At 39.1% G+C, this 253,058-nt stretch overlaps 9 protein-coding genes and 1 long non-coding RNA gene across 19 annotated transcripts; 5 read left to right on the plus strand and 5 right to left on the minus strand.

Annotated features, from left to right (window-relative positions):
- The first annotated feature begins 2,585 nt into the window (after positions 1-2,585).
- Positions 2,586-15,872, plus strand: wdr1 (WD repeat domain 1). The gene is made up of 15 exons (XM_044349632.1): positions 2,586-2,778; positions 4,448-4,569; positions 6,561-6,651; positions 6,765-6,912; positions 7,407-7,587; positions 8,658-8,735; positions 9,592-9,672; positions 9,985-10,218; positions 11,220-11,307; positions 12,425-12,581; positions 13,220-13,307; positions 13,455-13,565; positions 13,793-13,966; positions 14,093-14,237; positions 14,963-15,872. The coding sequence occupies exons 1-15, from the start codon at positions 2,763-2,765 to the stop codon at positions 15,067-15,069; spliced, it is 1,821 nt and encodes a 606-aa protein (XP_044205567.1). The 5' UTR covers positions 2,586-2,762; the 3' UTR covers positions 15,070-15,872.
- A 3,423-nt stretch (positions 15,873-19,295) lies between these two features.
- LOC122981157 lies at positions 19,296-20,850 on the minus strand. Of its 2 annotated transcripts, XR_006403169.1 has the most exons (5): positions 20,606-20,850; positions 19,825-20,298; positions 19,650-19,737; positions 19,500-19,549; positions 19,296-19,386 (listed from the first exon to the last, which is right to left on the minus strand). It is a non-coding gene; the product is annotated as an uncharacterized LOC122981157 (long non-coding RNA). The 2 variants fall into 2 exon arrangements; XR_006403170.1 differs by lacking the exon at positions 19,500-19,549 and having other exon boundaries at positions 19,299-19,386.
- Positions 20,851-26,148: 5,298 nt separating this feature from the next.
- On the plus strand, positions 26,149-130,774 carry slc2a9l2 (solute carrier family 2 member 9, like 2). 5 transcript variants are annotated; one of them, XM_044349729.1, is made up of 14 exons: positions 26,149-26,339; positions 26,468-26,505; positions 33,860-33,945; positions 39,137-39,235; positions 43,936-44,096; positions 50,270-50,394; positions 52,532-52,677; positions 61,846-61,978; positions 67,803-67,990; positions 70,814-70,924; positions 82,476-82,577; positions 83,107-83,182; positions 114,124-114,251; positions 130,295-130,774. In XM_044349729.1, exons 3-14 carry the CDS (start codon positions 33,871-33,873, stop codon positions 130,535-130,537), a joined length of 1,587 nt encoding a protein of 528 aa, XP_044205664.1. In that variant the 5' UTR covers positions 26,149-26,339; positions 26,468-26,505; positions 33,860-33,870; the 3' UTR covers positions 130,538-130,774. The 5 variants fall into 5 exon arrangements, with proteins under 5 accessions (XP_044205664.1, XP_044205660.1, XP_044205662.1 ...); XM_044349725.1 differs by having other exon boundaries at positions 26,149-26,505; XM_044349727.1 differs by lacking the exons at positions 26,149-26,339; positions 26,468-26,505 and adding an exon at positions 26,890-28,683.
- Positions 130,775-183,757: 52,983 nt separating this feature from the next.
- Positions 183,758-185,505, minus strand: drd5a (dopamine receptor D5a). Its single transcript, XM_044349585.1, has one exon. It carries the CDS (start codon positions 185,340-185,342, stop codon positions 183,960-183,962), a length of 1,383 nt encoding a protein of 460 aa, XP_044205520.1. The 5' UTR covers positions 185,343-185,505; the 3' UTR covers positions 183,758-183,959.
- Positions 185,506-188,606: 3,101 nt separating this feature from the next.
- otop1 (otopetrin 1) lies at positions 188,607-194,813 on the minus strand. Its single transcript, XM_044349488.1, has 6 exons — positions 193,667-194,813; positions 193,268-193,404; positions 192,863-192,921; positions 192,530-192,660; positions 189,697-190,604; positions 188,607-189,018 (listed from the first exon to the last, which is right to left on the minus strand). Exons 1-6 carry the CDS (start codon positions 194,037-194,039, stop codon positions 188,848-188,850), a joined length of 1,779 nt encoding a protein of 592 aa, XP_044205423.1. The 5' UTR covers positions 194,040-194,813; the 3' UTR covers positions 188,607-188,847.
- A 2,324-nt stretch (positions 194,814-197,137) lies between these two features.
- Positions 197,138-206,299, minus strand: tmem128 (transmembrane protein 128). Of its 2 annotated transcripts, none has more exons than XM_044348512.1 (5): positions 206,038-206,299; positions 201,487-201,619; positions 200,698-200,859; positions 198,910-199,018; positions 197,138-198,703 (listed from the first exon to the last, which is right to left on the minus strand). In XM_044348512.1, the coding sequence occupies exons 1-4, from the start codon at positions 206,123-206,125 to the stop codon at positions 198,919-198,921; spliced, it is 483 nt and encodes a 160-aa protein (XP_044204447.1). In that variant the 5' UTR covers positions 206,126-206,299; the 3' UTR covers positions 197,138-198,703; positions 198,910-198,918. The 2 variants fall into 2 exon arrangements, with proteins under 2 accessions (XP_044204447.1, XP_044204446.1); XM_044348511.1 differs by lacking the exon at positions 206,038-206,299 and adding an exon at positions 203,023-203,195.
- An 89-nt stretch (positions 206,300-206,388) lies between these two features.
- On the minus strand, positions 206,389-209,471 carry lyar (Ly1 antibody reactive homolog (mouse)). Its single transcript, XM_044348510.1, has 8 exons — positions 209,022-209,471; positions 208,813-208,927; positions 208,611-208,718; positions 208,342-208,425; positions 207,527-207,836; positions 207,109-207,177; positions 206,850-206,935; positions 206,389-206,670 (listed from the first exon to the last, which is right to left on the minus strand). The coding sequence occupies exons 1-8, from the start codon at positions 209,141-209,143 to the stop codon at positions 206,533-206,535; spliced, it is 1,032 nt and encodes a 343-aa protein (XP_044204445.1). The 5' UTR covers positions 209,144-209,471; the 3' UTR covers positions 206,389-206,532.
- A 70-nt stretch (positions 209,472-209,541) lies between these two features.
- On the plus strand, positions 209,542-215,317 carry zbtb49 (zinc finger and BTB domain containing 49). Of its 3 annotated transcripts, XM_044348506.1 has the most exons (8): positions 209,542-209,984; positions 210,375-210,530; positions 210,614-211,731; positions 211,862-211,908; positions 211,992-212,065; positions 212,337-212,419; positions 213,184-213,345; positions 213,823-215,317. In XM_044348506.1, the coding sequence occupies exons 2-8, from the start codon at positions 210,391-210,393 to the stop codon at positions 214,569-214,571; spliced, it is 2,373 nt and encodes a 790-aa protein (XP_044204441.1). In that variant the 5' UTR covers positions 209,542-209,984; positions 210,375-210,390; the 3' UTR covers positions 214,572-215,317. The 3 variants fall into 3 exon arrangements, with proteins under 3 accessions (XP_044204441.1, XP_044204443.1, XP_044204444.1); XM_044348508.1 differs by lacking the exon at positions 209,542-209,984 and having other exon boundaries at positions 209,991-210,530; XM_044348509.1 differs by lacking the exons at positions 209,542-209,984; positions 210,375-210,530 and having other exon boundaries at positions 210,683-210,767; positions 210,850-211,731.
- A 6,984-nt stretch (positions 215,318-222,301) lies between these two features.
- On the plus strand, positions 222,302-244,802 carry synpra (synaptoporin a). The gene is made up of 6 exons (XM_044347692.1): positions 222,302-222,415; positions 222,549-222,614; positions 240,998-241,122; positions 241,732-241,930; positions 242,194-242,385; positions 243,230-244,802. Exons 1-6 carry the CDS (start codon positions 222,398-222,400, stop codon positions 243,479-243,481), a joined length of 852 nt encoding a protein of 283 aa, XP_044203627.1. The 5' UTR covers positions 222,302-222,397; the 3' UTR covers positions 243,482-244,802.
- A 2,080-nt stretch (positions 244,803-246,882) lies between these two features.
- On the plus strand, positions 246,883-250,128 carry LOC122980889 (zinc finger protein 544-like). 2 transcript variants are annotated; one of them, XM_044349315.1, is made up of 4 exons: positions 246,883-247,133; positions 247,417-247,773; positions 248,936-248,993; positions 249,061-250,128. In XM_044349315.1, exons 1-4 carry the CDS (start codon positions 246,950-246,952, stop codon positions 249,176-249,178), a joined length of 717 nt encoding a protein of 238 aa, XP_044205250.1. In that variant the 5' UTR covers positions 246,883-246,949; the 3' UTR covers positions 249,179-250,128. The 2 variants fall into 2 exon arrangements, with proteins under 2 accessions (XP_044205250.1, XP_044205249.1); XM_044349314.1 differs by having other exon boundaries at positions 248,936-250,128.
- The last annotated feature ends 2,930 nt before the right edge of the window (positions 250,129-253,058 follow it).

Here is a 253,058-nt window from a genome sequence, read left to right on the forward strand (position 1 = left end):
GGCACAAAAGAGAAGGAGATGCAACTTCTGCACAACAAAAAAGGACATCATGTGGAAAATACACACATTCAAAGTTTCCAGCTGCTGAGACATCTGGAAAGACTAATGGTTTTTGTAATGATTGTTTTCAATTTACAAACCAGTTTGTTTTGTTTGACTACAGTCAATGCTGTATTAATTTTGTCCCTGCAATGCAGGGAGTGTTGATTGATGGTTTTAATGGTTATAATGAAATCCACCACCCTGACTATGACTGTGAATATTCTTTCTACATAAACAAACAGTATAAAAGCTGAAGAATGCACTCTCACTGCTCTCTAAAACACCAATAAAGGATTAACCACTCATTTAATAATGACAAATATGATATTTAAGAATGCAAAATAGATTAGTGGTTCAAAATTTGGTGTATAGTGAAGAATAGGGTGAATTAAAGCTGCAAGCAGCATTGAACGGGCCTTTAAGGATCTACAAAATACGAAACAGGAAACAATATCATGCAACCTAATACAATAATGTTGCAATAAATACTATCTTTGTGACACTTTTATGTTCACTTCTGTTTGAATAATTCAGTGGGCCCAAAGCTGAGCAGGGCCCCTGGAACATGCCAAGGATTACAGTTATTTATTGTGTCAGAGTTGTTATTTATTGTGTCAGAGGGGGCCCCAAAATGTCTAGCAGTTCTCATGCATCCATCTCAGCCTAGGATGCATATTTTCACATGGACACACTCACTCATGAATCTTTCTCAGTGCGACAGCTTATGATATCATCTCTAAAATTCTGTATTGTTGTAACATTTCTATATTTGCTGCTGCAGTGACCCATCCTCTCAAATGGGTCCATCCAATATAGGTCAGGGGATTCCCCGTCCTATTCCAGGAGAGTGATGCTGTCAGCACAGGATGATTTTCAAATCGCTACAATGAAACTGTAGATCAGAGTGAGCCACCTCCTAGCACTTGTTAAATGGTCCCCATTTACCTTGTTGGGCATTTAATTTGGTTATTCATGCCAGCATAATTTTCTTTAGGGGCAGAAGTGGCGCATTTATTTTTGTGTGGAGTTTTCTCCCTGAGTCTTGCCTTTCAGGCTGCCCTCCTCTTTCGCTAGGTTTTGCTGACCCTGCAGTACCCCAGTTTGTGCCTTGCATGGATTGTCTTTACATTTAATCACAGAACAAAGCATCTGTTTTTCTATGGGATAGATACTCTGAAATCTTCGTATTTTCTTAATAGCACTCAAAACTGTTTTAAAGGTATTTCCGTAATAACATATTCATTCTCTTGTATGAAAGACTTAAAACATGTTTCCTATGTTGTGGGTCTCTTTCCTTATCCAAACAAAGATGATTATCGGAGATGATGTCCCTGCTTGATTTGTATGACATGAACCAAAATGTAACACTCTTATTATAAGTTATATTTACAGTATACTCTATATTAATGTGACTTTTCATTATTTTTTATTTTTACACACATTTAGGCTATATTTTTCTTGTGTTGTACAATACAAAATATGTCATTTCAGTTTACCAGGATTATGAAATAGTTAAAACTTTGGAAACTGATTAATAATTTTTCTTACTAGTTAATGAATATTTTAGGTATATATATAGGTATATATAGGTAATGTATTAGGTAATACTTTCTTTTTTCAAACGTAGGAGAAAAGTCAAAACATTTTAACTTGTTTTCAAAAGTTGTATATTTCAAGTATTTACACATCATAAAAATCATAATCATAAAAATAATAATCCACTGGTGGGCGCTAAAGAACATTGTACACCAAAACCACCAGACACAGGAACTGTTTCTTCCCCCTCATTGTCACACTTATGAACAGTTAACTCAGGCACTGTGCAAGAACCCTGAAACACTATAATACCCACTGTACCTACAAATTATATATATTTATTTTAGTCTTAAATACAAAATGTGCAATACATTTCACTCACTGCTGTATATCTGAACAGGCTGTATACACTGTACATAACCACCTACTATATGCACATAATGTCATTTTTTTAAAATTAAAAAAAAATCTTAGCATGGTGCATTATCCTGTTTAAAGTTCACAGAAACAATTTCACCTGTATATAGTCATTCCTTGTGTATATTTCTGAAGATTGTTGTGTTGTTATTCTGTGTAAATACACTCAGAGCCACTAAACTGGAGTCAAATTCCTTGTATGTGTAAACATACTTGGCAAATAAAGATGATTATGATTCTGATAATTCAACAGGTAGGCTATACTGCCTGCATGGAAAGATAAAAAAACTGGGCAAACATTTTATCATTCTGGACAGACAGTAGACATCTGTGAGATCATGATAATGCCTTTGAAGACACAATCTACTCCTAGATAAAACATCTCATATGCTACATGACCAAACCACGGAGTAATGTGCAGAGTGCTGAAGTTACTAATTGGGGTGGGGCCACGACCCTATTCATGGGCCCACTCTACACATACCACCATCTGATTGGTGGAGATCGAAGGGGTGGTTTAACACTCAGGAGCCTGAGAGGCGGTGTTCAGGGTGAAATAATCCCATTTAACCGGGGTGCATGGCTAGTGGTTGACAGCAGCAGCGTAGTATCTGAGTTTACTATATATGGGCAAAGCTAGGCAGAAGAGAGCTCCACTTGCTTCCGTGTTTGTGTGATCAGGGAGTGCACAGCCGGGGGAGATTCACTGTCTCCACTGTTTCATTCATTTTGGAAGAGTAACGTTAAGCAAGTGACCAGCTGGGAAAATGCCGCTTGAACTGAGTAAGTCTGTTAATTTGTAATGGCAACGACTGAGCGAAAAATGCAATGAATGTCTTTATTTTTGGCGACATTATTGAGCAGCTCGAGCTAGTCAGCCAGTTAGCACGAAGCTAGCTAGCCTCGCCCATTGCTGCATTAATTTTGACATTTCATCTCGCACATGGAAGACAAAAGCTCGGCATTAGCAATAATGGTGTCAGATTCAGTATAGACATGTGTCCAATGAACCTCAGTTGGCTGTGAAGATGCTGTGGCTCGAAATGCAGCCCGTCACAAGCTGTTCATGGATGTTAGCGTCAGCTAGCTGTTAGTTGAGCTAACGTCAGTCAGAGGAAATAGTTGTGCCCACATCGCATTGTTGTTGTGACATGTCCAGACTGGGGCTGGCTGACTGTGGGGAAGTAGCTAAAGATAGTGGTTCTCAAAGTGAGGTCCGGGGACCCCCAGGGGTCCTTGAGGTGGAACGGGGAATAATGTATTTTTACTGTAATTCCATGCATAAGTAGCACAATGACAGAGTGTGTGACTATTTTGGTCATGGGGTTCGTATACGTTCTGTAATAAAACATCTAAAAGCTAAAGTCTTATCAGATGGAGCACCCTGGGGCAAAATCTTATCAAATGGGCGTCTGTGGTATAATTTGTGTCAGTTTAGGAGTCCTTGGTGTGAAAAAGTTTAAGAACCACTGGCTTAAGGAAACACAATTTGTGGCTGCTGACCAAGCTCAAAATGAAGACGTTTGGTTGCAGTTTTAAAGTTGAGCTGGTGGAGCGAAGAGCAAATATTTGGATACCTGTCATGATAAGAAAGTTATTTTATAGGCAATGTGGAAGCCTACTAACATTATGAAGTTTTATTATCAGTGTAGATTTAAAGTGAATTGTCTTTAAGTGCTGCTTACATGCTTTATTGAAAACAGAGGAAAAAATAGGCATTTGTTTGTAAATTTACATGTACGTATATGAACCTAGCTAAATAAGTATAAAACAAATCTAATTTTCATTGTTTCGGTTTACTGAGAAGAAGTGAAAAAATACATATGCATTATAGAAAGCAAAATCAGCCTTCCTGCACAGTTTCAGGAAGTGCACGACTGACCATGATATATTTATATCCTTCTTGAATTAGAATTGAATTTTTTTTTAAACTTGATAAAATTTGTGTAAATTACCTCTTTATCTTATGGGTAATGTGTTTATTACCCATAAGTTATAGCCATACCTTGTGTCTTCTCTTCTCTTTGGGAGAACTTCTTGTGGACACTGCTGTGATGGCTCTGTTCTTAATAGGTCTGAGCACTGACTTGACCAACAAGCACAGACCTGGCAGTGTGGTGAAAATGTCTGGAAAAATCAATGAGATATGTTAGGCCATGTTAAACACATCAGGCCCTCAAACGACTAATGACTAATGGCCCTATGACTAATGATGAAGTAATTGATGCAGATTAATTCTGGATAACCTTTCAGTATATTTAATATGAAACTGTAGTTTAATGAGATATTAGCTCAGGCAGAACAAGTTATAAATGATAGGACACTATAAACTGATTTTTGCCCTAAATAGATGTACAAAGTGGTATTACTTTGTCAACTGTTTTCTGTATTTCCCATTATAGTTAATGTGTGTTTAGCGCTTCACAATTATTCTTGTCTTGTCTACTTTCAGAACATGTATTCGCCAGTCTCCCGCAGATGGAGAGGGGAGTTGCGAAAGTGATTGGTGGCGATCCCAAAGGCAACAACTTCCTTTATACCAATGGGAAGTGTGTCATCATCAGGAACATTGAAGTAAGTTTTTAAGCTATTTTTATCAAGTGTTGCTGACTTTAAAGGATTTTTTTTTTGTTTTACAATCTGGGTCTTACTTTCATTGTTTTGGCCATTATTCATATTAGTCAAGATGACATTTTACTCACTAATTACAGTATATTGCTTTGATTATACTTCACACCACTTGGAAAATAAGTTCACTGACCGCTTGTTTGAAAGTTTCATGTTTGTTGGGCCTCTGGCCACACCTAAAACCAGTGGCGGGTGTGGTCAAAGGTGTGCTCTGAAACCCGATGGGCACAGCACTGCTTTGGGCTGGTTAGATGTGATGTGGTTTCATTTCAGTTGGCACAAAACGGCACATGCCACTTATGCTGTCCTGATTTGATAGCTTGTTTGGCAATTTAACAAAATACCATGTGGCCTAACAAAACGGCAAAACATTGGAGATTAGTCATCACATATATTGAGCAGGTCCTGTCACGCTAAATCCAAAAGGGAATGATACTAACTGTACTTTCTCTGCTAACACTTAAAAGCTGTCCAGAGATTAAATCAAAGTCTGGCTGCAATGATAGTTGCAAACAATGTTTTTTTTACATGTATTTGGTACAACTCATCCTGAACAAGAAGTGTAACAGCAGCATTTCCACTACCACCCACCACCTGCCCTCCATTAAAGCAGCTTTCCCCACCCTTGCTACTTAATAACATGTAGTAAGTGGCCTCTGCACGTGTAACCACACCTGTGGGTGACGTCACAGTGTATATAACACATTATGAGTACATCAGCAAGATGAAATCCTTGAACATTGGAAGTCAGCAAAAACAAGATTTTCAGCTGCTATTAAATTACTTTTTAACCAGGAAGCAGTTCTGCAAAATGCAATGGACATTTTCAACTGACGGTTTGGGTAACAAGTTTTAACTTTCATTTTAAAGGACCAATGTGTAGGATTTAGTGGCATCCAGCAGTGAGTAGGAGTGGAGCTGAATCCAAATATGGTATTCAGAAAAGCACAAATAGTGGGTTTTTACAAATATTTATTTCATACAAATATTTTTTAAATGATTTGTTTCCAGAAAGAAAAAAAAAACCTGTCAGATAACAGCGCGCAGGCTGGGACTCGTAAGGTAGAGGCTGCATTGCTGTCTGCCTGTGTGTCATGAGTGTATAAATAGCTGCAGATCTATCTGTATGGCGGAGCTGAGCTGTGGCTGATTGGTCAGTGGAGATGTCTGTGGTCTGGAAAATTGGGTTCAAGACCTGGTGTGGGAACCCAGTTTTGTAAAAAAAAAAAAAAAAACAACTTTATTGAAGAACACTTACTTCAACACTTTAATATCCTAAAATTGTTTTTTTTTTCAAATACAAATTATTTTGATGCCTCAGCAAATACAGATACGAATACCCTTCCAAGCGTGTAGGAGAACCTACGGTGGCCATGAAACTCTTGAAAAATGCAAAAGGCCCTCTCTAGAGTCAGTGTTTGGTTTGTCTGTTCTGGGCTACTATAGTAACATGGCAGTGTAACATGGTTGGCCCTGGGGAGGATAACTTACTCCCTCTGTAGATAGAAGGGGCTCATTCTAAGGTAACGAAAACACGATTCTTATTTTCATGTGATTACACAAATGAAATCATACTTATGAATATTATATTCAGTTTCTGCCAAGCGATCCCCCTAAATCTTATGCACTGGTCCTTTAAATCACAGTTAAACTTAGCAGTTGTTAAATGTGTCTGATCACTTGTTTTACTTGCTCTTAATAGACTCAATTGCAAGGCTGCATTGACCTGACATGCTGCATCCCTTTATCCCTCTTTAATTGACCTAATGAGTAAAATGATATGATGAGCAACAGAAACAATGGTCAAAACTATGAAAAATGGTCCAAGTTATAAAAAAACAACAGAATTTTTCTTTGTACTGTTTTAGAAGGGCACCACCTTTGTACCATTTGTCAGACACACACCTGCTGATGTCTCATGTTTCCTGTCTTTGCAGAACCCGGCTATAGCAGACATTTACACTGAACATGCCCATCAAGTTACTGTTGCCAAGTACGCTCCCAGTGGATTCTACATTGCATCTGGAGGTAAACAGCCCACATATGAACACGTCAACTAATATGTGCACATACTGTAGTTACTTATCACAGTATGTTTATACTATAATAAAATAAATAATTGTTTTTTTAAACCCTCTTAGATGCATCAGGAAAGATCCGTATCTGGGACACCACCCAGAAGGAGCATCTGCTCAAGTACGAGTACACCCCTATTTCAGGCAAGATCAAGGACATTGCATGGACAGAGGATAGCAAGAGGATTGCTGTTGTTGGGGACGGACGAGAGAAGTGAGTATTGGGGGTTTCATACTAGACTGACTGAAACTATGTTCAAGAAATAGAAGTTAGCCACCATGAGCCAGCATTAAGAGAAGCTCCTCGCACACAATTGCTTGCTTTAGATATTTCTATGTTTGACATGCTAAGATGGAGTTTTAGTGCATTTAAATAACATTTATTAATGATTGTCTTGATTGATAGTGCTGTGTAGTATGTGAATGCTTCCTACTACATATCACCATTGAGCAGCTAAGACAGCTAAAACCTTGTGTAGGGCAACTGTCCATAAATATAATAATGAAAAAAACACATAGCATAAACATTATGTCAGTGTGTTTGACTGTGATCATCAAGCTGTACAATAGGTGGTCTAATTTCTGTTGTTAGTTTAATCCTGGGAGATTTGTAGACTTGCTTTTATAGGAAAATGGTGTTTTGTTATTTCTATTCCTCTCTCAGACCTCACACAAACCAAACTTATCTGTGTTGATCTGTTTCTGTAGGTTTGGGGCAGTGTTCCTGTGGGACTCTGGGTCCTCAGTTGGAGAGGTTTCCGGCCACTCCAAATTAATCAACAGTGTTGACATACGGCAGAAACGCCCTTACCGCCTTGCTGCTGCCAGTGATGACACCTGTGGTTCCTTCTTCGAGGGCCCTCCCTTCAAGTTCAAGTTCACATTACGCGTGAGTTGGAGAGATTAACATTAGCTTTTTTCTCTAGGCTTTTGAGCAGCTTTTGGAAAGGTCGTGTGTGTGTAAACAAATTAGATGGAAGTAAATTGATTTAGCTGGACCTGTCTTGGGAAGAAAGGAAAGGCTCTGCTTTTAACCAGAGGATTAAAACCCAACAAACCAACCAAAGGCTAAATGTCATCTTCAACTTGGAGTCTTATTAATAACAAAATATTGGCCTTCAGCATATGCACACATAGCACTAGCGTGACTTTAAACCAGCCGTCTTAAGTCTGTCACACCCTGGTGGTCACTGACAGTGTGGCCTTGTTTGTCTGTTTCCATATTACATAACCCACTTCCCCCATAAATTCTTGTAGAATGTGTGAGCCACATCCTTGGTAGAAGGCCTTCCCTCTGCAGTTTGCACGCACTAAACTAAACCTTCATTTCTGTTTTTAGCACATGTCTTCATGTTTTTAATTAAATCACAGCCTGTATATGTTTTTGAGAAAAGCTGAGAGCAGCACATGCACTCCTGAACCCATGTCCTATTGTTTTTATGTTCATGCTCATGAACACTCGTCAAACAGCTCCTCAGGTGGATAGAGTAGGCTGTATAGTGCAGTATATGTGGCTGTCAAATTGGATTATCCAGGACCAGGGGCCCCCTCACGAAATTTTCTTATCAGGAACAACATTGTTTTGGGACGACAGCAACAAGCCTCCCTGACTCTAATCAGTAGTGAGAGTATATATCCACTACTTAGTATACATGCTATGGCTGGTCTTGACTGTCACTATTCTTGTAAAGTGCACTATGGTGTTTTTACCTGAAAAATTATTATTTTCTCAAGTTGACTTTTTGTCAACTTTTCCCTCAAGAGGATGGCAGAGAATGACAAATATATTTGTTCAGTTTGTCCAGCATGATTAATATGTGATGGATTATCAACCATGATGAAAGACTGAAAGGGAATGTCCTAGATAAAATACTCTTATGCTGTTTATATTAATGTAAAGAAATTTTCTGTACGGATAATTTTTCCTCCTTTCTCCTGTCTCCCCGGTGACCACTAAAGGACCACAGCCAGTTTGTCAACTGTGTCCGTTTCTCTCCAGACGGAAGTCGGTTTGCCACCGCAGGTGCTGATGGCCAGGTGAGTATTGGATTGCCAGGTGTGAGCATGTGCTCATGAAAATTTTATATTAAGATTACCTTGACCAAAACGATCTTTAAGCAAGACTCTGTAACCTCTGCTGAGCAGTAGCAACAGTGGCCTCTGCTGCCTTAACTGGTAATTACAGGACGCTGGTGCATTGAAGTCTGTTGATATCTGAGCAGTGAGGGTACCACGCTATCGTAACGTGAGTGAACACTATTTGTAGGGGAACAGACTTCAACACTTAAGCTGTGTCTAGACCGCAAGCGTAGCGGGAGCAGCACATCTAGACACAGTTACTGTTGTGACATCCCTCGCTGTGCTTCTGGTTGATATTATTTCCATGACTGGCAACATCTGAACTCACAGCAGCTATGTGCTAAAATGTAGTTGCTAACAGCTAGCATTATACTGACTGACTTATGTTACGATACACAATGTCTTCACACACTGCGGAAAATACAGTCTGGTGGCTGCTGTTGCTTACCAGCTGAAGACCCATCCATACATACTCATAAAACTGAAGTTACCTCCAGGTAACTAATATTTCTCGCGGGTGATCGTACCTGCTCAACCCAAGTTACATAGTGCAAGAACAGGTGTTTGGTGTGTGGAGTGGGAATGAAAGAGGCAACATTCTCCCTGTTACAAGTCAGTGTACCATCAAAATGATCTTGAAGTTGTTTAAGGTAAAATAGTTGCATAATGTTACCTTGAGTATACTACAATGACATTTACTTCAATAACATAAATTAAATCAAGGGCAGTTTTGTATAGAACAAATTCACAGAAAAAACTGTAGATGTATACAAAAAAATGTTCCTAATTTTCTTAATGAATATGATTTCCTCAGATTTTCGTCTATGATGGAACAAATGGGGAGCGCGTCGGCTCACTGGGTGGAGAGAAGGCCCACAAAGGAGGAATCTATTCTGTAAGTAGGGTTCTCGAGCTCTTTCATGTCAAAATCTGATACTGCATTCAGCATATATTTTGCCAGTCTGTCTTGTTTGAACTTAAACAAATCATCAGAGCTTGTGAACACAAAATTGCTTCTTTCCCTATTCAAATTGAGAACTTAGGGAACACTAAAAGAGGAACCCATTTGTTTTTTGTTCTCCACACAGCACTGGTGTTCCCGATGTTGAATAAAGATCTATAAGACTTCTTTACCAACAAAATGCACAACTTTACATTACATGCATATTAATATCATAACCTTCTTTTCAATCCCAACATCCTCCAGATCAGCTGGAGCCCTGACAGCTCCCAACTGATATCTGCCTCAGGGGACAAGACCGTCAAGCTCTGGGATGTTGGTGCAGGTACGGCCGTCACCACCTTCAACCTGGGCACTGAAGTGACAGACCAGCAGCTGGGCTGCCTGTGGCAGAAGGACCACCTCCTCAGTATCTCCTTGTCAGGATACATTAACTACCTGGACAAGAACAACCCTGACCGACCCATACGCACCGTCAAGGTCAGACTCTTGAGGGTTTAAGGATGTTATTCTTGGATATTATCAATAGCTCCTTGTTACTGATAAAATGTGGCATTATCTTTTAAGTAGCTGTTATTTCATATAACTCAGTTTCCATATACCTGAACACACTCTCACATTAGCCTTTAACTTTTTCAGAATTTTGTCTGCCTAATTTTGTGCTTTCAGATTGATACCCAATTTGTAAATGTGGCACTATTTGCCAATTATAACATTTTAAAAAGTGGATACACATTATTATGACCTCTAATGTTTAAAATGTTTACTGTAATTGTCTTTAAATTGTAGCACACGTATAAATCTCAGCAAGCTCTATGACATCTATGTACACATTTACAAATCTTACTACATATTTGCATTAATGCAAATGGATGAAAGAAAAACATTGCATTTGAATGCATTCAGAAATTCTAAATGAATTGACATGACATTTTTAAAATGTTACAATATACTACAATATTGACACACAGAGGGTGTTCATGCACAAAAGTTAAAACCGCATGTTTTGTTGTCAGGAGTTCTTTCTTTCGTATAAAGCTCTTAGCTCTTTGTCTGTAAGCTACATTGAGTGGATTTGTGAAACCAAGTGTAGCCTATGATAAATAAAGCCTTTCACCAGAGCAGAGATTAAAGCTTCTGACTGGCAAACACATTTATCAGAAATGGTGAGGTGCTGGATGGTCTCTTTTAAGCTCCTGTTTCTCAAAATGTCAGCTTGAAATGAACTGACCCAGCAACTAGACTAGATTTGCTGTACTGATATATATCATTTGTCACTGCCAGGCAGAAGGCAGTGGGACAGAAAATTCCAGTCACTGTATGTCAAGTTCTTGCAAAAGTATCTAAAAAAAAAAAAAAAAAAAAAAAAAAAAAAAAAGTCATGTGGCTTTTGACTGGAACTAATGTGCTGTCAAAATATCAAGTGTCTGTCATGAGTATGTGTTAAGATTCTACAAAACATGTACTTGTTCATCCTACAGGGTCACAGCAAATCCATCCAGTGTCTGACGGTTCACAAAAATGATGGGCGAACCTACATCTACTCGGGAAGTCACGATGGACACATCAATATCCTTTCACTGCTGAAGTGGTCAGCAAAGGTCGCCCATTAGACAACAAAGTGCCCTTTGTACTGTATTTAGATGATATATTTTTTTAATCTCTCAAATATTTTGACATCATGTAACATGTACAATATTTGCCTGTTGCAGAGGTTTATTTTTTTGTAATTTGCTCAACAAAATTCCCCATTGAAGAAATTTGTCTTTTTTTTTTTTTTTTTTTTTTTTTAATCTATTTCTGTATACAATTTTATCAGACTGGCATTGCTGATACTAGGTTGTTGTAGCAGAATGAAGCAGTCAACACTATTGAACACAGTCATCTAATAGAGCTAAAAACAAGGAGTTTACCATCGTTTGCAGCTAGATGTCAGTCGTTCAACACAAATTCATGCACTTTCTGTGATATGGAAGGTCTTAAAGCCCAACTGGATTCTCTGAAATGGTGCACTGATTCATAATAGGCATTAATTTAAGAGAGGAAGCTGAGTTTTGAAGAAAATTGTTCTTAAATTGCTTCAGCAATATGGCTTTGATTTTGGCTTTTTAAGGGGGAACTGAATAATCCCACTCTTATAATGGACTGGGACAGTAGCTCTCAGAAAGCTTGAAACAACAGAACTGACTCTTAATGAAAATTAAATAGGTAGTGTACCGGGGGGAACACAATGAGAGCTAAATCCAGAGTCATTTTTCAAAATAAGACTAAATTGTAAGTATTAAGCAGCTCTTTACTAGGCAGTAGTATTGGAAGTAGTGTGGAACGATAAAATGGTTCCACAAATGTTATTTTTAAATGAAAGTTTGAAAATTGCTTGTATTTCTCATGTGAGGGCTCACTACTAGGTGCAGAAGCCTTTGTGCTACAGTCGATAGTACTCGATAATACCCTGGAATTGGGACACTTTGATTATAGAGAGATGGTGAGTTTTTGGAGCCTTAATCTCTGCATTTGGATCAATCTTTCGATACGCATTAAAGTGTGCAGGTAGTTCAGGCAACCCAATACTCACCTGTTGTATTGACTAGTTCTGCTTCACTATGTGTGTGTTGATCTTAGAAAGTGAAAAATGAATGAAGTATCCATGTCTGTAATGTATTTTTTTCCTTAACATTTGCCTCACATTACTGGGATGCAGAAACTGGGGAGAATGATTGCTTCTCGGGGAAGGGCCACAGCAACCAGGTGAGCAAAATGGTGGTTGACGAAACCGACGAGTTAGTGACGTGCAGCATGGATGATACACTGCGCTACACCAACATCGGCAAGAAGGAGTACAGGTAGGGATCTTTACATGTTGCTGTACAGATAACGACTATGAGATCAACTTAGTGAGGATTATAATGTTGTGCATTTTGTCTGATAATGAAAGTCGATCTTGGCAGGGCATCTGCCTGGTAGAAAACAGATTAAGTTTTGGATTAGATTTTTGTTATGACAGTTGGTAATGGGTGGATGTGCCTGCGCTTAATTCGCTGTCATGTAGAAAATCTGTAAAAGTTTTCCTTTATTATGTCACTAGAGATCTGTTCTAAAATTTTCTTAGTACTTTTGGTTTAAGTCATCATTTTCTAAGCACTTCTGTTGTTTTTAAAAAAAAAATTTTTTTGGTATATAACATGTATTATATCCTTAATAAGTGAAGGCCTTTTAAGGCTTCTTTTATAGTGGCACCAATCTGTGCATCAGAAGTGACTTTAAGTCAGGTTTATTTGTTCAACCCAATATCCCATAATGTCATGACATGCAAGATAAATGAGACTTACAAAAGTGTAATTGAAATGTCTGTCTTTTGTTTTCTTTTTATGCAAACTTAATATCGGCTTTCAGAAATCCATAATTAGTCCACCTCTAAATGTTATAGTTAAGAGGTGGATACTTATTTACCATGTTAATAACCCAAAGTTGTGGTTTTCAGTGCCTCTGATGTGGTGAAGATGGATTTCCAGCCTAAAAGTGTGTCGGCAGCAGCAGGAGGGCTGTCACTGGCTGTGTGCATTGGGCAGGTAATTAAAAATAAAATTGGTCTCTTTGTCATTACCGCTTAGCCTCGGCATGATCTCCCCTTTGAACACATTTTAGCATTTGTGATGTTTTATATCATCCATTGGAAAATGTTTTGATGATCATTCCTCATCTCTTGCTTTTCCCAGGTTGTCTTGCTGAAGGATAAGAAGAAAGTCTTCACATTGGATAATCTCGGCTATGAACCAGAGGTTGGAGTTATCCACCCCGGGGGCACCACTGCTGCAGTGGGGGGAGCAGTAAGTGTCAACATCTAAGACCAGGGATTATCTCGCCAAACATGAATGTAGTCACCTTAGATCTGTCTTGAAAAAAGCTTTTGAATTCAGGGGAAAAACATCATCAGCATGTCTTGCTTTGTAATAATGATCCATTTTAAATAACCATCTCAGGACACAGTGCTGCACAGTCTTCATCGCACCCTGGAGTCATTAAATTTGAGATTCTTTTCTTTTTTCTTCTTTAGGATGGGATAATTCGTCTGTACTCAATTCAAGGCAACACTCTGAAGGACGAGGGTAAAACCATCGAGGCTAAAGGGGCGATCACAGACATGGCCTACTCTAATGATGGAGCCTATCTGGCTGCCATAGATGACAAGAAAGTTGCCACAGCCTTTAATGTGGCAGATGGCTACTCTGTAAGCATTTGTCTCTCCTATACATCCTTTTTGATGATTATTTAATATCCAGCGCCTGTAGAATATAAAAGAGTCATTGCCTCTTTTTTATATATATAATTAGTTGTCACTCTTCTATTTTCCCAGGTCAAAAATGAGTTTTATGGACACCATGCAAAACCAGTGGTCTTGGCCTGGTCACCTGATAATGAGCACTTTGCCACTGGTGGGATGGATATGATGGTGTTTATCTGGACAGTTAATGATGCAGACAAGAGGATTAAGCTCCCAGGTAGGCCACACAAGTGCACATATATACATTCACTCAGCCTTGGCTTTCCTAATGCCTTTACACGCATTAAGAGATTTTGAGCTTTACTGTGGCAGCTATGTCATGTGAGTGGCTCTTGACTTCAGCAATGGTATTTACTCAGTTTTAAAATTCTACATATGTAGAGCATGTAGCTGGGCATAAATCATAGCTCAGCATGTATTGATTGTTGAACACTTAACTTAGCTACAGATGTGGTTAATTTAAAAACTGAAAAATCTTAATCTCAATTAAGTAATTTTACAATCAAAATTCCCGACATTCTCTGGTTTCAGTTTTTGAAATGTGTGCATTTCAGGGATATTTTTGATAATTTTTCACTCTTTTCTGACATTTTACAGAACAAACAATTAATCAAGAAAATTATTGACAGATTATTCTATAATGAAAATAATCATTAGTTGTGTCCCTAATTTTTCTTAAATATTTATAAGCTACAGTCACGGGTAAAAAACATCCTTAATTATTATTTACCAAGAGTTTTTTAACACTCTCAAACTCAGCTAATCGGCTTTATGACTTATGCATGGACATGCATGACAACTGAACCCTTCTCACTTTAAAGCAGAAATGTTGTGTTTATGTAGGATTTCATGGCTAATAGTCAGAAGAAAACAGGATTTCAGGGCCTTGAGCACTCTGTTAAGTCTTTGTGACATGGTTGTTTCATGCTTTGATGTCTGCAGACGCTCACAGGTTGCACCATGTCAGCGGCCTGGCCTGGATAGATGAGCACACTCTAGTCACCGCCTCCCACGATGGCAGCATCAAGCAGTGGACTGTTACAGACTGAGCTGCACGCAGACGAACATCCTCATCTCCAGGGACAAGGACTACTGTAGAATTCAGTCTTTCTTTCTTTCTTTCTTTCTTTTTTTACTGTAATTTTCACCATCTAAACGGTGTTCTATGCTGTCTGTAAACATCTGAATTGTAAATGGTCATGGCTGGGAAAAGCTCCCATAAAATTATCTAAGATATGTCTCTTTGATGCGAATAACCTCAACTTACACAGAGACAAAATGTTGAAGTATACAATGTAACCATGAGTGCTTTTACATCTCTTTGAGCGTTATGGACCCAGAAAAATATTTGTAAGCTCAACATTCCATAGGTAATAGCCTCTAAACTGAAATCCTTGTCTGTGGTTGGGCTCAATGCACCCTAACTTAACGGATGAACCAAAAGTGAGTTGTTTTTTTAAATCAACAAAATGATGCTTAAAAGAAATGAAATCTTTTGGTTACATTCCTGAAATGAGAAGTAACTGGTCCTAACTGCCGTTGCCTGTCACTTTTTATTTTCAAGGTTTTAAGGGGGTGGGTGTCTTCTTTGCTTTTTGCTTTCTTAGGTCTACTTTCTGTGATTCATAGCACTTCCTGTTGGACTGGGGAGCAATAATAGGAACTGAAAGAACAAATTACGTATACAATCAAGATGCTGTCATTTCATTTGAAGGTCCTGTATTGTTGCTGTGTTTTTTGTTTGGGCCCACTATGCTTGTCTCACTTTTTTTTTCATGTCTTCATGCATCGGCTTCCAAAGTGGAAGTGATTCATTAATAATAATGATAATAATAAAAACACTTTTTATGCATTTTCTTGTTCATGCTGATTTGCACTCTTTCTGCTTGTCAAACACATTTATGTGCAAATTGTTCAATTGCAATCTTCAAACAATTTCATTCAGGCGCACACTGACTATAACATACTGTACATGCCACTGAACTGTAGGTGTTACCAGTTGAGGCAAGACTGAGAGGAGCAGGTGAGAAACCCTTTAAAAAAAAAAAAAAAAAAAAAAAAAAGTACTATTTTTGAGGATTTCTCTGTGACTACATTAGTAAGTTTACCATTATGTTACTGTAACTGTACCTGACTGACCCTTAGACATTGTCACATATAAGATTTCCTTTTTTTATTTCTGTCTTGCTTCATTGTAAACTGTCTGATAAAGGAAACATGAGTGGGGGGAGATGTATCCCTTAAAAGGTTAGTCTTCGAAATATTTTTGAGTGTTTGGGGCTGTACTACTCTCCCAGATGTTTAACGGCTTTGAAAAGCATTTCTGGTGAGAAAACAAAAGATTCAATGACATTTATGCTCTTGCTCAGGTTAGTCTTTAACCAATGGAAACACATTAAGATGACTTTGTATTATCAAGCAATTACTAATTGCATTTTATAGATATATTGTAAAAATGCTATAAACTGTAGACATAGTGAAGCAGTTATTTTTAAAGCATGTGCACCTCAGTCACAACTGACTAGTTACTTGATTAACACTATGTTTAGGATTAGGGAAGAAATCCACAAGGATTAACACTAACTAATCATTAAAATTATTATTAAAATATGACATTTCTCTTGTCACTAGACTATAGGTATCTGCAAAGAAGAGATAATTTTCAGATGATTGATTTAATCAATTTCTTACTCTATTTCATGTTTTAAATGCAAAAGTGGTTGCATCACAATGATAATAAACACACAAAGGGACTGATGATAAGATAGTTCTAGTTTTAATGTTTGATCAGATGGTTTTCTTTCAGTCTGTATGTTATATATTTTACTACGATGGCCTGTATATGGTTTGTTTTCTACGTTTTGGATTAGTAGTCACAGCTGCTGTTGATTAGTTTAATACAATTCTGCTTTTCTTTTGTTTTTACAGTTTTTTTTGCATTTGCCAAGACACAAAAACTGGTAGTTGTGGCGCAGTTATTGAAAGCACTAACTCATGTAGCCTATCTACTGACCAGGTGTGGTAAACCATAAGCACATTGTCTGCTTTACACTAAGTTCCAAATTTTAAAACACACTTTTTTCAAATAACTACAGCCTGTCTGTGTTGTTTGATAAACACTGCCACTAAAATATCACACTCAATTATCAATCACCTGCACTCAGAATGCACATGTGAAAACACCTGTAACCAATTAGATCACTTAGAAATCAGAGCTTGAACACTATAAATAGGATTCAGGTTTTCTCTGTGGTGTACATAATAATGGAGGCCAATTTCGGAGGGAGAGATAGAGGAAGAGTTTTTTGAGTAAGAGGAGGATGAGGACTAGGCAGTAGGAGAGTAGTAGGAGGAGGAGGACACAGACCAAGGAGTGGTGAGAGGACCAGTCAGAGGAAATAGAATTGTCACAGATGAGATCTGGGACGCTTTGGTCGACTACGTAATCAACCATGGGTTGAGTCTACAGGAGGCTGATCAGAGGGTCCAGCCTAATTTGAGCCGCTGCACTGTAGCAGGTGTCATCCAGACATTTCGAAATGAGAAAAGGTAGGAGGACGACAATGCCTGTTCACACAAGGAACGTCATAAAGATGGTCACTTTTGCGACACCTGCAACACCACATCATCACTGATAATACAACATTCAACAACATAAACACTGGAACGTCCACTGAAGCGGCATCAACTTCGGCTGAAACAGCTGTACAGAGTGCCATTTGAAAGAAACTCTGAAAGAGTGAAACAACTGCACTATGAATATGTTCAAGTAAGTTGCATTTTATATATAGGCCAAGTGGGTGGAGCAGTAGAGTTTTCTTTGAGTTTATTAGGCAGACAGGATTAATGTGTAGGATTTAGTTCATCAGACTAGTATGACAGGTCCACAATCTCTGGTCCACAATCCAGAGCAGAGGGTGGCAGTAATGCACCTAATACGCTGGTTGCCAACTGCTGTCATAAACCAAAAACAGTCACCACCCCCCCTACACTGCGGAACATAGCAGCTCCTGGACGGACTGTTTCACCCTGATGGTCTGCAGGCTTCACTTCACTTAAGCTGCCTGTCAGACTCACTGCTTCTTCCCACTTTAACCTGAATAACAAACCGGGACTCTGTGCTCTGATTGGATCCGCATGGAGAGATGTGGATAACGTTAGCTGGAAGGCTAGCTGGCAGTGCTTCCCTATGATCATGCTGCAGTGAACGCTCTGCTAGCCTCTCAGCTAACGTTAGCCCCAGCCCTGGTTTGTTATTCAGGTTAAAGTGGGACGAAGCAGCGGGTCTAACAGGCAGCTGAGTAAAGTGGAGCCTGCTGAGGAAGCACTGGGACCATCAGGGTGAAACAATCTGTGGAAGGAAGCACAGTCAAGCGGCGGAGAATGCAACAAACCGGCCTCTCATAATCGGCAGAAATGTCTGATGCCGATATTTAATTTTAGAGCTTTTATCGGCCGATACCGTTGACATGCCGATAATATCATGCATCCCAAATAAAGAAAATAAATAAATAAAAGTATGTACTGATGAGATTGGTTTCAATTTCAAGTTCTCCCCCTTCAACCTACTCTCCTTTCCTGGAACCCTACTTAGCAGAGGAGGTCCATCGGGGCCTACAGGTCCCAGGTGATGTCGTCATATCAACCAATAAGCGCAGGTATGTCTTTGTGTTGTGGGGCAAGCAGGGCTCACGCAGGCAGGCATTGTAGAAATTAACGAAGATTGGATTTTATTTTCCAATGAGTGATGAGTCCCGCTTTATTAATTATCTATAGAGTTGATATCCTTTCATTGTTGGCTGATTGTTGAGCGACATAAGTGAACGTCTACCATTGGAAGACTGGGTTGGCAATTTTGCTAATTGATGTGTGGGAGAAATAATGAGGTTAGTGTAGTTTCAGATTGTTGAGCCGGTGTTCTGACAGTTTGCGCTACCCGATCTATCTATCTATCTATCTATCTACCAGTAGCTCGTCCTGTCATACTAGTCTGATGAACTAAGCCTCTCACTCATGATGACCTGCCCTAGCAAAAAACATTGTTTAGCAGCTACTCAGATGAGATATGTGTGAGACGCAGTAGCTCATACTATCAGGTAGGAAATATCGATCAGAATGGACTATTATGATTATGTTCAAAAGTAGAGTAGCTTATATTGAGCACCCAACACGTACACACAAACACATTTATCACTTATTTTTATTATTATTTGCTATCTCACAAGCACATGCATTTTCTCTAGGAAATGCAACTATTTTTTTCTCTATTCTCTGCATTTTAACCAAATATAATTTTCGTTTCCATTTGCAGGAACAGATTTCAGACAGTCATGATGTGCCCATCGGAGACAAATGTTGCACTACACCTGAGGAGAATAATAGTGGTCAGACATTTCTCAATAGAGGATGGAAGACTGAGAGCACTAGTTCAAAATATTTCAGACAATCAACCATATACAGGGACAGAAATTATGCTAACATTGTCACTTTCTGTGTCAGGGTTGATCATGTTGCAGTCTATGCAGAAGTCTGGAAAAGGTAAACAATTTATATTTTGCATTTCATAACTCAATGCCTCACATAAAATAGAAAGTCACTGGGATCAGCATCAAAACATTTAAATAATTACCTCCAGTTTCTCAAGATTCTCCTGCTGTATCTCTGCTCATTCCTTAAGGGGTCAATAACAAGAAGGGCCTTTCCTGACATTTCACAATCTGTAACACATTGCAGTTTATCTGTTTTTAAGTCACATATTTATGTGGAATATTGTTCAATATATGTATATTGTTAGATTTACACACCACAAGAATCCAATGCCCTCCTGTGTTGTATGGACACAACCACAAATGAGGGAATCGTTGGGTCACTGTATATTAAAGAGTACAGTTTCTTTTATTTCTTTCCCTTCCAATTTCCTCTGTTTTCCTGAACTACTTTTTCTTTTCTGGTTGCATCTCTTTTCCTTCCAACTTCCTCTGTTGTCCTCTGGCTTACTTTAGATGGAGTCCATTTGATAACTGATGGTCTACAAGGCCCATCTGACATTTGGTCTCTGGCTTTGAGTTGTATCGTTTCTGTGGTGTCTTCCTTTAAGTGGCTTCTCTTGTATGGTTTTATTTAATTTATGTTGTATGTGGTTTTCAGTAAATGTCCGTCCTGGTTAGTCAGTGACACCATCTTCCCTGATATGTTATGAATAGTGTATGGTCCAGAGGGTGATAAGCAGCTGTCACACTCCGTTTTATAGACAGCAGGTCACAAAGAGAGCTGTTAATCTGAAATGAATTAATAAATGTGTTATATTATTAAACAGCCGCCAATAGTCCAGCATTAAGAACTGCAACACAATGGTGAAATAGCATTTCCAGTAGGGCTGCGCAATACAGAATTAATTCATATCACAACATTCATCACAATTGATTTTACAGTATACATAGTAGGACTGAAGAAATTAATGATTAGACATGAATTACTGCACAGCCCTAATTAAGAGAGGAGCAGAGCTTTTGTTTGGAGAGCAAAATTTGGATATTGGCCTCATATACCATAAGAATTGATGTATATATTTGTTCAAAGTCTCACCTCATTAACAAACTCTATTCCTTGATCAGAGAGAATTCTGACTGGGCAACTGTGCCTGTAAATGATAGAAACAAGGTTTCTAGCTACTTCCTGAGCAGTTTTAGTTTTTAATGGGAATGCTTCCATCCACTTGGAAAAATAATCTGTGGCTGTCAAAATGTAAATATGGCCATCAGATGTCTTCGGAAGTGGTCCTGTGAGGTCAATACCAAGCAATTCCCAGACCGATGAAACCTAACAAAAACAGAATTGGATATACAGTATAAACCTCTGTTTGTGGTGATTTAGTAGGGTTTGGGGTTATATGTTTTTCAATTTGCCAGCGGGTAAAATGTTTATATACTCTGATTTATGATTTTTTTTTAACATTCTTCAGTAACTCACATAAACGAAAATGCTCATTTACCTTAATACTTTCCAGTTTAGCATCAATCACATGTGGTTTTACAACCCTTTGGCACTGATCACATTCACTGACCTAGAAAAATGAAGGAAAAAAATAGTGGGTTTGTTGAGGGTAACCAATAAGAAGTGTGAACAAATTCAAAGGAAAAATGTAAATGTGATATGAGGTAGTAATAGTTACATTTGATTATTAAAACTAATAGACGAACAGCTAATCAGGACAGCAGGACATTAATTACTGACCCATTTCTCAATGTCAGTAGAGATTCCTAGCCAGTAAAATTGACTGGACAAAGCATTTCTTGTTTTAAAAATCCCACTGTGGCCTCCAATAGGGCTGCTATGGAATTCGCAGAACAGGGTATTGCACTCTGCCTTTGTCCTCACAGCCTTCCTCTGTCCATAAAAAAGTTCCCCATCTACATCAAGAAAAAAATAAAGCTATGTTAGGTCTTGTTTTTATGTATTTATATGGAAAAAATGTACTTCCAACATTTTATTACTGACTAGAAACTCTGAACTTGGCCGCATATTGCCGTAATGTCTGCCTCTGTGTTTTTGTGTATCCCTCTGGATACTGACCAAAAGCAAGAACATTTCTTACTTGGTCATACCTCTCTAGTATAGCTAGTTTACTTATCATAAACTGTTGGAAACAACTGAAAAATAAGAAATATTAGATTTTTTTCTTGCTAATTTTAGAGATAACATTTGAATCTAATCTAATTTCATTTAAATTACCTGTAGAAGACCGCTCTTTCCACCATGAAGATTCCAGGTAGCTTAAAATTACGGGCGTGTCCTTTGCTCTGCACATGTGCACATCGTGTTGGTAGGTCATTCTGAGCAGTAGCTCTATTAGTCAGTGTGGCAGAGTGGTGCCGTAAGTTGCCTTGACAACGCCACCAGGGGAATTTCACCCCTGGAAATTATTAAATTGGGAGTTAGCTACAAGCAAATAAGCAAGACACAGGTTCAATAATAAATTCCACTTGAGCAGAGGACGTGTTCAATTAAAAGTAATTTATTAAACATAATATGAGAAAAAGAAACAAACAAAAGGTAATTCATTAAAAATGTCAGCCACCAGGGCGTAACCCAAGAATTAATGGCACAGTAAGGGGAACCAAAAAAAAGGGGTTGGAGACAGGGTTGGGGCTTACCAAGGCAGCAGGGATATTGTTTCAATTTTAGTTGTTGGCGATGAGTGCACTTTAGCCCCTTTTATACAGCCCTTTCAAAGCAGGAATACTGTGCCTGTAATCCGCCTCGCTGCTCTGTATAAAAGGTACAGACACAGAGTGGGGGGGCAGAGTTGCTCCACCAATAAGCTGGTTCCACAGAGCTGGATGGACTGTGTGTGTAAAAGGGACAGCATGGCAGGACCGGGAGCTGACGCTGTTGTGTGAATACGGCCTAACGTTACTAGCGCTCCCTCTCTTCATTCACTCTCTAGCTCACTCGACCACAGCTGCTCTCTCACTCTCTCTTTTTCTCTCATCTTTTTTAAAAGACGGGAAGCTGACAGAAAAGTCTAACTTAACTTTTATCGTTATAAAATGAAGAGAAATGTCCTCCCCTTGTCCTAGTAACGTCTTTGTATTTGCTCATGGCAGAGTTTACAGTTCTGATCAGTCTGATCTCCGTCACACCTCTGAATACGGAACGCCGGCATGCTATGTAAAAGCACACACGGAGGTGTCTTTATGCTGGCTTTGTGTTGTTCACTGTAAAAGGCAAAGGCGGATCCTCTTTATGTATAATGTGGGTTCTCTGTATAAAAGAGGCTTGTGTGTTTGTGTGTGTGTGTATGTGTGTGTGAGAGACCACTGAAGGCCCAGTGCAAGACCCCATGGTCCGCTACTGCTATTGATAAGTTCTTTGTTCTTTTCAGAGTGTCACTGGAAGGTATATAACCACCAACCCTACCGATGCACAACTCTCCTCCAGGCGATGGAAGAGGCCTGTGGTGACATGGATATGGAGGCATGCCAGAGCTGGATACGCCATTCAAGACAGTACTTCCTCCAATGTTTGGACAGAGTGGACATTGCATGTGATGTTGATTAGGTGCTGTGGCCAGATGCACATCAAAGATGGGATGGACTGTAATTGCAATATACTGTATTTTGTTTACAGTACAATAGAGTAACTGTGTTCGTCATCTTCAGTTAAAGTAATTATGTCTGATACTGTTACAATTATGAGTATTGAGGATAAACAAATTTGTTTCCCCATTACATTTATGTTCATAGTCTAGCCTGCTACAAATGAAAATGCCAAAGACTCTAGATGATAGTATTATATACTCAGTACATCAGTGTGCAGTTGGCATGTAGAAAGAGCTATTTATTTGGTGTTTGTGTGTAAAGTTGCGATGCAAAAATACTATTTTTAGAAGAATTTATATAGTTTTGAATGAAGTGTTGCAAGAGCTGTAAGGTATTTTTGGTTTTCGGCAAAGAGGGCCCTAGTTTCAGAAATTGTGTTTCAGCAATAGTAAAAACTGTAATTTAACATGTATTAGCTACAGAGGATGTCTTCAATGTGCTCTAAGAATGCATTCCCAAATTTCTGTGTGAAAATTTTCTAACTGGGAGATTATTGAGCTCCTGGTTAGTATACTTCACTAACATCTGTAATTCTAGGCAGGCTTAAACAAGAATGTCCACATACTGTAGACTTTCAACAGTATGAAATGTTCTTTTTTCTTGTGTTTGAGCTTCTGCTAGCTGCTATTTTCATCTGTCATGTATGTTAGCTGGAAATATCCCATACAAATGTACTTGTGAAAAAGACCAAGTTGGGCTGTTTCTATGCCGACCATGTCCATAAGCTATTACATTATAACATTGTACCTGTTTATTGTCTGTTCTCTCACAGTGCATCTTCAAATATTGTCACAATGGTTTTGTTTTTGCTAACCTCTAGTGGTTTAATTTCTCACCTCGCTGCAGTAATGTAGAGGTGTACTGCAGGACTCTGTGACATCACTGTTGGATGTGGTTACAGTGCGACAGTGCACACTGAAACGGACTCAATTTTTGTTTTTTACCAGATAGGGCAGTGCAATACTGCTTAACAACCTGGTGTTAAGGTACACTTCATGACTTGAATGAGAGAGGAGAAATGCTAAAATTTCATCGCCTTGCCTGTAAGTAAACCGAAATCTCAAAAAATGTAATGCTTACTGGTGCCAATATTTTGTCTTGAAGAAAACACTTGGAAATGGGAGCTAATGTCAGTAAGACACCAATCTAATTTAACTTTATGTTAGCCTTAGTAGGTCTAACTCAGCTGCCAACACAAACCTCTATATTTAAAGTGTGGTATGAAAAGGCAGTTAAACTAACTAGCTAAGAAATGTTTCTGCTGTGCCAGCTAGTTCTTACATCACCTATCGATTGTTTATCTGCCAATCTTCAATTTACAACACAACCTTGAATTTACAACTCTTATATAATTAGCTGGCTGCACTGTCAACATTAAAACACCTGGCCAGTTACTTATGATCTATCAGACTACGGGAACACAGAAACTCATAAATAAATTAACATTAATTTGTTCATTTATGCTCTAACACTAGCACGTGCAGAGAGGGGGCATGAGGTGCCCGAGCACCTGCTCCTTTGCCCCTTGATGTCAAAAGTGCCCATTTGTCAAGGAGTATTTCATGTTTAGCTTTACGCAGACTGACCATCACTTTACAGCCGTTAGCTCAGACCGGCTTCCTACCTTTCTGTTGTAGCTTTCATTTTCCGTTTGAACATTGTATCCCCCTATGACACACAGAGATACTGTTAACAAGGAGTGACCATCAAACCACCGCCCATTCCTCCTAAGCGTTTAGAACAAACGAACCTTCCGTGCTGACGCTAGCAGACAGACTGGAGCTGCTGTCATGAGACAGACAGTGCAGACGATGAAATGTGACATTAACTGACATGTGCGCCATCAAATGATAATAATGTGTTTGACAAAAGACAACGAAGTAAGTAGCTAGTAAAAACTCTTTAGTGAAGAGTTTTTTTAAAAATTTGTCATTGTTGTTGTAACAGTCCAGTTTATCTGCCGCTCCTGCTGCTTTACATCACAGTAATGTTAATGTAGCTTTTTAGTTTGGATAGCTTGACTGCTGATATATTCCCACTGTGTGTCGTTTTGTCCAATTATTTAATTAACACCATACAAGTTAAAGTTCTGCTTCATGCTCTGTCAGACTTTTAAAAGGAAGACTTTTTACATTTTCAGAGTGAGTGAAGGAATCAGGAGGGAGGAGACAGAAGTGAGGAAGAATCACAGGATGTAATGGTGTTGAAAGAAAAACAAGAAGGAAGTAAAGAACTGATTCAAAATTTAAAGAAACCGTTAGCTTTTAATACAGATACTAACACTACACAACAATTTTATTAACATGTTTTCTTAAACTGTTAAAAAGTTGTTGACCTCAGTTACTGTAGGTGAGATGCCAGCAAAGCAAACAACAAAGCACCCCCCCCCCCCCCTCAAATCTTTACTTTACTTTTTTTCCATTCCTGAGAAAAAGCATGTTTGGAAACAACTGAAAATGACAAATCCCAGCTCAGTGGATGTTTCTTATTGTTTTAAACCTTGACGATGTGCTGATTAGAAGTAGAAGTAGCAGAAAAGTACACTTTATATCAGAAAAAATCCAGTGGGAAATAATCACAATTCATTTTGTTCTCATTTTGGTTGGCAAAAATTGGTCTAACTGTCTCTTGCACTACTTTTGAACTCTGCCTCTTCATTATTTTTGCCATATTTAATAGTCTATAAAGATTCTCCCCTTTTCATTCCAGTTTTTGTATGTTGTTTTTGTAAATATGGGATTTGACAAGCTAAATGTTATGCTGTGGATCAGAGACTGTCACCGTATCAAAAGCATATTCTTTGTTTAGAAACAATATGTATAAATGCTAAATGTCTTTAAAGGAGCAGCCTTTTCACCACTCAGGGTTTTTTGTTTTTGAAAGCAAATTATTTATATGCAGCTCAGTCAAAAATAAGAAACTGAGTTCTTTCAGACAAAAATACTTGAAGCCTTGGGCACACACACACACACACACACACAGAGTGTAGAGAGCGAATCATAGCCCCCCCCCCCCCCCGATTAGGAATGGCCTAAGGGAATATTCTCAAACCCAGTTTCTTTCCAGTCCTGCTGCTCCAGGGAAGACAGAGTTGGATGAAATATCTGAAAAATAGCTTACATATATATACATTAAAAGGGTCCTGTTCCTCTCACAATATTTATGTACAGTTTCACTGTAAAGACAGAAGATTGATTCTTCCCCCTGCAGGGCCACAGGTTAGTGGGTCAAACAATGATCAGCCTATTGGCTACATAGTAACTTCACACTGCCATGCTGCTAGGGGAAGCAAAAACTGAACAATCTGACTGAAACATGCTCTCTTTTGTGCTGGAATAAATAATAGATTGACCGAGTTTCTTGGAACAACCTGTAAGAAAAGAGGTAAGTGGAACATACACATTTATGCAGTCCTTAAATATAAATGCAGAGTAGCATTTTGCTTGATGTTAGGTTTAGATCACATTATGAGATGAAAACCTCATGTAACACTAAATGGCAACTTTTAAGGATCAGTGAAAAGAACATCATCCCCGTTTTAGCCTTACCTCCATGCTTCTTATGAATTGATGTAGTAGAGTATGACAGGGTTATAAAAGTAACTTTGAACTCCAAGTTCATTGAGACTTGCTTGCATGCTTTTTTTTTACTCAAACCCCTTCATGATAATGTGTGCCATTCTCAACTATTTAGTAATCTCTGTCTACATCATATTTTTTTAAAAGAGAATGCAAGTACAAACATACATTTAAGACAAGCTGTATGTGGTGATTAGACCAGATTACATCAATGACAAGCATCTCTAAACATAAAGCATTGTTACTTTTTTTCAAAGAGAGGTAAATGGGCAGTAAATTTTTGTGACATGTAGTCATTTCATGTAGTAGATGAGTCATTGATAAGAAAGTGGCCCTCTCTAGCAGCATCCTACACTGTGGTTCCGGCCAGTTTTGGTTCATGTCCAGTCTCAGTAATTAAGGTAGCCAGCCAATTCTCGTGATAATGTTGTCTTTTTAATTATGTAACTGCCTGTTACTTTGGATGTGATATCTTCAAGATAAGCCTGACTTTGGACCGCGAAAGTCCTGAGAGTGGTCGGTGCATTCTCTTTTGTCTAACTAATTTTTACAAAATGAATGCTCATGTTATTGGATATATATTTGGGTACTTTTCATTTTCCCATGCATTCACAACAGAGTCAGTCTGTGGCACCTAGGTGACACTGAGCCACTAACACAGTGGGAAAGTCAATGTTTAACACAGCTGCTGACATCTGTTTGAAAGACTATGCACCACAGCAAAAAAGCTCTCTGATAAAACAAATCTAGGACATAATCCATGGAGAGAACTTTGTAATGTTGGCAGAATCAACATGAGAGGCTTTAATTGCCCCCACCCATTTATCAAAGCACACTAGGAAGACACATGGACAGGAACACTCACAGTGGACATTATTTTATGAATATGCATATAATGCTGCAGAATGAAGATAATAATAATAATATAGTATAGTCTGTTGCTGTGCATAGGATACAATAGCTGGTATTACCCCAGTCTGACTTCATGAGGATGTTATACAGTGTGGGATAAAGTCTGCTGTTTGTTTCCCAGGCTGGAAAGTGTTAAAATATAGTCTGAAGTCTGGAGTCTGGAGACACAAGATTCTGGAAAAGTGTTGTATGAAAATATAGCAAACGTAAAGTATCACATGAGCTAAAAGATTTTTCTCATTTCAACTGCTTTCAGTGGTTTGGCACAGTCCTCTTTTTCCCACTGAAAGGTCTACCCACATGCTGGGAAACCTAATACTTCTGTTACCTTGACTTCAGGGCTGAGAAAGGCTGCCTCAAAGGGCATGTTCATCTAACAAGCCAGAGTTTCATTACTTGGCCATATCTTTTTCTCATGGCAGCTCCTGACCCAAATGTTTCTTCAGCACAGTTCACAAAGTTGCTCAATCCACCACGCTATTGTACTTACACTATGTCATGTTTTTGACCTCTCTTGATATACTTTAGGTACTCTTTCACGCAATTTTCACATGGCAAAAAAGTGGCTCACATGTTTGTGATATAGATAGCTGCCAGGCAGCAGTATCAATAAGATAAATGTGAAGCCAAGGGAGAATAAAGCAGCCATTGATCAGTGAAAATGCTGCCTGAGGAAATGTTTTTTTTGGGGGGATTGAAGACCAAGCTCTTGTGCTGCTTTTATGTAACAAGCTGCAGTGTGGTCACGATGGCTCCACCAGTAGCAGGAATGTCCTCCTCTTTGTCTAGAATGGCGTTGTCATTCCATTGAACAGGAAACTAGAATTCATCGCAGCCAGTTTCTGTGGGATCACTTCAGCTGGGTATGAATGATACCTCGACAGCTGTTATAGGAGAGCTGTATGCTGTTGTTACTCTGATCTAAGGACCATCTGATCTGGGGACGTCTTTTCTGGACTTCGACTGGCCAACTGTGTTGATGAAGGGGGCGTTCCTCATGCTTGTGGTCAAGGAATGCAGCACAACAATGGATCATGGATAAGCTGGAAGAGCACTCTTCATTGTTCCTATGGTAGGAGAAACAGAAGACATTCTTACAGCATGGCATTTATACGTTAGTGATTTAAAGCTTTACAATTTCAGCTCCTCGGTGACATGATGTATCTCATGTACACTATTCAAGGTAAGCACCGGGATTTATTTTCTATCACTTGATAATGACCCCTAATCATGTAGGTCTGTGTGTTTTGGCCACAAGAGTTTGAAGTTCACCGCTAGGTTATAGTAACATTGTCCTCTGAGCATACAGAACTGCAATGTACATGCTTTTACAGAGAATTTCAATGTAATAGTTTCTGATGAAATAACCAAAGATTCTATAAGACAGAGTTTCTGAAACAAGTATCTACCCCCTTGAGACACATGGCAGGAGGACACTGTCTGCAGCTCCCTGCACATGGGCCACATTTACCCTGTGACTGACAGTCAGATGGATTGCATTTACTCTAAATAGGAGAAAGTAGGTGAAACATTGTTTAACACTTTTATTTAAAAAAACAAAACAACATACAACATACTTGTGTTTGTAGTAGGCCATATAATAAATGACTTAAAGCAAAGTTGGTGTAAAGTCCACTAAAGTGAGCACTGTGCTGTATATGAGGTGATTAAATGTGTGTTTGAAATTTGAACTTAAATCCAGACTGCTGCAGGGAGGCTGACCACATTATCAGATCTGGCCTGAGACTGGTTGTAATGTTCTCTGGTGGGAAGGTGAGCTTCTAGTCTAGAGTGACCTTCATCTTCCAATCCTGGGCTGTATCCAGTAGGCTTGATTCTTTTCTTGCAGTTGACCTCTTTGGTACCTTTCCTGCTTGTACAAAGGCCATGGTGCTTGAGAAACCAGAGGTTGGGGGAGAGAGGGCATTGTTGTTAGTCCTCCTTTCTTCCAGCATTAGTGCCAGTTGCCGAAGGACCTGGTTGTGCCTCCAGGTGTAGTGTCCTTGGGCGAGGCTGGTCTTAAAGCCGGTGAATATGTGTCATAAGATTGCTGGTGTTTGGCAAAGGTGACATGATTGGTCTTCCCCAAGCCACTGGTTTTGGTTCTTGGGACTAGGAAGAACATTGTAGATGGCTCTGATGATGAAGTTAAGTCTGCCTCCTTCCATTTCCCAAAGATCCTTCCAGGGAAGCTTCCAGTGTTCAAGGTTTTCCCATCTTGTCCATTGGTCCTGTTTTGCTTGTGAGACTGCACATTGTTCTGCCTCCTCCTGCTGCTGTATCTCTTTTACCAACAACCCTCTCTTCTGGGCAGTTGTTGCTTCGTGCCATGTGGGTCTATTTGTGCCTAAGATACTATGTGGGATAGATCAAAAAGCATTGGCCAGGTTTAGGAATGCAACATGAAGAAACGTGATATATTGGATTTCTGTACCGAGGTGTCAATCAAGTTGTTGCCTTTCAGGTAGATTGCCATCCTTTGTGCAACAATGCTGAAGAAAATTTTCCCTTAAACATTCAGAGGATATTCAAGGCATTCTTCTCTTTGGGGATTAATACTCCCCCTGTTCTTCGCCATGCTTTTGGGATGTTTTTCTTCTGCAAAACGAATTCCATTCCCATCAACCTCAGCTGTACTTCAGTGTGTTTAGTGCTAATTAGAAAATGAAATGTTAGTATGCTAACATGATAAACTAAGATGGCAAATGTGGTAACATCAGCATGCTAGCAGTATCATTGTGAGCATGTTTGCAAGTTCAAAGCACCACTTAAAACAGCCTCACAGAGCCACTAGACTCTTAGTCTTCTCTAATATCATGTGGGATTTACTGTTGGACAATTGGACAGTGGACCACCTTGATGAATAAATGCACATTTTAATTAAGAAAAATCAGTCACCTATATTAAAACCTGTCTGTTAGGAGAAATACATTTTGATACAATTTGGTTAATTGCTGCCTTTATTGGTTATCACTGGTTATGTTAAATGTAATGCTGATTCTGCACAGTAGACAGTCCAGGTTCCTCTTGTTAAAGCAGTGCCTTGTTTACTCTCAGGCGAACAATACTAGCAAAATATACACATGTAGTTAATTTTTCTCTTTCCAGTCGCTGACCTCAGGTAGTCATGATGACATAAGAGAGAGAGAGATAGAGAGAGGGAGGGCGGGACTGATCAAAGTTAATCATTTGTCAGTGTTACTATCACAGTCATGTCTAGGTATATGTTAGGTTAGTAGACTACCTGTAAGCATTGGACACACAGCCTGTACTCGAGTGAGTATGCCCTCTTGGTCTGCTATTAATGTAGAGATGGGGGGACTTTTGGCATTTATTTTTTTACTCCATGTCATGGTCTGTTGGTATTTTACCAGGCTGACTGTACTTTGTATGTAATGGCACTTTTCCCAGCTGTCACCCACAGAACTATCTGAGTGGACATTTCTCTTATGGCTACTTTTCTCTCTTCTTACATGGTCTTATACATAGAGTAGGATGTATGTAGTATTTTTTGTTGTTGTCTGTTGTAATGGAGAGCTCATGTTACAAACAGGTTGTAAAATTATTTCAAACACCTTGTTTTTTTCAACATTTTTTTATTAGGTAGTGAAGCATGACAGTAATTGAAATGTACTATAATTATATAATTTGTGGATATTGTTTCCATTTTCTGAGTAGTACTATAGAAGGATAGATTCAATAATAAGTCAATATATCATCTGCTGTCAGTATATTCTCCTCTCCAATAATTTCAGTCAATATGTTTGAGAAAAATAAAAATAATCATAATCAACACCTAAAACCTTCCACTGTTAAGGCCCCATCTGTAATAATTTTGATAGTATAAATTTGAGGTATGCACTAGAGCTTGTTAGTAATTCAATATTAAAATGTATTGATTTTCAGCAGAATCATATTGTTATTATTGTTATTATATATCAGTATCTTATCGTATTATCATGTTTTTATATTATCATTCTACAAGTTTCTGTCATACAAATTAATGATTATGTATTATGTGAGTTTGATCTGATGCAGTTCACAGTGCACTGCTTTAAATATCAGTTTGATTGTTTTACTGCATCATGCGATTTTGTGCACACATATATCATGATATCTAACAATATCAAAAATGATCCTTAATCAAATCATCATAGTGAATTTAACAATATCACCCAGCACTATATACAATTGAAGAGTTTAAGTTATAGATGGAAAACTTTTGCACACATTTCAACTTATTATACACATTGTAGGTCTTTTTTGCTGCTGTATTTACAAACATTACTAATGTAACAAACCCCCAACAGCATCAGACAGCATTAATAACTTAGATTTAGTTGTTGTCTAGTGCTTAATTGAGGTTGGGAGTAAGCAGCATGTCCTCTAGCATGCTTTGGCCAGACATCATTAAGACATCATGAAAAATTACAGCAAACTTTTTAACCAATAGCATGAGAGAGTAGATAGTTCACTTTATATTCCTAATGTAGCCTTTCTGTCTGTGTGTTAGGTTATCTTTAAAGTAGCATTATGGTCATTGTCTAATCACAGAGATGAGAGGGAGGTATCAAGGTCAATGCCCATGGCTCCTGATAACTAACCAAAATAGATTTTAGTTATTGGATGTTACACAGACAAATACAAGCTGACTCTTTTGATGAGCATCTTCTTCTACTGCAGGTAATGTTTGCTGATACAGTCACATTATACAGTACAATCATTGTACAGTAGTTCATCAGCAATGTGCAGTTATAGTCCAAAATGGGATGCTAAAATACAGACGAAATACAAATTTGATGGGCAACCATCTCCTCTGAGTAATTTGCATGCATTTTGTCTCATCATTATTATCAGCTTTATCAAATACTTACTGTATTGGATTTTTATTGTACCCAATGTTTGTGCTACAGATATGTTAAATTTGACAAACACAATTCACAGTTTGCTCAATTGTAACACTGGAAGTTTTCCATGTAGTAAGTAGCCTTTGAGTTAAGATTTTCTTTTTTAAAATGACAAACTGTGAATGGATGACTTGTGTGTTGGTAAAGTACTGACACTGTTGTCCCATTGCACTGTGGTTTTATAGCAGTTAAGGCTGGAAAAGAATCCCTGAACACTTTGGACACACACCCTAAAATAAATAAAAGATCCAATCTGAGTGTAATTGGTACAAAGTGTACTCAACACAGATTTCAGTTTCCAGATTAGTGATGGGAGTTTTACTGACCCTTAAATCAAAAGATTTTGTCAATCATATAGTTTTAATAAAGCGAGATTTGATGACAACTATTTGATCTGTTAGGCATCTTCACTTATTTTTATGAATTCCCTCCACAGCTTGTGACTTTCAATCCTGCTCCTCAGGACTCAGAGTCCTGCTGGTTTTCATTCTAGTCATCCAATCAGGGACTAATTTACATTCCGGAAGCTGAGTGAAAGCTATTAAATGTAATTAACTGTGCGGTAGGAGGGGAAATCTGCAGTACTATAGGACACTGACTGAATTCTATCAATTATGTGTAAAAGCCTTTCCTCTGGATGTTGGCTTGGCTTTGTCACTGAAGAAAGTGAAATTCACTTAGCTTGAAGTAAATCTTACAGTCCAATGCCCTGCACCAACTGTGTTTAGTAGGAATTCTGCTTATAGTGTTTACATTTATACTGAGATAGACACTTACCAGTCTTCATTTAATTTTTGCATTTTTTGTAATAACGGGCAGTTTCAATGTTCAGTATTTTTGCGTGTTTCTGTTTTCATGACCACTAGGTGGCAGACTCAGTCTTTCCATTTGTTATCTAGTACACTTTGCCACCATTGTGGAATTCAATACTGTGGTGCAGTACAAACTCAGACCATTGTTTCTTTATGTTGTTGAGTAATTGGGCAGAAATCCAATGCTTCAAACTATAGTCAAGGCTCTTCTGTTGGTAAGATGTCATGTCATGTAAGGCAAAGTTTTTGCATGTTGGAAAACTGATTTGATGTTGTTTCCTGTTTTATGAGTAAATCCTAAACTTGTGACCAAGTTCTGATGTGTAATCCTATGTGCACATGTACTGGCCGTATTGCCTGTCAGCACATAGAGGCACTGTCATTTCCTTTTCAGCAGATGTCTCTCTCAGTAGTTTCTATAATAAATTCCACTTCCCCCCTCTTTGTTGTGAAATATGTCTTTTCTGCCCATGGCTATTTTGTATGAGCTTGATGGCTAATACTGTATGATATGACCTTCTCATTTAAGGTTGCTGAAACATGAAGATGGACAAATCACAGAAGGACGACCCGGCTGACCACAAGATAAATGACTCTGGGAAAAACGCTGGAACGGTTAGTGTAATTAGTGTAGTAAAGGCCAAGCCTATATCTTGCTGCCTTAACGTGCACTAAATGATGCTATATTTTGAAATGTTTGACTGGATTGACAAAGGTCACAGCTTTTTTGACGTTATTGCTATTTGCCTGTTTTGTCATACATGAGTTCATTCAGTTTATATAGGTTTGGACAGGATGTATTTGTGAAGATACTGCACTTCCGTGAACATATATATGACCTTTGTAATTTACGCAACACACATTTCTGTTGTGTTACCCAAAATCCTGCCGTTGCTTGAGGCTTTGACAGCTGCTGAAACAGAGGCCCTCTCTGACTAATGACTACACAGCTAAAACTACACCAAAATGATTCAAGTAAGAAGAAAAAGACATATGTGTTGATGTATGTACTGATGAATTAAAAAAGTGAAAGTGATCACCTTTCACTGCTTGATATATACCTCAAAGGTGATTAATGCAATATAACAATCAACGGAATAGTTATAGTTCAGAGTATAAAACATTAACTGGTAGGATTATCTGTTTGCATGCCACATGGTAAATTCTTGTTACTACTCTGAAATATATCAAATATAATAAGATTTATTTATACTGTGGAGAAAATCACTTCTAAGAAACTTATTATTATTATTATTATTATTATTGTTACTTCTGTCTCAACCCAACCGGTCAAAGCAGATGGCCGCCCACCTAGAGCCCGGTTCTGCTTGAGGTTTCTTCCCGTTAAAGGGGAGTTTGTCCTTCCCGCTGTTGCCAAGTGCTTGCCCATGGGGGAATTGTTGGGTCTCTGTAAATTAAAAAGTACGGTCTAGACTTTCTCTATGTGAAAAGTGCCCTGAGATGACTTTTGTTGTGTTTTGGCGCTACATGAATAAAATGGAATTGAATTGAATTGAATGTTTATTAAGGAAGATTTTCTTAATCCCATTTCCTCACAACTAACATTAGTGTTACAACTAGTGTTTTGATCCAGCCGCCCAGGGTGTGCCAATTTTATTGACAGCTCCCTACCAACAATAAAACCACTCCTTAAAGATAACACAGCCAGTTGGTTTCCAACCTTCCAAAGTATGATCCTGGACTACAGGTTTCAGTTGTGCCAATAGAGCAAGGTCCCAGTGGTGATATTTTCATACAGCTTCATCTGTTCAGTTACTGCCCCCTCTCTTTCTTCACACAATTGGACTGACTCAGCAATAACAGCAAAGTATTATTGTTGGTGTTGGTGGTACCCAATGCCTTCACTTTCATTGGTAGCCTTCTAATCTCGTCCACTCATCTGTCAAATGTAAATGTACTGTTGAACACTGTTATTACAAACTCGCATGGTGAGTAACATTCACTAAAACAAATTTATATCTAGGATTAACACTGTTAGCAGAGATAGGCTAGAGGAAAAGTACTGTTATTTCCTTACACCTCCATTTTTCCATTTTTCTGGACCTGCACTTTAACTTTTTTAGCTTTTCTTTTTCTGCCAAAGATCTCTAACCATGATTTTGCATATAGAGGGGCTACTTTTCTTTTTATCAACTCAATGAAACATTGAAAGAAATTGTATCTTGCTTGTAGTTACATTTTTTAGGTGCCTAATAGGGGCCATTTTCCCCAAACCTGAAGAACACCATTAATATTTACATTCATTTATATAAATCAAAGCTGAATATTCATACTTGTGTTCCTGCCTACTTTTTGTGGGATGTGAGATGAGGGGAACATATTTCCTCTCTCTACGGGAGCCTTAGGAGAACAAATGTCACAAAGAATCTATCTGATGAATGAAAAATATAATTGGATATGTGAATAAATAATACAGTGAGTTATGAATATTAATTATTAATATTAGTAATCTACTGATAAATTGATGGCAAAAATACATTTCCCTTGATCTCCAAAGAGTAATTAAAATACACATATCATGAATTCATTGTACCTTCCCTTTTATCTTTTGCTGACTCTTTTTTAATCTTTATTTTCTCCATCCTAGTAAATGTTTGATATGTCATCAATTTTACATTTTCCCGTCACAATATTTTCTTTTTTCCATGTCGCATATGTAATAATGAGAGAGACCAAGAGGCGTCTCCAAAATGCCAGATTAATATCTCACTGGCTAACCACTGTGTCCAACAAGTACTCACCCTCATCCCCATATTTAGAAATGCCTTTCTGTGTATCATAAAAGCAACAAGGAAAAATGATAAAAAAAAAAGTATTATATAAAGTATTATAAGGAAAATAGAAAATGTTCTAAGAAGAATCCAAAATGGATCATCTTTTCAAAGATGAAATGTGTGTCATATCCATTTGGAACCACTTATTTTAGTGAAGATGTTTGAAGAAATGTCCTCCTTTGCCTGTGGTGTCCCTTTCAAGAAAGTGACATCTTCTCTCTTCGCTGGTATGGAACCTCCCTCGGGTTCACATGATAGAAGAAAAAAATGTAAGGAAATCCTTGTGCATGGATTGCTTAAAGACCCCCTCCAGACATGTTTTAAAACATGTAAAAATATTCTGCTTGGAATAATAATTTGTGTCTGAAGTGGTTTTCCACAACAAAGCTCAATTACCTAGTTAATTATTAAAATGGAATCTCCTCCTTCTCCCACATTGAAAAATACATAATCTATAAATAGGCAAATATTTTTCATTTCAAAAGTTTAACTGCTGGACACACGATGTCTCTTACTTCACTGAAGAGTCCATTCTCAGGCTTCAAGTTTCTGCATCACACTTGTTCTTGCTCAAAACTAGTTGTGATATCACAAATCATAGTTTTAGGTGCACACCTTAAACTCAAACTTATGGTCTAGCAAATGAGTGTTAAGTGTGTGCAGGGAATGCAAAAGAATTGCTAAATTGAGCACATTGATGTATATATGTATGAAGTATCACTGTGTCCTGTTAATGAAAGTGTGCGAGTGTTATTATTAAGCATTGCAAATCAGCTAAAAAACTGGCATGCAAAGTAATTTGTGCATCAACAGCTGAAGACAAATTGAACAAAAATTGCACAGTAACCAATCGGGAAATATAAAGTGTCCACTTAAGTTTCAAAAAGTCATTGTCATTTCACTGTGTAGCTGGCTTTGAGGGTATGAACCACTACAGAATCGATGATAGTGGGAGGATAAAGTACAGGTCAAGAGGAGTGTAATACCAAATAATATGTGTATGAATAATCAAAAGGAACTGTCCAGTGTCTACTTTAGACTCTCTACTTTAACTGGCTATTATGTGAAACCTAATAATATAAAATAATAACCTAATAATATAAAATAAACCTATTTTGTACAGATTTCTTAACTATGCGCTCAGTTCACCAATCTGTGTGCTTGGTTTAGTAATCAATGTGTACACATTTCCACATCATTTTTTATGCCATGTTACCCTTAAAAGGAGGAAAAGGTACCCTGTCAGGTCATCAGCTGTTATACAAGCAAGAGAGTGATGTGCTGTGTAGTTCAGTCACTCTGTGGACTAGCAAACACTTTTTATTGCCTGAGCCATAGTGAGCCGTGAGCCATATTGCCTTGAGATTGGCATAACAGCTCCATAGTCTTGGCGCTGTTCGAACATCCTGACACACACACCATCATTTCTTTTTCAAAGTCTGTAAGATCACGCTTTAAACCAACTCCTGGGAATTCATTATCATGCAAAGCAGGTGTGGTGAAGGAGATGCTGTTGCATTGGCCTGTTTATGCGGTAACATATGCAAATAGAGAAGAAAGGACTCTACTGGGGCTGAGCACTTCTGGGACACATGTTACAAGTGCATATTGCAATCATACAGTGAGCTCACACCTTTTAAAATGGAATGAAGATATATTGGCAGAAACAACATTGATTTAACACACCGCCTACGCAGCACTAACTATTGGTGGGTTGCTTCCAAGTTTTCTCACTGTTAAAAATAAATACAGACACCCCGCTACTTCCGGCAGCCACGTTTTTTCACCTTCACTTTCAGCTCTTGCAAACACTTTTGCTCTGTTTTGCTTCTGTTTCTTTTTGGTTTTACTCTGTTTTGCCTTGTAATGACTAATTACTAAATCTGTTTCTTTCACTCAGACGTTGATCCTTTTATTTCAGCTTTTTCAGAAAGTAATTTAACAGATCAAATCACATTTTATAGGCTATACAGTGTAAGCCATATGCCAAACTCCCACACAGAGCCTTTTCATAGCTGTAAGGGCCTAATTTTGTGCTTTTACACAATCAGTTTCACTTTATCACTTATTGCTGATGACTGCAATATCATCTGATCACAAATGTGTAGAGGGACACAGGTTGAATGAACTGTACGTTCTGTAGCTTTGCTTCCGTACATTTTTACAGATAACATCCAGTGCTCATCATTATGAGCTCTTGTCCTGAACTTTGTCTTCATCCTCTCCTCCTGTAGCCTTAGCCTCAACCTCCTGTACTCTGTTCTCCCTTATCCCTCCCACTAATTACCCCTACTGCGTCCTGTGTATAGCTGTGCCTCCAGGTTGTTGCTTCAGCCTGGGGCCTGTCAGTGCAGGGTATAGGTTGATGCTGTACATACAAATAAACATTCTTTGTCCTGAGTCACACAGGTGTTGATTTCTCCATTTTTTTTTTTTTTAATGGATTTTTTGTTCTGCCTGGCTCATTTACTCTCTCTCTCTCTCTCTCTCTCTCTCTCTCTCTCTCTCTCTCTCTCTCTCTCTCTCTCTCTCTCTCTCTCTCTCTCTATATATATATATATATATATATGTAAAACTATAGAACTATGTATTTGCAGTTTCACTCACTTTTTCTAAATGATCAGTTATGTGTCTCCCTAGTAGCATAAAAGGTTTGATGATAGCCACAGAACATACATTTAGAGTACAATTCATGCTCCACTATTATTTTCAGCCAGTGCTCCTTCCCTCACCCTATGTCAAACAGAGCATGCACACATCAGAGTGAACATGTCATGTGTTGTTAGTATTGGTTGTTTAAGTAGTGACATGCTCAAGGGCAAAGTGAAGGGAATAACCCAGTTTCCTGGCCCAGATACCTGGCGCTATATGAAACGTGCTCTGTTGAAATTCCCCTGGTTTTGGTCTGAACTTTACATTGATCCAAAGCAAGGTGACTGACCATGAACGGGGCCTCTAACATGTGTTTGTATGACTAATACAAACCTCTGTGTGTGCTCTCTCATTAACAGCCAGTCACAGCGTGTCTGTTGAGTGCAGCCTTCTTCAGTGCCCTGGGGTCATCTTTCCTTTACGGGTACAACCTCTCTGTGGTCAACGCGCCAGCTCTGGTGAGTCAAACTGTGAGGACGTCTTGTAAGCCTTCTCATGGAGAACCATGATTGATTTCTCATGTTTTCTCTGTCTGTTAGCAGCATGAGAAATCAATAAACATTCATTTAGATGGTGCCTCAGAACCAGGTTTTAATTAAGTTACGCCTGAATGAGAATACTGAGTTGTCTCCTATTCTCAATTGATTGTCCAAAATGCACACATTCAATCAGATTTTATAGACACTGTCATAGTTATAGTAAACCCCAGTACTAAGCTTTTTCACTGCTGTAGAGTCGACATTTACTGTAATTCTATTGGTTTTGCAGTAATTTACTGCAATTCTTGTCCGTTAATTACTGGATTAATGGTTTCACAGTTTCCCACAGTTTTGGTACACACACAGAATCCAGTGAGCCTCAACTTATTGCAAGACCAATTGCATAAACTTCAGTTCCATAAAAAACAAACAAAAAACACCAGATAGTCTTTTCACATAAAAATGAAATTGCCCACCCATCAGTTACATACAGCCAGCTCAGTAATTGTAACACTTTGTTGTTCAATATGACTTTCATCCCACATGAATACAAACACTGAGAGGGAACTTTTAATCTTAATAATCTTAATAATCACATAAGGTTTCATTTTATACAAATACGCTAGCTGCTGGGTTTTGATTGATTCACATTTTTATTGTGATCCCACTTTTACTCTCAGGATGGAGAAGAGGGAAATGTAATCAAAGAGAACAGGAATATGTTTACTGGATTTTCATTGTTAGTGCGGGGCCTTTTATCAGAGAAAAGACAAGACAAACATCAGCAGAAAGGCAGTTATGTGTATTTAGCATTACTTACACAAGACTAAATATTTTCATGGTGTGTAATTCCTCTTTGATTGGTGAAACTGAAAGTGCAATTTTCATGTATCGGTCTAGTTGAGTGGTGCCACTTTTGGATGAGAAACAGCATTTTCAGAGGTTACACTTCAGTCTGGCCTTGTGTTTATTTGATGGTAATTAGAGGCCCCAGGGGTCATTTAATTAGTATTCAAACATTATAACCCTCAGCTCTGCAGCTGCCAATACAAGTACAGGGAATGCTGCAGAATATGCAGAAAGTGAATTTTAGTTTTTACTTAGAGCTTTATTTATGTCACTGTTTTGGTCAGAAGCTGTTATTGATACAGTAATTGGTAAAACCTTGAATAAAATTAAGCAGTAAAACTAGCCTAATATTTAAAAAAGTAAATTTGCATGATTTATTGTTCAAAAAAACTCTTTATTTATCTTATACTAGCCCTTCATGCAGCTGCTCAGCTCAGCCTCTGTCTGAAACAGTTTTAGCCCCCCTCCCCCCGCCCCTCGGCAGACTTCTGGCAGATCGGGAGGCTACGTAAACAAACAGTAGTACTAGGATTTCACTTTGTTTTTCACAGAACAGTGGGGTTCTTCTTTTAATTAGGGTTTGTGTATATACGAATTGAGCAAACCAGACATCACAATGCTGCCCATGATTGGTGAGGTGAATCTAGTGAGCAAGAGGAGGATGAAAGTGAGGAAACCTGATAGTTCTGACCTGTGAGCCTAATTGTTAATTGTGTGATCTCCAGCATCAGGGTTGCCCTAATGCTGCACTATGCACGATTTGTGGTGCAGAAGAGTACAACACCATACAATTTATGTAATAATACCCAATACCTACTGTTTATCCTCAACCCATCACCAGCAGTAAGTGAATGGCAGAAAGTACAGGTTCATGAAAGAGGCCATTTATCAAACAAGCATCAATACGTCGCCAACACCTCTGTACTAATATGCCCCCCTTCTTTAGCGTGTCCCTTTCCTTTTAGCCTTGGCATCCTAGCTTCATTTTGCTTTTTGAGAAAGGGCCTGATGAAAAACACACCCATCTCTGTTCCATATCTTTTTTCACAGGACCCTAGACACTGAAACAGTTGTATTTACACCTAGAGGGATGACTCTCACTTTGCACCATCAACCTGGTAGCTTCACTTCTAATAAATAGCTCACTTTTGTCTCACCTGAATCCCTCAAAACCTGTTCATAAAACTGATCCTGCAGATTTTTCTTTGCTTTCATTTTTCCCTGCCCATCCAGCTGAAACAGTCTGATCTATGTGCCATCAATAGATGTGAGTATTCAAGTTGTTTCAGATTGAAAATTTGACATTGCACAGATATGAGAATGCAACCAACTATAAAGTTTCAAGAACCTAAAAACTTCCATCCACACTGTCCTTCAGCTCAGTTTGCAAACTTTTAATCACCTTTTAAATGATTAAAGACAGTTTAAATTAGTTCTTTCACTGCTCTTATTTCTGTTTGCACAAAATCTCTTATCTGTGAAATTAGTTTATCTACTTCCAGGGAATTAGCAAGGTATTTCATCCAGTAATTCTGGTTAATTCAGTGGCTCCTGTCAGAGTCCCAGCCACTGCGCTGCTGCACATGCAGCTAATTCTCCAGTTCATTTGTATGTTGAGCTGTTGCTTGTTGTTCATACTCTTCCAAAGCTTCTGCTCACCAGGAACACAAGCTGATTATTAAGCTGGTGCTGGCTCCTCTCTACCGCTGCAGGGGTCCACTACTTCTCCTGCTGTCAAAAATAAACAAGCCACTTCCCTCATTTATGTTTGCCAACTATACCAGACTGCAAAGATCAATCAGTACTGCACTGTGTGCTCAAAACATTAAGTACTGCACTATGTGCTCAAACTGTCCTCAGCTGTAAATGAATGACAGAAAAATTACAAGTTCAGCATGCCATTACGTTAATCTGTCTGAATAAGGGCCTGAACCACTTTTACGTGAAAGTAAGACTAAACAAAAGGTTTAAAAAGGTTTAATAACAACTAACTAAAGCCTCAATAAATTGTACATAGCATACAAACATTGCATATACAGTTTTCCCCAGGCACGGCAGGTCTACCTTCAACAGTGAGCTCCTTACATGTGAAATATTGTGTGGCTGCAATGTGTACTGCGAATGTTAAAGAATGTTGCATTCCCATTCCCATTAAAATTCTAATAATCTTGTGGCTTTTAAGATCTTTGAGACTATATATGTTTTCAGATGACAGACTTCTTCGCCAGCCTTTCACAGAAAAAGCAGCCAAAACTAACACTTGCTATTCACCTACTCATCATTCTAGTCTCCCCTCTCAGTCATTGGGAATGTGATGGAAATCTAGCCAGCAGGCACCACTGGTTACATTAAGATGCACTTAAGAAATCGGGTCAGCTGCCTGCAGTTTTTTTTTTATGATTTTTTAAACATCATGTATATGAGAAATCTGGTTTCTGTAGTCAGGGTAATTCAGTTAGATTTCCCCTGAAGCCCTCTTGGGCATGCACATGTACATGAGACACCAGGTTTCCAATCGGCTGTTTTACATATGCATGACAAAGGCTGCAAACACGGAAAGTATCTCTGTGACAGAAACACAGAGGGATGAAAGGAAACATAATTACACAAAGAACGAAGTGATGCATCCACGTATTCAAAATAATTCAAACTCCAACATTCTTGGTCCCCTGGGAAAGTTCCTTCAGAGGATTGCATTATAAAACTGAAACAAAGACAGAGTAGCCTCTAGAATAAGTTGTTTCTGCAGCTGAAGGGAAGTTTGTGTCCCTAAAACGCATTTAAAATATGTAAACCATGGTTTCAAAATATGGTTGAGGTAGGGGAGAAATGTCATTACTGAACTGCTGCCTGCATGTGTTTTTTTTAGTAATCAGGTTACTGCAGTACAGTGCATTTAAATCTGATTACCTGTGAAACCTGATTTCTCACGAACCTGCTTTCTTGTGTGCATGTAAACACAACTGCTTGTGTTTAGAGGAAATGGTGCGGGTGAAGGACAGGAATGAATATTTGTAGACATTGGTGATTGCTTTAGTACACAGGGAAGAAGAGGGTAGGCACATTATTGACTGAGCATAGTGTGTATTTGCAGGGAACGATTAAGTCGGAATTTGGGTAATCATTAATCTTTTCCATGTGAGATGGCGGACTGATCTGTGATGAAAACAGGGAGAGGGATGATGAAAGTCCTGTGGAAACCTTAAAAATGTAAATGTTATCAAACTGGAATACGTACCAAGAAGCATTCAAACAGTCAACAAATCCTCTTAAATACTATCTAAAAGGTGTAGGCTGAAACCAAAGCTTATTATGCCTACCTTTCTACATTTACCAAGACACTAAGTACTTCATTATATTCCCCACTTCATACTCATTCAAAATAAAGTAAAGTTGAGCAGTTTTAATAAAATAAAAATAAATAATTCAAAAAATAATGGTAAAAATCTTTAAACAAAGTAATTCAATTTCACACATACACACACACACACACACACACACACACACACATACACACACATATATTAATATATAAATATATAATCATAAGTGTGTGTGAATATATATATATATATACATATCAACTCTTTTTGGAAGTAACTTATAGTGAGTTTTATACCATATCTGAGCAATTTTATAGTCTACAGTATCATCAAATTTCAGTATCTGTAATTTGAGAAACAGGGTTTGAGGGTTCTCGATAAGTACATCTGTTGATAATTCCTATGGCTCTCTTCTGTAGAATGAAAATTTGATTAGTATGAGTTTTACATGCAAATGAATGATACATTTGAAAGGTCTCTCTCTCACATGTTCCTCTTCTGTTGCAGTACATTAAAGATTTCTACAACAAGACATGGATTGAGCGATATGGGAAGCCTGTCGCAGCAGAAACAGCCACCCTCCTCTGGTCTATCACAGTGTCTGTATTAGCTATCGGAGGTCTTCTGGGAACGCTGTCTGTCTCTTTTCTCATCAAAGTATTTGGAAGGTGGGTTGAGTTTCATTTATCACTGCAGCATTTCTCATGCAGTCCTACTGGTCTGGGACCTATATCATGAAATGCTAATTGTGGGTTAGCCAGCTAACTTTGGGTTTAACATTTACATATCATTAAGCTGGCTCTGTCTGTGTTGTGGCTCATCACAATGGTAATATGTGCAGTTAACTTTTATCTTTGATCGGTTAACTTTCAATGTTAGTTAGATCAGAAATGCAATATACAGTAAGAAATATTCTTACTGTATCAAATCATCTAAATAGTTTGCTCCTCTTAGATATAAAAGTAGAAATGATCCAGTACTGACTTCTAAATATGAAGTCTGGGACCCAAATTGACCCTTGTGTTCAGGCAAAACTAGGTTTACCTGAACTTTTTTGATGAGATATACTTCTCTGCCAGACCTGAAAGAAATCTTCCTGCGGATACACTGCGCTTTTTCTCTTTTGCTCTTCCAGTCTTGGTTCAAATGCAAGATTAACCTTTATCCCAGCATATGACAGGCTGTACATGCATTTTTCATTGCTTTTGCACTAAATGCAACACTGTCTCTTTGGAACTAAGGAGACAAAGCCAGAGTATGTTGTAGTCTACTCCCTTGTTGCTTCTTTTTCCTTGTCAGGCTCTCAGCTCTCACTTTCTTTCATTCACCTCTATACCTTATGCACTTTCCTTCTCCTTTCTCTCTCTCACGAAATCTGTCTGCGAGCATCAACTCAATGCGGGAAATGTAGTTCTAAATATACATAGGCACTTATACAGCCCTGGAAGTGGCTGAGTGGCTTTACTTGAGGGATTTCCACTGGGGTTATTCGTATCATAGATTTACTTATGTGGATTTGATTTTCTTGTCAACAGCTGCTCGTTGCCCCTACCAGCTACACAGCTAAGATTCAATACAACAGTCCTGCAAAAAAAGCTGTGAATCTTGGAATGTTCAGTGTTAATTGAGATCTTCATAGAGGCGTTGATTCAATGTGCTGATCCAACATATTTTTTTATGGCCTAAGTATGGTTAAAAATTGGACATATTTTTTTCTCCATGCCTTTTGGGGCCTCCTTCCATTCTTCAGTTGTTTTTATTATTTTAAAGGTTTATTGTTTTATGCATAATTAAGGGTTTAATGGCACACGAAATTCACAATTCGGTATGTACCTTGGTTTTTGGGTCGCAGTTCAATATGTTTTCGGTACAGCAGAAAAAAAAGAAAGGTAGAAAATAACATGTTGGTCTTTTATTTTGAAAAATGTGAATGTCCAACAATTGCTCATTGGTCAAAACTATTACTGAAACAGTTTAGTTAGTTTAGCTGCAGTGGAAAAGGAAAACAACATTTCTGTTTCCTACAAGAAGTCAGGACACCTGCTGACAACTGTTTTGTGCTGATTTATGGTCTAACTGTATATAAAGTGGTTGAAACTAGCTCCACCTCCAGCAGCTACAACAATAAAATATGGAGAGCCCTTTCATTCAAAACCCCACCGATGCAGTTACCAGACACCACCTAGTCATCGTGCGCTGCCACCCCGTGGACATTGCACCACCCAGCCAGGTAGCGCTGATATCCAATTCAACATCGTGCACTACCCAGAAATTCAATCACCTCTCTTAAAACAGAAGTAGAGCAAGAAAGGCCAAAACAAAGTTTGGAAATAAGCTAAAATCTAAGGCGGAAGAAATTGGTATTATTAATATTAATGTGTGCCCACCAGTCTGTTGGTCAATTGTACCGTCATAGCTAATCTCAGAACCTGAAGTTGAAAGTTGAAAGAAATCAAGAGATATAGTCAAGGAAGTTAACCACCTTGTCATCTGCAACAAGAATGGAGTTCATATTTACAGATTTATACAGATGGATCAAAGGATCCAGAGAGTAGGAAAGTGACATTTGGTGTAATCATTCCTGAATTAAGAATTAAAACAGACATAGAATTTCAGATCAGATGTCAGTAATCACAGCAGAGATTCTGGCAATATTATGGGCACTGTAGTGGGTGAAGGACAATAAACCAGACGTCAAAGAGAGGGCAAGGAATGGGGAGACACAGTATCGTCTCACTACATAGATAATGGAGCATATTTTAATAATAGTGTTGCACTCGGTCAGTGTTATAGGTCTCTCATTTGTCTTTCTGACAGCAGAATCACTACAGGGTAACTCGGGTAACCAGGCTACCTTGGCTAAGCTGGCTAGCGTACATCCATGAGCATATTACAGCTAAGTGGTGCGCTGCCAAAACGCACTCTAGAATTATTGTCCTGCACGTCGGACTAAGTGGATTATTAAACTATTTTGACGGTAATTGTTTGGGTCACGGAGCGTATTCTTTGTACGACTGCATGCACAGATGGGATGAACACACGTACTGTTACACCCCTATGCGTAATGTATAAATATTCTACATCTACAAAAGAAGACCTACTCAAATAACCCAAATATGATATTTTTTTTTATTGTAGATGATAACTATTTTCAATAAGGAGCCATTTGCTTATGTTGTCACTCAAGATTCCTCAAATTCACTCAAAAGGAAAATACAGCTCTCTCACATTTTCTGTATTGACAATGCACTTATAGACACTTAGGATCAGTTTACTGTGCTCATTATAAAAGAGTGCACTTTGTTTCCCTTGTCTTTTGGATGGAGTGTGATATGACAGAACAAATGTTAGTTGTTTTCCCCTCATCCATGTGCTCATCTCACCTCAATGCTTTGTGAATAAGACAGCTGGTCCTATGAAGTACCAACAATGAAGAAAATAGATCGGCTTCATTTTTCAGCCCCGGAGGTTGCCGCTTGGATTTAACACAATCTGAGAGTGACAGAGCGCTAGGTGCTACGACATGATACGCGCCACTAAAGGCACATTCAGCATAAATACATAGGCTCGACATTAAAGCACACAATAAATAATAATACAACAGCTCCACCAAAACATGAAAAGAACACTGCACAGTCACAGTACAACGTTATAATAATAAATAAATGTGTCTTGCCTTCATGTAGTTAACAAGCTTACTTACGAAGGAGTTTGCTTTTCTCCACAACCTCTCAATCTTTAAGAAAAGACTAAAGACCCAGCTTTTTCGCGAACACCTCTGCACTTGGTGGACTGAAGGTACAGAAAAAACTAAAATACAACAACAAAAAAAATCTGCTTCTATGCAATCTATGCACTCTATGCATTGCCTCGGTGCACCGCCTGTTGGCATCTATGTCCTACTGGACTCAAAGCTTAGCTTTATGGCACTTACTTGTGTTGTTCTCTCCTGACTAGATCCCTGCTTGTGTCATATCAGCTCTCATATGTACGTTGCTTTGGATAAAAGTGTCTGCTAAATGAAAATTGTAAATTGTCAGTCACATCATCAGAGTCCAGCTTCATTAGGATCTCTTTCTCCTGAAAAAATCGTATTGAGCATCCTTTGGAGCCACACATGCACATGCTGCTCCGCTCCCCCCTCCTGCTTCAGTTGCCTCCAGCTCCGGTAAACCTTTTTGTTGTTTATCGTCAGTTTCTGCCACAAGTCCAGTGTCCAAGTCTGATTCTTCGGCCTCCTCTTGTTTGTCTCCCTGGTCTGGCTCTGCCACAAGTTTAATGTCTGTGTCGTCACCCACGCTAACGTTAGCGCTGCTAACTGAAGCAGCACAGTCGGTGACCCTGGCTACACCTGTGGAGGCCTCAGCAGTGGCATGTTTCGAGAATAAATCTGTTATTTTTGCACATTTTTCATCCTCAGCCAGCAGAGCTTACCTTGTACCTTGCATTTCTTTAATTCATTCATTCATTTTCTTTTAACTTGGCGTAAATTTCATACCCGCTCAATTTCCGATTTCTGCCCTCTCCTGACCTTTCCACTAGCTACATCGAGGGGATTGTAGGAGAATTTGTTTATTAAAAGGTACAATTTGGTCAATCTCAAACTGCTGCAAGCATAGAATATTTTTTTGAATCAAAATCATCACAGACAATTCATTATTATTTTTTATTATTATTATCATTTTTAATCAATGCAATGACTCATTCTGAGCAGCCCAAACAGCTCATAGTCAGCCAGCCCTGCTGGCATTTGCCCAAATTCCAGATGGCCAATCTGTCACTGCGCAGAGCTGTATGTCCTTCTATCCTCCAGGGCTGGACTCTGGCACTGACAATATCACCTCAGTGCTCTGAAATAATATATGTTCAAAGGAATCTATTATCCACTAATGATGAGAATGTCACTCTCGGAGCAGGAGAAGACTCATGAAGCTTTTATTCTGAGTCATTTAAGAAAATTAAGATGCCCTTAAGATTCACCTTGGATCTCTCTGGTGGCAATCCACACTATGTTGATTAGGCTAAAATTTATTATTCATTCTCTCTCCATAATCTCTGCTAGTTTTGCACAATGTCTTGGAAAGGTTGAAATTCAGATGCCAGGGAGAAGAGTTGAATTTATATTAGCAGATGAGGACAGGTAGAGCAGTCTCAAAGAAAAGTACTGAATAACTGGTTCATTAAAATTTTGCCAGTGTAGCTAAGGTTAACGTTTTTTGTTTTTTTTTAAATATGTAATGCCTGAATATTTGAACACAGAATAATCTTTCATGATGAAGACATCAGAAAGGAATAACCAAACAAAGTAAGTCAACGAATAAGTGTTTTTCTTTTTTTTTTGGCACAGTAAATCAGAGTTTTGTTAGATTTAAATACAATAAAGAGACACAATCAACTCTCTAATAAGCAAACAATTGTGATTAAGATGCTGCTGCTGTAGTGTGTGACTGATTTTGACATGCATAAAAAGGGCTGCTTTAGTCATGGCTGAGTGAAGATGCTATCAATTCAGACCAGACTGCTCTTGAGACAATCTGAAGTGTGTAGGAGTAGACCTCAGTGTGAACAGCCTCAACCTCTAACATCAGACAATAAAAGTTTCCTTCATAATGATCCTGCAACAAATCCTAAGTTTATTTTAATCACCAATGGACCAGTCACATCCTGCCAAGCTCCAGAGCCCTGTCTACTAAGACATGGTGTTCCCCTCAAATTCGCCCGCAACAATAAAGTGTTAAAGTAACAGTAAAGTTTATTGCTTACAGGGACAGGGGCACCAAATAATTACCAACACATAACGCAAGCCAGGAAGCTGATCAGTTTCTGTCCCCCAGGACACAAGCTGAACCCCTCTAGAGATTTCTGCAGACAGACGATTCATCCCCGCACTAAACTCTATAGTCCCAAGAAAATTAAACCTGCAGACAGAAGAACGAGCAACATTAAATATGTGCACACCCAGATACACACAGACTGTCATATGAATGATTATATCTTTAAAGTAATAGTTCAACATTTTAGGAAATACACATACCAGTTTTACACTTAGGGTTTTGTACAAATTAAACAAACTAGATATAACATGTTAGTTAGTGAGCTTTAGAGGTGCTGGTGGGTGGATTTTGTTACCTTCGTACAGAGTCAGGCTAAATGTTTCCTCTTGTTTCCAGTCTTTACGCAAAACTGGCACCAGCTACATATTTACCATACAAACAATGGTATCGATTTTCTTGTCTTACTCTCAGCTAGAAAGCAAATAAGCATTTCCCAAAATGTGGATCTATTGCTATCCAGTCCTATTTGATAAATCATCATTATGTAACATTGATATAACATTAACACTATGTCTTCTTCTTTCTCCACACACCAACCTGTCCAGGGTCACTAAACATGGATACATATCACTGCCTCTCATATAAACATCCAAACATGCACACACACACATTACCCACACATACCCTACTTAATCTAATCTAATCTCTACTCCCGGACTCTTATCATATCATCACATACATTATCGTAACTGCTTTATGTTATTGTCTGTATGTCTGTCCACCCTCTGTCCATCATAGTCTCTACTCTTTTTTTTACCACACTATGTTATGTTATGTTTCAGAAGTTGGATTACTAACCCTAACTACAACTTTTTTTTTGCCAGTATGATATTTTGGTGAAGAAAATTGGTGAAGTGAATAAATATACTGTACTTTATAATATACCTATATGGCATTTTGTACAGGGATTATGATTAGTTTAAAGTGTGTGCAGGATCATTTTAACCTGTGCCTGTATAGTTGTTTTCTTATTGCTTTTTCTAACCAATTTCTCTCCTCGACTTTAGAAAGGGAACCTTGCTGCTGAATAACAGCTTTGCTGTGATAGCTGCTGTGCTGCTGGCTCTGGGCGAGAGGGCAAGATCTTTTGAGATGCTCATCATTGGCCGGCTCATTATTGGGGTGAACTCTGGTAAGTGTTTCTTTTACTAGGCTGGAGAAGCAAAACAAAACAAAACAAATGATTTATCTGTCAGTGTGGAGCACAACAGTACAACAGTGGAGGGAGAAACAATCAATGGAACAATGTAATCATGTAAATGAAGTACAAACAAGACAGTATTTGGACTGTATTTTATGTTTAATAAAATGTTAAACAGAGAAAGTTACCTGTATTCAAATTTGTGTGGGTGTGAATTTCTGGGTGGCATTCAGATTCTTGAAATCACTCTTGTTTGTTTCATGAGACCATGGTTGCCCATGTTTTTGTTCTGAGCATTATGGGAATGAGGTTTTACAGTGTATCAAGATCTGCTATATAATGACCAACTAACAGCAATAGCTGCTGTAGTTGTTCCCTTTGAAGGCCCAGCACTCCCACACATGCTGCTTTCACTTACTCTGGATAATTAGACCTCTGCTCAGGTTGAAGGTTGTCGGAGGTATGCTCTTGACTGTAATCAGTTTTGATTGTCATCGATCAGACCTTGTTACATAACTATTACATTGCCGTAGTGCTGTTTGCATTAGTCATCACTGACTGACACATCACTGTAATACTCTTGGAAAGTTGAATGTTTTCCCTGCATTGTACAAGTTCCCACAGTGTAGGTATGAATTTAATTTTGGTTAGCTGTCTTTACTAGCTTTGTCATAAAACTGAATTCACTATAGGCATGTAATAGCCTTGGCTTTGATCACAGCTAAATAGATCTAACAGCTGCCAGACAAATAAACACACTTTAACCTGAGTTTATTAACACCTCCTCAGAGCAACACTTTCAACTAAGAAAAAATGCAAGCAACTTTCCTACAGCTTCTAATGAAATCATGACATTTACAGCATAGCTTTGTAAAGTAGTTTATTTATCTAATGTCCTTATGGAAAAGAAATCCTGAAAGTGCAAATTATTTAGATTAATTTAGACTTTAGGTGTACCCAGATGCCCAAGGAAAATAAAGAGATCAAGATAGCTTACTTACCAAATCTGAATACACTATTTTATGGGCAGTAAGCAGCAAGACCCTGATTACAGGTCTAAGTTTCACTTCTAAGTGCACATATACAATCACAGAGGATGAGCAGAAGATCAATGCTCATTCATCCCTGTCATGGTAGGTTGTGTTGCCTGCAGATACAAATTTTAGGGGGATCAACTTGTTGTTACAGCAAATTTTCAGGCAGTAGGGATGTGAAGATTCACTGATTTGCATCAGTGCACCGGCATTAATGTTAACAATGCAACTGCCCCAATTGCAAAAGTGTGCACTGGATATAATTTGAGATGAACAAGAGAAGCAAGATCATTGGCAATACATCGAGATGCATAACGCATTGGTCTCAGTGATGGAGGTGTACATCCCTATCAGGCAGTAGCTTGACTTAAACCAGCTACTGGCAGAAATTCAAAACAAGTCTGCCTAAGTCTTCTGTGGACATAATAGTGACATATAGTTCAGTTTTGGTAATGATTTAGTACTTAATTAAAAGATCACTTGAATTGGCAAACATTATATTTGCTTGAATTTGTAAATTGTCATATGAACAACAGTAGCCACCTCAGCATCAATGTCCATAAGATGTGTGTTACCTGAAAAAATATACACATTCACTGCAGAGCACGATCAATTGTTTACAATATCTAAACCATGGAAATTGATTTTTGCAAAAAGCTTTCGAAGGATGACATGTTCTATCAATCCTGATCATTTCTAATCTGCAGACCATCCATGTAAGTAGCCATGGGATTGCCCCATGCCCCATCCTGAGGAACAAACACACCACAATCCCGTGCATTTCCATCACTGACATCACTGACAGCATGGACGTCATGACAGCTCCCTAAAAGTGAAGCTAAAACATCTTGATCGCCTCCTGGTGGCTGGCTGCAGTATAAGACATAAATCCCCCCCCCCCCCCCCATGGCCTCAGTTTTGCAGAGATGTGTAATGGAGACGCATCATCCATATTTATATACAATAATTTACCTGGAAAGAAAACAGACAGACTGAGCCACTCGTTTTGTTTAGGCCAGTTATGTATCACATTAAATGTAAATCTGAAATATTCATATCTTAAAAGATTTTAACCTTTTGTTTTTTTCTGACAGGTATAGCTCTCAGTGCCCTCCCCATGTATCTGGGAGAAATTTCCCCAAGACATATCAGAGGCTTCATTGGCCAGTTCAACTCCATCCTGATCTGCTTGGGAGTGTTCACTGGGCAGGTGCTGGGACTGCCAGAGCTGCTGGGCAAGGTCAGTGTTGTTGGAAATTATAGAGTGTAGGTAAATAGCCATATAGTATAAGCCATATCACCTTTATAGTTCACCTTGAAGGCTGTTTTGAAGGCTGTTTTGTGAGATTTTTCTATTACTGGAGTCAGACAAATTCAGACAAAAACTGGGACAACTAAGTGGAGCTGGGTGGTGCAAATGAGAGTCAACCATCACAGCAACCACCACATTTTCCTCCACAAGATTTATTGACTTTGCATGTCTAGAGAGACTTTTTCTCTTGACTTTAATAAAGTCTGCTTGAGAGACAGCATTCATTGATCAAATAGAACCTGCATCTCAAGACATTTCTGCTTTGCCTTCAACATTCAGCCATTGTGGATGCTGTCGGTGGGTTGATTTGCATTCATTCAACATTATGTACTGTCAATTAAAAAAAATAAGTGCAATTTCACAGATCATGACACATTGGCGAGTTTCACCAATAATGCCCGAGCAGCTGTCATTAAGCGTGACAATTTTGCATGGCTGTGACTCTTTATAATGTACGTATTATTCATTTATCACATGTTCCTGTAAACCATCATCAGCAGTGATATCTCACACATTAAAAGTCAGAAAGGTAATGAATTATTTAGTTTATTGTGCCCATATTGAAACAGACTTTACAAGGTGCTTCACGATGAATGATAAATGCAAAGAACATTTACACAGTGAAATAAAACGACGTATAAATGAATAAAATGACAATAAAAGAATAATAAGTGTGATCACACAAAATTAAAATAAAGTTTACAAATGCACCCTTGATTAGCAAAAATTGCTGTGTACTGTACACAGCAAAAAGACAATCACCCAATCAGTAAAATTGGCAAACAATGTTGTATTATTTAAAGTTCATCTCTCACCTTTTTTTTCATCTCCACAACATCATATCATGTAGACAACCATGTGTACTCCTGGTCTGAAGTATGTGTGAAGTGCGAACATTCTCCCCCTCTTCATTTACAGATACATTACTGCTGTTTAGGAAACGGTGTATTATTTTTGTGCATATCCATTGTTTATATATCTCGCTCTACCTGTTTGCTCTATACAACACTGCTTTAGCATGACCTCCTCTGCACTCATCCAACAAGCCTGGGTGTTCTTAATCTTATCAGCTTCCAACAACACCATCCTGACATCCCCTTGGTTTCACACCAATTCACACCTTAATTCCTCTGACTCTGATGACTCTCTCACATGGCTGTCATGTGACCTCAGTGACTCTCATGTGACACTGAGGTGTGAATTAGGTTTAATTGGCAAGGACCTTCCATACGGAACTGATGAAGTCTCATGGATGAGTGTCAGAGATCTTCAACTCTACAGCTACAATCCAGCAGATAGTTTCAACTTGACATTCAAGCTTGAGCTGGTACCGGAGAAAAAAGAAAGCACCTAAGGATTTCCCACCACTTTTTCCTTTCCAACTGAACAGTGCAGGCTGCCTGACAACACTTTTCCCATCAGCTAAACGCCTTCCTTGGCCACTTGAGGAATCGACTCATGTTATTACCTTGCACAGTATATGATTGGTTCTATCTGTCCCTCGTTTCAGTAATACATCTGCTGGAATTATCAATCACACCTTGTTTACCATGGAGGAAATGTTTAACACATTCCTACTATTTACCTTAATGCCCACCGTACACAAGTTTAGCCATGTTGACGGGCCTACTGCTGTGGCGTTTTTCACAATCTAATTCCCATCTATGCACTGGCAATGCATTATGTGCTAGATTTTCAGTTTACCCTTTTAGAACTGAAAACAGCCATTAGCCTAATTCACATATGCTTTGAAAGCCAAATTCAGTTGTGTAATGTGAAAAGAAAGCTAGTGATATAAAGCTTTCTTCTCCTGGCACATTCTGTTGACTTACTTTTGGCACCATATTAAAAAAATAATGAGCGAATGCATCTCTTCTAAATTGCTTTCTCAAATTCTAAGCATTCAGTTATATCTTTTGGCAGTTTAGAAGGTGTGAGGATCATCAGCGGCATTTTGTGACTTGTTGCCTAAAGGGTGATCTTGAATACCTGTTGCTGCTCATTGAGGTTCAGGCCAAATGTATATATCACTAATCCAGACACTGTCATGGAGAATGAAGAGAGATGCCCTTTCACAACCGACAGTGCAAATAATGACTGGTAGTACTGAAGTTTGCAATATAAGTAAACCCCAGTAAGCTAGTTATTTATGTCAAACAGAAAACATAAGTTGACAATGAAAGAGAAACATATGGTGAAACTTCAGCATAAATGCTTTTTATGAAATTAAATTATTGGTAATTTAGAGGCCCACCTTTTAGCTGCTAAAGTGGCAGGTAACGTTAAAGCTAAAAAAGCAGAGGGAGAAAACACTGAACCATTAATTTAATAACTTTATTTCTTTACTTTATTTGATTTGTAAATGTTTTCCAATGAAAGGCACTGTAGATGATGAGAAGGATGAAATTACTTACCCGAAAGATTGTGGTATTTTGCAACTTGGATTAGGCTAAGAAAGATCTTATACAAATACTTGCAAAACTAGTGACATTCCCATTGGCCTCAGCTGCACATTGTGTTTACTGCTAATTAACAAATATAAGTGTGCTATACTAAGATGTTTAACATGCTCAACATTACACCTGCTTAACATCAGCATCCACATTGTCATTGTGAGCATGTTAGCAGGCCAATGTGAGCATTCAGCTCAAGCAGAGCCACTAGTTTGGCTGTAGACTGTTATACCCCTTTAGAACAGCAGACTAATGTGTGTTGGACCTGCTTTGGGCCCATTCCTATTAGACAGCTGTCACTGGTTTATTAATCTTGTTTTAGTAACAATTTGAGTTTGTCCAGTCGTAATGAAATGTGTCCAGGTAGGCCCGGACTCACTTGATTGGAAAACATGGCAGAGAGAGAGAGCCGTCATTGCTGTCATACACATAACGCATCAACACAACATTCAGTCAGTGTCTGGAGTGCATGGTTTAAAGAGCAAGCGCCAGATAACAACAGTCTCAACAAATATCAGGACATGTTGCGTTTTCCTTGAGGTTTGTCATTAAGTAAGTCATTTAGTAAGTCATGTAGAAAACTTTCTTCTTTCGCTCATAAGGCAAACTGTGGTTTGCTAACATCTCCTCCAGTGAAATTTTGTAATAAAAATGATGGTGAAGTCAAGTGAGTAATGCTAAGAAAAATGTTCAAGAAAACAGAATACCTTCATAATGAGTAGATCCTGTCTTCTTGACAGTGTATTGGTAGATGAATGTGATTTATAAAGTTCTGCCGATACATCAAACACAGTCACTGATATTTCTGCATATCTCCTGAGACAAGATGGCGTAGGACTGTATGGCATCTGGATTTGTCTGTGCAAATGTTGGCACACCAAATCACACTTCAAAGCCACAAACAACTACTCTGCATTCACATCCTGTATTGTTTGAGGCTTATCCTTTGTGCTGTAACATATGTGCATTCCAGCAGTGCATTTGCTTTCATTCCAACAATAATTATTTAAGAGCAACAGACATATTTCTAAGCCAGTGAATGTCTCATTTTGGATGAAACGCTCCTTTTTATATAATTTCTATAGACAAGTCTATACTGCATGAAGGCTTCAGTATTTCTGTGATTAATCTGTTTTCAGTCTCTGTTTCTTATCCATTCTCTCTAAATCCAAGACCAAACAATTGGAAATATAATTTTCTTTTGACCTAAAGGGAATGGAACAGAAACATATTGTGTTTCTGCTGCGCTTCCTTGTTTCGGATTAAAAATGATTGCCACCTTTTAAGCCACTTTGATGTCTGACCCTTGAGTAGATACAGAGTAAAACCTTTCCGCAACCAAATTTATTCTTTCCTGAAGCAATCTGTATTTTCAATTTCAAATAAAGTGAAGGAAGAAATCAATACTGTTTGGATTTCTATGTATGTCTTGAACTGTGAATCAACTCGTTCTTGCTGTTTTGTTCAGAAGATCTGACCAAGTTGCACGAATGTTCTCATCTTCTATTTTTTTCCACTGTCACTAGCACTGACATTTACACATGGATGTGGAGGCTCAGCTTCTCGCAAAGCAGATCATTTTTAATTTATAAGTATTGGTCTGTCCCATGAATCATTTCGACCTGTAGACCACCTTTATAAATATCATATGGAGTTGTGTGTCTTCACGCAGCCACTGTTATGTATTCATATCACCTCCGCGATACCCTTCAGGCCAGCCTGTTTCCTTGTCATTTAACAAGAGCATCACAGACATACAGTATGTGACATATCTGATGATAATGCCACCATGCATGGTCTTTGCTGCCCTTTGCTTATGAGACTCAAACAGGTTTCCTCTCAGTGGAGGCTTCTGTTAATAGGATTCAGTCTAAGATGTCAGTTGTTGTGGGGTGCTAAATATTGAAAAGCTTTGACAAATGATTAATTACTCTAACATTCATGCTTAGCGACCGACCTCCCAGTAGGGAAACATGTTTATTCCAGCATTACAGCAAGAGCAGAATTTTAGCCAGTTCATCACTGAATGCCCCTGAGACACTGAACTCATCAGCATGTCAAACGCAGCTTCCACCAGCGTGGGTAGATTCAGTGGCCTTAATGGGGCCTCATCTATACTATATCCTCAATCCAAAACATATGTGGTTTCAGAGAATTGTGTAAATGGACAAAAAAAAATCAATGGTCACTCTAGTGCAATTAATTTCAGTTGGTATGGCTGTCACACATGGTGTCAAAGATCATAGTAATGTGGTCTTGTAAATTACTTAATTTGCCTGTAGGTACTGTGTATGTGTATGCTTTCAGCTCTTGGTGTGCACACAGCGAGGTGCAGACCAGTGTGACCTTCAGTCCATCATCAAAATTAAAAACACAATCTACAACTCGTCTCAAGAGTCTTCATCAAGGTGAGGTTGTTTCCGGTTTCTTTATAACCATTTATTATATATACATATATATGAGGAAACTGGAAACAACCTCAGACACCACCCAGATGAAGGCAAGATACTGCAGGTGAAAACAATTAGAAAATGTAATTATTAAAACTGAAAAGATAAAGTCATTATTTGTAGTTATGTAGTTTATATCAAACTGCTGCCTCACTTGACATATAAGACTATTAAAGATATGCTCAGGTTTCTTTTAAGTACGTTATCACTCCATATTAGCTATGCCAGTGGAATACCAGTTCCCCCGACTGTAAGGAGGACTGCTTTGATATTTTAAGAACGGGACAGCACACATCTGCAAAGGCCAACTGTCAGTTTGCTCTTCTAAGAGAGCATCAGGAAAATAGGCTCATAGAGAAGGTGACATTCATCATAAACAGCTACAGGCAGAGGGATGATGGGCTTTTGATTTGCTGAGATTCTGGTGTCATGAGGTTTTTACCAACCAGGCTCTCATTTTTTGGGAGAATTCACTGTGGAAATAGTGTTGAGCTTATCCTATTTACAGACATACAATAACTGCAGAGAGATCTGCCCCATTACCTGAGAGATTTTTATCTCTCAGGTAATGGCGCAGACTATTCAGCCATGACAAAATGCATGGTGCCACTGCAGAAGGAATGTTCTTAGAGTGGTTTGAAGCCATTCTCATACTTTAAGTTTTATATCATTTGGCATGCTTATACATCACTGGATTGATAAAAATGCTCTTACATATGTACTATTTTCCAGGAAAACAGAATATTTGTATAAATATCAAATAATCTTTAGGTGTCTTCCTGTAATGCACCCTGTAATCCATCATGTGTTACTGTAGTCTCCAACCAGCTAATATTAAGTGACAGCCAATTAAACCTCACTGCCTGCTGTGGAAATAAAGATCTGCAATTAACTGTTGCTGCCTTCACTAAACCTAGTAAAGATTATTAAGGAGCAGGTTCATTTATCACCTGAGAAAAGGTTTGGCTAGCTAAAGTAATTAAGACTGACCTAACACAGATAACATTAGTTTGTATAATTGGAAAAATCTGAGATGTTGTCCACCTGACATTTCCATTATCTCTATCTGAGAAGTTACCTTCTCACTCTAACCCCCCTCTCTGGTTTTTGCGGTGGTCCTCCTGCAGTAGCCGTTGGGGGATGCTACCATGAAATGAACATTCTCCTCTGCTCGATCCTCTCAGCTCCCGACAACAAAGATGTGTTTCATCCTTTGCTTTTTTCTAATCACACGATAACAACGTAAACCCTCCAGCCTACATTCTCACAAGAGATAACTGAGAGGAAAAACTGCAAGGCTCTTGGAACACAACAATCAACCATTTGTCTGCTTTGTTTAGTTTACTGTAAACCACTGTCACTCCAGGTCACAGCTGAGCTGTTTGAGCAGTGATTTGTTTCACTAGGGATGATGGGATCAAGGCCCAAGAGGAAGACAGCTTGGCTCACCCAGCTTATCCCAGTTAAAAAAAAACATTTGATTGAAACCATAACGTGTTCATTTAGTTCATACTGTAAACTGTACTGTCACTGTTTGTGTGTGAGAGAAGTACATCTATGCTATGTGTCATGACCCATTCTGCACCTACAAATTATCACTCTTCAGTTGCCTTGCAGTTGCCAAGTCAACTGTAGATTTCCATGTATATCCCAAACAGGCACAGTCCAACCTGATTATTAGGTACGGTACAATTTGGATGGTGGTGTGAGATGCATTGCCTCTTGTCAATTTTCTAGCTTTTTGGGTTAAATAATTAATTTTCCAGTGCATTAAATATCATATATCCTATATTATATTTATATCTATATATATACTATATATATTTTTATATATGTTTAACAGCACAGACCACACAAAGTGTGTAGAATATGAATTAGATTTTTTTTGTCTGTCAGAGCAGCCTCCAAAAGGTCTAATCTATTCGCCCACTCTCATCTCCAGCTGGGATAAGACGACCTGCAGCTCAGCATCAGTGAGACCTAGGGTTTTTGCAGCATTCTTACAGAGCTTACCCAGGATTTAGGGCACAGAGGATTATAGACAAGTATTGGACTGTTACCAGTTAAGACAAACCTGTTTTATCAGTCAGATGAAAAAAAGACATACATCTTAGATTTTTTAAATGTTCCAAGAAATATCTCTAAATGGCCTTATTGAGACAGTTATGTTTAAATCCACAAATAGTTATCACAGATTAGACTCTGCAGTCCTTCTATAGGCCTTTGGAGAATTTAAGCATCTTTCAGCTCACTGTCTTGGTTTTACAGCCAGCAACTTTACTGTTTTGGTTCACTCTGACTGCCCCTAGCAACCTTATTTCAGCAGTAGCAGGCAGTTATTTACAGAGCAAAACTGACTGTACACTCACCCGCCCAGCACCAAAAACAGAAACAAGTTAGTAACTAACAGCTAAAAGGAGAGTGGACAGAAACATTACTCCAAATGAATGCTAATGTTGCTCAATGCCTGCTGGATGTGTTCAGGCAGCTGTTAACACATTCACCATTTTGTGTTTACAGTTCGTTTCACAGCCCACAATTGCCCCCCCCCCCACTATGTTTGAAGGTGCATTATACAATAGCACATGGAGTTAATTAAGGGCTTAGGCTGCACTGTAGTTGTTAAAGAAAAGTTAATTACATGAGTTGAAAAGTTTAAAAATTTTATTTCACATATAGGTTATGCAAATGAATCCCTAACTGACGTTTTATGAGTTGAGAGCTGACATTTAATCTCAAAAAAACACCTCCTCTCACAGTCTCTGCATAACTATTAATATTCCCCTCCCATTTACTCAATTGCGGTCACGAGGCATAGAGAGTTTATTTACATATTATTGTATAAAATAAATAGGGATTGTGCATTCTGTCATCATTTCTAAGGGGAATGTTTTGAATGGGGTATTCTTGTACATTATACCTGTGTGCTGTATGTGTGACACACCATTAGTGGTGACAGTGTGATGTCAGGTCAGTGATCTTATCTTTCATCAACACAGACCTATACACACGCTACACTTAATTTTAACCACAAGTCCAGGAAGATGAACACTGTTTGTAAAATTCTTATGATGCATTCAAGGAATACTTTTATATTAATAATAAAATATGCTAAACATTCAGTAGAATGGCATTACTGAGAAAACTGTGACATTTGTAGTAAAAACATGATAATGAATGAATATTTTCCAAGATGGGCAATTTAAAATGCAAATCCTGAATGACTCAAATGCTCTTTACTGTTGTTATGTATGTTCTGGAAAGCGGTCCACTGAGAAGACTGTGTTTCATATCTGCTTTCATAAATCTACAAGGCTCTGATAAATGTTTACCCTCCGAGGCATTTTGTGACGAAATCATTGCATAATGGAATTGAGACAATCTACATGGCCAACGTCATCCTCATGATTCCACTCATGTTTGCTTGTTTGTCTTCTCTGCAGTTTCTATGAGCACTTTGGAACATAGATGTGATACAGAAACAAAATAAACAGTTCCTGGTGTTTCTAAGTTGGAAGATGTTTGGATCTCATACATTTTACTGTATTGGCTTTTTAATGAGCAGATCATTTTGTTCTTTCCCTGTCATGGTAGTGACTGGGAAACTGGCCAACTCAGTTTTTGAGTTTATCACAGCTCTTAAAGCAGGAACGCCCTTGAACAAAGTCACTTCCAAGACAAGAAGGAGGTGCTACTTAAAAACACCTCTTTGAGTCAGCTGTTACAATCATACTCTAACAAGTTAAGTGTTAAACAACATTTCTCATATTCACCCTTTGAATACACTGCATAAAATGCTATTATTGCTTTTCTAATGCTAACATCGGCCTTATATGTCTGACAATCTGTTAACACATAGTACAGAAGCATTTAACTCATAGAGACGTAGAAATGTCTTACTTTAAGGAAATATATGCATGAAGAAATGCATTATTTGAAGCCCGCAGATCTTACACTAAGCTTTCATGTTTTAAGCATTGCCATAAGCATATGCCCCTTTTTCTACAGGCATGGAAACTCGGTGTTATCTTGCATTTAAATGATAATCACAACTGCTTGCATAAAATCTTAATGAGATAATGATGTGCATCCAATTACACAACAGCTGTAAAATACATCTGTTTTGTACAACTTTGTGGCTCTTCCATGTCTGAAGCTTTGATGTAGATCTTTTGTTGATGTTTTGACTGCAGGAGTCGAGGTGGAACCACCTGTTTTCCTTCTTGGCTTTACCAGCAGTGCTGCAGCTGTGTGTGTTGCCCTTCCTCCCAGAGAGTCCTCGCTACCTGCTGATGGAGAGGAGGGATGAGGCTGCAGCAGAGAGAGGTATTGCATATGTAACAGAGACACATGGGAAAACCCTCTCACTGAAGTACATCTGCAAAATGCATACAGGCCGCTGCACTGGCTTTAATGTTATAGCTTATTTGGATTTGTAATGTCTGTGTGTGTAACTTTCTTTTCTTTAAAACAATAATACGGCCAATGTACCATTACACAAATTACCATATGTATAGGGTGATAGAGTTATTGATCAAAACCATTGACTCATTGTCAATGTTTACAGATGCTGACCCATGGCCCATGCTTTGTGTTTGCAACACCCTTTAACCCTTAATTTTTCAGTTACAAAGCAGTGCGGTCATGAATGAATGATCAGTGTAGTAACACTTACAGTGCACATGACTAAACATAAAATGACAAAGCAGCCAAAGTAAACTGCACATCAGCGCCATTGCAGTGTGCAAACAAAAGTCAATAAAAGCCACTCAATTAATTTCTCTTTAATACTTCATGTCTTTAAAGATCTCCTCCATACATGTTTACCACATATAAAAATACTTGGAATAATGATTTGTGTCTGATATGGTTTGGTGCAGTGAAACCTGATATGGTGCCGCTACACTAGAAAAATTGTAACCAACCTACAGTATATGGTCTAAATGTTTAGTTATTGTTCTGAAGTTCTTGAAGTTAATCCAAAGACATGGAACTCAAAGAGTTTGTAAATCAAACCAATGCAATGTGCATGTAGCATGTATGATTTAGGTGTTTGCTCTTATACTCGCCTAGTCTATATGCATCCACTCACTCAACCAACATTTTTCATTTCATTTTGAGACTTTGTAAGGGGATGATCTTGTAGAAAAATGTGACGTCAGATATGACTTTGATCAGCTTGGTCTCTGGAGTGTTTTGAGAGCTTTGATGTCTATGTCCATACATTATAAATGGGTACTCTCTGAGGGTTTGGTTGCTTATGTTCTTTGTAAACTGGAACATCCCCGTTTGTTGCCTATGAATTCAAAGTTGTGCAAGAGTTCATCAAGGTCAGAGAACTTTGTGTGAAGCAGTACTTGTGATGCTGATAAAAGTCATGATAAAGTAATTGAATTAATTTGAACACAATTTTATTCTGTGGTACTACTCATTTTATGGCATGAACTAGATTTGGTTTGTCTTAGCGTAGCTATGGACTGTAACTTTCTAGTAGTACCAAAAATGCTACAATGCATCCAAAACACAATATAAATGTAATATAGACTGAAAAGCCAAGGATGAAACATCATTAACAAAGAGTGAAAACATTTAATGTCTGACTAAATGTTGTATAGTTGTTGAACTTGTCATCACTGCACATGGCACTGTATGTGAGACATTATTATATGTTGGTGGCATCTGTTCACCTGTCTCATTTATTCAAAGAGAATAACCTATCAACCATACCTGATGGAAACATAATAAGATATGAAGAACAATACATGGTGCTTACACCACAGGTGTCCCATATAGCAGGTTTCTTGATCAAAGTAGGAATAGAATTAATGAAGAAAAACTGATTTGACAGAGAACTGATTGAGGCCAGTGTCTATATAGTAGAAACTACTGTAGGAAATTGGACCAAATTTGAGAGCTATACACAAAAACTTTGTTAGGCCAGAGCTCATGTATCTACAAGAAGCAAACAAAAGAGCTCAAGAGGCATCCAAACTAGTTATAAGCTTAAACCAGTTATTCTGTAAAAGAAAGGATGCTTTAGAAACCCAGGAATGTTTTTATTGACAAAAATAATCTGGCTATCCCCTCTCTATCTATATTGACAATATATCTGATACAATCTTGGCAAAATTACTGTATTTTTACATTTGCAACTCAAAAAAAAAAAAGCATCACAAAATATTTGATTTGCAACAAAAGCAGCAGCTTCATAATTGAGAATGAGCAGTCTTTATTATTATTACTATACTTTTCTGAAGTTTTTGTTTTTTGTTAATTTTTCAACAAACTGAAATTTAAAATAGGTTTGATGTGCATAATCAACAGAATAGTCACAAGGTCCAGACCAATCTAATGCAAACAAAATAAAAAGCAAATTGCATGAACAGTATTTGACGTTCTTGCTGTGTACACTGTAAATTAAGCATTCAGTCATTGTGTGTTGTGCAGTAGCCTGTTTTGGTAACTAAACTGAGGTTAAAGGATCATCCCACTCCTTCCTGTAGAGTCCTAGATCTAATGATGAAGGGTACTACACTGTTGGCATGTTAATGGCATTGTTATTCACAGTAGGATGTGTTTGCTTGTTTTGATAAATTCCTGTAATGGTTTCTTCTTGAAAACTAATTTTCATGTTGTGCATTGCAGTTGATCTTCAAACTTAATTGTCAGTTTTTGGAATTCAAGGACAGTGCTTGTACTTCGTTTGATGGACTCTCTCTTTTTGCCATCTGTCTTTGTTTAGAGCTTCTTTCACCAAATAAGTATTTCCAACTTTGATTCTGTTCATTAAATTTGAATACATGTTTTTCCTCTTTTTTAAACACAAAAGCCCAAAACACAAGTGATCAAGTAGAGGTCTTTATAAATCATTGTTAAGTGTTAAACAACCATAACAAAAATATTCTGTTAACATAGTGGAAGGCAATACAGTTTGTAAAATTGTCCAATTACCTTTAAAGGTCATGCTGAGTTCTGAATGTCTTTAACTGCCTCTGTGTTGTGTTTAGAAAAATGTGATCCTCCTGCCTGCTGCTTTATCTGAGCATTAGTCAATCACTAGCTGCGAGAATCACTCCTTGAGGAAATGATGAGTGGTTGGTGAAAGGACATTTTGCCCAAACTCTCCTCACATCTTCCCTACTTGTGGCAGCCAACATTTTGCTGGCATGAGTGTGAACAACGCCGCAGATCCACGTTGTTGGCTTGTGTTACAGCGCTGCGGTTGGGGGATTGTTGTCAGTAACACAAATCTTGAGGGGTGGCCCTGTAGTGTCCTATTATCATCATACAGTGTCAGACAGGAACAGCATGTTCTCTTGCACCCATCTCATCCCTTGTCATGTTGTATATCTGCAGTGGTCCTGCCCTCTATTTAAAGGTTACAGAGGTTGAAGATGAGATAGTTTTGTGTACCAAAGGCTGTCAGTGCGATTGCCAAACCGCTCTTAATTTTAGGATTGCCTTGACTCAACAGTATTATTTTGCTGTCACTCCCATTTTTGCCCCATTGCTATCCTTTCTACATGATATGAAATAATATAAAATATGAAACTATAAATTTCTGAGCTATTTTTAAATATTTACATCTTCAGTAGGAATGAATGAGCTTGGGGCTGAGTGCCACAGGCAGTGTAGGGAACTTGTAAGTATTGAGAGACTGATTAAAGCACTGTTTGCTTTTATCTTTTAATGGGATTTATTGACAATATGAAAAATATACCGCCAGCATTATTCTTTCAGTTAAAGCAAAAAATGCCACTACATTAACCCTCATCACGTCCAAATGTTCTTTGAATATTGAACAAATTAATGTTTTTTTAATTCCCTCAATGACCTTGCAGAGTCCTCTCTCAAACATTGTGTCAGTCAGGCTGTCTGGTCCTTTAAAGGTTCTTTGTTGTGCCACATCCCTCCATCTTGTGGCACTGTGAGGGCTCTGGACACAACGGTGATGTGGAGTGGAGCCCCACTGTCCCCCTGCCGGGAAAATAAAATAGGTTCCCTCTATAGGGACAACTCCACAGTTGCACATCCCACCATCATCATATAAACATCAATATCATGACATATCTTGCCACAGGCATTGACAGCCCCAGTATGATTCTGGCTTGAAGCTGGTTTCCATATTTTCTATCAGCAGGGAGACTCTATAGAATACTCATTTACATGAGATAATCTAGATAATAATTAGTATTATATTGAGGTAAGATGTCATGGTGGTTGACTTACTCAGGTGACAGGATAATTTCAGTATCATGGGTGTCTTCTTGCCTTTTCTTTATTACCTTATAGTTTTTACATCACTGTAGATTTTCTTTATCATGATATTAGATTTGCTGTTTTCCATTATCTTTAAAATATACTATATACGCAATAGAATTACATGAGTAAAAGAGAGTTTCAATTCATTCTGTGATCATCTTGTTTTGGTTTCTCTGATTGTTACTGAAGTGCTAAGCATGTCTCAGGTTCAGGGTTGGAATCATTAGCTAAAAGGGAATAGAAATGTGGCTCATCTGTCTACTTAACAATAGTAGTGAGAGACATTTGTGTCAGACATTAATTTTGATGACATTTCACACTCATGTAACTTCAAAACTGCATGTCGAAGCCTATAACTGTGTAATTCTTTCCACCAGGGGCCACTGAAAAGGCAAAATATCAAACTTTTTCTGGACTTGCAAACTGTTCAGGAATTATGTTACCGTAAGCAATGTATGTATCTCTTGTTCATTGCTTCTCGTGGGTGGGTGTCTAACACAAACATTTTCTGAGACATGTTGCCTAGTGTATAGCACTAAATGTCTTTGCACCAAAACACACTCAACAGACACTCTCTCTGTCACGCTCACACTCACACAATTTTCATGCCTTACAAAAGCTGCACTGTGCCACCCTGTAGACCTTGGAACAGGATTTAGTTTGGCCGGTTTTTCTACCTCCTGTGTGGCCGCTGTCCACACAGCGTGCTATCCAACTCTCACATCCTAATGACCTGCTTTTAGTCACTGTCTGTGTGTAGAGATTTGCTTTTCTGGGTCGTGTTCTTAACCTGCTCCCACCTTCAGTTCACATAACCCCAGGGAATCCCCTTTACAGGAGAAAAGATTAAAGTGAGGGAAGAAGTGTTTTAACACCCACAGTTCCCCTCTAGTCTGTCACATTCAAGTGGCACGAGTTCAAACAACCTTCAGCTGGCCAAGCTGCAAAGGACTGCCAGAAACATGGTCAGCTACTCGTTGCCATTCTGTGTCATACAGAAATATGACATGTGCACATAATTGTGGTGTAAAGCCTTGGCGAGAGAAGAATATAAAAAATTACAATAATCTATCTAACATTAGGGGTGTACAGTATATCAACTGCGTTAACTTGTTGCAGGTCAGAGTCATAAACCACTGTGAGAGTTTAAATACAGATTATATTCATCACTGAAATTCAGTGCATTGATGTCCGTGACCAATAAAAACAATGCAATTTTGTCTGCATTCATCTGAGGGGAAAACAATATAACAGAACACTGACTTAACCTCCTAACATGTTAACCTACTGTGGTTAACGGATAGTCAGAGATGAGTGTCATCAGTATTACAGTAAAATGTATCTTTAACATTTAATTGTTCAGCTACACTTATACAATATACCCTGTGGAGTTTTCTTGTTAACAGTTATGTTTACCATTAGCATTTTTCTCACCAAAACACATTGTGTGTATCCTTGAGACATTTCCTTTCTCATAACACATTTGCAAAGCTAGTAGTCTCCTCCTGTCTGCCTTGGGTATTGCGGCATTTCTTGTTACCATGACCAGTTGTAGATCAATCAATCAAGAGTGTGTATTGGGGAGACCAAAAAAGATATAGAAATAGGTGTTATTCAAGGTTATATTATAGACCATTGATCTCAAAGACAGGAGTGGGGCCCACCACTGGTATGGAAGCTAGATAAAGCTTCTGGATATAATGCTAGCTTTGTATTTTTCATGAGACTAAGTGGGTGTTCAGTTTCATTTGCTATGAAATAAATCCCCAAGTTCTTTGATCTCAGCATGATGGTTGTTTTTTGAAGATTCTTAACCTCCTTTTTCATGTGTAGATATTTTTAACAGTGTGTGTGTGTGTGTGTGTGTGTGTGTGTGTGTGTGTATCAGCCTTTCAGAGGTTTCTGGGGAAGAAGGATGTGTCCCAAGAGCTGGAAGAGGTTCATGCAGAGGCTCGAGCTCAGGACAACCTACATACCGTCTCTATGTTACAGCTGATAAAGACCCCAGCTGTTCGCTGGCAGCTCATCACTATCATCATCACCATGTCCTGCTATCAGCTCTGTGGCCTCAATGCTGTAAGTTGCAGCTCTTATTTCACTTCAGTCTTGATCTTTAATCATATTCTATATTGCAGTACATTATATTTAGGTTTTAATGTTGTTTTTTAAAAAAATCTGGAATTAATTAGACATTTATTTAAATAAACAATGATGAGATGCAGTTGACAAAAAAAAATAAATATTTGATTTACACAATACCCTTTTTTAAACACTTTTTGCAGTGCAAACATAATGTGTATCAGCCAGAGACTCTTGAAGATGCTTGTCACGCCTCCAGTAACACCTTTAGTTACACTTCGCCCTTGTCAATCAGTTTTTAGCCCACGGTTGATAGATTTACACAAGTGTGATGGCAGGAAGGTGAAAAGTGTTTCCTCTTCTAGTCGAGTGACTCAGACAAGAGAAACTGCAAGCTATTCTGCTCTCTTCTTACCACAGCATGTAGAACAGGCCCAGATGACAGTTTCCTTGAGTTTAGGAAGTGTTTTCTGTCTCAGGCAAACAACGGAATTTAGTTAATGCTGCATTTACATACACAGCATTTACATATTGTCACCTTAATAGATAGTTAGCAGATAGCATTCAGTGGGTTTGGAGCAGTGAGATCAAACCAAAACAGTAAAGTTGAGGGCCGTAATGCCAAAACAATGAGGTGAAAGACGCTAAAATGCTATGCAGAAAGGAGGGGAACTGCAGAGTTGGATGAAAATTCTCTGTGGGTTTGACACTTTGAGTGGCTCCTTTTACATTACAACTAGTTATTTGCTCCAGTGGCCTGTGCCACTCACTCATTGGAGCTATAGTTTTGTTAGGTGAATAATAATACTTTCTGTTTGTGGGGGATGTTTGACAAAAAATGACAGGACTGGCAGTTAGCTGCATAACTGCTGGGATGTGCTGTCCTCTCATTTGCAAAAAAAATATCTACACCATCACAGCCCTACTCGTCAGTGGATCAGGTGTGGCAGCACTTTGCAAACAGTGTTCCTCCCCCTGGGTCTGTGTGTGCGTAGGTGTGACCTCATATGTGTGGTCTCTTTTTTTCTTTGTAAATATTATGTTTTAAAATGATATTCTGCAGAAATATATGTTTCGTTGTTTAAGGTAAAAGAAAGTTTAAAAATATGGAGCACAAGATAAGAAAAAGAGCAGCCGCCAGTTTCCCACCCCACTTAGTGTGGCTCAGTCTCTCGTATGTGCTCAGCACCACTGTGTTTGAGAACCCGTGGGCATGGAGAAGTCACTGTGAGTCACTCTGTCCTGTGCACTTGGTTGACGGGAAGAGATGTTTAACCATCCTCCACCTGCTGTGTCGCAGTGTGCTTGGTGGGTGGTGATGACTGTTGTCCAATTGCGAGACCTTCCCTCTCTGTCTCGGGCATACAGATGCCAAGAATACCCCAGCATGAGCAGAAGAGTTGCTGCTTATTGCTGCCATCCACCATTTAATATAAACAGAATGACAACAAAAACTGACTTTAGATGATTTAAATTCCATTATAATGTGGAATAATATAAACAACAGCAACCTAAACATGGCAAAAACCTAAAAAAATGTGAAAAATTAAAACAGATCATTTTGAGATTAAAGCCAAAATTCCTGAATTACTGGCAGAACACAATAGTTCTTTGACTGACATACTATAGTATACTTCATGCAGTGCATGCAGATGGATTGTTAGCTTATCTCCAGTTGAAATTCATATTCGTTTAACATCTTGAAAAATAATATTTGTGCTCAATTTTTATATCTGATAGATTGATGGGCTTTTAAATTGCAAAGCTGGAAATCACAAAGCTCTACTGAATTATCATAGATATGAACATGACTTCATTTATAAATATTTTCATTTCAAAAAGACAGGAATGTAATTTAGATCACTTTAGAGGTCTCTATTTTGATTGTTGTATTCACTACCCCGTCACCATAAGACCCATCATATGATCTCAGTAAATATTACAATCTGAGAAGCTCAGACCGCTGATGTTAAGTTGACAATTTAGAATTATTCCTGGAAGCAGTGTCAGTGCTTCAGCTTGTCAAAAATCATGATTTCTTGACAATTGCGTACATGTTTTGTATTTAGATTGTTACCTGTCAAAAAGAAGGTTACAGGAGAGAATGCAGAGAAAAAAGACTAATATTCAAAATGTTGCCTTTAACTGTGGAATTTTTCAAACTCTTGTCCTCTCCTTCACGTTACTGTGATCTGTTGGATCTCTTTTGGATTTTTATTATTTAAAATTCATGATTTATGAGGTCTTCATCCACAAACAAAAACACAAAACATTAATACCAGTGTTTTACTGGTTATGTATGCATTATGGGTCTGCCTGAGTAATCCACCTTTCAACATCATGTCATTTCCTTGAGTTGGGACCTGGCATTACCCGTCATCAGCGTTTAATTGGAACTTACACCATGTCCACTCAGGCTGCGTCTAAACCATCACATCAGCAGCAGCTTCAGTTAATTCATTGTCTACATGTGGTGCGTTCAGGCACAGTGCGGCTATGTAGGTCACCTGTGTTTTGGTAGCACTCAGAGCCCAATACTCACTGTGGTTACATGTGTAAAACTGAGGAAAATAGACTTGAAGCCTAGAAAGTGACTTCTGAGAGGAATATGAGCAGTTACGCATCCTGTGTAGATGCCTGATAAACAATTTTCAAACACCTTCTGTAGTCGCAGACACAGTTATGTAGGTAGTAAATCAGCCAACAAGGATTCAGCCTGAAATTTACTTTGTTTAAACTGGATAAGAACACACATTCAGATGTATGTCTGATGCATGAAAGAACAGTGCAATTTGATTTATTATTATTCTTTTTTTATAGATATGGTACTACACCAATGGGATCCTACGGGAAGCAGGCTTTGCTGAGAACATTCTGCCCTACGTAACCTTGAGCACAGGGGCCATAGAGACTTTGGCTGCCATTGTCTCAGTGAGTATTTCTACTTTAAATCAACCATAAATCTCTGGTTCTGGGTATAAGTCTGCTCTTGGTATGTGTTACTTTACTTGTGGTCTTGACAGTCATGGGCTGCTCGCAGTCAGAAGATTCACAGAAAGGTTTAAAAATGCTGAATAAAAAGCAGAAATTACATTTAATCCTCTTATTGTCATGCTAATTCAGCTATTTTCTTATACTGAAGCTGAAGTTTGATTTCACTGCTGACTTAAAAAACATGGATTATTTTTGTATTGTGTTTAAAAAAAAGCTCAAGGTCAACAATATGCATGTACATCTGAGGCAAGTTTGTCTTTATACTGAATTTAGATGGCACTAAGCAGTGTTTAGGAAATGTCTCTTTTTATAATTTTTATGTTAAGTTCTCCAGAAATGACTTAGTGAAAAAATCAGCAATTTCACAGTACAGGAAAGTAACTCTACACCACTAGCAGCTGAGTACTGCATTAAAGATTTATTTGACTGTCTATTTGCAGTATTTTTTGTAGTGCTGATGTTTTTGGTCTCCCAAAATATTCCCAAATGGACCAGCAAACATTTGCCCTGTGCATAAAACATTTTTTTTCCATCATTAAACATTATGCAGAGGAGACAGGACTATAAATAGGCAGTAGTTAACACTGAAAAGCAAGAGCCTGGTGGTTTGGGGTGGATGGACGTTTGCCTTTATCTTCCACTGTAAATATTGTACATAGATAGACTCAGCTGTAATTTAGTTGCTCTTCAGGGGTTTTTTCTAATCGAACTATACCTCAAATTATCCTCTTATAATATAATACTTGCCGTACCAACATTTTAGTAGCCAGCTATGTTCTTGACCACAGTCGGTTGGTGTGGAGGAATTGTGAGCTGGTCAGAGATCTTCAGCTCAGTTGACATGGAAAGGCACGGCTGTCAGCAGGAGTATTCCCGCTTTGGCAGCAGATCTGTCGCTAAATGGTTGAGCAGGGAGCACTTTGCACCAAACAGTTGGCATGTGTATGTGATGATTTACTTGCAATGATCACTGTATCCAACACACCAATATAAATGTAAAATGTGCTTTGAATGATAAAGCTAAATGATAAAACCCACAATAAAATGAAATCACTACATATATAGTACATTCTGACACAAAGCAGCATTGTGGACCCAAGAGATGACTCTTGTAGCAGCTTGAAGATATCTTATCTTACACATTCGTCCTCTGTTGAATCATCAGTGTGTTAGAAAATCTGGGATTACACTCAATTTGCGCACAATGAATCAGTGTGAATGCTCGGGGCGTCAATATATAGGTGTTTTTATCTTATTCACTTTGTTTATCTCCATCACATCTTCTGTCAGCAGGGAGCAAATGGCAGCGTATGATTTGTACTCCTGAGAGTTAGAGTGGTGTAAGACTATCATGAATTGCAGCTTTGACACAAGTTCTTTCAGAGAAAAGGATTTGATAGTTTGCCATACTCAAATTAAATGCTGTTAACTGTTGCTTTAGATATGCTGGCCTACTGATGGCAGTCTGCTATTGATCCAGAGTACACTGTAAGGCAAGGCAAGTTTATTTGTATAGCACATTTCAACAACAAGGCAATTCAAAGTGCTTTACACAAAGCATAAAAGGCATCAAAACAGAATATAAAAGCAACACAAGTAAAAAGACATATAAAAACAATTAAAAAATGTTAAATTTGGAAATAAAAAGAAGCCAAAAGGGAATAAGACAGATAAAACAAGAGAATAAAAGTTACAGTGCAGTGTAAAATATTAACCCTCAAATTTGGTTTAATAAAAGGCAGCGGCAAACAGAAAAGTCTTCAGCTGTGATTTAAAAGAACTGAGAGTTGCGGTGGACCTGCAGTTTCTGGGAGTTTGTTCCAGATATGTGGAGCATAAAAACTGAATGCTGCTTCTCTATGTTTAGTTTTTAGTCTGGGGCCAAAAAGCAGACCTGTCCCAGATGACCTGAGAGGTCTGGATGGTTCATAATGTAGCAGCAGATCAGAAATGTATTTTGGTCCTAAACCATTCAGTGCTTTATAAACCAACAGCAGTATTTTAAAATCAATTCTTTGACAGACAGGAAGCCAATGTAAAGATCTGAGAACTGGAGTTATATGATCCACTTTCTTGGTCTTAGTGAATCAGCTGCAGCTGTCTGATCGATTTTTTAGGGAGACCTGTGAAGACAGCGTTACAGTAGTCAACTCTACTGAAGATAAATGCATGGACAAGTTTTTCCAAATCCTGCTGTGACATAAGTCCTTTAATTCTTGATATATTCTTCAGGTGATAGTAGGCTGACTTTGTAATTGTCTTAATGTGGCTGTTGAAATTCAGGTCTGAGTCCATGACTACACCAAGATTTTTGGCTTGGTTTGTAGTTTTTAATATTGTCGATGTTAATAACTATGTTATTCAGCCAAATAGTAATGCCAGGCCCATGATATTCATTTAAAAAAAACCCTTCTGGAGTGAAGAAATTCATTCTAAAACGTTCCTAGTTTTTGACTTTAGGAATATCGGTCAGTTTGAAGGCTTCTCCCCAAAATGTCCCTGCAAACTCTTCCCACGTCTGCTCTGTATTTAACCTCATTTACCGACTGCTTTTCTCGGCTACTGCAACTGATGTCCAGCATTCATTCAGACTGCAAAATTAGGGAATGTCCTTTAATGTCATTGACATTTAATTGACTTTTATGTAGCTGACTTCCTGTCTATTCAAAATTGACAAGTGAGCAAAAAAGGACAAGTGAGCAAGAGAAACTGAAACTTAACTTTATTTTGTCACTGTTACGTATATGTGCTACTAAAGAAGAAAAAACTTTTATTGTTGAGTCTTACTTTTCTTACATTTTCTATCACCAGAACAACACCATGCCTCTGTGTTTTTTTTCTAGACAAAAATAGGTCTTCAATGAACATGTCACTTTTCTATTTGTTATTGATTTAATTGTCCTGATCCTCTGTGTCCTTTAGATGCAGTGGAAATGAAAACAATAAAGCAAATTTCAATTTTTTTTTTTTTTTGTGAGTTTAGTTTCCAGAAACCAAACTCTAGGTTTTGTTAGATTTAGGGATAATTTTGGTCAAAAGGGCCAAATAATTTACCAGTATAATACGAACACAGCTTCTGGCAGAATTTCTGTGCATCTAACTCTACTTTTTCAAACAAAAACATTGCACAAAGCGCAGTGGGAAATGCACTCTGCCATCCCTCTTCATTGAATTAGTGTGTTAATGCCCTGTTTGGGTTGTTATCTATTTCTGTGATTCCTCTCAGCATGAGCACATGAAAGATCTTTGATTTGCAGCAGTGAGAAGACTCCACTGAGTGACTTAGCTGCCAGGTGACTGACTTCAAACACCAGCATGTACCCTATAGATACCAGTTTTTCCTCTCGCCTCACAGCACCAACCCCAACAGCTTTTACAGAACACCACCCTTCTTTTATCACTGTAAATAATGAGCCAAGGCACATTCAATCTCTTCTGTTTTTTTAAGTTATTTGAAATTTTGAAATTCGCTGCTCAAGAACTAGCAGTGTTGACGCTGAACTCATTAATACGTCACACCAAACAGACAAATCAAATATGCAGGAAGCTTGAGCGCGAGGGCACTGCCTCACAGTGCTACACTGAGTATGTATGTAACTTCTGTTGTTGAATTTCAGCTGGATGATGAGCAAAGCAGGACACTGGAAGTGTGCTAAAGCTAAGCTAGTGACCTCCTACTTTGTTAGGAAATCTAGACAAGATCTTACCGTTTTGAAACATCCTTTTGAAATCTCAACTGTGCAAACCCAGGTTCTTCCCTTTCCCATTCAGGATCAGACTCTGGTTCATAGACCACTATATACTGTTTTATGTCTGCAGCCATTACTCCAGGTAAAGATGTGCGGTAAGGGAAATTGCATTATTCATTAGGTTGTATTCTGATTATTCTCATTCTGATTGATTGGGGTGAAGGTGGGGGCCACACCTTCAGCCAGTCAGAGTACGTGGTCATTAACATACGAAACGATTTTATATGCTGGTGTGTGCTTGTAGATTTGTCTGTATAATTGTTAGTGTGATAGAGACTATGTAATGGTGTTGCATGTAAATGAATGTTTTTAGTGTCTGGTGATTGTTTTGTGTGTACCTGCCCAGGGACTGTAGATGGAAATTAGCTAACAGTTAAATCTGGCTTAAATCATCTCTTCTCATTTTGAGATTAATGTTTTTTGTGCATGGTCCTTGTTAAATAAAGAGATAATAATTAATAACACAGAGCTGCTAACATTGAAATCATCTTTTCTGACTTTCCATAAATGGGAATTTCATATTCCACTTCAAGAGTGGAAAGAAACAGCCACAAAAGAAATCTCAATGTATGGCTAGGGCAGGTCACCTGCAAAATCTGGCCCTTTTCTGTAAACACTGAAAATATGTGAAGAAAGATTACATGTCTTTTGGCATTCCGCAATTTGGTGTTAATGAGTTTTGGGAATACCCAGGCCTCGGGTGCACCATGACGACACCATCTTTCATAGTATTCCTCTATAGGGAAATTAAGATTTGCTCTGTGATCACAGACAAGACAGAAGAAAAAGGCTGTCCCTTATGGTTTGATGTGTGGAAAATGAGAATGTTATGTGACATGATGATATGATATTATTTGGAAGCCAGGAATTGTTTTTACTTGTACTGTCCAATGCTCATTATTTTACATTGAAAGAGAGTGATTCTATATTATGTATTATGACATAATATAACATATGTCCATGTGTAGTGGAAGTGAGCATGTTACCCACTGTAACTGTGCTGCATTTATGATTTATAGTGAATGTAGCTGACAGTATTTCCCACTGGCTTGCTATTCTTGTGCATTGTGTTATATTAGACACCCTTCCATGCTAGTTATGAGATCCCTTTGATTTGTGGTAGCAATATGAGCATACTTTGTGCTTCATCGACTTTGAACTTAATTCTTATGTAAAGCATGATATTATGAGGAATTGCACTTTATTTGCATATCAAAAGTAGACAGAAGTGCACAGCACAAAGACATTTTTGTGGCTTTAACAAGTCATGCATGCATAAACAAATCCCATTCAAAAACATATGACATATATCTCTTTTATGTGTTTTGCAGATTTTTTTCCTAAAATCATGCAGGAAAAAACAAACTTATCCACACCATGTTTTATTCAACACATATGCTGTCATCCAGGTCTGTCATTAATGCACCATGATCACAGAAGACAACATGGAACAGTATATCTTACTGACATAATGCTGTAATGCAAAGAAACCATAGATAACTAGTTCATGCAATAATTGGTTCAAATTTTATGCTTTAATTCAATAATGCCCTACCTGGAAGTGTAACATCATTGAACTGTATGTAAAGGCAATGGTTGTCCTTGGACCAGAACATCCAAATGTGTTATCTCCTCCCAAGCTAATTTAACACCTTCTGTCTTCAGTAGCTTATTAAAGGAATCTTATACTTGCTTGTGGCAGTATTGCACCTCGGAGACATTCATTTCTTGTTGAGTGACACTTGTATGGTGTCATTATCAGAACAGTAGTACACAGGATTTTTAGGGGATGAAAATGTGATTGGTCTCAATAGCAACACCTACTGATAATGTATTCTTTCGTTTCCACCCACCTACTTTGCTGCAGGGTCCATTAGTCACCATACTCTGTGGATTTAGGGATGTTCACTTGCAACATGGCCATTGTACTAATGTGTTTTAAATTTCCATATAACTTGTCTGTTTTTTTAGATGTAGTGCTGGAAAGAGAAAGGTGAAGGTGACCACTTATTCTTACGTTTGCTGAAAGTGAGGTGATATTTGTCTTGACATTCTCGTCCTGCCACCAGTTTGTCCTTATGACTGTCACAGTGGCTCTGGGGTCCAGACCTGATCTGGCTGGAGTCTTTGAATGTTGTGTGTTAGCAAGGACTTCATTCAGCTGCTCTGGTTTTCTCCCACAGTGCAAAGACATGAAAGTGCAAACTGAAACTTTTAATGCTGACCACTGTATGTGTGTGACAACCTGTTCCTGTCGCGCTAACAATGCATGCTGGGATAAGCCTTAACGACAATGAAAAAAAATAAGCAGAGGTAGGAAATATGTGGGATGGATGGATGAGTCAGTCCAGCTTTTCTATTGAATTACTGAATTTTTCAGCAATGTGGACACATGTGGCTGGAGGAAGGTCACTGATAAAGTGTATCATTGTGGAAGCTGCAGGAAAAATGCCTTTAAGAAAAGGGATTTCACTGTGTGCTAGTATCCCAGCGGTCTAAAGCACATATAATGTAACCCCATTCAGACCAAAACTAGAGATGCTCTCTGCATGTCAGCATTTTCCTCCTACTCGCTTCAAATTTCCTATCAGCCTCTACATTCTGCACTGTAAAAGTGTCATAAAAAACAGTCTTAAAAAGTTGATGGACAGCAGGGGCAGAGCCAGACATTGTAAACATTTGGGGCTTAGCCCAAACCTATTTAACATGCTATATTCACCATTTTTCAAGCCATTTGAGAGATCAACATGTAGAGCCTACATCCTATTTTGTGTCTAATTGTTCTATAACTGTCTTCATCATTCTGAAACATAACACAACAAATGTTGACGATGACTAATTTTCACTCCTGCCACCTAGAAAGAGACAAAAATTGTCTGATACAACTACTGCGTATTATTTTAAGTTACATAATATATGTAGGGTAGAAGTTTGGTGTAAGCAACATTACTAACATAACTAATCTTCATTCTGTCCACTCCTTTTCTCCTTTCTTCACTCTCCACTCTTTCCCTCTTTTTCTTCTTTACACTCCTCTCTAACTTCTTTACTTTCTGGATGGTGGCTGAGGTTGACTCCTCATGAAAAACTTTATGTTCCTAGTCCATAAGCTAGTTAGCTAGCTAGCAAACTTGCTCACTGAGGTGACATGACTGAATGAAACACGACACACACAAGACAACAACCCTCCATGACAATGTTAGGGCCGACCTAGATTGTGAAATTTCCCCAGTAATAGAACTTTTGTTCCATTGATTTGCCGGCCCAGTCAGAGAGACTGAGGGGAAATGACAGTTGAAGGCGAAGTTATTTTAGAAACCTAAAAGATTCGGGGCTTTTGAGAAAACATTCAGGGCTGGAGCCCAAGAAGCCATTGTTTAAAAATGTAATTAGATTCTTTATTACACCCAAGTGCAAATACTTGTCTATAGCACAACCATGTTGGGGACAATTTGAGGTAATACATGTAGATCATTCCCATGTATTTTGGCTTTGTCCTGAAATTGTACAGTTTTGGGAGGATGTTCATATGGCTATATTCAAAATTCTGTGCTATGATATACCTAGGTTATGTATAGTACAGTATTTTGGTAATATGACAGGAGACATTGTGTTAAGAGAAAAGAGGTATTTGCTGAATGTTTTGTTGGCAGCTTGTAAAAAGGCTATTACAAAGAGATGGTACAAAGTGGAACCACCAACACTAGATGAATGGCTGAAAATTGTGAGTGAAATATATGATCTGGAAATGTTAGCTCAAGATAAGAGCCAAAGAGGAACGTCAAGAGGCACGGGAGAAATGGACAATGATGCATGTCAACGACAAGATAAGAGAATGAATTACTGAACATGTCACATGAATAAATAGGTTTTATGGAGACATATATATATATATATAAACATTGTTAAAAAGTCATAAAATCTTTTCATTAGCATATACTATATAGCAGAACTTCTTTTCTCTATATCTGGTGGTCACTTGGAATCCCTCAGTACAAGACAAGGATTTTGCTATAGTAGAACTGAGGCTGTGGAATAATATGCCTCCTTGTTTAAGATTGACTGAGCTCTTTAGGTTCACACAGACTGAACACAAATCAAATTTCTTCTTTCTTCCAATTTCACCACTCTGTTGTTGTAGCCTGAAGTACAAATGTTTCCTAACATGTGCTGACTATGTGAGTGTTGGGAGAGTGTCTGTGTTTGAGTGTGACAGCTTAGACAGACTGATTTTAAATCTTACCAGTAACCCCATCTCTTATTTTCCTCCATGAATTTTCCCTTAGTGTCAAGATGTTTTCAAGTTGAGCATCCTCACCACAATCCACACTGCCCGGAGCAAATATTTATCTGCTTATGTCCATTTGCATCTGTTCATATCTTTTCATTTGCTTTGTATGCATTCATGCTGCCTTTGAATTTAGCATTTCATTAAATATGAACGCATCATTAAGCATCAAACAAAGACTTATTTACTCTGCCTTTTTAAAGCTCTGTTCAACTCATTTATTCTATTTTATATTCTCTTTTGTTATTTGGTATTTTCTGATCCTAACACACTCATTAGAACTTCTTTGTGAAACATGTTATGAAAAAATATGGACAATATATGATTACTTAATGCAAAATGCTATCCAGTGACCTCCTGCTCCCTTTTCTAGTGCCCTACTGGGCCATCGCCCTTTCACTGCAGCACAGTTGTCACTATATGGCTGGCTAACAAACAAGAATCGTGGAGTGTGTGCCAGCCCACATTAAATCACACATATTCGGCTGTGTCGTCACACTCTGTAGCCCTTTGGCAAACTGAAGTCTAAACACAAACAAATTATCAACAAATAAAAAAACAGACCTTCTGGTAGGAAAGAAGCATTTAAAAAGAGAACACTCGTGTTATTTGGAGTTATAGTCAATTTAAGTCTGCCTATGCATTTATTTGTTTTTGTGAATTTGTTTTCCATTATCTTTCATTTTCAGGGGAACAGGGTAACGTACAGATATGACTCATGCCCATTGAAAGAATAGGAAGATATTTCATGTTGATTCCAATGGATTTTCAAGCTGGTGGAAGTTGTTTTTCCATGTTGTACAAATATGATTATCTGCAAATGATATCTCCTGAAGGGAAGAAAAACAAGCTATGATGTCTTCAACTATGCGACCAACTGCAGACCGACAGCAATATTGTAAAACAGAGAGGACACCTACATACAATATATGGCTGGCACAATGTCATTATTGTCCTTTAATCTCTTTGTCCTACATGGTAATTTGTGGGTTGATTTTCACCAGTGTGAAAACAATCAAAGCGCCATTGTCAGTATGTGTTTATGCGACAGATTTCCTCATTCACTGCCTCTCCCGAGGGTTTTACCCGGGACGGTGCAGAAATTACGGCACATGTGAAGGGCCAGTGGTGCCTCAAGCTGTGGCCAGTTGTCTTTAATGGCTCATCTGCTTCTTGATGTGATGAATAATGACCAGAGAATTTAGTCCCGCCAACCGTGAGGGCTGAAGTTGCCATTCTGACCTCTATTGAGTCTGCCAAGAAGCAGGCTGTTGGATTGTGTAGATTATTCACATTGTCCGAAAATTGTAATTTAATCAGTATCATCAGCAGTTCATTATGTTATCTATGTCAATGAAATGAATAAGACCTGGAAACACATTTTTGCATTCTGCAATTGCAAGTCATTAAAGTGATAGGTGTGATTTGTTGTCAGTAAGTGGTACGAACCTAAGTATCCCAGAATGCATTTTGCACCATCCGACAGCAAGCAGCAATGGCAGAGACTAAGCTGTTGTAATTTTCGCTGTAGGACTGATAATATAAAACCTTATTAGGTTTTAATACTTTTTCAGGTGAGAATAGTGATAAATGTCATAAAGTGACATTTACGTGAGAAGAGAGGATCTGTGCTCCGTTGTCACCAGTGTAATTTCCTGTCAATTTCCACACATTACATGCGTCTAGTGGTTTTTGAAAATAAAGCATATTCATATTAATAAAATAAAAGCCATATAACAAATACATTTATGAATGCAAACTTTACACACATGAAACACACTTACACTTAGCATTAATGATTAGCTTGATATTTACTGCATTAAAACTATTTTTCAGGTTGTGAGTAAGTGAAATAATATTGAAATGTAAAAAAAATAGCCTAAATCTTAAATCAACCCTTCTTACAACTGCATCATATAGTCTATACCCAAAATCTGGTGCAGTGTATTTTAAGTATTTTTAATGTTTTTCTTATGTGTACAGCACCTTTAGTTACAACTACTGTATGAAAACTACTATACAAATAAATAAATTTAAACTTGCATGAAAACAAACATGTTAAAAATGCTGCGATGTCTGATGGTAACCAGGCAACGTACAAATTAAAATCCCTCTAGTGTCCAGCCATATACCAGGTTTGGACCTAGTGTGTTTTCTGTCTGTCAGGTTTCGTCCTTGACTGATAATAACATGCACATTCCCATAGTCAGCAGACACTTCACTTATGTCCCCACTCCTCATTATACAGGCTCATAAACACATAAAGCCTCATACATATTCAGCCTCTTACACCTTCAGACATCTTAATGAGCTGCAGCTTTGCTGGTGGTTGGTGTGTGTGTATGTGTGTGTGTCTGTGTGTGTGTGTGTGTGTGTGTGTGTGTGTGTGTGTGTGTGTGTGTGTGTGTGTGGGTGGGTGCGGGTGGGTGCAGCGTGGGTAGTGCCTGGGAGAGAAATGTCCTGTGCCTTCAGGGATCAGTGGGGATATGTGGAGACAGACACACAACACAGACACACAACTTCACACACACAGTGAATTGCAGTGCTTTTGGAGGCATTCAAACTCTAAAGTGGATACATTCTGGGGCATAACCTGCTGCCAGCGGGAAACAGTTCAAATTAAGCAAATAATAGTGGAAAAACTATGGAACAGTGGAAAAGTCTATTTTAATTGTATTTTCTTGTAGTGAGGTAGCCCAGCATCTCCGCTATGCACACATCTCCATCTCCACACACACATAGAAAAACACCTTGTGTTGTCTTTTCAATCATGTCTCCACTCAGAAGCCCCTTGCTGCAGAGATACATACTGTACAAATACCAGTGACCTTTTCCACAACCTCATGAAATCCCACTGGTTAGGCGAGGTTAGAGTAGCACCATGAATACTTTAATGCCTGTGAGGCCATGATAGAAGAGGGCCTGCAGCTCTGGCTAGAGCTTTTATTGGGCTTGAAGGTGGCTCTAGATGAGTTCGGTCTCCATCTTATGTCTCACACTGCAATCCATGACCCAAATAGAAAGACAACTGGGTGGAGGGTGAGCAATAAGTGCCTGTGGAATTATTGATGAGCCACATGCAGCATTGTATATGAGCAAATCTTTATATATATGTCATTCTATGTGTGCCATACGATGCATTATGTATACTGCATTCTCCACTGCCAACTTTATTTCACTAGAATTTACTGATGGCGTGAAGGGGGGTTAAAACAATTAAATGAGTTATGCTCCCTGCTTCCTATAGCAAATCTTTACTTTGATATTAGATTTTATTTTTGCGTGCTGGACTGCGTGTCATGTCCAATCAATATAACTTAATGTTAACAAGGAGAGGAACAAAATTTTAAGTAGACATGAAAATAGATCTGTAATTATGTTTCAATGGTCTAATTTCATAGTCAGAAACCCCTGGAAAAACTATTAATATTATGCTGTTTTTTGTCCTCAGGGTTTAGTGATAGAACGAATCGGGAGGAAACCCCTCCTCATATTTGGTTTCTCTGCCATGGCCGTGTTCTTCAGCATGCTCACAGTGTTCCTCAATTTCCAGGTAAGCCACTCTTCCCACTGACCTCATTCTAGACACACTGTAAGTGAAGTGCTGTCACAACACACAGAAGTGCTTGTTACTGTGGTCCAATTACACTGTGAACAAATGACCATCAGGATTCCTGTTCTGAGGAAACCAGGTTATCATACATCATCTCTGCAAAACAAGAATTTGCGTAAATCCAAAGCATAAAAATATTTAGTGCACTCACTCACATATGACATTGAAAATATTGAACCTCATCTTGTCTATCATTCAAAATTATCAATATTTTGCTTAATAAACACCGATCAGCAGGATGTGCACAAGGTGAAAAAAGGAAATGTAATGTCATATAAATGCATTTTCCTGACTTTATTATTTAAACAGAAAAAAACATAAAACTTGGGATGTCAGTGCTCATAATTTATCTCCAAATATATTTGCTGTGACAGTCTAGCTCAGAGCAGAGAGTTGTAATTTAGAGATTTTCAGACAACATAATGATTCTGGTCATTGAAATATCATCTCCCTCTCTCTCTCATCCCAGGACAGTGTGTCATGGATGCCCTACCTCAGTTACATCTGTATACTGGCTGTGATTGCGTCCTTTTGCTCTGGGCCAGGTAAAACCAATGACCTACATTATGGGCTGAGTTTTTCTTTTTTTGATTTTTCCTTTTCTGTTCTACAAACCTTTCTCTCTTTACTCATCAGCACTCCACTTCTCTTGAAATGACGCTTAAAAGAGATTGAGTAAATACAGATTCTATTAGAACAGCCTAATTCATGTTTGGCTGCATTCAAGTAGTTGTTGAATGATAAATGCGAGTGAGCCAAGTGACAAGTCTGGTAAGGCCCTTATTTTTTAAATTAGCAAAGTTCTATTTGTGGAGCTTTTAGGCTACGTAAACAGTTGGAATAATCAGTGAAACAGTGTGTCAGTCACTAGTCACGACTGTGGAAGACGCTGTCATATATTAGCATACTAAGTAGTACCCACATATATATGACATGCCACAGCACAGCAAATGGACAGGGGACAGTGTGAGTGCACAGTGGGCCTTGGACTTTGAGTTTCAAGGTGAGGCTGTCGCTGTCATCACACATACACATCCCTTCTGAATAATAATGTCTCCAGGGAGCGTTGATCCAACAAAGTGCCTCAGTATATCAGGATGAGATGAGAACATTGGACTGGTAGACAGTGTGGAAAACTCTTCACAATTATCACATACATACAGAATACTGAAAGATACACATTTGACTCTCCTAACCTTTCTTTGCCAGTTATCCTGATAGAGATCATGTTCTTTAATAAAGTGAACAAAGGGAGGAGAGATAAGAGATAAGAGAGCTAAGTAGATAAAAGATGTGAAACACACACACACACACACACACACACACACACACACACACACACACACACACACACACACAACTGTCCCCTGTTACTGTTCAACAACTCTGCTTTACCTTTTTATTGTTAAGTGCCTTGCTGAGGTGCACTTCTTAGGTAATCGTTGTGGGGAGAGTGATCGTTTCCCATTTATTTCCATTACACATTATGATTTATGGCCCATGGAAACAAATGAAGCCCCTTCACTGCTTAGCAATGGTGAATGACTGGGAGGGGAAGACAAGAAAACTCACATGAGGGATGACCCCAGTAGTGCTTTGAGCTTGTGAGTGGATTAATGAGGAGCCACAATTTCTCTGAAGTCTTTTCGCTGTGGAAACAGTGGCCCAGATATTTCAAAGAAAACATAAAGATTGTGTGGCTCTATCAAAGCAAAAAAAGTGTGATTTTTGTATTTAATATGATAAGTTAGAGGGTATAGTAAGTCTGTCATATACTTAGTATTCACCTGCAAATACACAGATGATGCCATGATAGAGATCTCTGTAAACAACCAATGACCTGTTACAATGTTTAGAGAAGGAAATCTCACTTTCCAATTGCATATTTATAACTGTATTCAGAGAAGGCAACATATCAATATATCAATTAGTGAGGTTTTGTTACACTCAAAATTATTAAATATAGCACTCAGTTGACAGAAAGCAGCTACAATACTATATGTATATGACCTACAATTTTGTTAAAGGGGACCTATTATGCTTTTCCTTATTTTCTGTCATATATATATATATATATATATATATATATATATATATATATATATATATGCTGCTAGCCTACCTCAGCATGAGTGAAACCGCAAACTCGAGTCATATCAGCTTGGACGTCACCCAGGTCAACAAGGTCCACATCAGGTGTTGGGGAACCAGGACACTCTGATGAGAAATGGGCTACTGGAACAAGACATAGATGGAGTAGAGCAGAGAATAGGGATCTGATGGAATGCTACTATACAAATAACCCTGATGAGAGGGGCTACATGCAGAGGTTGTGGGATATATGGATGCTTTGAAACCCAACATCTAAGCTGACAAAGAAACAACTACTAGCTCAGTGTTCCAACATCCACAAACAGCAACTGCTATCACAACTGGAGATTGATGAGGTACAACGAACATGCTACTGCAAGGGGGAGCTAGGGCGACAGGTCAGGGGGGAGATATCATCATCCCCACACTCCGAGATTGGGTATCAAGCCTCAACAAGCCCTTACAACATAGATTCCCTTACCACAGGGGCGACTGACCTGAGATTGAAAATCATGACTAAGCTGGACACCTGGCACCCCCGTAGCCGATTACCAAGGCAAAGTGACAAAGTATCCTCTGAAAGTCTGCTAGAGGATGTGAATGCAGCACTATGTACTATCCCTACTAGGACCATAACTGAGAGAGGGGGATTTTATATATATATATATATTTATAATGTTACAATGTCAGATGTTCATGGTAAATGTGGCCAAAGTGTCAAATAATGAGGTAAATGTACGTAGTAAGTAACACATTTAATTTCCAGTAAATTCTTCACAATAAAAGTCTCTCAGTATTTAATCATTTAAAAGCTTTTATAATGAAGCAGTAAAGCAGAAAATGTTGGGTTTTCATCAGCAGTAACTTAACACGACTCTGATATGGCTGCCCCTCAGCAGGCTTCCTGAAAGCTGGCCAATCAGTGGGCTCAGTGGGAGAGGGGCCTTAAAGAGACACGAGCTAAGACTGCCTGAACTGAGGGGCTGCATAAAACGCCAGTATAAGATAATATATTACAGTCTCCTAGTTGATGACATAATATTCAAATATTCAAATATTTGAATATTATTTTTTTTTCATTTTTCTTGCTTTCTGTTTAGGCTCTATTGATCTTGATATGCATGTTGTGATATTCAATGAGGTTATGGTGTTTCTGTCATATGGTACTAGAGGCTTAATTTGTATAGAATCCTCCTGGCATTCATTGTATGTAATTTCACAAACTTTGCACACCTAATCTGGTCTGCAGTCCTCCAAACTAGAGGCCACAGTGTGCTTGTTTGCATGGTTGTGAGGGGGCAAAACACCTGATTAAAAAGAAGACCTTAGAAGAAGACCATAACTACCAATCAGAATTTTTCAGCTACCATTTGGCTAAATCTGGGTAATGGTTATGTTTACATGATGCTCAAATGGATAAATGCCATGTGTATGGGTGCACTTTATACAGTATATATGTGAAGCCCTGTACAGGCTGTGGCAACAAATTACCTCTATCTATTTGCATTGCAGGGGCTGATTTGCTCTATATACAGCGTTTTCCACTGTATGCTGTGTATTATCTATAGTATGCATTAGGACTCAGTTAAGCTTTACTTTCATCACACTTCCTTCCCTTAGGCCTGTGAAATTCACACTGCTGTAAATTAGGTATTAGATCTAGGTAGTAGGTCTTTTTCAGTTTCCCCAATAGCAATTTTCCAGAAAGCAATGTGTGAAGGACAAATGGCCAATTTTCCATCAGTTTTAATTATTTTGCTGTGTCTCTGGACTCTCCTTTGAAAGGCGTTACCAATGTTTAATGTTTCTTTTCTCTAACACAATTTGGCAGGCTAACTGGAGTTCTTTGGGCCTGTGACTGGCTCATTTGTCACCTCCTGAGATGATTATAGGCTAGAGTGAAATAGGTTAGATTAAAATCTTGAAGCTGAATTCTGTAATTTGCTGTGAATTGTTGCCCTCTTCCACAGTAAGACATCTACAGCAAAGATCAGGAAGTTTTTGTTGGATATGTGGATGAATCAGCCACAGTAAAACTTAAAAGGGGATGTTTAAAGTCCCCTTCCACCCAAACAAAACAAAAAAATATGTATTTTTCTTCTTGTTCTTACAGTTGGATATTTGAGCTTCACTGTGCAGAATGATGTACGTGCAGAGTTTGACACTAGAAGGCTGTTTTCACATTCATCTGCTGAGAGTGAAAAGTTTCTCTGTGGTCATTGAAAATTCATTCAATGACAATGATTTTAAGGGGTGGGCCTATGAGCATGATTAGTGACATCACAACTAGTTTGGAAGTCAATCCTGGTTCAGTATTCAACAAATGTGATGTGGAAAATTGAAGCCTCCAGTGCACTAACGCTGAGGATGGACTTTTATAGTGAAGTAGGAGACATCTTGTGTCCAGCAGTTAAATTTCTGAAATGAACAATATTTCATATTGTTCGAAATATCTATTTGGTATCTTTTTAAGGATTTTAAAGTGTTAATTATATTTTTTTAGGTATGCTCAGTCTGTTGAGAAATTTCCAGTACGATAGAGCAGGGTTGGAATCATTTAAGTCCCCCTCCAGTAAAAAATGTGTTTTGCTTCTTGTTTCTACAGTTGGATGTTTGAGCTTCACTGTGCAGAATGATGTATGTAAAGAGTTTGACACTTGAAGGCTGTTTACACAGTCATCTGTGGATAAAAATATTTGCATATTCATACATTCTGGAGATTTTAACGAGGGAGAAGGAGTAGATAGTATTTTAACAAAGTAATTGAACTTTTTTGAGGGAAAAAAAAAATCACATAAAAAGAGTATTTTTACAAAAGAAGTTCGGAAGGGGTCTTTAATGTTCTGAAAATTCAAAAGAAGTGCATGAATCTAGTGCTGTTGCTTCTGATCCAAGAGTCTAAGAAATTTCCAACTCCCTGCATTAAATACTCTTGAAAATCTGTGAGATGCAGGGAGTGAACAACTTTGTTTCTCTCTGAGAATTGTCACATTTTGACAGTTCTCCTCCTTGCTATCAAAGCAGCGACGTTTGAATGCACGCTGATTAAAATCTTTGCATGTCTGAATAACATCTGCTCTGGTTACTTATTTTGCTTATACATTATTATTCTCTTTGCATACTCCCCTCTCTCAATATAAACCCAAATGCAATGAAGGATAGGCTTCATATTTTACTCATATGAATGACTCAGTTCTCTGAACACCTTCATAGGTCATGAGATTTTTTTCTTTTACTGTAGTAGTTATTTAGACAGGTACAGTTTAGCATGTATTTTTACTTGTGTAACCTTTACTTAGTGTGGGACAAGAGTGTATATTTCCCTCTTCTCCTGTGACTACTATATACACAGTAGACATGCAACATACAAATATGTGTAAAATGCAGTTGTTATAGAATACTGTAATATATAATAATATAACTATATATATTATTTTAATTAATTGCAGAACCCTATAGATTTTGAAATATGTTCTTTTTGAAAAGACGAAACCAGGAGATCCATTGATATTCAACACATAAATGAGAGTTAATGCTCAGCTTTATGATGTACAGCACCTGCAATTGCTGTGATGAAGTAATGAAAAATCTCCCATACTGGGGCAATTTCAGCTTGCCTGATTCTTGCAGAGGTAACACTTTACTGCTTTATTATGTTATTATTTTTACATCCTCAGCATTGCCCACATCATCCTTTCCTTTTTCACTGTATGCAGTTTTTAATTTATCTTTAAAATATATGTAATGGTTGTGCGAGGAGACAAAAAATACTTTGGGCTAGATGAGCTCTGTCAAAGGCCTCTGCACCTGAGGTTAACATTGCTGTCACACCCATCACTTGATGATGGATGATGCCAGACATGAGGAATGGGGGCAAACAGTTGACATGATGGAGCTGTTATTATGGTGATGCAAACTAGCAAACCCATTCACATAATAGTGGAGTAAAATACAACAAGATGTAAGGCAACTTGGAAAATAGGCAACTCGTAAAATTGCAGCCTAGTGAAAAGTTTAATGAAATCATAATAAATAAATAAAAGTCATAATAAATTGTTTTTGTCAGCAGCAATTTTCCTATCTGACAGACATTTTGAATTACAGGCTGCAGTTTCTTATTAATAAGTTTCTGCTTACTATTTGAAATACTGTTTAGGTGAAACAATAGGGAGCGTAAACCCTATAAAATCCAACACAGCATGCATCTATATGTGGCACCCCTGCAACAAATTACTGCAGTCAGATAAAATCCATGTATCTGTAAAGTTTAAAAGTGAAGTTAATTTATACATTCAAGTTAATTCACAAAATATGTATTTACAATGTTTACACAGTTAATTATTTATATATCGATGCTGTATTATTTATATATTTACAAGTTCAAATATTTGCATCAGCATCCTGCTAAGGTTGAAACAGTATTGAATCTGCTTCTGTGGTTTTACCTCATTACAGTTGGATCTGCCTCAGTCTAGCTTATGATTGGTTGGTTTTAGTCACATGTGCCTAAAAGACGAGGAAGTGTTGTTGTTATGTCTCTGATGCCGGGAGCTAGAGTAAAGTGCTGCTTAAAAAGTCACCTGTCTCCATCCTGCTATTTTCTCTCATGAAGAGTGTCAAATTACCACCTACCGAACCCTCACGTTACATTTGGTGGCAGCGTGGTGCTATTTTGGTGGTTTGACGCATTTGGTGAGTTTTATTCCCCTAAACGGCGGATATCGTCACTTTTTGCTAGCGGGATTTTTTTTTTTTTTTGCCACTGTTTGAGAGCAGCGGATGAACTGTAAACGGAAGTTTTGGAGATATTAAGGACTTTACCTGTTTCTTTTCTACATTTTCATGCTTTTTGTGATTTTTGAGCCGTACATTTTTCTCCTACGATGTCGGCTGATGAAGGTGAATCTGTGCATGAGCCGCAGCCTGCTCCCGCGCAACATCAAAGGTCAGGGGACGATGTCACGAGGTCCAGCGCTGCACATGTAGCCCCACATACTGTCTCCAGCGCCTTAAAAATTGACCTTCCACCAGTTTTTAAAGGAGATGGGACAGAATCTTTCACAAGTTGGGCTCGACGTTTTGAAGTTTCAGTGCAGGCTATGACTCAACCAGATGCAGATTTATCTACACTGATGGCCTCCATCCTCCCAACTCGCCTGGCAGATGCTGCATTTCTGTACTGGGACAGCTTGCCCCCTTTAACCCAGAAGAACTATGGTTTAGTCAAAGACAAACTCAGGGATGTTTTTGGGCCAAAATACTCCCTGCCCTTCTTCCAAACAAATGTGAATGCTCGCCCGCGTAAACCAGGTGAGAGTTTGGATGTGTACAGTGCAGACATCACTCGTCTTGTGCTTGAAGCCTTTCCCAGCTATGACCACAATGCAATAGAAGGCAAAAAATTCCGCCGCTTTGTAGCTGGCTTGGACCCAGCCTTACAGTCAAAGATTCATGAGATGGGTGCAGACAACCTTGATGATGCCCTGCTTATTGCCAGCCGCTGTGAGAGAGCACGTGCAGCGCTGCAACTGACCACTGCAGGGTCCCCATACACTCTGCCTTCAGAACAAGTAGCTATGGTACGTCCTAACCCTGTTAATGACAAACTCCTGCAAGCAGTTGAGCAGCTAACTCTTACTGTGACTAACTTGAAACATGAAGTACAGCATTTACAAGAGAAACACAGTTATCTTGCTCAGCGTTTGGACTCCAGACCTGACAGATCCCCCTCCTGTGATACTCGTTACAGTGCACGCAGCTCCTCTCCCTCACCTTATCATACCAGACAGCACCCCAGAGACTATTACTCGCCTGAGCAGTATTACAGGCATGATTCAGAGTCCCACTATGAACGTTGTCCTCCACCCCCAGTGCATCAGAGACGCAGTGAGCGTTGCAACAAGGACGAACGTGACCGGAATCACTCTCCGTCACGCCCATCCTATCGTCGTCATGACAATGACACTAACGGATACAGACGCAGTCCTAGTCCAGCTCCACAGAGAAACAGAGATGGAAGTCCACACACTAGGAGCAGTGTTCGATTCCAGTCACCTGAAAGACCTGCACACTCCAGCTCCAACCGACAGGGAAACTTCCATTAGCTGCTGTTGAGGGGCAAACAGCAGCTACTGCATCACAGCTCCAGGATGATTCCCCACAGTCAATGCTGGACGGCAGTGACTCACAAACTGATAACTCTGTCTCTTCCAACATCTTTGCTATTGTTGAGGGCATTGAAGTGTGTGCTTTAATTGACTCAGGCTCATTTGTCTCCATTGTGAGCGAAGATTTTCGAAACTCTCATCCAGCTTTAAAGAAACGCCCTCTGACAGCCTCCTCTCTGCCAGCTCGTGCAGTCAATGGACAACGCCTGGACATCCTAGGCAAGTTAACCATTGGAATCAGACTTGGAAAACAGGTGTGGCAGCAGGAATTTGAGGTTCTCAGGGGTGCTTTCCAGCCAGTCATATTGGGCTGGGATTTTCTAGAAAAACACCATGCCCTCCTTGATCTCAAACAAAAAGTACTGCAACTATGGGACATGAAAATTCCCCTATTGCCCAAAGGACATGAAGTGGCCGCTTGCTGTAATGTGTCTGTGCTAGCACCCACTAAGATACCAGCTATGAGTGAAACCCTTATCACAGCTTGTGTGTCAGCAGCTACACCCGCCTCACCTATGCCAACTGATTATTGTGGCGTTCTCATGCCCAACCCATCCTGTGCCATCATTGTGGCACACTCTCTCAGTGAAGTTCAAAATGGCACAACTGTGGTTCGACTCCTCAACCCTTCCAGAGATGACATTGAGCTGCATCCTGGACAACATCTTGGTGAGTTTCATTCTGCCTCATCTGTTGACATCGTACCAGTTGGAGAGACATGTTGTGCAACATCTCCGGTACACGATGAAGCTCCTCCAACTGTACAGATTGATGAACAAAACCTGTCAACCTCTCAAGTTCAGTCACTGAAATTATTGCTTCACAAGTACTCAGCAGTATTCAGTACACACTCAGAGGACAGAGGTCGAACAGGCATAATTAGGCATCACATTCGCACTAACGAGGCCACACCAATTAAACAGCGAGCCTACAGAGTAACACCAGAACAGAGAGCAGAAATACAGACTCAAGTTCAAAACTTGTTAAAAGCAGATGTCATTGAAGAAAGCTACAGTCCTTGGGCTGCGCCAGTTGTTTTGGTGCGCAAGAAGAACGGCACATGGCGTTTCTGCCTGGACTATAGGAAACTCAATGCAGTGACAATCAAAGATTCACACCCTCTTCCCAGGGTCGACGACGCACTGGATGCACTATCAGGCTCTGCCTGGTTCTCCACAATGGATCTTCAGCATGGATACTGGCAAGTTGAGCTGGAAGAGAAAGACCGTGAAAAAACAGCGTTTACGACAGGCAGCGGACTCTATCACTTTAAAGTTATGCCGATGGGACTCACAAATGCTCCAGCCACATGCCAACGTTTAATGGAGATGGTACTTCGAGGTCTCCCCTGGAAAACCTGCCTTGTCTATTTGGACGATGTTCTCATTTACAGCCGCTCCTTCAGTGAACATCTCGAGCACCTGGAAGAAATACTCTCCAGATTCCAGTCAAGTGGCCTCAAGTTAAATCCATCAAAATGCAGTCTTGTCAGAGACCAGGTGACCTTTTTGGGCCATGTTGTATCCAAAAACGGCATTCAGCCAGACCCACGAAATGTGAAAAGTGTTCAGGACTGGCCTGTTCCACACTCAGCAACTGAAGTCAGAGCATTCTTGGGACTTTGTTCATACTACCGCAAGTTCATCAAGAACTTTGCACATCACAGTGTTTCACTACATGCACTCACTGAGAAGAATGCACTCTTCCAATGGACTTCTCAGTGTCAGGATGCATTCACTTACCTGAAACATGCTCTTTCAAGCCCACCAGTGGTTGCATTTCCTGATTTCACGTTACCATTCTCCCTCTACACAGATGCTTCAGGCTCTGCTATTGGTGCTGTGCTTGCTCAGAGACAGGGACATCAAGAGAAAGTAATTGCATATGCCAGCCATGTTCTAACCAAAGCAGAAAGGAAATGGTCAACCTATGATAGAGAACTCTGGGCTATTGTCTGGGCGGTACGTCATTTTCGCCACTATCTCTACAAACAGCCCTTTATTATTGTCACAGACCACAAACCTCTCTTGGGTCTCAGAAAAATACCCATTGACAATGACAGAACTGGTCGTCGCGCACGTTGGGCTCTTGAGCTTGATCCTTTTGAGTGGACTGTAATTCACAAGGATGGCCGCAGCCACCTCAATGCAGATGCACTGTCACGTCGCCCTGCTGACACCAGATACACAGAGCAGAGCACCTCCTGCACCGCTCCTCCCAGTCCACATCCTGATGAGAGACACTCAAGCCCTGTAAGTACATCTTGTCCTATCAGTTCTGTATGTCACCACAGCTCTTGCAGTACTGATCCAAAACCTGTTCCTTGTAATGAGACTTTGCCACAGCCTTCTGGTCCAGACTTACAGTGTGCTACACAAGCTGTCTCCTCCACATTTGTGCTGCAGCTCCCTGAAGAAGATCTTAGAAAGGAACAGCAACAAGATTTCATACTGTCAGAGGTCATTAAATGGACAGTCAAAGGTCAGAAACCACCATACTGGTGCATGAAAAAACGCACGCCTGCTGAAAGAACACTTTGGCAAGAATACCACAGACTTACCTTTCGTAATGGCTTGCTCTGTCGTGAAGTTTTCAACGCATCCACTAAGTCAATGTTGCACCAAGTGGTTGTCCCTCAAGCCTTAAAAGACACTGTTTTACAGTTGCTGCATGGAAATCCAGTAACTGGTCATCTGTCTGCAGATAAAGTCCTGAAACGTGCTCAGCAACTGTGCTACTGGCCGTTCATGTCACGTGACATAAAGATGTGGTGCAAGCAATGTACGCCATGTGATGCAAGACGGAGTCCTACACCTCACCACAGGGCTCCGATGAAGACAATTGTTGCTACGGAGCCATTCCAAAAGGTCGCAGCTGACATACTTGAGCTTCCCATCACAAGTCGTGGCAACAGGTATGTGCTTGTTGTTCAAGATTATTTCTCAAAGTATGTCAACCTCTATGCCATTCCGGACCAGCGCTCCACAACAGTTGCAAAATGCCTGTTTGAAAGCTTCATATGTGAACATGGTATTCCAGAAATGCTGCACACAGATCAAGGACGTCAATTTGAGTCTGACTTGGTGAAACACCTGTGTCAACTGCTGGGCGTCCAGAAAACACGCACCAGCCCATATCATCCTCAATGTGATGGCATGATTGAGAGATTCAATAGAACACTCATTGATCAGTTAGCCAAGTTGCTTCTTCAGCAGCCTGGTGAATGGGATGACTGTCTCAACCAAGTCGCTTTGGCTTACAACACCAGCCCTCACTCTACAACAGGTTTCACTCCATTCTTCCTCACACACGGTCATGAGGCCAGGATGCCTGCAAACCTGCTGTTGCCTAACAACACACCATCTCCATCTACTCCAGGTTCTCCTGCTGACTATGTTGCACAGTTGACCCGGAAACTTCGGTCAGCTTTCAGTGTGGCTTCATGGAACAGAGACTGTGCCCATAACCAACAGAAACAACAGTATGACAGAAGTGTCAAACACACTCCCTATGTCTCTGGAGACCTTGTGTGGTTAAGTGACCCTACTACATCAAAACAGAAACTCGCTCCTCACTGGAAAGGCCCCTTTGAAATATTGGAGTGCCTCGGATCTGATGTGGATTCTTCTGGAGTGACATACAGGATTCACTATCTCCTGGACCAGGCTGACAAGTCTCAGATCGTCCATTACAATCGTCTCAGACCTTACAATGCTCCTGTGCCGGATCATGGACAAAAGACACCTGATTGTGACTCATCATTGCAGCCTCAACTCCCCTGCTTGACTGCATTGTCAGGTGCTTTGCCCTTTAAACCTTCAAGGTCTGCAGCACCAAAGAGCTACAATGTACCTGGCTGCAGCAGTGCCCCTTCAGTGGCCCCCCGGATCTCCCAGCCCCAGCCCCAACCCCAGCCCCATTCTCAGCCCCAGCCCCATTCTCAGCCCCATTCTCCCCCATCCCCTGCCCCTTGGACTCAGTGTTTCACTGCCCCCCCTTCTACCACTCAGGGTCGCTCTGATTCTTCACTGCGCTCCAGCAGGCGTCAGGTTAAACCTCCCAGATACCTTATGGACTATGTTTTGAAGTGAGACTGTTGCTTTGTTTTTCCCAGTAGCAGTTACTTGTTTTGTTTCCTTATATGAAACGGGGACGTTTCTTTTGTGAAAGGGGGAGGAAATGTAAAGTTTAAAAGTGAAGTTAATTTATACATTCAAGTTAATTCACAAAATATGTATTTACAATGTTTACACAGTTAATTATTTATATATCGATGCTGTATTATTTATATATTTACAAGTTCAAATATTTGCATCAGCATCCTGCTAAGGTTGAAACAGTATTGAATCTGCTTCTGTGGTTTTACCTCATTACAGTTGGATCTGCCTCAGTCTAGCTTATGATTGGTTGGTTTTAGTCACATGTGCCTAAAAGACGAGGAAGTGTTGTTGTTATGTCTCTGATGCCGGGAGCTAGAGTAAAGTGCTGCTTAAAAAGTCACCTGTCTCCATCCTGCTATTTTCTCTCATGAAGAGTGTCAAATTACCACCTACCGAACCCTCACGTTACATATCAAAGAGTCAGCAATTAAAAAAACTAAAGGCTGTGTTATTCTACATTTTTATTATCAAGAAATCCTGTGAAAAACAAAAATGTATCTTATTAACAGGTGTTATTTGTGTAGCCAAAACCTGATAGAACCCGATTCCTCTGTGAAGTAGAAACTCCACTGTTATCCAAAGGCAATGAAAAACACATCAAAGCTGTAACTTTGCATCAGGGGACGTGTCATTATAATGCAGTCGCAGAGTTGTTTCAGAATGAAGTACACTCTCTATTCTCATTAAAATGAAGGAATGTGGCACCAAAACGGTCTCAAACAGATTTGTTGATTAAAGATAAAATAACATTGGAATTAGCCTTAAAGAAAGCAATCTTACTGACAATTTGAAGACTGTACATAATTTATTTTTATAGATTTTGAAAAGGTATCTACGAGTGTGCATTTTTCTTTTAATACAGTGTAATACAGTATAAAGGACCAAACTGACCCTTAAAATGATACTTCAGTCAAAATCTTTTAAGTATCAAACAATCACCACCTGTAGGCTAGAAAGCTGGCTGGAAATGTTAATTTTTTTTTTTTTGCCAAAAGCCCTGGAGCTTCACCAAATGACAGTTTGACAAGGAAACATTATGTTAAAGCCATAATTGTGAAATGACAAGTGGAACATACAGATGGACAGCAGACAAATAGATGATACTGCAGGAATTTCTACAGACACCTGCAGCAGAATATTCTATATTTGTATACTATTTGTATACTTTTTACAGGGGAAAATAATTGGAGTCCATTATAACTAACATGAATTCAAGCTGACAGCCTACAGGGGGTGAGTGACTAATACTCAAAACATAGATTTTGGGTGGAGTATTGCTTTCAGTTCAAGTAAAAAAATGAAAGCCACAACAGTAGAAAGATAAGAAGTTTTTTTCCACTTTAGTGACATTCTAGTTCTCGACTTAAGTTACATCAAATGCCCAGTTACACTTTCCCTGTTATACTGAATACTTTTTTCCACAACTTTTTCTCATTTAGGACAACCTGAAAACTATGTGCAATTTTTGACACATATGACTTTTAATTGGCTTGGGCAGCTGCTGATGCTCCAGGTGAGAAATGTTTAGCACATTTTTCACAAGTAGACAGATTTTCAGATAGTTTCAGTCAGATGACTGACAAGTGGAACTGCTGTCTGCAAAAGCAAATCCATTCTTCTGCCAGACACTACAGCTAGTGAGGAGCACCCATGGTGCAGATATATCTAGTCAAGATTAATTGGGTTCTTTCACTGCTGGAGGGTATAACTGGGACTCACTGTATAGGTTCCTGGAGCTAGCCATTTGTTCGACTGTCACCATAGAGACGGCTGAAGAAATGATATGGAGACAATACTTTGAAGTTTTAGGGCATGGACATACTTATATTACAGTTTCAAAAGAGTCCCTCTCTTCCCCACTTATCTCAAGTGTGCTGTTGTTACTCCTCTACTGAAAAAAAATAATCTAGACCCATCCGTGACTAGCAACTATAGACCAATCTCCAACCTTCCTGCCATTAGTAAAATCCTTGAAAAGGTTGTCTACAAACAACTGCACAGTTACCTAACCCTCCACAACCTGTTTGATGTGTGCCAGTCAGGTTTCAGAGTGAATCATAGCACTGAAACGATTCTTGCCAAAGTAGTCAATGATCTTAAAATTATTAGTGATGCAAACAAACTTTCTATTCTAGTATTTTTAGACCTGAGTGCTGCTTTTGACACTGTTGATCATGACATTCTACTAAATAGACTTGAAAACTGTATTGGCTTATCTGGATCTGTTCTTCAATGGACTTTTTTTGTATCTCTTGGCAACTTCACATCTGAAGAAGTCAACATTTTCTGTGGGGTTCCATAAGGGTTTGTTCTTGTTGCACTGCTATGCAATCTATACATGCTCCCTCTTGGTACCATCACACAGAATCACAATGTATCCTAGCATTCCTATACTGATGATACACAACTGTACATCTCACTTTCCTCAGACAACCTGAGGCCTGTAAATGAGCTTATCAGATGCATTGATGACATCAACTACTGGATGTCTCAAAACATTCTACAACTTATCAAAGAAAAATGTAATCATCATTTTCTCTGAAGTGAGCATGTAAGAAACCTGGGTGTTATTATTGACACCAATCTTAACTTCCAGCATCACAAAGTCAGCTTTCTACCATTTAAAAACATTTCCAAACATAGGAGCTTCCTGACCCAGACTGACTCTGAAAAACTGGTACATGCATTCATCTCCAGCAGATTAGATTACTGTAATGCCCTTTTCGCAGAACTTCCCAAGAAGACAATAGGTAGGCTCCAGCTCATTCAGAATGTTCCAGCCAGAGTGCTAAGTGGGACTAGGAAAATACAACACATTACTGCTTGTGTACAAGGCCCTAAATATATTTTCGACTTTTTTCCTTACCTGTGTATGAAATGTGCTTTACAAATAAAATTGACCTGACCTGACTTGTATTTCCAATTCCTGGCTTTCCATTTTCTGTAAATGGAAAAAAGATCAAAGATGTGGATTTACAGAGGCCTTATACTATATTTTTTAAAAAGCTGACATTTAAACTTTGTTTTCCACACTGAACTCTGTTGCTGTTTAAAACAAAGAAATCAAAACTATTTTTGATTTGAACTCTATTCATAGATTATCCTCTTTTTGCTCCCCCTAGGATGGTGACACTGTCATCTCATTAACTTGAAATTGTTTATTCTCTCTTGCTGACTCTCCCATCGAGTGTGTCAGATTTTGCTACCTTGTCAAACCAGAGAAAACAACTCTCCCCGAGCCGTTTCACAACCTTTGTAAATCTGGTGCCTATATATGAAAACCAACAAGACCCGATATAACAAACTAACTAACAAGACCAGATACAGCTGCATCACATTATGGATGTGTTTTTGCATTCAGTGTGAAGAGTGGGATGACAGTTGGCATTTTGATAAGTGTTATATACATTATAACAGCTGGAGCTGTTGCCGCATAAGAAATCACACTGACAGAAGCAAGTCAATAAATTTCAACCTCCTGAAAAGTGAGAAGTGGGGGAGTAATATTTTCCTGTAGGTTTACCTATAATCCCCAGAGCGCTGTTCCTTCACTCCTGTCGATAAAAGGAAATCACATCAACATTGAGCAGGTTGTTACTGTTCCCATGTGGGACAGGAGGGACCGACATATTCTTAAAGATGCACTGATGCATTCATTATCAGGATCAGCAGCCTCCTCCCATGATATTGGTGTTCCTTTGATTGGCAGTGACATCCTAGTGTAGGACAATTTTAAATCAAACCACGGTTATCTGCGAGAATGTTATGACAAACCTGCAACGTGATCCCCTTCCATATGTTCAGTATTCATTCAGTCATTGAGGCACTAAAGTCCTTTTTTGCTTTCTTCAATGCCATTTCAGTCCAGAGATTTTGAAGATGAGGGCTCTTGTTTTCCTAATAAGAGCTGGGTCGTAACATTATGTCTCTGTGGCAGTTCTATTATGTAAATTCATGATAATTAATGTCCTATTTCCCATTCATGCCGTGATTGGGTGTCATCTACATATGTGCAATGCATACAGTTGAACCCTTTTGAATGTCTCCAGCATGAGTTTGAGTCAAAATGTTATGTGCAAATTTATTCAGAAATTATGAGCATTTCAAAAATTAGGTCTTCCTTGATTTATACTGTATGCAGTGTCATTTTCTGGTATACAAAAATAATGTTGTGATGAATATGAAGAGTATTTTCTGCTTGTGTCTCACTCTAACATTTGGTGAAGCTACAGCATGCTTTATGGTCCTGCAGCTCCATTGCAGTGGTTGATTACAGCATGAAAGTTTGGTTTAAATCTCAGCCCTTCCTCTGTGGACTTTTCACACATCATTTTTTCTCCCATATACCTAAGACATGCTGCTTAAGTAATTCAGATTATCTACATTGTCCATAGGTGTGAATTTGAATGTGTTTTTCTGTCTAAGTGTGTTTGTGTGTGTGAGGGTGTGTGTTAAGACATGCTTTTGTCATGCTCTGTTGACAGTGCAAATCTAGTGTGGAGATGTCTGGCAATGTGACACCAAAATCACATTTAGCACATTGGCCCTCATTCATCAAGGTATCTTAATATCATAATGTGTAACTGGTGTGTGTGTGCTCATTTTGCAGCTAAAAAAATTATATTAATTAATACCGGTGACTCATGTATCTCATAAAACAGTGATTAAACTGTTGCCTCAGATGAAAAAATGAATATTTCACATCCTTGTTGCCATCCCTCAAACCTAACACTTAAATCTGTGTATTTTAATGTTGGTGGGTTTGTAACTTAAGGTAGCCTGTGCAGACAAGACAATATTTTTATTACATAGTTCACTGACAAAAAGCATTACAATAGCTCATGTTCTCCCCCACATCTCGGTGACCATTTTAGTGCCAACTCATCTTTTCTCCTCCTTGTTTCCTCTTGTCTACCTCACTTGATGTCTTTGCTTCAGTGAACCCACTAGTGATGAAATTTGGGGGTGAAAAAAAGAAGTGAGCCTTTCTTTTCCTCCACAAGGGATCAATGGAAGCTGAAACTGAACAGCCCTCACAGCCTATAAAAGAAAGTGTTGTCACAGTAAACTTTCCTCAGTTTGAGCAGACGACACAATGTACTCTGAAAAACACATGCTTAATAGTTGTTTGAAAGGAGTGACAGTGATGTCAGCAGTGTCAGTTAAGCAGTTGTAATTAAAAATGAACTTGTGACCACGCATTGTTTGAGCTGTCAACCTGAAAAGCAATCATCCTTGTTTCCATGTTTTTTCATATGTCCTTAATTAGAATAATAAAAATGCTTTAAGTGATACTTTGTTTTGACTGCAGCCTACCCACAGGGCTGCATTAATGATAACTGAGTCCATGAAAGCAGAATATTCACGCATGGAAACTTTTTAAATTGAAACATCAAATTCCATTTGTAGTCAGGGCTCTTTTGTGATGGGGCAACTATTGTGTGCAACCCATGCAACCTCCCACTGCAGTGAATTGTGGGATACATAAAATGCTGGAAGCAAGCATTTTGTACCCCTGCTGTGAAGGAGGAAAAACTAGACAGGCTATTACTACCCTTGATTTATATATTGTAAATTTGAAATGAGTTTAAAATTGTTTATCAGCTACCTTCCATCATGTAATTTGGGGACTCCCTGCTCAGTTTGAGGGAAGATGACATCCAGGAGCTAACATTTTACTTATACACCCCTTGTGTCCAGACCATAGACTGTAAAAAATAATGGAAATAGCTACCATAACGTCACCCATTGGTGTGTGGACTCCTGTTTTAAAGCCTTGAGTTTGCATTCTGATCGTCACCATCTTGTATTTTTGGAGCCAGAAGTGACCATATTTGGATGAGAGGGTGGAGCTGACTCTGATGCTAGCTGCTAGCTTGGTTAGCACCTAGCATTTACACTCTATGTACAGTTAATGGTTTGTGATAATTCTAAGGCTAACTTTCGCCAGCATTAAAACAAAATGTACTTACCGACATCATCTGACTCCTTACAGGGTACAAGCGAATGTTGAACAAGACTTTTTTTTGCTACCAAAATGTTACAGTGAACTTTCATGAACTAAAAACACACTGAAATGGTCCAGACCTACTATGTGTATTGCTCAGTCTTAGATCATTACGACAAAAGAGGAGGAAGAAAAAAGATCACCATAATCCAACCTCCAAGGCCTCTTAGGGTGTTTTTCGACCTTCGCTTTTTAGTCTGGTTGAATCTGACTCTTTTTTCCCACTTTGTGTGATGCATTTGTGCAGGTTGGCACGTGAATGAGTATGTACTTCCGCTTAAGCGGAGGACGTCAGTTGAGTAGGCAGTCCATCACTGTGGCCCAGGAAACATTTGCATACACACTGCTAAAAGAATGTATCTATATGCTATCTATATGCAGCCCAGACCACCTTTGAATGTGGTCTTAGTGATCAGATCTTTATGCGTCCTCAATGCATTTTGGTTGTGTTCACAACTGTACTTAGAGCTGTCCACCTGGGATCAGATCACCCAAAATGCATTGTAATGCCAAGTGTAAACAGGGCCTTTAATTTCTTTCAAGATCAAGGTGAGGTGTCTCTGCAGTTTCTCCTTCAACATCTCTCCTATTGCAGGATCTGGTTAGGGTTTAAACAAAACCATTTGCTCACTTCAGAACAAATAAGCCTACCTGGTGTTTCTGAATTTTATTTGTAAGATAAAATGCAAATGATATTCTTTTGTGCAGTATACTGAGAAGCTGCCTGGAGTTGAGTACGGAAAAGCAACTGAGGCAGTAACTATGAATACACATTGTTCAATGATAATAGGAAAATAATTGTTGTTCACTGTAAAAATCACACTGAACCTTTCATTGTCCTGATGTAAATCGTGCAACAAGTGCAGAAAATGGCTCGGTGTGCACTGCTTACAGGCAAATCACAAATAACAAATGCTCCCCTGCCTTTGTCTATGTTTAGCTCTTCTTGAATACATTTTCCATCAAAATATTTGTCCCAGGATTAAAATAAAATACTTGTACACTGATACTAAAGCACTTAATCGGTTCTGACATTTAAATGATGTTTGTTGAACAATTCAAGAAGAAGCTCAAAAACACATTATTTGCTACTGCCTCTCAATCACTTAACAGTAAAGCATAAAATATGTTGAGCATTTTTAATGAGCTCTTAAGCTGTGTTAAGCATTTTTGGCAGTATACCACTATATAACAAAAATACTCAAAACAAACTGCAGGGAGTCTTGACACTTATGCTCTAAAAAAACAATAAAAGTGTAGTGATTTGTGCCAAGATGAAACACAGTACACAGTGGCTTATCACATGGCCAGTGCTAGCAAAATGTTTGTTTTGGTGTCAGGTGTCAATATCAGGACTCCTCTGTTCTCAGGAGTCACACCTGCTTCATGCCAACACTAGCAACTATCTTTGATATTTTTTTCCATTTCCCTTTACAAAAAATGGAAAGCCAGAAAATAAGAAATACAGGAGAAATTCACAAAATATGGAGTCATGTGTCCTTCCTATCATCATGTAGTTTTTACATGGATATATGCCATACAATAATATAACAATACAATGAAACATTTGTCTTTTTCTTGTGTATACAACGTGCGGATCTAAATGCAAGTTTCAATATTTCATACAGTATGCAGTGATCTAATGCCAAATATCAACATATGACTTGTATGTAATGCTCTCAAAGTTTTACTAGGAATAAAAATACTCCTCCCTCAGAGCAGGACTTGAGAGTCATGTGTGGCACTTTATACATTCTCTCTTAGCAAGTGGTACAATAGCAGTCCTCTTTTGAAAATGAACTGTTTTACAACACCAAGATCTGTGAAATGAAATGAGAGCGACATTTATTCACTACATCACACCATGTGCTAAATCTTTTTTTTAATTGTGATGGTGGAAATCATTTAATATGCATGTTATTGGAGCTTTGAGGGTGCTGTGTCGCAAATAATCAATGTTGTAGCTGTAATGAAAGTTTTCAGTTTAGACTAAATTAAACCCTAAAACTAAAAGTTGGATCAAATATGCATCACACTAAACGGACCAATTTCCAATAAGGCGATAAATACATGTTGTGGTTTAAACTTGAATAGTCATTGGATGTCTTGTGAGTTTGTTCAACAATAAATGTTAAATGTTTGGTGTAAAGTTGTAATAAATATGTATGACTATTTTTTGTATTAACCATTTTGATAACAGCTTGCCTGTGCATTTATAACATAAAGCTAGGATGAATCACTCATATGCAAAACTCTGAGCTCTCTGCAGTTCATCTGCAATGCATACTAAATAATTGTGCAACAGATTAGAGTTTCTCCTCCTTTGAACAAGTGAATTTTTGCTGGAAATGTAAAGACCCTGTGGTCTCATAATAGCTGGACAGGGTATTCACTCAATTCAATTCGGGGAAAAAAAAAGACCATTGCGGGTAGAAATACAGCAAGATGGTTACAAAGTGCTGCCAGATAGGCCATAGTGGATAATCCAGAAGACTGTTGAAGAACATGAATCACCTTTCACCTGGGGACACTCTCTGACCAGAGTGGCATCTGCTGCTTTTTAGGAGCCACAAACAAAATATACAGGGACACAAGTGATGAGAAGAGACTCTCTGGAGTGAACTCAAGTCATGGTGAAACTTAATGACGTGTGGCAGCCAGTATTAGAACAACATTTAAGCAGAAGAGCAAAAGAAATTAAGGAAAAGGTGAAGGCTGATGGATTATGAGTTTGTGAGCGAGATAGCTTCTGTACACCTGAATTTATTTGTGTGTGGGTATGTATGTGTGTTTGATCATCTTTCTTTTCTTTACCACCTCATTTGCTTTAATGCTATATAATTTAACTTATCTTTATGCAGTTGCTACTTTTTAATATTCCTGTGTTGCCACACTGCATGAGCTCAAGCAACCATTTTAATATGCACCTTGCCACAATACCATTTACCATAAAAACATAAATCATAAATCTCCAGAATTCGCTGTAATTCTAGTTGTCATTGGTTTGATTGCATCCTACATATAAGTGGGGTTTCCAGAGCAGCAGAGCCCTGATTGTTGTCATTCCTTGCCTAGTTTCTCCCACAGATATTGCTGTGAATCCCAAGGCTGATTTCTCCTTTTGAGATTGACTTATGTAATATTCCCTCTGTGTACACACACCCCTGAGAGGTGTTTACTAAAAAGCAGAAAAAATGTTTTCTTTATATAAACCATACAACTGTGACATTGATCTTCTGCCAGTGACCCATCCTCCGCAGGGAAGGGTTTATTCATAATCCTTGGGGTCCTCAAACATCGGCTATATAAGAGTGCACTTGAGATGCCCTCACTTCTAGATTCATCCCTTGCTCTACATCACTAACTCATTAGCTGGAGTAGTTCTTTTCTTTTTCATGGAGCGAAAGACTGAGTCTGTTTTATAATGACTACTGTCCTTTCCACAACATCACAGTCAAGAAACCTGGTCCCTTTACCTGATCACCTACTGTATAAACATCATCATAATGCCTCTGTATTCACCAGACTGCACTTTAGGAATGGCTGCAACCTTGTGCGAATTTGAGAAGGGAATGAAAACATCTTATCACACCAATTAGGCACTAATGTAATTTTTCCAATAGGGGCGGGGATAGTTACGCAGAGTTGAGCCATGAGCAACCCCAACCATCTGAGACATGGTATCACGGTGCTAATGGTGTTCCACTGCACAGCACAGCAAGGAAAAAGAAGCCTTGATGACATGTTGGAGATGTGTGTGTTCACACAAACACTGTAGAGCCTGTCCTGCAGCGCTTTATCTAACAGATGACTCTGGTTGTTCATTCTTGCACTAATTCTCCCTGCAATATATAAGATTAATCCTCTAGCCAGATAGCACAAAAAATGTCCATAGGTTGTTGTGTAGACCAGTTTTTATTCATTGCTATCAAAGTTTGGCTAGCTTACATTGCATGTTCCTGCTTAACTATGAAAGTCTCCTGCTTTTTCACTGATGGAAAGGCTGAACAGACATTTTCAAGAATTAAAGTTCAGCTGAATAACCCTGACCCTTTACAGCCATTTATAGTGAAGGACGCCTCTGATGTGGGACTTTCATTCCTTTGTGACTGCAAGCTCCACATGTGCTCAACATAAATCCTCCAAACAGTATCCTCTGACTTACTGTGCCCATCTCCACATAACCTTGGTCTTATTTTCTCCTCCCTTCACAGTTCGAAAGCCTTTATTGTCATTGTACAGAATACAACGAAATTAGGAGCGCTAACACCGCTATCATGGTTGTTGTTAACAGGGTCTTAAAGGCTGCTTTTTTATCCCACAGCCCAAATGACTATCTGCAGGTGAAACAACCACTGCGATTAATCTTCATGTTTTTTGTCTCTATGGACTGTCATGTAATATTGTTTCTCATCAGGGCCACCAGTTTGCGTCATGACTCTCTCCTGGGCAACTCTCTTCTCTAGTTTCTGTCTGCAATCTATAGTCCAACTGAGAGAGCAAATGAGGACCTGGAGACTGTGCTGCAGTCTTTTTCTTTAGCCAGTATTTTTTTGGTGTGTGCACAATGTGAGCTGAACTCTCTGCAGCCCTCTGTCAGAGTCCGTTTCGCCTTCTGAGTGTCAGACACACCTCAGAGAAAAGAGGATGAATTGAGTCTTCCAGCAGAGGAGGGATTTGTCAGGTGCTGTTTTAGGCTTTGGAAAGGGCACTACCAGTTTTTCTCCCTGCCAAGTTGCATCAGGTGCATCAGGTTAATCAAGGAATGGCTATCACTGTGGCACTTTCGTCTCAGTATTACAGAGACTGTCTCATCTTTGTCATTTGTGTAGAAGTTGTTTAACTTGTATTTGTGATAAAGGTGTATCACAACCTTGCATTTCTGCCCAAAGCACCAATTGAGTGTTGTGTCATGGATTAAGGTTGATTGGAAATGCAGCTGAATAGGAAAAATCTGTTAAAATAACATATGTAGGTTAATAAGTTTGGGGTAATAACAAGTCTGTGATTTAGTTGTGGATACAGAGAAAATAGTTTAAAATTTACTGTCAAAATGCATTTTGAAAAACTGGCTTTTATGGGCTAACAATGTACTTGCATTCTCCACCAAAGATGCATGTTGAAAAGAAAGAATAATGAAAATGCTAATTAAAAAAAACACCAGAGCAATTAATTCAGGACACATGGAAACTCACTCATCCCCACCCATACTGTATATGTGCCAGCACGTTTGAATTCGATGTAACTGAAATAATGTTTAAAATGTGTCCTGTGTCAGCTGGTTTATAGACCTCATAAATAGATGCAATGCAGTTCTAAGTTATATGAGATAATTATATAGAGAATAAGCTTGTATTTACTATAAGCATGACTTGATTTGAGAGTTACATTCAGTAATAGAACTTGATGCTGTAAAACGTGACAGTTTCCCCCACAGCAAACGTATGATTTATCCCTCAGTCTTTATGGATGGATGAACATTTCTGCAGCTTTGTTATTTATATGAAGATGATTTATCACTCTGTTTACATAGAGTGCTGGTTCAATAGAGGTTGATGTGGTGTAATTACATTATTTATCTGCTGAAAATCACATGCAGAAAGCAGCAACACCCCGATATCTATCTAACCTGGGTTGCCAGTTTCTCAATTTCTATATTCCCCACTCTTATCATTGTTGTTGTAGAAGTTAAGATCTTTCTTTTTATCACATTTTGTCACCAAAATGAAAAAAGATCATTCTCTTTATCCCTGCAGGTGGTCTGTGGATTGGCATTGCACCTGTGCCATAAATACTCTGATGAGTTTTGATTTACACTGAAAGAATATTTTTTGTACTCTACACCTACCCATACATACAACTGACTGAATGCATACTGTAGCTTATTACACCTGCTGTCCTTCTTTGTTTTTTCAATTGTTCTGTAGATTAGTTGAAAAGCTATATTTTTGTACATAATGTAATATTTATACAACATACCAACTGAGGATTAAAACCCTATGAAAACCCTTAAATATTTACACCACTCTTCCTCTTGGAATGAGCTCTTTCACTGTAAATTAAAACACTGAAAACTGTTTTTTGTAAATGTCAGATAGTATAACACATAGTTTGTTTCCCAATATTAATAACCTTGAAGTGCGTGAAGCATATAAAAATAGAAATGCACATGAACTCTGGCATGTTGCTTAAGATCCTTGCCAAATTTTTACATACCGCTTGTTTGTGTTTCTGCATGCATGTCCAAGTGTATGTCACTCTTCATGCTGTTGTATGTGATTGCCTTCATGTGTTTGTGTGGGAGGGCAGTATTCTGCTAGTTTGACATGATTATCCTATTATGTAATTAGTCTTTATTTATAATGTGTGTGCTGTTGTTAGATAATATCACAAGCATACATCTGAGCAGTGGGGCAAACCACATGAGTCACTACAAGGGCAAAGGTAATATGTCACTAGAAAATCCTCCAGATTGAGAGAAACAATATGAATAATTTGCTGCTATTCCTCTACAGAAAGATGTGCCAGCTTAACACAGTTGATTTATAATATCATATTTTAATAATTAATATTTCTATTTATGGCCACTGCTCACAGTATTAAAAACGTGGTTCATAATCCTAACCTCCTCTCAGCCATCAAGTGGGATTGCTGCTACACTGATAAACTTTACAGATGAGCTGGTTAAAACCCCTGTCAGGACCAATCGCGAGTGAAAAAAACTGTGGCCTCTGGTGCTGCCTTAACACTGCTGTCTTGTCATCTGTGGCTCCATGCCTGAGGCACAACAGATCAAGGCTCTGGCACTGGTGGAGTGTGGCTGACCCCGTGATGTCTCAGGAGGTCAAGCTGAAATAGAAGGCAGTACACTAGCTCTTGTCTCAAATCCAAACCGAAAAGAACTGCTGTTTAATTTCTGTCTGATCAACTTTTGTGATTTAGATCTCCTTTTTCTATCTCCAACAATAATGATCTGGTCACCAGTGTTGGACAAGTTACTTTAAAAATGTAATCACTTAGGCTACACGTTAATTACATTACTTTACTAATTATTCAGCAAAAGTAATTACATTACATTACAAAGTAGTTACATTACTTGTTACTTTACTTTCATTACCCACCGGGAACAGCACGCAGCGCTCTATGTGCATTGTTGATGAACGGTCTAGCACCACCGCTGATAGACAGTGACAGGCCAGGTGCACTGTCTCAGTACCGTGTCTTTCTTACATGGGAATTGCAAGATAAAATAGACACAGCAGTCTACATCACTGCAAGGCCTATTCAAATACAAAGTGGACGGTCTACAACACCACAGGGAGTGACACAGACAGGTGCCGAGATGCAGCAAGCATGGCGTTAAACATTCTGACTGATTTCTTCATAACCAAAATTTAAGTTAGTAAAGACTAATTATGGATGTTTCGCTCATCAATTGTTGTTCCTGCTCAGCCTGCTGTAGTTTAATGTAGTCCATTTTTGTATTCCACCATCCTCCATAGAACAAAATAATCCAAACAGGTTAACAAGCTTTGTATGTGTCACAGTCCCTTTTTAAAACTTCATACTCTTTTCCTTCACGATGGCAAACCTGCCAACCATGCAAATTGCTCATAATGAGCCTTAGATGGCTGAAACTTCACTCAGCACTGGTGCTGCTAATGGTTTTGCAAATTCTATTGAGATAGTCAGATGTGGGTATGTTTGATCCCTGTTGTTGGCAATGAGGAATGGTAGGACTGCATCAGTGTTAAGATCCATGGCTAACTCGGAATACAGTGCATGAAAAGAGTGGAACTCATCCACAACTGTCCTCTGAGTAGAAACGTGTGAGCGCCAGCATTTTCTCTTCAGCATCAGGATGCTTTGGGGTTAGTACTGTGAACAGTTTGAACATTTCTTTGAAGTCGGAAAATTGATTCTCAAACTGAATAATATGACTGCTTAGGTGGAGGTACAAGGCAAAAATTCAGAGATAAAACAACATTGTCTCTTAAATTTCATCCAGCTCCACAGAGTAGAAACATCTGAATAAATGTCAGGAACAAACTTACTGAATCCCAGCAGATGAATATCAGCTCAAACAAAGAAAAGTCTTGCGACTCTCATTCACCACAAACATAAAAAGACACAAATATCTCATATTCTGGCAAAAGTTTTCAGCAAAGTCAATCATGCGGAGTCAACGAACGGAAACACAGACAGCACCACTCTGCCAATGCAACCCACATTGTGATTGGAGGGGGGATTACATCCGCAGTGAGAAGAACTACCATAGAGAATGAATTGAAAAGGTTACGTAAGTTAAGCTCTACTATTCCCACAGCACTGCCCAGTTGGGCCGCATGCCACGTCCCCAGCAGGGCCCTTACTGAGCACGGGCCCTGGGGCGGTCGCTCCGCTTATGACTGTTACAAAATAATGTGTTACTGCCCAACATTGCTGTTCACTGAATAACCAGATAGCTGTCCTTTTGTTTTCAGTTCTGGCCTTAAAACCCCCAGAAATGCTCTTCTATCATACTTGATAGTTAAATTCAGTTAACTGAATATGCTTGTAAATTGTAAATTATTACTGATTTGATTGCAAGAATGAAAGCCAGAAAGGTTCCCAAGGACTGGGATCAATAACTCTTTGCATTGAAATGATTACTAATGTATCTCCCAATATTGACTGTAAACATTTTAACTTCTGTATTTTGTAATGTGGATGTTTTAGCTTTGTACCAGCAAAGCACTATTTGTGTGTTTGAGCTGCCTTTAACTTAACGTATGTGTGTCAGATTATGGGAATTTATGTATGCATTGTCCATCTGCTCAGTGTGGCACACACAGTATGAATAGATTCTAATCTAAAATTTTCCAGCTGTTGTAAGGGATGATGCATTAGCCAATTTGACTTTGATATATCTAAATCCCCCCACATGGAAAAAAATACATGTATTTTTCAGTATAACTTGGTGGAAATTAATCTTCAATACAAATAGGCCTTCATAACAGCATTTTATTTTACAGGTTGTAAGGATTGATGGTCACAAAATTAGGCAAATCTACAACATAGAGGAGATTGCAGGTTATTGGTTTAATAGGGATTTTTGTAACAAAGCAGGCTATTTGTTTAATTAGTCTTTTACTCTCTGCTTGAATGAACACTAATGAGTGAGCTGCTGTGGCGTTTGGCTGGAGGAGAAACCTTCATACTTTGATCCCACATCATTCAACACATGCTGTTTCCTCTGAGGCCCTTCACAAACATATGCTGGCCAAATAACATACATAGACTTATTGGTGTGCAGACCTTTGGCTACAGCTGTGATTAAAGGGTGACAAAGATCAATTTGGTTTGCCATGGAACATGTGGTGGCAACAAGTGCACTCAATTAGTAACCTCAATTCTCAAGCTGAATATACCCTTACAACATTTATGACCATGATGTGTAAAAAATGTGACAAATACAGTATGTAGCTAAAACACATTTTTAGTGCTATGTTTACCAAAAAATATATATTTCTCACCCAACCAAAACCTGGCACATAATTCATGAATTCTCCCTCTCTCTCTCTCTCTCTCTCTCTCTCTCTCTCTCTCTCTCTCTCACACACACACACACACACACACACACACACACACACACACATACACACACTCACCTTGTACGCTCTTTTTCTCTTATCTTTCTTCCATGTGCACACACACAGGCCTCACGTATTATGAGGTGCAAAACTCCTTGAAAACTACTATTTTGTCCTGAGCCGATTATCTTGGAACAGATCTAAACTGAACACTCACAAACCAAACACACACCCACACACATACACACATAATTCCCATGCTGGCTCTGCCACCCCTCCCTGCTTCATGTGTGAAGCAGATTTATCCTTCCCAGGGAGAACTGAGATCAGTGTTTTTGTGGCTACAACCAGAAAAAAATCTCTTCCTAATGTTTCCTGCTGCTTGCTTGTCCTGCTTATGTCATTAATTTCATATTGAATAGAGTTGCTGCACTTACAGCAGCATTTCCTTTTAAGAGGGATTTCTGAAAGTGCCACTCTGGAGACAAGTCCTTTTCATATAAACAGTCTTTTCACATTTATCCACCTCAGTGTGGGTGTTGCCTCAGGGGATCTTGCATTTCTTGTTAGTGACCACTAATTTAATTTAAACACTTTGGCAGGTGATTGGCCTTTAATATGCACATGATTGCTGTGTAAAATATGTCCCATTCGGTGCACACATGATCACACACAGTCACTTTTAATCAGCTGGTCACATTTGTTAAACAGCAAGCCATCTTTATTCAAGTAATGGGATAGTTAATTATCACAAGTAATTAAATCTAAGGGGATGCTAAGCGCTAATGTGAGACATACCTCCCTTATTTGGATGAAATGAAAATGCACCTGTGGTGGTTTGTATTGCATTAATTGTCTTCTCAAAGGCAATTATGTGACAACAAATAACCTGCTGTAAGGAAAAAATGCAACATCCACAGTTATAGAAGTATACATTATGCATTCATGTAAACTCAGCGGATGCTTTTGTTCAGATTGTACAAGATAGCCTGCAGCCACATTTACAGTACATAATGTTAAAGAGCAAATGTCCTGAGTCATTTATACCAATAACAGTGAAGTTAAGGTACATGAACAGGCGCAACCAGGTCAATACAGTGTATCTACGTTTAGCAAAGGAACACCATGGGGAAAAACTGTGAGATAAGTGGCTACATAGCCAGTTTCCTAAAAGTGTTACCATACACAGTTTCATTTATGGTATGCCCCAATCGGAACACTATCTCCACCTACAGTATATACCAACATTCTGTCAGGCTGCAGCTTATTCAAAAAGAGCCAGATAACACAGTCCAGATAAGACATAACTTAAGGTGTCTAGGCTGTGAGTAAGTCATTTGTAGCCTGAACCTCAGTGCCACCTCCATCTGTCTCGGTTCACTGCTGGAGAAGGTGGTTGGCTCACGTTAGCAGCTTCTTCTTGCACAATCTTTGTAGCAGGGGTGCCCTGTTCATACTGTATAAGAATGCCTGTAGGGTAAGCTCTCTGATGAAATACAGTTGAAAATGTCACCGTCCATTACATTTTCAACACTGGCATTCCTCCTGCATATATAATCAAGGGGACAGAAAATTTGAAAATCCTGTCTACTTATGTGTTTAGAAAAAGTGTAGACCTGAGGGGTATTCTATCAATGCAGCTAAAGAAAGCTGGGCATACTTGAAAAAGCCTGGCTTGAATTAACGTCGACTCTCACTAACACAATTTAGCCGTGTCCAGTCAATGTTAACTCTTCAATGAGCTTGCATTGTGTGCGTATGTGGAGAAAGCAGCCCAGAACAGTCGATTGTCGAAAAGAAGATGCTATGTCGCAAAAAGAAAAGAAAACTAGAGCTGTGGTCTTCTCAGCAGCAGAATAAACCCTGCTGATGGAACTATGTGAAGAATATAAGGGAGTCATCACCATAAAGGGCAATACTGCTGCAATTAACAAGGCGAGGGAGATGGCTTGGCAAAACATTGCTGACAGATTAATGTGTAAGTTATACAAGCTTACATATGTGGGCAGTGGTGGTCTAAAGGTTAGAGAAGCGAGCTTGTGATTGGAAGGTTGACGATCTGATTCCCTGGGCCAGTAGGATATATCTGTGTCGGGAAAGTGAAAAGCAGTGAAAAAAGTTTATTTAAAATAAACACTGTAATACAAAACACGCAGTGACCAAGCTCAAAGCTGCACACCCTGATTTAGTCATATATGAATATAATACATACATCTCAAAAATTACTTTCACATTGCTTTAATTTCTTCTGAATCTAAAAAAAACACCCACCACCTTATTGCTGTTGCTTTGAAACTCAACTGTTCCCTGTTGAGTTGCAAAATAGCAACATTGAGGTGGAAGGAAATTCTGCAATGTGCCAAGTGTAAATCTTTAAGATTTTGTTGTCCTTGCACACTTGCAAGTAAGTTGAGAGGATGTGTTACTGAGTGCAACAACAGACTGTGTTGAGTGTGCAGAACTGTAAGACATTTGTCTGAAGATGAAAAATGAAAGATGAGAAATGAATCTACCACAGTTAAACAAAGCAAATTTTGCAGCAGCATCTTTTTTCCTTTAAACTAACTATTAGATTGAGACTAGTGTTTTGCATTGTTCTCCATTGCTCTCCACTGAGTTAACAATAATCTGTCAGGATGAATTACTACCATCTACATTTGAACACAGTGGGCCAAGTGTTCCGATATCTGCTGTCCAGTTTGACGTCATCACACTTCAAAGCATTTAAACGTCAACATCTGCTCCTGGGTTAGGGTTTAGAAATGCTGGTTGCACATTGTACTCAGGGATAGGCCAGAGAATCTCCAGACTTTCAACAAGGGAGCCACCATTTTAAAAAGGATTAAACTGGGATTGTGTCAGCCCTTATTGAAAGACAGTCACATAATTTATGGCTTTATTCGCAAACTGAAATATTACATGTTTTTTTACACTCCGAAATTATCATCAGGGCCTTTAATCTAAGGCTTGTGATGTTTTAACATACATTTTTACATGTAATTATGGAGGATTAATGTGTATGTGTATGTTTGTTTTGTTCTGGAGTGAAGGACATACAGTACACTTTATTAGTGTTAATAGTGTAAGAGACTTTGAAAACTCAAACTCTTAGGTGGATGATCCCAAGATTTCAATTCTGTCAAATAAATTGTTGATTGCATCTTCAAAGTGGCCAAGAAACAATATTATTATAGAATTTTTCTGATAAAAAGGGATTGTGTTTTTGAAACTGAGCAAGAGGATAGAATGTGGCGCAATAGTGTCAGACATGCACTGATGCACAACAGAAAACAGATATGAAATACAGATTCAACAGATTATTTCACTATGATTATTCTACTTTTGTGCAATCATTGTGCCTTTTCTGATACAGAGAGCAATAAATAAACTCCTTTTTTTCCTTTTATGTGGTGTACAAGCACTTAATGCTGCTCAAAGCAAAACTGTTTGGTTTGTTGTAAACCGATGGTCTATCTCTCCCCCTTTCAGGTGGCATCCCATTTGTACTGACAGGGGAACTGTTTGAACAGTCCTACAGACCCGCTGCCTTCATGATCGCTGGCATCGTAAACTGGCTGTCCAACTTTGCCGTTGGCCTCTTGTTCCCGTTCATTCAAGTGAGTCACCCCATCTATATGTGTACATGTGTAGGTGTGTATGTCAGTTGATGGTAATATCCTTGTGAAAACTGAAACCTGCATATAAGTACTGAATGAAATATATTTTAGCTACATTTTATTTAAACAGTCAACTGCTGATGCTGAACTTAATAATTATTACACAGTATATCTTTCAAATGTATTTCAGTTTCAAAACGTGGTCAGTGTCTGGGTTGATGTTGTTTGGATCAGGTTTTGGAGCTCAGTCAGCTCAAGGTTACATCATCATCAGTAGAAATGCTTCAAATAATCAAGCCACACTTTTCTAAACTAAAGCAACAAATACACACTACACCTTAGCTAATTGTCAGCTAAACCAAACGAACACCAGCTACGTTTGTCACTTCAACCTTTGCAGTCCATTAAAGTCATGAGCTCCTCATTAATCCCTGCAATGGCTACCTGCCACACAATATTGTTGAGTGGTTGAGTTGCCTCTTCATCAGCACCTCCTCCCCCTCCTTTCTAGACCCTCATTAGTCAACCCACTTGTTATTTGATGTCTCCTTAGTTCTATCATTTAGTATTATGTATTCCATAACTTAATTATATACTGGGCTAATGGTTGCCCTTGGAAGGGTCGGTGATCCATGCTAATATGATTTTTTTGCAATAGTGGCTGATGAGAGTGCACTCTCTGTTCCTTGTTAGTAATTTGAGTCAGTCCTGGATTATACAGATCGCTGAATCATACCTATTTAACCTAACTGTACCTGAAATAGGGAGGATGATGGAGTAAAGTCTAAAGAAACTATTGTAACCGATGGTATAGCAATGCACACCATTCTACTGATTTTTACAAGGTTGCTTTCTTCACACTGCTCTGGCGCTCTCGGCATTGGTGCAAAATGCTCTGAAGTTCTGCGATACAACTGACACAACGATATTGGACAGGGAAATGTAAACTCTGGTTCCACTTCCTTTACTGCTGGCCAGTGTGATGACCACCTCGGCAGCCATAGCACAGCAACTATGTAACTAAGTAAGTTGCTCCAGTAGCATTTCAACACTAAACATGCATTTGTTATTCCCTTTCATGTTGTGACAATCAATGAGATTCATACCTGCAAGATAATGGCATTGAAACATAAGTCTTATCTAAGATGTTTTTTAGTCATTCATTTATTCGTTCAAGGTAGCTGTTTACACTAGCCACACAACAGCTTGTGTTTTACTTGCACTTCAGATGTGTAACGGCATCTTCAGGCTTCAGATCTGTTTTTCCCCCATTTACACATATACTGTAGGTACGTAGTCTGTGAGTTCTGTCAAAACACCTTTGGGTGCCCAGCAGTACTGGAAAGATGTGGACATTGACTGCTGCTGTTGTGCTGCTGACATGCTGCTTTCACTGCTTGGCCCTTGTAAACAATTTGTTGTGGGTGAAATGTGATACATGACAGGAATGCTGAATGTAAAGTCTGAGAAAATAATAATAGTATAGTAATAGAAAATAATAACAGACAACCATACTGTCATGTTTTTGGCTTTTAAAAATGACCTGGAAAGAAAGAGTAACTGCAGTGAGCAACAAAAGCTAGTGATATAGATTTAGTGTGCAAGCATATAATGCACCTTTTCTTGTATCAAATTGCTAAAAAAAAAGTTGAGAACAGTCACTTGATCCTTGTTGGTTATGAACAATGAACATCTTTGAAGAGCTTCATATGGAACCGGAGGCCTCTACTTAGAGGCTAAATATGTTGTTTTAAGAGAGTAATAAGCAAATGCTACCGTTTCAGACAGAATAGCCTATTACTGTCGGAAATTTGAATGTTTTTCCTGGAAATTGCAGGGTACTCTTTCAACTTCTATATCTGACTGTTGCTCCAGGCGATTCCACATCACTGCCTCCTCTCATTTTACCTCCTCTATTACTTTCCCTCTCTTTCTGGCCTCACAGCCAGATTTTTCTTTCTCTCACTCTTACCTTCATTAACTTTAATGTTTTTGCAGCCTCTTCCATACAATTTCTTCACTGAAACACCTCGAAACATTGCTTTTGTATAGTTTATAATTGAGTTTGGTGGTGTTAGAGGATATTGCTTGGTAACTGTTTGGTCTTTTGATGGATTAGCTGTGTTCAAGTTGAGTTTGGTGTACTGATTCATGTTCAATTGAAAAAAAAGGTTTTTCAGTTCAGTCATTAAATGTGTCTGAGATCTTTCCCTATTTATTTATTCACCGTCCGCCATTTTATTCGAGTGTCCGAATCCTGAGTGTGATTTGTGCAACAGCAGAATGAAAAAAGTAATGTCCTGTGCACAACTTTATGCTAATAATCCCACAATGCAATGTGTCGCATTTTATGCAGTAAATGCGAAAATAACCATTGTGTGACCATACATGTGACACTACACTTGTTAGTGACAATGATTGTCCCACATTTTTATTTACTGCTCACTATGGAGTGAACTTTTAAGTGTCTATTACTGTATGTAGGCAGGAGTGAATGAGTCATTTTCCCAACATCAGTTCTTCAGGTTGTGTGCTGTTGTGGGGAGAAGTGATTGTAGAAAATGATATATATGATGACAAGAGGGCCGCCGATGTCAGACAACTACAGACTACAATAAATCTATGTATAGTACAATAATTTTTCCATGTTGTGTTCTGGTATTTCAAGTTTGGGCTGAGTCTTTACATTTTCTATTGAGGCACTATCACTCAGAGTCTTAGTCTTAATACTGCAGAGAAAACAAGGACCCTAAAATACCGGCATACAGCCTCATTACAGACTATTTAAAGGTATTACCTATTTACATATAGTTGGCATTTATTTTTACCATATTCACATACAGGTAATTTGTGTATAGTACCTATCCTTAGTTTAGAGAAAGGTTAGCTTATCATTTAATCTTATAAATAAATGTTCAAAATACAGATACATAGTGAAGTAAATATAGTAATATATACTTCCCTAAAAGTAGCTGGAACCAGATCAGTGATTTGAGCAGATATTTGTCAGGGAATTATACAGTAATTTGAGTAGTGTAATTACCACTGCCTTTAAGAGGGCACAAATATGTCTCACAACAACAGTTGCTGTAGATAACTGTGGTGTAGATAATATGTAATATATGTATGATATGTATATATAACTGTTGCTGTGTGGCCCTATATGCCACAGTGGTGGTTGTGTCAGAGTGACAGATGTGTGATCTGGTCTACAATGTTCCCACTTGCTCTACAGGACTCAAACCCACGTCCAGGTAAATGTACTGTGCCCTTGGTGCCGTCTTTTTATCCCATTAACACTTCCCGGGCCACTGCTGCCTGTTTGCATTTCACTGATGTGACAACACATTAGCAAACACACTGATACACACTGAGAAGAAGACAAAGCTGACTGCTTTATTCTTGGCACTTATATTTGTTGGTCAGTAGATCTCATAACATGCACAGTATAGAAACTCAAAAACTACTTTTTCAGACTCTTGAAAAAGTATTCTAAATATAAGTGCAGGTAATTCCTCCCTTGTTGAAGGCACAACTATATCTAAGTTAATTCAGTATCTATGGGAGATAGTGTCAGCTTCTGTATTGCTGCTCTCCGAAACCAACCAGACAGAGAACCCTAAAGAGTCTAAGTACCCAAGGTAATCTGCTCTGAATCTGAGGAGTCAAATGTCCTGAAGTGACAGCCCCTTTAACAAGGGCTTAATGCGACAATGCCCTGAGTAAAATAGGATCTGTGGCCCAGCTCTCTACTAAGAGAGGGAATATCTGTCTGTATGTCTGTATGTATGTCATTCACATATCTCTTGAACTGTTCATCCAATCGACTCCTCACTTGACAAGTATATGGCTGAGGACCCAAGGGAGTGCAGTGTCAAATGGTCGAATTGGTGTAATTTGGACACTTGATATGTTCAATATTAATAAACTCTGAATAAACCAGCGATCAGCTAGCCACTCTGCTCTGTGCAGGGGCAGGGTGGAGCTTCAGGGCTCTGCCAACTGACACCAACATGTTTTGGAGAGATCAGAGATGATGTGTGACATGAGTCAGAGTAAAGTGCTCTAACAAAAGAAAAGTAGACAGCAAAAATAGAGTTTTTAAGAATGGACACTCTTACCACATGTCTAGACAGAAAGCGTAGTGTTAGCAGCAAGTTTAGCAGATCAGTAGCAAGTGACCACACAGGAGGCGTTAAGGTACATTGTTGAGCGTAAGTCACCTGCGTTTTGGAAGCGCTCAGAGCCCAATACACAATGACTGTAATTACGCACGTAAAACGGAGCAAATACTTACATGGACAGTTCAAAACCAGTTTGTCTCATATGTTCCGAGACTGTGGTGATATTATAATAGAATATATATATCATATATATAGATATAGATCTATATAATAGAATGTTAGTATACTCATTCACACCTCGCATCAACTGTATTAATTTTCTAGGTGTTGAAGTAGCAATCAGCCCATTCCGAACAGGCACATTTTGAACGGGCACTGCACTATTAAGGACAATCACCCTTTTACACCTGCAAGCCAACCCAATCGTCTCCACAAGTCAGTGGGAGAGGCACTGACAAGAAATGAGCTTAGCCTTGCCACGAGCAGACCATGATCAGTGAGATTAAAGCAAACACACTGGACAGTCCGAAAATAATTTACATTCCTCTGAAGAAGAGAATGGAGAATAATGGAGCACCGCCAGCTCTATTACAATGCAGAAATGGGATGAATTTATAACCTTGGCCACTAAAGCAGGCTTGCAGGCACACCTTGGACAGCTCTGGGATAAAGTGGTGGTGATTTATTCTGATATGGTCTGCGGTTTGCTGGCCAAGGCCAATGCCAGGAGTTGAGCTGTTTTTAACAAAGACTTTCTTATGCACTTTCTCTAAAGGGTTTTGAGTGAGGTTGTCAGACACCAAGGTCAAATAGATCAGTCTCAGAGGGTTAGAGAATATGAGTCTGTAATATGCCCCTTACACAAAACAGCACAGCAGAGGGTGCAGACCCCAGTGTGGACCAGTGTGTGTATAGATGAAACCCATCTGGTTGCCAGATAGCCTTTGACAGTGGAGGCGGGTTTTCCTTCATCTGTCATGTCCTGCAGGAGGGACAATACATCAGAACAAGAACACTGATATGGGATAATCTGCTTGTTCTTACATAATTTTTCAAACATGTGCCACTTTGTGCAGCAAGTGTGAATACACTGAATGGCTTCCATCATGCTGGGGGGCAGACTGGCACTATCCAGACTCAGCCTCTCATGGGCCAGGCCTAGAGGAATAACTATTCTGAGTGAAAATGTTAAATTCCTCTTTGTGCCTGGAATACAAAGCTTGTGTGCAACAGGGGCATCCATGGTTCTCCCAACAGGAGCTGGACTAGCTCCAACACAATTATAGCCAGACTGTGACTCTGGGTATGGTGGAGGGGATCAGGCTGAGGGGGGAGTCACACAGTCAGTGCATCATTTTCTGCCAGACAGAAGGGCATGAGCATTGGTTTGTGAGGAACAGAGATCTACAGTGGCCTGTACGCGCTGTGTCTCTGCCAAATCTGGCTGACAGGCGCTGGGTTCAGAGCTGTTTCTTGGACAGGAGGTCTGCGCGTGTCCGTGGCTCCTTGGACTAGAGTTGTGTGCAATGACAGGAGATGTGTGCTGCTCCAAACTATTAACCTGGATGCCAGCTATAGTTAGCTGTGGTAATGAAACCTGCTGTAGGGACATTCTTTTGGGATTCAAAATGTAAACTAAATTAAATTGTAATTAAAATGTGTGACAAATATGCAATTTATAGCACAAAAGTTACAAGTACTGTTTTTTGTTTTTTTAAATTACTTAGGGAGACTCTGGTACATAATCATCAGCTCTTTTGTATGATCTGCTCTTTCTCTGCTCTGAGCCGTGCTCATCACATATGGATATTGTTTACTTTAAACTGCAGTGAACACTGTCTTCTTATGGCAAGGAACAACTTTTGGATGTGGAGAGCCATTAAAAAGAGTTTAATACTGCTTCATATTTTTCTGTGTAAATCTGTAAAACAACAGAAATGATGACCTTACCATTACATAACATGCCTTTTGTGATTTTGTGTCATTTTTATACGGTTACAATGTCAGATGTCTATGTTAAATATGGTCAGAGTTCCAAAACTTGAGGTGAACGTATGTAAAAATGCAGCCTCTTGAAGCTAACCAATCAGAACACAGAGGGCTCATCGGGAGGGGGGGGGCTTAAAGAGACGGGAGCTAAAACGGCCCATTTCAAATTGAGAGGCTGCATATAGAGATAGTATAAGATAAACAGGGAGTTTTTTGAACCGTAAATCATTCAAAGATAGTCCAGTGGAGCCCCAGAATATAAATATAAATATGTCCTCTTTAACAGAATATGGTGACCTAAAAATCCACCAGCAATTAAATCAGTTTTGTCTCTTCATTATATTTTATATATTGTAATTTGTAATGTACTTACAGTATATCATAATGTACATTACAGTTCTCTCAAGTCCTTCATGCTGTGTTGCAATATCACACATATTGGGATACAGCAAATTCCCTTCCATTACCTTAATAAATTCCCTGTGCTTTTATTGATGAAAATCTTATTTTCTCAGATTGATACATGTTTCATGGCTGATTTACTTTGTCAATAAACCAACCATTCCCAAGACATACTGAGGGGCTCGACTCATTAAGTCCTGCTTCATGAGAGAAACTGAAACAATTGCTCTTTTTAGCAAGCTACTGTAAACGAATTGCATGAGCTTGTTGGGAGGGATAGAAGATTTGAGCAGATGCAAAGTAAGGACAATATTACCAACAAACAGCCTAGAGGATTCATCTGATCTACAATGGGACTCAGTTGTGTTAAATGAGTTTTACTGGGAAAACAAAGTGCACCACAGCCTCTCTCCATCTCTCTGTCACGCTCTTTTTCTCCCTCTCTCTTTGATGTTTTGTAGTAGTCTTTAATGTCTCTGCAGATGTCCTACATGAGTACCTTCTTCATACTAACTGCACCAAGTTGATTCCAAATGGCAGCAACATACTTTGAAGTTCCATTAACATGCAGAAATGGGATGAATTTCACAGATCTGTTTCATCTCTGCATGATGAATGATGATGTGTGTGTATATATATATATATATATATATATATATATATCATATACCTGTAAAGATGACCCAATGACAATGCTGTTAGATGAATGATCACACTACAGACTAAAAGTTAGATTCTTATGCATACCTTGACCTATAGTGTACATCAGCTCTATCTGTTTATAAAGTGAAAACTACACCATCGACAGATATATAAGTTGTAATTTAATTTTAGGTTGGAGAAATCAATGTGACATCTCAGTTTGAAATGGTCACATGTAAGGTGTTTTCTAAGAACTGGCTCCTCATTTTACTGCCTGCATACTTGTGCCCCAGCCCTGTGCTCCTTCCCACTCTCGTTTCTGTGTCACATCCTCCTCTTTTCTATTCCTCTGCAGTGCACTCGCATCTCTTTCCCAAGGACTTTAGCTAAGGGATTCACAGATGTAACTTCACCTGCTCTGACCTCTTTTACATATTCAAGCAGCCATAAAAGTTGTGCCTTTCTGTGTCTTTGTCTCTTTTCCCTTTAACTCTCTTTCTAACACACCAATCTCCCAAGGTCACAAATATGGTATTTTGGATTTTGAGTAGTGTGGGTTTTAAATCAAATGTGTTAATTAGAAATGATCTGTCTCCCTTCCAGTTTACATGCTTATGTTGAGGCTTTTACTTCTACTCTAGACCTTGTACATGCCTTGGTTTCAAATGAATGGATGATGTTGCTTAATTTGTTGCTAGTTTCTGTTTTCACAGTGTCAGATTTAAAGGAACAGTTCTGCATTTTGGGAAATACACCAACATGTCTCTACGTTAAGTGTGGAGCTAGAACATGTTGCTGTTAATAAAGGTGCTACTAGTGATACAGGCATACACCAATTACATTACTTGCCCACCGCCCCAAAAGTCGTTTTGCTTTTTAAAAAAAATAGAAATAAAACCCATTTAGTTAATTTTTGCGTGTCAGTGCCCACGTTATATCTTCACGCTCATCAGGTCATCATCATATCACGCTAATCTTGTAAAATACTAAGCGTGTTATCAATACTTAGTTGGACAATGGACGCCACAGTTATAAACTGAAATTGTCTGCTTTGTGACCGTCTGCAGTAGCAGCAGAGTCGCAGCACAGAGTAGCGGAGTGAGACGTTTGTCGTCCATCCTGCTCTAAACACATGTAGCTGTTAGCGGGCAGCTGCTCTCATGTCTCCCCGGGTCTCATTGCTTGTTTTCGGTAGCTGCAGCCTCACCGTCACACACACGCTCTCTCTCTTGACCGCAAACTCGTTACACACTGAGCTTTTCCTAAAAGGAGCTACGCTACTTGTATAAGACTGATGTGCTATGCTAGGCTAATCGCTGTCCAGCTCCATACTTAAGGCCCAGACAGAATAGTCAAATTAATTGTCTCATCTAACTCTCGGAAAAAAACAAATAAGTATAATTCAGACAACGTTGAACTATTTATTTTGTTGATAAAACTAAGGCACACTCCACTATAAAAAAATATGCGTTAACATAGTATTGTCTTTAAATTGATGAAATGTATGTAAGGGACTTGGAGAAATACTTTCTGCCTTATACTCACCCTCTGTGCTGAGGACGTAGTTCAGCTCTGCTTTTTATAGAGGCAGAACTTTGCCCTCGGTCATAATGTCCCACTTGTCCCTCATTAGATCCTAATGACATTTGACATTTCAATCTTCGAGTCTTGAAAAAATATAGATATGTACGCTGAAGTTCATGCCCTCTTAAACCTACAGTTTCATCAGTTTATTCAAGCACTTTTTTCACTTTTCTATTCTGGCTTTCATTTGTAGAAAAAGCCAGGGGCTTATCTTTCAGTTGTTTACAAACTATAATTAACTGAAATACTTGGTGTAGGTTTAGAGGTTTTGCTTAAGGCATTCAACTTTCATAGAGAGATTTTGGTAAAGAGAGATTTTCTTCACAGTCATAATTGTTTTGAATGCCACAACAAACTACAGGAAACAAGAAATATCTTCATATTATTAAAGTTATGGCTGAATGAAAACATAAGCCACACAAATTACATACTGTGTATGGAAGCATACCTTATTACATACGTCATTACAATCTTGGGAACATAGAGAGTAGATTGCTTTGTTCAAATGCTATTTTCCAGGATTACACTTTCAAAATATTGGCTGGCCTAAACTGAATGCAGGAAAATATTCAAGTTAATGCTTCAAAGCTCTGAGAGGCAGGTCAGTTAATTCTGGTGAATGTACACATGTATATGTATTTCCTTAATAAATACACTTAGAGTAATTGTATTTAATTAGCTTTATATTCTGTATTGAGCAACCAGACTACATTATTTAATCTGTAATGCATGAGGATCTATGTGGGCATGTTGCACTCACCTGCTCAATCACATGTTAATCATATAGGCTTATAGAGATGTTACATGAAGCCCAACATGCATCATGTCATACATCTTGTACCTGTATCTTCACTTAAATGATTCTTACTGGTGGGAATTTGTTTAACCCAGACTCTCCTTATCACCATTTTGTTTTCCTTTAGTCTGATATTGGATTTTACAAACACTCCTTTGTTCCTGGAAACACTGCAGTGTGCATACATAAGTATCAGGAATGACTCTGACCTCCAGTCGATGCAACTGGATGCAGGGCATTTAGCTCCAGGCGTTCAGCGGGACTTTTGCAAGCAGGATTCAGTTCTAATCACTCTGCTGAGGATAAGCACCAACGACATGGGCACAGGATGTTTCAGATATAACCCTGTTAAGTTCTGAAAACAGGAACAGGGACTCAGAAATTCATTAACATACTACTACACTGTATCCAACAATAAACCTAATGTGACGGAACTACACAGGACTACACCTATCTCCATTACAGCATGACTTCGTGGGCTGAACAAAATGTCTCATTTCTGTTCATATACAAGTGCACACACACAGCTTCCACATTACAGCCCACGCCATTCCATGGCATATTCATACTGGTGAATTATATACACAGTATCATATAAAAAACGCTAAACCACCACAACTGTGATATAACCTTCTTAAATTACACATGTAGTTAAACAAGTGTCAGAGAAAAAGTAGTTTTAGAGAGTGAGGATAAGGGACTATAGAGTGGCAAAATTAAATCTGTGCTATTGCTGTGTATCTTGCGTAAATATAATCGTCTTGGAGCTTAACTATACTTAAAGTCCATGGCTATAGATCTACACCTCTCACAGTGCAAACAACGTCCTGTCCACTGCTGCCGCAACCTTCACTTTTTTGGTGAACTATTAAAATAATGTATATAATAATGTATGCATAATACCAGCCAAAGACGAACATTCGGGCACACACACACACGCACACACACACACACACACACACACACATACACAGGCAAGCCGGTCTCTCATACTGGAACTTGAAGGACATATTCATAGAGAGAGAAACAGAAGAGTTAGACAAAAGTCAGCTCCAAAGTTTCAGATCAGAGTGAAACTTTGCTTGCGGCATGCTGGACATTGTAGTGACGTCAGGTTGACCTTCTGTCAAATGTTTTCTGCCTGTTTTCTCTGCAGCCCCTGCAGATAAACCTAATTTTGTCCTTTCAGTCAGCTGCACCAGTGTGTCATGAGTTGGAGGCAAAGAGTGAACTGAGAACTATAATAGCTGAAAAGGGCATATCAAACACTCGAAGAGTGGTTTCTTAGAGGGGGTAGTTGTTATTCTTGCAGAATCAGTCTTTTTTAAATTTTAGTCTCATTGATTATAAAATGAAACACAAACACAAAATAATAAATATGTAAAACAACATAACAGATCAGATCACTGAGTGCAACACATACAGTTACATTCATTCACACTAATTACAGGTTTCCTGTATCAGAAAGGTTGTCACAGGAGGAACAAATCAGTGTTGTCATTACTAAACTATGCTTAAGCATCCATGCACATATATTTCTCGACTTTTCCCCTTAAAGCATGTGGATACAGCACATATTAAAGGTTTCCTGCAGCTTGAAAAAATTAATTTGATGAGCGTGGCCCTGTATGGTTTTTATCTATTTTTTTACCAGCATGCACAGAGAGATGCAAATGCATGCCACAAGCACAGGGGTGACACATTTCTGCGCCAACAGTGGCAGTACACACTGTTAAATGTAACCTGTGGAGTTTTTGAAGCAGCGCTATGAATCAATGTCTTTATGAGTAAGTCCCTGTTTCGTTTGTTATCATGCCAATTTGTTTTTAAACAAAAGACTTGGAGAATATTCTATGAGGAAGGAAATGGAAAGTTTGTTAGACCTCAAACATACACACAATGCATTCCAACTTTTGTTTGTTTACACGAAAACTCCACAGGGCACCTTTAAAACAGAAATGACCAAAAAAAAAAAAAGTAAACAATGCAGGTTTCAACACATTTGAATAAAGCCCAGAAATGTTCTATGAGATAAATTAATTTAACATGTTTCTTTGGACTATAGGATAATTAAATTGCATTATGAAAAGTATTAAATATATAAAGTTTTTTATATAATTCAAATACTGCCAAATCCTCACATTTCAAATAGATTTACTTCATCATTCTTTCCTAGATTTACACATTACACAGAGAAAATCTTCGGATCTAATGCTTAAGAAAAGTGTTAAAACCAGCAAATTAGGTATGCACACTGACATCTTGAGTACACTATGTATATACACTATGTGTATTCTTTGTCACTTTCCCCTGTAATTGAGTAAAACTCACTCTACAACCATGCAGGAGAGATCTGCTACCAGGAGTAGAAAAGTGGAATTGTGGAAGTCATTTTGAAACATTTGCAGAAATGTGTCGTCATTCAGGCTATCAGTTTCAGCATGTCAGAAATGTATGGTATGTGTAATCCTATAAGAAATCAGTGTTCATTAGTTTTCATGATCACATGGGCCTCAGTGTGTTTTCAGGAAGGTGCTAAGGAAGGTCACTGTTGTCTCTCCGCACTGTCTGCTCAATCCTTAATATATATGTGTGTGTGTGTGTGTGTGTGTGTGTGTGTGTGTGTGTGTGTGTGCGTGTGTGTGTGTGTGTGTGTGTGTGTGTATTGAACTTATATATATATATAGTATGTCTGCCAGGCTGTGTCATTGACAGATAGGAAGACAGAGAGGAGAGATGTAATGTGATGATACAATTGATGGGTCCTTCAATTTGATGGATATACAATGAGATTGGTGGCAATAGATGTCAGTAAGTGGAAGGCCAAGTAGAATTGGAGCTGAATATGTAATTAAACAGATAATAGAGGCGTACAGCAAAGAGGTAGCGATGCCATGGGAGACCGGTAGAAATGGATTTGGAGAGGCAAAAGAGAGGAGCACAGGAAGATAAGGCTGAGCAAGGTGAGGAAGAGGAGGGGACATGTGTGAGAGACAGAAAGTGACAGAGGGTTATTTTTAGCCAGCCAATGCCACATAGCCTATATTGCAGTGTTGGTTTTGTTGGCTAGGGCTGTGTTGGACACACTTACTCCCAGGCACACACCAGGCATCCAAATCACAGCAGTTACTCACTGGTGGTGGACTGGCACCTGAAACCAGGTCTGACCCCTGATTAGACAACACACCACTGCACCAGCACATACCTTTACCTCCACGACAGCCTGCCACTGCTTCGGGGTTGCACGGAAATCTCTGATGTCTCCCTTTAAAAGATCAGTTTGCTCTGCCTAATATTAAACACACTTTTGAAAAGACCAATGATCCATTCAGATAACCAAATTAATACAAATCAAAGGTGAAGCAAGCCCACAGTAATCCCTGTAAGATTATTTAAATGGTAAATTTAAACTCTCAGTAAAATGAAAGTGGGTAATTGGTGCGGTAGTCATCATAGTTTCTTGGCACAGTAACCTTTCACATTTTTCTTATTATTCAACAGCAGCTGACCTCTTTTAACCACAGTTGAGGCAGTTTTTGATGTCACAGCGTTGCGCTGAATATCAAGCACTTTCAGTTCATTTTCAGTTGACACACTGTCTGCAGCATGTTGCCGTTTGCTACATTGATATCCTTATTTAAAAATTCCTCAGAGCTCTTTTTTTAGCCTACCCTTTTATCCTTTTCTTGCTTTTATCTAACCCATTTGTTTCCTTCTCGGGGCACAAATCCACATTAAGGAGAAATAGACTGGAAATAATGGAAGCAAAAGATTGTTGTGCAGTCTATGAATTACAATAAGAAAACTAGGAAGGCAAACATGCTGCAATTCTTCCTCAAGATAGAGCTGATGTCTGCTGGCAGATTCACATGTCAAGACAGATTCTTAATAGTTAAGTAGAGACCGTCCAAAAAAGGTCATTTGTGTCACGCTGATGCATATTCTGAAATATATTAACCCACTTTGGACACCACAGGTATCCAAAGAGTACAGACAGGTGAAAATAGTGAAAATATGTGTTTTTAAAGGACTATAATTGTATAAAGGAGCTACAAATATTCCTTATTAAAGTTCATTCCACAGGACTACTGAAAGCCACAACCTCTTCTGAACCTAAAGGCTGTAAAGCTTTGGAGTGGGTTGTTCCTTTGGCTAGAAATAATATTCTGATTGACTGACAAAACAATCTCATTACAAGATCTAATTAGTGGCTGTTCTGGAGCTTTTGACCATATTACATCATTTAAGCATGAACTTTCAATCTCATTTTTTAAGCCAACATAGATGAAAGGTCCATAAAGTGCTCAGAAAATCTTTATTTTGAGGATGTACGTTTACATGACAACTGTGATACAGTCGAAAGCTCCAAAACAGCTACTAAATGGACCTTGTGTTGAGGCTGTTTTCAAGAATGGGCTTTCAGTCTCTCCTAGACTCTGATTGTCTTGATGCTGTTTCTCAATAATGTTTAGCTAATCAGGAAATGGATGTCTCGGGATTGTAAGTGTAGATGGTCATCGTTAGCGATTTAATGAGATATCATTGTTTAATGAGCTCTCACAGTTGGTTTTGAACATTGAGCTAAATTGCTGATTTATTGACATGATGAACTTTAAAATGGGGTTATAACAACAAGCTCAGTTAGTTTATGACATCTGTAAAGACTAATAAGGCACCACACTCAATCACATTGATCAGTAAATTGTGAGTTTGTATGGATTTGTTCATGTGTTTGATTGTCATAAGTATTATGTTCTCATTGTTGGGCTCGCAGGATGTGACAGTACTGACATACAGTAATCCATAAAATCTACACAATCTGCACAGCTCAGTCTTTCATGCATCACAGACACTGTCCATGAGTGCGCGTCCTGTTGAGAAGATGCAACACAATCCATAGAAGCCCCCTTACACACAGCTCACACCCCTAAGATGACTAAATGTTGCCACAGAAACCAGTTACCATGTCAGTATATTTTCCAGCAACAGACAGTTGCTGGACCAGGACTTTTTTTTCTATGCCTTCCACAGATTCATGTCCACATAGGGTGTTTAAACATTCTCCTCTCGCTTACCCCTGTCCTGTCCTGTTTTGTCCTTTTCAGTTGCAGACTGTACCGTTCTGTGTTGTTCTGTCCCATCCTGCACTGTCCTGTTTCATCCTGTCCTTTTGTCCACACACAGGGTTCCCCATCACTCTTTAAGTCACTCTGCAACATGTGTTTGAACATGAAACATGAGTGTATGATTAATGCATGTGCCTTCATTCACGTGTGTATGTGTCTGCAGCCACTGCTGGGTGTTTGTGTGTGTGTGTGTATGCCTATTTGTGTGTGCATCAAACTGAACCCAGCTGAGCCAGTGCAGCAGATCAAAGGCTTATCCCTGTGTCAAAGACGGGACTCTCATTCCCCTCAATCCAAGGGGCTTGCAAAAATTCAATTAATGACAGACGGAGTGGACGCAGAAATGTCCCGTTTGTACCATGAGTCATCTACTATGACAACTGGGAGAGCAAGGCAGTGTTTTCAGAGGAACTTGCTAACTTTGCAGATGAGCGTTACGTCACAGAGGCGGCATGGAAACTGGGTCAGGCCCTTTGCACGATGCTATGTTTTTTCTTTTTTTTTTACTGCTATTATGAAATACACTCAACAGAGGAAAACAGTGTCAGAGACTGACAGCAGTGGTGATATAACTGCTGAATTCAAAGCAGTAAGTAGTTCTTTGTTGAGGTCATGGTTGTTTGGACACTGCATTTCTAATATCAGGTATATACAGCTGCATTTGAGCTCTGTCCCCTCATGAGCAAGAGATTATAGCTCAGTGACACACTGCCGAGGGTCAGTCAAGTTTCTCCGTCCCACGCAAAATCTCTCTCTCTGTCTCAAACACACACACACACACACACACACACACACACACACGCACACACAAATAACCCCTCTCTCCATCTCTAAATCTCCCTCCTGGTAATCAGTCAGTGTGTATTTTTAAATCTGTCACTAATCTCTATTATTGGCATAACTTACTGGACAAGGTTAGACTTCATACTTTGGTAACATATTTCAACACACAACACACATACATATTGTTCTAAAATGTGTGCAAGTGGGCAATATTCACTGACTTGCACATACTCATACATACACAAGCCTGTGGGACCTTTTGAGTGGAAAATTGTGGGGTTGTTACGTCCTCCGCATGACACACACACATGACAAAGCAGATGCCACAGATGACATCTCTCTGGTTTAGGGAGGCTGAAAAATGGCAGGATTCAGCTCTGTAAAAATGGGAGAAGAGTAATCATGAAATAGTTGAAATGCTGAAATTGGAAAATCAAAAAAATAAAAATGAGCATCATGTTTTATATTTGACTCAAGAATAATTAATTGTGTTTTCTAGTAATCTTAAAAATAAAATTGTGTCTTTCAGAAAATATATGCTGAATAAGATGAATTGGATCTGTCTAACGCTTGCCTGTGTGTTTTCTGTTTGTGTAGGAGACTCTGCAGTCGTATGCCTTTCTGGTGTTTGTGGTGGTCTGTGTCCTGGGATCTATCTACCTCTATGTCATCCTCCCTGAAACCAAAAATAAAACATTTGTGGAGATCAGCCAGAGTTTTGCCAAGATCAACAAAATCCCTGCCCCCACCCCCGCCCAAGAAATGGAGCTGGTTCTGTCCATTGAGCCTGACGTGAATAGAAAAGTCCAAGATAGCGTGAAGACGGAGAGTTCCTTCTAAGTGAACAAACTACATTAATTATGGAGAAGCAGGGTTGAAACATAACTGGAAGTTCTTGTTTGTACATATTTATTTAATGACTATGATCAGTGCAATTGATGCTTTTGAGCAGTTTCAATGTGCTTTGTATATGTTTTATATGATTGGATTATTGTAGGAATATTGCAGTCTTATGGTTTACAATAATGCTTTGTTTATGTGTTTCATCAAAATAAAAAAAATCATCTGTTTATTTAATATACTGATTTTTTTGGCAGCTAGAACACGACACTGACAAATGATCACTTTATAAATACAGCTGATACAGAGCAACATTAGCATTCCTTTGGAGTCGTGAGCTCCAGCTGAGGTGGTCTGGTCACCTGGTTAGGATGCCTCATGGACGCCTCCCTCTGGAGGTGTTCCAGTTACGTCCAACTGGTAAGAGACCCCGGGCGGACCCAAAACACACTGGAGGGACTACATATTTATTCTGGCCTGGGAATGCCTTGGGATCCCCCAGGAGGAGGTGGAGGGCATTGCCGAGGTTATTCATTCAGTTATTCACTCTTGTTTTATCTCTGTTTTGCTCTCCGCCATCTCCAGAGGGAAATATCTGTGGCTAACTTTGTCCATCAGTCGTTTGATGCTGTGCAGGTAATATAAAGTAGGTTTTTAGGGCTTTTTTTGCTGGAAATAGCTGCCTGTTGTGGCCAAAAATGTTGCTGAGAGGGAACTGAAACCGAAGATGCAGACTGGAAAACCAAAACAAGAAGCTAAAAGACACTCAAGTGCTCCGTAGAGTTGAGGAGAACTGTAAAATCAGATAATAATTCCCTGTGGGTATGACACTGTGAGCCCTTTCACATACACCTACTCATTTGATCCTTTGCTAATATAAAAATATTAATTATAGCAGCTGTAATGAAACACAAATTGTCTTAGTTTTGAGGCCAGACAGGTGTACCTGAACAACTGGAAGCTGCTTATTCTGAATGAGCCTGACAAGCTGTAGCAGCATCTCTTCATCTTTGTCATCCTTCCAAAGCAGCTTCATAAATAAGAGTGAGGCAGACATGTGTCTGAGGAGAGGCATATTTTAAAGGATTATAACCCTAATACTGATGTCATATTTAACTTCCTAATATAGACAACGAGAATGAGAGAGCGAGAGCCCAGAAGGCACAGTAAATCTGACAGGGACAGTTTTTTGGAGCCCCTCCAAATCTGAAAGGAGCCAGGGCTACTTCCCACCAGATGGCGGGAGCCAGCAGAGGAAGTGATCTGAACAGAGGCAGACAAGCGTGGCATTGGATAGCAGTCACAGTTTGCTCCACAGTAGGGTGTATTCAACATTTCAAAGTCCACTGCCTATGAGGTTAATGCCCCAACGTCTCATACACACACAGACACACACACACACACAAACACACACAGAAACAGATATAAAGGTGTGAGTGTCATGCTATGATAAAGGCGTGTCCAAGAATTTCAATGGCATTGAAAGGCGAGGTGGGAAAATATGACTGCGTCATCATTCTCAGCTTAATTCCTGATCATATCCAGCACCAAAGAGCGCATTTATCCACTGGCAAGCAGGCAGTGAAGTGACAAGAATAATAATTGGAAGTGTTGGTTATCATAGCGCCAGCATGTTAGTCTCAAGGAGTTATATCCTCAGCAGCATTAGTTAGCAGGTAATTGACAGAAAGGTTCTGTGATGATTGCTGGTGGGAGAGTAATTATGTTACTACATAGCTGCAAAGCCATAAATACCATATGTTTAACAAGATGCACTGTAGAGGAATGCTATGGTTGATAAATTACCATTTGTCCTTAGATAGCCTCTCAGGAAGTGTTGTTAAATTAACTTCTCATTATGCAAAGTGGTAAATGGGTGCAATGGGGGGTGCTGTGTAAATCCTGCATGTATAAACTGTGAGGAAGGTTAACTGGAAAAGGAAATTCTTGAATCAAAATATTATATTTTGTGGAATCTTTTGAAAATCTGATGTGGGTAAAAGCTGTTTTTCATCTGGCATTCAGAATATCGCAAGATAATTACTGGCCATTTTTCAGTTAACTTGACCATTAAACCTTTAAAAAAATAGTTATCAAATTATCAAAAGAAGGTGGATAATTTTATGTCACACCTCACAGTTTTTAAGAGTTCTCTGTGTGTAATAATATGAAAGGGAACATGAAAATCACAACCCATAGCAGATTTTCTTTCTTTCATTCATTCTTAACCACAGTTGCAAGTGTTCATCTAATTTTAGAAGTGCTTAACAGCCCCTTTGATGAACTCTGTCCAGCGCCTCTGCTGGCCTGATTCCAGCAGCATGTTTACCCAGTGAGGATACTCTGAATGAAGTGTGCGCATCAGATGCTAAAGTAGGCCATTGGAGCTAAAGAAACAGAAAATAAGAAGCAATAGTGTCCTCTCAGTCTGGCCAATGTCCTGCAAACATTAATGACTTGATACAGCTCTTGGTGGCTTTTAAATATATAGTTTACTGGACCTGATGGTTAAAACTGTGATAATTCAAACAACAGAAAATTCAAACTTTTCTGGGGGCATATTGTGACCTGCATGCCTGTGGCTGTGTTTGCTGGGGGGGCTGGGTTTATACTGTGACAGGAGGCTGGGCTCCTCACTCTGCAGGTGTGTCACTTCAGTGATGAATGAGCCATTTTATGCTCATTTTTATTTTACTCCATGTAGTCTGCCTCAGTACTTGAATTGTGACAACCTAACAGGTGTCTTTGCTCTGTTCATAATGTGGAAGGCTGCCTGTCAGAGTAGATCACACGCTGTTCACGCAAAGTAAAAAAAAAAAAAAAAAAAAGAGTTGATGCTTTTCTTTTTTTTGTCTTTTTTCCTGAACAGTCATTGCAACCACAAACATTATTTATGCTCCATAACATTTTCTACCTCAAACTAAAAGCATGTCATCATGCAGTCAGTGGGTGCTGCATGATTAATAAGTGTAATTCATCTTTACCATATTCATCCTCAGTGATTACATTTACATACAGTAAACACATAAAGTAATATATCAGCTATGACTGCAAGTTTTGGTTGTATTCAGAATACGATATTTACTTGGACCAAACTAACCATTTATCTCCCTGCATACATGGTTCTAAAATTATCCAGGTTTCTGCAGCCATGTATCTGACTCCTCAACATCCTTGTCGTTCTCTGTCATCCCTGCACCGAGTGAGTTACTGCAGCAGTGGAGGATTAACCCACTTTGGTTGCTGCCTGTGTGCCGCATTTACCACTCTCTGATGGATTTGGCTTCACCATCTGATCACCAGTAATGGACAACAAAAGTGATAAGCAATAATCAGTTTATCCTCTGAATTACCGGTGTCAGACCTTTAATTTCGCTGCATTGCTTAGATCATCATTACTATGTTTGTCATCACTTCTGTTTTTCTTCCTGTCTGTGCAGGTGCACAGTAATCAGGTGTTTGATACACTCACTTGTCAGTTTATTAGGTACACCTCGATACAAATAATGCAGAACAATTTAAAATCAATGCTTCATAAAATCTTTAATTGTCTGTTAAATACCGTCTCATTTATATGAATTAGGGAACACTAATTATTATAAACGCCTCTCAGTTCAACCCAATACAGTTGAGTGCATACACAGAATACATCAAAAACCCAATAATAACCAAGATACTAGTGTGCATGTAAACACATCCAGTGTCACACCTACTTTCTACAACATGATACAGTCTTTTACTTGCAGTTAATATTACAGGCAAAACTCTTGTTGCAAAGTAACATTGACCTGTTGCATCTCAGTCTCCCACACCTGCGTCTCTAGGCACTTCGCTGTTTGCTCTGTGTATTCATCTTCTGATCCTCTTTTGCAGACTGACCTGAAAGTTGATCATTTGAACCTTGTGAACCAGCGGGGAGGTTTGGGGGTGTTTGTGATACTGTGAGAATTTCCACTTTGTTGTGGTGGCTGTAGCTTCAAGACCTGTCTTGACATTTGCACTTAATAAAACAATGATTTGGCTAAAGGGCCCTTCTACTGGCAGCTCCATTAGAAGTCTGCTGTGCCCCTGAAGCACCTGCTTTCTCCTTCTGTCTCAGTGGTGCTAGTTTACCACAAGTGAGCTTGAGTACTTTAGACACCCTAAGGTAAATGTTGAGACAGTAAATGTGTCTGGATATTTTGTTGTGTGTGTGTTTAAGTGCGCATTAAGTGAGCATCTAAGAGTGCTAGACAGGTGCTGAAGAGAGGAAGATGATGACCTTACCTAAATGAATATCTCACTCTGGTTCATTACAGTTGAATTTATATAGGCACAATTTTAAAGGTCTTTTTTTATCATTGATAGTTATGAAGACAAATCTTGAGCTGTCAGTGTTCATTAAAAAGATAAAAAGATAATTATCATTACAACAATTTGCTGACTTGCTTTTGGATTAAAACTGCTGTATTTCAGTGGAGTGATGGCCCTTTTATCACTTCACACTGTGCAGTGTGATACAGCGAGAATAAATGATTCAGTTCATCAGCCCTATTAAATTCTTAAACCTCACCCCAAAAAACTCAAAATGATTTTATTAAATACAGCGTGTCTTACACAAATACAGACAATTCACACAGTGGAGTCTCATCTGTAACAGCACTGACATAAACTACCAAATGTGAATGTACAGTAAGTACAGTAAGTGGAGGCCATCAATAGCACTGGGGTAGGGTGAAGTTATCCTATTTGCTGTAAGGTAGCGTAAAGGCTACAGCTTGGTGAAAATAAAATTGGGATTGAAAAGGAGAAGATATGCCACAGTGAAAGAAATCAAGAAAGAAAAACAAGAAGCTCTGGACATGGTGACAAAAGATGAAAGGAAATGTTTCCAGGAATGGGAGAAGTGCATTTCAAGGGGAGTACTTTAAAGGGAATTGCAAAGGTACTAGTGAAATATTTATAAAACACTGTTTTTAAACCAACTCCGGGATTTTTAGGGTCCCCTTCGTAGGTACCATTCTCCTTAGTGGAGCAGCATTCTGAAATTTACATTTTTTTCCTCGGCCAAACAGGACAAGTTTGTTTTCCGGCATTACAGCCCTTAATAAGGAGCAGTATGATCTGCTTCCACTGAGTCAGCAACTTCTTGAACAACAAATTGACAAGGTGGCAGGGCTCCATGTACCGTAGAGACTACTCATAGAGCCAGGGTTATAGCCAGAGCTGCCAACTCTCACGCATTGACTGTGAGACTCACACATGCAGTGAAAAACAAATTCATAACTGATAATGTGTCGTGAAAAGAGGACACTGGAAGTGCACAGACAGACAAGACAGAGTGCAACAGTAGTGGGGCAAAGTGAGAAGTATACACAAATATATATATTGTAATTTATTCCCATGCATGCTGTTCACAGTAATCTCAGCGGCTCTTTGGACAGCAGCACAGCATCTCCTCTAGGCGTGGAGCCAGACCCGAATACAATATTTGGAAAATCACAAATAACAGGTTTTTATCAATATTTATTTCGTACAAATATTATTTTTTTAAACATTTTTTTCGGGAAGAAAAAGAAGACATGTCAGAGAACAGTGTGCAGGTCAGGACTCGGTTCCATTGTTGTCTATTTCTCTCTCCTCCGCTCCACTTTGCTGTCTGTCTCTGTATCAAGGATATATAAATAGCTGCAGGTCTGTGTGTCTAACAGGGCTGACCTTTGGTTGAGCGGTTGGCACAGTCGTCCATGGTCTGGGGCACTGGGGTTTGAGATCTGTTGTGGGAACCCTCCTTTGCAAAATAGTTCATTGAAGAACAATTATTTTAACACTTTAATATCCTAAAATCAGAAGTGTTATAAAAACAAAAACACTTCCACTTTTTGAATACAAATACAAATACTGTTTCACGCCAAGCTGAAGTCAAAATATTGCAGCCCTGGTTATAGCACATAAGCACCGATCTGTTTCACAGTGTCTTCACCTTCTAATGAGCTCTATAGGCTTAAAGATGGGCTGAAAGCCAGCCACTTTTACTCCCTGCCGTGACACGAACACAACATAATTGAACATGTATGCATCAGTCACCATGGTAACTCGCCACCATTCTAGGACCCATAACTTTGTGCGGAAAGGTAGAATCTGCTGCTCCAGTTCAAGCCTGATTGACCTTGTACAATATTGGAAAAGCAACTCAGTCAGGCAGCAATATGCCACCTCTCACTACTGTGGTAGTAGAAGGAGGGGGTCATCACACTAACGAGCCAGTCATGCTAATGAGCATGCTGCTAGCGGCAGACAACACTGCGGCTCTTATTGTACAGCACTGGTGTGTTCAGATGTTATTTGGTGCGATTACATACAAAGTCAATGCAAAGACATGAATAGACATGAATTCACGCCAGGCGATGTGAATAGACGTAAATATATGTCCATGCAAGTAGAAAATGTTTCAACTTCAGCAAAAAATTTGCATGTGTCATGGAGCTTTATGAATGTACTTCATGAATGCACAGAGAGGAGAGGGGAAAAGGAGAGAGACTGGAGGGAAATAACAAATAACTGGAGCTCCTGGTGAGTTCTGAGTTCAGTCAGAGGCTGAACTGAACACAAGCACACTCCCTCACACAGGGAGTGCCTGCCATTGCTAGCTAGCTTACAGCTAATATGCCGTAATGTATTTTGGCTGTTTGGGGTGAATAAACACAAATGGTCCAGTGGTCACACTCGCACAAGTAATGCGAGGAGAAAATGTGCTTTGCATTTGTTCTGAGTGGTGAACACACCATAAGAAACATCAGCATCAAGACCTCCGGCCAGCAACAATAAAACCCAGGTCTGTAGGTTCAAACTGCACTTAGCGGGTATGAAGAAGCTCCCACAACAGCCATCAATTGTGACCAAATGCCTGCCTCACACAGTGAACCATGTAGGAAGTTAAACCAAGTATCTGTCATCGGTGTCATCAGGTAATTTTGCCCGGGCTTAAGCCCTGAACATTTTGAGTGTAGCCCAAATATAATTTTAAATATATGCCTACATGAAGCTTGACAAAAAACGTAATGTGTGTGACGCTGTTTAGCCACCTCTCAAATTCAGAAATAGCATAACTTATGCAAACTGTCATCACTCCACAGCTGTTGGCAGCTCAGACTGGCCTCCTACTGCAGTTTCTGTTGTAGCTTCTTGGTACGCTTGTTTTTTCCCCCCATTTGAACACTGTATACTTGTATGAGACATAGAGACAGCTGTTACTGTTAACATGGATCAACAAACCACCATCAGCTCCTGCTACGCAGGTGTTTATAAGGCCTACGTTTATTTATGTGTTTACAATTTATGTGTACTCATGTGTACTCATATGGACAACCGCTTTACTGTGTGCGTCCATGACAACACTATTGACACCATGTATCCATATCCATCACATGCCCTACTGTAGTATGTCAGTACTCAATACTTATACTAATTACTAGCAACTAATAATATTTTTAACATCACATTCATAATTAATCTGGAAAGTAAACAACAGTTTTTGAGATACACATTTAAATCTTATAATGATTAAGATATGTACTTTTAATGTCAATAAGGTGCCAGAGTGCATAAAAAGCATCAAAATAGAGCTTGTTTATCAAAAAGATCTGCCCCCCTACAGAGGTCCGAGCTAAGCCCCGAATGCCCTCAAAACCTAGTAGCACCCCTGTCCACAGTGCACCTCATAATGTATACCCAATGCCAATGTTCAGTCAATGCAGGAAGTGGTGAGGCGGAAAAACAAGGTGTGGATATTGGTGTGGAAGACTTTTTAAAACATCTACATTGGACACAAAAAACCCCAAAAAACACTGGTATTGAATATAATCAGTTTTGCAGAATCATCCAATATCGATGTCAACACACACAGCACATATAGATAGTACACACTTGTGGCAGCCCCATCAAATCCAGGTTAAACAACCATGACTTACCCTCTGACCATCGCCTGATGAGGATAAAAAGCTTAGAATACAGTCTTGGAAAGCTCTGCTGCACAAGAATTCAGCTTTGACCTGGAGAAGTTACGAAGAGATAACAGGTCAAGGCAAAGACCAAAACCTGCTGTAACGATATCCTCCTCCCCTGTTGCCCTGAACATTGTAGAGTGCGCTTGAAGCACTGCAGGAGAATCTGAGCCAATCCACTCATACACATGTGAAATATTTTCACAGAGACAATGTGCCACCCTGAGTTTGGGAAGGAGCTTGTCATAAGCCCCATTGTTATAAGAGATGAACGGCTGCTGTGAGCGTCTCGGGGAGGCTGTGTGGTCTCACTTAGTATGCCAGGACATGCACAGGATTCAGTGTTACAATTTCTCCCTTCACTCCATGGCTTTATCAGGGAAAGGCATTCAGCTGAGCTGTCCTGGACCTAAAAGAAAACCTGATTTTTTTTTAGGCACATAGCTGATTGAACAAGACAAACGGTCAATCCCATTTTTCTCAAAATGCTTTGGGCAGCCCATCTATTCTGCATTATAGTCAGAAATGGAGGACATTCTCTGGGTCATGCACACTTCTGAAGAGGGGCAGCCTGTTCCACTTTAGGACCAAGGTCAAGCTTATTAAGCCCATTAGAGAACCAAGGCTGTGTGAAATAGACAAAAATGAACAGTTAAATAGACAGTGTTGATAGAAATTGACTTTGCTGTTTGTCAGACAGAGATGTTTTTTTAAAATCACTGTCAAATATGAACTGGGAAAATTATTCTAATGGATACCCACATTATAACAAATTATACATTTATATGTCTATAGCTAGGGAGCCAATATAAAAGATAAAGTATTTGTTCATGCCTTAATGTTACTGTTATCGTTATATCCCAGTCTGGCCCTGTGTCTCTCCACCAGTCCACTAGATGCCCTCAGGCTTTTCTGCCTGTTTAAGACTGGACTAAGTGGGAAGAATGTCAGATAAGAGAGGTTGCGGATTATATTTAAGGACCACTTGAGATACTGTTGCTCTCTACATTGACTCTCGTTGGAACTAAGTGCTAAAATGACCTGAAACACCAGTTATGTTATTCAGAGCTGCAGTTGTCTTTTAGTTCAGTTAGTTCGGTTTGTGTTGTTACATGTAGCCTTTGTATGCAGACCACTCCGCTTGGCAGACTGTCAACAGCAAAGTATGTTGTGTGTGCTTGATGAGACTTGTGCACTTATTTAAGTTATGGGATGGTCTGTGCATGGTTATATTGTGTTTTCTGGGTCTTTTGGTTTTCTGTTTGCTCTGTGTTTTCCTTCTGTGTTCCTGGGCCCCACACCTGCCCTGCATCAATCTTGTTAGCCCTGCTCCCTGTGTCTTCCCCAGTCAATCAGCTCACAGCCTGCCCTTGTGTCTTGCCACCTGTTCATTGTTGTTTCATTAGTTCAGTTTGTATTTAAGTCTTGGTTTTCAGTTCAGTTTTGTTGGATCCTCTGCTTTGTTTGTTGTGTTGATTAGTTCTGTTCAGTTTTACTTTGCTTGTGCTCAAACCAGAATAAAGACGTTATTCTTCAGCTTGTAGTCTTCTGCATTTGAGTCCACCTGCTCCGCTCCTCATAACTGTTATCTCAAAAAACACAGAGGAATGGTTGAAAAAGCATACACAGTCTGTACGCTGTAGAAAACTCCCAGTTAATCTTTAAGAACTCTGTTTTCCCAGCAGCCCTAGTTTGATCATGTCTGCTGCTCAAGCTAATGAAGTTTCTGTCCTTTTTGTGAAGACCACTGTGTGTCTATATGAATGTGAGTCATGGCAAATTGTATTTGTATCATTTTTATATTGGCGCAAATATTTATGTTACTTTGGAACCATCAAACTGTTGGATGATGTTAACCTATTGAGCCAATATGGTTCCAGGCTCAAGCTAATGCTAATAACCCGTGTAGTGGGCAGTAGCATATAGTAATGCCCTCATTAGTAGCTTGACTGTGGATTTAGCAATTACTCTTTCTGTTGTCTGTTGTTTGGAGCATTATTGAGTGCAACTTAGTAATTCAAGGCATCATGTTTCTACATTAAGAGTGTGCATTAGGGTTCAACAAACTCTCAAGGCAGTTTGTGAAATGGTCATGAAATCTAATCTATAGATCAATGTACATGGACATGAATTTTCCAATTTTTTTTCGTGACACTCATCACAACTTTCAAACTAATGTATTTTAATTGGAAGTATGTTTCGTGCCTGCACCACTTTTTTTTCCCTTTCAGTCGAGACTTGTGAGCACAGAAGCTGTATTGTTTTTTTTCTCATTTGTTATTTATTTTTTAACTATAACTGCTACATTACTCAACATTTAATCACAAGATTTTAGTCCTATTTTTACCCCTTTATTTTAATTTTACAGTAGCCTACAGTCAATGGTCTGCGTAGAGTCTGGTGTGTGGACCAGATGACCTGCTGCCTTGAAGTAGCCTATTTTTCTTCACCTTGTTCAGGTTTTCTTTTAATGATATAAAGGTTAATGTTAAGACCATCAGTTTTAATTATTTCTCCCTCGATTCTGAGAAATAACATTTTTTTTTTGATAGTGGTAGGCTATGGAAGAGCATTATGTTGTGGGCGGATCTAGCTTTTTCAACTACTGTTTTGGGTTGTCTGCTGTTAGTGGGCTTCATTCCATTTCAAATTGCAGACGTCCGCCACAGAAGGAAATGTCTTCTCAGCGAAGAACTGAAAAGAATAAGACTCTACAGCCACGTTACACACAGCAATGCTTTGAGCTAAACATTATTGTCAGCACGCTAACATGCTCACAATGACATTGCTAACATGCTGCTGTAATACGCCATGTTCACCATCTTTGTTTAGCATGTTAGCATGCTAACATTTACTAATTTGCACCAAACACAAAAATGAGGCTGATGGGAACGTCACTAGTTTTGCAGGTATTCAGTCATAATCCAAAATGGAGAACTTAAAAGTTTGAAATGGTGATGGCGCCAGAATGGGGATCACCAAAGTTATTACAATTCATACTGAGGGGAATATGAATGTCTGTACCAAGTGGCAATCAGTCCATTAGTCATCTAGACATTTCAATCAAAACCACAAATGTCAAGTTGCAGTTTGTGCTAGAGAAAAAGTCAGGGGATCAGCCCTGAGCAGCATGGTTGTCAGTACCAAATGTCATGCCAGCTCATCTAATAGTTATTGATATCTCAGTGGTGGACCGACCAAAACTGCCATCCTTAAAGCCATGTGTAGTGTCGCTTAAAAACAAACATTAAAACAATTATACTTGTTCATTTTCAGTGAGTCCAATTGTCAATGACTTTGCGTTTGAAATAAATTAAGTAATATGCAATTTCAGCCTTTTGTATATTTCATTCCTAGCAGACAAAGGTCAACCTCTGTACAGACTAGGGATGTGCAGAGAACACAGTATTTGTATTTGTATCTATATTTGTTGAGGCAGCAAAATTATTTATATTTGTATTTGAATAAAAGTGGAAATAGGCATAAAATCCAGTTTTTGTTTTTATTATGCTCTTAATTTTAGGATATTAAAAGATCATCCCAGATCATAGATGACTGCGCTGACTACTGAGCTAAACCGAGTGCATTACCATCTCGCAGACATACCTCTACTTATTCATACACCCATAACACAGAGACAGCACACTGTGTAATGTGTAGGGAGGAACTTCAAAGGTGATTATTGCTTTGCACTTTTCATTTATTGCCTATTTTTTACAACTTAACTTTGTAGAAAGGAGAAGGGGAACAACAGGTTATGGAGAGTCCCTTGGGAGCACTTCGCGTCTGTCAGTAGCTCAGCTTTATCTCTGAGGAACACCCTCAACTCCAGGAGTGATGTCCAAATAAGGAAATGTATGTCATGTATGTATAAATGTAGCAGGTAGATGTGACTCCCCTCATTGAGACTTGCTGATAGATGTAACAGCAGAGCAGAGGACAGAGACTGAAATAGTAATGTAACAGACATGCACACTGGTGTTTTGACATGTTTTTTTTTTTCTTCCCGAAAACAAATAATCTTTAAAATATTTGTATGAAAGAAATGTTTGTAAAAAAAACCCACTATTTGTGCTTTTCCGAATAATGTATTTGTATTTGGGCACACCCCTAGTACACACCTTTGGAGTTCTGAGAGGAGGTTTGGTAAGTAAATATGAGTAAAGCTGCAGAAGGATACACTGTAAGTGTGTTTGTCCATACACTGTAGCGCTCTTTCTCATAAAATTTAGTGATGGGTGTAAGTGTCACAGCCTGTTATAAAACAGCAGAGATGCTTGGCCGCCCAATAACTGAGCTGTAAACTAATGACTGGAATCAAAGAAACTGTGACAGGAAATGATTGATAGCACAACTACAGCTTCCCTCCAACAACAAAATGTAACATCAAATCACTGTCTGTGATCAGAGTTCAAATCTATCTGTACATGATCATTTTTAGCAGTGTAAAATTATGCTGTTGGGCTACACTTAGGGGAAATGTCTGGATTTATGTGTCACTTCTCCTTTGCTCACAACATAGTTATTCTGAAAAAAAAGGTTTTGACAGCTTGTTCAGTAAAGACACAGAGTAATCATTTATCATGTTGAGAGAGCTCCTGATGTCTTATTCTGAGGAAACTTCATGTTTGCTAATGTTCTTTCTGGACTGGACATCAACTTCAGATCTCTGATCTTCCACCACCCCCCTTTTACACCGCCATCTTTCCATCCCATCTGCCACTTGCTGTAAGTACATCTTATTTCCATTTCTTTGTTGTCTCAAACAGTCAGTGCTGTCTCAGAGCTGCAGAACTGACAGGACCAGAGAATTGGAGCTCGTAAGAAACGACAGGATCATCGCCTGTGGCTGAGCTGATGCCTGAGCGACACGTTGAGAGGAGGTGTGTGTGTGTGTGTGTGTGTCTGTGTGAGGGAGTTTATTTCTTCGAGCTACTGTAAGAGTGTGATAAGGTAGGTGCTGATGATCTGTGGGACAGCAGCAGTTTATTTCTGATGTGGACTGGACTAGTGACTCTTCCAGACCTCTTGGTGTCACCTCTCAAAACAAAAGAGCTCACATGTCACAAGTATAGAGGACAGAACAGAGCACTCTTAATCTTGTTGATCTTGAAGCCAATAACAGCTGTACTACACTCAGGACTCACACTATGAGAGAAAACTGATGCTGACATCACTCACATTGTGGAGTTTCTTCATCAAAACTAGGACACACAATCGTATAATGATCACCTGTCAAACATATAAATTATAGTATCTTGACACATAATCATGTAAATATACTTATACTTTGAGCATTTTGTTATTATTTAAGATTCATACATGATTACTCAGTGTTTGCAAGTCTCAATCTAAATCTTTATTGTTCTGGTTTTTATTCTAGTCTGTTGTGTTCCACTTCAGTTCTCTCTCAGTCTCAAGCCACTGAGGCGTAGTGATGGGTGACAACACTGTGTTCACTTCACCAGTGCACATGAGTGGTGGGCGAAAATGGGCAGTGTTGCACTTTTCACAATCGCTGTACAACACCGGGCTGTGCGCATGCACCCACCCAGGCTTTGATTAATGTGTGTCAGTGCTAGAAGGCAATATAACCTGTGCTCTGTCTGTATCACATGAATGAATTTAAGATTTACCTGTTCAGAGTGTCATGAGCTGTAACTCATGTTTGGCTCTGTGTGATTGATATGTGTTTTGTGATAATGGTGCTTTGCATGTGTGACATGGAATTTTTAGATTGTAAATTGTCCTGCTCAGGTCACAATTCTTTAAAAACCTTAAAGTTTTCTAATCAAAATATTTGTTTGTGGTATGTATTTTTACAAAAAGCTCCTTATGAACATAATTACACAGTATAAATATTGTTTATCAGATTTTTTTATACTTGCAAAGTTTTGGTGTCAGGATTTAGTTCACAGATGTTTTACCTCAGGGTGAATTAAAATACAGATATTGAGGGAAGTATGTCTAGACTATGAGACACATGAAATGCTCGTACTTAATCCAGAGACAAGAGATTTCACCGGAGTAGTTGGTCATAGAGTAATAAACTCTGAACACTGTAGCAGGAACTGTGAGAGCCGCTATGTGCAGAATATTTATGTAAGTATAGCATCTTCTAAATGTTTCTAATATCATATTTTTCTATTTGTCAAGAAAGAGACGGTCCTGGTGAGTCTTCTCACATTGGTGTATGTGTGTGTGCGCAACCCTGTCTCCAATAAATTAGGTTACTGAATTGTTTTTCCAATTACGTCGTATTAGCAAATATAATCACTTTCTGGATTTTGTTCAGAGGCAACATTTTTGGGTGAAGGAAAAAAACGGCCAGCATTATGTTTCCTACTAAATGAATTTGCTGTCGCAAATTAGTTGTGTGTATAAACCTAATTTGTAGGAGACAGTGTTGGTGTGTGTATCTTTTGATCCCACCACAAGGAATTACCAAAGTCAGGAATTTTCAAATCTTGAGTTTTAACATCACAAGCAGGAATTCTGACATTGATATGAATTGGTGAACAATCCAATCAAGTGCTTTAGTTCGTCCACACCTTGAGGCAAATACTTGCAGTACAAGTGTGCTCCACCCTCCTCATAGAGGACAGAAAGCGTGCCTTATAGAGCTTCTTATTTCATCGATTTGCCTGTGCATCATACTTCACATAGACAAAAGATCAGATGAATCCCAAAAAGGTAACTGCTGAACCCCATTTTGATCGGCAACCTGGAATCATTTTTAAAAAACTATGATTTTAAAACAGATTATTTTATCACACTAGGTAAATGATAACAGTGTTATCCATTTCAACGTGACAACATGCATGTATGTATTTTGGATATACAGTTTTACTATTTAAAACTTTTAATATTTTTTATTATAAATATTTTATTATTTTATTTTATGTAGTTATAATTCAAATTTATGTATAATTATAAGTTGTAATTCATACCTTTTTATATTCAAATCTGATATATTTAATAGTTTGTTCCTGCTCTGTTGTTTTTGTTGTATGTTCAAGTGACCCACTTGTTTTAGCATCACATTGTTTTACCCCAGTCTCTTAATCATCACTTGACCTCATGTAAAAACCGTGCTGTCCTGATTTATATTTATTGTGCCGCCAAATACCTCACTAAGTCACTGCACTAGAAAACAGTTAAGAAGAGAATCAACAAGCTCAAACGGTAGATCCAAAGCTGAAAATTACATGTTTTTCACCAGATCCACTTTAATTATGCAGAGTCAGACCCCAAAGTGGCAGGATAGACTTCACATTAGGGACTCAGTATTTGAAGCTCTGGAAGTGATTTCTATGTGGCATCATGCACATTCAGAGTTTGTGCAGCAGAGGGTGAAACAGGTGGATTGTAGCTGCATGAAAAGGCTGCTCATGCAGTCAGGAGATGCTGACATACTGCAAGAAGAGGATTACACAGACATGCTCAGATGTGCACTGAAATAGAACATCACAGTTTGTAGCCGTAACACCCAAACATATTTTTGCCATGGCTACTGTCAGCTGCTTTCCAAAGCTTTTCTCCCACAGTATTTGCAATTTCTGCTTAAAATTATTTTTTCCGAGCCCATGTACCAATTACTATGGTATAAATTACAGCAATTAATATCTCAGCTGTGAAATTATAAGCTGCACAGTGTTAGCTTTCAGACATTGTTTGTGGTGATTATCATGATTATCACATTAAACCCATAAGGCTACAGAGCTTATTTTCTTTATGGAAAAAAAACAATTCACAAATTGCACTGGAAATCCACTGTGGGCAACCTGAGCACATGCTAATTTCCAGGTTGGTCTATGAAGACACGACTCTCTGGACAACTCTATTCAAACAAATATCTTCCCAATGACAAGTTAATAAAAACAACATTAGAGAAAGTACATGGTCAACAACGACAAAGTTGGAGAAAACAAATGTCATAATTTCATTTTACAAATGCAGGGATGTTAAACTCAGATGTTGGAGATTATACCTGCATTTCTTGATTCTTGGCCACTTGGGCGCAGTGCAACAAACTGTAAACACAACACTGACATATTATCAGTGTATAAAGTTTGTTAGCAAACAAACTGTTTACAATAGTATTCATTTAGAGTCATGCTCCTGACCACCTGGCGAATGTAAGTCCAATATTCACTCTCCATTAAGCTCTGCTTTGGTCTCCACCAGCTGAGGGAAATATCTTTAGCTACTAAGTGCTCCAGCGCTAGCACTAGCTAGCCGCTTTTAGCTGTCTGCTGTGGTTGATAAGAGCAGTGAGACTGAGCCAAAACAGTAAAGTTGTGGGCTGTAAAACCAAAACAATGAGCTGAAAGATGCTATACTCCATAGAGCTGAGAAACACATGTTGGGTTTTCTGAAATGTTGTGTTTTCTGAAAAGTTGTGTTTTCCAAAATTATGTTGTTGTTTTCTGAAGTTTTGTTCTGAAGTTTTATGAAATATTATGTTTTGTGTTTTGTGGGTCTATTCCAGAGAGCAGGTTTAACAAATTCTTTTGTTAAAAGACCACCATGGCAACAGGTAAATGAAAGGCGGAACCTCCATTTTAATCCAGTGGAGGAAGAAACATTAATGCATGTGTATGCAGACTGTGAACATTTATCTTAAAAAAAGATTGCAATGACAGAACCTGAGTCAGAGTGGGCAAAAGAGTTAATAAGTTAACACAAAGTTTTATTCAGCGTACTCCATTAACCAGACCTGAATTTCCTGAATGGATGATAAAGTGATGGAATCTGCCTGTGTATCTGTGCATTTTTAATATATTTAGTCAGCTTTAATCCGATGGGGACAAAACACAAGGGGCAGTAACTCAAGATGAAAAATATAGTTTAAAAAAATACGGATGAAACAGATAAGACATATTTTACATAGAGACATGTGATTGTAATCACAGTCTGATCAAGTAATAATGAATTTGGTGATTTGCAGTGGGAAAAGCTGAGAGTACATTTTTAGATGTCTATTTGGATATAACATAATCTCCAGTATGACATGAAAACTATGATAGAAATGTTCCACAAGTGCGACCAATTGCATCATGAGTGATAGAGACAATTATTCATTGATCTTACTGTATGTGTCTAAAGCTTGATACTGATTACTGATTTTAATTTATGTAAACTGAGATTACACATTATGTGCAGGAACTGCTACAACCTGACTTGAGCTGTCTAATCAATATGCACAAAGTCACAGTGTCACAAAAAAAGGAACTTCCACTTGAAAAAAAGATGCGACATGCAGAGGTTTTATTCTGAGCTGAGGGTGAATTCATGCTGCGTAATATTTGAATGTGAGAGCAAAACCACTGTTCAAAGAAACAACTGACTACATAAAAGCGGTAACTTTAGAAAGTCCTTGAGTAACAAACTAATATCCAATCGGGATTTTGATTGTGACAGACAGTAAACCTCCGCAAATGAATGCACTTCAATATGAATGAATGAGGAAATGAAACGTTGTGCCTGACAGCAGCTTCAGGCTCGGCAGGAGAGAGGAGACAGAGAGAAACTCAGGGTTTGTTGACGTAAACCAGAAAGCAGGTTAGCTTCACAGGATGAGTTACCATGGTAACTGACCCTAAGTTTAAGTTACCTCTCTTTCTGGAACTGAAAACCCAGAGTTTCCCTCATCTCATGGTTGACAAACTGAGAGTTTTCACAACATTTCAAGGGAATGCACGCCTAAAATGTTGTTTTGTGAAATGTTATTGTGTTTCCTGAAATGTTGTTGGGTTTTTTGAAATGTTGTAGTGTTTTGCACTTCAGGGCCACTGTTGAAAACAGAGGAATGCAGGTGCAGCTATCACAAGAATTACCATCTTCTGACTCAAAGCTGCATTTTGTCCTAAAACAGTACATAAACGTTTGGGTGTATTAGTTCGAAGAAGTTGAAAGGTTGAGAGGAGGCTTCCAGAAGTCCCAGTGGTCTAATCGTGCTTTTGTGCTTAACCGCTCAGTTATCCTCATTTCCTCTTAAGCCATCCACTCTCTGTCCCAGTAGACGTACATTAAGAATTTTTTGATGGTTCTGTTCTGAGATCACATTTTGGACAATAATCTGGGCATTAGATGAACAAAGTCAACTTGGTCCGGTCGACATTGTCCTCCGAATTTAATTTTCCTGTCTCATTGTTGAGGGAAGAGCAAATATGAAAGATCCTTTCATTATAACCGTTGCACAAGGGAACAGTCTCTGGGCCCTGTGAGCAATTTCTGACATTCCTCTGTCAGGGTAACCAAGAGCCATAAACCTGAGAGCAGAAAATTATTTCATGTCAACAGTGCTCTACACTCAAATTAATAACCTGAACAAAGAATACTACAGTATGTGAGGCAAAGCACTGGTGAGACAGATGATTTTAAATGCAATAAAGTAGTAACTGGGAGACAGTTTCTATTGCTATACTGAAATACTGCCATACTACCCATTAAACAGACATTTTGAATCCAAGTGACAAATTTACAAAAATATAGAAGTTACTTCTGTATGAAACACTCTCAAATCAGGAATATTTACTAAAATAACATATCTTTAAATAATAATGCACAAACTCACTAATTATAATTCTCTGCTGATTTAGAGTCAGACAAATGCATGTAGGTCACCGCGTGGGTCTGTTAGCCTAATGGGAGAGAAAAATACCACTCATCTCTTGAAAAAGTTTCAAATGACAATGTGCCAGTACACCATCTGTACTGCTGCTGATTGCATCAACCTACAAAACAGAAGGTTAATGTGGAACTGGGCCACAGCTTTCCTTCCAGGTCCACAAATAGACTGGCTGATGTTCAGTCTTTCACTCACATTCCCCTCTGAAACCTCCAGATGCCTTCTTATTATTATCCGGACAAATTATGCTCTTGTGCGTAAGCAGACTTTTGTCTGGAGACTGTGTGGAGGGAATTTTATAGGTTTTAAAGTATGCTTAAGCAGCAATGATCATACATTGTCAAATGTGAAAAGATCTTGATTTAAAGGTCTCTAATTGCATCAGATGAGCATAATTCACCTGGTGGAGCACCATCTGATTGGGAGCTCTCAGAGTAATTACACTGGATTAGCCTTTGTCTACACACTAAATCCCTGCAACATGTGACGTGACCAAAATGACAATTATTTTGTTTAATGTTTACACTGAGTGCAGATGCATTGTGTAACTTCTTGTGTGCAGTGTTTACCCTCTGAATACTACAGGCCTGTAGAAGAATATAAACATTAATACACAAGAAATTTAAAAAACATGGATGATAGGTCCTTCAAAAATACATATGGTTGAATATTCATTAATTTTTTCTGGGTTTTTTGTATATAGTTTTCATTGACAATATATTACTAAAACACACTATTTCACTGACAGGTAAGTATGATTGTGAAATAGAAAGACAGCAGTTTATGATGGATAAGCTGTGGGAATCACTGGCCACTTTATTTGATTGTTAGACTAGTTTTGAAACAAATTAGTAGTAGACTTGCATTACAAGATGAAATTGAAATGATGAAGAATCTCACAGTCATCTCACAGAGTCCAGCAGTAAATATATTAAGTTGGTGTTTTACATATTGTCATCAAGAGAAGATTTCAGCAGATGCTATTTTAAGTATAAAATCTTCTCATTTTGACACCCAGGGCAGAGCAATTATTCTTTTGAAAAAGCTATTCCCTGCAATAAGACAATCCACATCAGGAGTTAATGCCCTGGACTTGGAAATGGTGACTGGCAGCTCGACATCAGGTGTCAACAATGAGAGACTGATGATATGGAAATGTGCCTGGAAGATGGGGAATAAACATGAGTGCTAGTCAAGTGATAAGAGAACTGTGGCAGGATAGATGATATGGGAATGTGGCAGCAGCTATAGAGAGAGGGGTAAAAAAGCATAACAGACATATTCATTTGGTCTTGATCAAGAGAGCAGACTCATGACCAAAAACAATTCATCATCTAAGACAAAGACAATCACAGAAAGTCACATAACTCCGAAAAAATAAACTTTATGTACATTTGTATTCTAGAGGCAGTCCACTATCCGACCAGCAGGCTCCTGGGCAAAGCTTATACATACATACCATATGATTTTGATAAAAGAAGGCACTTTTTCCAAATGCATAACTCCTTTCCAAGTCCTATGTCCAAGTTTTAAAGAAATGTAAAGCACAAGTGAAGAGAAAGCATACCAAGAATGACCTTGTAGGCTAAAAATAATAGTTACCCAGGGTAGTCTAGACAATGTGGATACCACACTGTCACAGTCAGTCTAAAAACATTTTATACTACTATGTCATACATACTTAATACAGGTCTTTGATACTTCTTGGAGAGTACACACAGTGAGCTGCTCCAACTGATCTTTAATATTTTCTTCTGGGTTAAGCTGGTGTCTGTGAGTACGCCAGTGTCTGTTAGGGTGAAATTTCATCATCAGAGGGTGTACATGAAGGCTCTGTGCGGACACCTGTGTACTTCCAATTTTTTGTGACCATGCAGCCACTACGCTACAATCAACAGATGCAGATCTTCTGTGCATGTGTGGAATGCAGAACTCCAAAAAGTATAAAGGTATAAACAGAACTACTACGCGTCCGTGGTGTCCGCAGCTGTCTGTGTATGCGTCCACTTGGGAGTATACTCAGGGCTTTACTACCCCCTGTAACAACTGCCTTATTCTTACCAGCAGGATATACACTTCTCTCAATCATATCATTTTTGACTCTTAAAAAAGGTGATGTGTCATGATGTTGCTACAGTAGCAACCGCTGTATAAATGGAAGACATGTACCCACCTCTCAGTAAGAGTCTATGCAAGAGGCCATGTGGTAGTAACAACTCAAAGGAAACATTTAGGTTTTTTTGTTGGTTTTGAAGACAATATGCAACTTATCCAAGAAATGGTTGGCAGTGGCCCACTGAAACACATATGGAGTCTAGAAGCTCTGTGGCTGTAGCATCATCATGCTACCAGGCTCAAAATGACATGTTTATAATGTGCTGAAATAGCATGTTCATCACCTTCCATCACCTTTACCATGCATGCCAACATTTGATAATTGACACTAACCACAAACTAGGGCTGATGGAAATGTTAGTAGTTTTGTGTGTTGTCATAAACCAAAGTATTGGACAAATTAAGAGTAGGCTATGACCTGATGATGGTGCTAGGGGGAAAAGTTAAGGGGTCACCAAGTTACTACAATTCATCCTGAGAATGGCAATTCATTTAGTAGTTGAGACATTTCACTCAAAACGTCAAACAACCTCATGGTGGCGCTAGAGGAAAAGTTATGAGGTGACCAAAATAAGACATTTATCCTCTGAGCACCATGATTTTCTGTTAAGACATTTGCATCACTTCATCTACAACAACAGATGTTGAGATATGTCACTGGTGAAAATTTGGACCTGCTGGTCGTGCTATCAGAGGATCACCAATCATTAGGTGTCATCCTCTGGGGACTATGCCACTAGTCTGGCTAAAAAGACACACAAACATTATCACTGATGGAATTTGCATAAGATAAACATTTAACAGAATTTCATGCAATTTAGTTAATTCATTTAAGAAATAAAACATCAATCCTAATCTTATCTACAACAATGTGAAATTAATGTTTCCATTGATAAATTTGCTGTTAAAGATTCTCTACCATGTTAGAACGTTTTCTTATCATGCAGTGTGATAGTCAGTAATCCTGATTTCTTCTGTCTCTCTCGGGAGCTATGATGCATGGCGACACTGTAGTGCATTACTAAAATGTAATTTCTCCACAGGAGTAACAGGAGGTATCTTTGAAAATGGATCTAGCCCCAATTTCTCTATCAATTCACTGCAGGGGTTCCTTTCAAGGCACTATATCACCAAGATTGCTTTTCTCCTCTCTTCTGATTGCGTTTCATGAGATCAGATGCTCTCCTTACCTGCAGGGATTTATTCAAAGAGTTTTCTCCTGAGCTTTACCACAGAAGATACAACGACCAGACTATCTCTATCTGCTGTTTCAACAGATAGCATTATTGAAAATGGTGCAACAACAAGATGTTTAAATGACAGGAGTCATCATGGGCTGAAAAAAATTAAGAAAAAAGAACAAGACCCAAGAGGATTACAGTGTAAGTACAAATTTATAGTCCCCTACTATATATTATGAATGTCAGCAGCAACAAAAGGTTGCCATAATTTTGATGCCATTTGGTCCTCAAATAGTAAAAGATGAAGAAGTTTTATTTGGTTGATTACTTGCCTTGAAGATGTGACCTCTACTTTTTGTTGTTTCAAGTCAATGGTTCAAGCTTAAAGGTAAGAGGCAAGAAAAATGAATGTGTATTAATTATCAATTAAAACAGAATGACTATAAATATGTGTTTATAAATAGGTAAGGAAGACAATGTCCTGTATCTTTAAATGCAATTCTATAATTTTTTATAGTCTTCACAAAAACGCCCCCTAGTATTTCTGCTGCAGTGGCCTCTGCAGTGTAGTTCTTCTCAGCTGTTGTAAACTGAGCTAAACAGTTCTATTGTGACAAAAAGATCAGGTCTCTGCGTTGTCTGGCCGGTCGCTGTGCCTTCAGAGGGATTAAAGGACAATAGTTTTCATTTTTTAAACAAGAGGGCTCAACATTGAATTGTGCTGAAAAGTGACAGCACCTTATCTCATGTCAAAATAAATGTGTTGGGACTGTGGTGGAGGTGGAGAGATTCATTATAACTACTGCAGTCCTCATTAATACTACCTGCGCCTTTGTGGATCATGGCTGCAGGAACACAGCTGTATTAAATGTGGTACATTGTGTTGTGAATTCAAAGGTGATGGATAGGGTTATGTACTGCACTGCAGGATAAAAAGGTCTATTTGAAGACATTCTCGGAGTTCATTCTGCCCCACTGGTCCCTGCATGGCTATAATGAGAAGTGTCTCCCCAGGGAAATGCTGACACAAGCAGCTCTCGAGCCTTCCTGGGACTGTTTTAGCTCTAAAATGAGTGTTCTTTAAAACCTGGCAACATTAAGTATGAACTACAAGATACTTGCTCTACATTTTATTGACATTGATATAAAGAATCACTGTAAAAACAGCTCTCTGAAGAGCTGCATTGTACAAACCCTTTTTTGTACAAAACTCGTGAAGTTTTATATCAAATAATCATGTACAAACAGTTGGCTCTAAGAATACAATACCAAAAAAAGTACTTATATTCTCTTTGCTGGAATTCTCCAAGTGCACAATGTTGGTTTAAAGTGCACAAGAGGAAATCTCTTACTGGTAGGTGTCTGGAGAGTCTATAGCAGTGATGAATAATAGATGAACTGTATTTCTGGCTCTGTTCTGATGGAAAGATAGAAACAATTACACATGCCTTTTCAGTGGAGGGCGAAGAGGAGGCGAACCTGTGCTAATATTAGCTCAAGAGGTAAGACACCATGTAAATATTTCAAAAAATGTTGGATTTCCCTAAAAGTAAAGACTACAAATATATCCACCTTTAAAAAATACTGGTTGTAGATGCACAAATAAGAAGACAGGAAGCAGGTCAATGGCTGTTTCAAGCTTTGCTTATCAGTCGAAATCTGTCTTCGTATCCATCTCATTAAACACTGACAGAGGGTCCCCGCTACAAATAAATAACCATCCATTGATTAGAGTGTACAGTTAACTCCCTGGTGATGAGGTGGAAAACAAATGAACGCTGTCATTGATCTATTCTGAATGATAAGCCCAGTTTGTCTTTAGATCAATGAGATAGGCGAATTAAAGTGCAGCGAGAGGTTGAGGGAATGTCATTTTCAGAAATAAAATACTTTACTCACTGAACCTGCACCAACACATTCCCTGAGCTTAAATTGCACGAGATCAGCAGAATTCATATTTGGCAAGGGATGACTGACAGCTAGTTAGAGCTCTGTAGCTAATGATGCGGGAGAGAACTGAAAGAAGAAGGCTATTGACCTTTAACTTTCTTCAAAAGGGAAATGATGTATTGAAACAATATAGCAAACAAATCCTGTTGACTATTGGGAAAACAGAAATAAAAGGAGCTATGCTGTGATGAGATTCAGAGAGAACAGACGGACAGCAGACTAACAAAGCATTTGATTCCCCTTTCTCTTCATTTGTTCTTTCTACTTCTTTCTCAGTACTGTAGCAGTCATCAGTGTAGATGAAATAGTTCCACATTTAGACATTATTTAGCCTCCCAGGCTGTAATTTCAGGAATTGTTTGCCACAGTATCATTTTAAGTGCAGTGCATCTTATCAGAATTTTGACCATATATGCTTGAAATGCATTCATAATGATTTAGTTACTGAATTTTGTCGTGCATCTAACAGCAGTCATTAAGAACTCCTTCAGCAATGTGTGCTGTTTGTTTACCGTTCCCTATTTTCTCCCAGCTCAGAGAATGAATAGGGCATCTATAAATAAGCAGACGAAGCTGGTATTTAAGACAGGTAGAACACAGGTCTGCCTCCCACAGGGAAGCCAGACTGAGCGGAGCCCACTTCTCACTCATGTCTCCTGTGGTCTCATTGAGGGCTCATCTAGAACAGGCCCAAGGCACAGAGTGAGGCCTGAGATTGAAGCTGTTTGAAGTTTTACATTTGAAAGTTGTACATCTTGACCTCGATTAAGCTCTCTGAGTACGGAGGGGCGAAAACATGTTACATTCAGGAAGAATTTACACTGATGGGAAAAGATTGCATTGCTTGAAGGCTTTTAGCTGACAGACAGGGATAGATCTGTTGGTGGGGGGCATAAGAAAAAAAAAACAGCTGCATGTATTTTGGTGTTCAGTTCGGACGTGCAGAAAAACAAACAATAACTAACTAAAAAATGGATCTTTCAGGTGAGATCCCATGCATTCAAAAGTTTTATTTTTTGGGAAATACACACATTCACCTTCTTGCTGAGAGTGAGATGAGAAGATCAAGACCACTCTCATGTCTGTACGGTGAATATGAATCTACAGCCAGGAGATGGTATGGTTAGCTTAGCTTAGCTTAGCATAAAGACTGGAAGCAAGGAGAAATAGCTAGCTCTGTTCAAAGTTGACTATATAATACTTCTATATAATACTTCTGCTAACACCAACTGCTCACTAATTAAGATGTTGATCTTGTTTGTTCAATCAGTCCCCAAAAATGTAAAAAAACAACAATTTGTGGATTTTACAGGAAGTTACGTGTTTTATGCGAACTATTTCTTGGCCGCTCAGACACTGTTGTACATCACAAAATAGTGACAGCACTAAGACCACATATTGTCATTTTTACATTTCTGCGTGTGTATGGATAAAACAAATGAGATACAACATGTTAGAGAGTTTTAGAGGTAGGCTATTAGTGGGTGTATTTTTGAACTTTGGACAGAGCCAGGCTAGCTGTTTCCAGTCTAAGCTAAACTAAGCTAATCACAACCTGACTCCAGCTCTGTACAAAACATACAGGAAAATACAATTCAAACAGACTATGATACCTCAGGTAGATTAAAAAAGTAATTTCTGGTACTGACTGAATACTGGATGATAAAATGTGTAACCCCTCAAATCAAGAACATTCCTTTAATATTGAATCTACAGATCTTCAAGTCTGTATAGACCTAAAGGAGCAGCTAGTGTGCTATTTAGGTCATCACTGACAGAATAATATTCGCCCTGTGTGGACAGTAATGGGGTACATATTGCACCCTGGGAATCACTGCAGTCATTTGGCTTGAGCTCACTTAGATTCTACTTCACAAAGCTGTTTGGAGTTATTTAATGGTCATTCCTGCCCATTGTGGGACACTTAAAGAACACTTCTGTTGTTTCAGAAAGGGCTGAAACAAAACTGTGCAAGCAAACTCTAACTGTGTGATATGTGGACATAAAAACCTCATGGTATTTCAAGTAACATTAAGGAGTAGAAAATAACTTCTAGAAAAGTCATTTAGGGGTCGCAAAAGAACCACATCAGCCATGTATTAAATGTAACATTCCTTAATGGCAAAGCAAAGAAATAGAATGACTGGTCATGTACAGACAGAAGACGATTTAAAGTAAAAAACTGAACAAACAAGTATAGTACCAGGACAAACAATAAAACTGATTGTTTTCAGAGTATGATAATGGTGAACTATATGCTGTGGCCTTAGCCCAACTGGACACACATAGACCAATACCCAACATAGGCCTACTGCAACAGCAATGACATGTAATGCTGCCTAGATTCAGTTTTTTATCAACATGATAATGAAACGTTTCAAATTAATATATCTATAAAGTCACACAAAAACACACAGAGCATATGTGCTGAACACAGTGACAACATTTAATTTGTTATCCAATAGCCTCTTGTTAAAGCCTGATTAATATTTTTCTAGTTAGGCAAATTCAAAGCACTTGGTTAAAGTTAGGGAAAGATTGTTGTCTTAAATATTGAGAAGGACAAAGACATCAGACAGGCCATGTTTACTTTCTCTATATTTAACCAAGGCACAACCTTTTCCTAACCTTTTATCAAAGTGTTTTAGTTGCCTAAACCTAAACTCACAAACTCTGATCTTCGTACGGCCACCGTCCACGCTGACCACCTCCCTCTCACCTCTGTGTGGTAGAAGAACACTTGTTGCCAGTAAACATAATACAGGCAGCTATTATATTTCCTCCAAAACATATTGGGCAGAAGTATTTAAGCATAAATTTTAGGAAGACAGTGTACTCCACCACCATCATCAAAACCTAAAATGAGGAAAAATTGTTTGTGCTATTTAAATCCCTCCATTAGAGTTCAGAGACGTGGTTAAAATATGTCAAGGGGCATTAGAACCATTCTGGAGGCTTCTGATGGTCCAACACCTTACTTAATGTTTGTTTATCCATTAATCTGTCCGTGTAAATGAATAATTGCCTATTCAGTTTATATCTGATCATTTTCAGCTTCCCAGTTGTCTTGTTTTCCAAATACATACATGGAGATTGGAGCCAGGAGACTGAGTGGCACAAACCCCTAGAAACCAGTAGTAAACCTGAAGGTGTATCTTTCAGCATATGAATACATTATTGAATGTTTAAAAGACATAAATCCTTGAAAGGCCAATTTGTATTTCAGACCCACAAACAGGTGTGTACAGTGGAAGAAAGCAGAATCCCCGTGGATAATTTAATGGCTGCTTCTGCTGTGTGAAATATGGATTTTGTTAGTTTGACAGTCGGAGCATGAAGTGAGTGGTTCAGAACAAACAGGAATTGGACGATTATGAAGAGACGTTCCACCATGACGGGCCAAAAGCTTACAGTGAATAGAAAGAGGACACAAACTAGCCTCCAGCTTCTCAAGGAGCTGTCACATTGATGCAGTACACTCAGACAAAATGTTCAGAGCACATAATTCCCGGGCCCCACCAGTTTCCTGGTGCTGAAGTGAGACAAAAAATGTAAAGGGTCCTTAGAGTTTTTTTTAATGTGGAAACTTGCACCAGAGGCATCAGATACGGCCCTTTTGATCTTGTGAGATGTGTTCCTGAGCTGCTGCTACTGTCTGTACTCTGTGTGTGTGTGTTTGTGTGTGTGTGTTTGTGTTTGTGTGTGTGTGTGTGTGTGTGTGTGTGTGTGTGTGTGTGCATGCAGTCTGTGCATCTCTGGAAGATGATAAGCCAGGGATTTAGGCCATGGTTTTCTAGGTTATACCTAAAAGCCACCTGTCTGTCTAAAGCACAGTCAGATGATTTAAAATATTAGCACAGAAATAAGTGCTCATGTGACTGGAGAGGAAATCTCTCTTCCAACATATCAACCCAAAAAGCAAAATAACCCCGTCTGCACAAAATAATAAGCAGGGAGCTTTCTGCTGAATGTTGCAGACTGTCCATTACATTTTCTTTGAGTTATTCAGATGCAGGATTAACACTCACTGGGCTCTTTTTTGAAGAACATCCTGCAACTCTTAGAGCAGCTAAGAATCCTGTCATTAAAACCTTCTGGGCCTGTAAAGAGACAGAGATAAATGAGCCCATCAGGAGCCTGTGTGGCAGCATGTGGAGGAGTTTACGTCATTATAGGACCTCTGCCGGTCTCTTTCCTGGCATACAATGCAAATTTGGACTCATTCACAATGAACTCTTACCTTTAATTTTAAGTGAAAGCAGAACTTGAATGCTTAACTGTTTTAGCATAATGCTAATGATCAATCAAGATAGATATTTTTTTTGATCCTATGTTTTTAAGTTTGGTATTGATCGTGGTATTGATTGATGTTTTTAAGTTTGGTATTGATTATATGTTTAAGATGAGGATCTTGGTGGAAATGGAAAATGTAAAACTGACACAGAACAGTTTGATAAAAGCAAGGCAAAACAGACTGCCTCATTATCCCATAACTTGTGGGGAAATCACATCAGTAGTCAATAAAGTTGAAGTAGCAGAGCTGTAGTTATCTAAAAACTAAAAACAGTTTGAAGTTTGCACTGTTGTCGACAGGAGAATAACAGAGGAATCGAGCATTTAACCTTAACCTTTGGTTTATTGCTCCTGATTAATTACAGTCTCTTTGTGTGAGATGTTTTTTGTGTTTTAATTTTATGCCACTTTATCTATGTCTTTATACTGGCACAATACACCAGAAAAAAGGCCAACAACAGACATAATACAGTACCTTCTGTCACTTTACACAGAATTGATGTGCGCACACACTCACATAATGATCTAACATAATCCACAATCAAACAGTGAATCCACAGGAACAATACTTTATGTGCAAATGAATTACCGGTGAAAGAATGGCAAAAGCATGTCTTTTGTATTTTTATTAACAACAGCCTGATAAGCTGGAAAGCAAAATCCTTTTTGTGTGTGTTGCTCCAAACATTTAAACATGTTTTTCCATGACACCACAGAGTACACACACTGTACACTCCCCCTGTCATTCTGCTGGTATATATGAAGAGATTAACCAAAGCCTGGAGCTAAATTCTTCCTGAAAATCCATCTTTCTTTTTCTATCATTTTGCACCCAAGTGCCTGTGAGCTGTTATGACCCAGCACAAAAAGCATAAGATTGACCTCTACAGAAAAAAACAATAGACACTGTAGCAAAAATTAACTCAGTTGAGGGAAGTATAGAATGAATCAGAATTATTACGCAGAGCCACATTAAAGGGGACCTATTATGCTTTTCCTTATTTTCAGTCATATATATAATGTTACAATGTAGGATGTTCATATCAAACATTACCAAAGTGTTAAATAATGAGGTAAACGTATGTAGAAGTAATCCCTGTGACAAAAAAGCACCAGCTCCAGACGTTCGGTTTCCAATGTTTTTTTTCTACTTTCAGCCCAAGCCAACATCCACTCATAGCCAATTTCTTTATATGGTCATCTGCTACACACACAGCATGCAAGTTCACTGCTCTGCTAATATTATGGCATTTTTCCATTGTTTTGGCGGTAGTCACGCTGAGCAATGACTTGAGTCAAGCTGGCACACTGAGTGTTTTTCCATTACACAGCAGGGCAAAGTAAAATAAGTAGTTTACCTGTTGGAGGTGTGCTGGTCGTCTGCAGCTCTTCATCAAACATTATCATCACTGTGGCTGTTTCTGCTTGTACTATTCCTCCCTGCATTATTTCTAACTGATCTGCTGAACGGAGAGCTCCAAATATCTCCATATGTTGTTATGTTGCCCTGTTTTTAGCGCTGCAAATGAAGCTCTCCTAATGTGGTGAGGAACATGTTTAATTTCCTGTAAATTCTTCACAATACCCATTATAAACCATTTTTTAGTCATTTAAAAGCTTTTAATATGAAACAGTAAAGCAGGAAATGTTGGGTTTTCATCAGCAGTAATGAATAGTAGTGGGCTCATCGAGAGGGGGGCCTTGAAGAGACAGGAGCTAAGACTGCCTGTTAAGAGACAGAGGCTGAACTGAGGGGCTTCATAATGGGTCAATGTAAGATAAATAAGATAAATAAGGTTTTTTTTGTACTGTGAATCATGCAAAGCTACTCTAGTGGAGTCCAAAAATAAACATATAGAGCTGGAAATGAGCATAACAGGTCCACTTTAACTATTCGTCCAGCAATATAACCTCACAGTCAGCAATAAATCTTCTCTCTTGGTGATCAATCAAGAGTATCTATAATGCACAGATTAGCTTTGAGAAGGAATTTGCTTGAATTCAAGTAAAAAGAAAAAAAAGGAATTGGATACGTAAAGTGACTGAAAGTAAGTTACAGAAAACGTAAAACATTTATTACCAAAAGAATGACCCAGTACAATGCTAACTACACATACAATGATGCTACAATGAAGGAATAAATGAATGCAGAACTGGAGTTTGGCAGAGAAAGTATGCAACAGATGAATAAACCACATGCTAGTGACTGTCACTGGAAGCAGCTGGTAAATGCAATAGTAAATTTAGAATCAAATTCTGATAAAGAAACCAAATGTGGTTTTTTGAATTCACCCTGTTAGCAGAGAAGAAGTGTACTACTTGCATGTTTGTGAGCTGGTAGCTGCTGAGTCGGTGCTGTGGCGTCAGGAGTGGGGAAAACGTTTTTTCCGCTGCAGGGGATGGAGGTGAAGATTTGTCAGTTGAAGTTGGTTTACAACACATAGACAGAATGGGAAACCTTGCACTGGTAACAAGAAAAATCCGCCGTTGTATTCCAGTGACGGTCTTTTTATAGGCACAGTTTGGTAAGGGAATTCAGAGAAGCATCTGACCAATCTGTGGATGGACACACTCACCCCCTGGGGGTAGTGTCATTGTTTGAAAAGCTGTCCACTGGAGGTCCAACGCCATTTGTCTTTGTCTTAATATTAAAACAATTTCTTAAACAACCATATCTTGTTACCAAATAACTACCATGAATAAAAATCTGATGTTCTGATGCTCAGAGGATTACAATGCGGCCAAACATCACGTTTATCTCTAATGGTTATTGAGATATTAATTACCTGATTTTAACACATATACAGTTAACAGAATTTAGTTATGAACGATAGCAAATTTCTTATATAGTTAGGGGTACAAAAGTACACATTCAAACAATAAGAAAAGTAATGAAGTAATAGCAATGTAGCATTTTAAAAGTATATGGGTTTCTTTGAAAATAGTTTCTTTGTTTGGAGCAAAGGGGAGAGGAGAGGCAATCAGAAGGAGGGGGTTTTGACTGTCCAGGGGAGTGTCTCAGGGTGAGGGGTGAGTAGTTGTGCAGTTATGTGTTTAGGCACACATTTTAGTATGGCAGTTCCATCCTCGGCTCTGTTGGTCTAATAGTGATGTTGGACTCTTTTTTTCCCCTTTTAATCCCATCTTGAGGAAATATTCCACTCTTCTGTATGGAAGTCTGTGTAGGCTGAAAGAAAGTCTTACAAGTTTAAATACTAGGCACAGCAGGGCTGCAGCTCCTTTATCTTTAGAGAGGCTTGTGTAATCTCAATCATGGCCCTCCGGGGCTGTTAGCAGTCAATTCTTAATCCTGTCCCACCTTCTGCCTCCCTCGGAGGGCTTTGATCCATCTTAAATGTAAATACTAGTTTTTGTTTGGTATCTGGTCAGGGTAGCCAACTGGTCTTCACATCTAATTTACTGCTGTGAGAAAGGAAAGAGTTCTATGTTTGGTTTTATGGAAAGCACCACACATTAAGCTAGCTGGTCTTCTGCTCAGAAATGTCTCACAACACACAGATTTGCAATGCAAATTGACACCACAGGACCCAGTGGCATGACTGTGAAGGACACTCACAATAAGTGCAAACTAATTAAAATTGTACTCACACTTCTTTGTTTGGCTTTTCACTGCATCTTGGACAATTGTTACCATCACGTTAGCCACTCAGAACACTGTAATAGCCAGATGTCACTTAAGTTCAGCTACACTGATAAAATTCCAATTTGTTTCCATAATTAATGGAACTCCAGCATACTGAGCTTCACCATTGAAATCCGCTGATATAATAAACCTTTCAATACACAGAAATAAATCAGTTCTTCATACCGTTCAATTGTTTGCAAATTCTCAAGGACAGGGGGAATATTAATATTCTATTACAGGCCAAGAGGCAACATATGAATGTCAAGGAGGGCACATGGGCACTTCACATTCACATTCAGTGGATTTGAAACAAGATTAAAGAGAGGCATGTGTGATTTGCAGCTCGTCCTCAGCCCTGCATGTATTTCCGCAGGATGGATCTCTCAGGGCACACCAAGCAAAAAGTGTCTCTGAGCTGCCAAGAAAGCTGTAACTGAGCTTCACGTTTTCACATTCTTGAAGACAATCACTGCAGAGAGGCATCCAAAACACGCTGCAACAGTCAATCAAATGTTTGTGCAGTTCTCCTCTCACAGTTTTCTTTTCTGACCCAACTTCTCTCTGCTCTGTTTGTTTGAGGTGTGTATTAATTTTTTTAGTTACAGTACCTGCCCTCATGCAGTATTGCCTACTCAGAAATATCTTCCTCATTAATTTTTGGCAAACAGAAATTTAGTTCCACAGGCTGATTAGCTTTGGGAAAACATTTCTATATACCTTGCACTTCTGTCTATGAGTTTCTGCATAAAGTAAAAGGAGGGAGTTATAATAAGTAGGAGTGATGTGGTTATATTTGGCTTTTTAAAGAGAAGCAATTATCCACTGCTAATGCGTGCCTACATAGCAGAACGGAGACTTCACCTTTCACATTCTGCCCTGGCAGAACAGTTTGAAATAACAGGGTGCGAGTCCAGACCCTAAACTTTCTGGAGCCCAGAAAGACAGACTGGTTTATTATTATTAAAATTTTTGGTTCTCAGAATGTTCTAGGATAACATCCTAAAAATGTTTTGTGACAACCTACTTAAAATATTTAGTGATAATATTGTTAGAACCTTATGTCCAAACTGTTATAATTACTCAATTTATGACCCAAAATGCAGGACACAGACAGAAGCAGTTCAGAAAAGGGTTTATTGCAAACAGTGTGGTTGAAGAGTCCAATATAGGCACGGGGCAGAGGGTGGCAGACAGAGCAGTTGGAGCGGAGCAGGTGAGGGGTTCGGTGTTGTAAAAGCAGGTTGGAGAAAAGTGTTTTTAGCAGCGCAGAGCAGGCAATGAATTGAGGGTCCAAACCAGAGAGAGGTGATGAAGATGAAGCTGTTTGTGGCTGGCAATTGAGGCAAACTGGAGTGTGAACCGCATGGTAGACTGAAAGATCTCGCAGAGTCTTGATGGATGAGCCGGGGTTTTATGCTACAGTGGATTGTTGAGTTGATTAGGTGATCAGCTGCAGGTGCACTGGTTGAAGACTAGGAGAAGGAAACCAAGTGGCCACGTCCAGCATACACACACACAAACACACTGGGGACAAACCCACACACAAGGGAGGGAAAAACAGTGGAGAACACAGGGAATATGGGAGAGCTAGTAGCATGTTGTTGTTGACTGTGTGGAATGCAGCACTGAGATCGAAATTCCGTGGGTGTCGTTGAAAACCTTAACAAGAGCAGTCTCAGTGCTGCGGTGTGGTCAAAATCCTGACTGGAAGACATCAAAGCAGTTGTTTAGAGCCAAGAAGCAAAAATGGGAGGTTTGATATGGGCCTATAATTGTTCATTAGTGGGGTATCTACATTGTTCTTTTTTAAGAGTGGCTTGATGATGGCAGTTTTCAGGGCCGATAGAAAGACACCAGAGAAAAGAGACTATAAGAAGCTATTTGACCATCCAACAAGCTGTTCTGAAGGCGTATACCGGCCCCTTTGCAAATGAGCACAAAAGTGAATGAGTCCACTAAAACTGATAAAAATAAACAAAGACACAAACTACCTTGATCATTTTATAAGCTAACTTGGTTGGTGGTAGTAAGAATGGAGACATCAGCTAGCTACCCAGCTACAGCCATTCAAAATAGTGACAGAAAAATAGCAACATGGATGAGATTGGAGCAGCTAGACAAGTTGTAAGTCCACATAGAGAAATAGGAAGTCTTAAATTAATATATTTCTTTAATCAATGTACAAAACGTAAAGTTAACTGTCTCTACCAACCGTTATCACAGCCTTTGTGTCAACCAATTTGGTGGGACAAATATATCACTCACTACAGATTAGTTAGGGCAAATTAGCTAGCATGAATTCAATGTCAGGCTGAATCAATGACGTGAAATTAAATGGCAATTCAGTCTGATTATCGGGCTACACTGTAATGGCTGATAGTTAAAAGTTGTTGTGTTTGCTACTTCAAAAAGGCACTGCACAGTCTTCTTGTGGAAAATCTTGCCTCAAATCTGCTTCCACAATAGAAAACAAATGTAGACAAAATGCAAATTAGTCCCCTAAACAATAATGACTATTAATAAAAGATTAACAAAATACAGAGTAATGCATTCAAGATACGGACTTTTTCTTTTAATAAAAATCTGTAAATAAATAAAAGTAACCAAAAAAAACCCATCACACTGGATTTTTAAGATAATTGTTTTTTCCCCAAAAACAATAGGGTTTTCAATCTTGTAATGTGTAGAGCAACAATATAATTAAAAGCATTGAAAAAAGAAAATAAATCTTTATGAGAAGTGCAAATAGGAAACAGAATAATAACAGACTTGAACAAATCAGACAGAAATGTAACTTGCTTGTTTGGATGCCTCTGCTTTGGAGTGATTCTGTATGAATGATGTTGTATTTTATAACCTGATGTGATGCTGTTTTTGTTTGGAGACTCTTGATATATTTGAGTTTGATGTCCAAGTGACATTCTCTGACTGATGTGGCACTTCACTGACCCTCCAGACACTTCATTTGATGAGAAGCTCTTATCTCTGTTGATACAAAGCCCTCAAATGAAGAGCTACATAAAGAGGTTTTGAAGAGGCTGTGTGTCATCCACACTGAAAATGACTTGGCTGGCTCAAACACCGACACACAGACAGGTTTTCAGCAAAACTTTGCCTCATTTCTTGTGTTGATATTTTTCATTCTTAAATCATTCAAGTCAGTTTCTGCCCACCGTTGCAGAACAACAATCATTGTGATAGTGTAAGTCCAGGCCTGTTTTGAAGCCATGATACCAATTCCGCCTCCTCCTGGTCTTTCTTTTAAACTTGAAGAATTGATCCATCCATTGAGCCGTGGGGTGTTCTGGTTATCGTCTCTTTATTGTCTCATCCCGCAGACCCTGCCACACAACTCCATTGTTCACTTATCACTCCTGGACTGCTATGTGGGTCAGGGTTACTCACTCGAGCTGTTCAGTTTGCCTCCGATGCCACCTGATCTCTGCAGTGGACATTTGGGAAATAATATGCCTCTGCTGTTGTAATTTGAGTGGAACGTCCCCTGCAGCCTGTTACCAGTAACCCTGTAAGACCGCAGGATGCAGAGATGAAATGACGACCGCAGACAGAGTACTCAGGATCTTCCTGCTCTTCTTTAACCTGTGGCCTACTTTCAGTTAGACAAAAAATGACGCTGCCTCTTTGGTTTGATTGTTTACACAAGTTTCAACACGATAGAGAAACTTCAAAGCCAGCGAATAGAACAGAATGTTGCATGCGGTTACATCACAAATGTTGATATAAAACTAAAAACTAACTTGCTTAAGAACTTGCTTGAGATTTGACAGACATTTAGTGAACAGCTGAATATTTGAATGTATCAGTTTCTCTCTCTGCTGCATATTACCAACGAATTCCAAAAGTCTTATTATGCTCAAAGCTGCATGTTTTGTCTATTTTTAATTAGTTTTTTTGTCAAATATGTACATATTTCAAACAAACTTCAGTTTTAAAAATCATCAAAATAGGGGAGCAGAATGGCTGGATCTTGAACAGTAGTTGTAGGGTGCTGATAAGAGCAATGTTCCTTGTTGTCTACACTGCTGAATCATCATTTTCTGCAAAACACTGCTGTTCAGAACCAGGTATTCATCAAAATACCTGCCTCACAAAAGCAGCGGCAAACAATAGACATGACAGAGTACGTTGGAGGAAGAGCAGCGTCAGCACTAAAGCAAGCAGTAAAGCTAACGTTTTCAAACTTATCTGCACTTTAAGAACCGTGAGACATGAATCGCCCTCAACAATGACCGTCCGAAACCCCTCTGCCCTCGTAAAAGCCGACAGCCATGATGGACCCAAGAGAGACTGTAAACACAGACCGTGTGGAGCTGAATGAGCTGAGGTGACATGACATACCAACCAGTCAGTCAGAGCAGCAGGTGTAAACAGCTCAGGTTTCAATACAGTGTTTGGTGCTCGTCTCTCTGACTGACAAAGAGAGCTTGGAGCAGCTGAGGGTCATTAGGTCAGCAGTGGTGATGCTCTGAAGGTCAAAGAACACAAAGTGATCATGACAGCAATTACTGCTCTGTGTGGCCAAATGATCATTCAGTGTATTGATTATCTTTGGAAGTTTTTTTCATTAAGAGTGATCAACTGGTATTGAGAGATGTCCCTTTTGTTTTTAGTGATTATGCATATTCCTAAATCCCAAACAATACCTAGACTAACATATTTTGCTGTGTTTCAATGTGGGTATGTGAAATTGAAGAGTAAACTTGTGAAGATTCAGAATCTGTAGTTTGTATGATCCCCTATCTCATCTTCTAATAAACAATGAAATACTTTTCATATGCATCCTTTTTAAAAGGAATGATTTGACATTTTGGGAAATTATGGGCTCATTTGCTTTCTTGCTGAGAGCTGGAAGAGTAGACCTGTACCACTCTCATGTGTGCACTTAAAAGTCCCCCTCCACTCAAAAATGTGTTTTGCTTATTGTTACTTCATTCTGATGTTTGAGCTTCAGTGTGCAAAATGATGTTCGTGTTGTACGTGTAGAGTTTGACACTAGAAGGCTGTTTTCACCTACTGAAGTAGAAAGTTTCTCTGTGCTCACTGAAAATCTGAATTTAAGGTACCTATGAGCATGATTTGCGACATCACCACATCATTACACAAGTATGATGTGGAAACTTGAAACTTCACAGAGAATAGACTTTTTAGTGAAGTAGGATCCAGCAGTTAAACTTTTGAAATGAAAAATTATTTGCATATTCACATATTCTGTTTTTTTTTAATGAAGGAGAAGGAAGAGATGTTATTTTAAGGATTTTAACAAGACAATCAATCTTTTTTGTGGGAGAAACCATACTAGGCAGAAATGATTATTATTAAAACTAGAGTGTTTCATATACTGTACAATATGAAAATACAGAATAACACATACATTTTAAAATGACAATTTGTGGTTTTAGAGGGAGTGATGTGGTGCAACTCTGGGTTGTCATTGTGTCTGGGCTGCAATGACAACCCATAATTACAACACGAAACTCCCCGCGAAACCACATATTGTCATTTTCACATCTCAGTTTCTGTAAAGATTGATTATTATTATTAATTATTGACCTTTACAGGTGTTAGTAGGTGTATTTTGTAACTTGGGACGGAGCCAGGATAGTTTCCCCCTGCTTCATCTTTATGCTAAACTAAGCTAACCATCTCCTGCCTGAAATGTATTAACTTATTAATAGACATGAGTTTGGTATCGATCTTGTCTTGTAACTCTCTGACAGAAAGCAAATAAGAGCATTCTCCTAAAATGTTAAACTAAAAAATGACTGATTTTGTGGAGAGTTACATGCCCATAGGCATAGATTTGGATATGGAGAGTACAAACATTTAAGAGTCATTTTAAAACATTTACAGGACTTTAATGATAAATTAAATTAATTATTATCAATGCAATTAAAACAAAATCAAAAGACAAACTAAGTTGAAACAAATTTAAATCAAATTGAATATAATTTTCTGATAGATAGATAACACAGTCTTGTTTCTTCAGCTGTGAATTGTGTTGGAAAATAGAGTGTTTTGATCCTAGTTTCACACATACATACATTTCATTTACACCTTGTCCTTAGTGATTGATACTTCCGTTACAAATGATGCTCAGGAGAGCATCAGTCACTACTTTACTGTGGGTCAGCCTTCATCTAATTACAGGCAGCAGGAAACAGGATCTGTAAAGTGTTTACAGATACAGTACATGCACACATCATGGGTCTGTGCACACATCTTCACACTTGAACTGAAGCTCACACAGACACAAGAGGATGGTGTCATGTTAGGTCACTGTGCAACCATAGTGTGTCTCTTGGGGATTGCTCTAGAGGGCAGGAGTTTCCCTAATTACACTACAACAACAGAGTGGGCGATATCCACAGCATACAGTCTCTTAATGGTCTCACTGAAACACAATTAAACTCCAAGCAAACTTTTAACATCAACTAACAGGTCTAACTTAGTTAGAATTTCATGAATTAGTTGTAGGGACATAGCTATCGATCTTGGCTCCTACGTGAACTCCCACATTAGACAGATAGATAGATAGAGGGCTTAGCTTTGTTTGTGCGCTGATATTTTGGTGTTATATCAGATTGTGGAGAAGAATCACTGACTATCAAAAACTCTGGTGAAGCTTAAGAAATTGTTTGGTGTTGGGAAGATGCCAAGAAGAAAAGTCAAAGAAAAAGCAATTCAAAGGGATTTAAAAAATCAATGTTAAAACCTAGAATGCTTGGAGGATGCGGACATAAAAGAGGACAAAAGGGATTCAAACTGAAAAAAGATTCTTGGAAAGCAAGAATAGCTCAAATTGTCAAAAGGCAGCAGTTCTGTGAAAATGATATTGGAGTGTTCTGGCAGCACAAACAGACTGCAATTATCAGAAGTTACTCAAACCAGGGACAAAATAGTCTCTTATGTTTTGGGATCAATATAATCTTAATCAATAACATAATATACTGCTCAGTTTTTGTGTAAGACATGTTTCAGAGATGATGCTTGTGCAAAAGAAAATGTTAGAGCAGTATGTGACAATGTGCTGATTCAGTGGAAGGAATGGAGAATAATTAGTAAAACCTTGATTCAACAATAGCTAGAGGCCAGTAAATGGATTTTATTATCTTTGGAAAGATGCCAGGTTAGGATGCAAGGTAAGCTAACTATATTGTGGATTCAGTTTCATATTTTGATATATAAGAGGTATTGATCCTAAATGTTGAAATAATTCTTTAATACAGATGTACATTGTGACATTTAAACACTGTCACAATGTGCAGCAAGTTGGTGAAAAATTACATAATCTGGAGGAAAAATTATCTAATGCAATATAAATGGTAAAACTAATCAGGCACTTGATTAAATTTCATAATTTATTTTTTCTCCATCATTTCATCCATCATCAATAGTAGACCTGCATGTTGACATTGATTTTAGTATTATTTTACCATAATCTGTGTAATGTTGTAATGAGAGTAAAACCAGATCTGAGGAGAAGATCGTGTTGATGTTTCACAAATTGCTGAACAAATAGTTCAACCCCCACAAACAGCATCAACAGCCTGCCCTCATGTCCTTGAGCAAGACCCTTCCTGCAGCCCACTCCAGACGACGATGTCAGCTAAATGCATAATGTGCCCTTGAGAAAGGTAGGAAAAGATTCCCTTTCGACAAGAGGGATCAATTGTTCAATAACGAACCTCAAACCCAGGTGAAGATTGGAAATAGCATTTTCATTGACCAGATAATTCAACTGCCCTGCCACAAATTGAATTGTCAGTTGATGGGACATCCAGTTTAGACAGTTAGTTCAATTGATAGGAAATAATGAGGAGAGAAAACCAATCGACCACATGTCAAGTCAATTTATTTATAGAACACATTTAAAGACAGCAAACGTTGACTGAAATGCTGTCAGAGAAGCTCAAACTCATTAGACAAATAAAATGAATGTAAATGTAATAGAATGTAAGGAATCATGATAAGATTCAAGACGTGAGAAGACGTGAAGTGCAGAGGAGTGATTGGAGAGCATTTGGAGGTGGAACAGTGGCTGAGGAGATCAAAGATAAACTGCTGCCAAATCAGTAGTGTTGTAAAAACAAAAGAATCTTAAAATCAATGCTGTGTTTGAACAGAGGTCAGCACAGAGGAGAGGAGTGATTGTTGAAGATCCTTGTTGCTGCACTTGGTGCATTTTCAGTTGATCAGTTGAGATATGCGGAGATAAAAAGCATGTGAAACAACCTCCAAGTCCCTAAACGAGTTAATTTGTTTTATTCTTGTAAAACCTAAGGTAGAAAACATGACACATTTATTTATTTATCCAATTTTAAGGTAGAATCAAAAGGGACACCTAGTTTTCTTGTACACATGTTGACATTTGAGGCCCGAAAATGTCGGTGAAACGTCTGAAGCCATTAGAGAAACTGAAACTGAAAATCTTCATCTTACTCTTGACTAGCAATCCCTCATCACCTAAAAGCTGTCTAGGAGACGCCGCGCAGCTCCTGAAACCATATGGTATGATGTACTGGCCCGGAGTGAAGGAGTCCTGAGATTTTTAATGACATACCATTCCCACACACCTAGTGCTACAATATGGAAGGGTGTGGATTGAATTGAATGTATTTCATGTCTCAGCTGAAACACCATGTGTCTTTTTCACCACCGTCTCCTTAACCAGGCTATAGAACAATTGTGTTAATGTCATGACTGACAACTCACACAAGTCATATGGAAATTGATTTTTCTCTTTTTTTGCTGTGAAATTATGTTGCATACAATTCAGCAATGAAATCTATTTGTCAGATACATGATGACAGACTCGGCATTATGGGCCTGACAAATCTTCCATCTCAGTTCAGACATGATGTGTCTCCATGAAACATAAGCTCATATAAATGTCAAACCTGCACTCAATCTCATTTATTAGGTGCCATCATGTTGGTTTGGCCATTAATCGGAGCATTAACATATTACCAAGTGCACTTCTCTTTGTCTTTGAATAGAGGTCTGTGTTATTATGTGGCAATAAATAACACCACCTCTTATTATTCAGATACTCATCTCTTTGATAAATTGATGTGTGTGTGTTTCTGGTGTTCGGGGAGCTTCATTATTTGCTGTCACCTCCTTAATGGAAATGTGCCTTACATTTCCTTATTTGTCACATCTGTAGTTTACATAAAATTCACTTGACAGCTTGATGGAAACACTGTACTGTGGGAAAGTAATATCAAGCCCCATTTCACAAGGAAATGCTCCGCACTACTAAGCATGCAATCTTAGTAGCTCAGATTAGAAACACAGGCATTATTTATCGAAAAAATGGAACAGTTCTTTCAGATCTAATTTCAGGGAAGTCTTATATCTTGTTACTTTTTCTTCTGCTGTAGCTTCTGACTTATTCCTTTCTTATGTCACCCTTATTTTTACAAAAATGGCTTTTCACTCTCTTTGTACTCATTTTAGGGACCTGTCTCCACAGTGATGACACATGAATTGATTGGTCTGAATAATCAACCCTGACTGCTAGTGGTGGAATAAGTACTAAGATATTTCACTTAAAGACACAGAAAACCCATCTTCTCAATTGGCTTATTACTATGACAGGTGGGGTCCTGTATGAACGCACAATTTCAGTGTTTTTTTCATGTTTGATATTGCTGTATTTGTGTTTTTGTCCTTTGTTTGGTTTGAAATGGTCTCAATTGGACAAAGGTGATGTCACATACTTCTGTGTGACTTCGACAACAATTGAATCAAAAACATTAGAGGCTCATTTGCTTGTGTTGTTAGGCTACTGTCAATCAAATCTAACCAAACCACACCCAGGCAATCCTGATAAAGCAGATTAGCTGAGTTTTTGACTCTTAATAAATACTCATAAAAAGTCAAAATTTCATTGCTGCTTATTTAAACATGATTATTTAATGTTGTAGAGAAATACTTGAGACCAAGATTTCAAAAGCTTTAAACACAAGTATGAATACAGATGAACACAGTGTAAAAATACTTCATTACAAATAAAATGTTACTTGAGTAAAACTACAGACGTATTATTAGTGGAATGTCCCTAAAGTATCAAAAGTTAAAGTACTCTTTATGCAGAAAAATGTTCCCTGTGACTGATATATTGCTAAAAATTACATTATTAGATTCTTTTAAATACTGTTGCATCAGTGCATAAGCTGCATTTAACTGTTGTAACTAGTAGAGTTGGAGCAGGTTTTAACCACTTTATGTATAGTTAAGTTTAGTTCAGTGGTGTTGAAGAAATTATTAATAGTGTGATATTGAAATGGACAAATAGAGGTCTGATCTGTTCATTCAAACCTCAAGTGTGAGGTCTATTAAGACAAGTGCTTGGAGGGTCTCAGCTGACTCTGCAGAGGGCAGGGAGGATGTTATAAAGTGAAGATAACATCAAGCTCACACAGTACATTTGCATACAGTACCAGAATTGAAACTTTCTCTCACAAGTGGGTACCAACCGGGGTCAGAGCCCCTTCAAGCAGTTATAAGATAAACCAGAGGGATTGTGAGATGATTAATGGACTACGAATGAAGAAAAAACAAAGTTCTGTTGCATTTTTCAAAAACCATATTCTTTCATTTTTGCCTCTTTGGCCTCAAACAGTTATTTGAATGAAAACATTTGAGAAGTCTGAAGGCTGGTCTCTGGTGGAACTACTGCAACTCACAGACATCACGAGAAGGCACCCCAGTTAGACACTGCATATTGGTAAGGGGTTGGAAAATACTGGTTTAATCTTTAACCATGCATTATGTATTTTATAAGATTGTCCCATTTTTTATGTAAAATCAATCAATAACCAGCAACTATAGCTGTCAAATAAATATAGTGGAATAAAAATTACAGTGTTTCCTTTTGTAATGTAGTGAAGTAGAAGTATAAAGTAGCACAAAATAGAAATATTTAATCAATGAATGATTTGAGCCTGGTTTTACATTTCAGAATATTTTATTATTACAAAGCGAAATAATCGCCAAATATGGATATGCATCTTTGGATATCTGATCTGAAGCCAGCAGCAGGCTACCCACCCACCTTCCATCGATAAAACATGGCTGACTCTCCGTGTTGTTGCAGGTCAGCACTCAGAGAGACAGCACAGCACCATGGATTCAGTTACACCACCTCTACTCTCCACATCCGCTCCCCCCACCCTGCTTCTTCTTCAAATGACGACACGATGTGAAAAGGAGGCCCCTGCTTATTTTGTGAGGGGATTCTTCGAGAAATGTTCCCCATCAGACATTTAATGTGCTCCTCTAGCTGCAGGACCAAATGAATTATTTATACTCAGCACTGTTTCATATAAAATATACTTTTTTACCTGCTGTCATGGCCATGTTCTTGGAGGTGCTGTGAGGACTTTCAAAAACAGCCTATCGCTTTCTCTGACTCTGACGTAGGCGTATATGGTGGGAAAACTGCACATTTCTGGGTACCTTCTACCTCCAGAGACCATTTTCAATTATTCTGTCTCTAGATAAAGAAAGAGAAATAAGTGTTATGGTGTATGGTTATATATATATATATATATGTCTAGATTATAAAAAATTAATTAATTGATCACCCAGGCCATTATATTCCTCATTACAAAACATGTTCCACATTATTAAAGAAGTTTGTCACAGTTTGATTGTTTTCTTGGCTGCTGGATGATATTACATTTTATATCTCATAATTCAATACCAATGAACAATTCAGTTATGAAGAAGCCAGTTACAGAAATGTAATTCCATCAGGAAATATTGTATATGTGATTTTTTTCACTGAGTCAAACTTTGATACTAATTACTTGATCACTATGGGGACCAGTGGACATAAGATACAATGACTGTCGACCTCTGTTCGCAGCACATTCAGACCCGATACAACAATGACATCACCAACAGTGGTCTTGTGGGACCTTGTAGCAATTAGCAACTAGCAGGAAAATATCCCAGATTATAATTGCACGCATGCAGACAGCATAAGCTTCAGGGTAATCAGCCTTTTGATTAGAGCGACAATCTAAACAATCAGTGCCCGAATGGAGTTTGGAGAACAGAGGTTTTTGAAAGGATGACTGTTCCTGTAACCTCTCATATACATCCCTGGAGGATGAGCATAGACGTGTTTATGTTGTTTTGATTCTCTGTGATTGTTCTGGAGCAGCTGTACAGCTGAGGTCCAGCACACAAACTGCTGGCTCACTTATGAGTCTGAGGCTTGTAGACGCAAAGAATAAAGACAAAATGAAGAGTAGCATCTGCTCACCTCATCTCAGAGTCCTGCACTGAACCAAGAGACATTGTTCTGTTTCTGAAGCTTTCAGAGGTGTACTCGCAAAAATATGTGAGCCTCTTCGTTATCAACGCGGTTTGACAAAAGCAGAGTTGAAAGCCTGACAACTCAATCGCAGCTTGTTGTACTGAATAAACTGCTAATGTCCTGTGATGCATAAGTACATCCGACAGTGTTAATAGTGCCATGGCCAACCTGTTTCTGTCAAGAGCAATAATACAGGACAATAACCAATGTTCTCTTAATGTGAACAACTTGACTTGATATGTGGGTACATGGAGGTATGGTGGAAAATTACTGATATCAAACTCAGGTGATGTGACTGCATTCAGCACCATTTGCAGATAAAGAACCCGGTACATATGCAAAGTATGAGAGAAAAAGAAATATAAATATAAAAGAAGAAACCAGTGATTATAGCATAAGTCCACTGTCATTTCCTTTTATTTCTTGGTTGATGTTAGATGTTAGAAAATAATTGCTGAAAACATGTGAAATGGTGGCTCAATGATGTAGAGGGGTGACTAGCATGACTACTCCCCCTCCTAACACTGTGTAAGAACTAGAGTGTCTTAGCATCAACTGGGTGTGTAGTAGGGATGTGCAGAGGGCCCAGTATTGTATTTGTATCTGTATTTGTTTAGGCAGAAAAATTATTTGTATTTGTATTTGAATAAAAGTGGAAAGAGGCTTAAAATCCTGTTTTTGTTTTCATGTCGCTTTTAATTTTGGAAAATTAAAGTGCTACAATAAGTGTTCATGAATAAACTACCCTATGAAGGAGGTCCCCACACCGGGTCTCGAACTGAAGTCTTCCATATCATAGATGACTGTGTTGACTACTGAGCTAAAACTTTACTCATTGTCTTATTGCAGACAGACCTGTAGGTATTTATACACCCATAACACAGAGACAGCACAAATTGTAACGTATTGAGAAGAACTTCAAAGGCGATTATTGCTTTGCACTTTTCATTTATTGCCTATTTTTTATGACCTAACTTTGTGTAAAAGAGAAGGGGAACAACAGGTTATGGAGAGTCCCTTGAGAGCACTTTGCCTGTCAGTAGCTCTGCTTTATCTCTAGCGAACACCAACAACTCCAGGAGTGATGTCCAAATCAGGAAATGTGTGTCATGTAGCAGGTGGATGTGACTTCCCTTGTTGAGACCTGTTTTAAATATTTGTATGAAATAAATATTCGTAAAAACCCACTATTTGTGCTTTGCCGAATAATGTATTTGTATTCGGGCACACTCGTAGCATGTAGTCAGTTATTAACTAATGACAGCATGCGATTCTTTCATTGCAAGCTTAGCATTAGGATCCCAAAGTATACTGCAGTCAAAACATTAGATGTAAACTCTCTGGGAAGATAGAAAAGTCTAAAGTTAACTATGAGATATTCTAGGTTAGCAGAGCAGTGCCTCTCTATTATGGCACTGTCCGTGCACCAAGCCTTGTTAACATAAGCTTGCGTGTCTGCCTGGCCTAACTAGTCATTTAAGTTACTTTTTTACTGAAATAAGTCTACATTTACCTACAAAATATGTGCTGAATTAAACAGTGGCTCCTAGCGTTACTTTATTTTTGAAATATCATCCATGTTGCTTGTCTTACACCTACAAGACCTATTTTAAATTGTATATTTTTTTAAGGGAGTTCAGCATGAGCATTGTTAAATTCAGAGGCTCAGAGGTTGTTAAGTGCCTTCAGCAGACACGCCCCCAGCATTTAAGATCTCAGAATACTGCTTGTTTTTCCATGATTTTGAAACCTAATTTTATATACTTGGTGATTTTTTTAATCAGTCAAATTTGGCTGGGTGGTTTATAAAACATTTTTCTGTGGTGTGAAAAACTCAGAACACATTTATTTTTGCTTCACACAGACCTTAAATATTCATGATATGCAACAATCAAAGTTTTGAGGAAAAAACATCCTTGGGTATTATTTAACAATTTAACAGCAAGAAACTACATCACTCACATGCAGAAGGTGATTGATAAAGGTTGCATGAACCATTAAGTTAAAAAAAGATTAAATTATTATCTCAGCATCCACATTATGCAGGAATTTTAATCATTGGGATTCAGGTCAAAAGCACATTGTGATCTGCAGATCTGATCAGATTACACTGAAAACTGACAGATCCTCCTCTCATAATTACAAGATAGAGCTTTTGTAAATATGAGATGCAGATTTTATATTTGTGAGATCATTTTCTTGTGATTAGGAGATGCGAAGTTATACTTCTAAAATGCTCAGCAGGAAATAAGGTTAATTACTTAATTACTTGAGATATAGAAGTCATAATTGCCTTTTCTTTGATCAATGCAGTGTGTTCCTGCCACATGAATTTCTATTCTATTCTATTCTATATGCTGACCAATGAAAGCTCTTGAAGAGGGCAATCACACACCAGGTCTGAAAAGAGCTGTAGGTCACCAGCTTTAACACGTTATCGTAAATCAGTCATCTGGGGATCTTTTGTTCGGTCAGTATCCTCAGCATTCCTCAGTGACAATGGATTGCTGCCCTGCAGGAAATTATAGTTCATTTGACGGGTTCGTGCATATTTTTGTCGGGCTTTGGGGCGGAAAAGTGAGGGCCACTGTCTGTCAGCGCAGACTGATTGCTAATTATAAAGTTTTATTAGATCTTGTTTCATTATATATAGACATAACTGGTTATTTATCGGTTCAATGTCTCTCCTATAACATGATGTGATTTGAAAATGCTTCCTGTCAGACACGTCATCCCCTTCAGGTTAACAGCACACAAACATAACAGTGCGTAACTGAAATGAGACAATGACAAATGTGACAGCAGTTACTGCCATGAAGCACAATTATTCATTATCATAAAAGCTACTATTCCAGAGCAGACCTGTGTGAGTTATTGTCTCTCACTGGTCTGATTTCCCCTGTGATGATAGACATGGTGATTTATGAGCAGAGGACTGAGATTCTGTTCCAGCTGCTTTGAAGACATCAAACTAAGAGCTTGTTTGCTGAGTGTTTGAAGTAAATTGACTTAGAGAGCAATATGGCAATTTCCAGAGAGATTATATACTTGGCTGCAGTTTATGAATAGTCTTTTAAATTTCGTTAACAAAGTGATTGGACTTTTTGATCTAGTTTCGGCCACATCCATTTCAAGCAGGTGTTTTCTTTTGCAAGATCTATTCTTGCTGCAGCAGACGACATGTAAATATTTTAGCAATCTTTTATAAGCATTTGGAGAATCTGTGCATGAAGAAGCAACCTGAAGACAGAAGACTTGATGATCTGCTCAGATTAGTTTCATTATAATTCTAATGTGGACCAGTTTTATAGATTAAAAAATCTGATGCTAACATGTCATCACTCACATCACATCATTCTGGTCCTATAGCGCTAAGTGCTAGGACAAACTACTGTTCAAACATAGGAAAATTAATGAATATTTGATCTGTTATGATTTGTTAAAATCAAATGTTCTTAAGATGCATTGTCCATCTGAACCTCTGAAGACCCGCCCCTACTCTGTCTCTGAATGGCTCTGACAGTGATATTCTTACCCTCACCCTAACCATCGCACTCCTCATGCCTAAACCTAACCAACGAAGGCAACAAGTACTAGCCAATCAGAGGCAGAGTAGGCCAGGTCTTTGCATTGGTTGGTTAAGGTTGGGTGGGGAAAAAAATACGGCGTCTGACCCACTTCATCAAGCTAGGCTAGGCTGTTGTTGCTCTCTTTGCTAATGCAAAATGGAGAAAACTAGCCAGTTGGATGTGACAGCATAGATGTAAAAATATGAATAAAAGTAAGGGCTGTTTGTAAATTTTTTAAATACAACTGCCACACAGCAAAGATAGCTTGTCACTCAAGTGAGACAACAGAGGAGCTGCGAATCAATAGCATAGTTTAGCATTAGGCTAAGATGATAGCCTTACAATATGTACAAATGCAGATAATAGAACAGAAATATCTCAGTTCTAATCCCATTTGGCTTTTATCTCTGTTTTTTGCCATTGACATCATGCAATTTTTAGCTGTGTCATTGCTCATTTCTGACGGTCCCATGACCAGATTGGCAGAAGTTATTTAGCATGTGATCCTCATGGATGAAGTCTGCTGTAAATATTAATTCTGCTGCTGCTGCTTCAAGGGAAACATTTATCTCTCCTCTGCAGATGTCTGCTTGATATCTGCTATGTGCGGATATTTTCAATGGCAAAAGAGTGAAAGTCTAATCCCACTGGTGCTAGTAATAAGCCGACCTCTGCTTCTGCCAAAATTATTCAGCTAACGTCAATATTTTCCTCCCACAACAATTCACTCTCCTTTTTATTATGCTGTTTAGTGCCTGCAAAGAGCATCTGTCTTTTCCTCTGAGAGGGAACTCAACTATAAAATGAAGAATTACATTTTAACAGACATTTAACTTGATCAATAATTGAAATTGAGGTCATACTTACTGGATACTGCTGCACTTTTAGTATGATGAAGAGTCAAACCTGACACCTGTACAAAAACATTGCAGTGTCTTCAGGGGTCTTTAAATAGCTTGAGCCAGACCCACGCACAGACATTTTGGGGACAGGTGCTCAAGCGAAAAAAAAGGGCACTGATAACTGAATACATGAATTCACATTACACGTCTGTTGGGTTGTCTCATTGCTGAGCAGGCAGCGCAGTGAAGATGCTGCTGCAGTATGAACACACGTACATGCGCGCGCGCACACACACACACACACACACACACATGCACAGTGAGCGGAGGAACCAACCGAAGCAACTTTGATCAATTTTATAATCAATAGGGAATCGATCAAAATCATCAGAACAAATCCTGCAGTTTTTTAAGAATAAAATCAACCTAAACCAGATCTAAATCTTCACTTTTACACTCAGGAAGTAAAAGTTCATTAGGTGGACCTTTGAGTCCTGTTCATCAATAAATTCAAACTCTTTCTCAGACTGGAAACCCCTCAGAGAATAAAAATAAATCAGTCGCGTTGTCCTGCCTCAGCTGGACCAGAGAGGGAACTGCAGACAGAGACAGATGGAAACAGGGGGAAGAGGGAGTCATACCACCTTAAATATGGCTGGCAGAGTGTAATTTAAGTGCAGGGCATGAAGGGAGAGGAGAAAGGGGCTGTAGCTAACAAATGTACTGGACATTGTCTTTAGATATTTGAGAATCCTATATTAGAGGAACAGAACAGAAGGCTTTCTCTGCTGCTTTCAGAGTTTGTGCATGCCACAGGGCTAACATACAGAGTGGACAAGTGGCTCTTGGGGAAATAGACACCACTCTTTCTCTCCATTCAAGCTCAATGACAGTAACTCAAAACCACGGACTGTGTCAGAGATAGGAAGCAGATGGGTTGGCAGAGAGAAGTGAAAGAGGGAGTTTCAAAGAGCAAAACTTCTGATCTTCAAAGGTGAATTGATCTCATACTGATGTGGCTTAGTAATCAGAATGAAGTCTCTCCTTTGACGGTGCAGGTCAGAAGAGCGGGCCTCAGTGAGACAGTTTCTTTCGATCATTTAAACTTAGGCAGAGCTGAAAGTCACTGTGTAAAGATTTCTGCATGGAAGTGTAGTTGTGAGGCAAGGGAAGGGGCAGAGGATGGTGGGACGTTAATAACCAAAGTTATTCCCAGATCAATCATGGACTACCTGATAAAAAAGGTCCGGCCTGATTTGTTGTAATTAGGGGTTTCACTCACTCATCAGCAGACAAGCTGAGAATTGAGAGGAAATAGAGAAAAGAAATAATAGAGAGAAAGAAATAAGAAAAACTGTGTGTGTGTGTGTGTGTGTGTGTGTGTGTGTGTGTGTGTGTGTGTGTGTGTGTGTGTGTGCATTGTATGACAGAGAAAAGAGACAGTGAGGGGAGATTCAAAGCAAATCTCTTGTAACAGTAGTGCATTTCTGTGTTTTAAATGTGGATGTGTGTGTTGCATGTGCGTGTGTACATGAACGTGTGTGCAGGAGGAAAGAGTGATTTTGATGAATGTGTCCTGACGGATGGTGTAACCCCCCTAAGCCTGCCTCCACTTCCTTTCTAGCCCTCCTCTTGAATATTGAGGTCAGACAACCTTTCATATCTGTTCCACACTACAAGGACACAACACAGAGAACAAGTAAACATCTCAACCCCTGGGAATGGTGCTCTTTTCCTCTTTCTACTCATTTAATGGTTCCTATTGTTCACAGAAAAAAAAATCTGAAAATTTACTTCCATGTGCAATTATATTTTTAATGTAGAACATTTAAAACAGCTTGAAAATATTTAGGGCCAATCACGGACAAGAAGACATCATTCCAGTTTCAGTTAGAAATTTGAAATAATGAACTTCTATTATACCCTTCACATAAGGTGAACTTTTAAAAAATACAGTTCCAAAGTGCATCACTCTCCCAGGTGTGATCACAATTGTCCCAGCAGCGTCTGTGATTTTGAGTTTAATCACAGCCAGACAAGTTGTTGCTGAGGTACTGTATCACCTACATTTCAGGTCTGACAGACACAACTTGATCCACGGTTCAATCTCCTCCCGCCCCTTCCCATCTTTCATCTCATGAGGATCAGCAACAAGGTGGAGGTTGGAGGTGAACAACACTGAACCGCTCCCTCCGGGTGTCAGATAACAGGCGTTCGCCTTGATGTCATTTAATCTACTTCCCCCGGCAGCTGTGCAAATTTTGCCCCTGATGAGGGGAAAATAACAACTTCTGAAAAATGTGTTGAGTGAGACATTTTAATAGAGAAGGGTAATGTTCGAGATGTGGATCTTTCACGTCTTCGTCTAGATTACATTTCCCACACTAAATTGCATTTCCTGAGTTATGCAATACGGTTTTGTACACATTTTCAGCATTTTTTCAACACAGGTTTAACATTATCTAACCTGATGTTAAAGGAATTTTTCAAGTTTGTCTTTAAACAACAGTCAGATACCCAAAAGAACATTGAAACAGATTTTGCTTGCTGTAATCATTTCTCCTGTTCATACTGGATATTAAAAAATTCCTTCATAGTGCACTTTCGATATAAGTGATGGGGGAAAAAATCTGCAGTCTTCCTTCTGTGCAAACTGTAAACTGTAAAAGTTTATCTTAAGTGGCTATGTTCCAAAGTTATAGTCCTGCACTTATCTCACAATATATAAGCTTGAGATTAATGTATTTATTTATCTATTTATTTGATAATTTACATTTATAAAGCGGCACATTCTGCCTGTAAACTGATGTGTGCCAAAACTCGTATAAGATAAGAGCAGTGAAGGGATTTGCACACTGTTTTTTTTTTTGTTTTTTTTTTTGCCGGCAGAAATAGAGAACTGACAGATGCTGTTGGCAGATCAACAAAGTGTGGTTTACGGGGGGGGGGGGGGGGGGGGGGGTCTATATGAAGTACTGCTATTTGTTCAACCTAAATGAACTCAGCTAAAGAAAATGAAAAAAAGAAGTCAAGTGTGAGTCCTGGCCAAGAATAGATGATGCCATGAAGAACAGAGGTGCTTCTTCTGGGTGTGCTTTGCTTCAATGTTTGCTCTTTTTTTGTTGCTTTACACACACAGCTCTGTCAGTCTTATCAGCAGGATTCAAGTCTCTCTGCCTCTGCCAGAGGAAATATATCAGCTGTCTGAACCTGTGAGACAGTTCAGACTAAGGAAGTGTCCTGGAGGAGCAGCAGTCTATAAGATGCACACCACGTAATCATAATGTTTTAGTCCCCTGGGCACCTTTGTTTCATGTCATCCCTGGCTCTCTCTTTCTGTCAATATGTCTCATCACTCCCCACTGTGAAACTGCCCAAAGAAGGCGAAATGAAAAAAAAATCGTCTTTAAAAGAAACATTGAGAGGTGGATATGTATGAGAGTAAGATCACTGCTGAGTAAGAGTAAAGATGAAAGTTATGCTAAAGCGGAAATTTCTCCAACCTGCAAACTAGGGAACCTACAAAATGTCACCTTCAGGAAGATACCAGAGCACTCTGTTCCTCTCAGCATGACAGCATTTTATTAGACAAATGATGACACACTTCACTGTTTAAAGGACAGTAGTATACATTCAGATCAAGTCATCTGTACAGTACAGAGATAGAGAGGTGCAGGAGAGGTGATGTATGACATCCAGTGATGTTGGCCCAGTGGCCTCATGTGTGGGCTTTCTGTAGCAACAATTTCTCTAGCTGACAAAATACTGTAGCCTTACTGTATCTGAGTTATTGATTCACACTTTGAAATCTTTGGTCATTTAGGAAAGTCTATTCAAGCTAATAATTGAATGTGATTCTTTCTTTTCTTTTGTTTGTTCAGTAAGAGTTGATGTGATTGTTAAAGCAGAAAGGTTTTTAGTAGTCTTGGCCTCAATGAGAAATGACAGATCACAGAAAAGAGTACATGTTTTGACTGTTAAAATGACTCCACTGATTCTAGTTGAAATTATTTCATTTGGATTAGTGATGCCATTATATATGGTCTCACTTTTAAATATTTAGCATTAGATTTTATGCCTTTACATCATGTTTATCTCCATCAAAGCCTCCAGCCATCTGAGCTTGGATCAAACTGCATAAGAGTCCATGTGTTGCAGAGCAGGTGTGCAGGAGGAGTCACTGGGGTGGGTGCAGTGGGCAAACACTTTAATACTGCGTTTTGGCATCATGTAACTTGAACTCCATACGACACATTCCTTTCATGTCTCAAAACTCTTCTTTGAATGAGCTATAAGGCGCTGAAATCACTACATTTGAGTAGAGCTATCTTGGTTGCACTGTCTGTAAGGCTGCCCTCAGTTTTCATACTCAGTGGAAAGGCGAGCACTGGATACACATGAGGTTCTTAAGCAGCAAAAAAAATGTTTCCTTCATGAATCCTCAGTGAGTCTTTACAAACATTTTCCCTCCAAGTGGATGGACATGAGACACAGACACTCTGAGTAAAGCCTCCGAGTAAACAACAGCTTCAACTACACTGAACCTTTGAACAAATGAACACAGACTTCACTTGTCATGTAAATAAACACCTACACATCACTTTTTTCAGAACAGGACAACAACATCACATCTCATATATGACGCAAAGCGGCGGTAGGGAGGCCTGGTGGCTACAGAGACATGTGCCCTGCTGAAGTGTCCATGAGCAAGTCACTATGATCCCTCATCAGCTGCAAGGGGCGCTGCTCAGGAGCTCAGTAGACCCTGACCTGTGGGCTCCCTGTGGAGAAGAGCTTTTGGAATGAAGGAGGATTATTATCAATACATCCAATTACGCACGGGGAGACACATGTTGGAGTCAATGTAATCCATTGGGTGTGAATGGTGACATCCTGTCAAGACTGATATCTGCCTCGCAGTCCTCCAGGTCACAAACCGAGTCGGTGGCGTTTTCATTGTTATGAGAAAACTGTGAAATCCTGTCAAAAGCCTCTTCATGTTCAATACATTCAACCACGTTGGGGATCATGTTGACATAGGCGTTTGCGATTTCCTTGTGGATCAGGGTGTCTTGGTTGTATGAGACCAGCTCGTTGCTGATGTTAACAGTTTCCACTGGTGTGTTGGAGCAGAAATAGCGACAGCCCAATAAACTCGCGAAGGCCTTCCTGAACTCGGCGTTGAATGCGTAAATGACGGGGTTCAGGGAGGAGTTGGTCCAGCCGAACCACACGAATACATCGAAAGTGGTCTCGCTGACGCACGGCAGACCCGCGTCTCGGTCTGTAGCAGGTCTGTCGCAGAACGGGACCATGCAGTTTAGGATGAAGAAAGGTAACCAGCAACACACAAAAACACCCATAATCACCGAAAGAGTTTTGAACACTTTGGTTTCCCGTTTAATCGACGTTTTCAAGGTGTTGTGGTGTTGGCACTCTATTCTGTTGGTCCTGCAACTTTGCGCGTGTTCTGCCGCTCTCTCCAAGGAGGCTATTCTTCTAATTTGTATTTGTGCAATCCGATAAATTCTGGTGTAAGTCACAATCATAATTGCTACGGGAATATAGAAACTTATCAAAGATGACGATATAGCGTATTCTCTGCTCAGGCTGGAGTCGCAGTTCTCCTCCATCTGCCGACTCGTGGAAGAGTTGTGCGTCCCAGTCATGTCGTCACCGCCGGCTTTGTGCCAGTTTAGCTGGACCGGTATGAATGAAATAAGTACAGACAACGTCCAAGTGATGCTAATCATAACAAAGGCAACTCGCTGGGTCATTTTCCTCTCGTAGCGGAAGGGGCTCGAGATGGCCCAGTATCTATCCACGCTGATAATGCAGAGATTGAGGATGGATGCGGTGGAGCACATAATGTCAAAAGCGACCCAGACGTTACAGAAAGTGCCAAACGGCCAATATCCCGCCACTTCTGCCACAGCTTTCCACGGCATCACCAGAACGGCCACGAATAAATCCGACAAAGCCAGGGAGACGATGAAAATGTTGGTGACTTTGGTCCGCAGGTGCCGAAAGCGCAGCACCGCGGAACAGACCAGGATGTTCCCGAGCAGGGTCCATAGGATGAGCAGGGACAGCAGACAGCCCGTCAATGTACGCACGACCATATCCTTCCCCCCGTCGCTTGTTACCTCTGTTTCGGTGCTGTTCCACATAATCTCCCCGAGGGGTGCCGGCACAGAGTCAATCCCCTGCACCGATGAGAGATACTTGGCTGGGTTCTCCATGTGCCTCTTCAAGTAAAACTGCAGTCCATTACTCCGTGCGCGGGGACGGGCGCACTCATCAGCAACTCACCGTATTGTCCCCATTGATTCGCTGGGCTGCCAGCCTGATTTGGAGTGCAAAACAGACGGAAAGAGAGAAGAGAGCGCGTTAAAACTGAGCCGAGCGACGTGCCAGGCGCGCTGAGGGACTGTAACGCAGCATGCAGTGGCGAGCGCATGTTGCAGCCTTGCTGGCCCGGTCGTCTGACCTGGCTGTCTCTGTGAATCTCTCAGTCCGAGCGCGGTGTGGGAGAGGAGGGAGTCCCTGTAGCCAACACACTAACCTAACCAGGGCTGGGCGCATACACCATCGCGCCTCCTTTGTGCGTGGTGCTACGCACAGCACGAGGAAGCCCTCAACATTTTGAGGGTTCTTCGTTGGTGGAAACTCCAAGCTGCGTAATTGCAAGCTTTAAGTCATTTTCATATGTGTGGATTATCTATCCTCCAGTGTGTATAATCTATATTTTACATTACACAACACTGCGGTGGAAGCACTGACAGTATGGAGTGTTGTTCTGTAAGACTGAACAGTGTGAGGACTATATAGGCAAAATATTTCAAAACATTTTTAATATTCAGGAGAAAGCCTACCAGAATAGTAAAGAGGAGTCTCACATGGAGTCTACAGTAGTAGCACTTAAGGAACTGTCCATGGTTCTGAAACAGCAAACAGCCTCTGGCACAGTCTATCTATCTATCTATCTATCTATCTATCTATCTATCTATCTATCTATCTATCTATCTATCTATCTAACTATCTATCTATCTATCCTGATCTAGACTACAATCCCCCACCCCATAGGTCTGTACACTGTTTTACAGCACTTCCTTGGAGCATGAGTCCAAATTTAATTAATTCCTTTATTCCTTTATTACCCAGTACCATAATGAAAGCTGCAAGTGTGACTGCAGTGCATTGTAAAACCACCAAAACTCTTCTACACACACTTTCAGCCTGATATAAAAAAAATGTCTTTAATGAGGAAAGGTCTTTGAAAATGAGGAAAAATCAATTATTTTCCGAGTGCCACTGAATACTGGTGGTTGTTTGCCCTCTGACGACCACCGACTGGAGGTCATAGCTCACCCACTTTTCAAAGATGCCTGAACAGGTGAGTCACACTCACACTCTCGGCGGGCATGTTAAACCAGGAGCTCCGCGCGCCCTGAGTCGTCGTGCGTCTGTGCAACAACAACAACAGCAGTAACCACCGTTTCCGGCTTTGAAACGTCACGGATATTTTTAGATGTGTCTGAATTCCTGTCAAATCGTTCTGACACAACGTCAAAATAATCTCCCGACGCCAAATTCTCTGGAGTAAACTAATCTCGGGATGTCATGTCAAGAGGCAACCTGTGTCCGGCACATTTGGGCAACTAGTTGAGACATTATACAGACATTAATAACAGAACCGGGGAATTAATGTTTAAATAGCCTATCAAAGTTTGATGCAGACTGACAATGGCCACAGAAAACAATGTCTAAAATGAGTTTATGTGGAACATTGTTACTGACATTTAAGTGAAAAGAAAAAACACGAGACAACATACATTAAGTTATTGTGTCAATGTTTATATTCGAAATAGTTACCAGATGATTATTAATTAATATGTAGTAACAAATTATTGGCACTGTATGTGTGTGCGTGTGTGTCTGTGTGTGTGTGTGTGTGTGTGTGTTTGAGAGTGTCAGTTTTTAAAATCATTTTCTATACTTAATTCTATACTTTAATTCCTCTCTATACTTTAACTGCGTCCTCATGTGTTTAAGTGAGATCTGTCTTAAGAAACCATGAGGAAGTGACGGCACAATAATCCAAGCTGTATTTGCGTGTAGTAGGCTACAGGAGCTTTTGGAGTGCTCTGACAAACTAACATATATACGTGGCGCCACCCTGTGGTGTACGGGTCTACTACAATAGCTGCTTGCTCAAAAGTTCAATGAAAATGTAGGAAAAAAATCAGTAAGCAGATCCTTGATGTTAAGAGGAGCAGATAACATAAGAGGAGATAAAATAAGACACGTGACAACCCTCGTATATGAAAAAAACTTTTATTTCATCACTATTGTACACATAATTTCATGAGCACCATTTCATCTGAATTTCACAAAATCGTATCACAGTGTCTGAAAGATGATTTTGATCAGCATGACAGTATTTACAAAGATGATATACAATATAATATTGCAGTTTTCACCTAAAAAAACAAACGAGGATTTTACTACAAGTTGGCACAAATAGTGAGAACATATACAGTGGATAGCACCAGGTTGATAACTTGCTAGACGTCTGAAATGATACATTGATTTGATATAAAACTGTACAGTACATATCTATGTGTGTGTAATATCAAAAAGAAATGTGTAATGGCACAGGCTGGGATGACTTTTAAAGCTGATTCTTCATGTGTAAACATACAGTCCTTCATATTCATGTTGGTGTAATAATCCTGGAACTTTTCTGATACAGGAGGAGTTTAGAATACAGTGACTGTCAAGCTTCAGCAGATTCCTACTTCTTATTATATAGACGCACCTGATATGAACAATATTAAACCAAGATGGAACAAATGTTTGGCAGTAAATTTGCGATCTGACCTTGTACTCCAGCAAAATCAAAACAGCGCTACCCATTTTGAACATAATTACCATTCATTTTCACAGAATAGGGAATTATCAGCCTACAAGAGGAAACTGATGAACCTTAAATGATTGAGAGAGGCAGGTGCTGGTTCTGAGAACTGTAGTCCAACACATAAAGATTATTCAAAACATAGTGCTGTGCAAAGATTGTCACTCTTTTTGTAGCTCAAGTGTTGCATGCTGTTCCATTAACTACTTGAACTTCTAAGAGAAGAAAATGAGAACCTCATCCATATGCATATTTCAAATGCAGATAAAATATGGATCAAGGGCTACACCATTGCACTTGTGGTTCTGTCAAATACAGTACTATCCCCTTATTTGATATTTGAGACTAACAGGTGTTTCAGTGGCTTGACTGTAGTATGTTCATGGTAATCAAGTGAGTAGTCTATTACATAGTTTAAGTCACTAACATGAAACAGAACAAAATGTGCGTGTCAGATACAGCATATATATTTTATATAATGTACCAGTCAGGAAAACCTACTGAAACATGACTACAGAACAAAAAGTACAAAGAGCCCTTTTTTAAATTCTTGGTACCAAAGGTTCTTTTCATCACCATCTTTAATAAGCCTTGCGTTGTACACAGTAATTCTTCAAGGAACGCAGGCTAATAGGTTTGTCTTCTTCTGTAATCCCCACACTGAGGGATCTGTGTTTTGTTTGTCTCCACGGCTTGCTTTCAAGTCTGTTGGAGTCTGACCCAGACTGCCTCCTGAATGGTTGACCTGCGCTGTGAGACACTCTCGGGAGCCGGTGGTGACAAGTGTTCTTGTGCATGTTATCTAGCTTTGTCAGACATCTACTATTCTGTCAGACCCGGCGGAACACCTCGAAGAGGGAAGCAACAGCGTGCATGCGGTAGAAAAGGTTCAGAGGGACGGCAAAATTGAGAACTGTGGTCCATATGTTGAAGCCGTATGTCTCCTGTTCCAGCCCGTTGTCGTACTGCGGCCGGCAGCCAAAGGCAGGGAGGATCCACAGCTGAAAGAAAGAAAGAAATTACATTTTGTTAAAACAACAAGCTGTCATTTCTGCCTCTGATAAAGAGACGGACAGAACGAAGCAAATACTGTAAAAAAGGGACATTTGGATGGTCAAATCTGATTTGAATTCCATCTTTAAAGGAAAAGTTCAACATTTTGGGGAATACTCTTATTCGTTTTCTGGTGGAGAGTTTCATTGATACCACTCTCATATTCTCTGCTAAATATGAAGCTATAGCCAGCATCAGGTTAGCTTAGCTTAGCACAAAAGCTAGCCTTGCCTGTTTCTATAAAATGGTAACAAAACCCACCTACCAGTACCTCTAAAGCTCACTAATTAACATGTTATATCTTGTTTGTTTAATCTGTACAAAAACCTGAGCATAAAAACATTAATACGCTGTTTTAGGAGTTACTAAAAAATTTACCACAACCAGTAAACTTCCTGGTGTCTCCGCTGGTTACCTGGCAGCTGCTCAGAGCAATCTGGCACATAACTCTCCATAGAGAGTGATCTTCTCATCTAACTCTCAGCCAGAAACCAAAAGTGTATTTCCCAAGATATAAAACTTTTGCTTTAACTTCAGCTAATTATAATAAAATTCACAAAAACACGTCTCCATTTAATCTCATCTACAATCAATTGTCTGTAATTCTGTTTTTTTGACATGCTCACCGAAATGTTGCACATTATCAGGAACACAGCAATGTTCTTCAGGATTTGCCTCTTAACATTCAGGGTTTCCACTACTTTGTTTCCCACGGGAAGAGGCACCTCCGAAGGTTTCCTCGGACAGCTGTACACCTGTCCGCTCTCTTCCTGCTCATTCTCCATGGTAACACAGGTCCTGTCTGGAGTCTCATAGGCTCGGTTGATGATGCCATCATACGGTGGGGCCAAAGAAGAAGTCACTGAGAAGATTTTAGGAGCAGCTGGTAACTCAGGATCCTCCCGCTCTCCATCCTCTTGCTGGCGGTAAAGAGACTCTATGATGAAGAGATTCTGGACGTACTTCTCCAACACAATGAGCAGAGAGTAGATGAGGTTGGTCCAGCGGTAAGGAGGGCTGCTGTTTGTGCCTAAAACAGCCACTATGCTGCACCAGGACATCAACCAGGAGCCGATAGAGGATCCAAACAGCAGCTCTGTGTCCAGCTGTCTGGATGGGTTCTTGGAGGTGTCCAACGGCATGTGGTCCGCTCGGTATATGAGCAGACCTGAAGCACCAGCAGAGCACATGAACACGAGCATGACGATGCCATAAATGTAGAACATAGAAATGGCTGACTGACGTGTTTGGAGGGACTGCTCCACATTGGTGATGTAAACCACCAGGATCCCAATGGTGCTCGCCAGGGCAAGTAGACCCAGAATGGGGCCTAATGTCAAGCTCTGGGTTTTTGTAGTCAGCCTTTTCCGATTTGAGGAGAGGTCAATGGTCCGTCCAATGTTTTTCCACATGACAAAGAGCATGGCGGAGACAAAGATGTGATATTCAATGTTGAAGGGATAGAGATAGCTGAGGGTGCTGGAGAACATGGAGCAAGTGCTAGTGGTGCAGTTACAAGAAGGCTCTGAGTGATCTGCAAAAAACAAATCAAAAAAGGATGCAAATGCATGGGAGATCAGAAAGAGAACTGTTTACATGCTGTTCTAATTTAACACTGTTTGTCTATGTTTCAATTGATAAAACCACCTCCATCTATCAGGCCATGATACCATACTGGCAGAAAGAAATAAAAAGCATAAATATTAGAATAAATACACCCCTCAAAATACATCTGTTTTGTGTGTATACTCTATTCCTTGTGACAGGGGGAAATTTACACCTCTGTCTCTAGACTTTACATCATGATGGAATTTCATCTTGACATACTCAGGCCTTAAAAGCCTTGAGGCAAAATTATAACTACCCAACCGTTACTCTGTGTTAAGTGGAATATATGTAAATGTTTCATGAGGATCATTTTAAAATGCAGATTAGATTTGTTGAATATTTTGTTCAAGTGCCATCTCATTTATACAGTTTAACACAGTCTCTTCTGGAGGATGCCAGACCTTTGAACAGCTGAGAGTAGACTGCTTTGTTCACATGCATGTAGAAAGAAAGAAGCTCATGTCTATCCCCTAATCCAATGTTTCCCTAACCTTTTTGACTTGTCACCCCTTATTATTGTCTGTTTAACTTTGAGTTTACTAGTTAGACCAATTCCACCAAAAAGTTTTTTTTTTTTTTCAAATAATTTTTTGAGGCCCAAAGAAGTAAAATTATCCAGTAGTTCACAAAGAATATCAAAGATTAAAGGATAGAAAGAATAAACATAGTCTTGTGTAGCAGAAATGTGTTTTTTCAGCTTTTTAATTGTGTTAATCTTCTCGTGACCCCTTAAATTTATCTTGTGACCCCCTGCTGGGGTCCCAATCCCAATATTGGGAATCATTACTCTACACTAATGCCATCTCAATAACTGGTATCACTACAACAACAAAGCTAGAAAGCTCTATATTTCTACCCTCACACTAAATTCAAAGCAAAAGACTGTCTGCTTCCTTTAAGATTATTTTTTGGGGCATTTTTGTCTATATTGGATAACTGAAGGTGCAGACACGGACTGAGAGATGAGTATGGCTGGAATATATACAGTATATCTATATTGACGTTTCAAAATGTTTTAGATTTGTAATAATACTTTAATTTGAAGTAACTGTAAAGGCCAGTATTTTGTTTTACAATTGTGCCTCTTTAAATTAATTTGATGGCAGTGGCTTATAAAATCAAAGTTTCAATCATGTTTTGTTTTTTAATAAAGGTATGGGCCACTCCATAAAAATGTTCAATATTGCCCCTTGATGGTCAATATTCATAGTCATATTCTACTCATTTAAATTTGAAATTTCATTCATTAGCCGAACTCTTCAACATCTCAGATGTTGATGACAAAGCACTTTTTATACTTATTACTCCTTGTAAACCTCACTACAACTCACTATGGTAATGCTGTTGCCCTCTAGAGATCAAATGCATCCTCCTACCCCTCCTACCCCCCAAAGGCCACCACTATGGTCCTGCACCCTTTAATTAAAAAGGGAACAACAGTCAGGGTGCAGCCAGCCTCACAGTCAGCCGGATATGAGGAGGAGCAGCCGAGCCCCCCAACCCTAGGCTTAGATGTATCAGTTACTGTAATTGCAGCACCCTTGGGAGTAAGCAGCCTGGGACAAAGCCGTCTGAGGTCAAGCGGGGGGTTGCCAAGGAGAGTGGTGGTGGCTGAAGTGTGGGGAAAGGACTGGGGAGGGGGCCTCAGCACTAGCGACACTGTGTATCTCCTGAAACCTAATAGAGAGACGTTCGACACAAACAAGAGCCACTGGGCTGCTGATCTAACCTCCCTTCCCCTCGCAACCCTCCTCTCCTTCCCTTTTCTTTTATCCATTGAAGTGAGCTCTCAACTGGACTATTGTACTTTTCTTCCAGGTACAAGCCAGCAATCGACCCCTTGGCCCTTACCTATAGTGAGGTTTCTGTAGCCCAGGGCAGAGAGTCTTCTCATATGGTTGTTCAAGAAGTGCTCGGCCTCTGACATCACGCCGTTGCTCCACAGGAGGAGGTTGGTGAAGACTGCATGGATTACACCAAATCTGAAAGACAAACAGTTAAAAGCAAGGTTAATGACCAACTGTCTAACAGCATGTTATTGTTATGACTCAGTTTGCCATTATGTGCATGCATGTAAATTCATATTTTACACATTCTTTAGTTGCTGCTGAGATGTTTCATGACTAAATTGATATGAAAACAACTAACCTCTTGTTAAATTATAATGTCACATGTTTCACATACCTCTCAAATGTTTCAAAACTCTTGATGACGTCCTTGATGTGAAACCAGAGAAAATACACCTAAACAAAACCAAAAGCAGAGACACAAAAACTTACTATAGAAAAACTTGACCACACATTATCCAAACATAATGCATATTAAAAGCATATTAAAACATATTTGATCAAAGTGCAAAAATATACTCAATAAGAATTATTTAAGTCCTTATCCCCTGTCAGTTGCACTAAAACTACATGGACAATGACAGGATTATATTGTTGCAGCAACTCTGTGCTCGCCTGAGCAACAAAGGGCACATTATTCCAAGACCTACCTGGTTAAGTGGTGCACAGAAAAAAGACACAGTGTCTAACACCGCTGAAAGATTATCACTTTATTGAAATTAAAGCAGGGTTGTAAACTTACCTGTGCTATGGTGTGAGTTGCATGGATGACAGGATATACCCCAAGCACAGCCGACACACAAGACTGATAGCCAACATAATACCCGATTCGGAAAGCGTCCATAATCAGTGAAAGCAGCGCAAGTAGAGTCAAACCACCTACAGAAAAAAAGAAATAAGGATTTAAGTTCTTGACACTTGATGAAACAAACTAATTCAAAATGTGCCTCGGCTTAATGGCAAAACAAATCACTTTTCAGGTTTTCTTAAACCCCGTTTGTCAAACCACATCACATAAGGATTGTGGTTTTTGAATGATCACTTGCATACTGAAATAGACATCTGTAACCTCTAAATACATGGCAAAAATGGCATCAATTTGCTATTTTACGCATTTACTGCTATAATCTTACAAACTGACCTCTTATCCAACATGTAGTGGCGTGGACATCTCTCTCAGTCCGCGTGTTCGTCCGTCTGTCCCGCACCAGGATGTACCACATCATCCAGATCAGCTGGAGGATCATGAGGCCGGTGACAAAGGACAGCAGGTGCTCTTCCTGGACAGAGGGGCCATGGTTCGCGATGGCCAGCATCAACGCCGCCCCGATCAGCAGCAAATTGGCCCCGTACTGACCGCTGAGGATCTCTGCGTTCTTCTTCGGGTAGTCCCCTGACAAATTGAGTTTTAGTTTGGTGAAAATCTTCTTTTCTTGCTCGGAGCTGGACGATGAGGAGGAACTGTGACGGTATTTGTTTAGGCACATAATATCCAGGCCACTGTGTTCCACCATAATGGGAGAAATGTATAAAGATCGCAGTGCTGAGAGAAGAGTTAAGTCAAAGCCGCGCGCTATAAGTGCATTTGAGGGAGGCCAGGTGCGTAACCTGTTGCTACAAGGTGGGGATTCAGACGGATAAGTACTGTGCCAAACATGCTCATTCAATCTTCAAGGTCCGGCTCAGTGGTCACGCAGAGTTTCAATGTCCAGCCTCGCTGAAGATGGACTTGATAGATGCTATTGTCATCTTGTAACCCTGAAACTGAAATATCTAGTGGTGTAACAGGCTCACCGAGTCACTGAAAATGGGAGATTGCGTTTCAGTCTTTGGTGATCCCAGACCCCCGTACTCTTGAAACTCCCATATGATTCTGAGAAATCACTGGGCCTGCTGTGCCAACCATTCACCGCCTAAAGAAGCAAAAACGCTAAGCACGGAACTATCCACAATAACAGAAAAAAAAAACACGAGCTTCGTCCAAATCCACCTCCTCAGTTCAGCTGCCAGACAGTCTTTCCAGGTCTGCTGAAATCCTCTCAGGGTGGCTATCGGGTGTTAAGCACACAGGCCTGGACGAGATGAAAAGGAAGATGACATTTCACAAACCTGCGATTTTAACAGGGTGGAGGCAAGTGACCTGTCCTGACAGCGCGTCAAATCCAAAGTGCCACCAACTCAGCTCTTTATGTCCACCTGAGTTTGAGATGTGGTGTCAAAAAAACTTTTGAGAATAAAAAAGAATCAGATTTCAGTAGTGAAAATCACAGTAGCTGCTTGTGAGTGGATGTCAGGAAAGAAAAGACTGATCAGCACTGAGAGCTGTTATGGATATGACCGTGTAACCTCCGGTTCATTATATAGAGCCTGGGCGGATGCGCGCAATCTGCATAACAACAGGAGGGCTGTTGACATGTGTTATGATGTGTTATGTTAATGTTGATGGAGGTAATTAAATCTTTTTAATCAATAGTGTCTTTAAACAAATTTCCTTTATAAGAAAAACTGCATAATTGAGAAGTTAATCACAATTACTCAAACTGGTAAACGCCGCCTGATGGCTTTTAAAAACGAAATAATAGTAAATAATTGGTGTTGGTTGTCCTCACATGGAAAACTGGTGATGGATTATGAGTGAGAGAAATAATGGTAACCCAACTGTCTGAATAGTTGGCAAAATACTGATACAGATTTCCAAAATATTTTTTTACTCATTTATTTCCATGAATAACTAATATCTCAACTAGCCATGACGTCAAGTTTTGTTAAAACAATGAAACTTTGACGTGTTTTGCAGTGTGTTTTTAGTCTTTTGAGAAGATAACTATGCAGGCTACAGTGTAAACATACAGGACGCAGAGCAATAAGGACTGCGCGCGAGAGCAGCGCACCATTGCGCACACGCCCCCCCCCCCCCCCCCCCCCCATCACGAGGACTGTGCACATCTTCAAGTCATCCGCCGAGTATTGATTTTCTGATCACTGATAATCGGGGCGATAAAGAAAAAGAGTAGGATCTATTCATTAGGCCACTTTATCAGTGTACTTTAATGAGCGTGGTCTGAACATTTTGATTGAATTAAGAAATGCTCTTAGCTCTCTTTAGTTTACACTTCAGGGACATCCCAAAACAATCCCATTGATTTTTGAGCGCAGTTGGACGACACAGTGACGACGTCAAACAGTGTGATTAATTGTAAAAGTTTTACTGTCATCGTGAAAAAGAAATTTATTTAAAAAGCCGAACATCGCACACAATAAGCTGATGTACAAACATTACTAACCCATCGAGAGGGGTTTTGTGTGAGATGATGGATCCATCGCTTCTTCATCTGTAGAACAATGACTAACGTGACCGATTAGAGCGTCATCACCCGTGAGTTCAGGAGAGATTATTTGATAGGACAGACATAGTTCAGGAAAACAACATCTGCAGTATGATAAAGCTGGGCCTGTCTTTTTGATCATGTCTCCTGTTGTCAGAAATAAACCCACTGTAACATTATTAACATCTGACCAAGAGCTAAGGACTTTAAATATTGTTATGGTATCACGTGTGTAGAAATTTATGTGCTGCATCCTACTAATAACGCTTAATGCTGGACTTTGTTCCTTTTCATAAGGCCTTCAGGGAATATTTGCTGTACACATGAACAGCTGTGCATACTGTCAGTGGTGGAAAGTAATCAAATACACTTACTCAAATATTGTACTTGAGTACAATTTAGAAGTATTTCACTTGTGTATTCCCATTTTATGCTAAATGTTTACTTTTTAATCAGTTACATTGATTTGACAGCAATATTTAGCAGTTATTTCTAGATTAAATTTTCACAAATATCCACTTATAAAATTCTGTACATATATCAATGCGTCAGTAATATGGATGTAATAGTAAAGCAAGGCTGTCACTTTCAATGGAGCATGTTTATATGGTGGTATTAATATGGAAATTTTACCACCACTAACATTAAATATACTGAATAATGAATAGCCATTATCAACACACTGGAGGAATAAGTCAAACTGTAATGAGGCTTTAAGTAGCTATGAACTCTATGAACTATCTCAAATTTAGGCATCAAAACATGTAATTTGACTTGATTACAGTCAGATGGATCTAAGCAGGTCATCATAAGTAGGTTTAAAATATACATTTGTGTAAAGCCTGGCCTTTTATATCCAGTAAATGCTCCAAACTCTGAAAATAATAGTATTGAATGAATGCATTGATCTTATTTTTATTAACTTAACTGTATGTACTGTAACAGTGTAAACAAAAACTGAACATTATAAGATTTAATAGAAAGACAAAATTTATGTTGTACTGGACTGCATTAGGTTTTTACGAATGTATAAACTGGTCAGTATATGACTGAACAGTTAAAGGTAGTTTTGATCATATGAAAAATGCTGTATGTGAAAAGAAACAAGAAATTTAAAGTTGATGATAATTTTCCAAGCATGTCCCCTTGTTCTCAGGTAAGTTCTTTCTATTTTAGCTGCAATTTCAGGTCCAACTATTATCTTGCAATCTTGTAGTTTTTAATTGTTTTTTTTTTGTTTTTTTTGATGTTGTACATCTTCAAGCAATGATAACGATTTTCTGCAGTAAAAGTCATTATAAAAGTTTATTAAAGAAAAAACATTTTACAGAATATAAGCTGAAGTCTTCACATTCTTTAGCACAAACTTGAGAAAAAAAATAAAAATAAATTTAAAACTCTGTTGGTTTCATTACATAGTTTTAAGTGGTGAGACACTTCTTGCAGTTTTTCTCCATTGCTTACACACATATTTCTACATATAAACACAATGAGCCTTTTGACATGTTACAGTAAGACATGCACAGGCGTAAATAATAACTTTTAATAATGGCTGAATTCTCTTTGGCTGCTTCAGTTTTAAAGCCCTGCTATCGTGTGTGCTGCTCATCGTCATGGCTTAATGGGAAAGGTCTGCTGTGAAAATGCCCTTTTTCTCAAAACATTCATTTCTCTCTGACTGCAAAACCTTCTTAGAATAGTTTTCATTAGTTATTTACACATTTTCTTTGGGAAAACACAGCAATGACAAATCCTAAACTCAGATGCTAATACTCTCAGCACATCAGCACCACAGCAAGGCTGCCTCAGTATCTGACCTATCGAAAATCATTAATACCAACTGGCTGTGTTGTCTTGGCGGAGAGATCAGATATCTTCACAACTACAGTAAATAAAATATGCTTCAGGTGTAGGCCTACTGTAACCAAACAAGGAATGGTGTGACAGACGGAGAGGAAAGAGCACAGCAGAGGAGAAAAACAAGTTAGATAGTTTCAAATGACATTTAGGACACTATTGTTGACTATGTGGTGTATCATGGTCTCAGCTTAAGAGACGCTGGTCATTGTGTCCAGCCAAATCTCAGCTGATATACAGGGGCCTTGGTCATCTAAACTTTTCGAAGGGTGAACATTTTCACCATATAATGACATTAAGAATCTGTAGTACAGCACAGAATATTAAACAGGCAGGTCCTGTCATAACAAGGAAAGAAATTCTTACAGATAATTAAATATTTTCAATTATACACGAGCTGAGTATAAAAGCCATAGAGAGAATTCTTAAACACCAAATTAACATGACAAAGATCAGACTGGAACAAGGAACTGAGACAGCAGTGTGTCCCAATAAGCATTTATCTTGTGTTATTGTCATTTTTAATGCATAAATTGTATTATATATTTTACTATGGTAATAATATATTATACTTTTGGCCTTTTTTTCTATTCAGACAACACTTGAATTTGAAGCTGATGAAGATCAGCATCTTAAATATTTACTAAATGTTTCCCTCATAGACATTTTGACAGTTGTTTTAAAAGTTAAGTGCTGTGCTGAGAGCATGTTTTCTCAGCTACATTTGAAAAGGGAGATGTACTGTATATGTGTGGTTTGATGGGAATATACCATAATGATAAGTGAGAAGATAAGGTGGTGGTGTTTGATATGGTTTAATGTGTTGAAAGTTTATGGAAGGTGGGTTTACTGTACTGATACCAGTGCTGAGGTTTGAGGAAATGTGTCAATGCAGTTGGCAATTTGAGCGCTTTGTAAGAAATATTTGTAAGCAAAGGAGAAAAACTGTTGCATACAAAATTCGACATCATAGCTAATAAGTTGGGATTCCGGAGCTGCAAAACAAAAGGAAAGATTATGTAAAGCTGTGATTCTTCAAGTATGAAACATTGGTATTAAATATGTAATGTTTAATGATACAAGATTTCACACCATATACTTTACATGTTCAACAAATACAATGTTATACATTCAATAAAAAGAGATTTAATGAAAATTCAAAATTACAAAAGTGCTTAAAAACAAGGAGCGTCATCCTCACCCATCACATTCATCCAAGCAAAGAGATGAACATGACCACACCCATGAACTGAGTGAAGAGGATGAGTGGAGTGAAGAAGGACCACACCGGCCACAGTGCTATGTTGAAACTGCAAGAGAAGGACACACGTTACTTAAAAATATTCACAAACTGGAACTGAAATTTGATGACAAGTTGAGTATTTATCAGTTTTGATGAATCATTAAATATTAGCTGTATACATGTGCTTCCTACACTGTCATGTTGATCTCACAGTTGATTCAGAGGAAGAACGTGGGAAGCTAATCAATGCCAGTCAAGTTTTAGGGTTGGTACTGCTAACAAAACAAATGTGTACACAATTAAAGCTTGGTGCTCTCATGCTTCCCACATAATCTAATCATAGGCTGCAATCAACCAACAAAGATTCGCATGGAAATGGCTTCATGATTTAAATGAGGAGGATTAGCTCATCGCAGGACAAAGAAAGTTTACAGGTCAATCAATAAATGACTATTGAGATGTCATAAATAAACAACATTAGCAATGAATCACACGTTAATGTACAAATCAAAAATAAAAAGGGCCATTTAAATTTAAATTTTATTAATCATGATTATTGCCCCTCTCAGCCCCTCGTCAACCACAGACAATCCCACAACAATTAAATAAATAGGTACAGCTAAAACAAGTGCTATAGTAAAGGTCCCACCTTGCACTGTGTTAAGATACCGACCTACTTAAAGATTACTTTTAACTCAGTCTGTCCTGATCTTCATTGATATACAGAGAAAACGGTGGATTGATTTGCACTAGTGTAAAATAATAACAAAAAGAGTTTTTTAAGGCTAAAGAACATTGTTTGTTCTACATATCAGACCAGCAAACCCTCCATATAAAATACTGTACTAGTCAAGTAATTGAGTCTTAGTAAAAGAATAAATAAAGCATATGGCAGTTCAGAGCAGCTCATACTGCCTAGAACACAGGACAAGATTATTTCAATTACAGTATTTCTTAAGTGATTTTAAAATATTACAGGCCCTGCAGATTGTGAGTAATTAAGACAGGAAAGTGAGACAGATGCTAGTTAAGATCAGTCTGTACAATCCTGTACAGTCTAAGGCCTAATCAGGCAAACTAAGTGATAACACCCGATGGGTATAAAGGAACTTTAAAACTCCATTAAGGAAAATTTTCAATATCAACACTTGAAGGGTTTATTTGCTGAAGGGTTGCTAGTACTGCTGAACCAACTGAGAATCAACACCAGCAAATGCCAGCAAAGACCTTCCTGTTGAGCATGAAACAGAGAGTGGTTGATATAAAAAGTCGAGCATTTTGAAAACGTAGAACGTAGAGCTACAATGTAAACCAAATCTGGCCTAAAAGGCGAGTAGATTTGTCACAAATCTCAAAACATACTAAACATATGAGGACATCCCATGTACACCTTCATTTGTGTAATTATGGTCTAGGAGTGCTTTTGCTGGTTTGGACTAGCCCCTTTTTTGTTTGAGTTAAGGAAAATTTCTGTACTGCAGTTGTTGATTTATCTGATGATATCATCTGCAAAAGCACATATTGGCTTACCTCTTCCTCTTCACTTCATGTACCCAAAGAGCTTGAAACAGGTACAGTATGTCAGGTGTTCTTATGATTTTTTTCAAGTTCTTACAACCTAAATCTAATGCTGCTCTACTTTCTTTGGTGTCTGAAAAGAAAATCTTATTGTGTATTTTAAAGTTACAGGAATGACAGAAAGTTAAGGCAACGGGTACTTAATTTCTTCCTTTTTTGCTGTTTTACCTGCAAGATGCACCAATAAAGGCTGCAGTGGTGATGGGAGGAATGGCGGGATACTCTTGGTCGTAGTGCTGGATGCCTTTGAACCACTCCAGGTAGATAATACAAAACATAGCCAGAGACAGGCAGATCCCAAGCAGTACCAGACCCACATTGAACCACCAACTGGAAAAACAGTTTAAAAAGAGGAAATTTTATTTAAAACCTGAATAAAATCTATAAAGACTTATTGAAGCTATTCAAATACAAAAGAAGGTATCGATAACAATATGACACACATTCTCCTAGTGGTATCAAGAAACAAATGACACCACTGAAAAGAAAAAAAATATTCTTGATGTTTTCTGTGAACAACTTTCTGTGAACGTCACAATAAATGCTTTTCAGGAACAACGGTTGCTGTGAGTATGGGTTATATACAGGACCAGAATAATAAACTAGTGTCTCATTACAGGATACTGTAAGCAAGTCGCAGTCAAATAATCATCTCACACTTCTGCCTTGCCGCTCGTCAGAACATGGGCGTTTTCTTTTAAGCGTGGCTACGATGTTTACAAGTGGCCATGCAAAAGGAGAGATAATTACACAAAGGCTATGTCTGAAATTACCTCCCATTTACTACCAAGTGTACTTGCTTTAATTTGGGTTAACTTTTGAGTTTTTGGAATGTAGGGGATAACGAATCAGTGAATGAAAGATAGATTTCAGATACAGTCGAGCATTCTGTGCAAAAAATCCCTCAGATGTTTGAGATCAGAGAGGAAATTCTAGCATCTTCCTTATCTCACTTACCTTTTGATATCATCATTCTCCATGATGTTGTGGAGGAAATCCACGTAGTAGGTCACACTTACAGATGCCACGATCCAGAAAATGGAGTGTCTGTTAATTCGAGGGAGAGGCTTGGCATCTTTTTCCTCTTGACCTGAAACATAACAGGGAAAAAAATAACTTTATTAGTAGTGGGTATTTCAATCTACATGTCTAATTGAAGAGCATGCTTCATTCTAGGACAGCAACTAACGATTATAGTCATTATCGATTAATCTGATGATTACTTTCTCAATTAGTTGTTTGGTCTATAAAATGTCAGTCATTGTTTCCCAAAGCCCAAGGTGTGAGGACTTTCAGAGAAGTGACAGTGATCAACTATTTACACTCCCAAAATGGTTTGGCTATAGTCTTAAATTTTATTATCAGTTAATAAAATGATTTGATATCCTGCAAAGTAGTAATACAGTTTAACAGCACCACATTGCATAACTCTGAATAATGAGAGGCACTGAAAGTGTTACAGTATGGTACTGAACTTACTGCCGAATATGAGATTTCTCTTGCCTTAACAGAATGTGCAAATCCCCACCTTTCTGGTTTAAGGAGCTTTTGAGGTGAAACTGATAGCTTTCTTTGAGATAATCTTACTTCTCAGAGAACTATTAATCTCTATAATTTACTGGTTGATTAAACGTATCAGAGCCTGTTGTTGGCTGCTGAAGTGCTTCAGCATGCTGGTCTGCTCTGTGCAGAGTTCACAATGAACTCCATGCCCCAGACAAGAAGTTGGCCTACATATTTAATCAAAGTTATGCCTACTGGTCCATCTTGTACACAAGATATACTATAGCAAGCTGTCTTGCCAGGAGGACAACTTGAGGGATGTACAGTAGATAATATACGCAGAGATTAATAAAGAAAAGATGACCACTCGACAAATGTTTGGTCTGCTGCTTGTATTACACGTATCTGTTTACACTGGCAAAGAGATGACCCCTGGATTGGAGACTGTCGGAGTAGAGTCTCCCTGTATTATGTTGCTGTGCTGACACAGTGTTTGCTCACAGTCAAAACAATCAAGAATTGCTGGATTTCTGCCAGTGAAGGGCCACAAAGTTGGACAATTGTTCACTGTACAAGCTGCCCACAAACCCCTTCTGACTAAAAATGCTGCAATTACAATCAGCATAGGGCGTTCTGCTATATTTGAAAGGCTATAGCTAACGTTATAGTTTTTGGAAAATTGCAAGTTCTTGAAATACTACACAACAACTGAGATACAAACTGGCCATTCAAACCATAAAGGTTAGCTATTTTCCCAACCATAATTACCTAAGGTTAGCCAGCAAGATAGACTTATAAGTAATTTTGCCAATGGCACTACATAAGGCTATTAACTGTCACACCAGAGCTCTGTATCATTTTGTTTTGAACTGTACGTTACGTTAGTAGCGTTACCATGGAGTGTTAACTGTCAGCTAGCTCTGTCCGCCAACAAACTACCAGCTGAAGTTGGCTAGTAACGTTAGCCAGCTTTACATTTTTAACGCTTACTCTTTTCATCTCCGTCAACCGATGTCGTTGTTTGCATAAGAAACTCCGCATCTCTCTTAAATCTATTCCGCAACGTTGCCAGCTCACTGTCGTTCAGCATTGTGTAGACGCTATCATTAACTTACACTAGCTCTAAACGCTAACTGATTAGAGAACACTTCCTGTTAGACAGAGTCGCATTTTATGACGTACTTCAAAGCGACAGTTGTAGTTTTTTTTGTATTAGATAGATAGATAGATAGATAGATAGATAGATAGATAGATAGATAGATAGATAGATAGATAGATAGATAGATAGATCTTTATTTATCCACGTGGGGAAATTGTCACACAGCAGCAGAGATTTGTAAGGGAATAGAAATAGGAATAATAAGTGTGGAATACAATAAATAAATAAATAAATAAATAATAATACTAAAAATACTTATAAAAATATGTATGATATATGTGTAATGGTATGCATCCGTACTGTATTAAATAAATAACAGAATAAACAGTATAAATGGTACTGGTGTGACAGTTAAAAAGTGCAAATAATGTAGCTGTATGTTATATAGCTGTATGATGAACGGTGCAAACAGTATATCCATATGTATAAACTAGTATAAACTTAGAAATAACTGAATCTAACAAATATCAAGACATAGCTACAGAAAGTAAGCAGATATCAGTTAATCAAACAATCAACCCATTACAAGACATATTAAAAACACATTACATAACTTGAATATATAGTTAAATTATATTCCTAAAAGGGGGTGTTTGGAGTCTGAGTATGCATTTAAAGACATTGCTTTTTTTCCATCAGTCTCAAAGCACTGACATGGTCCACAGACACAGAGCCCCTTTAGCATACGGAAAACAACAGTCTAATCATTTTCTCTACACTTAAATGTTTGGATAATAAACTTTGTTAAAAGTTGAAGGTTATTCAAAAATATTAGTAATGGCAAACACAATATTTTCTCCTGAAAGTAGAAGTAGGCCTAGAAATTTGACAAAACATTGTTAACCTTTGGTGGTAAAGGGGTTAGGGTTAGAGATTTTGTTGACAGTCAGACATGCATATTCCCAAGAAGGTAATAATAAATCTCATATTTGTAGTTTTGGATGGACAAAATTAGAACTTGTAAAGCATACACTAAAATCATGCTAAACCAAGTCTTTGACAAGAGGGAAATATGTTAGTTTAATTCAGTATTTGTAACATACAAAAGAAAGAACATGTCTTATGCAATCACACCAAATAAGTATCAATGGCGAATACATTTCATGTCACAGTGTGTTTTGCATACATCCATTCTCATAGACCCTTTTGACACTGATGACATTACACTAACTACAGCTGGATGGGGGACAAATATATTCAAAAAGGGTAACGGAGGATATTTGCACAGAAAAGTCTGACAAGGCACATTTTCTGCCACCCCTCATAAACCCTGCAGAATGCATAGTAGCTGGTTGTATTCCAAAGTTTATCTTGAATGTATACCTTTACATAGCGCTGGCAAGAATCTGACACTGATGATACCTTTGTCCCATTTCACTCTCAATTTGAAACAAGCCTAAGAGAGACCATGTGCTGTGATGAAACGTGAATAATGCTGCACAGTTAGTTGTTACAGTTATACTACAGTTGTTCCAAGAGCCCAGTTTTGTCAATCTACACTCGCTTGCCTGTTCATTTTGTCAACTTAGGCAAAAGTAGTCTTAAACAAAAGCACTGCAATAAATCTTACCACAATGATATAATCTTTAGTTTGTTGATACTTTTTAAAGATGAGTTTATTTCAAATTTCTGTATTGATATAAAGGGGATTATAACCATTCCAGTATGCAGTCAACTTTTTAGGGAGACTTGTGACTGTGTGCCACTTTGCCCACAGGTCAAGGCAACAGTCTTCTGTTACTTTGCGTACATGAGCATTTATTGTTCCTGCAGATGCACCAGATAAGAGTGTTACCTCAGACTTTGGGATGCCAACCCCCAGAGGTCTGGTGCTTACACTGTGGATTAGTAAGAAGAGAAACAACTGGAATATTACAAGCAGCATACAACAGGTGTGCTGTATAATGGTCCTCTGTGTAATGACAACATTAACGTGATACTGTGTAATTTCTGCTGAACACAGTGGCCACAAGAGACAATTACAGGATAATGATGAATTCTAAAGCGTAATATAACAGTAAGATGAGTAGAGAGGAGTCATAAAGTCAGCAAGCTGACTAATGATAGTTACACAGCAATATCAATCTGAGCTTTGCTACCATTAGCCACTAAATGCAGCTTGTCTGAATCCAAGTAAATGCTGTAACAGCAAAACCCCTGAGTGTACTGTATTAACAGTGTGTTTATTAATTGAAATGTTAAAACAAAATGTAACTGTCTCACAAGTGGAAAAGAATAATAAAGTCAGCAAACTGGGGGGCTGAGGACTGCAGAGGAATGTTATTTCTTCTTTCAGAAACTCAGTCTTTATTTCATAAACAGGGTACCCATTTAATTGCGGGGAAAAAAAACCCATCATAATAGAACATAAAACATAATGGCAGCCATATCTATCAGAACTAAGACCAAATTTCAGGGGTGAAACTGTCCCATGCAAAACATAGTGGCCATATGGTTCATCCTGCAGTATCCAAAAGCAGAAATAAAAGGCTGATCAATCAAATGAAACTAAGACCGTCTTTTCCTGTTTCATTTTCTGAGTATCCTGTGGGGTCTGGATTTTAAAAACAGCGTTAAACAATACATGAGTCCCACTGAGGACTAGAAACACCATTTTAATACTAGCTAACTTGAGTAACAGCTTCACTAATACCCAAAGTATGCAATATACAATTACAGGTAAGCAGTGTGATGAATGAACATCAGTGTTAAACCTGCTGGGATTAGCAGAGCTTCATAAAGCTGGGCATATTTCCTCCTGTAGCTCTTCCTGTGTGTGTGTGTGTACAGAGGTAAAGAAGCTGCTCATTCTAGCGGTGGAAAATCAGACAGCATTAAAACTTCACCTGAGGCTGACACCAAGCGTCTTGCTTCTATGGAGCTTCTGTGTCCCTGGCCAAGTGAACCTCGTTCGGGGTGCCGAGGAATGTGCATTAGCTTCGTCCCGTGTGAGAGTCAAATTCACCTCAGGTGCACCTCTCCCGTTTCCCTTCCCCCACTCCAACATCCAATCCCACAGATAAGGTGCCATTTCCCAGCCTTACCGTGGGCTTGGAATGTGGAACAGAGCAGCCGTCTCTCACTATTGTCATTTTATACATTAAACAACACTGACAATTTCAAAGTAATTTGTAAAATACATGCTGACCAGGCCCACTGCCATCAGCAAAATTACTGAACAGGAACAGGAAAAATACTTCAGTTATAAAATTATTTAATCTTCAAGATTATGTCATCTGTATAAAAACATCCAAGGAAAGATGGCAGACAACAATAACTTTTACATTTTAAAAGTCTAGGAACAACATACATTTCATGCTAGAAGGGTGAGATAACGATGTTTAGTTTACAAGTTTAACTCTGTCTTTCAAAACTCTAAACTTGGGATTGTTGTTGATCTTCTTGTTGAAAAGTGCTAGCACCTCCTCCTCCGATTTAAAGTTTCCATCACCAGTGAATGAATAGTACGCTGCCAGAACCTGTAAAAGAGGATCAAGCTCTTAACATCATGTTACACCAAAGACAAGTCTAATTTTCAACTTACTTTCTATAAGATTATCAGAACAACATGCTGAGTTCAGAGGTCAAATGGGATGCTGTACAAACAAAGAGCTGCAGACTTATGTCAACTCAGTAAGTAAAACACTCTGTGTCTCACCTTCTTCCTGAGTTTCTTCACCGACAGTTCCTGTTCAGCTGAGTCTTTCAGTACTGCCTTGATATTTCCTTTCCAGTTGAATTTCCCTGTAAGTTTTTCAGAAACACTAATTAGCTGTTGGTATTGAGAATATTCTCTGAGGGTCATTTCCTCACCGTCAACAAAAGAAACAACACTGACCCCTGGTGGCTTCATTATTTAAAACTGTCATTTATTTATTGACAGATGTCAATCATGGGCATGTACCAAACCACATTACCTTTGGAAACTGCTTGATCGTCAGTCTCCTCTGACATGTGTATGTCAGCAGCCTCTGTTGTTTGGCCAACTGGAGGACAAAAGATAAAAGTCATAAGTGAATCATAAAATACTTATCGTAGTCCTACACTTTTCAGTTAACAAGGAAAAATGAAAACGGGTCATAATTTTAATATTTCCAAATACATGCACAAAAGTGCATACTGCACAGAGGTGGATGGTAGTGTTTTGCATTTCCACAAAATCTTAATTATTTACCTACATTTGCAAAGCTGCTAATTCAAACATGGGGTCATTATATTTGCTAATATCAGGGAAGCACATGTTTAAAAGTTAGACTACTACTAATAACAATATGCTGGCAGAAAGATTCAACATAACAGAGTATGTGTGAACCCTTCAGCAAATTTCGTACTTACTCTTCGTCTTCTTGCTGGATATCTCATCATCAGCACCATGCCCATTCTCTTCATTTCCATGTTTTCTCTTTTTGTCCTTTTTTTTCTTTGTAGCTGTCTGCTCTTCCTCTGGTTCCTGTGCGACTGTCTTTTCAGCACCTTTAGTAACCTTCCCGTTCTTCTGCTGACGGGCCTCTTTACGCTCGCGCTTGTTCAGTTTCTTCTTCTCAACATCTGGGTGACCATTCTGCTTTTCATTTCCATTAGTATCCACTTTGACTTCAGCTACTGTCTGTTTATCTTCTTTAGTCTGCTGCGGAGCCTTGGGAGGCTGTGAGATTAAGAGTGAATGATGAAAGTCAGCAGGAATATTGCAAACATGGGTAACTTATTGTTTCTTTCATTAATGGAATTTATTACAACCAGACTCACAAGGAAAAGCGCATAAAGGAGCATATTGTTGTTTTGCTATTGATGTTTTCTCCACATGTCATGACATAAGTGCTACATAACAGTCAAAACCTGATAGTTACATTGACCGGCTTCTAATACACATACCACCTTTGTGGAAATTATTTCAGTGGAAACATTTACATTTTCATTTAGCAAGATATGATATTACCTATGAAAGAGGAAACTCTGTAGCATGTTTTCAATGTACTTTGGAGCCAGTGGAAGCCCCTACTGACATTATTTCAATACTTAGGAATTTATCAGTAAACTAAACGTACTAAAACTAGTTTTCCACCGAATCTACTGTGCTGACAAACAACAACTGATATGCATCGGGGAAAAAGACAAACAATCAAACAGTATCACTAAGTATAGTCACTTACATTTTCAGTGGCTGTATTGAGGATATCCCACACTTCTTCTTGCAGACTGGGGTTGGCAATCTTCAGACTATTTCTCATCCAGTTCTGAGGAAAAGTCACAAGGTGATTAGTTCACACATGCAAGTTCCCAATATCTGTAATACACATACACACACCCACATTTATGTCTCCCTCACCCACTAAAAAAAACCACTAGGAAGACGCAACTGATCAGTAAGTATATTCAATAAAATGTGAAGTAATTGATACAATTTTCTAGGAACACCAACCTGAAACTTGGCCTTCTTTCTTGGGACGTTATCATACGCACTGACTTGTTTGAGCACATCCTTCAGCTTTGCACTGACTCCAGGTTTATTCATGGCGTCATGGATTCTCTTCAGGAGAGGAATAACCAGGTTAGAAACAAAAAAAAACCCACTTTACCTCTTTAAGACATACAGAACGGTTACATTGATGGGCATAGTTTACCTGAATCCACTGCTGTTGTTTCACATCTCCTTTGTTTGCCTTAGCCTCATAGCCTTTGCCTCCATACTTCTGATCTTCACTGATGCATTTAATGTGATTTTTGTAGTCCTCTCCCCTGTCCAACACATACAGAAAAACAAAATTATAGAGACATTTAGCACTGTCAGCTTGAGTGTTTAACTGGAAACTCGGTAGTAGTGAAAACATACCAGAAGTCTTTTCCACAGTCAATGCAGGACAGGACCTGGCAGCCCCGGCACATGTTCACGTGTTTATCAACCTGAGCTTTTTTCAGGGATTCGCCACAGGCATTGCAAGTGAAGAACACCATTTTCAACGATGAGTCTGGCTACTCGGCTGGGTTTTAACTGTGTAACGTTATCTTAACTGAAACTGACGACACTAACGTTTAAACCGAAATACATATGCGAAAGCGACACGGCACTGGGACGAGCTAACGTTAGCCAAAGACAGGTAAAGCTGGCAAATGCCACAATTGAACCAGTCACTGGAAGTTAGTAGAAGACTTATCCAAACGTATAACTGTTGTATGCCGCGATGTTAAATTTGTTTTGTCTCAAAATCGCACTGAGAAGCAACGGTCCTTCTACACCTCTCCATCCGCGGTGCTTAACTTTTCAAAACACACGTGACGACACCAACCTTATTTTTTTCCCACCCGCATTCTGTGAAGACCCGCCCTACTCCGCCTCGGATTGGCTAGTACTCGTTGCCTTCTTTGGTTAGATTGGTTAGGTTTAGGCATGAAGCGTGAGATCAGAACCAGAGCCAATTAGAGGCAGAGTAGGGGCGGGTCTTAGCAGAATGCGGGTGGGGCAAAAAAGGCACCACACCAATTTACACTCGGTGTATCTACATCATTAATCTTCCGTGTGAAAATGAAACAGAAGAGAAGTTCCGACCCAGGCGGAGTTGATTTTTTTTTTTTTTTTACATTGAAGAGCAATATAGGAATAGCGACTTTCAGCATGTCATCCACGTTACAATACATCACATATCGTTGCTACTGAAGTTCCCAAAATAATTGTTCATGTTCATGTTTTCATGGTTTGGCTGCGCGAAATACAAGGTGCACCAAGGATTCCTTGACGGTACCAGGAAGTGAAGTGACGTTAGCTCGGTGGAAAAGTGACCCATCATCCAAATAAAAGGTGAGATCCGCAGATGTATGTTTGAACTTATCTTCACGTAACAATATGTTTGGACTTTCATTCCCAGTTGAAAATGTCACCCGTGTGGGATTTCGTGCAGCACTGATTCATTTTGTTTAGTAAACTGGTGCGGTTAGTTAGCTTTGCCTTGTAGTTAGCTTGTTAGCGAGTTTTCGTCCAATTTTTTGCATGGGTGGTCGCGTAGCACAGACATCGGATTCTGCGCGGTTGTTGCGATGTGTACGAATAGTAAAACACTTACAAATGTTGCTAGCACTTGCTTATATCACTTTTAACGTGGCTCCATTTCGTGAACTGCCTTACAAATGGGAGTAAATCAGTAGTCCTGTCGGTGACCGTGTGACATGTATTCGCTTTTTGATGAGGAAGTTAGAGCTGAGTGACCATGGACCACAGCTCCTACCTCCTGCATCAGCTCCAGGAGCAGAGGATTCAGGGGCTCCTCTGTGACTGCATGCTGGTGGTCAAAGGTGTCTCCTTCAAAGCCCACAAAAACGTCCTGGCTGCTTTCAGCTCCTATTTCAGGTACGTTTATATCTATAGCTGCATAGTAACACATCACTGAATTTTTGGCACATCTACACCCTTTACTACTTTGATCTTTCCAGGTCTTTATTCCAAAGTCAGAAGAATGATGTGTTCAACTTGGTTATCCAGGATGTCGGTGGTATCGGCCAAATTTTGGATTACATGTATACCTCTCGTCTCGACATCAACCACGACAATGTACAAGCGCTCCTGGACATCGCTCAGTGTTTGCAGGTTCCACACGTCCTAAGTATGTGTAATACTTTTCTCAAGCCTTGTCCTCCACCAGTAGAAATCCCGTCATTTTCTCTCCCAGGCATGCTGAATTCAGAGCATGACTGCCTCCTGGGAAGCAGTCTGCCTCATGACGTTGACCTCCACTGTCCCTCTGAAACACAGAGGCCAGGCTTCAACAGTGATGTGGACCACACCAAAAGGATGCCCGTTTCTGTGCCTAATAGCAGCTCAAACTGTGACACAGCTAGCAGCGCTCAGGCACCTGTAGAAAAACAGCTTGTACATGGCTACAAGCTCCGTAACTTTTATAATAGGCAGTACTTCAAACAAACTGCAATTCAGACTAATAGTGCTGCCACGAATCAAGGCTCAGGCCCTCTGGTGGCGGTGGAGGAGCCGCAGTGTCAGCTTGGGGTCAGCCAGGGAGGTAACCAAACACCTGTATGCTCAGGAAACTCGGTTCAGCCCAACCCTCCCTGCACATCTTTGGCAGTTGAAAAGAACCCTGTCTCCTCTTTGACACCATCAGATAATTTAATCACTCCCAGCTCTGACCAAGCAGACTCCATGCTCAACAAGCCAGTGCGCCCAAAGAAGACTGTGTACCTGAAGAAATACAACTACCTACGGTCTCAGAAGGCTTTAGAGGAGATGTGTGCTGAATCAGTCAGTGAGCCCATCCTTAGCTGTCCCAAAGAGAGTCACCAAGAAGAGTCAGTGATCCAGACTGGGGCTCCAGAGGCTCCTGTTCAGGGCCTTACAACAGGCAGGGAGGAGGTTCCTGAGGTGGCAACAGATGCACAAGTCCCCAGTTCCCCACCTGTGAACCAAGAGGAACAAGATCTGAAGATGGTGGCAGAGACACCACAGCAGACAGGACACAAGCAATATTGTTGTGAGGTGTGTGGAAAGATCTTCAAACACCCGAGCAACCTGGAGCTGCACAAGCGCTCACATACTGGTAATCCCTGTCATAAATTCATTATAATCCCCTGTGATATACAGTAACACATTTCAGTTAAATTAGTGGTTTTGTACAATTTGTTTTAATGACATTATCAGATGTAAATCTACATTTTTTGTTGTTTCAGGTGAGAAGCCTTTTCAGTGTAATATTTGTGGGAGAAACTTCTCACAGGTATGATCTTGTTCTAAATTCTAATTTGCAGCAGTTATTCTTAGACGGTTAGATTACATCGGGCTATTTTTTTTGTTTTACAGGCTGGAAATTTACAGACACATTTGCGGCGACATTCTGGAGAGAAACCGTACATCTGTGAGTTATGCGGTAAAAGGTAAAGTTGTTGTTTGGGTATTTTAGAGTGCTTGCATTTGTTTATTATAAGTTTGTGGGTCTGCCTATTTTAAGACATAATCACATATTTAGTAAAGTGGTAGTAAAGTGTTGTTGGCGGTAATTGATAGCTCAGCAAGAACAGATTATATTTGAGTTAAAGCCCCAGCAAAGCAGTTTTACTTAAGTTTAGACATCATTAGTGACATAAGTTTAATTTCAACTGGCGGTTTCAGAAATATATATTTATAATATTCATCTGTGTTTTCCAGCTTTACAGCATCAGGGGATGTCCATCGTCACAAAGTCGTCCACACAGGAGAAAAACCACATCTGTGTGATATCTGTGGTCGAGGTATGTGACAACTCTAACAGATGCTTACCTAATAATCTATTTGTAGGTCTTATTTTCTAATGATCTAATTTTTAAGATGAACCTGAGACAAACAATTGACAGTATTTTGCACTATATAGTTCAGAGACCCACCTGAAAGCTTGTGACACAAAGGGGCTCATGCAAGAACCACTCATACAAACAGATTTTTTCTTAAGATGCATGTACGAGTGATTTAAGAACATTTGTGTCATTCATCAATTTTCTTGTACAAATGAAATTCTTGAGTGGTCCAGACCTGTCGTAAATGTCATGAATAGATCATTTCTGCCTTTTCATTCATATTTTGTAATTGTTTCAGGTCCTCTACTACTGACACATGTAAATTTGTTACGTTTTTGTCTGCTGATTTCTGAAAGCAGGACTTGATGCTGTGCAGTATTTTTATGGAACTTTTTTGTGAATGAAACTCGCCCAAAAATGGAGCGGAACATGGAATCTTATATGGCAGTTTTAGGGGCGTGGATTATGCTAATGATCACATCCCACGAACACACACATACTCATGAACAGGTGGCATTCATCAGGCTGAAACAAGCGATTTACGACAAGTTCAGGCAGTTAAGAGAGTTTGTTGAATCTGACTTTGAACACTTTTATGAGCAAACTTCACAGAAAAAAAGTAAGAGAGTTTTAGGATAAAAATACAAAAATGTTCTTGCATGAGGCCCAATGTGTATTTAATAGACTGGTGTTTTACTCACCGTATTTGTCACGTTTCTCAGGATTTAACAACTTGAGCAATCTCAAGGAGCACAAGAGGACACACGCCACGGACAAGACCTTCACCTGTGACCAGTGTGGAAAGTCCTTCAACACACACAGGAAACTTCTGAAGCACAAGGCTCGCCATGCTGGGGAAAAACCCCACAGCTGTGCCACTTGTGGTAAGGAATCATCATTCACGTTCTGGTTTTGTAGAAACTGATTCCACTATAGACATGGTTGCATGTAACATTGACAAAAAACCCCAACATATTTTAGTAAAAACAAAATCTAATATAGTGCAGAACAATCAACTTTCAGTCCCTTTAATTTTAGATGCATGATAGACGTGTCATCTTGATTAGGCTTTTTCGAGTTCTAATTATTCAAGAATAGACGACAAAATAGGTGAATTTGAGCATGAGATTTAACTGCTATTTGCCTCTGCTTTTACTTTTTACATTAGGCTTCCCAGTTTTGTGGTCATTTCCTCCTTTAGGATCACTGATGTTTTGACTCTTAATGAATTAATCTCTGTTTGTAACCTGCCCAAATGAAAAAAAATATTGACTAAAAAGTTGTTTTTTTTAATTCAATATGAAAGATAGTTCATGTTTGCTCAGTGTTTTACTCTCAATATGCATTTTAAATCAATGCAGGGAAATGCTTCATTGGCTCAGGGGACCTGCAGCGTCACATACGCTCTCACACTGGTGAGAAACCTTACCTCTGTAACGCCTGTGGCAAGAGCTTCACCCGCTCGGCCATGTTGAGGAGACACAGCAACATGCACTGCAAGGGGGTTCCATCTGACAGCCCCGTCACAGACAACTCTGACCAGACGCGTAGCTCCGATGGAGCTGCCTCGTTTCCCAAACCTGTCAGCCACAGTAAACCTCCTGCCACCACCAGTGAGCAGCCTTTTTCCACTATGATGCCTCACACAGGCCTAGAAAAGCCCTCACCACCTCCTCCTTCACCACCACAACCATCACCACATATAGACACTCCACCTCCCAGCATGCACCTCAGCCCAGCATCTACCCCCAACTCCCTTCCAGAGCTGCGCTCCCTGGTGCCCCATCACCTCCTCTCTTCCGCCCACCAGGAGAGAAGTGCAGCCCTGCCCGTCTCGGACCATATGAAGCTGACCAAACCCCACCTGTCTCAGGAAGTTGTGTATGGTCCGTATGTGGAGAATGGAACTATGGCGGTGGAGATGAGCAGAGGTCTGGTGGGGAGGACTTACCTGCCACCTACAGACAATCACTGTAGTTCCCTTACAGGGTCTAGCAGCAGGCCCAGTAGTGGCTCCTACAGGTCCAGTGAAGGCCAGTTCATCTCCAGTGTAACTCTGTGGGGCCTGGCAATGAAAACTCTGCAGAATGATAACGACATGGAGCAATAAAATGCTGCCTCATCTTCAAATGAGCACAGCATACCCTGACCTGAGGATGTGCACTTTTCACTGATGCTTACTCAGTATACATATTGATTCTGACAGTAACCACCTGGATCTTAATTTGGTTAAAATTGACCCGTTAATAAAACACACAAAAATGGAAGCTCTTATGACTAAGCTAACTTGAAATAGTAGTAATGTCAATTATTAATAACTGAGATTTAACTTGGGTCAAAATCAAAGTAAGTATTTCCTAGTTTTTCTTCAGAAATAAAAAAAATCATAAATGTTCTCAAAGAGGGATGATAACTTCTGTTGCACTGCTTTTTAAACTAAAAGTGATGCTTTTCTGGCCACACCCCAGTCAGTGATGTCACAGCCTTTGACAGCTGATAGAAGAAACCTTCTGTGACATCAGTGATTAAGATGTGGCCTGAAGTGCAGCATGCTCGAATGTTTAAACCCATAGACATCAGTGCAGCAGCAGTCGACTGCCCTCTGCAATTCAGTGTGGACATATGCTATAAGGTTCCTTCTTAAACACGATCCATGATCCCAGGATGCATTGCAGCTCATTACGGCTAATATAAATGTCAGTTACACTCTTTCAGTTTGTATATACTGCACTGCACTTTAAATGATAGAAAAAGCAGACCTATTTTGGACTATCGGTGTCAAATAATGATATATTCATATGAGAATATAAAGTGAACATTTTTGTGTTATTTAATAAAAAAAATATCTGTTCATCATTTTGCATGTGATTATTTAAAAGGTTTCATCATTTTTCAAATCTGTCTTAAAACAAATTAGGTGCCCAGATGAACATTGAAAGAAGTTTTCCTTGCTGTAATCATTCCCTCTGTTCATACTGACTGTTAAAAGATCCCCTATAATTTGCTTTCAATGTAAGTGATGCGGCCAAAATGTGTCCACACAGTCCTTTTGTGCAAAGATGTATTTAAAAGTTTATATATCATATCAAGTCTGCCACATTTACAGTCTTTTTAGCATAAAATTCCCTCTTCGTGTTTCCTCGGACAGTGTTTTCCTGTTGAGCTGTGGTTGAAGTATAGTAACAAAAAGAGGGACTTTGGCACTAGGAAGACTAATGTTGAAATATATCCAGTTGATTTGACTAACTTGGATGGTTGAAGCTTCATATTAGCTTCAGATAAAGTTTTAAAGAGGTCATATTATGCCCCTTTCCCAGTTTAATATTTTCATTTTCATGGTCTATTTACAAATATTTGCATGTTTTTCTGATCAAAAAGCAGCTAGTTACAGCTGTACACGAAATGGATGCAGCTCTCACTCAGCCTGAAACAGGCTGTTTTGTGTCTGCTCAGTGCCCCTCTCTTCTGATTGCCTGACTATTTTCTGAGTGACACACACCCAGGCCAACCACAGGTAACAGATTGTAGCACAGAGCAGAGGAGTGGAGAGAAACTAGCTCGACCATGAATGACACTCACACTGAGCTGAAATAAAATTGGTGCATATAAATTAAGTAAATAACATAAACATATTTTGTTTCTTTCAGGAGGGGTGGGGGCTCCCATTGGAGGGCCGTGCGTCCCCTCCAGGGCAATGGTAGGGGAAACACTGAGCATATAGTTGTGACATCACAACCTTACAGAAGTCCAAATGGCTCGTTTAAAGGCACAGTTTCTGAATACGGGCCGTGTGCATTTCTCCGTGGACTGAGCATTTTGATACTTTCACAGTACTTATATAGCACCTAGACCCACTTTATAATCAAAAAAGAAATGGAAATTTCCCTTTCTACAATATGTCTCCTTTAAATAATTTTTTGCATGGAAAGAGGCTTGTGGATTTCGGCTCACATCATTTACACTGTAAATACATTACTAAGGGATCTAACAGCCAGTATAAACAGGAAGAATAATTATGGCAAGAAAACCTACTGTACCAGTCAAAAGTTTGGACACACTTTCTCAAGTGAATGGGAACTCTATTTCAACTGACTTTTGTTTGATGTCACATGTATTGAGAGATTTTTACATCAACATATTTTCGAATTTATATTCTTTTACAAAATAGTTTTAATCACATGAAACAGCTTGTAATTCCTTTGAGTTCATCATGTTCACAGGAGAATGTATCATTTGTGTGCCTCATGTAAAGGCTTATCCAGGTGTTGTTTAACAGCTCTTCAACTTGTGTGAATCAGAGCACTGTGAGACCAGTAGAATGAAGAAGATACTGGTTTGTTTTGAGAAAGGGCTTTACTTGAGAGTGAAAGTGCTGTGCTGTTAAATGGACTACAGAGGGAGTTAGAAACCAGATCATACAGTTCATGATGGAATGTGTGAAGAAAAATTTTGCAGAAACCTTTCAGATTAAACTGGTACCAGCTTGGATCTTCAATCACTCAGAATACATAATACAAGGTATAATTCATCCCTTGCAGAACATAAAAGCTAAGGATGACAAATGTTAGTACCATAATAGCATGTTATGTAATGCCTGTCCACTCTAGTGGAGTCCCTGAAGGTATGAACATTGCTCATGGGATTGATTTGGTTTTTATGGAGACTGAGTGTGTAGCTGTCACAAGTATGATTCACTACACACCCAGTAAACACTGTGCAACACCACTGCAGCATGTGGGTTTTGTAAACAGTGCACCCGAGTCGACAGCATTCACAACAACATAGGCAGATGATACTTGACCATCGTTACAACATACAGACCCTGTTACTCTATGCCTGCTGGATTTGTTGCCTAGCAACACATGGGATAAATCTGTTATTATGGTGTTCATTCTCCTTCATTGCCCTTTACATCAGTCTTCCAACCAGTGATGGACAAGAGACAGGGATTCTGGGTAGTAAAATGTGCCTGACCCTGATGCTTCACATCATGAGAAGAGTGTGAAGCAGAGTGTGTGTGTGGCAGATATGTGAACAATGGGAATGTCCCAATTGTTCTGCATACTTGTGCTTCCCTTATATTCCTTCCTACACTATGATATTAAAGTTAAATGGTTACACTACTCTGTTATTTTATTCATACTGGTGAAAATGCAACACTATACAAAGAAGTAATTCAAACGCTGGTGAGCTTGAACACACTCTAATTTTACAAGAGATACCACAGTCTGAGAGTGTGAAGAAAACCCTTCTGTTCTTCACAACATGGAGGCAGAAAGCAACATCACACTAATGCCAACCCTGGTTTCCAGACTGCGTCAAGGCAAATCTTCCGATTCTAAACTGTCATGAGCTACCTCGCACATATCCACTGTGACAGTTGATGTGAGAGAAAATGCCCACCCAGGAAGTGGTCTTGTTACAAGGATCCTCAGACCACAAACCCTCAGAGTCTTCTCCATACAGGCTCTATTGACCATTTAAAGGGCTACTCCATCAATTTAGAAATTTATTGCGAGACATGAGAAAGATGGATTCAAACAAGACTAGAAGAAGAGAAGAAGTAGAAGAAGTCTATATCCGTGCTAACAGCGCTGTGAGGCTGTACTGAGGCACAGCAGTGCTTAAACCTAAATGCTAACGTCAGCATGCTAACATGCTCACAATAATAATGCTAGTATATTGACATTTATCAGGTATAATGTGCACCATGTTCACCATCTTTATTATAATTCATCCTGAGGGGGACCTCCAGTAGTTGTTAGAGGATCACCAAAATCATTAAACTACAACCCCTGGGAACCATGAATGTCTTTCATTCAATTTCATGACAATCCATCCGATAAGTGCTGAGATATTTCAGTCTGGACCAAAGGGCTGGACCAGGCTGGATGTTTTGACATCCCTTGAGCCACACTGTTAGCATGGCTAAAAGGATGGTCACAATCATTGCAGCAGAGATGCCCTGATTTTTAGTCTCTGTGAGTCAAACGCCAGAAACACTAAATCCTACACTTCCCAAAGTGCAACTCAATGTCTAGGTTAAATGTTTGTAGTCTCCAAGCCCAAGCTATCATCATTCTCATACCATAAATGTGGAAACCAACATGTCTGCAGCAGATTAAAATAATCAAGAATTGGAGACCTTATCACACAAAATCTTTGGTATACATTGTATTTGGATATTTCTTTTTACCTGCATACTCATAGACACCCATCTAGACAAAAGGAAATCCTGTGTGCTTTGATGAAATTAAAACACTTTGTCTTGTGTATTTCTTGTGTATTCATTACACGGTAACCACTTCTCGCTCTCTCTCTCTGTCTCTTGCTCTCTCCATCATGCTAAAGTTAATCCTGATTATGTACGTTGTGTTACTGGTGCAGAATGAGACCAGGGCTAATGCCATTTTACCCAGAAACATTTCCAGAGCTCGTCTTTTGTTTCGGTATCTAATCACGTTTCATTGCTTTGTGTTGTCACAGGCATATGAGGATAGGTTTAATTAACAAGCAAGTGTGATGAATCCTCTCAAATTTGGTCGACTGTGATATTTCACTGCAGGGTGAGCAGAGCACAGTCATGTTTGGCTGAGCTTCCGTCGAATATTTCACATTTTGCTGGATTTAAATGTGCATCTTTGACACAGACAACTCTTGTTTATCTCAACATTTTTTTCTGTTCATGTGATTTTTGTTCAAACATCTCTTTATCCATTTGCCCTACCACTTGTGCAACACAGTATTCATTATTATTATTATTGCACTGAAAACTGTATCACCACCACAAGATGTGGATGTGCTCTGGCAGAGGTTCCAGCTGAGCAGTAATTGCTGTGGAGTTGTGGCGTGTTGCATTGTTGGATGAGATGGATAAGTGGCTGACCTAGTCTCTCTGCTATAATTCCTCTGTGTGTCGCAATATGAAAGAGGCTTAAGCGGAGGAGAAGAATGGTGATTGTTCCTACTGTTGCTCTGCTGTGCTGTCTCACTCAGCTCTGTCTTCCTCCTACACAGATGCTACCTGCCTAGCTCCATCTGTTCACGTTGACTGTAAGGGTGCCATTCATGCAAAACACGGCTAGACAGGTGTTATTGTGTCACAGATACATTCACACAGCTCAAGCTCACTTGTACTAAGGTGTCTTAACACACAGATATGTATTTTCCTCCCTGGTTATTATCCACACTCATAATTGCCCCTCAGCTACTGTACCCAAGTGTGCTCCTCTGGGTCTGCAGTAGACACTTTTAGTTTCTCACAACGGGTTTAGACACCTGTCAGTGTGTGTGTGACAGATTATTCTGTTTCCCCCCACGAGCAAGAATATTAGGTTGTTTCAGCACATACAGTAGAGGCTCAGGACAGAATGGAACAGGGATTTGGATTTGCAGCCAGATACAGACCAGGCTCCTAATATTTATTGCTGACAGTTGTATTTTCGGTACTCCAAATATTGCAATAGCACCCGGAGGGAAAGTTGAGAGATGATTGGTCGGGTTTTGTGTCTATTTGTAGATTCATATTTCCCAGCTAGCTTGGAGATATGGCAGCAGCTCCTCACCATTGGTATGTTGATAGTGACTCAAAGGTGTAAAGTGTGTTGGAAAGAGAATTAGAGAATTTCTGACCTTTAATTAAGTAGCAGGTCATTATTTTAGATGCTGTATGGATAAAATCATACCAGGAAAACTATTTCATTCTGGCAAAAAAACCCAAAAAAACCCATCAGAACTCTTGTCAGTTGGAGGACTGTGACACCCTCTGAATGTTTTCACTACAGGGACTACAGTCAAGTCAAACGACAGGCCTCCATGAACGCCAGTAGTTGTGCCTCGTCTCATCTGAAACAGATCCTAACTAAAAGGATGAAATACATATGAGAAGCTCCGTTCTTCTTGCTCAGATCCTTTTGATTTCTAGTGGTGAAAGTATTAGCCAATCAGATCCAACGATACCCTAATCGCACGGACAGAGCCCTTCAGGCAGGGAGTGTGTGTGTGCGTGTTTCTATGTGAGTGTGCATTCGTGTGTGTGTGTGTGAGAGAGACAGTGGAGGAAGAAAATGAAAGAGGAGGAACGATAAGAGGGATGTTGTAAAATTAGCCACGCTGTCATAGCAGTTTGCACTTGGCTATATAGGAATTGTCATCAGTGCATACAGCAGACTCTGGGAAGCCCCCCTCACTCTCTATCATCTTGCTTGCAGTGGTATTCACTCTCTTTCTCTCTCTCTGTCTCTCTCTCTCTCTCTCTCCAGCTCCTCCAGTGAATCTGGATAAAAACAGCAATCAGACATTCAAGGATCATCACACAAAGTTACCTGTATGTGCGTTTGTGTGTGTGTGTGTGCATGCATGAATGGAGCCCTGGCTTGTTCCTTGCCGTCACAGATTACATAATGTTGGTCTCCATGCAGCGAGTCACGTTTCCAGTGGGGTAAATACTGTGACTTATATGGAGGGACTGCTGCTCCTGAGCCATTATTTTAAAGTTTGGTGGGTGGAGAGTGGTCCTGTCAGTTCCCACAGGACCCAGTTTTCAAAAATGAACTTCTCTGTGTCTACAGCCAGTACTTGTTTAGCCTAGCTGAGCATAAAGACTGGATGCAGGGGGCAACAGCTATGTGTGTGTGTGTGTGTGTGTATGTGTGACACAAACCATGCCTTGGATACAATAACTGAAGTGATCTCATTGGTGTGTTGCTTGATGTTCATCCATATAAAGGCAGCCAGGGACGAAAAAAAAATCTTATTAACATGAAGCAGAGAGGAGCAGGGCATCGTCAGTGAGGGAGCTGGTCTGGATCAGGAGCATTACATGTGCACAGGAAAGTAAACCCTTGTTGTAGAGAGTTGCCTGGCCTGGTATGTTTTAAAGTGACATTACTTGACTGTAAAACACTCTAAACAAATGACATGTTAACTTTAGAGGCTTTAGAGGTGTTGGTAAGTATTATTTTGAATTTTGGATAAAGCCAGTTTAGCGGTTTCCCCCTTTTTCACTCTTTATGCTAAGCTAGGTTAACTGGCTCCCATTTCCAGCAGACATGTTTGTCTGGTATGTGGTATCAATCTTGTCATCTCTTGAAAAGAAAGGAAATAAGTTCATTTTCCAACATGGTGAACTATCTTTGAAACCAAATAACACTTTCAAAGTTTGTTTTTTCCCAGTAAAAACTACATGTAAAGAAAAGCATGCTCGCCCTTTCCGAAACCCCTGCCAAAAAGTGTTTTATTTTTGTCCTTTTAGTAAAGTTTGAGTAAATGAAGTTTATTTTCATTTTATAAACTTATATATTTATTGTATTGTAATAAATACAATTGGAATATGCTATCTATTTTGAAAATATGATAGATAGGCCTTTAGCTGCAGCTATAATTAGCAGCCTAACCCACTTTATAATACAACTAATTACATTTATTTCTGATTAAATGTGAGCCTCAAACAAATAAAGAAACCTGATCATTTCAGCAGATTTCAAAATTAAAGATATGAAAGATTAAATTTTCATTTAGCTCCAGACTTTATTTGGCCTTTCATCATAAAATCAGTTTTGTCAAATCGCTAAAAATCTTGAGCGGAGACAAAATATTCAGCTAATTTATTTTGGACATATAGGATCCCTAGCAGGGTATGTTAGAAGTTACAGACAAAATTAACAAGTTAGACTGATAAAATAACAAATCAGTTCCCTCCAATGGCAAAAAATGAAGGCGTCACTCCTCCTTGCTGTGGCCAATCCCTGCCTGTCTCCATGGCAAACGTTCCTCAACAAATAACCGAAGAGGACTCGGCTTTTTCCGACTGGAGTCGGAATCAGAGCCGAGAGCCCCTGACTGTTACGCGCTACACATCAATCGTGTCTTGGCTTGCGGTTTGAGATTGTTTACATCCAATCAAACAAGTAAGAAAGAAAGTGGCCCACTGCAGAAATGGACACCGCTAATCAGGTCAGTAAATGAACGCATAGCAAGAACATTTTGACTCGGAAAAATGTGTAATTGTCTGCTAAATTGGCCAATGTTTCGTTAATTGGTAATGGAAATGAGAACGTCTTTATCCTCCCTCTGTGTCCTTACGCAGCTTGCATCTGTGGGGACATTTCAAGTGCTTAAATTACCTCTGGGATTTATCCGTGTTTTGGAATGGGTGAGTTGCAACTTTAATTTTTTTGCTTGCAGTAACTTAATCATGCAGTGTAAATACACCAATAAATTACATAATGTAGTATGTATGTATTCAATATGATGGATGTGATTTACAAAGCAATGATGCCCACATTTCTCACGTTGAGCAAACATCTGGTTTCTGCAGCTCACTGGTGCAACTTAAACTTCATCGCATCTGTTGGGTTGTGGCGACTGAATTTTATGAGGAACCTTAACCCGCAATCAGCTCTGCAATGATCCATTTCACCGTGACTAAATGGCTCAAGTTTATGTAAGGATTTATTGCTCTGTGAGAACTACATGCCAGGGGAAACCGCTGTGTGGCTTTTCAATCATGCGTATTTTGGATGTGTCGTGCCAATCCCGTGCGCTTTGCGCCAGTCCAGAAAAAAAGCCCCATTTTACCCCAAGTGAAATGATAACAGGAACCCACAATAAGAACTGGGTGTCCTAGCTTTGACTGAATCAAAGCTTTACTACCTCTTTCTGTCTGGGTGTCGTTTGTGGTCTCCTGTTTATTGTACAGTGCAGAGAAGCCTAAAGGCAAAAACAGATAAATGATTTTCTTTTATGTGAGTTTGGAGAAATTATTGTAGCCATGAGGATGTTCAGCTTATGCACAGATAGGATGTGTGTTTGAGTGCGTGTGTGCGCGTGCGTGTGTGTGCTTGTCTTTCCCACTTTTATAAATGCCATCAAACATGCAGAGAATCCTCAAGCAGCAGAGCTCGTCTCTGCTCCATGAAAAAAATTCAATCCAAATAAAAACAGATTTTTTTTTTTGACATGCAAAGGGAGCGAACCTCATTCAAACTCTACTTTCGTCAGACATGTGACATTTTAGCTGAGATAAGGCAGATGTCTATCAGCGAGGTGAGTTCCAGAGTGCGTCCCTCTCAGCTGTTTGTGTGTGACCAGATTCACTGTGATATTTGTGGGCCAGAGCCAAAGACCAAGCAGATGATCCAAAGCACCATCTGTATGATGAAGATAACACTCTGTCATAGCTCCCTCTGTGTGTCTTCTTGTGAGTGTGTGTGTGTGTGTGTGTGTGTGTGTGTGTGTGTGTGTGGCAGAGGGCAGCATGTGTGATTGTGTGAGCATGACTGCACACCGTCCTGTGATCCACTGATCACCTGGTAGTGTTCGCTCAGATGTAATCACACAATCTTATGCAAGCTACAGTTCATTTAGAAATGTTCCTCCTCACCCTCTCACTCACACACGTACACACAAACCAACACTATTATGAAAGTGACCTTTTCCTTGCTGTGCCTTTTTTTCTCCCTCATTCACTCCTCAACTTCTCTGCTGGCCAGTGGGTTCATAAAAATACAAACAATTCAAATTACGACCTAGGTATTCTGATTTATTCTGCAGCAGTGGTGTAATTGTGTTTCAGCTGTTTCTCTCTGATACCAGAATGGAAAGGAATCTCCATGACCTCAATGCAGCTTCAGCTACATCACAGTTGGTGTCAAAATTATCTCACTTTTTCTGCTTCCATCTGGAGTCCTCATTTGGCCCTCAATTACACTCTGACTCCAGCTCAGTTGTGCTTCAGCCTCAGGAGACTCTGACAGGTACAGATGTCGCATATGATGTCGTTTTCAGAGTTAAATGACATGTAGCTCATTCTCTTCTGTCTGTGCACAAAACTGCTGAGAGGAACTTTAACGAGGGGTACCACACTTCATAAATCTCTAATCCCAAAGTAATTACTTAATTGTAGACAAATTTCTGAATTCATTCTAAAATATAATGTGCAGAGGTATATTACTGCCAACTAATTTAACTATAATTAAAAGGTCAAAATAAAACCTAATTAAATAGCCAAAATTATCCGTCTGGTTGAACACCATGTTTTTCTGTTTTGATGGTGCAGTTTCATATTTCTAACTATAAAGACAGCCCAGCAATTGTCATGAGAACAGATGTACTGTATGTATGCAAGTATGTATATACTCATACATGTATATACAGTATGTATATGTGTATGTTTATTAATGTATAAATTCATTTTTGTAGCTGGGGAAAATCTTGAGGAAGTGTGTTGTACGATGTTGGGTATGGTGAGGACATTTGTGGTTTGATGTGTTGCGTACAGCAATTCAACACAAATATTAAGAAAAATTAAAGAGTTATTCTGTTGGCATTTGGAAAATACAGTTCACAGGTCTACGACTTAACATAGATTTATAAGCACGTTTATTACTCCGAGTGTTTATGAATTACTCTCAGACCAAACACAACAACCAATTTGGAGATTTAGGACCCTTAAATGTTTCTTGAATATGGCCCCTGTTGTGTTTTAGACTGCCATTCAAACAACAACTTCCTTCCAATCTTAGATGCATTCAGCTGAAGTTAGACTGACACCTCAACCACTTGTGAAAAGTCTGTAAAACCATGAAAATGATGTCAGCCACAGTATTTTCTATGTTCACGACAATCATGCTTCATTATGGAAAAGGCCTAGAGTGAATTTCTTTGTACATTATGACACCAGTGGAAACACATGTTTGTCAGTTTGGTTTGTTTATGCCCCCAGGCAGTAAAGGCTTTTGTTGGGGCAGCGACTGACATTTACTTTGCTAATAATAATGAACCCTTCATTGTATGGCTGATTGGTCATGGGGACAAACAGAAGGTTGTTTAAAGGTTGTGTTAACGTTAGTCGAGATAGTTGCAGGAGACAAGTAGGTTTCCTACATCTTCAGTCAGCACTGGGCCTGTACAAGGATGAAACAAATTCATAATCAGCCATGTCTGCAGGAGATTCTAGAGGATGGTTTCACGACTCAGTGTGTGTGTGTGTGTGTGTGTGTGTGTGTGTGTGTGTGTGTGTGCATGCTAGCAGGCTCTTGGCCTGTTTGGCACACTGTCAGTTGCTGGCATATTCTGCTCCAAACAGCTGTAAGGTCCCCTCCTCTCCACCATGGACCAACTCAAGCAGAAGCTGTCCTTTGAGATGTGCCCAAACTCTTCACCGCATGTGTGTGTGTGTGTGAGTGTGTGTGTCTTTGTGTGTTTGTGTGTGTGCGAGAGAGATGGAAGGAGGAAGAGAGCAAAATTGTACAGTTGATTGAGCACATGATGCAAATGATATACATGCATTTTTTTTAATGCGCTGAAGCGTCATCATGGCTGTATCATCTCACACGCTGCAGTTTTACTGTATCGACTCAGTCGCTGGCTGTTTTTTGCAGCAAAACTTAAGCTGATGAGTCACAAAGAATGAGTGCATCATTAGAGTCATTCTATGAGTAAGGGTCCTCCTCTCATCCAAAACAAAGGACTAACCCACTGTCCTGTGATGTCATCTTCAGGACTTTACTGTATGCTGGTTTAGCTTGCCCTGCGGTGGACAGTTCAGTGTGTGCTTGTGTGTGCTAGATAAGCCTGTGCCACAGTAGAAGGTTATGTGTCACAAGGGTTTCATCTATTAATTGAGCTTCTCAGAGTATTCACTACTAAATAAAACATACTTTTGATATCAATCAAGCTATCATCTCTGATTGGGGTGTAACCTCTTCTGCTGAAGGTCACTTGTGCCTACACTGTTTAGCCATATCAAGTCCCATGGTGAGTTTCAACCAATTAATGATAGAATGGTAGCAATAACAGAATATGCTCCAGCAAGAAATAAAAATCTGTCTCAATATATGTTAAACTGTCATAGAGTGTAAGTTAATACAGAAGAATAACTGAATATAAATATAAGAATATATGACTATTCAGTCTCCTTATATTTTATATAAGGGAACTGAATAACATTGAAAGTTGTGTACAATTATCAAAATTCATAGTGACATTAAGTACCATATGCATACACATAAGAAAATGTATCTAGTTATCTAGTTATGTAACTAGTTATTGTTATAATAACAAATGAATAATCATAATTAATTAGAAAAGAATTGATAATGAAAATCAACATAACCTCCAGCCCCACTGACATCTGTCCTCTTTACAAAGCTCTACATGTCCTCTTGCTCAGGAATAATTTAGAAGTTTAAATTTTTTGTAAAATGTAGCCTGAAAGTGAAGGACAGTCAAACTCATAAACAAGAAAAATACACATGCAGATTTGCTATACTACTATAACTGTACACGTGCTGCTGTAGACAAATGAAGGCAAATCTGCCATTAATATACAGTATGTTGGCTACTGTAATAAAAAACTATTATTAGGTTCATCCTAAATAAGCATAAAATCAAAATTCTTCTCTGATTAGGACTCTAATCTAAACACTCAAATCAGCACTATTTATTTTCACTGGGAAATTGGGTGAGATGGGCCAAAATTAGTCTGTAGTTATGCAAATACAGCAAAGCCTCACATAAGTAAAAGACACCAGAGATTCAACGGATCAGAAAAGCACTGGTATTGACAAAATTGGATGCATCTTTGGAAAAAAAAACTCTCTCACTTCACTCTCTTTCTCATTTTTGTTTCTCTTTTCACCTCTCTCTCTCTCTCTCTCTCTCTCTCTCTCTCTCTCTCTCTGTCTGTCTCTGTATCTCTCTCTGCCTTTTAGTCCATCACATTTTGTGTTATTTCTTCATTGACCTTTCACCTTGATAATGTGTAACAGTGCAAGCTTTGACAGAGTGCTGCACAATGTTCATAAAAAACATTTGTACAGGGACATAGACGCACACACACAGGCATGCATCCATGCACTCACACACACACACCAAAGGAAAACAAGTGAAAGAGTGAACGGAGGGAGATGTAGAGAGACTGGCAACAGCTGCTAACAGATATCGCAAGAGACTTGCCAGGTCAAAGATCTGTTTTTCAGCACTGAAATACCTCAGTTCCTAATGACAAGGGGTCACGAGGATAGAGGAGAACATTACACCTATTTTGAACACTTCAAGAGACTGGTGTAGGGTTTACAGTATCAGTTAAATATACACATCTCAGTGTCATAGAATTTGCTTTGGTTAAGCAGGTGAATTAGAGCACCAAAAACATCATTGGTCTTTCTGTAAATCATTATCACATTGTAACAGTTATAATGTTTGCAAAACAAAAAAAAAAAACATGTTTATAATAACTGTTAAAAATGTTCCCTGATATCTATCAGTCAATATAGTTTACAAAAGTCTGACAGTCTGTAATGTCAGATATTAGAAAAGTTTTATGTCTGGTGTCTCCTCCTCACTCAACTCTGCAAAAACTCATATGGAATTAGATGCTTATTTAGTTAATATATGTTGATATTCTGCTGGTATTAATAGAATGTAATTCAACTAAGACTGGGTTTTGTAATGTGCAACATTTGCACAAAAGACATCCTCTGGATGTTTGTTTGAAATGCTAATAGTTTGAAATGCTAAAAATAAATAATGCAAATAAATCTTATAACTCTAAGATATTCCTACTTGCATCACAAGTATGATTGACAGTCCGCTGTTTATGCACAGTTTGTTTGTACGAGGCTCGAGGTTGTGATGCCTTCAAAGAGAACAATATGGTTATTCACACCACACATAGCCATTTTCAGGCTAATCCCCAAGTAGGCACAAAATCCATCCAGGCCTACAGCACCATGTGTGCATGTTAGAGAATGGCTCATTATTTATAGTCCAACAAATAAAACAAAATTTAAAGCAAACAAATGAATGCAGATATGATCTTTTTCACTATTTCAAAATCACTGGTGGAGGGTTATACTAGTTATTACATTAAATGAACCAAATCTCTTTCACTCATTACAGGAGATTGAACCTTTGAATACAGAGGTGGGTGTTGTTTCTTTGCAAATTAATAAGAATTGGTCAGTTCTGTGTAACACTGAAACATTTCCACTGGTGTGGTTTTAGAATAAGCTTTGTGTGGTTGTGGTAGCTGGTAAGCTCCTGGATCTGACGTGGCCTTTCCTGACCCATCAGGTCAGAGCTGGACCTCTGTTTCTCTCTTGACCTTGAGACGACGGTCCGCCATCTGTGACTCAGACAAGGAAAGGTTAGCCTGTCTTCTCCTGTTGGAGGACATATCTACTCAAACAAGACATCCTAAACACACAGGAACACAGGTGTTGAGACCGTGTGTAGACATACACAGACAAGACTGAGAGTAATGGAAAACAACTAAGACACTCAAACAGTGCATACATACATGTCACACCATATTAAGCTGTCTTGTCTACATACTGAAATAAAATTATATATAAAAGCAGGTGAATTTCATGCATTTTTAAAGAGAATTAATTTTGGATACAGTATAGCTTATTGTTAATAAACACTAACTGAAATTTCTGGAGATCGACTCTGAGATGTCACACACGCACCAAAACACTCAAAGAGATGGAGCAGGGTAATGTTTACAAACTTACAGGCGGCTACCAGAATGTATCCCTCCACCACGGCTCAGCAAGTAACGTCATTCTGCAGAAGCAAAAAGGGAGAATTTCATACTAAACAGACTGTAACTTTGGAAGATACTGACTTGAGTTACTTCAGACTGCTAAAGCATCATTGCATTCCAGGAGAATAGCTTCAGGGTCAATATAGTTAGTAGGAATCGTTACTTTGACCAAGATATATTCCACATACGTAGGATATGTCAGTATTGCATTAAGACAGACTTGAAAAAACCCAAACCCATCTTTTAACACTACCTGAAACATTGACTGTCTGTCTGGAAGATGCCATTGCATTTTTTTTCGCTACCTCATTGACCTCCAGAGAGATCAGAGAAGCCAACCACAACCACAGGAGCTGAAGTCCTTCTGTTCCTCTCATAACTGTCTGTCTGCTGATTAAAGAGTCCAATAGCCCAACCTAGCCCTACACTGTAGACCTCCTTCTTCAGCTTTCTTTACGGTTCTTGGCCTGCTGCCATGACAGGCAGCGATTCGCTGGCAACAACTCTGAGTAGCTGCTTCCTCAGTGGAAGCTCCACATCCTACATGTCCCACATTCACTCGTACATTAATACTACACTCATTTAATCCTCAAATTGAACCCTGGTCCTCAACCTGGACATCTAATATCCCCTCGCCTTAGTAAAGACTGAGGAACAGTCACAACTGAGGATGATTTTCTTCATCTTCAGATTCTTCTTAAGACACACACACACAGTGGGGTTGTATTACATTTCTGCTGGGTGCCCTCAGCTTAATAAGTGCAGTGACTGTCACCGCAGGGCACAGGGGCCGGGTTCCAGCTAGGTCACCTGACTAAGTAGCCATGGAAACCCCATGGGGAGAAGAGGAGCACCAAGAAGGGACAGTGTTACAAAAATAAATGGAGGTTTTCTGCCTGCTTGTGGTCAGTCGAGCTTACAGAGAGAGAGAGAGAGCAGAGAGATCGGGGGAAAGATGAATCTGCGCTGTGCAGGGCGCAAAGCACTAAGGGATTAGCCGCCGCTAAATGAGCTACTGATTTTGTTCTGTGGTGCTTCTACTGGAGCAAAGATCAGCTTTTAGATGGATGTCACTTCTTTGTGTATCTGTTGTCAGTGAAGTAGTGGGGTTTTCTAACTAATGTAGCAGCTAAGATTCAGATCATTAGAGAGTTACCACATTTGTTCAGTGAGAAGGAGGAAGAACATGTGATCTTTAAGATGAATTAAAAATGAAAGATCATAGGTGTATTTTCATATTTCAACCCCAGTATGTCATTTAAGGTGATATTTTTCATCACTTGACATTTTGTGTCAAAGTTCAGTTCAAATGTGCATCTCTCTGTTCAGCCCCATGTGCTGCTGTTTCTGATGTGCATTTGTTGTTTTGCTGTAAAATTGCTCATGTTTTCATGCTGGTGGACCGCAACAGTGAGAGCAAGTGAGCAAGTCAGACTGTGTGTGTGTATGCGTGTATGTGTGTGTGTGTGTGTGTGTGTGTGTGTGTGTGTGTGTGTGTGTGTGTGTGTGTGTGTGTGGAGTGTGGCTAATGCTTCTGCCTGAGTGGAGAGATATTTTTACTCTTCATTCACATACATAGGCTATACAGTACATTGCCTGCTTACATCCCGGTCCTCTGATAAACAAACACATGCACAGCGAGGTTACACACATTCTGAGGCACACAAGCAGCCATGCGCAAACATAGACATATAAATGAATGGAAATGCGGTATGAATACACAAACATGAATACACAAACATGAATACAATTTTATCATCATACACAGGTTTGTACATGCGCAGGAGCATATTACATGAACTAAGATCATCAGCCTAAAGATAGCAAAGAGCACCAAAGCAGAAGAGAAATGATAACATGAGGCACACAAGGGACTTTATTATCTCACTTACTTCTGTGGTTGGTTAAAAATTTCCTCAGAGTGTTTTTTCACATTGCGATTAGAGACACAGTGTCAACAATACACTTGGCATGGACTTAAGAGTTTCTTTACTTCTCTTGTTTTTGAATTTGGAAACTGTAGCCATCTAACAATACACCCAAATTCCACAATGGCGGCATTTGTGAAGTCCATTATTGGCTCTTTGGCAGTTAGATCCAGAAAAGTCTCTGTGTAATTCTCACTAATGCTGTCTCCATCTCCCCAAGTGCCCGATCAAAGGCATTTAGGCTTCTGTTGTTCCCTCCGTCACAGAGGGAACATTGATCTTGGATCCAGTCATTGATCTTGGATTCACTACATTTTAAGTAAATTCCAGTATTTTCCAACCCTTAAAAGTTAACCAAACTTGCTACCTATTTATCTGCAGTAATAAATATTTATTACTTATGATTTTATTTTCAAGGTAAAGATAGATATTATGTCCTGAAATGCTTTGATTACTTTGTAGGGGTTGTGCAGTGTTGATCAGAATTGCAAATTTGTAGTATTGACACAGCTGGGTCCACTCTCATCCATGGATATTTATAGATTTTCCAAGTTGGTCACCAACAAGTCCTACTCTTTGTAAGCAAGTTTTTCCTCCTCAGTCAGCTATACAGAGCAGTGGCTGCAGGAATGCCACTAGTTTCTAGATCCACCTCCATTTTTTGTCTTTCCTCTTCCATTTGATTCAGCACCTCATTTGTGTACTCTGGTGGTTGGATTTCCTTGGATGGCAGGAACAAAAACAAAAAACCTTCTCGTTTGCTAGCATGTACACATACTAAATAGATAGCAATGCACAGCCTCTCACATGAATTTAATAAGCAGCTACTTTGGTTAGCTGCTTAGTTGATCCCTATGCAGTTAGCCACAAAGGTTATCCATGGCGCTAAACAAAGTTAACATGACACAATTTCCGAATGGCCACAATTCATGATAATACAAAAAATTATTAAAAATACCAGAACTTCCCTTTAAAAACATTTTACATTTACTTTTCTGAAAGTTTTTGTGCTCTCCCTATTCAAATCACTCACTCCATACGATGAGTTTGTACAGTTTACAGGATTGGGTTGCCTTCCTTCCTTAATTCAGTAAATTATAGTGGGGAGGAGGGAAACAAATTGAAAGAGATAGGCCTCCCTTTCTCAATCTCTGTCTCACTCTGTTTCATCTTTCTCTTTCTTTCTGTCCTCATAAAGAGTGTCCTAGATTTATTTTCCCTCTCAGTCAGGCAGGGAGAGGGGCTGAACATCTGAGGCATTTTTCTCCTCCTGAGGCAGCCACTTGACATCGCAACGATTCCTATCGACTTGAATAGAGCAGGTGGACGGTGTGCGTGCGTGTGAGTGTTTCTGTGTGTGTGTGTGTGGCATCTGTGAGGAGGTTTGCGAAAATGTCAAGTGCAGCTCATCAGTGAATGCACCTTTCAGTTTGTCTGCCACTTAACGTGATCCTCGCCTCCCCATCCGTCGCTTCCTCTGCTGCTCTTAGGATATCATGCACTCTTGTTTTAGCAGCTCCACCATTTGTTGTTCCCTGCTCACATCTCTACTTTCCTCCTCTCACCTTTCTTATTATATTTATTTTACAATCAAATATTATTCATTTTATCAAGCCACCATTCCTTCAAAATTCTCCACGTCTTTCTGTTCATTTATTATCTTTATTCTTTCTCTGTTTGGTTCATCTTTTTACTACACCCTCATTTTCCTGTTCTTCACAACTGAGACTGTGTGTGTTGGGTAGTACAGTAGGTCTGACTGCTGATGGTCAAGCCTGAAGCCAGTGGATCAGTTTCATAATCCTCAGCCAGCCTCCGCTCTTCCACGGTGCTCATGTCTCCATCTGAGCCTCTAACACTGCCTGCGCTATTCTGCTTAGACAGAATTCTTTTTTTTTTTTAGATTCTTTTTTTGGCATTTTGCCTTTATTTGAGAGTCAGTGTAGTGAGACAGGAAATGAGGGAAGAGAGAGAGGGTGTGACATGCAACAAAGGTCCCCCTGCTGGGAATAAAACCATGGATGTTGTGGTTAATTGGTATAGGCCTTAACCATTAGGCCACCATGGCACCCACAGACAGTTCTTGAACTCATATTCACATTCACTCAACTAAATCTGTAAATGATGTCTCAAGTTACATTTTTTTATGTTTGATTGAAGTGCAAATACATCGGTTTAAAATCAAATTAAGGTCTTCCTATGAGTGCTGTGCTCTTCAACGCCATGTAGGTCAGGAGAGAAGAGGGCAAACAGGGAGATGTTTCAGAGCTTTGTTTGCATTTCATACAGTTTTGATTCCTGTGCCCGTGCTCCTCTCTCTTTCTCTCTCTGTTGCTTTCCCTCTCTCTGCCTCTCTTTCGCTCTCTATCTCTTGTTCCCTGAGGAGCCCAGCTGGGAGAGGCAGATAAACACACGGGGGCGTGGGGCTTAGCACCCACCCTCCTTCCACAATGCCATGCTCTCCTGTTCAAAGGACCCAGCCAGAAATGAGAGGGGCTAAACCCAAGCCGAAAATCACAGGGAGAGGAGGCAGCTGCAGGAGAGATCAAGTACATAGACATACATACCGAGAGAGAGAGAGAGAGAGAGAGAGAGAGAGAGAGAGAGAGAGAGAGAGATGCTTATCTGGGGGTGTTTGGGATAATTTATTCTCCCGCTCTTCTGGTCACTTCCCTTCTTCCATTTATTTGTGCAGATAAGCACATGGCACAGTCTGCATGTACAGTATTTATGAGATCTTTTGGTTGCATATAATTTACATTGATTGGTGAATTTGTGTGTACAGACATGTGAGCACTTTTCTGTGTGTGATTGTGGCCTATCTCGCCTCAGAACCAAAAGCTGATAAAAGGAGTGAATCACTTAAAACGCTTCACTAAAGGAATTCCTTGCAAAGGTTCCCACTGTGCACCATGACAGCCAGGTAAACAGTATACAGCCTCCACCTGAGACCTGAAGCTGCAAGAAACAAGTGGAAAAATGCTGTGTGATAAACTGAAGGCTTTGATTTGGGCTGATCTAACCCAGCCAAACCACGCTTAGCCCTTTGTGACCCAGATTATCCTTTGTAAAGCATCACCTGGTATTGTGCAATTATGCCCCTGTGAGGAGGTTCAAAACATACAGTTCAAAATATCCAACAGTAGCCATTAATGTGAAGGAAAAGACTGCAAATTCTGATCTTTTTATATCTGTAGAAATCTTTTTGATTGTGTGCATGTGGGTCTGAATATATGTTGCTGCTACTTTATCAGCTGTGATAATGCTATGATGTAACTATCAAACTGTCAACCAATTATCTCAAACAAGTTGTTACAAAAATCTAATTTTGAGTCCTACAGTAATCTCAGTATAGACACATGGCGCCCAAGAAGCACAGACTTAATAACTGCAGATTCAGTATGGTTGGTTTGTTTTGTCTGAACCACTCTTCATCTGAAAATAACAAGCAGTCAATGCACTTGAAGGTACCCTACATAGAGAGGTTCATCCTAAACTCGATGCCTGCATTCAGCCACAAGGTGGCATGAACCACCTGATAATGTATTTCAGATAGGGCACTTAAGGCTGCATGAGATGAGTTTAATGCTTAACATGTCTTGGGCCATCCAGTTTCTAACATATCAAAATATATTAAATCAGTGCTTCAAAAATCAGTGCTTTTAAACATCAAATGTCAGTAAGGCTGGATTTCCTCTGCCTTAAGAAAATTTGTATTTCTTTGTTTGATTTCATAGATTACCCACATAACCTCACACTGCAATCAGTAAGACCAGGTCTGATGTAGTGTTCATTAAGATCCATACAACAGAGAAGATGTTGATCAAGAAATTCAATTCTGAAAAACAGGCCAATGAGCAGACAGAGGTGACAGTATTTACCCTATAAATGTGCAAATGGAATCAAATCAGTCTAATCGAACTTGATACTGAAGAAAATTTAATCTCCTTTGAAAGACAAACCAAATGGAAACAGAAAAGTCCTCCTTGTATCATCCTGTGTCTTCCCCCCCTGGAAAATCTGATGTGCCACTATAAACATACCACACAGGAAGCCTTGATAAAACTGTGCTTTCTCTGTGATTCATAATATCCTTGCTACCAGAAATATTCATACGTACATTTTCTGTTGCAGTTATTTGAATCCTGAAGGCAGAGGAAGTGAGCGTGTCATTTTTGTATGGCTGATATATATATATAACTTCTATTAGCGTGGAATTAAAGCCTATGTGCTGTTCATATGGGAGACACATTTCCTTGGCAACATGGTGGTTACACTGACTAACTGGTCTGATTTTTTTCCGAGATGTTATCTCTTTAAACTAAAGACTGCACAAAGAAGATCATCTAAGACCAATTATTCAATAATCACAAGGTCAAATAATATCATTATTATATTACTTTTATAACAGTGAAATCAAACAACATGCAGTATTCAAAAGCTGGGAATGAGTCAATCCAAAAAAGAAAAGTGAGACAAAAAAGTGAGTCTAAGCCAAAAAAAAAAAAGATAAAAATGATTTTAAAAAAAGTCAAATAAAACAATCTCAGATGTTTTTTATTATTATTTTAACACTTAAAAGTATCAGATACCAGTATTAAAACATTGAGCAGCCGCTCTAAAACCACAAGTTCACACAAGCTGCTCAAACATGTGGCTGGGGAGGAAAAGTCACCAAGCAAAAGATACCCAGATATTTTTATCAAAGCAGAACTAAAACAATATTGGCCTCATAATCGTTAGTTGCCCAAAAACACAACTTCAATGGGATGCTCATGTCACTGTGTTTCTTATTGCATGCTAACACTAGCCATGACAAATTGATAACCTAATAGTATATCAGTAATTGCTGCTTTACAGTATTTCTACTCTCAAGGGGTCAAAATCATTGAATGCAGTTTTAAACTGGAAGAAAATTTGTGACATCCTGCGCTGAACATCTTTGAGGCTGCCCAGGATTCAGTTTCCATTACCAGTATTTTTCAATTTTAGTGAAATACACAGCTAGGTGTTGTCTGCATAGTAGTGGAATACTATTATGTTTGCCTAGAAGACGTAACTGATAAAGATGTCCATGTTGACTTGTTAGCTGTGCATGTGTATATTAACATACAGTAAGTTTACATATTGCTTAACATTTCAAATGTACACAGCAGGCTCACATTTTTGGCACATATTTAACAAATACTACAATGTTCAGTGTATTTTTAGACATAAATGTAAATACTTGCATGAGAAAAACTTGCCCAAACCACAATTTTAATTCCCATGTAACTGAAGAACATATTCCCAGGATGGCTGTAATATGGCTGAGTGATATAATAATGTTGAAATGTATTTAATAGTACCCTCCAGAGGTCACTAATGAGACATCTCATCCCCAGCTGCTGGCAAGCTGCATGTCCAGCTGCCTGTAATATGAGAGAGGGGAGGCTCATGCTAACTAGGCGTCAGGTCTGATTATGGTGATCATGGTTGTGAGAACCCTTGAGGCTATTGAAGCGTTACATGAAAAACTGTGCTGAAAGAGAGAGAATATTAAGGGTGGAGGGTATGTGTGTGTGTTGGAGGGTAGGATGTGTGTTTGCTTCATGTTCATGTTTGTTGATTGTAACTAGAGGCCTGTTTATCAGTCTGATCATGACTATGGTTCAGTCTTTTCATTTTTATTCAGGAAATAAAAAAATGTTGACCAGCTGCTGTATGTATTGTAGTACTTGTATGTTGTCCTTCCTAGTCTCACATCTCTCATCTGTCTTTATTGGTTTTACCTTTATTTCTTGAAGAGTGGCATATTATATGGAATGAAATAGTCATATGTATTGTAGCTGTGTATCACTGTATCTGAATGTGTGAAAACATTTTGTATGAATATATTAAAATGTGTGAATGTGTAAAAAAGGTTTTGATCAATTGAATTCAAATGTTTGAATGTGTAAAAAATATCTAAACAAATCTCTTTGCTAAAGGAAGGAATCTCTGTCTGTATGTCTATATGTCCATATGTCTGTGTGTCTGTATGTCCTTCACATATTTCTTGAACCGTTCATCCGATTGACTCCACACTTGGCGGCTGTATGGCTGGGGAACCAAGGGAGTGCAGTGTCAAATTTGGTGCAATTTGGACACATGATAAAGTTTATGAATAAACTTTGAATGAACTAGCAATCAGCAAGCCGCACAGCTCTGTGCAGCGGCAGGGCCGAGCTTCAGGACTCTGCCAACTGACTCCAGCATGTCAGGGAGAGACCACAAATGAGGCGTGACACAAGTCAGAGAAAAGTGCTCTATAAAGAGAAAAATAGACAGCAAAAACAGAGCTTTTAATCAAGAATGGACACTGAGCTCAGGTCATCCGCATTTTGGAAGCACTCAGAGCCCAGTACACAATGACTGTAGTTACACGCGTAAAACGGAGCAAATACTTCCACGGGTAGTTCAAAACCAGTTTGTCTCATATACTCCGAGACCATGGTGATTGTGAAGCGACACTACAGACAAAGCACAAATCTTTAGAGCAAACACAGCATGAGCAGCATGTTTAGCAGATCAACAGCGAGTGAACTGAGTGTCTACACAGGAGGCATTCAAGTACATGGTTGGGCATAGGTCACCTGTTGCCTCTGGCTTCAGCACTGGCTGTTTGGCTGGGAGGTCCCGGGGCAGAGGGAGAGCATTTGCCAGGCAGCACTTCACCAAAAAGCATGGCATGAGAGGCTTTTGTTCCAATGGCGACAACCTAAATGAAGCCACTAGCAGACTCTTTTGCAGAGAAACGTTAACACCAAGCTCCATTGAAAAAAATACGTCCATATTTTACCTACAAAATGGGTGCCAAATTAAACTAAGCTTCTAACGTTACTTTATTTTCTAAATATCATCCATGTTGCTTGTCCTACACCTACAAACAAGGCCTCTTTTAAATTGTATATTTTTATAAGTAGCGTTGTTTAGTTCAGAGTTTCAGAGGCTGAAGAATATTCAGTTCACTATCATGTATGACAAAGAACATGAGCAAATCCTCAGATCTGAGTAGCTGGTACCAGTGATTGTTTAGCATTTTTACTTGAAAAATTATTTAAATGAAGGACTTTAAGTACAGGGACAGAGGCATCAACCGCAGAACACTTTATTTATGTATCATATATTTTGTGTCAATTTTAACAGTTGCTTGCACAGAACTGCTTTTGCTGCATGTCATTAAAAATACTCGTCAATTTTAGAGCTAAGTGGGGAGAGAAGAGCAAATTATCCCCTTCTCCTGTTTGTCAAATGAGGCAGACAAAGCTGTAGCAAAATGTCTCTACTCTACATACAGTTCAATAGTGATGTCTCTTTGGGCCACAATATTGTTGGAGTGGGCAGGAGAGGCAATGACTTAATCACAGTACTGGTAGGGATTGTGTGTGCAGGAAGTGAGAGCATCCCAATATACTTTAACTAACCCACTCTCAAAATCTGAAATGGTGAAGCTGCACTCAAAATTCTCTCTTAACATGTGTGGGTAAGTTTTATAATATAATATATGAAGCTGCTGCTGTTTGTATAATGTGTCTATAATGAATCAACTTGCCTCTTCCTCTTATGCAATCAAGTGTTTTAGCCATGTGTTTCAATCAACTGTAATGTTCTTCCATCACTGATGTTCGTAAGATTTTTAAGAATCTTGTGAGAAGAGCCACTGAGATATTTCTTATAGGCTACTGTACAATAAATCAGCATCACTCTGCATCAATCATTAGTCCTGTATGTATGGTCCAGCCTGTGTCTTAGGTTTTATTATTATTTAGATGAAAAATATATCCCCTACTTGCTCTTTCCTCCCCCCCGCCTTCTATTCTTTTGTCGCCCCCCAACACACACACACACACACACACTACTGTGCTGTCCTCAGGCAGCCTCCTCCAACCTCTGTTTAGTTATCAGAATGCTTCTTGGAGCCCTGTAGTGTAACAAAGCTGGATTTGATCCTCCTGTCTTCCTTCCATGTGTATGGTCATATTTGCGCCGGTAAGTTCAAGTTTTCATACTGGATATAGCTTTTTGTTGCAAACACTTTGGATACGTGTTCAAACATGTTCAATTTTTTTTTCAGACCAGTGTGATCATTCTGTATGATCCTTGTTTCAATGAACCAATGTTATAATAACATAATTGTCATGTGCTTTACTTCAGTTTTGAAGCCTGTAATAAAAGTTAAGCTGTGAAGTATATATTTATTAAGTTAAGGATTCAGTTCTGTCTATATTTAATTGTAGTTACCTACTGTATATCGTTCTCTACCACATTACTAATGCAGTTTGTGTTTGTGTAATCTGTCAGATTACATTTTATGTCAGATTTTATCTATTCATATACTTTATTCTTACAGTCTCCCATATTTTGATGTGTGCATACATACAAAGTTTTCAGAGTTCAGATTTTCCTTTGTCTGTTTGCAGAGTCCTGGGAGAGTCAATGCTTGTATTGTCAGGCCAATTTTAATGGAGCAAATGCTTAAGGAGGAATGTGCATTTCTGTTGTTTTAAATAAGCATGTGGATGAAGTCATCATCAGGTGCCAGTGGAGGGAGCACAGACAGAGATCTCTTTCTCCAGACTCTTTCTCTTTCTCCCTCATTCAGCTTGGACCACACACTCACTACAGCTATTGTAGTCCATGTGCTGATGTGGCCAAAATGCTATCAGCTGGAGTTAAATTGGCTTCATGGCAGAGAAATTGTTGAGATGTCCGTAAGCAAAATGTTTAAATGGTGGGTCTGCTGATTCTCACTATTCACTCATAGGGCTTCGTACTAGAAATTCATTCCAGTTCCAGTTTTAAACTTTATATACCAAAAATCAACTAAGACTGCTTTAATATATTAATCTGTGTGATGGAAAATTGCAAAACAACCTAGCACATTTTGCATGGTTGGAGATGTCCACTGTAATCCACCTTTGACAGATTTTGATTGGTCATACTTGTCCTGGTTGACAGTGCCAATAAAATCTGCTCAAAACGGTGCCATCACACTGGAAGTGACTAATTTCACACCATGTTTTTATTGTCAGGCATCAGCATAAGATTGTTCAACACAAGTTTTCCAGTGACTGATTAACAGAATCAGCAGGCTTCCACACAACCATCCACTACAACTCTGCCACCTTCTCTGCAATCTAAACATCATTTCAGTTACTTTTCTCTAGTACACAGGATGATAATGTGTATAAAGTTACAGCCTGATACCCATTGCAGATGCCTAATGATAGGTCAAAACATCAAAGCATAAAAGCTCACTCAAACTTTGGTACGTTTCACTTTCATATTGATAACTAACTAAATCCCACATTGATACAGATTGCATTGATGCAGATTACATTGTGCCTAAAGTCATAAAACACCATGCAAAAGGGCTGACCTGGCAGAAGATGGGATTTGTTTTTTAACTGTTTTTGCACATTTTGTTGTTTCTGTCAGCAGAAAAAAAAAAGTTTGAACCCTGATATGTGGAATTCATTCTGTGTGATATTACAACACTGAAGTCTAGTACATAATATGAGAGACAACATTTCATGAGGATGCAAGACAAAAGGCAAAAGGCAGCATGCACGAGACACATATGTATACAAAATAAGATGATACACACTGAATTAACATCACAACATAATACAGTTTGGGTTTTTCATCAGCCACACTGTGAAGTTTGTGTATCTGTGTGTGAAAGTGGAGAAATACATTAACACTTTAGTGCACAAGTGACCATTTCTAAAGCAGCACAATACTTGAGAGCGTCGTAAAAAACTTCAGTAACACAACATGGTAACATGGAGCTGATGCTTCTGTTCTCACAGTTCTCTCCGACTTAGTAACAGTATGTATGTTGAATCAGATAAAGAGGGTCTGTGATGGAAAAATGTGGGTCTGATAAACATTGTCGACAGTATCACCTTGTCAGAAGTGGTTGTGTGTGAGTGTACAGTAACTGTGCTGTGCATTAAGTGGTTTATTACCCCAGTTCAAATCAGTTGCAGTGTCGTTGCCATAGTAGGGATCTGATTTTTTTTTTCTTTGCAGCTCTTTGCCATTTTTGCATTTGCAACATGTGGGGGCTACTCTGGGCAGCTGCGGGTTAGCGTGGACTGCATGGAGAAGGCCAGCAGCAACCTCAGCATCGGCATCGACTTTGCGTATCCTTTCAGGTGAGCGGGCTTCATCTCAGCCTGTCTGCATCATTGACCGTGTTTGACAATCTGTTGACAGTTCTTTATGTCAATATTTGATGGCAGGATTAACCAAAAATGAATATTTACAAGCAATGTGATTGCTTCCAGTTAATCAACATAGCTTGATATAAACAGGTCTCTGTGAAATCACAGTTATTTGTTTCAAAAGTAACGCATGTATGTGCATGTGGGACTATTTCTGTCATAAAAAAGTAATTCTAATGAAAGCTTGGTTGTAGAAAGATACGTTGGTGTTGATTTCTTAAAAATGTAACAGAGAAATTTTGTGTTTCCACGCTGGCCATTATAGTGGGGTGACTGAGCTGAGTCTCCACTGCAGCCTCCATATTGATGTAAGATGACAAAAATGAGACAAAAATAAGATGACACTCTCAATTTACCGATTCACACAAGATTAGTAAGGCACTAAAGTTAAAAACACAGAAGAATCCCCACTGTATCACAGTTGCCAGGACCTCCTTGAGTAAAATATATCCTAATTAAAGCTACAAACACAATTTTGGATGCATGTGAAGCAGGGGTGCTTGGATTTGACACCTGTGCCTCCTGCTGTGTGTGTGTCAGGTTGTACCAGGTGTCCTTTGAAGCGCCCATGTGTGAGGCCACGAGGAGGGAGCGCCTGTTCCTCATTGGAGACTATTCATCCTCAGCAGAGTTTTTCGTCACCATTGCGGTCTTTGCCTTCCTGTATTCCCTCGGTGCCACTATTGTCTACATCTTCTTTCAGAACAAGTACCGCGAAAACAATCGAGGACCGCTCATTGTGAGTACAGTGGCCTATGATCTGGGACAAAGTACGACATTACATAAGATAAATAATATTACCCTCAATTCTCAATTATCTGTATTCTCTAATGTCAAATATGCTAGATATATCTGTACAAAGCAAGCTATCATGCAACCAAAAGTATTTTTTGGAAAGTACAGACAAAATAATGTTTTCCTCACACTCCTTTATTATTTCTTCATGTTGCTTGACCTATCCATGTCTATACTGTTTGTCTCTTCTCTCTTACATGCCATCAGGATTTTGTTGTGACTGTGGTGTTTTCCTTCATGTGGCTGGTCAGTTCTTCTGCTTGGGCCAAGGCTCTGTCTGATGTCAAAATAGCCACTGATCCAGATGAGGTGCAGCTCCTCATCTCTGCCTGCAAAGTCCAGACCAACAAGTGCGGTTCTGTGCAGGGACCACGCTGGTCCGGACTCAACACCTCAGTGGTAGGTTACACACTGGGAATACATAAATTAATAGCTAAGACAAGTCAACATTCAGTTAAAGTGCATTATCACACAATAGTGTCTTTACAAACAATGAAAACAATGAATGGACAATGAAAACAACAGCAGAACTAACAAACAATACAACTGATAGATTAGGAAACATCAGTTAACATAGATAGAGATAAAACATTGAGAACAATGGCAATACAACCACCAGGCTGCAGAGAGAATGGTAAAAACAAACAAAGGTGTTGAACTAACCAGAAGGTAATAAGTTATATGTTGTAGGTCAGAGAAAACAGGTGAGTTTTAAGTATGGCCTTTAAGGTTTCTAGAGAAGGAGCTGTTCTAATATAAATGGTGACTCCTCCACAGGAAGGGACCACAATGTAAAAATGCTCTGAAGCAAGCTGAGTTTTTTGTAAATTCTGGGAAAGGATAAGTAAGGGGAACCTAAAGAACAAAGGAGTTTGTGCTGCTGTATATGGGTATATGGTCAAATGAGATCAGAGAGGTAACCAAGTGCTAGCACATGTAGTGCTTTTTAGGTCAGGGTGAGTACTTTAACATCAGCTCTAGTATGTACAGGCAGCCAGTGGAGAGAGATCAGAGTTAGAGTGGTGTGATCAAACTTTCTGGTTCTGGTTAAGATTCTTGCAGCAGTGTTCTGAGCAAGTTGCAAGCTATTGATAGATGATTGGGGTAAGCCAGAGAACAGTTACAAGAATTACAAAAATCAAGCCTGGAGGAGATGAATGCATGAATCAAAATCTCAGAATCAGATAATGAGAGGAATGGATGGATGCCCACACTTGTTCTCTCTCTGTCTCTTTCTCTCCAGGTCTTTGGGTTCCTCAACTTTGTTCTATGGGCTGGCAACATCTGGTTTGTCTTCAAGGAGACTGGTTGGCACAAGGGTGCTTCAAGGATCACAGGCGGAGCAACTGAGAAACAAGCCGGCACCTTTAACCAGCAGCCCTACAACCAGGGGAGCTTTGACCAGTCAGGGAGCTACAACACCCAGGGAAACCTCGGCCAGCCGTCTGAGTACAGCCCGGTTGGAGGGCCTACCTCCTACTCCAATCAAATGTAGCCATGCCTTTTCATTTCCTGTGTGGCATTTCTGCATTTTAAACAGGGCAATCAGGGGTGATAGGGGGTTAATTTTCAACCTCTGCTCAGTTTGTCATCAATGGGTCATAAACACATAAAAAAAGATGGTCATATGAAAGAAGGTGTCAAAGGAAGTAGTTGGAAGTAGTCAGCTGATACAAAGTACACCCATTGTACATACAAGTATTGTTGGGTCTTGTACAAAATGATTACATATAGTCTTTTATTCCTTCTCTTTTAAAGGTGTTGTTTGCTGAATGTTGTACTTCTTGTAGTGACAGTTTCTCTCTCTGTGCTTGGTAATTGACATTCACTGTTTCGACTGGATGTCTTTTTCGAACTGGTTTGCAGTCTGCCGTGAAGTGCTCTATGTTTGTATAATTCTTCAAGTTTCTAAAATGGTGTTGACAAGTGCATGATGTGTCTTTATATGCTCTCTGTGAAACTAGTTAAAAAAACAAAAAAAACATGCAATTTATCTATGAAAGTTTACAAAATTCAAACTGCCCAGGCACATTACTTTATTTAGGTGAGTATTATTACCTTATTTTTTAAGCTAACAGGAAGTATATTTTGATAATGGGCATTTCTAATTCAGATATAGATTCATATCATATATATTCAACATACTCTGTTATTTTTGTCACCACAAATATAGTACATTCCAATTCATTTCTGACACTGGTTTTGATAATGAGTCAGAAAGTTAAAAAAAAAAAAAAAACTAAAGCAATAACTGCATACTGCCAAATACACTATATAGGGTTTGTGCAAAAACAACAACAACAATAACAACAACAAAAAAACAGTACAGAATGCAACCATTGCAGTATATTGTTTTGGTTTTCCATGGTTTTCATTTCTTTGATGCATCCACACAGATGCAGACAGATCTTTTATTTCATTTTATTTGAATAATGTAAAGAGGAAGATTGTCTCCCTCCTTGTTTACAAATTGCAGATCTTGCTACAAATTACTGTGACTGTTGGCTACTGGAAAAAAACAAGTTATACCTCTCTAAAGCATGTCCAGAGTATCCATTTACATTGCTAAAGCATAGCAAAAAAACACATCTGCACCCCAGTTGTAATAGAAGAATAGTAAATTGTGGGCTCATATCTGTACATAAATCATGGTTCAGGTTTGGACAATTTTAAACAAATCTGTGAAATTCATGTATTGTAAAAATCAATGGATAATGCTCGGTTGCTGTTTGTTTACATGAATATGACTTGTGCAACCCTGTTTTTTGACCTGCTAAGCATGTGGCTCGCATCAGTGTAATAAAACAGATTGACCATCCATGTATGTATAGCCTGATGTCCATGATAATGTGTACAGGTCCATACACTTGCACTGCAATGAGAGTGATGATGTTTTACAGGCATTTGTGCTAATGCACAAATTTGTCCATAAGTGACATGTCCTCATGTATCTGCTCAGATCTCTTTGTCTGATCTGTGTCAAAATGTGCACTGAAATAGTGAAAAACTAGCTACTTTTCACACACTGAATGATACTGAAAATTTAACCTGGTGTCTGAAACAGGGACAATGTGAAGCCCACAATGACATTGTCTGATCCTTCTTGTAATCCAAAACAGCAAAGTGCAGTATTTTGAAGTTCTTATTAAAACAAAAGCCTTTATGAACACAACATCTGTGTCTATCTAGGAATGCATATGGTTGAGAGGCTTTGTTGTTGCACGTCCTTTTCCAGAAGCAATGGGGTGAAAAGTACAGCTGTCTTTATTTTTATCAGATTCACTTGGACATTTAACACAAGTCAAATGTGCTGCCTTGAGACTCCAGAAGGATTCTTTTACTAGAAAATGAAATTAGCGACTGGTGAATCACTCATTAGTACTCATAAAGTCAGATCTAATTCCACCCAAAATTTGCTGTTTCTGCAGAGAGTCAAAGCTCTCATCACTGCCACACAGATTAACTTTGCTGAACTGTACACTGACAAACATAGCCTACTGCATACAGACACAAATTACTATAACGATGAGGCCATCTTGTGGCTGCAGTGCATCTATACCATAGGACTGTTGGTTTTGTACAGTCTGAAGTGGCTGCTTACTGTACAGCAGGACAGCATTGGAAGTTTGCAAGGGTTCACATCCTCACAGAGCACAGAGTGGGAATTTGTCATCAAGATTTTGTTGGGTAACTGGTCTTTGAAAGAATTGAGTGTGATAGATGTCTTTGGTTGGGAATTGTATATATTTTAATTTAAAAAGGTAAGCTTTTTTAAAGCGGGTCAAATATTTTAATAACTGATAGTGTAAATGGTGAACCCCTCCTTATTAGTAAAACTACCAGTCTTGATTCCGAAGTGAATGAAATGGGGACATCAACAAAATATGTGACCCTAAAATAATTTACCAATGTCAAACTAAAATAGATCTCCGTTCTTTTACGTTATCTTAATCTTGTGTCAGACTATGATGTTAATAAATTGAGAAATAAATATATTTTTGTATGTTACCAGACACCAGCGATGAAAACTAGGCTAAACTAGCTAGGCTAGGCTTTATTCAAGTACCAAACTTAAGTACCATTTTGAGTTACTTTCACTTTATTTGGGTATTTCAGTTTTCTTTATATGTTTACTCTATTACATTTCAGGGGTAATATTGCACTTTTTACTCTACTATGTGTACCTGACAGCTGTAGTTACTTTGAAGATTTTAAATTCAAAACTCATGAGAAGAGAATTCCCCCACACTGTCCTTTTACTTGCGTTAAACTTTATTGAATAAATTGTTTTTTAAAAATAATAAAGGTTATCGCAAGTGAAAAGACAGTGTGCAGGAATTCTCTCTTCTCTTGCCTATGGACATTTTCTCCTGCTTATCTGTCTACAAGAAGCTGAGGGTGTGCATGAGCCTTTACAGTTAACATTCAAATTTAGCAACATTAAAAGTAGCAATATTTTTTTTATAAAATTTAGTTTATATATAAACTAGACTAAATTAGAACATCTAGTGTAGTTCAAATGAGCCCACCCTTGACCAGTTCCAACATTAAAATTTGTCTTGCACATTTATGCATCATTATTAATATTAAAATAAAGGTGACAGCAGCCATTTATCTGCATAAAGTGTACATTTAGTTTTGTTGTTTCAAGTCCATCTTGCTAATAATACTTCTGTATTTCTACTTTAGTCAGATTTGAATGCAGGACTTATACTTGTAAAAGATATGAATGTGTCCTCCACCACTGCTACCTCTCTGATGATCGTGACTACTTGCAGTTGCAGTATTTCCGGCAGCACTAGAAGTAAGCACGGGTCAGTGTACTCTCCTGTGTGACCAGCAGGAGGCGACAGTAGTCTGTCTGAGCGGCTCAAACACACGCAGAAACACCACTGAGACGCCTCACAACAAGGAAGTCTGATAGTGGGATGTGTTCATCTGTCAAAACAGCATCCTAGCAGACATGGACACCCTGCAGTATCTAAACGCTTTTATCTCTGAGCGGCTGGCTGCGGCGGCTGTGGAGATTTTCGGGGCGGTGGAGAAAACGTTTACAGATTATCAGGGAGAAATTAGCCGATCCAAGCAGGAGATAGATCACCTAAGAACACTGGTGCTCTGTCCTCAAATCAGATTACACAGATCAGGTGTGTGGATTAAATGCTTCTACATGATAATGATGTATATCTCATCATTTAGGTAAACAAAGAGGCTGCAGCTCCTTTTAGTTTTTTCAAATAATGGCTCAGAGTAAGATCAGCCTATTTTTCATAAGGATGCTTTAAGAATGCATGTATAGTTAAGAAGCATGTTGACCTTTTAAGACTGAAAAGCAATGTCCACATGACTCATTCTAGATTAAAATGTGAATTTAGAGGCATTTTTCATCTCCAGTCTCGCCTCTGTCTGCACTCGTATTTCACTCAACAGCTCAACAGGTCAGCCTTCACTACTGTGATGAGGAGGTTTCCCCTGTAAGCTGCCATGAGGAGGACGTCTGGGCCCCAGATGTGAGTCCAGAGCACCCGAGCACCCTGCACACTAAAGTCCAGAAGGCTGATCATCAGCGAGGGCCGTCCTGGAGGCAGCCATGTGACACCACAGTGTCTCCTCAGTTTGTGAAAAGAGAACATCATGAGGATTCACCCTCACACCTCTACAGAGTATTAACTGTTGAACAGATGGCAGATATCAAATCTGAGCCTGATGGTGATGAGTTTATAACATCTCCATCAACCAGGGAGGCTGGTGAGAAGCCAGAGTCTTCTGGGCTTCAGCAACTGAAAGGTGAGGGGAGGACTGGGTAGACGCACATCCAGCCGAGGACTGAAAAAAGCTACGTTCATTATTTTGTTATTGTATCTTTGTGTGTTGGAGATTCTCTCTATACTTAGAGGTTTTGATCAGGTTTGTCGGGTCACACTTTTAAAACTTTTTCGGGTCATGCTTTTAAAACAGCATCACATCAGAAAATAATCTGTTTGCACTCAGGTTACCTCGTCCCTTGATGACATTTTCACTGCATGCCATCAACAAGGTGAAACAACTTCCCAAATGCCACACTATATGTTCTTCTTTGCTTTAGTTTCAACATGCTGATGGTAACAGACAGTTTTTGGCTGTGCTAACTGCATGGATGTAGTAATGGCAATGCTAGTCTGTCGGTCCGCCACTTTATTCCAGACTGAAATATCTCAACTTGCAACTATGTGATGGATTGCCATGAAATTTTGTACAGTCATTCATGGTGCCCGATGAATGAATCCTACTGATTTTGGTGACTTTTTCCCTTGTGCCACCATGAGGTTGAAATTTGTGGTTCAGAGTGAAATATACTGACAACTATCAGATGGATTGCCAAGAAATTTACAGCAACTATTCAATGTCCCTAGAGGATTCATCGTAACAATATATCAACATTTATTCCATGGATTGGCACACAATTTGGTACATGATTTCCAGACAGTGTATTCAAATGACTTTGGTGATCCTTTTTCTTTGCCTCAACAACTATTGGATTGATTGCTGTGAAATTTATGGTCCTCAGAGGATGAATTATAATAACTTTGATCTCCTGACTACTCATCCAGTGCCATCATTTGGGCAAAATTGAATACACTGCGAAGTGCAGACCAATGTGAGCTTATTAAATTACAACATGTCGCACAACTCTTCTCCAGTACACAAAACCATTTTCTGCTCACACACCACCCATCTTTAAGGCAAGGTAGCTGAAAACGTTTGGTGAATAAAACTCGGTGTACAGGAGAAGACTTGTGCAACGTGTTTTAATTTAGCTCAAATGGAGCCTCACAGAGCTGCTAGCATGTCTTCTTAAGAGAGAATGATAATTATTGTTATTAGTAAAATATGTACAAATTGAGATACAAATGACAAGACAACAGATACTTGTAAAATGTAGTATATTTTCTCACTTTTTTCCTTGTAGATCCACTTGAGATCACTCATCATGAGCAGGATGAGTCTGATGAGCAGCAGTACACTGAACAAGCCTGGAGCCCCTGCCAGGACCGCGAGGACCCTGATCTTCCGTACATCAAAGTGGAAAGGTTTACACCATCTGCTCCTCTGGAAGAGACCGACCATGACTGCAAACTCCCTCTTCAGTCAGAGAAGAGTGTTTGTGATGAGGAAAAGAGTAGAGATGGTGAAGGAGAAGGCTACGAACTGAGCAGAGTCTCTCAGCCCTTCTACTCGGTAAATCCAGACTGCCTCACATCTCAAAGTGAATATAGTTACAGTACAGAAGGTGTGGTGAATGGAGAATGGATTAAAGTGCTCACACCAACAGGAACAATACAAAAGAAAAGACAAAACTCCAATTTGTGCTGTCAGGAAAGGGTAAGTGTTGAAACGGAAGAAGATATAAATTATTTCACCAGGGAGAGAAGACACACGTGTCCCATCTGTGCAAAACGTTTTAAAGAGTCGAGCCATTTGAAGGATCATGTGAGAATCCACACAGGAGAGAAACCGTACCAGTGCAAGGAATGCAGCAAGAACTTCAGACAGAGCGGAGCTTTGACTTTGCACATGAGAATCCACACAGGGGAGCGACCGTACCAGTGCACAGACTGTGGCCGGCGCTTCAACCGAAAGGGCGACATGGAGACTCACAAGGTGACACATACAGGGGAGAGACCCCATCTGTGCATGGTGTGTGGGAAAAGCTTCAAAAGGAAGAGCAACTTAAACACACATCTAAAGACCCATGCAGAAGACAAAATGGATTACACTCAACCACTATGACTGTACAAATATTATACTACTACTATATACTACTAATACATCCATATAGTACTCACTGGAAAACATAGATAATATGTTGACTGCAGTGCATAATACGATTCTGTCCATGGTTCACAATTAATTTCTCTAGGAGAAAGTATAGAGAAACATTTCTTGACTAACTGAAATTAATTTCATTTTTTTATCATCCCAAGAGATTTGTTTTTCTGCTTTGAAATTTATGGACAGTTCAAGTCTTAAAAGATGGGGAGCAAATTTTAACATTAAAATACATTGTATGAGATCATGTAAACTCTAGTTTTACAATTTAGTCCCACGTGGTCCAGCAAATTATGGAAGCAAAGCTCTATTAATTAAATTTTTTTGAATGTACTGACTTTGTTTTTTATTTATTTCAAGTGAGGTTGATGACTTTTATTGCCAGCAGGACTGTTACTGAATATCCTATAAGACAGCATCACATGGTTTGACTCCAGATCTTTCTCAGGGGTTTGTAGTCACACAAGGTGTCATGGAGGATGGTCACCAGGTTAGTAAAACTTACTAATATCCATTTATAGTATCACATTTAGTATCATGTATCCTTAATATCTGAACACTTCAGTAGAGGAAAATTGATTCCAAACAACACAAACACACAGAGCAGAAAGTAGAATTAAGTTGAGTAAAATGATCAAATCTTACATGCTATAAGATGCAGCTCAAAATGCTTTAAAAAAGTTATTATGTTAATAGATCTGCAGCTGTCTAGACAGTTATCACAGTGACGGTGAGGTCAAAGGGAGATATAAATAATGATATTGAGCGATTCTGTTTTTGCACACTTATAGTTGTGAAAAAGTGTTGGACATTGTGGTAAAAGTCTTAAACAATGTTTAAACCCTACTTTCAGAGTTGTGAAAGTAACCTTTAGCCTGAGCTAAGCCACACTTTCCCTCCCTAAGTCATCTGATGGTACAACTTCATTGAGGACAATCAATTTCATTTGATTTAATTAATGTGATTATATAATTCAATTTAATTTAGAATTCAATGTATTTATTTTAGTAATTTATCCAATTGTATTTTATTAAGGTAATTTAATTTAAATCAATTAAATTTCTCACATTTTCTGACATTTTATATTCAAAATTACTAATTAATTGAGAGAATAACTGGCAGATTAATAGATGGTCAGTGTAATACAGGCTGTGGTTGTGAGTCTGTTGTAGTTCTAGTTGGTGCCAGAGATGTGATTAATATCAGGGTATTTCTGACCATCTTACCTGTTTCAGGTGTGAGACACTGAGAAGTTTGCAATTTTGTTTCCTTTCATTTTTTTGTTATGTGTGATCTGGTGGCACAGTGTGAATAAATCACCTTTTTTAATCTTTGATAACATCTCTAAGTCTAAGACCCCCACCACCTTCCTGGACCCTCTGACCACACTTCCCTACATACTGCCACACAGACAGGACAAGTTAAATGTCAGATTTGTTTCAAAAGCACATTTAAAAACAGATGTAGAATAAAGTGCTTTACAGAGAAACCTTAAATAAAATCATAAAAAATGAATCGGTAAATACCATGAAATTAAAACGATTTTATCGTTAACAAATCCTTTTGACAAGAAATAATATATTTAATGAAACATTTTAATGCACTTCCTGCAAGCATGTAACAACGATACATTTTCAAAATATGTATGTTTTGTCCTCTTCCTCTTCTTTCATCAGTGAAAGGTCTGGACATTGTTTTTCCTGGAAAAAAGAGGCAAGTTTTCTTATTTTCTTAGCAATTTAATTTGTATCTCCACCAATGGTTAAACTTGGTTCAGACACAACTTTGAAGGCCTCTAAGTAGCTGTCAACATTGTTGTTTTATCTACTAACTTAGGAAAATACGTGTCATTTACGAGAAGACAGAGCTCATGTGTTCTCAAGATTTGCAGTACATCTTAGCCTTAACCTAATGTTTCTGGATGTCTTTCGGCCATTGCTGGAGTGTTTTAGGGTTTCAGCGATCATCCTCTCAGCCTCTTTCTCTGCCAGCCCTGGCTTAGACCTCATGACTGCTTCTACAATACATACAGTATATATCAGTTTGAATTTGAAATTGCTTGTGTTTTTATTTATTTTTTAATACAAACTGTCAATTTTGAGGTAAATAAGTGTTGTGTAGGCTTGTGATTCTGCTCATGCTTTGCTTATAATTGAAAGTTTCTTTAAGTGCATCAGTCTTCTTTTCCTGCCATTCAAATTTACAGTTGATCACAGAGCACACTGTGCTCTCAATCAGGAGCCGCTTGTTTCTTCTCCCACAGAGGCTGTAATTGATCCACACTGTGCTTGAGGTCCAGAGCATTGTCTTCGCTGTTTGGTCCCTGGAATTTTGTCACTCAGGTCATCAGCCTCTTCAGGTTCTCCTCAATAGAGTCCACTTTTTGCTGCAGGAACTGAAGCATATCTAAACACCAACTCAGCACACATTTAAATTATTGTACTTGAAAGCTTTTATTTTCTAGAGACATGCCCTCCCTGAAAACAGCTATTATTTTTTATTTCATTCATATTAATAACAGGTGTGTTATGTAATTGGAAAGTGTGACTTATGGATAAAAAGCCAAAATAAAAGGCCTTATTGCTGTTTAAACAAACGTAAACAAACATTTCTGAATTCATGCCACATTCCTGACACTGCTCCGGCTTCTCTCCTGTGTGGATTCCCACATGATCCCTTCAAACCGCTTTTCCCTGATGGGAAGCATTTCCTCTCTCCCTAGTGAGAATATTAGCAACTTCTGTTCCAATAAATTCTTCTCCTCTGCTGTACAAGTCATAGATTTGCCTTGCCTTTTTCTTCTTTTGTCTTGAAAAAAATGAACAGTAAAAATCAGCATCCAGTGTTGCATTTAGGACCTGTTGAGCTGTTGAGTGAAATAGGCTGAGAGTGTAGATAGAAGTGAGACTGGAGATGAAAAATGCCACTAAATTCACATTTTAACCTAGAATCTAGAGTCATATAGACATTGTTGTTTTAAAGGTCAACACACGCCACTGCTTCTTAACCATGCATGCATTCTTAAAACATCCTTATGAAAAATAGGCTAATCTGAGCCATTATTTGAAAACAATATGACAAAAACTAAAAGGAGCTGCAGCCTCATCATGTCAGCTGCAACACTTTGTTTATAAAACGCAAATTAAATAATGTAAATGCATCTACTGTACCCTGTGTCACAGCTGCCAGGGATGAAAGTGTTAGTTCCACACACTTGATCTGTGTAATCTTACTTGAGGACAGAGCACCAGTGTTCTCAGGTG

The sequence above is a fragment of the Thunnus albacares genome, chromosome 4 (assembly GCF_914725855.1).
Source record: "Thunnus albacares chromosome 4, fThuAlb1.1, whole genome shotgun sequence".
Lineage (NCBI taxonomy): Eukaryota > Metazoa > Chordata > Actinopteri > Scombriformes > Scombridae > Thunnus > Thunnus albacares.

Bases quoted from the DNA above. Each gene is read 5' to 3' on its own strand.
- wdr1 (XM_044349632.1), top strand. The intron at 6,913-7,406 runs GTGAGTATTGGG...CTGTTTCTGTAG, and splicing joins GTTGGGGACGGACGAGAGAA to GTTTGGGGCAGTGTTCCTGT. The intron at 13,566-13,792 runs GTAAGTGTCAAC...TTTCTTCTTTAG, and splicing joins CTGCTGCAGTGGGGGGAGCA to GATGGGATAATTCGTCTGTA.
- slc2a9l2 (XM_044349725.1), top strand. From the start codon at position 33,871: ATGAAGATGGACAAATCACAGAAGGACGACCCGGCTGACCACAAGATA. The intron at 39,236-43,935 runs GTGAGTCAAACT...CTTCTGTTGCAG, and splicing joins TGGTCAACGCGCCAGCTCTG to TACATTAAAGATTTCTACAA. The intron at 83,183-114,123 runs GTAAAACCAATG...TCCCCCTTTCAG, and splicing joins GTCCTTTTGCTCTGGGCCAG to GTGGCATCCCATTTGTACTG.
- drd5a (XM_044349585.1), bottom strand. From the start codon at position 185,342: ATGGAGAACCCAGCCAAGTATCTCTCATCGGTGCAGGGGATTGACTCT.
- otop1 (XM_044349488.1), bottom strand. From the start codon at position 194,039: ATGGTGGAACACAGTGGCCTGGATATTATGTGCCTAAACAAATACCGT. The intron at 192,922-193,267 runs GTAAGTTTACAA...GGTTTTGTTTAG, and splicing joins CAACTCACACCATAGCACAG to GTGTATTTTCTCTGGTTTCA. The intron at 189,019-189,696 runs GTGAGCATGTCA...TCTTTCTTTCAG, and splicing joins TGATAATGTGCAACATTTCG to CTGTGGATCCTCCCTGCCTT.
- tmem128 (XM_044348511.1), bottom strand. From the start codon at position 203,122: ATGCTGAACGACAGTGAGCTGGCAACGTTGCGGAATAGATTTAAGAGA. The intron at 201,620-203,022 runs GTAAGCGTTAAA...GTTATGTTTCAG, and splicing joins GGTTGACGGAGATGAAAAGA to GTCAAGAGGAAAAAGATGCC. The intron at 199,019-200,697 runs GTAAAACAGCAA...CTTCTCTTGCAG, and splicing joins TTTATTGGTGCATCTTGCAG to TTTCAACATAGCACTGTGGC.
- lyar (XM_044348510.1), bottom strand. From the start codon at position 209,143: ATGGTGTTCTTCACTTGCAATGCCTGTGGCGAATCCCTGAAAAAAGCT. The intron at 208,426-208,610 runs GTTGGTGTTCCT...ACTTTTCCTCAG, and splicing joins GAAAGAAGGCCAAGTTTCAG to AACTGGATGAGAAATAGTCT. The intron at 207,837-208,341 runs GTAAGTGACTAT...TTAATCTCACAG, and splicing joins TCAATACAGCCACTGAAAAT to CCTCCCAAGGCTCCGCAGCA.
- zbtb49 (XM_044348506.1), top strand. From the start codon at position 210,391: ATGGACCACAGCTCCTACCTCCTGCATCAGCTCCAGGAGCAGAGGATT. The intron at 211,732-211,861 runs GTAATCCCTGTC...TTGTTGTTTCAG, and splicing joins GCACAAGCGCTCACATACTG to GTGAGAAGCCTTTTCAGTGT. The intron at 213,346-213,822 runs GTAAGGAATCAT...AAATCAATGCAG, and splicing joins CCACAGCTGTGCCACTTGTG to GGAAATGCTTCATTGGCTCA.
- synpra (XM_044347692.1), top strand. The intron at 241,931-242,193 runs GTGAGTACAGTG...ACATGCCATCAG, and splicing joins ACAATCGAGGACCGCTCATT to GATTTTGTTGTGACTGTGGT. The intron at 242,386-243,229 runs GTAGGTTACACA...CTTTCTCTCCAG, and splicing joins CCGGACTCAACACCTCAGTG to GTCTTTGGGTTCCTCAACTT.
- LOC122980889 (XM_044349314.1), top strand. From the start codon at position 246,950: ATGGACACCCTGCAGTATCTAAACGCTTTTATCTCTGAGCGGCTGGCT. The intron at 247,134-247,416 runs GTGTGTGGATTA...TTCACTCAACAG, and splicing joins AATCAGATTACACAGATCAG to CTCAACAGGTCAGCCTTCAC. The intron at 247,774-248,935 runs GTGAGGGGAGGA...TTTTCCTTGTAG, and splicing joins TGGGCTTCAGCAACTGAAAG to ATCCACTTGAGATCACTCAT.